General features: G+C 38.3%; 2 protein-coding genes across 5 annotated transcripts; both read right to left on the bottom strand.

The window, feature by feature from the left end:
- Nucleotides 1-1,382: 1,382 nt before the first annotated feature.
- PAWR (pro-apoptotic WT1 regulator) lies at nt 1,383-85,948 on the bottom strand. Of its 2 annotated transcripts, none has more exons than XM_056340292.1 (7): nt 85,793-85,948; nt 84,768-85,427; nt 43,099-43,227; nt 21,101-21,135; nt 12,188-12,335; nt 10,708-10,812; nt 1,383-5,970 (listed from the first exon to the last, which is right to left on the bottom strand). In XM_056340292.1, the coding sequence occupies exons 2-7, from the start codon at nt 85,269-85,271 to the stop codon at nt 5,884-5,886; spliced, it is 1,008 nt and encodes a 335-aa protein (XP_056196267.1). In that variant the 5' UTR covers nt 85,272-85,427; nt 85,793-85,948; the 3' UTR covers nt 1,383-5,883. The 2 variants fall into 2 exon arrangements, with proteins under 2 accessions (XP_056196267.1, XP_056196268.1); XM_056340293.1 differs by lacking the exon at nt 85,793-85,948 and adding an exon at nt 85,634-85,717.
- Nucleotides 85,949-100,418: 14,470 nt separating this feature from the next.
- PPP1R12A (protein phosphatase 1 regulatory subunit 12A) lies at nt 100,419-222,315 on the bottom strand. Of its 3 annotated transcripts, XM_056338939.1 has the most exons (25): nt 221,946-222,315; nt 177,067-177,197; nt 159,917-160,035; nt 150,728-150,887; nt 148,687-148,831; nt 145,713-145,787; nt 145,186-145,274; nt 144,904-145,061; nt 141,588-141,715; nt 138,007-138,222; nt 137,156-137,250; nt 134,078-134,200; nt 131,558-131,719; nt 130,923-131,099; nt 127,138-127,228; nt 125,043-125,240; nt 124,697-124,865; nt 122,501-122,619; nt 121,732-121,797; nt 116,365-116,381; nt 115,066-115,207; nt 114,561-114,665; nt 113,622-113,669; nt 109,084-109,134; nt 100,419-102,564 (listed from the first exon to the last, which is right to left on the bottom strand). In XM_056338939.1, exons 1-25 carry the CDS (start codon nt 222,180-222,182, stop codon nt 102,478-102,480), a joined length of 3,108 nt encoding a protein of 1,035 aa, XP_056194914.1. In that variant the 5' UTR covers nt 222,183-222,315; the 3' UTR covers nt 100,419-102,477. The 3 variants fall into 3 exon arrangements, with proteins under 3 accessions (XP_056194914.1, XP_056194915.1, XP_056194916.1); XM_056338940.1 differs by lacking the exon at nt 130,923-131,099 and having other exon boundaries at nt 221,946-222,314; XM_056338941.1 differs by lacking the exon at nt 177,067-177,197 and having other exon boundaries at nt 221,946-222,264.
- Nucleotides 222,316-243,793: the final 21,478 nt, after the last annotated feature.

Raw genomic sequence — 243,793 nt, 5'->3', positions numbered from 1 at the left:
TAGCACAATTAAGATACACATCAGAACGATATCCCTGTTGTTGAATCCTGCCCAAACGCTTTGCATACATCAGCATCACTCTTACATGTGATATTCCTGCATGGATTCTTTTTCATTTTTAATAGCTGGAAACTAACAGAACTTTTTATGGTAGAATTAGAGCACTGGATAATCTCAATATTCATATCAATATACAATCCCCCTTTCAAACTCTTGGTAAGTTCTTAGTGTCCCAGAGCAGCAGTACATTCCACAGTGTAATTATTCACCATGTGAGAAAATTTTCCCATACAAATGTTTGAGGTCTGTTTAAGAAAGGAAAAAAGAATTCAGCAAAGAATAGTTTTATGACATTATTACACTTCACAGATACCACCTGAAGGTTCTAGCAGAGCAAGGGAAACGAGAAAATACCAATATTAAAAAAGAGAAAGGAAGGGATGGGCTATGAGAGAAAAATCAGAACATCTACAGGAAAACATACCAAGTGTCAAGATCAGGTAGATAGCGTATGGCAAACCCAGTGACTAAAGGAGTACAGAACAGGCACTTGTGTACTGGGAGCAAAAATTTCCCAGCAAGACTGAAGAACCTAAAATGCCAAAGACAAAAACTTAGGAAGGACATACTCTCATATTTTAAAACAAAATCCAAAGGCCACTGGGCTTTTATAAAGGAAGCCAACTGTAGGACTAATAATCCTAAACTGAATTCACCTGGCATTTTAAAATTTACTAAGTGCAAATGCTCATAATGTCTTATCCACAGAGTAACCACGGATGCATGGTTTCTTATGGTATTTATGTTTCAAGTTCTTTTATTTCAAAACAACATTTAAAAACTTGATAAACTGTGATTATTTTCTGAGTTATGTCCCCAGTGGTTACTGACAATCCACTTGCTCTTTTATGTGTAATATGCAGCGATGAATGAAAAGGAGGCTGTCTTTAATGGTTCTGCCTGTGCAGAAGAGAAAATGTATTCACACAGAAATTTCAGAGATGTAATCTATTTTGAAATCAATTCACTTTGTTTTTGTAGAAGTAGCACTGTATCATCCCTCATTACCTTTTCCTGGGAAGGGCTACACTTCCCCATCTAATTGATGGAAGGATACTCACTACATTCCCAAAGCAGAAAATTAGTGCAGTGAAAATTTCAATTATTATAGTGGAAAGCGCAAGTTTCTCTCGCGTATGTGTGTGTGTGTGTGTGTGTGTGTGCGTGCAAACATGCATACAATTGAAAAATTTAATCTGAATGTAAGGATGATTCTAGCAGTTCAGGTTGGGAGCTTCCCAGTACACGGGTGACAAATCCAATTAGAATTTTAGTCAGACAATATTAATTATCCTTTAGACACAATAAGTAGTCAGCCTGGATTAATAACAATTTTGTTTTATTTGGACAAAGGCACACAGTCTTTCTTGTTAGATTAAACACTTATCTATTACCTGCAATGGTAAGAATCTCAACATCATTTTTAATCTGGTATCACAAATAATATCACAACCAGTCCATGTTCAAAACTAAAATGGATATTTCGTTATTTATAGCTTAATGACGCTTCAACTTTTTAAATGCATAAAATGGATATTTAAAAAAAAAAACCAAAACTACTCTGCGTTATGATTACGAGACTATTTTCAGAGGAAAACTCAACTACCACAATTTTTCCAGAACAGAAAAATCACAGCTAGCCCTGAACAAGAACAGATACACCAGAAATTCAGAAATAAAAGCAAAAGGATTAAATTAACAAGGTAATGTACATCTGCTACAGTACAAGGAGAAACAGTAGGCAGAAATTTGCTACAGTAAGTCAACATACTTGGAAGATCATGAATGCTACTAAAATACATATCAAAGTCCTTTTTGTCCTGGATATAATATTTAAGTAGTCCTAAAGAAATGCTTAATGACAGAAGTAGAAATGCTTCTAAAAATGCTGGTGTCAATATCTTTTACAGTTATTACTCATGTGTTTCTTTCCCAATAATTGCGTTTCCTCTTGTCTACTAGCACTCATTTGTTTCAATTCACTGGAAATAGCCACAAAGAGCTTGCAGGAAAACATAAAAAAGCTGGAGTCGTGTAACTCTGCTCTCCTAACAAGATGTTACAAAGTAATGTGATCTCCACTATTCTTTTTGGTCTCTTTCTGGCAGCAAGTTTCCAAGCTGTAATGGTATGAGACAAGTTGAAAAGAACTTTTGATGTAGGTTAACCAGTTGTTTCCAACATACTAAGACCCCTGTATCTTTTGTACTGCTGATGCCAATCACAAATCTTTCCACAGCCAATTTTCAGTACAGCTGAATAAAAAAATCAAATCATTAGGTTATACTTCCTATTTTGGAAGTAATTTATTTGTTTCTTGTTACCCTCTCTTCTCACTCTACCTCTCACATTCACATCTAACACAGAAATAATTCACCTCTAAAATGTGTAAATACAAATCTTGTAATGAAGTAAAAAAATTTTCTTGAAAGACAGAAAACACACTCATTTGCACAGACAGATTGTACTCTTTCGGTTAATCAAGTAACACTGAACTTAATTAAATGGCCATTTAATTATTTTAAAAAATGAAAAATGAGCCATTTTGAATTTCCTTGTTAAAATCACCAACATTTATATATGGCTGAACTTCTTTAGGGAATAAATCCCACAAACAGTAGTGCATATTATCAATGAAATATTTCTGCATAATTTTAACCTTCAGCTCTGGATGTACTGTATGTTTTCTATACAATAGTATGTGACGATAACAGGAGTATCACTGCATTATCAAAATAGGAATTATGCGCTGTTCATTATTAAAGTATCTTGAAAAAAATTGTCTTAATTGAGTTAGTCGATGGGATTAATTTTCTGTTTAGATTTTCCCAGATGACCTGTTACCCAGAAACACAGATGCTAGACCTAAGCAGTTTGGTATGAATTTTAAGACATGAAAGTTCAGAAATCTCCAAGAGACTTACCCATACATTTAGCATTGCATACTAATGTGCCCCTCTCCCCCCAGAAAATCTCAACTAAAAATGATTTAGCCCAGGTACATTAATACCCAGACTGATTCAGGAATCGTATAAGCCTTCCCAAGGGAGGTGGGTTCCCATTTACAGCAGTCTCTCTGCTTTTAAATCACACAATTAAGAACAATCAAGATTTTGGACTAGTAATGACATGGACATGGGTTAGTGAATTACTGATAAGGTAGCCAATTTAACACCTTCATATCACCTAGGATAAAATCTTACTCTATGTTTGAGCTTGAGTATAAGGGTACCCTACTGAAATAAACGTTTAATGGCAAGTAATGACTAGACAATTATTAACATTCTACATAATATATCATTTTTCCTAGAATCTACTAAACTTCTCTCATGAGCCTGATAATGTAAGTAAAAGAACTGTTACTGACATCCTTTTTTCCAAAAAGCCACCTAAATCTTCCAGACCGTCAGCTGAAGTGTTAAGCTTCAAGATACAGTTTGTGGCAATTTTTAAAACCATGAAGAGCTTTATGATTGTATAAAATACACAACAACAATAATGTCCTGAGGTACTTTATCTGTGAATTCCCAACAGTTCCTTTGTTCACATGTTCTGCCTGAAGCATTACCGGTTTCAAATATCTGGAAACTTCCCTTGCCAGTACCTCTTCAAGGTAGGGTGTCAGAAGTACTTCTGCCATCTATTTCTGTCAGCTGGATGTCCAAGTTAAAAAAACCAATAAATTCTAATTTTGATGTTACTGCTACTAAGTTTTAGCCAACACACATGCAAACCAAGAATAGGTAATAGGAAGACAAGTAATTCTTGTTTATGTTCTTTGTTGTTCCTGTTCTTTGGTTTAAAATGTATATGAAATACAGTTTATGAAATCTCATTTACAACTTTGTATTACTGTGTGTTCTGCATTAACTCCTTAATGATGCTTCAATATGTTTGACATCCCATGCTGTAAATCGGTACGTGTATTTCCTACCTTGTACACAGAGAAGAAAACCAGATGTTCTTCCAGAGAAAGTTTCATATTTATTCAGAAGGCATACATCTCAACTGATTGTATTACTTTAAAAATTGAATTTCAGGAATCTGATAAATAAGGGACTTCTTACTGTTTGAACAATACTAAAAGCAATATTCATTGGTGCATACTGTAGTTCAGAGGGCCTATATTACCCCCCCATACCATTTAAATCCCTGAGTAAAGGTTTTAAATGGTGTCCCATGGGATATCATCCACTGTGAAGGAAAACATCAAGGCATCCTAGAATATAATTGTCTTGAAAAATACTTTAAAGCTGTGAGAAGTTCCTCCCCATTAGAATACACAAATGCAAAATAACCTATATCCAAAACAATCCAAGGTGAACAATAATGCTTGGATTTTCATTTTTAAGAACTCTTACAGTCATTAAATACACATCATGAAAACAATTGGCAAATCTGAAAAGGTGATTGTTATTATATATTAAAGTTGCCTTTAAGTTTCAAGGTTACAAAAACTACACGCATGCAACTTTCTGACACCAAACTTCAAAATCATAAGAAAAAGCCTGGACTCTTAAGAAATGCTTCCATTTCTAGTGTCCTGACTCAAACGACATATATATTTATTCTGATCAGGAATTAAAAATGCTCTGTTACGACAAAATAAAGCACGTCAAATTCCAACCTAACAATTTTAACAACAGTACTGTTAACTGAGGTCTGTGGTTAATGTAAAGTGAAAATTTTGTCTAATGTCATGTTATAGAAAAATCAGTACACAGTCATGACTGGATTGTAACATCTAAATACGTGCTTTTTAAACATCTTAGTTTCAAATAAATGAGAAAACATTTGATGTTTCAAAAGGGCAGGAATCACTTGTATGCCCCTCTACTTTGTTATTTACAAAAATTTTCACCCAGATTAAAAAAATGGATACATCAAAAAACCTCAAATTTTAAGATGACAACTTTAACAGAAGAGTATTGCAAAAGTGTCTTTGCTAAAATGAAAGCTCCAGGCTTTGTCTGTATTCTCAACACAGCAAACAAACTTGTCTGATAGCAAACTTGCATTTCATTGCTTAAGCAAAAGCTTTAAAATAAACTGCAGTGCACAACTTCAATATGATTCTAAAGAACTCATTAATGCTGATACTACAGGTGATTTCATGGTTTTTTGGTGGTTTTGTGTTTGGGTTTTTTTTTGTTTGTGGGCAGGGGGGTTTTGTGTGTGTGGTTTTTTGTTTGCTTTTTTTAATAAAACCTCCCCTACCTGCCAGAATACTGTTATACAGGAAAAAAAAAATAAATGCTATCTTCTACTATTGTCAGTCTTTCAGATACAGTAAAAAAACCTCAACATAAAGGAGTTTTAGAGCAAGTAATCGACCTGCAAACTGTTATACATCAGTAATAAGGCATCCACTTTACAGCTGCTTAAACAAAAAAGGAAGTATTTCCCAAAATATATATTTCGGATCTGTGTAAACAAAGCTTATATGTATTGCTTCCGTTCATTTCAAAAATATACACCCACATGGTCTGAAAGTGATCTTGGTGCTATGAATTTTAAATTACTGTTATTTATCCAGATGTAATCTGAAGATACAAAACACATATTTTTGAACTTAGTATTTTGAAATATGTCAACAATTTTAATTATTCTTATGTGAATAGAAAGGTAAAAATATAGCCCAAATTTGATGCCACTTCATTGAATGAAGAAGTATGTACTATGAAAATAAACATTCATCTGGTTTCCTAACAATAAATATAAAGACAGTTATTATAACATACTGCAACACAGGAAGTATTACTATATTGACCTTAACATTCAATCAGTAGTTTTTAAATCTTTCCTCATTGAGGCTCGGATCTTCTACCTTGTCAGCTGTCCAACGACTTTTAAGAGGGTTTTATTTTCTTGCTTCAATTGTTCATTTTCATCTTCTATATCATCTAGGTCCTGTGAAAGGAAAAAGAAAAATAAACATTTATCAGGACACAAATACAAGCTTTCAAGTAGTAGCAGCGGGAATTCAGCATCTTAGCTCTGAAATGAAGAAGCTGGGGATGGACTGAATTACTGTGTCGCAGTAGCTACCCTTAAAACTGTTAAACTAGCCTTTTTCCAAATGTTACAGTAATTACAAGACATTAATATTATATTCCCATGTACCTTTAAATGGAAACGTATAGTCAAAACTGAAGCTACAGCAGGAATTAATGCATTAAGAAACCAAAATAGGATGGGCATGATTATTTCATTGGCACATACAGAGAGTGCATTAGTCAGCTCTTGCCACTGTTCCCCAGACTCTGCTCATCAGCAACTATCCCACTCACTATACACATCATCGGTTATTATTGCAAGATGACCTGTTTTATGTCTTAAATTAAGCATTCAACATTTTTAGAAAAAGTACTGCCTGTCCATTTTCTTCCATTTTTGTGAAAAATATTAAAATACATTTTGTAACTTGTTTGCTACTGAAAGAACAGACAGCATACACAGTAATAATGGGTGCTTAAGAGAATGATCCTACCCCAAATGTTTATTCCTCTTCCACTAATTACTAGATTTACTCAGATCCCATTCACTTCTTCACTTTTTTTTTCAAGCCTTTAAAATGAAAATCAGTGAAACTGGCTGTTCAATGTAAGCATTACTTCGGTAAAAATAATTTTACTGGGGGGTAGGCAAACAAAAAAACCATAGAAGAAACAGAATGAGAAGGGGGGGGGGGGCGGGGAAGAAAGGGAAGTGACATCAAGGACAGCACTTTCAAGAGGAAAATCGAAGTTGGGCAAAGAAGGAAGAATGAGGATTCTCATTTGAGATCTTAGATTCCTTTTGATGGAAGTCTACAAAACCCTACTGTTGCTATGCTACTTTGAGCATAAAACAGTAGTAGAGAAAAGATTTTCTCTGTCTTGTTTCTTCAAGTTGTTAAGCCGTGTTTGATATATGGAATCTATTTCCATATTTTTTTTTAGTGGGGTCATTCCAGAAGTGCATGCTAAAGACGTTGTGTTTAAACAGTATAATGATTTTCAAAAGCCTCTTGAGTTTGCCAGGCCAAAATCCATACCACAACACCTTCACAATTACTGTATTGTTTTTATAATGTGGAATCAAGAAATCAGTCACAGAAATTCCTCTTTGCCTCACAGAAGTAATGCTACATCACAATATGAATTCCAGGAAAAGCATTTGCCCACTCAACATAATAGATAAAAGTGACTTAAAACATCTAAACATGGAAAGTTTTGATGGATAGCTACTATAAATAGTTTATTACGTAATTGTAAGAAACAGACTCTGTTTTCTCTCTTGTGCAGTTCAGATCAATAATCAGATGGAAGGGACAATACATTTTAAAAAAAATGTGGGTTTTTTTTAGTTCAGTATACATAATTCTGTGTTTGAGCTTGTTCTCAACCTAGCCATCACATGTCTCAAAGCTTACCCCAAACCCTTCTGTTTAAAATACCGTAATTTGCTCAAAACAAAAAAGTCTGTGAAATGTTTATGCTGTAAAATTGACATGCCAAGGATTATTACAAGTAAGAGTTTCTTGAATATGAACCAGGAAAAATAACTAGTGCAGTTTAAATATCTATCAAAACAATGGACCAGGACATGCAGCTGTTTTTTGCCACTGAAATTTAAAGTTCCTTATTCAAAATTACCACACTAATTTACACTTATTAGTAAAAAAGATGCAATAGCATGAAGGCCTGGACTTCAGATACCAAAGGAACCAAGAACCACACAACTGACACTAATTGGATTGTAAATCCTCACTGACAGACTCTCTCCAAACACACATTTAACTACGATGACATCTTAGTAAGGTCAGAGATGACCAAGTGTAAACTAGTAGACAGTTGAACTTAGCCTACAAATATTTAAATGTCTTGAGATGCCTTCCCCTTCAGACATTTGAGGGTTTTATGAAGCAATTACCCCTTTCTTACAGAAAATGCAGCAGACATACTTTCAGTGGCTAACGTACTGAGTCAAAGAATGCCACATAGCAGAAAGCCTTTTCTGTTTCTCAATGTAAACATAGCTCATGTTCTTTAAGTATCTTTGTGATGCACTGACTGATGTCAGTAAAATCATATAGTTATACTGAATAAATATATTTAAAATGAGAAAAAGTCTGCCAAGAAATTTTCAGGATTGTTGGAAAAACAGGTTTTCAAGTGTAACACAAGATCTTTGCCAATCAAGGATGCATCCATGGTTGTGAACTCACTGAAACCTCTAGGAAAAGCATTTCTTTACATATGAGGAGTAAGCAGTCAGAAAGCTATGCAATAAATTGGCATTTTGAAGTTATTTAGGCTCTTTGACATTAAATTCTTTCTATATCTGCACAACTCAACATGCAATAACTGTCTACTTTGATGAACCTAAAAGATGGAGAAATACCATGAACGTGTGTAAATGCTCTAAAAGAGACCCCTATTTAGGTTGCCTACCAGCAAAACTTTTTAAAAAGATACTTGCATAAGCTCGGTTAAGTTTAGGCCTAAGGACATCTTTCTATGTGAGCAGAAAGTTGAAGATAACAACTGTTCTTCCATGTAAAGCATCCAATCCTGGTGCCAGGTCTACAGAATAACATTCCATGAAGAACAGATGAATATTCAAGTGGCTCTCATGTTCTCCGTTATGATAATAAACCTTAGGTAAATATAACTGCCCTATTAACTTCCAGAACTTTCTATCATGGGAATGACACCGTATTTCTGTAGCTTTTCCTATTATTCTAAACCTTTCCTCTTTCTAAATCCACATGAACAGCCAACATAGAAGCAATCATAAATCCAAGTGCTATCAAAGCTGCATCTGTTTTAACAGAAGCATCACTCAAGACATGGGTTCAAACTTTCATAAGGTGGTAAATTATTATACTAGTCATAAAGTTCATTTCATTGTTAAGAATATTGGCAGCTATTTCACTGTTAAGAAAAGCCCAAGGGATGCAAACATAAATAACTTGCACCGCAATTAAGCTAACAGACCGTGTTATAGCTATGATAAACGCTGACCTGATGGAGGAAGAAACCCTTATGCTCCTCTCCCTTTAAGAGAAGTTACCTAGGGAGCATCAGCCAGATGGCTTTGTGGATCTCATGGAAAGGTACAATTTTAGTTATTGTATAATAAAGAGGTTTTTGAAAGGACTATATTCTGGTTTGTGTTTTCTTTCCATACAACAAGCAGAAATTGTCTTCCTACTTAACACAGGCAAGACACAGGCACTGCTTGACTTTACTACAAATGTTCAAAGACTGTTTCTAGACAGACTCTCAATGGATTCCATTTAGGACATCACACCTCAAATACAGCAGTGAAAAATGACATTATTTCTGGAACAGAAAACCTCACTGTCATGGCCCTAAGACACAAAGTTTCAGTGATTTAGGTTCTTTTATTTGTTCTTTCTGACCTCTGAGTCAGGAAGTCAGATGTGAACAGCAGTATTAAGTATCTTTGCCATCCATTATGCAGGAGGAATGAATGCCTGCCTTGGCTGTAAAAGGTCATCAGCTTAGGTGTGACAGATTCTTTGCAGAATGGAAGAAGGCATAAAGACCAATTCCTCAATTAAAATAGAAATCGCTCCTAAACAGACAATACCTTGTTCATCCCACAGATTAACTTCCAACTTCGGGGGGGGGGGGGGGGTGCAGGGGCAAGACACCTGTGTCAGACTAACCTCATCATCCTTTGCTCTTCAGATTAGTTTGCAAACTTCTGAATGCTGTCCTCCTTTGTTACAAATGAACAGTGGAAAATGAAAGTTTGCCCACTATGAACATAGAGTTATTTCCTCCCTTCACTGCTGGATTGACCAAAGCCAGTTCTGAAAGTTTATGAGAATGTCTGCTCTGGAGTGGTGGAGGAGTACTTCCCTAGGATATCCAGGCTCTGCACCTCAGCCAGGAAGCGCAAGGTGAGGTCGCTAATCCACTGTATGAAAGAGTCCCAGTCTGCCCCTAAAACTGGAACTTGTTAAAATTGGTATCTTTTATCAACTTTAAAACTTCTCATACTGTCCCACACCCAAGCATGTCTCACACTTCTATCCCCTCTTCACCTGCCTGCACACCTTGCCTGAGTGATACTAGCCAAAGTCTGCTGCCCCTGTCTTGTTCTGCATTTACTTGGGAACCATCAATAAAGCATATGAGAATGTGTGTCAGAATATAAAGCACTTACTCTCAATCTTTCTAAGAGCATCTAAACTATTACTAGCAATTAAAAGCTGAGTAAAATGAAATTAAATTTATAATTACTTTGTCTAATAGAAGTCCTGGGTAATAATTTATTGAGTAAACTGTCAAAATCCTGGCTTGATTATTTCCTGGTACGCTACGTACTGAATTTGGAAAGAAGAGACAGTAAACAACTTTTACTTTTATAACCTTGTTCTATGAACAATTATAGCAAGAAGAAATCCAGGTCCTCCAACAACACACAGCTTAAAGAAGTTAATCATGACAAACAGAAGTTACCTGGAAAAAAATGTAACTTATTGACATCCCTCTTGAGAAGTTACACAAATACCAAAAAAACCCCATATTTACTTCTCTTCTGATCAGATGCAAGTTCCTGCAGAAGAGCACAGAGAATGCAGACTTATGCCCTCTTTATATAGCAGCATGCAAGAAAATATGTGCTTACTCTGTTTAATAAATCAATTTCTTCCTTCAGCTTTCCAATTACTTCATCTTTATCCTGTGTCATCTTCATCAATCTTGCAATTTCCTGTCTCTCCTTTGAAAGTTCCTAAACCCAGAATATGCAATGTTGTTTGTAATGCAATTTTTGGTTTTAAGAGACAGTTTTAAGTTATTAGCATTTAAAACAAACAAGAAAAAACTCCACACACTTTCCTATAATTCCTTTTCTACAGCAAGTCAAACCCACATCTTCAAGCCATTATATTTCAAGGAGCTAAAGAATCACATCTAAGAAAATATTTTACCCACAGCAAACCTGTGTGATGTCTCTGATTCCAAATATGTTTTAATCAATATTTAACTTAGGCATGAACTCAAAATCGGATAGGAGCCCACAACAAAAGCAAGTAAACGTAAAGTTATCAGCTTCCAGATTTGACATACCGGGAGGGCTAGTCTTTTTGTTTGTTTGTTTTTGTTTAGTTTTGGGGTGGTTTGTGGTTGTGTGGGTTTTTTTAATACTACCACTAACAAGGAACGAAGACTCACTGTTAAGATCTCTGGGCCTGAATGTGAGCAAAATGAAAATATCCATTAGGAATTCAGTAAATCGGGGTTCAAGATAGTGAAAGCAAGCCCTTAAATCTTCATCTATTTTCTGCATTACTAGCAGTTAAATTATTTCAGAAGGAAACTGATTTGGAAGAGAGGATTATGGCGTACCTCACTCAAATCAGCCTTCCTCAAGTCTTTAAAAAAAAAGTAATTTCTACAGTATATGCTTTATTTTCATCCTTTCCAAAAAAGATCTGCTCAAATTGTGCTTACTTAGTAACTTTCATTCATATGAATTCAAGAATATTTGGCAAGTTTCCCACAAAAATCCACTTCAGAGGAAGACAGAGAAGCCCATAATACATTACACAGATGACATTATTTAGCAAAATACTGGTTTAGGTGAAAAATTCAGCTTTAACATTATTACATTTCCCCAAAATTGTTTGTATGAAGAATGTCTGAAATAATGAAAACTGTTTAAAATATATATTTTAAATGTTTAAAACTTTAACAATCAACTTGATAGCAATTACATTTTATATTTCAGTATATTAAAAAATTCAAACCAAGTAGATCAGAAACAGGCTTGCTAATTTTCTGAACAGCCAATGAGCCCCTCCTTCCCCCATGTTATTTGCCCTGCGTTGGTGTGTCAGAAGGTGCATATGAGAAATACGCAGAGCACTCCTGGCTCTCTAAGAGTATTATCTTTATCTCAACCCAAATGACAACTAAACATCCATGATTAAAAGTTCACATTCTTGTCAGTCAATCTGACTCTTCGTACTTTTTTTACAGGCATAACTAACTGTACTTCAAGCATTTAGCATCATTTCCGTATATTTCTCTTGTATATTTCCCCATGGAGTTTCAAAGGTATTTTATGTCATACGTATGCCACGCAGATCTTAGTTGGTACTTACCCTTTCAAGTTCCTCAATCCGCTTTTCCAAAGCATTACTTGGTATGGAACTGCCAGAAGAATTTGCATCCCTGCTGTATCTGCTGTAAGTTGTCCTGTCTGTTCGGGAGTATCTACTGGGAATATCTTCTTCTGATGCATTAGCTGTGCTACAAAGGCAAAGAGCAGAGCAGACACCTATTTATACATTTAACAAAATGGAAATGATAGAAGTAACAAAAGTGCTTCCCAAAGTCCTCAATAGGTCAGTCAAACTGCAGAGAATTTATTTCACAGCTCTTGTGTTGCTGAGGACTCACTAAATTCACTGCCTCAAGGAGTCAAATACTTGAGTAACGCAGCTCTCATCACACAGATAATCAACTTTAAACACATATTTATCCTATCTTATTTTCAAAGATTTAAAGTTTTATGAACTGTATGCATCAAAAACCAAGCTAAGCAACTTCATTTAAAAAAGTACAACTGCAGAATTTAAACCAAGCATCTTTTTAAGTAGATGAAAACATGAAGGATGAAAAACACATGTCCAACACATAAGAAGCTTACACGTATCAACTGACTTTTCAGGAGGAACTACGGATATGGCCTGTAAGGAACTGGAAAACAAACCCAAGTGAGAAAGTGATGTGGCTCAAGACATTAATTTTATGCCATTTCCAAATATTTTACTTGAATACACAGCAGTCTGTCACAGCTCAGTTGGTAGGCACTCAGTAACTGGTGTTACGGTATTTGGTTTAGAGCATGTGCCTATTTCTTAAAAAAATATTACTTCCAGGGAATCTTAACAGATAAGCCTTGCAAAGGCACATAAACTAGCTTTAAAAAAGGTTTATGGGCTCTCCATTATGATCATTATGTACAAAAACAGTACTCATTTAAAAATATTCATGAGAAGTCAAGCATTTTCAAAGTCACAAATTTAACAGTGTTCTTTTCTTCCTAATAGCAATGTTATTTACCTTCAGTGTAGAATGTAATGAATGATTGAGAGCAGCAGAACAGAGTGCCCTGGGACCCAGCAGAGAGATACAGATCTTTTCCTCTTCGATCCACCAAAACTACACTTCCTAGACTTTAAAAATATACAGCTGTACAGCCAAAGACAAAAAACAGTCCCTTGTTCAGTCTTCACCAGAAGAATCTGAATGGAGATACTCAAAAACCACCTAGACATGGTCCTGGGCAATTGCCTTTGGTTTTCTAGAGCACTTAGGGAAAGAATGAAAAGCATTATGAGTATCCCTACATCTCCCTTAAAACATAGAAGTGTATATGATTAATGTCTTCATTTAACAGCTCTGCATTTCATAACTCTAGAAAACCCCTACTGACAGTGTGTAGATCTAGATGGATACAGTGCAAATCTAAAGCAGGATATAAATACTGTTTTGCTCAGTATGTGTGAAGTTTCCAAGGCACAGTGACATTAATTGTAAGGAATTTTGTAGCTTAATGTTATTACCATATTTAGCACTGTTTATTCTTCATCCAGAAGACTGAAAAAAAAAAATTCTAGGACCAGATACACATGTTGCAACACAACATAAGAGAAATATTTTAGCTTAACTCTATAAATTCTAGATTATTTAGCTTTCTGAAAAATGTGTTGCTCCATGTTGTTCATGTTCAAGGATAGACCACACAAAAAGGGCTCAGTTTTTCAATGCTCAAAAATAAGCCCTTTTGCCAATACACTGGAGTATCTCAACTCTGCTCCAGTAAGTGATACCAGCAGATGCTCCTATAGTAAAGTTAGATGAAAGAATACCTAGACAGAAAAGGTTTCATTAATAATTCATATTAAGACATTTTCTTTATTGTCCTTGAAACTCACACTCAAAAATTTCCTCACTATTCCATTGGGGAACAGACCCTACTGAACACATTCCTTTTTAGTATCAGCAAGTACAAAGGACATATCATGAAGACTTCTAGGAAATGGGATTTAAAAACACATTTAAGGAGGCATTATTCCATAAGCTAACACAAGGAATGTGACAGATATGAAATTCATTATTTTGGATGTTAAAACCAATGTCCAGTAGACAGCAACAGCAAAAAAAGGCACCATCCGAGACAAAACCAACATAACTTTCACAAAGAATGGAATTTTAGTCTTCAGATACGTCGTCACTTTGCAAGCCTCCGACAAAAAAGAAAATTTGTCTAGAATAACAGTGGTGTCTATGCTTTACTACCAGAAAATATCTATCAACCAGTCCTAAGAGATATCTCTATGGAAATAAACCTGTATATTTTTATATTCTTTTAATATTTATATATAGCTATACAATCTATTATATATTTATCAATGTGTAACAACAATACTATTACTACTAGTAATAATTATGATGATGATAATACTAATAATAATCATCATGTCTCCAAGCTGAAGATCTTTGTATACTACTAAGAAAAGAAATTGGGTTTATGCCTTCCATTGGGGGAGGCAGGGGAGAAGTGCACACATGTGACAGCAGAACCTGTTCAGTTTACTGAAACCTTGCTTCCTCCACTTCCTGAGTAACGGTTTGCAAATACTTGCAACTTGGAAGTTGCTGGAATCTCACAAAAGGTAAGAAAGAAAAGAAAGCCCATTGTCAGTAGATGTGCATTGGGTACAAATGGTCATCAGCACCAGAAGAAAACTGATAGAGGTCTGCAAGCTGAAAAAAAAAATCTAGAATCATAGCTCAAGAATGCAATTTAAAATGTATTGCGCTTTTCAGCATTCAAGTAACTTATGCACATGACTGTTTTAACACACGCAGTTGAAACATCTAACCGCAGACTATGGCTGCAGGAAATAGTATATTTAAATTATTTTTCAAGAAGAGTATCTGAGACTGTATTTGTAGCCATATGTACACTAGATCAGAGTGCCCACGCAGAGAGTAGCAAACGAGAACACATCTGGATAGAAACATCCCTCACTACTGCTTCAAAAGGGCATGTACAACAAGATGTTTAACAAAATCCAACTTGTTGTTCCATTAGCTTACTTTCAATTAGCCACTATGAAAACCTCGTTCTAAATGTGTATTCCTGTACTAGAATGCTGAAAGCACAAAACACTTCTGCAACTTAAGACGACTCACTTTTGGAAGTTTTTTTCTGGCTGTACTTAAATAAAAATCATATAATGAAATCAAACCACATTGCAGTTTGACTGTTCTTACACAGAAAGAAAAGGTTTGCTTTGGAATGATGTTCTAGTCATTTCCTTTAATATAGAATCAGTTATTCACACCAGGGCAAGTTTAACAGCAATATTACAGAAAGGTGGAATAAATCTTGCTCCTTCCAATGCCTCTTTGGTTCTCTCAATGTCTTCCTGAAGCACTGTCCAAACCACAATTTCATCCAATTAAAACCATCTGGTCAAAACCAGATTTCATTGATTTCAACTACGACAATGATTTTCAACTCCGTTTAATTTTACTGCCAGAATCTTGTAACTATACTTGATTTGGGAACTTCTCATTAATTGCGGCACCACAATCCAGTCAGTTGCTAACAGCTTCTTTAGAAGAATGAGCAAAAAATCATTATCACTAAACAGGCCAACTTGGACTTGTGTTACTTTAAACTGCTTAAGCCAAGTTTGTGGCCTTCAGAGCTGAGCTAAGGAAAGGCAGTCTTGTCTTCTCTACAGCTGCACGTTCCTAGCCTCCTCCACTTTTCCTAGCTCTGGCCTTCAGGTGACGGAGAAGGAAACCATTCAAAGAGCCGATGCAGCAATCCAGTAGCCCAGCAAAAGGAAACCCTCTCCTTCAGCCACAGTGGCTCCCTGCAGCACTACCCTGATCAGCTGCATGAGCACTAGCTCAAGGGACAGCGAGGAACTGCAGCTGGCTCAACTTGGACCAAAAACTTCTGCAGAAATAAACCTGAAGCATTTCTGCCTTCCCATAACATCAGCATTGGCTGAAAAGGGGATACAAAAGTCAAGAAAAGCACCCTGCGTGACTACTATCTGTTTGAAGTGCTCATATCTGCACAGTAGTGGTCCTAAGGTAACAAGCTAGACGAGACCATGCTTCAACAGCCAACCCTTGCTGAAAAACTCCCAAACCCAGGCAAGCAGGCAAGTCTGGGCACAGTGTTGTGAAACAATATTTTGCTGCCTTTTTTTTTTTTTTTAATTAGTAAGATCAAGGTTCATATGATGGAATGTAAATTGTTACAGTTTAAGCTTTGTAGTAATCTGAAAAACACTAAGCAAGAGAATTTCAGCAGTGCTCTAACATTTCCTTCAGAGCATCTCCAATGAGTGCTCTGAAGCACTAGCTTTTCTTCTTGTGATCTTTTCTCCCTCAGTTATTTTTCAACTCTTACATGAATATTAAACTCAAGCACAATACAGTCTTTTAGAATTAGCAGGCAAGGGTGTCTACGTGTTGGGTGCCATGTTAGGGTGCTGTACTATCCTAAGGGTGGGGCGGGGCAAAAACTCTCCAACATTTTGCATTTTGTCTGGCAGCCATAAAACCATACCATATTGTATTCATTTCCACTAATAAACAAACTTATAAGGGGAACATAACCCTGAACCACGAAGAGATTTTAATCTAGCTCTTTCTGTAAACTGATCCAGCCTGATCTGTCTGATCCATGAACCATGCAAAAATCTGCTGAATTATTTTAAATCCTGATTTGCAAGGCTTTCTTTTCAATTTAAGACACTTCTAAGAAAAAGCTGAATTGGTTCAAAAGCTAGTAGACAGTCTTAAAAATAAGCTCCTAAACCAAATACTCTATGCTTACAAAAATATTCCAAAGTCCACATACATATCTTGCTTTACTGTTACCTGCAAACAAACTTTTTAGTTTACAGAATGCAAGACAAACATAATTTGTGCTTACATTTAGGTTACACTCAAATATTTCAATAAACAGAACACACTTTGTCATTCTCTTGTCTGAAAAACCAGCGATGATACCAACTACGCTGATAGCAGAACACACTTTGTCATTCCTTGTTTGAAAAACCAGCGATGATACCGACTACGCTGATAGCATCAGACCTGAATCAGAAAACTATTCTTCATCACACCTGAATCAGAAAATCATTCTTACTAATGGCAACATGCGTGTTTCTTTAAAATAACTACAAAGCAGTGCAAAAACTGGTAGACCCAGTTACAGCAACAGCAGTTTGAAACAGCCAAGATGAGGTGTATCACATGAAGAAAAGCTTAGAGAGAAATGAAAGATGAGGAAGCTGATATGGGCTATCACAACTGAAGGATATCTACACATTTTAATCACATGAAGCTCACAGTCAGGACAGATGGCTGATCGCAACTCCCAAATACTCTCATAAGCATGTCCTGTGGCTGTCAAGTCAGCATGACCTTGAAGATTCTGGTCATGCTTTTAGTAGATCTTACAGTACCACTCCAGATCACAACAGAACCATCACTTTCCTTTGAAAGTATTTTATGCAGTTAATTATGCAACTACAAAGGAACCCCTCCACAAACTTTTGGGGTGTAAGTGTGGAAATCTGTGAAGTATATTCAGAAGACAAATTACAATTATAGATCAAGATCCTCATTCCAAAACTTCATTACTTTACTGCATAAGGACACACACTCAGTTTGTCCAAGTCAGAAAAAACAGAAGTAGAATAACATACAGCAGCCAGCGGAGTTCTTCTGTAAACATGTCTTCCAGTCAATGGACACTCAGTAAAATGGGTTTCTCAGCAATGTCATATAAACGTTTAACCATGGATTACTGCATCCATATAAGGCAAAGCAGCCCGTGTGTCTGATTAAATAGGTAGTAAAGTATGTGCAATTCCCTGAGTGCTGGAACATACTGAGAGAAGAGCAATTACATGAGAACACACAGCACAGATCCTTCTCTGCTCTTAATTCTTTCTTGTCTTGTTAGGAGGCTGGGTATCTCCATGTAGACATGAAAACAGCTATATGGGAAGGGAAACAGAAAGTACCAGGAGCCTGGGATGGTATCAGTAACCCAAGACTAGAAGTCAGAAATGGTCAGAGGATGGAGACAAAACAGGAAAAAAAACCCAACCATGAAATCAGAAAAATAACAAAGAGAAGACTATGACCTCCACAGTTAAATGTAAGGACACGAGAGAAATGGGGAGAGAGAGGAAAGGGTGTCTAACTGGGGTAGGAAATGGAAACCAGCAAAGTGAAGAAAAATTCCGAGATAAAAAAGATGTCACTGGGGAAGAGGGAGAAGGCAAAAAAAGAAAAAGCGGGAGTAATAAGGATAGAAGAAAAGGACCTGAAATTTTCTGGCAAATAATGCATTCTTTCTGTGAGGGAGGGAGTCTATAACAGAGCCCAAGATTTTAGGGAAACATGTTTTCATTTTTGCTGTCACATGTTTGTAAAGTCTACTCAAATTCTCTTCCCCACCCACAAAGTACTGAACACCTGTTGTCAGAATAACACAATTAACAGCTTCAAATTGGTTGTCCCTATGTGAGAACACACTTTGCTTACAGTTTGCTTTGAAAACTTAAGGCAGTACACCCAAAACTGTTAAAAGCACATTAAGCTGAATGCATTTGAGCCTTCAAGCACCTTATGGTCTCAATTCAGCCTTTTGGCATTAACACACCAGTTGCAGGTGTAATCATGCATTTTCTGCACCATTTTCTGTTTCCAAAGGACTTCTACTGTATTTGAGACTTAAGTTAGACCTGAGTGACCTGAGTAAGAATTACTTTAAGGAGGCTGTTTTCTGTAAGACCTTCCTTTACTGCAGGTGTTGGAAGGGGCAAACAAGCCAGACATCATCAGAACAGAAGATGACTCTGGTCCTGACACCTCTAGCACTCACATCAGAAAGTGAAGCCACTGGAAGAGATACTTTGTTCAAGTACTCTTACATCAAAAATTACTCCAGGGGCGGTATAAATTTTCAAACACTGAGAAAAATCTGTAGATACTGTTAACTCTATTCACAGTGGGCACTGTATAACTCACAGAGGTATGGTTAGGATAAAACCCATTTAGTATTTGTGAGCACTGGGCACAGCGCTGACTTCACAGGGAAATAATCCTTTGTTTTCAACATGTGTTTGAAGACTATGCAATGTGTAAAAGAGATGGCAACATACGTAACAAAATACTGAACAGCAGCTCATAGGAAGTCAGATTCCTCCTGAGGGGGAAAGATGACAAACAAAGAACACACATCCCACATATAACTAAAGCTGACTGAGGGATGACTGCAGAAACAAGTCCTATTTTAGCATTTTCTACCGTTAGTTTCCTATTTTTGCAATGCTAATCTGAAGTATTACCTTATTTGAAAATAAGCTATGAACATGACTGTGCAAGCTTCTATTTATTACCACCACACACACAACCAAGTTTTTGCAAGTGAGTATATACAGCATGTGAACAGAATAAAGATAAGGTTTATGAAAACCGCAAAGCATTATGACACACACCACCAAGTATTCAGCAGATACAAATAGCAATGAAATTCTGCACAGGGACTGAAGATGAAGTGGAGACTGAACTAAAATGCGTTTGATAAATAAGCAAGTAATCATGAAATTATATAGTTATTAAAGTTGTGACAGTAAGTCCACCTATTCTGCAGTGACAAAGTGATTTAAAAGAAAATCCCTCAGCAATAAAAAGCATCACTCAACTAGGTTTATGAGAACCCAGGAATATAAATATAAAAGACAGCACTATGCTAAGAAATCTAAAGCATAACAGGATAGGTTATTACATTTTTACAATGAGGGTGGTGAGACACTGGAACAGGTTGCCCAGAGAAGTTGTGGATGCCCCACCAAGTGTTCGAGGACAGGTTGGGTGGAGCCTTGATGAGCCTAATTTAGTGAAAGATGCCCCTGCCCATGGCAGGGGGTTTGTGCTAGATGATCTTTGAAGGCCTGTTCCAACCCAAACCATTCTGTGATCTTATAGGTCAGGGGTCCCCAAACTTTTTAACCAGGGGGCCGACGCGTGGATGCAGTGGCAGGCAGCCATCTGCGGCTGCTTGGTTTCCCCCCCCCAACCCCCGGCGGGGGTGTTTGGTAAATACCAGGGGCCAGATTGAGGACCCTTGGGGGGGGGCATAGTTTGAGGACCCCTGTTATAGGTGAACAAGTCTGAGGGGTGGAAAATACACCAATGAAGACTAGATAATTGCAGGTGCTCTTTGCACTTGCTTCTACAGCCAGAATATGTATACACAGATTAACCACCTATATGTTTTACCTGAGCAAAGGATATCTAAAAGATAATATATTCATGCGTCAAAAGTATGTTTACACAAAAGCCTTGCTTTAACTGGCGTATTTCAGACCCTGTGTTACCATTATATATTCCTAATAATTGTGATAGCTGTGATTTGACACACTGATCAGGTGCATCAAGAGCTTCTGAAATATTTTTCTGACAGAGGAACTTGAGTAACTACTAGGGTAATTCTTGGCTAAAAGACAAACAAATAACAAACAGGACACCCTACATGTGGGCACCATCCCCTACAACTGAGACAGCAGTATGACAAAACCACAGAAATTTTTTTCAGTATTACCGGAGAAAGCAACAAAATTATCTTCCTGTATTAAACTTCAGAAGATGGTGGTTCATAAATTAACCATGAAACTACTAGTTCCTAGGTAACATGTAGTAAAGTTAGGTACATTTGCTTGGGAAACTGTTCTGCATTAGTAAAACACAGCAAAATACTAGCTGAATTTGTTTTATAATAGTTAACAAAATAAGAGTGGATTGGATAAGTTTGCTGCATTTCTCAGATCCTTACCCCAAAATCAGGCTATGTATCTAATGCAGCAGTGCGATGGTCTCTACTACAAATACCCATTTTATCAGCTTTATTTCTGACAGAACTCTATATATAAAGAAATGTATTGTGTACAAAGATCTCATACCTTTTATACCTGCTTGAAACCATCCTGGCGGAGTCCTGAAAGAAACAGAAAAGAAAAACTGATTAACATTTTTCTTGTATTTGTAATTCCAAAATACTTTATCACTCCATAGAAAATTAAGTCTACAGTTAAGAGCGGGAGGCCCATGCCTCAAACAGCTGCTGTACAACTCAGTTTTGCACTATTTTGCTGTCAAGAATAAACAGAATACCAAGATTATTGTCACTGTGTTACTGCTTCTGAACACCAGCTCAGAACTCAATGACAGCTTCTACTTACATCTTAAAACTGCACGCACTTTGTCCTCAAGCATCTGGAACACAAAGCTTACCAGAACAGTACACACCCTGCCACCAAAACACCTTCACTACCACCCCCAATACAGAAACACTTGTACACTTTGATAGCTCTTCATCTACTTGCCAAGAGAAGCAGAGCAAAACTGTTCCAATTCTTTGGCACCACTGCTGTTGTTCTGCACAGAACAAAAACTGCAGCCAGCAGGTAGTCAAGGTTGAGACCCAAATCAATGTATAATTTATCAGCTGGGTCACAATAACTACAAGTATGCTCTTCACCATGCAAACCCTGGTGTTGCAACCCGGCTCACCTCAGTTTCTCTCAGGCTAACTGCACTGGTCTTCTCCTGGCATTTGCTGTTAAGCAGGTAGGCTAGAACTCTGTATGCGGGTGTTTCACCTTGTCGAGCTACAGTAAGTCACTTTTTCAATCATTGCTTTCTAAGCACCTGCAGAGGCTTAATGAATTCTGACTACAAACTTAAAAGAATACTCTGCATGTTCTTTGATTGCTACTTGGAAATTAACTTAAATAGCAAGAAACAGAACACATTTTAAATAAGAGTACAGATTTTAAATACAAGTTCAACAGTGCAAGAGCTATGCATCTGGCCCTTCAAAGATACATATATGAATTAGTTGCAGATTATAAGTTTTATCATATTTTTTCTACCTTAACATAAAGAATTTCATTATTTTCAAATTCCCACAATACTGTAAGATGTTTTCACTAAGGCTACATTTTGTTTGGGGTTTTGGTTGGATTTTTTTTGTTTTGTTTTGTTCTGGTGCCTTGATGTTTGTTTTTTTAAATTTGAAAAAATCCATTACACTTTTATTCTGGCTCTGTAAAGATGGAAATGGAAACAAAAAGGAACAGTGGGGTTATTGTTACACAATCCCTGAAAAAACAACAATGCATTATGTACCAATGAGAAAACCTGAAAGACTATTTGCATCAATAATGCTATGCCTCTAGCTTCCCAACACCAGTCTTAATTTTTCTCTGTGATTAGACATGTTTCAACGAGTAAAAGGTGGCTCAGATTAGACAGTCCACAAATATTTTTAGGATGTTGTAAGAACATGAACCAATTATTTTATTAGTCATAGACAAAACTCCCCCGAGCATCAGCAAATATTAGGTAAAAAGTCAGGAAAGACTATTTAAGGAGTTAATGAACCAAACAATTGCCTTTACTGTAAAAAATAATAGCAAAGCACAAAATTCTGTCTATTCATGACACTAACTGCAGACAAAGGAATAAATGAGTTTGCAAAATAAGATGCAAGAGAAATTCCATCCACACTGAAAATCCTACTAAACATTACACTATCTTCACTGATCAGTGCATTAATGTCTTTGTAAGTAAACAAGTTAAAAAATAGGATTAGAAATATATTATTTTATTACAGAAAATAACGTTGACAAAAATATTTGTATTACAGAAACAAAACTTGATCTTGAAGTGCATTTTATTTTACGAAGCATTTTCAACTCCTGTAATATGTGCCACACTTTCCCTAATATATGCAGAAGAACAATATTCAACAAAGTTAGGCCATGGGAATTAAAGAAACCCAGAGTGGTATAAAACTGCTGGTTTAACACTGACAACTTTTATCATTGAAGACAGCATCTGAAAAGTAGCAATTCACAGCTATGAAACAACCTAATTTCACCTCTAAAAGGGCAAGGAAACATGACTTTAAATAGTACCAATGCCATTTTGGAAGTTTGTTGTCTTTGAAAGGTCATTGGCACTAGTGGGAGGTTTCTGAGGACTGGAAGGAAGTAAATGTCACTCCCGTCTTCAAGAAGGAAGATCCAGGGAACTACAGGCCAGTCCTTACCTCAGTCCCTGAGCAGGTGATAGAAGCAGCCCTGAAGGACAAGAAGGTGAAATCAGCATGGATATATGAAGGGAAATCATGCCTGACTGACCTGACAGCCTTTGACAACCAGATGGCTGGCTCAGAGGATGAAGGCAGAGCAGACTATGCTTATCCCAATTTTAGCAAGGCTTTCAACACCTTCCCACATAACATGTTTAGGCAAACTGCTGAAATATGGGCCAACTACGTAGACTGCAAGGTGCAATAAAAAGTGACTGGACTTCTGGGCCCAAAGGGTTATGAACAGCAGCACAAAGTCCAGCTGGACGCCAGTCACTTAGCAGGGGTTGATACAGGGGTCAGTACTGTTTATTGTCTTCATTAATGATCTGAATGATGGGACAAAGTGCATCCTCAGCAAGTTTGCAGACTACACAAAACGCGGATGAGCAGTTAATAATATATCAGGTAGCTACGCTGCCATGCAGAGGGACACTGACAGGCTGGGAAACAGGCTAACAGAAACCACATGAAGTTCAAAAAAAAAAAAAAGAAAAAAAAAAGGAAATGGAAATTCATTCTTACACCTAGGGAGGAATAATCCCAAGCACCAGCACATGCTGTGGACCAGCTGGAAAGCTGTCGTGCAGAAAAGGACCTGAGGGTCCTGGTGGACACCAAGCTGAACATGAGCCATCAATGTGCCCTTGCAGCAAAGAAGGCCTATGGCATCCTCAGGAAGCATTACCAGCAGGTCAAGGGAGGTGATCCTTCCCCTCTGCTCAGCCCTGATAGGACCACAGCTGGAATGCTGGGTCCAGTTCTGGGCTTCTCAGTATGAGAAAGATATACTGGAGAGACGCCAGTACAGGGTCACACAGACGATTAAGGCTTTGGAGCATCTGACACCTGAGAAGTTGGAATGTTCAGCCTAGAAGACAATGCTCAGGAGGTATCTTGCCAATATGTATAAACACCTGATAGGGTAAAGACGATGGGAGGCATACTCTACTGCGCCCCGAGAAAGGATAAGAAGCAATGTACAGAAACCAAAATACTGGAAATTCAGCTTAAAACATAAGAAAATACTTTCTTACTGTAAGATTAAACACTGGAGCAGGCTGCTTAGAGAGATTATGGAGTTTCTATTCACAGAGATAATAAAAACCCAACTGGCCACAGTACTGAGCAATTTGCTATAGCTGACACTGCTGTCTGCAAGGGTTAGACCAGACACTTCCTGAGATCCCTTCCAGCCTTAATGATTCTGAGCTTCTGCTCTGCTCGTCTGACTGTTCCACCTGCTTCTGAGAATTCTTCTCTCCGCTTAGTGAATTTAAGTGAACACATACCTAACATCTGGCAGCTTCAGAGGATTTCATTCTGCCCCCTATTATTGCTATCTAGGCACTTGCCTATCTGAACTTTTACATAGAGGACTGTAATGGCCTGGTTTTTCACCTTTAAGACAGTCAGCAATGACTGAGAAGGTGACTTGACTCTGATGTATGTGAAGAGATTCAAACAGCTTCATCTAATACATTAAGATACATATTCTCTATATATGAAAACTGAAATGCTGTATCAGTAATATCAGTCACAGCTCCTGGTGGTGATGATCTCAGAAACATCCTAGTTGTCCCATTAGCCACAGACAAGTGGTTCAACTCTTTTTAAGCTCGGATAGAGAAAGACACACACATAGGTGAGTGGGTCAAAATTCTGCCTGTCTGTAGATACAACTCTTGCCAATAAGGTAGGAACTCGGGGCTCTAAACTTCCTCACCTCTTATTTTTCAAACAGCTTTTTCAGGAAAATACTGAAGCCTTGAGGCTATGGCCATGCTTCCAGGTGAATGTAAGCCTCTGCTTACGGTGAAAGGCAGAATTCACAAGAAAGGGAGAATTTGCACGTGACACTGCAGTCTAGTGAAGTGCATGTACCCTTGTACAAAGAAACCTCTGGATCTTGGATGTTTGTTTTCTACTTTAGACACCAAAGGGATGCAATGCATGCATCATATACCTTTAAATTTGCTAAGGCTTTTTCATATAGTAAATGTAAATATAAGCTGTAAAGCAATCTATGTACATAGACTTGTACATCTACCTCAACAGGAGACTTTCTGAGTAGTACTGCCAAACTTTTAGAAAAGAAAGCCAGGAAAGCAAACAAATGCTCAGAGACAAAGTACATGGCAAATATTCTCATTTGCTACAAACAACGGCTGTTAAAACTAACACACACCAATTAACCACCCCTTTGTAACAGGTATTTCTACAGTGAGTATTAGTGATTTTCATTTTTGTAGTTAAAACTAAGAACAAAGTTAAATACCCATCTGATGCATAAAAACAATTTTCTGTGATAACCAAATTAATACTGCAGATTTGGAAAATTGTGACTTTTTTATTTTGGAATCCCTAATTTAAATGCAAACTAATAATTCTTAAAGGTGATAATGCAAGCACCAGGGAAATATCGGTCCTCGTTATATTTTATTTATCCAAAAGTTGCTGGGAACAGGAATATATATATAGTTATACTATAAACAGCATTATACATCTATTAATAAAAAATTGAATCTAACCTTTCAAACTATTCAAAAGCTCTTAAAATGAGGCAAATATCTCTGATCATTTAAGATCTTGTCTTCTCCACCACTTTTGGAGAAGAGACACTTGGCATAAAATGAAGAAGGGAAAGAAGAAAGGAGGGAGACCCCTGTCCTGCAAAGAATTAACCTAATAGCAGACGATTAGGCATGTATATGTAAACACTAACTTATAAAACTTGCATATATATTCTTTAATATTTTTAAACTTTTGAGTTTTAATCATGTTTAAAATATCTAGTCATTACTGTAAAAAAATGAATGATTTGTCAAAAAAATTGTTTATGAGCAATGGGGAGATGAGTTTACTTGAATATCTCTCTTTAAAAAATTCTCTTTACCGTCTGTGGAAATCTTGAATGGAAAAGCAATCAGTAAAGGAGTAACATAACGATTATGCTAATGGTTTCCTTCATACCAGTGAAAAAATATTGCTGCCAAAGACATCTAACAACATCAGTTTTTCATCCAGGGTTGAAATCAAACACTCATTTCAATACAGTATTTGAAACAGCTTTAAAATTACTTCTACTTCTTGAACATGATCTCTGGCAGCCTGCATTACCTTTTAGCAGCATATACTACTGCTAATAAATTATATAATCAAGTAGTCTTGCTCTTGCTCCATCTCAAGTGGGAGTTCAAGAACACCACAGACTGACATACATGAGCATTGCTCCAGAAAACTGGTCATGCTCCCTTTTCGTCATGTCTACAAAAGTGCTTGTGCAGCCATGTATTAATGCACACTGTGTGATCTAAGTGAAAATAACCAAGGAAAAAAAGATTTGTCTCATTCCATGAGCTCCTTCATCTGATCCACCACACAGCCTCACTCACACACACACACACACCCTTGCTGCACAAAAAAAAGAGTATGTGTAAGGGCAGAAAAGGCAGCTGAGACCATTTCCATTAGTGAAACCATTTACTGCCAATTACACTTCTGTCAAACTAAGACGTAAGCAACCTTGCTAACTCCCCCTCTCTGCTCCTGACTCTTGGTATTTCATCTGGCCAATACAGAGATTACATAAACAAGCTGATCATCAGGCTTTAAATAAATAGAGTTGTCTGTGTTTACAAGTGTCCGACAAAGACTTCCAGATGTTAAACCAACCCCAGCATTACAAATTGCTATAGTTAAAATGCACTAAAACCCACTCTTTTTGAATCATGTGCAAACTCTGGAGTCAGCTGGACTATGAAAATGGTTCACATGAATCCCTTGAAAGACTAATTAAAAGTTGTGCAAACAATTAATGCAAATCACCTCGATCTAACAAGACTATTACGTTTGCTGGTGTATATATACATATACTGGCATGCAGAATACATGCAGTGTTTTAGAATTTGACTACACACTAGTGTAAATTATGATACATAGTAATATTCCTGCAACATGCAAGGTTAAATTTTGAATGAAAGTAGGACATCAAAACAATCTATCTTTTTATATGCAATCCAAATATGGGCTTCCTACACAATCTTCAAGATGTGAGTAAATAACAAGTTCACTGCATGGAGGATGGAGGCCTGTTGTTGGGGTTTCTTGCTTTTTCAATGTATTAAGGAACAGGTAGATTCTACCTCCACACAGCCGATCAAGTTAGCTCCAATCTCCTTCATGAGTCACATCTTGATTAACTACATCTACTTTCTTCTTACATCCAATACAACTTTACATTGCCATTTCCTTGGAAACAGCAGTTTTATCTTCTGCAATGCAGACAAAATTTCACTCAGATATTGAAGTGAGATAAAATCTGAATGCTTGACAACCGAAAGGCAATCTGATCCCAATACAAGCCAGGAATTACTGGAGATGTAAAAAGTAGGGGAAAGAAAAGTTAAATACACTTCTTCCCTCTCCCACCAAAATTCCCCAAAAGCATCTCTCAGAGCAAGAGAGTCACAGAGATACCATTTACCTTCCATTCCTGAATCTAAACCCCTTGAAAATTTCTAGAGATGTTTTTCATGGAATGCAACACAAATTCAACTTTGAATGGAAACGCTTTCACCACTGGGAGGAGGGGAATCTCCATTCATTATTTCCATAGGAACCATTCTTTCCAGAAGCAGTCTAAGGTGCTTTCAGTAAGCTTAAAGCAGCAATTATATCACTCAACTACTTGCACTCTTTGTAGCTGTGCACCTTATAGATCTCTGCTTGGACAGAATACTTGTACATACAAAACCATCCCAGGCTCCTTTCCCTCCCCTTATTCTCCTAGCTGCCCATTTTACAACTATTTCCGAGATTAATTACATTTTATTTTTTCCTGGTGTGGATTTCCTAGGGATGACCTTAAACACTCGTTACTCACCCAATAAATCTCTTTTATAAGCAGTCATTCTAAAAATGTGCTTCTATTTCTAAAACTGTTAAGAAAGCATGAAGTTATCACCACCTATTAATCAGTTACAAAAAGTGAAACACCAACCTGGTAAGATTAAACAAAAACAAAAGCTGACCTACTGTTCTTAAATAGCCTGACAAAATTTTTCATATTTTGATCTTCCTTGGATTTGTACTCTGGCAAGTTGGAACCAACACATTTTAGAAAAGCCTCGTTTAATTTGCATCCAACTGATCTTTTAAAAATGTGCCATAATGAATAACACAGAATAAAACTTTGAGCAGGAAAAAGATATTCCTATATTCTGGACGTTACAATGAAATTGCCAGAACTGTTTGATACTGTGGCACCCAGATAATCAATTCCAGATCAGCAATTCAGAACAACCTCTTCCATGTGAAGCAGCTGATGTAGACAAGCAAGACCTAAAAGAAAATTCATAGGGGAAAAGGAAGATACAGTTTCTTTACCTGTGAAAGAGAGGAAACTTAAGGTTAATATACCCACTGGTCCCAGACTTCCGAAATACTGGGTGAGGCAGGCACTTACAAAAGCTGAAAGGCAATGGCGTTATGGTCTATACAAGGATGATGCTTTCTTTAGGAAGGAAGCCATTAGAGAAAATATAAACAAATTCAGTAAAGTACATTAATCTGTTAGAGTACCTGCCTATACTGAGAGAGACACAGACACACAGACTGACCAACCGACCTCTCCAGACATAGCGTAACCTTAAAATAAATTAGGACAGCACAAGTCACTAGTTCTCCTAGACTGACTTTGAATTTCCCGGGCCTTCCCCACTGCAGCCCACATGAAATCCATGTATCTTGAACAGGTTCCAGGTGGCCTCTTCTACCTCTTGTCTATGCAACCCTTTGGGGAGAGATGCTATTAAACTTCTCTTTTTAAAAGGGAAATATGAAAGCATGTCATTCTCTGTGACGTGTGTGTGTTTCTGGACTGTGGATGAATGACGTCCTAGGTGAAAACACTGCAGTTCTCTTTACCTGACAGAGAGAGCCTCAGTGAAGTACTGCTCATCTAAGACACGCATCTGCACAGCCTGTTCATATGCTGGTTTGCTTTTCTAGGAATCGGGAGCAACAAAGACAACCATGCAAAAAATGCTTCTCCCCAAAATCTGCCAAGGTCCAGCCTCAGCTCTGGCTCAGCAGTGGCCTTATCTGGCTCCTGAAGAGTCACTCAAATGTTCTTAAGTGCAGCCTGCCTGGGCCCCACACCCCACAGACACAGGCATGCCCCTTTCTGAGCCCAGCTGAGGGGGAAGCATGGTTCAAAGGCACCCGAGGGCCTGGAAAAAGAGCCAGCCAGGCTGCAGCATGAGCTTGAACATCTCAGTCTGCCACAAATAATGTTCATTCTATCCTGACCTACTGATACATATTTGCACCATGTTCCCAAAAGTATTCTGTATTACACACATTATCTGTCTCTAATTACTTCACAGGATAAAGTCCAACTATTCCAGCTATTAAGTACCTGTCCAATTGTAAAGAAAAAAAATTAAATATGTTAGTACACCAATTATCAAACTGTGACACAATTTTCGGTCAGACTCACTTCATGTCATGGTAACAAAACTTAAAACTCTTAACGCAAAGTTTTTTATCTGCCCTTACATAATTCCACAGTTACAATTGTATGAACGTTTTGTATGAAGAAAAACTCATTAAAATATTAAGTTGTTGGTTCTTTGCCTAAAACCCAGTATGAACTAAATCTAATGCCTAACTTTTTGGGCTACTTCTTGGCCAATATGGTTTAAAAATCCATTTGTATTTTTATACAAACAAATGGAGAATTGGAAAGTTTATTAGTTCTTATTCTTCACCAGTATCTCTTGATCAGCTTTGAAATGGATGTGAATGACACAATCACAGAATGGTTAATGTTGAAAGGGACACTGTATTTTTATTACATGTATTACATACTTTATTTTTACGTAATATCTTCTCTTAGATTGTAGCATACTGTTTATAAATCAACATGAAAACAGTCATGAGATTAAAGTAAGGCTATAGTATGCTTACAGTGCTCTAGGTTACAAAATTACCTATAACTTGTGAAGTGAAATAAACCAAATTATTTATTACAGATGAAATTTGCTCAGAAAAAGGAGACACCAACATGAAAGAAAATGAAAGCAATACAGTGAAAATATTATTTCTACCTAGTGATCAGCCTAGGTAGTAAGCTGAATCCCAAAGGAGTGGGGGGTGGGATGGGTGGGGGGGTGGAGAAACAAATAGTTTTGGGAAAACAAATTTCAGTCAGGGAAAAGTTACATGTCCTTAATTCTGTTCACTTACTTAAGTGAACTTTGTTTTACAGTCTCATCTACTATCTTTAATTAATATGGATTTCAAACAAGAAATAAAACAGACATGCTAAAACGCCTGGGTGCAAGTGATATGTATTATTCCTGTGAAGCCAAAAGACTCATGACTCATCTCCCTGTTTACATAGAGCCAGAAGGCCACAGAGAAACACTGCAAGAATGTCTAGGGAATCAAATCAGACGTCTAACAGGAAAGTAAGTATCCTCAATTCCTACCTGTGAAGAAATCTATCAAGGGCATCAGGTGAGAAGAAAAAACCTAAAGAAATACCTGCAGGCGAGACAAGTAACTCCTAAGGAAGTCAAGTGTCATCAAGAAGAAAACAGCTCCCAAAAATAAGGAAACCAAAAATACTGACTAAAATACATGAACAGATATTTTTCTTTCTTCATTATTCTCCACTTCTATACCCAAGGAATATCTGACAACAAAGAGCCAGACCAAGAGTTCAGGGTAAGCAATTAGGCACTCAGAATAAAAGGCTATGAAGGAGCTGATTAGATGAGGCCATCAAAGCCTGACTAGATCTCAGGTGACTCACTGACAGAGCACAGCTGCAAAAACAATCAGAAAGACTGATCATACCCAACATATGACCTTCATGGATCAGTGTAGAATAGTCATAAACTAGAAAAGTAGGCTTCCTAAAATTCCCTGAAAATAAAGAGAGCTTGAAAATATTTGCACAAAGCTCCCAAATTCAATGTGTCTGTCAGTCATTTTAAAAAAGATAATCAGTATGTCACTAGAAACTTGAGGAACAGTTTCAACACATAAGGAGAAAGCACGGGATCTAAACCACACAACTTGATGCTGAAACAGGACAGCATTTTGAAAAATGTAGAATTCAGATAGACATAAACCTTTACAGCTCTGAGAAATTAAGAGAGTAGTGTCAGTTCTTAAGGGTCTTTCCCAACCTAAATGATTCTAGGATTTCAAGTCACAGAAGGAGCTAAGTCACAATATAAAACTCACAGTAGAGGTGATGACAGTCAAAATACAAACAGAATCTGCTGAAGTACTTTATAGCAAGTGTTAATATGAAATCCTGCATGGAGCTACACGCATAGCCCCTGCACACCACACTACCCTGTGTCCAGACATACAGAAAGACAAAATCCAATTTCCCAGAATTATTTTCCATGAGATTTGTCTCACATCTTACAAAGCAGTATAAACTTTTTCAACCTCTCCTTAGACTGCTGAGTTGCTTGTTGACTTGTCTACACAGTGGTTTGCACACTATGTACCAGAAACACAACTAGTGGTAAAATCAGCTTCTTCAGTGGAACCAATTTAAAACGATGAACCATCCTGCCCACCTCTGCCAGGTGCTGGTTTTAAGTAAAGAAGAGAGGCCCTTGTCGGTGAGTTTACCAGCAGAATGGACTTGACAGCTTCTACTAACAAATAAACGGAGGCTGAAAAGCCAGAGACTACTCTACAGCTCCAAAACCAGGTGACACAGTCACCACATCCATACTCCAAGTACTTGATGAGGTCTCCTCCATGTCCCATGTGGTGTCCCTAAGAAATAAAAATCTCTACGTTCCCCCCACCCCACCACGAGTCAAAAGTACATGAAACAACACAAAGACTGAACTACAGACCAAAGCGGCTTTTTCATAGCGTGAAACCTAGGTCTGTGTTACACAGCCCAGCGTGTTAAGGGCATGCAGTTGTTTCTGACCTAGCAAAGGCTAGTAGTGCCCTCATAGCCAAACCTGGGGCTGTGATGTTCATGCTACATGTGAGGAATGCTTCCTGGCACATTACTCCTCAGACAGTCCCCAGGTATGATACAGGAGAGCACTAGGCAGCATGAACCAAAATCATACCAGAAAACCTTACTAATGATTAAACCACAGACTCTACTAGCAGTGCAGCAGCTGAGCTCACGCCCAGGTCTTGCTGTCTTTAACAGTATAAACTTAGTCAGACTGGTTCCACCAAACAACTCTGAATTCTGGATTACTCCTCCCTCCTGAGCCATCACATTAATTACACCAGACTACAAGGCTGTAGAAAGCAGGCTCCCCCCGCCCCCCCCAGTCCTCACACCACTGTGGAACTGCAATATGCACCTTCTAAACACATCTCAGTAACGACCACTATGATATTCTCTAACTTAGTATGAATAACACAAATGCATGATCCATGTTATAAATATGTTTGACAACTACTGCTGTGTATTTCTGCAGAGCTGTATAAATTTCTGCTCATCCTTCTGCAACAGTGAGCAAGTTGTCTCCCCTCTCCACCTTGCACAAAGACATTCAGCAGGAATCCCCTTTGGTCCGCTGTAGATTCTTGCAGAAAACCATCCTCCCTCTCTGTACACACTCCACAAGTACTTCTAACTTCGTTACCTAGGCTTCGGACTTGTTCCTGGCATGAGAGCAGTATTAACTTAAATTGACCCTCTAGAACAGAAAAGCAAAACAGTGCAGGAATCAGGAGTATTACCATACCTTACAGAAGCTTTTGATATTAGTCAGGCTGTGTCACCTATTTGTACAAGCAGATATGGCAGGAAGCCCTTTTTTCAACAACTTTGTATTTACCTGAGCACTATTCTTCCCACAGAAACCTCAGCTACAGTGTACCATTATACTCTAAAGGATCACATTTTTCCCCCAAGAAATTTTAATATAAAACTGGGAGGAGGTACCCACTTAGAAGTCATCATTTTGGACAGCTGAACAGAATTTCCATATTAACTCTTTCAGAGGTAAAAAAATCTTCTCAAACCAGCATTCAGTTAGCTGAGTTAAAAAGGGATGCTAGTCAAAAAAAGAAAGCATGTGGGAAAGAAAATTAATTCCTTCACATGAGGCCCCTGCTGACTGCTCAAAACATTAGTTGGGAATCTGAGAAACTGCTTTGTATTCCTTATGGCCATATAAAGGCTCCAAAACAGTAACACCAGGTAACGTACCAACTTATGCAATTTGTGGAGCCTAGCTTCATGAACTCAACAGTGAAAGAAACAAACGGCACAATGATAAAAGAAGTGCCTGCTCATAGAGGCTGAGTACACAGCAGCACCTGCAGATAAGAAAAAAAGAAAAGTAAACAAATCCTTCCCCAAATAAAAACTTAATGGAAGGATCACAACTGAGCTTGAGAGAAACTACAAGGAAGAAATCATAACTTACACACTTTGCTTCCAACTTGGTCTGCACAAGGATTTTGAAAGTACCTGAAGAGGAGGCTGTGCTGAAACCCCTGCAGTTCTTAGGCACAACTGTGAATCTAAAGCAGGAAGTAAGAAGCCTCCACACCACCTTGCCTTCACACATACAGGCTTAATTCAGTTTTAGTTTTCATGCAGGTCCTGTGATGAATAGTTATACACTTGTATAGGCACATAAACTCAAGTATTCAATTATAAGAAACTTCATGGGTACATTGAACTTAATTTACCAGGAGTGAAATGCATTCCTGAAACAAATTTAAAGCTTAAACCACTTATCCACTAAATTTAACAGCTGTGTTCATTGAAGTTTATGTTCATCATTTTGTATTTCTTTCTAAGAAAAGCAAAGCTTGTTTGTCAAAAGTAATCAAATTTATGCTGACAATGATCAGGCACTGAACACAAATTATGCCTTCCACAAACAGAAGTATTTCTCTTTTCGATCAGATGTTATGAAGACAAATATTGATCACCATGTATTAGTATTTCCCTACAAGAGCGAAGTCAGATGACTAAGTAGGGATGCCCAAACTGCATCCTCAAGGCCACAATATCACCAACCAAACAGCCTCATCTGGCTCACAGCCAGGTTACAGTTACCCACTTTCCCTTCAGTCTCACATTAGTAACTGCTAGCTCTCCACTTCCTGACTTCTCAGGGGCAAAGAGGACGGCGATTTCACTTGTAAGCACTTTCTGAAAGCAGCAGTATTAGGTAGTGCACACACAATATAGTTGAATCAGATTTGCTGAGCATTGTGCAGATCCTTTGGGAATGTAAAACCCACTGAACATGCATGGATCAGCAGCACTACACATAGGCACACATATACTAAATTTGTTCACATGAGAGAAGAGGATGACTTTGGCAGAGAAACCTGTGCTGCTACATCTATTACACAGCCCATTCTGCTGAGAAATCCACACTCCACTGTTTCAAAACTCAGTTTCTATTTTAACAACAAAATAAAGCAAACTAAAACACACACACAATTTAGCTAAAAACTAGCAATCTCGTTTTTGCACAATTCATTCAGTGTCTTTAAAGCCTCCAGTTATACCAGACAAGACCACCATGCAACGTTATTACTCCTAAACTCAGAGAAGTTACCTTACAGATTAGAGTTACTGCACGGGGTGGGTTTTTTTTCATCTCCAACAATACTGACAAAAAGCATTTGAAGAAAATTAAGACTGCACCTCATCCAATTCAGAATGGGTCAGAACACTGTTGACTTCTGCAACTTCCATTCAAATTCTTGCAGCCACATGCATCACGACACTGCCTTTCCTGACATCACCATGCAATGCATTTTCCCACAAGATCTCTTAGGTGGAACACAAAGAATAGTACTCCGTGAGTAGTGTTCAGTATTTTGTTTTTCTTTATTTTTCAAAAAGGGGCCACCATGCCTTATTTACTACCATTAACACACTCAAACTGCTCTGAATGCATGCCCATATTGCTAGAAACTACGTGATGGTCTGATGATACGTGATCATGGGAAGATGGAACTCCTGTGTTCCTGTTTTCCTTATACACATCACAGGAATAATTTGGGTCTCCCAGACCATACCAATCATGGCAGTTAAACATCTGAAGCACCCAGTTCAAGTCATGAACTATACAGGGCAGCAAATTCCCTGCAACTAATCTCACTTACTTTAAAAACGCTGCACACACAAGATTGACTTCAGATGCAAAAATATTTTAAAAACTAAGTGTTGTTTTAATATTTAAACAACACTAAATTTGAATACTTTTTAACCCATTTTTATGGGAACATCTGTAGACATACAGTAAGATTTCCTCACAACTCTTTCTATTGCATTCACTACTATTGCTTAAGTGCTTTGCAAATACTGTTTTCATACCATCTGTGTGAAGTGGATCATGTTCTTAATCTGCAAATAGAAAACCTAAGATGAACATTATCTGGTAATTAGCTGTCAGATACAGGAGTCCCACAATCTGATTTAGCAGAATCACATACAACTTCATATACTCAAACACAGCTCCTCCTAATTTACATATTTCTGTATTTTACTCACATTTTATTTACTCACTTTTTTATAGAATACCAATGTTAAAACCACATTATTATGTGAAATAATCCTTGGCCTAACATCTGAAGAAATACAGTATAGAAAATAAAACATATGCCTTAGCACATTTGGGCATGCCCTGTAGCACAACTGCATTTTCTCTACAGACAGAAGTTAATATCAAGTAACACCATGGCAATATACTTATAAAAGATGAATTACTACTCTTGAATGTATGCACACAGTTCTACTTCGCAAGAACTACATGAAACCTAGATGCAAAACATCTTTGAAAAGCTGTGGTCAGGTATGACTAGATATGAGTTATCATTACTGCATACTTTGGATAATGAGTGTAATTGCAAACTGATGCTGTATGACATTACACTGCTGCACAAAATAAAAAGCCAGGAAATGCAAAATAGACACGTATAAACTGCAGTGCGAGTTGAGAAGCTTATTTGGCAGCATAGTCTTGGCAGAGATTCACGTACAAAACTCTGGGGAAGCTTGTGTCAAACAGGTTTTCAGCTGTGTTTCCTAACATAGATGCACGTAATACTTCAGCTCTCTGCATTCATCGCAGTTTGTCACACAGCTAAGAAGTCACTACAGACTTTTACTCCCTAACTTTATTTACCGCTTTCAGCATAGCTTACAAGGTGCCTCTATCAAACATTTACAGCTTTCTAACACTGCCATATCTCACTGCTTAAAAAAATTTCAACATGTTGGATCACATCGAAAGCAAAGAATGGTATTTAAGCAATCAGAACTGTATCAGAGCACTTCTGTGGGATTCTCTTTTGACTGCATTCCTTTTAGAAACCGCCTGCAATGTTCTGGTAAGATACTGAGCTTTTTTAGAACAAAAGGTTAAAAAAGATCAAATGTGGTTTTCCTTCAATTTCCATAGGCTCTTGAATGACTTGCAACTAAACACTTAAGTCATAACTAAATGGTCACACTAATAAACCAAGATTAGATGATTTCACCAGCCACCTAACCTATTCATCACTGAAGTTAATTATGATAAACCCAACCTGCTGTGGCATGTTTTTATAATTACATCATCAGATGAGTGCTAATTATGTAAAAATTTCATCCTATTCTCACCTCCAATTAACAAGGATTCTTTCAAAGATACTGGGTAATTTGTACACTAAAACAGAATGACTATCCAAGCTTCTATCACAAGCTAATCCCTTGCAGAGAACAAAAACCTGCATTGCTGTTACAGAGAAGAGTGTGAGGAATCAAAGACATGGAAATACTACTGTGTATGCAAGTCAGTGTTGAGAGTTGAAAACTAGAGTAACTTATCCTTTTGTGGCATTGGATTAACAGCTCCACAGAAATTTGGTACTAGGGACAAACTTTAGCCTTCTAACACACATAATTTGAATTTACACTACATGTTGTATCATATTCTTGAAGTAAAGACAAGGTTCAGTGCTACAAATGAAGTGACATTCTTTGTCTAGCAAATCTGTCTAGTGTTGACAACTGTGATTCAGTGTGGAAGTTTAACTGCCTCAAATGTATCTTCACAAGTTGCATCTTGTATAAAATAATTTGGATTCATAAATAATTCTCACAATAATTTAAGATTCAGCATCTTAATTTCTTTAATTTCTTGTTGCTGCACAATCTAAAAGCAATAAAGGGACTCCAAGAAACGCCCATCACAATTGCATACACAAAACAAATTAACAGCTGGAACAAAATGATCGCAACTTCTACCTAGAGTGAAGGGCCTTGAATGAGGCCCTAAGCTTTGCAGCAGTATATCATACGCAATCAGGTACAGCGTAACTGTGTGGCTTAACAAAAAGAGTGAATCATGTCTCCTACTAGAATCACAGACTTCAGAATGCTTAAGAAGCAAAATTCCCTTACTAGTTTCATGCCAGCAATATAAATTCAAAAGCAAGTTTCTAGCAGATGACCATAGAGAGACCTTCGGCAGTGATTTCAGACACAAAAGGTATTGGTAACTGTGATAGTTATGATCCGCGGTTTCTTAACTTGGAATTACGAAATACACTGGGAAAATTTTGCTTGTGTGACAACCATAAAGATCAGCATTCCCTTTTTACAGCAGGATACTCTAAATCATTCTCGTTTTTACAAACAAGAACATTTCAACCTTTCACTTGAAGGATTCAGATTACTTATTTCAGAAAGGTTGAACCTCATTACCTAAGTGATTCAGAGCTTCCCCTTTTCACACTCACAGGCCCAAAAATTGGTATCTCATACTCTCCCTAATTGATTTCCAAGTAATGTTAATAGCAAAAAATCATTCTGGTATGCTTGGTCCAAGTTTGCCAGGAAGAGGAAAGGATTCAGCCCATGTAAGTTTAGATGCCTGCACCTGATGTAGTGAGACCCCTTTTGTCATCAGTGGGGAGAAAAACACATCTAGAACACATTAAACCCTACCCCCATGCCAATGTCAAAAATCACTCTGAAGATCTCAAATATTGCATTGGTTCTTGGTTCTTTTGCCAATACATATTTACTGAACTATTCCCATACCTCACACTTAAATGTCAAACTGGTCGTAACTGATTAATTTTTTTGCAGTGTGTTCGTACACTGCACAGCAAAACTAGTGTTCACAGACACTACATCATTTGAAATAAAATGCAAGCAGAAAGGAACCAAAGGTAACTATGAAGCAAAGGATTTCAAACTCCTTCCAAGGTACTGAGAACAACAGTTCTGTGTGATTACAGCACAGTTTCCAGAAAAACAGCCAGTTGTGATTTGAAGGTTTAAAGTGATGGAGGACCTGCACACGTCTCCTCCACGGCAAAGCTTTATGTTGGCTTTGGATTAATCTTCTCAGCCTTCCCAATTTATTCTCCAATGTTTTGAGGACACCATAAAGTAGCAGAGATACCACAACATCCTGCCATGCTCAGATATTGCTTCTATAATGACACGGAAGTTATGTTAACCCTACTGCCACAGGTATACACCAAGAAGGGCACATTTGTGTTTCTCGTCTCCTAAAATACTCTCCAAACAACTCAATTCAGGGAAGCAGGTGACCATGATATCACCACAACCTGAATGCTTTAATATAAAGCAGAGGCCTCGCATATGGTTGGGCATTTTTTGAGCATTAGCACAACAGTATGTAGTATATATAGTATGTAGTGCTATACAATAGTAGCATTTTTCCATGCTCTAGAACTCAGCAAGTCTTCTAAAAGATTTAAAAAAAAATCATCAGTAAACTAATTGTTTTTTCAGCCAAATCTTGTAGGGGGGGTTGATGCAAGTTATCTTTATATTGCGTACATATTAGCACCTTCTTCAATTAAGAAAAGATAAAATGTCCGTCACCCTGAAGATAGTATCATTGCTGCCCAACTGCAAGACAGACATTGATGTCAAATAGTTTTACGTTGTTTTCGATTTTACCATCTCTGTTAAGAAAAAGCTATTATTTATGTATTTGCCAGACTCCACTTATTCCTTATTAAAGTAGTAACTTTAAAGTACAAACTTTTAACTATGCTTGTCCTTAGCATTACAAATTTTAGCTAATGAGTTCTAATCTTCATTACACATAACTTACCACTGTCAGACTAAATCCCTGTACACATCAACGAGCAGTCCACAGCACTGTGACTCACAAGCTGAGAGCCACTGAATTGCAACACTAAAAATAGGAGGAAAATCAAGCACGGAAGTCAGAGCCAGACGTAACACTTCTATTTGGGAGTGGATTTAGTGTTGACTCACCTGGTGGGGTATGGCTTTACACACTATCTTTTGCTAAAGTTAAGTAACACTGTAATTGTTTTTCAATGTTTGTAATGTTGCTAGACCTATCTTCCTTATTTTCAATATAAAATAATTGAGAAGCCCATTTCAGCCAAATAGTTCTGCTTCAAGGAAAATGCTCTCAGGTCTGGTATATTTTTTAAATCTATTCTTAAACAAATCTCCTATCTCTGTGCTTTGCATCAAGGACTTTAAATTCAGCCAGAGTTTTAAAACAATGTGTATTTCACCCATGAGAACAGCAACATCTGACAATATCAAAATACAACTGAAAGATCAGTTTAAGGATTGGAAATAAAACCAGTGTTCAGCAACGTATTTGCCCATCAAACATGAAGTCAGTATTAACCTTTCTTGTTTACCACAGCCCCAGTAATTATGTATTTACAAATTTCATAAAATAACAGAATGGACAAATCAGTGAAAACATCTAACACTAAAGCAACGTATTTATTCTGCTTAGTAGACAGAATAAATATTGGTCAATGGCAACTAGAATTGACTGAATTCTTAGATCTAAAACATAAACTCTACTTTTAGCAACAGAATTAGGCTTAATTTGCACAGAGTAGAACCAAAAGGGAACTAAGTCATCGAAGATGAAATAACACTGCTGTCAAATTCTGTTCAAATTGGGTAAGCTGTAAGTCTTCCAATAAAAAGCAAGTTGACAACTGCCAGTAATAAACTGATTAAGTCTCACAGCAGCTACAACTTTCTAAGGTTCCATCTGTTCTGTACATGTGCCACCCTGGGTCTTTGCCAGATCTGAGGCCTGGGATTCTCTTCTGTATTGTCAGTGACAGGACGCCCCCGCTGTGCTCTGTCAACAAAGTAGTAGTGCCTGTTTGAATACCGAGGTGACAAATTTGGAACTGTGTATGATACAATTAATACAGACAGCCTAGTAAATAGTAACTGAGATTTCTGGTCAAGAATAGAAAATATGGATTAAAAAACGGGGCATGGGAATACAGCCAAAGCATTATGTAGTAATACCACTAGGGCAAACAGTGACAACTTTTGGAATATTTGCTGAAGAAGTGAAAAGAGTGAATACTATAAGGAAGAGCCTAACAAACGACTTGGAAAAAGCGTAAAAACATTTCAGAATGAGGAATCCTGCCAAAGAATCTGCACAAAGACAATAGATCAGGTTATACAAGGCATACTTTGAGAAGACAGTCTCTCTGCAGAAATATTTTTGTTGGTGTTCACCATGCAAAAGCATGGTAAGGGTCTCATATCAGAACATTTCTTCATGGAAGACTCAAAGAATCTGCTTCAAACGGAAGTGCTGGTAGAACTTAAAAACAAGTTAACAAAACGAAAAAACGAGTTGCCAGAATGACAAGGTATTTATTCTTTGAGCTTTGAAAAAACTATTGGTATTACTGAAAAACACGATAGCTGAACTACTCAGGATCATATATAATCTCTCACTTAAAATTGCCCTAGTACGAGTGGTTAACATAATCACCATCTTTAAGAAGATTCTAAAGGAGACCAGAGAACTACAGATGAGGAAGCTTGATATTTATACGGAATAAAGTGGCGCTAGTTAAGTCTAGAACAGTTAGGGAATAAGTGAGTAAATACGATATAGTGCAGAAGAGTCACCAGGCCAAAACAGTTACACTTCACAGGTCTAATACAGCTTTAAGTTAAATGTCCGGAAGAGAAAGCTGGTTGACAGCCTGCTGCATTTCAAAAATGCATTCCCCAAAGCCTCCTACAGAAATTAAACTACGCTAGAATAAGAGCTAATGTCCTTTTGAGAATAAATTACTGGTGAAAAGACAGGAAATAATGGTGGACCCTAATGGTCAGCTTTTGCAGTGAACGGAGTATCCAGAAGAGTTCCACAGGAACCTGTTCTGGGACCTGCGCTTTACAATACATTTGGAGAGGACATGTCCATAGACACTATTCAGAACAGAAAAGATGAAGGCCAACTATGAAAAGATGCAGGATTTCTCTATTGGGAGTGGCTGGGAGGTGAATCAGGAGATGAAATTTCACGTACATAAGCACAAAGTGAGACAAAAAGGTAAACATGCTTCTACATTTACATATGCATCAGCCTCTGAGCTTGTTATTATCACTCACAGATAACTCCAACATATTGTTAGAGAAACACACAACAAAAATAGTAAACTTGGTGCTCAGAAGACAAACAGGCAGATAGTGTCAGGAAAGAAACGGAGAACAAAACAACCACTATTAAACCACTCTAGAACTGCATGCTTTACTGAACCCTCCAGTTCTGCTTCCTCATCCCAAATGAAATACAGTCAAACCAGAAAAAGTACAGAACGTTACTGAATATCTGCTGTACAAGGAACAACCAAATAAAATACAATTCTTCAGCCTAGAGAAGAGGCAGCTGAGAGGGGCCGTGCTCTCTCCACAGCACTCAGTCGCATAGAGGAAGCAGCTGTTCCTCTTGTCTTCCACTAGGACACCTTGGTGAAATCACATGGAAACAGATGGCAAATGACAGGTTCAACTTAAAAAAAGGAGACTGTTCTTCACATTCCAGGTAATTAAGCTGTAGACTTCTTTGCTGTAGGCTCTTCTGAATGTTAAACACATCCACAAGCGTATGAAAGACCGGGCAAAATTTTAGGACGCAAGCTCATCCTGACCCACTAAATTCAGTGAAGCCCCCTAGTTATGGGTCATTTGAAAACTATCACCATGTGCTTGCTCTGTTGGTATATTCTTCTTCCTATGCATGTGCTGTCGCCTCTGTTGGAGTGAACAGGCAGAGCTGGATGGCCTCAGTGTGTACAGCTAGGCTGGCATGTGCTGTTAGGTAACTGAAGAGGAGGAGAAACAAGACTAGCTGTACAGACTAAGGGCACAAAAGGAAAGAGACAGAACATTTGCCACAGGTAGCATAGTATGCAGGAAGGGTGTATTGGGCATAACTGGCAACGTTTGATAGTGGGAGGTGGGCTGCAGACCAGTGTAACCAGTATGATGAGGGGACTGGAGAATAAAAAAAAAAAAGGGAGGTTTCACAGAGGCAAGAGGTGTTTTCCCTAAGACTGTGCATGTTTGTTTCAATCTCAGAATCAGTATTAGTTTTAACTGACAATAAACTAAATTAGGAAATCAGGTCTGGATTTGAAAAAAAATCTACCTGCAATTAATTGAATAATCTAAACTTTTGAGTATTTTTCATTCAAATCTTCAGGTTTCTCTTCCTCTCATTAAATAAGTTTTATGGTGAACATCAACACCATTACCTTCAAAGCCCCTGCAGAATATCAGAACCAGATCTCAGTGGTGTTGAGTTTGGGGAATGGAACCCCATACTCTGTTTTTAGTAATGTGACAACTCCTGAACTTCAGGCTTTGTTCCATATAGGGTGTTAATCTACTGTTAAGTAGGAGTACAAAGGCAGCGGCAGTATGAGTTTTAAAACTGAATAAAATATCAAAATGAGAAAGTGTTAAGATCTCACCTGTAGCAAGTATGAGCCAGGGGTATCTGCACTGGAACTCTCATTTTGTATCGTATTCTGTTGGGTAATAGCATCCTCCTTCTTTCGCTCCTTCTGCCCTGCTTCATCATCTTCATACTCATCAAGGCTCTAAAACCAAAAACATTCAGATATAGTTTTTGTATGTTGTTTCACATTCTTCCCACATTTCAAAAATTTCATGCATCAGTGAATATTTTCAAAGATTAATTTCATATTTCAGAAAAGCTTAATTGTTTAAATGCTTTCCTTTCTGTGGCTATTGATATCTTCAATACAAAAAGTCTGACAGCTAACTGATTTTTCTTAATCACAAAACCAAACAATCAAATCAAGATCCAACTTGACAATGCTTTAGGCAACATTGTCCAAGTTCAGTGCTAATCCTGCTGTGGACAGGAACTTGAACTATACTTGAGGTTCCTTCCATTTAACTGACTCTGTAATGTTTTCATAAGCAATAGTTTTACCTCTACAGAAGAGATTTCAAGGAAGTATTCATTTTACTCTTCACTCAACAGCTGACCTTTTTTGACACAGTAGCATCTGCTGAGATTGAAGCATCAGTCTTAATCACCCATCTTAATTTTGCTCTCCCTGTCTTTGGTTTTGCCTTTGGAAGTTTACCATTGAAAATTAGTCATTTTAAAATTTAAATTAGTTGGTCAGTCATTCATTATTAACAGATATGTAACATTTCAGTTCTTCAACACAAATGTTTCATTCTAGATTTGCTGAAATACTTGATTCAAAAACATTACATTTCTAAAACACTGACGACTGACAGGTGAGAGACAGGAAAGATAAATCAATCCATCAATAACACTGCTTCTGTTCCAGCTCAAACCCATGCTGAGGCTAGGGTAGAAACGTGAGGACTCAACCAGCTTTGGACTAGGTCAGCTATGTCTAGATTGGTCTATTAATTTAACATATACAAATTTAGAGAAAGAAAAAACCCACAAGCTTGTGTTTCGAAGACCAACTCGAAGCAGGCACAAAGCTCCAAAAACAAGTAATTTGACCACAACATCACAAGTTGTTTGCCATGTGTATGAGACCTAGTTGGAAAAATACAAGGAACTAAACATTCTAAGATATCAGAAAAAGCTTCTGAATTAATGTGCAAAAGCTTAAGAAACAGAGAAAAGGGCTACATGAGAACAAAGATGAATGTCACATTATTTCAAGGGAAGTTTCTAATGCACAAAACCCAAAATCACAGGATTAGATACTAACGATCTCTGACATCATCTTATCCAAAGGACACAAAACTAATCAAAAGCATATAATGAGACTGCTGGAATGCAGTGTTTTTTAAAAAAAGAAACCCAGTGCTATTTACTAGCTGAAAATAGCACTACTATATAAAAAAAACAACTTAACTGCTCCAAAGCAAACACTCTGGTGACAGAAGTGCTATAAAACTGGCAAACTAGAAAGGTATGTTTTCAAAAGTGAACATAATAAAGTGAATGTAAGTGAACCTGAATAGAAGCCATTGAAACTCTCTACAGTAGCACACATAGCAGAATACCAATGCAATATCACCAGTCTACTTCTAATCAACATTTTAATACAAATGACGTAGGCCTGTCTACTTCTATCACAAAGAAAAGGCATACTTGAAAGATTAATACAGCTGAATCATTATACATTCAATAACACTTCCAATAAGTGGTCTTTTGAAATAAAATTATTATAAATATTTGATTGTCTCAGGTCCATTTTTAATGGAACATTCAAGAAACATTGTCACAGCACATTCTAGGAGACTATCTTTAAATAAATATCCTCTACCTTTCATAAATGGTAAAGCTTAAAAATTTTGGTAACGTAAAAACTTAAGTCTGTATCCTAACTTATCCCATTGTCCTAATAATACATTCTGAAGTGACAGAAAAAGAAATAATGAGCCACTATTGCAACAAGAAATGTGAGTGATCTTCAGCTCTTACAAAACCAATCTCTTTCAGAAAAACCTATGAGGCTTACAGGATGTATCACATAAATTAAGACTAATGTCATGCAGATGAAGAATGATAGCGTTAGAAAAACAGGAAAAGTTTTGGATTGTTCTTCCAGCCTCCAAGTTGTTCATGTAAGCAAATTGAGATCCTAGATAAACTCAACAGAGATAGTTTGACATGAGTTTGGAAGAGCAGCCTCTAATAAATATAAGAAAAAATCGACTGGAGACAGAAAAGACCAGTAACCTTCACACATTTCAAAAAACTTTTGCATTTTCAAGGAACAACATTCTTTAAGACAAAGCCTAAAGCTCAAATTACAATACTGCACACACACAAAAAAAAAGTCTTTGTAGCAACTAGGCAGACAAGTGCTCCTTTCTTCACAAATTCTCTCCTTCAGATACATGCTTCTCATAAGCTTTCCAGAGACTATCAGCATTCCACAGAAATACTCTTCTCTGAATACAGTTACATCTGTGAGGAAGAACGTTATTCTCTCTTTTGATACCACATCACCTGCTACTAACTATTCTCTTAGCAGTTTCAGACAAAACAAAATGCCATCATGAGATACAAAATTTCCAGCCACAAAATTTTAAACTAAGCATTTTCATTTAGTATTTGCCAGGGATGTCCACTCTCACCCTTTCTCTTTTTCTCAGGAGTGTCTGAGATCACAAAAGGCTGCTAATCAACACCATCAAGAGGTATTCGACACACCCCCCCCACCCCCCCCACCCCCCCCAAATAATCCATACTTCCAAAGTTAAAGGCTTTCTTCCCAAGCACAGAACAGTTACCTAAACAGTTAATGCAAACCTAATTTGGAGCATATAATCTCTGCTTTAAGGGCTACTAGGGCTTGCTCCCACTCCAGTTCCCTTTGCCGGACAGGCCTCAAGCCAGCTAAGGCCAACACAAGTTTGACTGGTGAGAATTACAGAAGCAGCGGGTTTTCATTACTTCTTACAGATGAGGTAGAGGAGTCAAGGACAGGTTGATCCTCACCACTTGCAGCTGACACGGCAAATTTGGCTAGGGTTGCCAATGCCCTCCTGCCCTAAAGCAGATTAATAGTCACTGTCAAGAACCCTCTGTGGCTTCCCAAACACAAAGGTTATGTTCCCCTTCCAAACAGACACACACATACCTGCAACACTAATTAAAAAGATGTCCATGATGCCCGCTGAGCACAAGTCAACATGATAATAACTATGGAATTTAAACATTTTACTGTTTTTTTACTGAAGATATTTTGTTTCAATAAGCATTAGCCTTAATAAGGAAATACATTTGTTTTGACTTACGATGAAATAAACTTTCTTATGCAAAATAATACTTCACATTCAATATCCTGCTTTGCACTTCTCCATCAGCTTCGGTTAGACTGCTGATCTTAATGCTATTTATATTCTAACTTTTAGAGTAATAAAAATCAAGAACATCCAGGTTTCAGTTGATAAGATTAATTACTATTGAAAAATTAAAAATGTCCAAAGTTCTTACACGCTTTAAAAAACATTTTTATTCAAACTGCCCTGCAGCTGAAACAGCCTCAGCTCACAGGACATTCCAATCAGATGGATTACTGTGGTTTGCATTTCAGGCTTCTCTCAGCTACTACACTTTGCACTAGCAACTAGTTTCACATCATTGAAAGAGACATAAACGCAATAATTACTTTCTCTGTCAGAACAGCAGAGAAATGGATTTGTAACCATCGAGGTGTAATTCTGACCCATTACATAATTCTCTCTGTGTATTCCCTTCCCCCCGCTTTTTTATTTTGCTGTTAGGCACATACCATTTCAGATTCTTATTTTCCATTATAATCATCTGAGTTTGGTACAGCAGATATTCAATGTGACATTCCCACATCTGATCTCAATAGAAAGAATCCACAGAAATTCTTTAGGTTTTCTAGCATTTCAGTAAATGTTTGAAGCTGTAGTATAAACATTTTTCTGTAAACCTCTAGTTTGGAAAATACAAGCAGAATAGGATGCTTTCAAAGGAATCAGACTGATGAAAGAAACAGCCACGAAGATATCCCCACATTCCAGCATGCCACCAGCCTGCAGTTTAAGACGACATTGTACAAAGAATGATTCACTGGTTTGCTGTCTACAAACATTTGTGCATTGCTAAGAACAAACAAAAACTGGGGAGGAACTGTCTTTGCCGTGCAAACAAGCCATATTCCCTACATGCAAGAGATCGGTTTCTGAGTGCACACAAGCTGCTCTCGCCACAAGAAATGGTGCTGAGTCAAAATGTCGCTATCCCCATCCCCCTTCCTGCACCAACTTGCTTTTGCCTTGCAGTTCTGCTGGCCAAGCACATATCTAAGAGCTTCCCAGTTCATTTCATGAAAGGTCAGTCAGGTTAGTTTCAGCAGTTACAATTGGGCCGACTGAGACTGCCTGAACCAGATACAAGCCCATTCAAACTATTTCACAGAACTCCAGGAACAGTTGTGCTACATCAGCTTTTTGAAAATGACGAGCACTTCAGATAAAATATTTAATCAGTACAGCAAGATGTGCAAGCAGATACATACTTTCAGTAAAACCCTGTGTTCAGCTTCACATTGGGCAATAAACAATCTCTAAAACACAAGCACCATCAGTTCTCTTGACTTTTTTCTAGCTTCTTAACCATGCTAACAATCTGGGAGAGGAAACAAATCTAAACTTCTTCGCATTTCCCCAAAACAACTTTTTTTTTTTTTCTTGGGGTGGGGTGGGGTGTTGGGAAACCCAAACAAAAAAAAAGTTTTACCACAAGGACATTTTCCATGTTTAGTAGAAGTTCTAAGTGCACTATCACAACTTCATATCAAAATGCTGGAAAAGTGCAAAGTTTTCTATTAAATGTAAACACTTCCTAAAAGCTTCCACAGTGGAAATACAAGGCAAGATATAAGAGTTGTTTTTAACTCTAAAAAACCCCACCATAATTAGGCAATTAATGACAACAAAATACATTTTGGGAATCAACATTACTCTTCCCTCAGCTGATCATTCAGAAAAGCCTGGAAAAGCTAACTGCAGATTCACAATGACTATTTTCCACACCATTTCTTCATAATTACTCTTCTTACTGCAGCAATGAAAACCAAATGCTTCCACACTTTACCACGCACAGCTCTGATATCTCTTAAATACTATCTTTCTACCTCTTTGCACAGTATCAAACCTTTCTGTCATCACTCCCCAGAGTACACAAGACCAAGCAAAAATCCCAAACCTCAATGATTTGAGATTATATTGCTTTTCTCTTTCAGAAACACCGTATTTAATCATACCTTTTAAACACACTTTTATTGCAATGTCCAGAAAGTACCAAAATATTTCAGTAAAACAGGTTTACGGTAAAATAATCTTGTATTAGAACAACAGTATAATTGGAAAAAAATACACCCTTTTTACGATGCCTTTCATCACGTTTAGCTTGCCTAAGTGCTTTTCAAGTTGAAAAACATCCTTATATAAGCGGAAAGCGTAATGTTATTCATAGGAACTATCTAAAATCTACAAACAGTTTTACAGATATGGATTACCCAGTAAAGGATTTTATTTTTTTAAGAATACTTTGCCTTAGTTCTCACTTTAAGAGCCTCCAAAAAATGATACTGAACTCGAACACCTCATCTGAATGATCTTTGTGCACTTTTAAAAGTCTGCGCATCCAAGTGGAGTGGCCCAATGTCAACAATTAGTATGAACACAAGCATAGATTTTTAACCCAGATGAAAGTAAAGGCAGGAATCTTTGGTATCTGAGATCAAAAAAGACCCGAATGCAGCAACGGGTCAATGACCAGCAGGTGGGCCAGAGCACAGCTGACTGCAGACATAGGATGCACTCATCCTTGACCACCCTGCCAACAGCAACACAAAAAGATGGGCATCACTTAGACATGAGTGAGGTGCACATCTTGCTCTACAAAACTCATAGTATACATAAGTCACATTTATATTTTGTTTGAACCCTGTCCTTTTCTCATCCATAACGAGAATTTACAAGTGCCTAGTTTGTACACTCAATTATACATCAGAGCAAATACGGTCTGCAGTCTTAAAATCCACTTAGAAATGTTGGGGGGGGGGGGGGGGGGGGGGGGGGGGAGGCAACCAACATATTTGTCTGTATAAGAGCAAAATAACAAAGTGGTTTGCATTCTTTTAAAGCTTTAAGTAAAACATCAACTAGATCAACACCAGAACATCAATTATCCCTCATTACAATAACAAAAAGCAGCTATGTTTGCAGTTTGTTATTCAGCAAAATACATTGTTTGGCCACCACTGCCTTCAAACATACCACAAGAATGAGTTCAAAAGTCAAATGTTTAACTTAAACTAATCGCAAAAAAATCCTTTATCACAAGGCTAGTCAGGAATGATTGGTGAAAGTGCTCAATTTAACTACTTAGTGTGCGATATTAAAGTCACAGATTAAAATGGCAGGGATACAAGAGAAACTGCAAAACACAAGCTGGCTAGCGAAATTAAAATCCTTCTAGAAAAGATAAAAACATAACAAAAAATAGGGACTGGCAAGCCATCAGAATTCAGCACCAAACTTTTCAGTAATATGCTCAAAGTTAGCATCTTAGAGCCTTTTCCGATCGATCACCATCTAAGAACAGAAGTACCAAACATCAGAATTGACTTCTGCATAAGGATTTTCAGTCTAACTGCTGATGCCTGTTCCATGGGGAAATTATTACATGACTATAATAACGACTCATCCAAAAGAAGTACCAATGCCTTGCTCTTAAAAAGAAAATAAAAGCCAACAGCAATTAAAGGAGCTAACAGAAAAGCAGCCAAATCCTCTTCTTGTTGGTATGATCCACAGGCAGTTCCAGCTCACCTGCTTTCCAAACCACAGGGCCCAGACTTCAGATGCAGCACAGCTCTATGCACTAAAAAAGTGAATTTAAACATACCCCTCCTCTGAAATTTTGCATGCTGCTGCTCTTACCTCTATGCTCTAATCCAGTTTTACTACTGACAACATGTTTTTTCCCCTCTCTGCTGATGGTTTACATCTGGTATAGCATTAATGAAGACTACATTCTGTACACAGAAATCACTAATAACATTGAACATACACATCTAAAAGTTACAGAAGTGTTCCCAAAAATCACACAGACAGAAAAGAAAAAGTCATAAATCATAATTTTGCTCCAAAGAATAGTCAGCCACCAAACCCATCTCCTAGGCCTCCTAATTAACATTCTGAAATGATGTGTTCTAACTAATACAATGATAGCAAACCAGTGACTGAACAGAAGAAATCTGGCAAAACAAAGTTTGCCTGTTTCATCAGAAGGAAAAAGAATTGTTGAGGATATATGCACCATTGAGGATATATGCACCGTTTGCCATACATATAAGGAAACAACAATCACAGATTGCAAGAACAGAAAAGAGAACTTGTCCCAGACGTACAGAAAACAAGCTACAGTTCACCGACTTGATGCTTGCCTACACTATTTTTCCTATAAAACTTTCTCCTGTATTAGACTGGATTCTAGGAGATACTAGTATTAGAGAACACAAACTATCTGAAATGGGAGCAGTTTACCCACCAGGAACAATGGCTGAACAAAAGGCATTCAAAGAACAGTTAGATAATGGAGTTAACATGCCTGTAATCACCATCATTTTAACTTCCATTGCCATGTACTTCTGCCAAACCCAAGCAAACAGAAACAATGCTCCAAAAGAGAGAAAGATGTATTGTCATGCAGATAAAGACCATACAGATTGAGCAGCCTTCTCTTTACAGCCAGAACAGTGACAGAAACAAATCTTGGAGAAGATCAGCACACTATTTTCAAAATAGAACTATGACTTTAAATGTGACCGTGTAATATAGAGCGTTTTCTTCCCTAGTACATCTATGGTACTTCTAAAAAGAAATAAAGATGAGATCAGTATTTGAGGAATGTTCTGAAAGAAGATCAAACAGATTAATCAGTGTACTGTATTTCTAGCTATCCTATCCTCTGAAGCATGCAGTTTGCAGCAATTTATATTGTCTGACTATCAAGATGCATTTTAAATGTTGTTTTTTAAATGCAGTCCTGATCCTTCACACATTTCTGCTCTCTCGCTTAACGTGCTAATTGTCATCTTTCTTTTTTTATCCAGCTGAATTCATTCAGTGTTTACACACAGTGGGTGTGGGATTGGTCAAACTAAACAAAGCCGAAGAGGCTGCTGACAACCAAGTAAGCAGGGACAAGTCACAACAATAGACGCAGAACCAATTCCTAGGGAAAAAAACAACTTCGGCACAATGTTTTTTTGAGACTTGTATTGCATTTCTCATTTGGGAGTGGGATCTTCTGAATCTGTAGAAAAGCTGATAGAAATATTAACCAGGTTTTCCACTCTTCCGGTTGTTTCTTTTGAGTCCTAATATAAATAGCTGTTCTAACCAGACAGATACGGACTCTACACTCAGCCATGGGGCAGTAAGAGAGAGGAAGTACTGGAAAAGCACCTTAAACAGGACAGGCATGTATCCGGATAAAAACTGCTGAATTTGACTTTCGAGGCAATAAATAAGCACTTTTGAAGGCCTCAGCACTGATGTCAGGAATAGACAGCACTGATCGAAGCCATGCCAGCAGGCAAAGCACATCTGTAGTACTGAAGCCTGCTAGGATGGTAATACCCGGATAAGATCAAAAAAGTTTGAAGTTGCTGCTGCAGTCAATATTCAAGCTTTTTCTTGGGAGAACACCTTACACCTACAAATTAATCCTAGCAACAATGCTGTGAAGCTGTTTCCCAACCTAAACTTCAGAGATCACTCTTTAGCTCTGCATTTGGGAAGGAAAACCTCTTCCTCAGGGGTTCTGCCAACACTTTTTTTTTTTTTTTTAAATATATAAATGTATTAATGTCCAAGGCTCCCAATGGAAATCCAGTCCAGGTTCTCATAGTACAATCCCATGTCCTAACAGCAAGAAAGTTTTTTATCACCAGTATTTGTACTCCTGCTTCCTACAGAAACTACTCAGAAATTACAGCTCTTTTGTCCTCATAGGGTTTTTTGAAGTCTCTAGTGATGAGGGGCACAGGGGAATGCAGAGGGTGTTCCAGATAGTAATAAATAATATTTAATAATAGTTTAGTATATTTAAGATATGAAAGATGCATGAGTGTGGAGGTTCTTTTAATTCACGTTTGCTAAAAAGTGAAAGATTCAGATTAGCCACCACAGCAATTCAAGGGCTAGACAAAGCAGGCAGTTACCCTTCCACCTGACCAGTCAGCGCTGTATGCAACCCTGAACCAGCTCAGCAGGTGTTTGACTCTTCCCATTCAAAGGCTCTGTAAGGAACCGAGGGAACTATAGGATTGAGTTAGGAGTGAGGAGGAGAAAGCGTGGGAGACTAACAGAGCTGTGGGAAAGGACTGTAGAAAGAACATGTAGCTGATGCCTGGTGCGAGGGAGCTACTCAAGTAAACTGAGATTCCAGCAGCAAAAATAAGCAAGCAAGCAAAGGACACATCTGTTTCAATCTGTCTGAGAAGCAAAACTACACATTATACTTTTTTGTAGCCTTTCTGTCCCTGTCAGATTGAGCCACCTGCACCAAATTTCCCCTGCAGCACTCACCCAAAATCTTCACATTTTGATTATGTCTAAGACAAAACTGGACATACTCCACGCCCAGAGGATAAGAAAAACTAGGACTTCAGGATGGGAGCATGCAGATAGGCAAAACTTTGCCACTCAAGAACATTTCATATGCACGCTTTAAGCCCACAAAACAGTACTAGCAGGTTCAAGTACCTTAGTACAAAAGTAGCATTTGAATATGGTGACCTCAGAACACAGAACATGCAGAGACACAAAACCAAATTAATCTAGGTGTGAGGAAATACAGTATAGGATCATAATAGGAAGAATGAGTCATGTCATGCAGTTGGTTCAAAACAACCGCACTCACTGAAATCTCTCACTTACTGTAACCCATTGCATAAGAGCACAATGGTATTTCCACAGCAAATCAAACCAGAATACAGCAGGAATAAATAAAGCAGGGAAAATGCTGGATAAATAAAAGTTTATATATGCAACTGCAGGAAGAAGTTTGCACAAAAAAGGGCATTTTCCATTAGTGTTTTTTAATTGTTGAGCGTCTGATACAGTTAGGGGGCTGGGTGTTTAACTATACAGTGACTTGCATACAATATAGCACAAGTCTTGGCTAGGTCTTCAGCAACCAAGAAGTTCTTTGCATGTCAATGGATCTACCTTTTCAGGCCTGACAGCTGAAGCAAATCATTAAGACTTCACTTCATAAGGCATCTGTTATCTTTATTCAAAACATCAACTACTCTAAAACTGGAATAAAGGCTAAAGTCCTTTTCTGAAGTACTCAGAAACCTACCCATTAAAGATGCTCAGGAAACTTTGTTACACATTGACATGGATAGATCTGCTCTGTGCTCCAAACCCAAGGCACTGGCAAGGGTTCCCCTTGCTGAGGCACTGCATAGAAGGGCTACGATACCCCCCCCCCCCCCCATTTTCTATTGAGTGGGAAAAGAGCATGAGGTTAAGGTTAAGACTGATACACAAATTAACATGCATCGTCTTCTCCATGGTAACTGTTCACATGCGTTGTTTTCTGTAGACCAAACTGTGGTAAACACAAGGTAATTCAAGCTTTACCATCCCCCAGTGAAAGAAAGGTAAACAATTTATGTATCCTGTAGGTACCACAGGGTAGGAGCATTCCCACCGTTACCATGGAGCAGCTCTGAGCCATTCATGTGTCCAACCCAACAGCCTTTCACTCTGACCAAAGAGGACAACGAGAGGAATTCGTGTGAGCTGACAGCACTGGAGATGGGATTCAGAGCTCCATTCATCTCACGCAGTAACCTATCACAGCCCAATTATACTTTAAATCATGAGAAAAAATGGTTTTGAGAATCTTAATGATGCTCTAGTAGGAGTCTTCATGTTCTAAAGGGCAGGGGACCGGGCAACGACATGGACACAACAACAAAAACAACAAAATAAATTCCCCAGCCATCCCAGCCATTGCTACACTTGCACTCCAGTCCAAACTAGGAGAATGCACGTGAGGAAATATCCCAGGAGGAATCAAGACTGAGGATTCTGCTGTTCACATTATTAAAACATGTTTTTAATTTCTCAGACTACAAGCTAAAGCCTGTAATAATGTCACTTGGAAAACAGAAGGCTGAGTGAGCATCCGAGGGTGAAGAGGAATGTTTTTACAGGCGCAGTTAGTAAATACCACTGGCTCCTGCAGACATTTTTCCTTAAATGGAAATTAACATGGCTTTAGGTTAGGAGAAACAAAAAAATCTCTTGATACAATAGAAGTGATAGGTTAGCCATTAACCTTTTACCACCTGCACTAAAAGATATAAAAATTAGCAGGATATCTATATATAGATAGATACATATATATTACGTTTTGTTCTGCAAATACTTAAAACCCTTCCCCTCCCCTGCCACATGATTCTTGTCTGTAGGTTTGGAAGAGTAAGGAATCCAAAAGTCTCTCAAGCACTATTAAAACAATGTGCGAATAGAAAGTCTCTGCATATCTGTGACTAACTGTATGAGGGCACTAGGCAATTTAAAGAAAGGAAACCACTCCAGATAGAATCAGAACTGAACCTTCACCCTAAAGTTGAGCCAAACTTTATTTGGACACTGTAGTAACTACATTTCTTTGGTTTTATTTTTACTTCCTATTTTTTATTTTCACATGCCCCCTTGAAATTGCTTTTTCCAGCCAAGAAAACAAGAGTTCTCCCTCCCCCAAGATTCCTAACAAATTTAACAACATAACAGACAAGGGCTAAGGCTCCACAGCAGCTTAAATTAGCCTGTGTCCATTTAGCCATACTCCAATTCTCCCTCTTTCCCACTCCCTCCCATGGGCACCTACCAGCCCTCTGCATCATCTCCCCTGACACTGGCAAGTCACGTCAGCTCAATTTACTAGCAGAAAGCTACCTCTGTAAAAAGTGAATAGTCTTTTATATACCTTGGTCTAGCTAGCTACAGGATCAAATGAGTGCCAGGGTCAGCACAAGTCAGTCAGATATAAGCAAGGGTCCAAAGCAGCCTGGACACTGAAAAGGTTAAACTCTCACAAAATCAAAACCTAAGCAATTCATACCAGAGATTTACTGAAGTATTCATCCAAAAGCACAGATAGATGTGGAATATTATTTATATCCCAAAACAGTTAAGTGTCTCTGACAATAGTAAACACCATCTATTTTTAAGGGGAAACAAACTCTTGATTCAGATTTCAGAGCTCTGACGCATGCCAAGATGACTTCTTTAACCTGCAGCTTGTATGGGCTACAGAACAGTTTTCCCCTTTATAAACTGCATGGCTATTACTCTAAGTAGCAACAAGAGGACTACTACAGAGCTGCAGAGCTTATCCATCCATCCACTGGAAATTTCACCACCACACCATGTAACAGCATAGCCCCATGTCATGATTCCTAAGGTAAAAAAGCCCATCAAGAGTTAAGGACAGTGGATTAATGTGCACCTTGCAGCTTGGCTCCACATGCAGCTGGGCCACTACAACTGAAAGAAAACTGCAACATAAATAGAAATGTGCAGGATTGGAGAGAAAAGACAAGCTGGACTTCTTAACTTGGCTTTTCCACCACAAAAAGCATGAACTCAGAAATACCTACAGACAGGCCAAACAGCCCAGCCTCATCTTCTTGCACATACTGGAGCCTGCACTGCCCATTCTTCAGTCCTGGCGTAGTCCTGGCGTAATGTTTACCTGTACGGAAACTGATTCTGCCGTAAATTAATTCATCAAAACCCAAAAAATATTATTTTCAGACCTGCCACTCCCCTTATTATCAAAACAGGTGTGCACACACAGCAAAAGGGACAGCACAAAGATAGGAACCACTAGACCTGATCTAGCTCCTTGTGAAATTTCTATCAAATTACCCCCTCTCTTGGCACAGATAAGCAAAAATGCCATTAAGATATGTGTACTTTGTATACACAGCATTCTTCACATTAGTAATGTGTCCTGTTAACATATGCAAGTAGTTTTAGGAAGAAATATCCATTGAAATCAAGACCACAAAGATCATAACATAGCTATTACACTATGCCTTATGTACTACGGTTTGGGTATTCTCTTATTACTGCCTTAATTAGTTTTCCACATTTCTTTTAAATGGAACTCCCTTTTTCTTAAAACAATTAGAGCTCCATTCACACTTCCATTATTTTTTTAATTGTCCTTCTGACAGGGATTTGTAATAAGATAAAAAGAAAGTCTTGTTAATTAAGCTGTAGTAGTTTTGCCTGAAATGTAACTCTGGCCCAGGATCTTTTATGGCGGTGAATCTGACAGTGTGAAACAGCTACCTTAACATTTGGCTATCCCCATTTATATGTAACAGAGTATCGTCTTAACTGGAGCTGGGATAATAAAAGGCTCTGACTCTTCTGTGGCTGCTTTTCAATTTATGTTTTTTGTTTAAAGACTGTTTCTAGAATGTGTAGAGAAGAAAGGAAGATGTAAGTACATCTATGTATTGTCATATCAAACACCCACAAAGGCTTTCACAGTCACCATAGACACAAAATGCTGTAAGAAAGGACTACTCCCAAAAGTCCAGCTAACATTATAAACAACTTAATGGGTCAGTAACAGGAAAAAAAAGAAGAAAAGAAAAAAATCACTTTTCAAATAGGATGCAGACTGGTTCACTTACACATCTCATCGAACCTAGTAAGATTCTGTTGCAAAAACAACAAATACATTACATAAACCCCAACAAACAAAAAGCAACACACACAAAAAAAAGGGGGGCACAGAGCAGTCTGCCTAGAAGAGCAACCTTCATCATGAGATCTTAAAAAACACATCAATGTTAGATAAATGTCAGGGTTAACACAGGTAACAAGGATTCAGCTGGGCCAAGATGACAACTAGAGGATTCTTCAAGGTGCCCTTCAGCCTTATTTTCCAGGATTATATAACACTAACTCTCTGCAGAAAAAACTGCAGCAGCAACACATATAACAAATAAGGATAATAAACTGCACCAAGAACATATCTCTCCCCACCAACCTTCATGCACACATCCCACATAAATGAACTGCAGCTGCACAGCGAACTGGGAGGAGCAAACATTAAGCAGCAGGGCAATTCTGTTATAGCAACATACAGCACATATGGGACTGCAGGATTCTGGCCCTTCATCTGAAGACATGGGCACACGCATCAAGAACTCCCTAAGCAGAATATTGCTCTAAACTGGAAAGCTAACAGTATAAAAAGAAATAATAAAAAAAAAAAAAAAAAAAAGAAGTTTTATTCTCCACCTGCTTTGTTCTCAACCACTCATCCACTCATCCCTGCCATGAAAGGATGCTGGGATGGTTGGAGTGTTTCCCCAAATGAGGACAACTGCTCTTATAAAATTTTGATGTACAGACATTTAAAAAAAAAAAAAAAAAGCACAGAGTAGCAGTTCTTAAATCACATTTTTCCCCTTTTGACCTTATCCAATTGTCTGCACCATAGTATTAACTTCAATTACTACTAGTCTATTGTATCTACTGAAGAAATGGTGATCCATATCCATTTCCCCGCTTGTTTAGTCAAAATTACTAAAACTACTTTTTCTTACAACCTCTGCCTTTCTATTAGCACAAGCTATTCGCAAGAAAAGTGCAACAGACTTCTGTGATGAAAGTCTCAAAGACTCAGTTAAAATTCTAGGAAAAAAAGATCTTTTAAATTATACTGCCTGTTCTTTAGTCAAGCAAACTAAATAAAAGAGAACTCCCACTAATTTACCTGGAACTGACATCCATCCAGCTAGCATCTGCTGATATAGATTTATGCTCCTGCATTTGCTTTTTTAATCGTAATTTTATACTCAAATTATCTGAAAACTTCTCCAGTATTACACAGTTTCTTAGAAATCAGCATTACTGGACCAGAGACTACTTTGGTCAACTGTTTTGAGTGCAAGTTATCTGGACATGCTCATTTCCAAATGTTTATCCTCACTGGAGATGAACTAACTCCCTGGAAAATCCTCTTTTTGACATGAACACTTACTCCTGTTTCCACCAGGCAGAAAACAAAAATATTACTTGAACACATACTCCCAATGGCAAGCACTCATTGATGTAGCAGAGCAATACCAATCTAACCAGAAAGACAAAACAACATGGCTTAGATTATGACCAAATAAGTGTTTGAGGGAAAAACAGCACATTTAAGTGAGAAGGGATCCTCCAAATGAAATGGAGCACTTGGCCACAGCCACGCTACCAGACTTCTGAACTGAAAAGATTAAAGTAACCAAACCCCCTGCTTAACACAAACCCATTATTTCGCATTGTAATGGGCGAACAGCACACCCACTATCAGTAATTCTAAGTTTAAGTGAGAAAGGCAAGCAAGAGGCACAGAAACCCACACTAACACCATCATAGCTGATGGCTGAACTAAATCTAAAGCCGTCAATCCCTTCAGGATCTCTCTGGAAGGCAAATGCAGCTTCTACTGGAAGCAGGACAGGTCCAACCCCATCTGTAGTGGTCACAGTCCTCGGTAACAGATGCTGCTGTGCACTTCCAGAGGAAAGATCTGAAAGCCACTAGTTGCACCATCTACACCTGGATGCACTGGGGATTACTCTGACTACACCGGCTTTGATATTTATAATCTTAAAAAAAAGAATAATAATGTAAGAGAGACAAGAATTTTTGGGGTTTTTTGTTTTTCTTTTTAATCAGTCCAACAGTTTGTTTTATTTATTACACTCCTACAGTGCTTTAATTTGTGGTTTTCTTCAAATGCCCCCTCCACTGAGCTGCACTACTGGCAAAACTAGCCGTGCTGAGCTTTTAGCTATTCAACAGCAGACTAAACATTTACCTCTATTTGCCACAAAGCACATGCACTATTAATAGTCTATTCTTAAAGACAAAATTTTAATTGAAGAATTTCTAAAGAATGCCTATTTTGAAACACAGCTTTCAACTGCTCTATGAAACCCTTTGGCAAGGATATTGTGCATTCCTAGGAGGATTTAAATTAGTTGCCTGCAGAACAAAACCTGGGTTACGGATAGTAACTTGGATACAGTCACACACACACAGAAAGAGAACGTTCTTATTCCTCCTGATCTTTTTTTCCTTGAAAAACACAACCATCAACATGCAAAGTCTGTTTTAATAAGATAGTGTGAGGGTTTTTTTGGTAAGTGAAAAATAATTATTGCTATACTGTTTCTCAACCAAATTAACCTGTTTGTACTTCTCAAAACTACTATGGAATCTAACTTTATAAAATTCTACAATACTTGAAGTTGAAGCTGCTAGTTTTAAACTGACTTTTGAAAAGATAATTTTACATTATGGACTGGAATTTTACGTCTCTCTTCAAATGCAATTCCTGGTATTTTTTTAATATGATTTGAGACATGCATGTCTTAAAATAATTTCTTATTTCTTCACACCAACCTGATTTTTCTTTTCAGCCTATCACAGTACAGCATCAGAATAAAAACAGGCCTTAACATAAAAAAGAAACTTAAAACAGTCTCATTAAATCAAATCTTCTCAGCATTCAGTTCTCATCTTCTAGGGAATCTTCATATACATGATAATTAGTCTCCTGAAAGGCTAAGGCTCAAATGTCATTTCTTTGTGTTGTAAATTCTAATTATTCATAGGAAATAAATTAGTGATACTCTTTTATCCGTTAAAGCAATGCAGAAGCTTGAAGCAATCATACAACTGGCAAAAATTAGGAGTTCCCAAAAAAGGAAGTAAAACTTCATTCTTCACATTCCAGAAGACTTAAAAAGGGCTCCATTAACACTAACGGGGAAAGGGCCAGTGACCTAGAACTTTACTCGTGGTCCGAAACTATTAATGAAGTCTGAAGAATAAAGAGTAATGGGTATTCAAAATCCAACTCCTGTGATGTAGCCCCAGAATGAATAAGCTGTGCTCTAATTTACTCTGACATGCAGCACATCATGGCTACAGAAGCAGTATGTTAGAACAAACCATCTTTCAGGAGTCACATTCTTGGGAAATGGCTGATTCCTGGGGATTCTCACACGACCTTTAGTTCAATAGCAAAATATTTAAAAACAAACAATTTCTCTTATACACAAGAAAGAAAAAAAAAAAAAAAAAAGAGGGGGGCGAAGACATCTTATTTAGCCTTATTTGAGAAGGAGACCACAAAATCAACTGGATTTTACAACTACTCTACTATTAGTGAACACTACTGAGCCTTATCCCATCTGCAAATTTTACTTTATGGATATCACATTTATTCACAACTAGAAGAAAGCGCCAATCTTAGTATGCCCCTCGAGAAACTCCCTCAAACTGTCAAAGAAAAAGATTTTTAGGCATCTCAATAGCTAGCTCTTGTTCCCTAGCACATGCTTTACTGTGTGCAGTAAATAGAACACTGACCAAAGGGGAAGGAAAAAAAAAAACAACCACCCCCCCCCCCCAAAAAAAAAAAACCACCGACAGGTTATTAGGATGACAAAATTTCTTTGAACACCCAAATTGCTTTTGGGCTTCACAACTAGATTGAGCAATTTATTCACGAACAAGCCGTTCTAGGCGCTTCTGATTAACAAAGCAAGTGCAGATTTCATTTTTATATTGCCTAAGTTTAATATCATCATGACTAAAGAGTCACATCAAAATCGAAGTATGGACCTTATTTTCAACCTAGGAACAAATAAGAACTTCACCACCAAAAAGTGGTGGATATATTTGAGGATTCATATTGAACATTAAGAGAAACTTAAAAATATATTCTTTGGACACACAATTTAGAATTTGGCTTTCTGAAAGGAAACCAAGGAAATCAAACAGCAGTCTTGAAAACACCAAGCTATGTGATGCTTCACAAAAAGTAACACCATTCAACTTCCAAATCAATCCTGTAACAGAAACACCCACTATGCAGTCCATTCTATCTCTAAATAATTCTTAAAACTTTTAAGAGAGAACAAATATTCTTCTTAAAATACTGGAGTAAGTGTTTTTTCTTATCAGCACAAAGGCAGCAAAGAACTTTTATCAAAACAAACACTATCAGAATGATTAAGATATTGGGATGGACTAGAACAGTTACATTTTTCTACTGGTCAGAATAAACATTTAATGCTGTTTTCACATTCAATTTAAACACCATCTATCTATAACTGGAGAACAGATATATTTTTATGTGCATTCCATAATTCACCAAGATTATGAGTCTTCTGAATGGCTGCTGCAAGCAATAGCAAAATTCTTTAAAATACTAGAAATATGTGAATACATATCTATCCAAATAAACACTGACTATTTTTGTTACTAGAAATACTTTTGGTTCTGTTAGCAATTAAAATGCTTCAGTTTAAAGAACGAGGAACAACCTAAAAAAAATATTTTCTACTTGGAATTACTCTATTGGACATATCCTTTCTGGATCCATCTTGATTCCATCATTGAAAGAACAGCTGAATTAATTAAGCTCCTCAGGTCACTGAAACATCTGGAAAGAAAAGTATCTGAGAAAAATGTAAACCTTAACTAGCTTCTGAGAAAGAATTATCTGTCTCAATGTAATTTTCTTTGTTTCTTTATCCTTAAAAAAACCCACCAAACTGTACTCTCTCTGATATGCCTCTGATGACCAGTAACTCCAGCAAGGAGAGCCAACAAAAAGAAACTTTTATCAGATACACTTCTGCTTATTGACCACAAGGGCAAGGAGAACCAACAATAATAATAAATAATGCCTTATACGCCCCTTACTCCTATTAAAATATGATTGAAATACAGAGCAACTTCTGAAATGAGGGAACCAAGTGAACAGGAGGAAAAGAAATTAGAGAGGGTCTATAGAGCAAGAGCACATGAAGAAGGGCTTGTTTAGTCTGCTGAAGAGGAAGTCTAGGAGCAATTTAATAGCAACTAGAACTATCTGAAGGTTAGTTACAAAGATGACAGAGCCAGGCTCGTCTCAGAAGCAGCAGACTATATACCAAAGGGTACAAAATGCATCAACTGCACACTAGGAACAACATTTAATGAGTACAGCACTGGGTCAGGCTACTCAGACAGTGGAGTCTTCGTCCTCGGTGGTATTCAAGCACCAGCAAGACAAAGGCATGGCAGACCTGATCCAGGCCTGCTGAAAGTATTGCTCTGAGACTTCCAAAGGCCCTCTTCAACCAACATTTCTATGCATTTACAAAGCCAGTGGCGTTGTTGTTCTTTTTCATGTGCTGTCCCCCACTTCCCCCCAAAGCAGAAATATCAGGGTCCACCTGGCTTTTATTTTTCTTACATTTAGGCAACACTTGAGATTAATGCTTCCTTCTTGAGAAGGCAAAATGTTCTGTGATTCAAAGATTCTGTGCACAAAGAGGGATTCAGGGACAAATCCAAAGATGCATCCAAAAAAGCATGCAGAAGCAAGCAAGTAATCTGACACATTTAAGAAGAACGTGTAGAAAAGTTCTCCTAAAATATGCAAAGGAAAAGCTTTTAAAACCTGAAGTTCCTGGTTTGAAACAGCCAATTGATACACTACTACTCATTAGGAGAGTGGAGAAAGATGGACTGTTTCAAATGCACACACTTCATCTGAATGAATGTATACTTCTTCCTGTAACATACGCTTTATATGTTACCCACCTCCAAAAAGTGAGCTGCCCTACCGAACAGTTTCTTTACTGCTTAACTGTTACAACTCTTACACTACTGGATACATATAGATATATACATAGCTATATGTATTTTTAAGCCACAACTCATATCACACACTACATGAAAAACACTTTATACTAAGCAAGAAGTTCTGAACACACCAAATCCAATGAAGGTCAGGTTTCACTGGATTTGGAATCATGGATTTGTTATCTCACGATTCATTGAAATCGGATCGAAGCTGACAAACTCCTAGATCTCCTTTGCCTGAATTATTTTCTGATTTTCTTCTGGTGATGCATTCACTTACATTTCCTTCTGTTGCATATTAATTGGCCCTCTTCTTTTCTTGGCCTTCCATTATGGAATTTGTAAGAGCCTTATTACTACTGAAAGCTGTGACTTTCTCGGATATAAGGAAAAGAATGGGACTCATGGGTTAAAAGCTGTAGAGGAAAAACCACCACAAAAGATTACTTTTTACCACTACTTCCCCAATCAAGAAAGAAGTTATCAACTCATGTAGCTGGCAATTCTGCTCATCTTCTAAAGACAAGAGACAACATGATGCTTTTCACATAGATACTCTACAAATCCTATTCTTTGCATACAGCTTCATTATCTTAGTGAGAAGCCAAGGGACACAAAAGTGCAGCCTTTCTTAATTTTGCACAGCACTGAAATAAGTCCAATGAAGGCCATTGGAAAAGGTATACTGGACACAGGAGTTCAGTTGTCTTTCCAGGATACATGAGTAAGACCTAGCTCCATAATTGAACTACAGTAATAATGATTTCACACCCATTTTCCCCCCCCACTCCGATTTTTAAAGGCTGCTTTTCCTAGGTTCCTGAGCAGGAGTTCTCAAGAAAGGTGATACAACTAAAGATAATACAAATATGAACTCTACAAAATTTTGTAAACTGGATTTAGTTTTGTCCACAAAACATATAGTTTATTGAAGCCCTAAAAGTACTTCTCACCATTAAACTAACATTTTTCACAATGATTTGGTGTACAAAAGGCACATTCAGCCAATTGTTATTTTCATTATAAAGTAACTTCTCAAGATGTTTTCCCCAAATATCCCACTTAGGCAGGAAAGGACTGTGATGAAAACAAATAAACCTGGCATCAATAACAACAGTAAGCAGTAAGTATACTGACTAAGGCAGATCTATGCCAGAAATTAACCAATAGTACGTATTTTCTCAAAATTAGGAACCCAAGACAAAAATAACCAAAATCATTGGCCAAATCATGGAAAGATAAAGCTGGTGAAACCTGTCTTGGGAATTAAGGCTGCCTTCAGTTAAGCTCAAGTCAAAAGAGCACACAGTGCAGCGTATTTTAAACATCTGGAAGTGATGAACCCATTTCTGTCACAGCTCTCTAGCAGCAGGTACAGCACAGTGATTTCCAGCGCATAAGCTTCACAACACCTTTCCCCCTCTCTACTTACTATCAAGGGATGACTATCAATGGACTTTTTAAGGGGACTAACAAGGCAGCTGCCAAGATCCTGAAACTGGTAAGCAGCCAGTGACAATTCCTTCTGCCTCATTACAGGCACATTTAAGTATTCTGTAGCATGAAACTAAAGCTTAAAAAAAAAAAAAAAAAAGTCTCCACTTTGCTTTGTAGTCCTTCTTCCAAATATTTTATAACAGTTCAGTGGGAAATGCTCCTTCTTTTTATTTTTTGTCCAAGTTTTGGTGCTGTTGCTGATGTCACACTAACAACATTAAGTCTCTCCAACAGAGAAGCAAGCTTAAATGTAACGTGACTGTGTGGACTAAATTCCTGACAAGTTCTTGTTGAATCAGCTGATGGCAGCAGTAGACATCTAGCCATATTTTAGCAAGAACTGCCTCAGCCCTAGTGCTATCTTCAAGTCCAATATTCCCTAAAAATCAAGGGATTCAATCCAACTGCTGTGTATAGAATGTTCTGACCAATAATGAAATATTTAGAGGACAGGATTATGTTCTGAACAATAAAAAGAGCCTCCTGGAGATAAATGGCTTTTTATAAAGCTCTTAGAAATAAATCCACCTTTCAAGGACGGTTCTGTCTTTTGAAGAGGATTGGTCTTGAAAGTAAAAAGCATTCCTCTATAAACTCATTACAATTATAAGCAGCAAATGCATCTAAGCAGAAAATAAGCACATTCTTGAAAAGCTTCCCAATTAAAAAAAAAAATAATAATACATTAAACATCCATGATTACCCTTCCATCCATTTATATTGCAGCCTTTTAAAGTTGTTAAAACATTTGAGCAAAAATAAGAGCAACAACAAAAAAAACCAACCAAACAACAGCAAATGTTTATTTTGTTCAAAACCAAACCATTTTGCAACTAATAAACTGATTTTTAATTTAAAAGCAAAATACACACACGCTTTTTTTTATCCCAACACAAGTTCTGTGATCTCTTGTAACACGTTGCCTGTTCTGGGTGAAATGTATTTAAACATGTCCAAAACGTCCCCCTCCCTCTTGCCACACTCCCCCCCCCTCCTCCTCACATTTTCAACTAATGCTCTGACATTACTGGCCTCACTAAACTCAATCCTGCAAATTCCTGACATTCATGTCTTCTTAATCTGAAACGTAACTTGAGGAGATGGTTAACATTTGACCTTTGCTCTACCTCAGACATACCTGGAGACAAAAAAAAAAAAAAAACGTCAAAGGCATGCACTATGCATTCACAGTCTGAATGTTTTAAAGTTCCCAGCACACAGTCTTGAAAAACAAAAAAAAAAAAAACAAAAAACCACCAAAAAACTTTAAAAAGTAATTTAATAAAAATTCCCCTAGAAGCATAGTTTTGCATAAACATTATAAACTCATACTAAGAATTAAGATCTAAAGCAATAAATAAGAAATAAATCCCTAGAAGTATACACTGAAGAGTTCATGGTGAATTTAAAAATTAAACAGCTACCATTTTAATGAAAACAGTCAGTTTCATTTAATTAAATTGGATACCGTAGCAGAAAATGAACAACAATAAATCATACATTGATTACAGAAGTAGACACGGTACCTAACAGGCTATTAAAAAAATTAGTTAGAAACAAATTACTAAGACAAATGGAGGATGAGGCTAGGAGACAAATCAGAAGTAAGTGTGCATGTTACTGCTGCAAAAAGGGAAAACCTATCTGCTTGCTCTAAATTAAGCCAAGCAAAGACTCAGAGTTCCCTCTGCACTTTTCTTTCCCCTTTTAGAAGTTTTAAAACTGAACCTAGAATAAAGATTATCCCACCTTTTTATTCACCCTCCTACTTTCCTTCATTACACACGCGCAAAAAGAATAAGGACCTTAGAAGCTTGTTAGATGCCCTGTAAATGAGTTTCTCTCTTTGTTCCCCTCAGCAAGTGGGGTTTTCTATTGTTCTGTTTCAGGAAAAATACTTACTATGAATTAAATCCTCTCAATGATCAATGAGAAATGTACTGCTATCACACATTTTTACCTCAAATGAACTTGTTCAGGCATATAGGCTTCACATCCTTTCTCTTCTTAATTACTAGTGCATACTACTGCCTCTATCTGGCAGTGCCAGAATTTTGAGGGAAGAAAGGATTGGAATACCAGGGATGAACATGATTGTTTAATAAGCCAGTCTCTCTAGGAGGTAGTCCCCATTTGCTGTTATCTCTATTGGTTTCAGGCATTTTGTTTGTCGTATACTTAAGGCATGACTGAACAGGCCATTTTGAAATTGTTCTTGTTAAATAAAACCTGCAGCTACAACTGACAAAGGGATTGTCCTCTTACAGACATGATGTATGACATATGACACAAAATTTTAATCAAGTACTTAAAAGTAAAAAGTGAAAAATAAAGTGAAATATTTTCTTTTATTTTTAAGAAATTTTCACTTTCACTTAGAATTGCACTTTTCCAATGAACTCTACCAGCAGCTGCTAACTCACGAAAACATGACTAGAACATTCATCATTTTCTCGGAGTAAAATATTTTAAGGTACAGATTTCCAGAATTACAAGGCAAGTAAACTGCAAAAACTGTTTTCAAACAAGCTTCCTCTATATGTATAAAAAGGAGCAGACAGAACACATTATTTAAAGTCGTCTTTGGAAGGACTGCCTGTTCACACAGAAAACATGCCCGCCCTTGTACCCATAGCTGATTCTAAGCCAAGGCACTCCAAATCAGCCGCACTTACTTTGGTTCAAGCCTAGATGTGGAGCCTATTTCAGAGTCATGGCTATATCCATGCACAAACATCTGTGACCTACCACTGAATTCTTCAAGGTTGCCTGGACAGGCTGCTTCCCCCACCTTACCCAGTCCACTCTTGCACACTTCGTTCAGCATATTCCATCCCCCACACCAGTACCATTCCCTCCAAGCTCACTTCTTACACCCTATCATCTACAAAGTACACAGTTTGCTGGCTTACAAATAGTTCATAGAGATGAAGAGAGCTAGAAAAATCTGGTCCGGGGTAAATACCGGATATAAGGCAACATCTCTTATAAACGTTCCCGATGTCAACCACTTTATGTGGTACACAACAAGCTCCTCCTTCCAAGCAATTTCTACAGCTGTGTCCAAACATGAAATTAGCCTTTCCTTCAGCATCATCCAAACGAAAATGAATAACAAACAGGTATTTTGAGCATTGATCAACTAGCAGTTCCCAGTATGACAGCTGAATACTCATTTTAATGTAAAGAGGAAAAACGGCAGTCTCTCCTATGAATGCAAGGCCAATTAGCAAATACATTCCAGGACTCTCCCATCAGGTAGGTACTCCTCTCAAATTTCATCAGTCTCTGTCTACTTTTGTGTTGATGACTAAAAAAATACCTGCTTTTTTAGAATATATCAGTAGTGTTCATGTTCTAAATTCATTATTTTAATATTAATATATCAGCAATATATAAGCTGCACTTAGAAACAAATGAACAATATTTTCATTTATTTCTCAAGCTTTTCTTTAAACACAATCCTAACTAAAAAACCACAGCTCTCACTCTCCCACGATCCTGTGATATTTTAGGAGATTAATTCATGATTTATTAGTCTAGCTTCCTAATAAACAATGTCCAAGTGGAAGAACAATCCCTGAACAAAAGAGGGGGGAAAATGGAGTTCTGAAAGTTGGATAAAGCCATATGATAATGGGAAAAATTCCACTTACAACAGTGGAAAAATATTTTACAGGCCCTACTTCCCTTCTGGTAATCAGTAACTGTTGGTATTGAAAAAATACTAGTCCAACAAGAGGTCCTGGTTCATACAGTCCCTCCGAACTTCAACTGGATTCCTGCTATGCAGAACCAATGACTGTGGCAAACCAACCAAAAAAACTCTCTTTCAGCTTTTGTTTCAGATGTCGTTCAGTACACTAAACTACTCGTTATGTAAAATACTACCAGCCCAGTTTCTCAAATTCATGAGGGAATGAAGAGGTACATTTTAAATACTGGCTCATATAAACATAACCAAGCTAATTTTCTCAATTTAACTTGGATTCATACACATTTATATGAACTAAAATTTTGGTAGCTTGTGTTTTAAGAATGTCTGTAACATGCTTTCAATTTCAGAACCTGTAATTAAAAAAACACTGTATACACAACTTTACTAGAACACACTTTTCTTTCTCCTTTCTCACACTCAAATTCTGCTGCTCTGCTTTCTCTTTGCCATGTGCTCACATCTGGTCTTCCAATACAAGTTTTGTCTGTCACATACTCATTCTGGACATGTTTCTGAAAACTAAGGGAGAACCCAGTCATCTAGTCAGTGCAGACTGAAAGCAGTTAACACTTACTGCAACTCAGTCTGTTTATGTCCAGGATTCTTCAAAAAAAGTTTATCTCAGGGTCAGAATTATGAAGAAACCCAAAAGGCTCTATAAATGCAATCTCATATGCAAGTATAAGCACTGGATACATCATGCATTCAACAGACAAAAAAGAGCAAAAGAAAATTAAGGTAAAATATAACAATGGATGATGCAAAGGAAAATCACATAGGAAAAATTACCAAAAAAGTAAGGTTTTTTTCATGTTAGGTTATTGACTAAAGTCCTGATGTTCTAGCAGAAAAGGAATTTAATCAGTTCTAATCTTCTGTTTCTTCCCTTTATTTACTATGCTAAAAAACGTATAATGATCAATGAAGACTGTAATGAAGCTGGAAATATGAGCTTGGGCACTTGAACACTTAGTAGCTTTTCATTTGCTTGTTAATAAAATCTATTACAACTGAGGATGACATTCAGATAAATAATCCACTCTTACACCTCTGTTTAATAAGCTGCTTATTATTTATCATGTTAATAAATACTCTAGAGATAGTCCGACCTCTAGTCATAACTGAGAAGAAAATCCACAAAAATGTTTCTTGCAAACTATGTCTACAGTTATCTGTCATTCCTTATCTGCTTTTTTAAATATCAGATTTGTGATCTTTAAAGTTCTGTAACATATTAAGGGATAGCCACATCTTCAGTTTATCCTTCAGTTTAGCCTTTTTTGCTTTTTGCTACGACTTCAGTAAATTAAAAAACAAACAAACAAACCAACCAAAACCAGATTTAAAGAAGGTTTTTAAAGGCATATTTTAAAGGGACAGAAACATTTTTAGACAGAACTTTACCATTCCATTTTGCCTAAGTGGTACAAAAGTTGTTCTTTGTAATATCACTGCTTTCAAACTGACAGCTGTGACACAGAAACTGCAGGCACATGAATCAATTCAAAATCTGGGCTCATTTAGAAACATAGCTGTACTTATGCAAGTCCACTAAACACTCTTGGAAGAGGGAAGCAACACTGACATCCAAAGGTCTGAGAATCATGCTTGAACATCACTGCATCACATTTGCATGCCCACACTTCCCAGTACTTCTAGATGAAGCCAGGTTAGGTCAGTGCGATTTATTAACCATAAGCTGGTCAGTGCACGAGAACCATCATGGTACTCCCAAGCTGATCCAAGTGGGATCTCAAAGCAGAAGAACAACAATCCTCAACCTAAACTAATACGCTGTACCAGCTTTTAAAAAGCTGTAGGGATGTCTAAACTCATCATAATGGAATAGGTAATGAATTGATAGCTTACGTTGTAGAGAATTCATGCTTCAGATCTCACTTACTAGTCACTCTGAGTCACCTAGCAGTAAGTGCTGAAAGCTGTAGAACATATAAATACATAAACAACCTCCAAATACAGAACACAAAAAAATTATGAAGAATCAAAGTGAAGCAGAATAGTAGCTGGGAATATTTCATGTGTGCATAAACATTAATAGTCCCATTTCTAATTTATTGGTTTGATTCTCAAACATTCTTACATCTTATAAAAAATGTAGCATGTTATAAGAAGTGGTTTCTAGTGCTGAGCTGCTTAGCAACACCTGCATTCAAATAGCCTCCAGGTTAAGTTTAACAAAAACTGATCTGACATCTGACAAGCCCAATTTTTTTCTAATTGAAAGGAAGAAGCAAACCCACAAAATGTTAAAGCACCCATTTATGTGTGCTAAAGAGGACTTGTCAGATAATGGGATGCTCCTCAGTTTCTGCTTCAGGCTAAAAATAACTCCTACCTTTTGCTATAAAAGCCAACTGCCTGAGGTGTCTTTATTTCATGCAAGATAATTATGATGCACATGATATTCAACAGGATACAAGATACCTTTATATGCACTCACTGAACAAGTTTTCTTAATTTTTAAGAGACAGATTTCCCTTTATTTCCCTTTTCACAGAGAATTTAGGGTTTCTATGTCTTTCTAACCATAGGAATTCATTAAAAAGTATGAAGGACTCTGTCCTTTCCCAATACTTTCCGTTAGTAACAAATCAAAAGAGTACAGAAATAGGCTAAAAGAGGAAATTCACAGATGTTTTAGAACTAACTAAACTCTAGCTATGTCATCATTCAGAAGTGTCTGAATGCATGCCCCTAAATTTCTGATTGTCAAGTGCAGGCCCTAATTTAATTGTTAAGTATGCTCAAAGTGCCCAATTCCAACGTACTTCACTGGAATGCTTTATTAGAATATTTACCTCACCAACTATTTAGGTACTTAAATATTCAGCTGTAATTTCCAAACCTGAAAAAATTACTAGATTTCAGACTAGAGTATTTAATACCTTCGTGAGAGAAACGTGGCTTTTTTATGAAAGAGATGCTTCATTAATGTAACAAACTTACACCCAGACTTCCAGCAACATTTTGCCATTGCCCACAGTAGTACAAACTTCCCTAACACCCAGTTCTGTAACATCCTTTAGGGTATGATTGCATGCTGTTCCTGTCTCATTTTTTTTTGTGCCCAGAGCAGAAGCCTACAATTTGGTAGGCTCAAGCATCATGAGCAGAAATGACAGATCTCTAAACTAATAATGTAAGACCCAAACATCCTTTAATCTCTTCTCAGCATACTACAGCAGAAAGTAATGTAATTAAAAAAAAAAGGCAAGCTTTTTGTAATGAAATACTAATGCAGGGTGTCTCAATTCACCCAATCTTCACCTTTTTTTCTGAAAGGCCAAACTCAAAAGGCTGCTCTCCAAAATTCCTCCGTTCCTCCGGACATTCAGTTTTTAAATCATTCAGCATGTCTCAGCATTTTACAGGTTTGTAGCTTTTGTCCAATTGAAATGACAATGCCATTCAATCATTTGAAGCACAACATTACATTTCATCTTGGAGTTAGTACATTAATTTAAATAGCACTTTTTCACATAAGGATCAGAGAGTTTAATATGAAAGAAAAAAACCGGTATAATGCTAAACTTGGCTGTGTAACACACAAAAGTTAAGTAACTCATTTAGCACAGTTCTGGAACACAACCTGCTGCAGGACCAAGCACTTCTGGTTTCCACTCCACCTCCCACATTCCAAAATACCCAGATCTTTTACTCTAAGCAGGCTTCACTGAAAACTTTCAATAAGTAATTTAAGAAGTTACATCACTATTTACATAAAAGCCTACAGTACTCCAGGGCTGGGGGAAGAAGTGAAAGACAAGCTTTTGACATTTTGTTCTATAGGCAACTAGCAGCTACCAGCTTCAAGAAAAATTACTAATCATTATTGGGTACCTCTGAAAAGATAATAATTACTAAACCAGCATAAAGAACGGAGCAGACAGGCATGGAATCTTCACTGGCTTCCAAGTTACATGTGCTGAAATTTTGTTTCTATACTTTAAAAAAATGTGTGCCGTATGACCTAAAATGAGAAGGCCCAATCGGTTAACTAAGGTATTAGTAAGGTATTGCTAAGCACTGTTGTCTGACTTTGGTAAGTGGCTTGTTGAAAACATGAAAATTGAAGTCATTCCAGATTGAATTTAGTCTACAAAAATTAATAAATAACATCAGCACAAATGAGAAATGCACACACTCTGCATGCATCTCAATGTTATTAACACTCTGGGACACAGACTACAAGCACAACCACTGCCAAACTTAGAACAATTATCTCAAAATACTTTAAAAAACAAAGACTAATAAGGCACTGTCATAGTTCTTGCTTGGCAAAGCATTGCTTAATTGAACAACAATAATACTGAATAATTCCTGCAAAGACAAAAAAAGTGGGTTTGTGGAAGAAATTGAAATTACACTTCATCTCATTGACTAGTCAGTTTGTTGTACCTTGGAAGAATTATTCAGATTAAATTAGTTTTACAAGCAGACTACCAGTTCTTAGAGCTCCTTCTAAATGGCTACTCACAGTACATTGTTGGTTTAAGAGCTTTTTGAAGTTAGGTCCATTTAATAATCTGCTTCAGGGTACCTGAACTTCAATTGGGTCTGAAACCTTGTAATAAAGGTCATCTTTCATAAGCTCAAAACAATCTGAAGAATATATTTATTTTCTTTAATTCAGGAAAAACACATCAAACTGAAAAGCTTCCTATTCCTGGCCAAAAAACCAAATGTTCTTAAAATAAAGGGAGGAGGGGGAGGAAAGTGATTTGGGGGGGGGGATAAGAAAAATTAGCCTAAGTTTTCTACATTTTAATCTAAATAAATAAAAAAAGACCTTAGCATGTAAATATGTACATAAACACTGAAGAGGAAAAAAAAAAAACAACAACTACAAATAACTCATTTCCAATTTGCTACCATGTAATTTAGCATTTGATATTAAAAATTTCTCTACCATTTCCAATTACAGAAGATGTAGGTCAGCTTAATTTCCTTTAGTGCTGCTGGCTTGAAAGAGGAAGCAAAACAAGACAAAAAGCACTATGTAAACAACTAAGAAACTATTTTAAATCAAGAATGAATATTGCACTTGTATATTTTGCGACCACACTAATTATTAGGATCTATCTTCTTAAGTAGCTTTTATTCACATACAATTTGTGAACAAAGAAACCTCAGTCACTCAGCGTATGTACATACAAGCAAAAAAATGTCAACAGCAATCGGAAACAAAGTTTCCCTCTTTCTCTCTCCAGGACAAAATATAGAAATTAAAAGATAAAATATACAAGAAGCATAAACGTCAACATTTTTAAGCTCAATCCAACTGATTATCTGGTAGGGCTTGGATACTTCTAGATGTTATAGCACACAGGTTTCTTAGCTGAATTACTAAACAAGAGACTGGCTTTTATTTAACTAAAGAGGATATTACAGAAGAGCAGGTTTTATAAAAAAACTTGCTGTTTTGCACTGGAAAACCAAATGAGGTTGGTTCAGATAATAATACATTTCTGTTTCCACTGTAAAGGTCTTTAAGAAGATACTTATTTCAAAAGTCTTCCCTTATTACAAATTCTGGTAAACTAAAAGGAGGCTGGTGAGCAAGGTCACCTGAACTCGGCCGCACAAGAACTTGTATAATAAGGATCCAGAATTTCTCATTCAAAGTGGTACAGCAGTCAGGCCCTGCTTCTCACACAAAACAGAAGAGCATACAAAAAATTTCTAAGCCTATCTGGATAAATAACCTACTTCCCAAAGCAAAAATCTTCAAGGGAACCTGGTGGATGTGAATGGATCAGCACAAACCCCCTCATCTTCAGGTATAGTTCCGCAGCTGTTTAAGCCAAGGTTTACATCAGATGAACCACTTTCCTCAACAGATGAGCTACAAAAATCTAGAAGTTCAAATGCTTGTACAGGGTAAGGAAACAAAATTAAATTGGGAAATGCCTCTTAACCATTATGACAGCCCTGCTCTAGAGTAAGTAGTGAATAGGGATTGTGACTTGAGGCTGACAAGATACCACGTTGGATTTTTAGAGGGAAGAGGAGGAAATAATCATAAAAAGATGGCTCACCATATACAAGGGTTCTTAGAAATGTGGACCTCACTTCCCAATGATTTTTTGTATGCTAACAGTTCACACAGGTTCAAGGGGAGACTGAACGAGTACTTGGCAGATAAATTAATTTTTATTTCTATCTAGTTAGTACAGTCATCTGATGCTGCAAGTCTTCAAAATGAAAATTGCCAAGAAGCTAGAAAATTGATTCACAAGAAATAACCTGGTAAGATTTCTACATTCTTTATCTTTACTATGTGTCTGTTTACAGCCATTGTAGGAGCAGGACACTACGCTAGGTGGATCCTTAGTCAGACCCACTATAATCAATCTTATTTTCTTACAGTGTACAAAGAAGAAAAATTAAGCTAGAGCTTTACAAAGCAATTAAATGCACCTTATTTGCACACAGTGGGAAGAGACTGGTCCACATGACCACAGGTTTCAATTGAAATCCCACATTTCTACAAACGCTAAACTGCATATTGCATGGAAAATAATTCATAAAATACCAGTAACTATATCAGACAAGTAGGACACGCACAGGTTCCTATGACTCCTCAAAAGAATTAGCAAGTTCAGAAGTGCTGAAAGGAAGAACAGTGAAAGACAGGAAATCCCAGTTGCTGCTTGCTTGGCTTCTGCCTACGTCACTGATGTATTTGTCCTGGACACCATATATGCAGACAAACAACAGTTATGCCAACACACTTTTTCTACATCTGAGTAGTGCTGTATGCATTCTGCCCAGCTATCCTGCCTCTGTGCCTCAAATGTCATTACAGCATCTCTTATTTCTGCTGAGTAAAGCATGCCTAGGTTGTTACTCTGCCAAAAAATAAAAACATTCTTTTTCCAGTTGCCCCAGTCAGCCACTCAGAATAGTGCTAGGCTCTTTGCAACAGTGCATGACAGGAGACAATGGACATATATTTAAAGGAGAGAGGTTCTGACCAAAAGAAGGGGAAACACTTCCATTGTAAGGACAGTCAAGCACTGGAAGGGTTGCCCAAAGAGGCTGTGCCATCTTCATCCTTGGGGGTTTTCAAGACCTCACTGGATAAAGTCTTAAGCAACCAGGTTGGATTAAAGACATCCTGAGGTTCCTTCCAACCCTAATTACAGCCAGATTCAATGTCTACACACAGAAAGCACTCAGTGCTGCCCCAGACTGTGCTTCTACAAGTCTCTCACCCACCAAAAAGTCTCTTAGAGGTTCAAAAAGTTACCTACATAGGCTTCCAATCAAGAAAATTAATGCCATCTCATTGTTGATGAAGTACTGCATAACACACTGTGCAAAACCCATGTCTAGCACATATTTTTGTTTTGTATTTTTGTTTGAACATATGTGAGAGTTGAGAGTTAAGTAAAATTTGCAGCTGACATGGTGTTCTGTTTCTCTGATGGTTTTTTGTTTGTTTGGTATGTTAAGTTTTGGGATTTTTAAGCTTACCTTCACTCAGGGTTACATTCTCCTATTAGGCACCAAAACTGGCTACATCCAAGATGACATGTAACTATTATATGGTAAAACTATACAATAGAGTTGAATATGACATTTGCAGGCCTGGAGTAGGTGGAGACTTAAATGTTCCATCCAGTCCTTCCTTGCAACATGCAAGCAGATTGAATACAGTAAAATCCTGAAATAAAATAAAACCCACAACCCTGATGTTTTAATTTCCCATGACCTTGTGAAGCACAGGAAATAGTCATCCACCTACAGTCCTCCAATTGGAAAGTCTTTAAATACACAACTCCAGCTTAAAAAAAAAAAAAAAGTAGCAGAGAAAATCATACATGAGTTTGCATATATGTAATGAAAGCAAACCAAATAAAGGCATTTTTATTAAATCTGTACAAACTTGTGTGGAACTGAACGCTTACCTGTGACCTTTCCAAAACTCCCCTGTACACTTTGAGTTACACAAGGATTTAGAAAACAATTATGCTCCAGAGATGCAATGAAGTAAGCAGCATGAAAAGTTTGTGCCAATAAATATTTTGCATATCAATTTATATTATCATACTTCATTTAGAGTTGAGGTGGGATTTGTTTTAACCTTTCCTTGTGAAAAAGCAACATATTTTCCACCAGTTCTTACTGGGATATATAGAAACTACATTTTTGATACAGGATTTTTTGTTGTTGTTGTTCTATTACCTTTAAAGTGGCAGAGAAAGATCTGCCTAAACTCAGTTGCCATCAGAGATGCACGAGTACTCAAGCTGCATAAAGAAAAACTGAAATAGGGTAAGATACAGTCATGATTTGAATGGATTTAAGGAGAATGTTTTTTTCCTTTTTTCACATAGGAAGTGGAGATTATTTGTTCTGGGAGGTTTTGTGGTCTGGGGTTTTTTTAGCAGCTTGGTTCTTTTGGAAGTAACACATTGGGATATAGGACAATCAAAGCACAAACAGGCTGCTGGAAAGTTATAATGCAAGCCTGGAGACACCATAAAATAATTCAGAAGGTATCTGGTGGTTTATGAATGACTGCAGAAATTAATCCCTTCATGGTTTTTTCTCTGCTGTATCCTCAATGAAACTCAATGGAGAAGCACTGTGGTTTTTTACAATTTTTTAAATTAAGAATTTATAAAAGTAATTCTCACAAATAAGAAGTTATAATAAAGATAAATAAATCACACACTTTTTAATAAAAATGCCCTCCTCTCCCTTTTTTGAGGGACTGTTCTTCAGCCTATTGAACCTACAGTAGAAAAATAAAAAATTAATTATAGAGTAATTTACTTTTAGCTTTGGAAATTAAGAACTAGGATCAACACAGTTTCAATGTAAATAGTCAAACCAAAGTCAAAATGAGGAAGTCTAAAATGGACAGGCTATAATTTGCTCCTTCTAGTACAGAAACCAACACAAAAGTCTAATTTTATCTTACAATATATTATGAATTTCATCTTTCATTCCAATCATCTTCCTGATATGTTAAATAAATGAGTCTCAGTAATTAGTTCTGAATATTCGGGTTTGGGATAAATCAGGATCCCCAAAGTCATGAAGGCATTTTGAAAACATGACAATTCCAAACGTTGAGGTTTTAGAAGCAGCAGCTTTGGAGTGCTTCTCCATTTTATCCTTTCATTTTTTTCAGCCTTTGGGGTTTACTCATGAAGTCATTATTTCCTCCTCAGCTATGAATATTAGAACTTACTTTTGAAAACACTATTACAAATACCCAAGACTGCTATTTAATCCCATTACCTTCAGAAGATAGTTCTAAATAAGTGTTACAAGAGATGAGACAGCAAAGGCTGGTTCAACTGGAAAATTAAGCCAAGGCACCAACTCGTTCATGATTCAGGGTAGTTTCATTAAAATATTATAAAGTTTTGGGGGTTTATAATATGTTTTAAGTGTTAAATAGTTAAATATCAAAATACCACAAGTTTTCAACAGAAAATCTATTTTAGTATTACTCCAAAGTATTCATCTACCTCTGACAATACAACAACAATGGACTGACTTCTTGCGTCTTTCAAACTACTTATTCTTTTGTCCTGCTGCCTTGGAAAAAGCAATTCTCCAGCACTTTCACTACCAAAAAGAAACCAGAAAACCCTAAAGAATATCTCTCACACAGACGATTTTAACAATTCAGCTATATTAGTGTACACAGCTTCTTATATTAGGATTTTCTGCACCAGCAGCAATGCCAGAAACTTTTGACGTTTCCTTCAAAAATGAAGAAGGGCCTTTGACTTGGTCTCCCTGTAGCACCCTTAAAACCAAACTGGTTAAATACGGCCCACAGAAGTGTACTATTAGGTTGTGGAATATGGCTGCATCTTCAGGCTCAAAAGGTTGAAATCAATATTGTAAATTTCCACTGGCAGCCAGCCACGTAAGTGGCTTTGCTCAGGGGCTGATATTAGCACCAATAATATGCAACACCTTTATTAACAACCTGAACAATGGGATGGAAGCTACTCCAAGTTTGTGGCTGACACCAAACCGGTAGGGACTGGTTAAGAGGCTGGAAGGCAGAGCTGCTATTTATACCAGCCTCAACAGGCTGAATATATTCAAAACTTCACTAGGCAAGACCCTAAGCAATCTGATCAAAACTGGTCCCACTTTGAGCAGGAGATTGGACCAGATAACTTTTTCAGAGATCCCTTTCAATCTGTGTTACTGTTATGATTCTGTGTCTATTACAATGTGACGTATTATACACCAATGCTGAAAAGTCTTTAGTAGCCAGCTTTAAACATGTGATAGGACCCAGGGCAGGTTGTCTTATGATGAAGCAATATTATTATTCATATTTAGAATGAGTTTAAATCTCTTGAAATTAAATTATTATTTTCACATTTATATGCCTGAACTGCTAGTTTTAAGTAGCCAAAGCAGCAGGTTTCTTTTTGATTTGTAGGAAACCATCAACCTACCATTTAAGTGAAGCATTTTGAATTTGAGGATCAGACAAAGGCATTTTTATAAAACAACAACAATTAAATATTTTCAGAGAAATTACTTGTTACAGCAAAACTACATACAAATTTTGGGAAATAAATGACAGATAAGTCATTTTTAGCAATACTTAGCAGTGTGTTCACTTCAGTGAAATAAGTGGTCACACCAACACTTTCTTCCCTATGCTTTTCGGCGAGACTGAGGTCACCTCATTTCCACTGGAAAGACGCTTCAAATATTTATTTCAGTGTAAAAATAGACAAATGTACAGCTGACAGGCTGTTTCTACTCTTTACCCTACAATACATTTTCTTCCAGATTATCTAGTCTTTTAAGTAGGCTTTAGGAACAAATAACAATGGGACAGACAGTGTCTCAGCCTTAAGTACTAGAGAAATAGCCTAGAAAGTACACAAAGAGATATTTATCTTCAGCCAACCAACACACATGTTTATTTGGGGTTACTGGCTACATGACAGACTGGCAAGAAAAGGCAGTAACTGGCAAGGCTGAACATTAACAAGCTTTAAACCACCAATTACAACCTAAACTAAATACCTTTCTACTTGCTGTAGAACTCAGTACTCAACAGAAGAGGAAATACTTTACTTACATTGCATTTATTTTCCACCTAGCAACTCTATCATTTCAGATGATTCACCCTCAAAAAAGAAGAGTGAAAAAAACCTATAAGGTAATGTTTTCCAATTATACCTAACTATTAAAAGATCATTTTAAAAACCAACTTTCCCAAAACTGCATTTAGAGATAAATGCAAAGTCAAAAGAATTAGAGGGGAAATTAATGGCTTCTGATACTTTTCCATCACTATCCTTCCCATTGCAGTAGGAACAAGTGCTGGAATTAAAAAGATCTAAGTATGTAAAAGAATAAGTTCTTTCTGGTAGAGTCCTGTGGATTCCAGCTGTAGGTACTGGTCTACAATCTGTTTCTCTACAAAAACAGCCTTATTAAATTCAGCAAGAACAAAGGGAACCATATCACGTCTTGAGGAGAAATTACACAACTTCCATGTATCTCTTTCTTTGGAAAACTACTGCACTGCCCAGCCTTATTCCAGAGCAACATTATCCTAGCACACAAGAGAGCCCAGGTTTGGAAGATGCACATGCAGTGGTTTAGAAGCTGCTACAAGGATTCCTGAATCGAAAACTTTCCAGACTTCTGATTTTTTTTACGTCATTTATTTGACCAAATAACTCCCCTTACCTAGCTAAGGTCAGGATACTAAAGCATACTCTTAAACACAAAAAAAAACCCAAATAACAACAACAAAAAAGGAGGGGGGATATAAGCTTATTATGTGCTAAAAAAAGATGGAAAGAAAAGGAGAAAAGAATATACCCTTAGGGCAGGTATTACCCAGAGGCTTGGTCAAAATCAGAATTCACAAAGGCATCAACAGCAAAACAGTGAATGTAAACACTCTCAATAAAATCCTTTTGTCAGAATCTGAAAAGGCTTGTATTGCTTCCATTACCCTGCTATATTTGAAGGAAGGACGGACCATAAATGGAACCATAATAAGACAAATGTGTTCACTAGACAAAGCAAGCAGGAGGATGGCCTAACATACCACAAATGGTCATCCAGGTCAAATAAACATGACTTTCAGACTTCCACCATACCATGCAGAGGCATTTGTGTTAAGGGTATCATGGTCAGAAATAGAGGCTTTTTTCCAGCACTTCGAACAAACACTGAAACTTCTTTTTCCCCAACATATGCAAAAAGCAGCAAGTTGTTTTAAAGGAATGCACAGAGATGTTAGGCAATGAAAACACCCATTAATATGAAGAGATGGCTAGAACTGCTCTTCCATTTAACTTGATCCTTAGGTAGGGCAGGACTAAGAAAGGTACTGCTGAAGGCAAAGTTCTGGTCAAGAGTCCAACAGCTAGTACAGGATTTAACCCCTCTCTCTAGATTCTAGCCATTCAGAGAAGGATTTCAATTCCTTTACAACATATCCAGTAACTGCTACGCTTGACACATTTGGCATTTAAACTTTCCTTAAGTTTTTCCAACTGGAACGCAGCAACTTTCTGCCAGTCTACACAACTCGGCATGCTGGACTACTCTAGTAGGTGGAACTCTCCTTCCCCACAAAGAGCTCATTGCTCCCTGCTTGCTTAGAATCTGTTGTTCAGTGTTGACACCAACCAAGCATCACATATTCAGTGCCTTCTCAAGAGGCAGGCAAGACACGTGGCAGGAAGCCAACCACATGGTTTCAAGAAGTCATACTCTTATTGTTGTTAATAAGATGACAAGAGACGAACACAGACTGGCTGAACATCTATGCTGATTCCACATTTGAATCATTTCTACCTCTTACTCTATTAGTACCTCTAGTATTTCCCACGAACAAGTCAGGAGATTGTTCTGTCTTGAATCTGGCAACTTCACATGCAAAACACACAGATCCGAGTTCTTTATACCTTTTTAAATCATTCATCACCCTGTTATTAACAGAAGAACACTTCTGAATTTAGATGACTTCCACCTGGTTAGGTGAAAATGTAAACTTTGTCTATAAGCACACATTAAATAAAACACAGCTATCTAACTGTCCTTCCTAGATGGGCCAAGACTGTGATTATATATACAGCTTTTTTAACAGGGTAACCACAAAAACAGTTCTTATTCTCCTGGTTGGGGGTCAGAAGGAAAAAAAAAACCCAAATCCAAACCAAAATCAAACAACCTTACCCACACAGCTATGCCAGCAGAATCCTCCAGTGTAAACAGTTACAAAAGTAAAGCTGCACTTTCACCACTGCAGCTTGTTTTGCTTGGAGCAGGACAGAAGAATTACTATAACAAGGCAAAACACATAACTCCCATCCTATATGTGGGTCCTCAGAAAGCACTGTCACTGTAGCATAACAAGAACTCTTCAGTGTTTCTTGGATAGATACTAGCACAGCTGTAAAGTTTTTGTAACATTTTTCTCATTAACACCTGCCTCAAGTAAATACCCATAACATCAGAAGCACTTGCTAACATAGCTAAAAATGGTTACAAAGCTTAACAGTTCGAAAAGGAAGCTTGGGTGATAATTACACACAATTTAGTTGCCTTGCACAACCTGAACAACTGTTAGGAGGCAACCCAAATCCCACAGTACTTAATATTTAGAATGAAGTCAACTTTCAAGATTCAACAAGCTATCAAGAAACTACTTTACAAACACTAAAAAGGAAAAAAGCTGCAAGTATTTCAGATGCCATTTTCAAAAGTCACCATTACTTAGATAAGCACTAGTGATGAGAAGATAAAAAACAGTCTTTACTTCTATCACAATGGCCTCCAAATACACTGTTGCCACTTCTCCCAACTTGTCATCATCTCTTTTCACAGTACCCCTATGGTTTCTGTCCTCCTCTGACTTCAATGCAGGAATACATTTAAGACACAGAACTGTTTAGGATCTAGCTCTATTACCTTCCTATTGAAGAGAAATCAATCATTAACAAATAATGATCCGCTAACATTTTTCATGTCTATTCAAGGTAACTGAGACAACACAAAGTTTTACTTTCCTTATTCCACCACCTTTCATATCATTAAATTCTCCAGCTGCACCGCAGCTGGAATTACATCCTACTTTTTTAGGATAACACCTGTTTTTGTATTCCATTTTGGACAGAGAAGCTTCTAAGCACTACATATCTTCTGTGAGTGCATTTTGTCAACAGTTACCCATTTTGATTTCAGAGTATCAGAATCTCCTCTTATCGTTCTCCACTACTGGCATGCTGACTGTAAAAAGGAGATATTTAGCATAAAATGTCTACTCCATTCTAGAGAAAGACTATCCTCTTGAAAAACAAGACAATAAAACACACAGTAAAGCTCTAAAAGAACATCTCTTCACAAATTTCAGAACATACACCATGCATTACTACAAGTATTAAGTGGTTAAATTCAGCACATACTACTATGAAGCCACTATTGTATAACATGACAAAGCTACGCCTAGCATCTAATGAGAAAGACTGCAAGAAACCAGAGTGTCGTAGGTTATTCCAACAAGTCATCATGTATACTGCAGCTGCCTTTAGTCTGAGAACTTCAACTGACCATGTTGAATATTTTCTCATGAACAAATAGATAAACGCAAAACATTCCCTGGTAAGTAGCAACTCACATTTGACAGTGGAGACAGTTTTTGAAGCTGTCCACCACCAGGAATGATCTAGTGTTCCCTAGTTAAACAATTCTTAGGAATTCTTAGTGAAAAACTGGGAAGAGATAGCTTTGCATAAGTATGTGCCAGTCAAAAATTCAACACATATTACTACTAAGTTTCCCTAATAATACCTTATATGACAAGTATCTACATTTACTAAAATTTGACTATGAAAATGTGATAGAATATTTAATCACTAGTTACAGAAGTAATGAATACAAAGGTACAAGAAGTTTCCAGTAAGTGCCAACCCATGGTGACAGCTAGCAAAGTTATCAGGCCCTCAAAGATACAGGAACAGGCAAGAACTTGCTTCTCAATGCCTAAATGTTAACCTTAATAAATAAACCACCCTTAACAACGCAGCAAAAACTACAGTAACAAATTCACACATAAGATTCTAATGGCTGCTGCGCAAGGAATGTGTTTTCCTGGAAAGCAAATAATATTTTGAGCAATACTTAAACAAAACAAACAAAAACCCCAACCGCCACCAAACCCACTGAACCCCAAACCACACCACCCAAGAGCTACTGAAGGAACACTGGTTTAGAAAACTAGTTCAAAGAACTAGGACGCTAGTCTCAAAGAACAAAAAGAAATCCACCACCCAAAACCAACCAAACAAAAAAGACGATAACTGGTGATGGGGCATACAGCAGAGACCCCTAAAATACTATGTTGTACAATGCTTGCTGCAATGCGCAAAAAAACACTATGAAGTGGGCTGTGACTAGTTTACTTAGGAAAGTAAAGACACAGCATTTTAACAGTTCCTAAAGAAGCACAGGGGGCAGGCTTTCAGGGGACTTTGTATACAACAAACTAGCCACAGCCTAGGAAGCTTGCACGCTCTGAATCCAAAAAATTAAAGAACTCGCACTCCTCACTGTCCAAAGCAAGAATATTAAAGACCTATGCCAAAACACTTCACCTCAAACTAAAGACTATGCAAGTTATTATTCACAAAACCCACAATTATAAAGATTTCTACTGTTCCTAAAACTCATTCCTCACCTTGCAACACCTTCTCACATGAAAGCGCCTGCTGTGAAAATGCCTAGGATTAGTGTCTTCAGGTATGAAGAACATTACTTCATCTTCTGTTGCTTTAGAAACAAAGACCTTATCTTCCAGTGTTATTTTAATGATCTAGAATGTTAACCATAACCAATTTTTTCTACAGCAATGACGGTCATCGTTATTAGTGCAAAATTGTAGACTAAAACCAGGCTGTGTTCAAAGTTTCCTGTGGCCTTTCTTCTTAACTGCAAAAAAACGCTAAAAACTTAGTTATCATTCTTTTGAATTCCTCTAGGAGTATGATAAATCAATGCCAGATTTTTATACTAGTAGCAAACCACAGAGGACAGTGGTGTTGGCTGATAAAAATATCTTCCTCTGCCTGCAAAAAAATGCTCTTCAAACCACCACATTTTTTCCAGAGCAGGAAATTCCTTTGGGTTCCAAACTGAGTAATATTTACACCTGAACATCTATTCAGAGCTGATAAATCAGTTTGCTTTCATTGCTATTGTTTTGACGATACTTTTAACAGGCACGTGTCTCGGTCTGATCCTCCAAGAGCCCTAGAACTTAACCTCTGCCAAGGCGAAGACATAAAAAATAAAAAAAAGTCACAGGTCGTGACAGGTCTAATTTAGTCAGCATAAACGGCACCTCCTCTGCGGGGATGCCGCACCGTACCGACCGCCGCACGCCCCTCCGACGGCTTTTCCACGCGGCGCAGGCGGCCGGCTTCACGGCCGCGGCCGGCCCGCCAGCAGCCCCGGCAGGGCCGAGGGGCGCCCCGCAGCGCAGCACGGTGCGCCGCGCCGCCGCCCCCCCGCCCGCCCCGGGCGCCCCCAGCCCCGCGGACGCGCCCCGGCCGGCAGCGCTCCCGGCGCCCCAGCGGCGGCTCAGGTGCGGCGGCGGCGGCGCCCCCCCCGCCGCGGGCTCACCTCGGCGGCCGGGATGTTCACCACACCTGTCGACCTCCGCTTCTCCCTCAGCTTCCTCTTCTCGATCTGCCCCTTCCCCTTCCTGGCGCTGGGCCCCGAGCTCTTTCCCTTGGCGGCCAGCTTCTCCTCGCCTTCGGGGGAGCCCGGCGCGGCGGCGGGAGGCGGCTTGGCGGCAGGCTCGGCCGCCCGGACCCCGGCGAGGGCCGGCGGCGGCTCCTTGGCGGGGCCGGACCGGGCCAAGGCGGCGCTGGCGAGGCTGACGCAGTTGACGGCCCCGCCGGCGGGGGGCGCCGCGCGGTCGGGCGGGGCGGGCGGGCCGCCGGGCAGCAGGTTGTTGTTCAGCTCGGCGGAGGAGGCGCCCCCCGCCGGCCTGGCCTCCCCGCCGGCGGCGGCCCCCGGGGCCGGCGGCGCCTGCTTCGCCCGCATCTTCTCCCGCTTTGCTTTCCACTCCTCCAGAAAGTCCGTGGTGCTGCCCCCGGCGCTGCGGTAGCCGCCAGTCGCCATGTTCCCAGCGGGCTGGACGGCGAGAGCGCCCCCCACCAGCACCTCAGCCGCCGCCCGCCCTGAGGCGGCTCTGCTGCCGCCCGGAGAGGAGAGGTCCCGGCGGGGCGGGCGGGAGAGACGGGGGCGGGGAGAGAGACGCGGAGAAGCACAAACACCCTGGAGAGAAACAAAAGGGGAGATGTGAACCGTCCCGCAGCGCTGCCCGTCCTCGTCCCGCCGCCCCGCCAACTCTCCAGCGAGCTCCCCGGCGCCCGGGGACGGGTCTCCATCACCGCCCGCCCTCGCCCGCCGGGCTCCCGCGACTCGGACCGCGGCGCCCGACCCTGGCCGCAGCACCCGGCGCCCGCCGGGGCTCCCCTCACCCCTCGGCGCGGGGCCGCCCGGAGCTGCCCGCCTCCCCCGCTCGCCGCCGCCCCGGCGCTCGCCCGCCCGCCCGCCGCAGCCGCGACCGCGACGACCGCAAAGCGCCGTCGCTCGCCGCCGGGGCCGCAGCGTGTGCCATCCCCCCGACGCCCGCTTGCCTGCCGGGGGACCGTGTTCCCGCGCGGGGCGGGGCGGGGCGGAGGCGGCCGCCGCTCACCTCCCGCCCGGCGGGGCCGCGCTCGGGCGCTCCCCAGCGCCGGCGGCACCAGGTGAGCGGCACCGCCTCCCGCCCTCCCGGAAGGAGCGGCGCGGCCCCGGGGCTTCCCGAGCTCCCTCCCCTTTCCCCACAGCAGCGCGGACGGAGCCGAAGCCAAGGCGGAAACTGCCGAGATGGCCTCAACAATGGGGTGAGGGCGGGGAGGCCCCGCCCGGACCGGTGCGCTGATCGCCGCGGCCTGACCGCGCTGGGTGCCGGCCCGTCGCGGGGCCCCGCCACCTGCCCCGGGCAGCCCCGGCACGGGCGGGGACACGGGCCCCGCGGCTCCCGACGGGCGGCAACTCTGGCGGGGGAGGGGCGTGGGGCGCCACGGCCCCGTGAGGAGCGGAGCCGAGCGGGATGCCGCCGCTGCCCGGCCGCCCGCCTCAGGCCGCGCTCCCGCCTCACGGGCGGCTTCGGCGGGCGGGGGCTGCCAGAGCCCAGCCGCCAGGGGCCGGAGGCGGCGGTCTGGTGTCCCGCGGCCACGGGGTGCTCTGCCGAGCGCGCCCCGCACCTGCCGGCAAGCCCCCGGTGAGGGGCTGCGGGGCCCGCCTGCCCTACCGGCGTGGGGCCGCCTGGGCGCGGGGCAGGTGCGGGCCGGCCCTCGGGCGTGCGGCCTCCCGGCACCGCCGGCGGCTGCCACCCGCGAGCGAGGTGAGCGGCCGCGTGTCCAGCCCGGCTGGGGCAGCCCGTGGCTGCGGCTGTCGTTAGGGAGACGCTGCGCTGGAGGCAGAAGCGCCGGTTTGGCCTGAAAACGCGGTGACTGCCGCTGCTGTCGCTTCGGCCTTTAATGGGGTCGGTGCACCGTGGGACGCGCCGGCAGTTGATTGCTCCCGCAGCACAACCACGGCCTCTGGTCCGCTCCTCCCCGGCGGGCTGCCCGCAGTCAGGCAGCGGAGCCTGCTCCCGCCGGCGCAGGCTTGGGGATGAGCCTGTGCCACCGTGGTGTTGGAAGCAACGAGGATGGCAAGGGGTTTCCTCCACCAGTCACGCTGCAAGGGCTTGAAAGACATCTCATTTATAAATAAAACAGCCGTCGGTGAGGAAACCAAACTGGGCTAAATATTAGGAAAAACGAACTGGCAGGGAATGTGATGGGAGTATGTACTATACGTTAAACAGTTTGCTTAGGTGATCAAGTGGCTAAACTTGCGCAGAAGCAGTTTTTTTGGTTTGGCTGAATTCACTGTGTCTTAATAGCACCCTGCAAATGGTTCGCGGGATTTTTGGAAATCACTGCTTTCGGTAGATTTCTGTCTTGCATAATCCCGCTTTATAAACGGTATGCTGAGGGAAATGGAGGAGTGCGTTAGTGCTACCTTTCCAGCTGGCTCAGGGCAAGATACGGGCTTAGGTTAGAGTCGGAGGAAATCCATATAGACTTGGCTTACATGGCTGGGAGCACATTCTCACCTTTTCATCTTTTTTCTCTCTTTCAGTTTCAGTCCTGAATTTGTCCACCTGGTTAATAAAGTGTTTAGGACTTCAGAATATAAACTTTGCAGAAGCTTTTGGATTCTTTTTACAGAAAAAAAAATGCTACAAATATAGATAAAATATATTAGCAAAATGGGGCTCCAGATATCTGGCACTAGGCTCTCTGCACCCCTCGGTATAGATAACAGGCTTAGTCCATGTATCCGCTTTCACCTTTAGTAGGTCTCTACCCCGTTCTCTTTCATAGCAGTGGGCACAGTGTCACCCTACCAATCTTCTCTGTCATTCTGGTGATTTCATTTACTTGGACTTGACTCATACCTGATTTCTGCTGTGGTTTGGGTGTAGGGTTTTTTGGGTACAGTATTTTGTTTTGAAGGGGTGTTTAAATTTTGTATATAGAGAAGTTAAGGTATCAGGGTCCTCAGTACAGGTGAAAGATCTTATCTTCCAGTCTAAGGGAAAATCCCAAAGCAAAACAGGCTAGTTGTTGTGCGTTATGCTGGAAAGCTGTAAATAGGCAGAAAAGTAGATGGTGAAAACGTAGTTCTGTACTAGCTCTACTCTTTAATACTCAGCAATGCAAAACTACTAAAGTTGTTTATATTTCTATTTGCAGATCAAGTGCTAAACAAAAAGTTAACTTTATAAAAGTTTTGACTAAGCACTTTCCTGAAAAATTTACCTGCACTCTTAAGAGGTTTTAAGTCAGAATACTACTTGATTGTATTTTTAGAAAACAGTTTAGAAAAAGGATCCTTCATGTGAATTCTTGGCTTTCCCATTCTGTCATTTCTTCCCTTTTACACAATGAAGAGCTTTTCTTGAGAGAATCATGTAACTGTGACAATACGAGTATTTCACTCCTCACTGTTACACCCCATGAGCAGCACAGCTGGCCAAAAAAATGAGGTTTTACTCATTTACATAAGAGTCAGATGAGAAAGTCATTACTTAGAGTATGTTGTGTATATGGAGACATACAGCAATGTATTTTAGGTCTTGGGATAGCCTGGGTTCTCCATTACTCCAGGTCTCCCAGCTGTGCCCTGGGCCCCTCCCTGTGGCAGTCCTTACCAACTAGCAAGGTTTAGATGTGCTCACTCCACATCTTATCTGCCCACCTTTCTTACCTGGAGGAGGTACCGTTGCCAGGCTTTAGCTGCATCTACCATTGCAGTGGATATTTTTTTCTCTAATCTATAAAAAACATTGTGGGGGTTTTTTACTGTAAAAAAGGCTTTGTGTTCCTTACAGTCTGTTATATATTAACAGAAGTTATGTTGTGGTGAGTGAGGTTGGGCTTAAGTGCCCAATACAAAAATGCTGACTGTCAGATGTTTGCATCTCAATAAGGTTGTCTGTGCTGGAGAGCTTTCAGGGATAAAGTCCCCAAATAGTTTTAAGTATCACACTGCATGTTTTCCTCTGCTCCAATGCAGAACAGCTTAATAGCTTGCAAACATTTTTAGAACAGCACTTTTTTTCTTACTGAAAAGATCTTCAGGATATTTTTAAGGCCTAGAAATGCAATTCATTTTATTGGCTATGTTTTAAGCTGGCATAATGACAAGGGTCCCTAAGCTTTAAGATACCATTTTTTATATATTCAGCATTATGGAATGAGACTCTTCCTTAGAGGTAGATTACCACTGGGTTTGAATAGGATAATCTTGATCTCCTTTGCCAGGCAAAGACCAAATGCTTCGGTTTTCAATTCAGAATAAAAACCATCATTTATTCTTAAAATCTTGAGGGAATGAAGTGCTTTTTGGGGTTGGGCAGTTCAAAGGTGGTTCCTTTGTAAAGGGTTGCAAGTTGTTTAAGATTTTTGTAATTTCTTCTAGAGATTCAACCAAATTATCCAACCTTATTAAGGTTCTGCATACAGATTTATCTGAGCCATAATCTTTTCTGAAGTGGCAGTTTTCAAGGGCTGGAAAATTAAATAGTGAACACAACATATTATTGGCTGGGGAAATTCAGGACAACATCCAAATTCCTTCCCAATGTCTGTTTGCATCTTACTGTCATGCTCTGAGCTTAGCGAATATTTGTTATACCCACTGGTGCTGGTATGCTCCCCACTGAAACATTCTTCCCTCTCAGCCTCTTCAGCATCTCTGGAAGCTCTCCCCAGAGCCTCTGTTAACATGACTTTATTTGCCTGCGTCTTTCTCAAACACACATACTCTTCCTTCTGCTCTGGACTTCACCCCGCCTCTGCCTGTATTACTTGAACTTCCATGAAACTGTTTCATTTAGTGCACCTATCTACCGCTTCTCATATCTGATCCCCTTTGAAGTCCATTCCATCAGTATTCTTCATGTTTCGTCTCCCAATAGACTTTTTCAGTGACATACTTGTTCCGCCTGCTTTATCATTTCTGCTTTATCAAACTAGGTTTATTAAGCTTGCTGCAGTGCTGTGCCATTACATCTTCCCCTCTCTGCTGCTTTGAATTTCACCTACTGGATAATCCTTACACCCATCACTGTACGCCAACTAACCTGCCTACCTACTTAGTTCTGCAGTATTCTTCTAAAAATGCTGTTGCTTAAAATTGCTGTGACTCAGTGGAATCTTACTGCTACCTCTTCATAGAAATACCTGTTCCTCTTTCCATCTGTAACATTTCAAAAACCTCTCTTTAAACCTTTCACATTAAATCTCGTACTATAACTTCCGTCCAATCTTCCTGTAACATCCTCACTTACATTCCATGACGTTTCTACTGTCAAGTCTCCCCCTAAAAGTAAAATAAACCTCATAGTACCACTGTTCCTCTTGACTCCTCCTTTTAGCCTTTTCTTACTAAAGCTTTCCAAGCCAATGCTCTGCTGTCCTGCAGCAATACTTCTCTCTCCAGCCACTCGTGCTGCTTTAGACCATATGCCTAGGATGAGACAAAACCTAGTGCAACATACTTTACAGGTGTCTTCCTCTTTGCACTCTTCTGTTATTGCCAGTTCTATCGCTGATAGAACATCTAACACCTCCGTCAGAGGCGGTCAAGAGTTTAAAAAAGTAGGTGGTTCTCTGCAGTCTTGACCATTGGCCTCTTTCCCATGAGTTCAGAAGATTCATTTGTAGAGGATCTCAGTGAAGGCATGAAGCTGTGAAGGGTAACATGGAGGTGCTGGTAGTCTCACTTCTGGACAGTGAAGTGATTGCATTTTTTTTCTCTAACCAACTTCCTTTTTTAAGTATGTAGAATGAGTTTTTATTTCTGTTTACATCTGTACTGTTTACTTTTCAAATTCTCTCTTAATCTTCTGTTTATCTCTTCTTACCTACCAAATTCTGTTACCCCTTGGTCTTGGTTGTTTTTGCATTTTTGTCTAAATGCGGACAAACCGCTATCCTTTGCAATTTAATACTGCTTTCTGCTACAGCTGAGTTATGCATACTATCTAAATCTGAGAGGCTTAGCCTATTGGCATGGATTTTTATTTCTTCCACTTTCTTCCAGAAATTAATTTTTTATTTTTTTTTCCCCGCACTGGAGCTTGGTGTCACAGCACTAACTTGCTGGCAAGGTTTTCCTCTGTAAGGTTCTAACAACTAATTATGTTCTAATCACTGTAGTCAGTGGTTTAACTGCATTACTTTCTTATGACTTGTGCTTGCAAACATACAAATCCGACAATCCCACTTTTACTGAAATACCAATTTTATCCTATTTACTTTGCTACTGAATTGAATGCTTAAACCTTTTTTTTCAAGTGCCAGGGCCCAATTTGAAATCTTGCATGTAAATACAACAGAGCTTTGTGAAGTAGCTGGATTTCTCAGGAGGTATTAGCATTCAAGATCAGTCCTAGAATCCATCTTCTAGGCTGGTTTCTGCATGTGTTTTACTATTCTTGAGCTCTGCTATCATTTGACCAAGAATAATGATGTAGTTTCATAGAACTGGTTTGGTTTGGCAGAGAAACTAATACTGTTTCTTGCAGCAAAGTTCATTCATCTAGCTGACTGAGGATTGCAGTGTGAAAAGGTAAAACCCCCAAACTTACAGGGAGAAGTTTGCTTGATTTTTTCAAGTATTTATTCTTACAGTATGAGAAATTAATGCAGAGATTGCCATCTGTCTCCAGCTGACTGTTGTTGGATAAGAATGACGGTGGGGATGGAACAGTTTCAGTATCTGTGCAGATGACTTCAGAGGCGTGATGAGAACATCTTCTGCCTCAGTTCACAATCTCACTCTGTAAGATGGTCTGTTGCTGCTTCTTGTGTTCTGAGCCATATGAGGGTACAGAGCAGTGTCTCCTCTTGCTACTCTTTGCTATTTGTGATGAAGTTCAATCAGCATAGCTGTGAAACAGTTCATTGAGCAACCATGCTACCTCTTTTTCTGTCCACACAGGTACTCTCTAGGGCCAGATTTGAGCAGTGAACGCGGTGAGTAAGCCCTAGAGCAACTTGTTGAGGAGCAGGGATGAAAAACAGACATGGAGTCAAAATTTTACACAGTGAAGAATAGGAAGGCAGAGAAAAATTGATACTGACAAGCCTCACAGTGCTTGGGGGAAGAAGGGAGGAAAGGGCAGTGCTGTAAGGCAGGCTATAAATATGCCTTGAGGGACAGTTTGCAAAAGGCAAAGAAGCAAATCCCCTGATAGGGAGTTAGTAGGGCCAGGATATGATCACCTTACAAAAGAAGCACTTGGAGGAGACAGTTTTTCCATTATGGTCTGTGCTTTTGTGTTCACTGTGAAGAACCTTAGGGAGCATCTCACAGCAGAGCTTTTTATTATGGAGGATCCATCAAAATAAAAGTATTGGAACGAAACACAACAAATTGAGAAAGTGAAAAATAAAAAATCGCCAAACTGAGTGGCAGCAATAAAGTAGTAGATGGAATTCAGCGTAGATAAATGTCAAGTGAAGTGACTTACGCTGGGAAAAATTTTCTAAGGTAAGATACCACCTAGACGTACTTGAGCAGCACTGTTTCTGTCAAACTAAAATGCGCCTTCAGAGTGCCTGTGCTTTCCTGCAATAAGAATACCAGGGGGTGTAACACAGAGGCATTGGATTTGGCCATATGCTGGTTTATTAGCCCAGCTCCGCACCTGCCCTTTTGGGAAGGAGCCGCTTTCAGAGTAGAGGTGCTCTGCTCTCCATGCATTCCTCCACGAGAGAGCTCATGTAGTCTTACAGACGTAAGGTAGCCTTGGGTGATTTCTGGGGCCTGTCTTTGTGCCGCATTGACCTCTAGACTCCTGAGTTCCTGAGGATACCCTAGGTGGGCTGCCACCATCTTATCTAGTGGGGGAGCCGCCAGGTTACCAAGCTGTCGTGCCTTCTAAGATACTATGAGCTTGGTAATGAAGAGCTGACTGTACCTATCCGTATGACAGAAATAACATTGTAAGTTTAAGTTACCCATATAAGATAACAAGTTATCTGAATACCACCACCTTTGTTGCTTTTCATGGTACATTTCCAGCACCTACGGAGCCTATTCATTCTTCTTAAAGACAGTCTCCTCTGACCATATGCCTAGGCAATGCTTTTAGCCATAGGGTTTAGTTTTAGGTAGTCCTGCAAGGAGCAGGGGGTTGGACTTGATGATCCTTAGGGGTCCCTTCCATCCCAAGGTATTACATGATTCTATGATTCCATGACCTCTGTACAGCTAACTCATTATAAGTTTAAAGACTGTTGAACAGATTTTGGTCCACAGCAAAGACAATGTGGTTCCTGTCTTTCTGTATCTCCAAACGTAAGCACGAAAATGAATCATTAGGAACCAAATCCAGTGGTTACTGGCTCTCTGCCAGTCTGTCTTGTTGGTACTGGCTACAATTCATAACCCTTCAGGGCTGTTGTGTCATTGTAGGTTTTTTGGTTTGGGTTTTTTTTAATTAACAGTCCTCTAGCTCCTAAGAATTATTTTGATTTTTTGAAGAACCGATACAAAGTCAGTAAAAATTAATTAGGTCTTTTGATTCTCACTGTGTATTGCTCGGTTAAACTGTTATACTGCATCCTTTGGATCCAACCTCATGCAGGTGATGAGCTAGCTGCACACAGTAGAAAAGTGCAGTGGGCACAGAACTGTGCCCCAAAAGAATCATTGTTAGGGCTGACAGATCTCCTCAGAGAGCTGACTAAGAAACTTGGCCTTCACTGAAATGCAGTAGATGATGCATGCAGAATTTAGTGTGATGGCTTTTTACAATGCTTTGTTTGAGCTATCTGTTCATTTGGCGATTCTTTCTCTCCTGCACTGCAGTATTTCTACAGCCTACTGTGTTTCATATGACGGACTATAACGAAGTTGCCTTGTAAAAGGAATCAGGCAGATATTTCAGGAATTTAGTACTGGTTATTAGTAGCGCTCATCTGGAGGTGTCCAAAACAAACACAAACAGCAATCAATCAATGGCAGTGACATATCAGTGAGTGTAAGCAGAGGAGGGGGAAGCACTTAGAAGAGTTTAGTCACTGTGTATGAAGCCAAACAGACTACAAAGGGAGATAATAGCTTAAATAACATGAAAATTAAAACATATTTCCTATTAAAATTATGTTGATGTTTTATATTATGAAACATATTTCAATGATACATACCATGTGGCAAACATCTAGGATAAAAGCTTGGGACTGAGTTTTTGCATGACCAATTGGAACAAAATGCATGTGCCTATATTGTAATGATTTTATATCAACAAATATAGATGATGTTTAAAAACAACTATTGTGTTTTGCTCACAATACACATTATTTGCCATTTCAAGGTGAAAACTGCCAAGGTATTTAGGATGACAAGCTTTAAATACATAATAAAAAGAAGTTTTAAGTTAAAAAGTTACTTGAAAAAGGACAAGCTCCGTCCTTCCTCCTGCCCCACCAGCAAATCCACAGCCAATGCTCAATTTATAGTATTTATTCCCCAATTAGGCATTAGAACCCAACAGGCATCCCCTTATGCATTTGCTTTATTGCTGGACACTCAAAAAGTGTTGAAAGGAAATTAAGAAACAGCGAATGGCAGTTAGCCTGCAAACACCTTGGTGGGTTGAAAACAAGGGAAGAAGTGTGAGACCTTTCACTGCTTTCAACCTGAAAGTGCTTGGAGGTATGGAGGAGAAAAATAGGAAAGGGGTTTATGAAAAACAGCGCTGATTCCTGAGGAGGGGAATAACTGGATTAAGTTAGAACAGGTGACTTGTAGAGTGTGCTTCGTTTATAGTAAAATCACCCCCTTGGATTAGAAAGAACCAAGAGTGGGTTCCACTCTTGTAGTTCTAGTAGGGAACTAAATGGCTGGGAAGAGACATTCCTACTGAAAAAAAGATCCAGTGGTCAGGAAAAGATTAACGGGGTCTTCGAAACCCTTAGGGATGTGTGCTTCTGAGGAGTTCGAGATAAGGCAGTGTGAGGAAAGCGGGTGCAGGAGGAGAGTAACAGAGGTGGAGGAAGATCATGAAAGGTGTGGAGGCTGCTGGAGTTGTGGAGAGAGGCACTGTGGACAGTAGACAGACGATACAACTGCAGAACAAGTAGCTCAGGAAGAAGCCGCCAGCGGTGAGGTCTGAAGGGTGAGTGAAACAGGAGAGAGAAGCAGCAAATGAATAGAAAATGCAAGAAGCCAGGATGGGAGATGGTGTAAGGGGGCAGAAGTAGGCAGCAAGTACCAGAAGGACTGAACGAGAAGTGCTGGGAACAATGTCCAAGGAGGATCTTGGTGATCTGGGTGGCACACAGGAGCAGCTGAGGACTGACAGCTGAGAGGAGCAGGAGACAGGAGAGACTGTTCTCTCCGGCAGCTGTGGCATGTTGGTAAGCTTGTAGTGACTTGTTAGTAGAGTATGAAGGGAGTTCTTGCACTCGGTGTCTGCATGAAGCAATTCTGAGTGCCACTCCCCAGACACCAAGAAATTCAGAGAGTGCTCGAGGTCCCAGGGAGGTGGCTCCCAGGCCCTTTGGGTTACTGTGGCTATCACCAGGGATAACAGCGAACGTAATTAGACCTCAAGTCCCTCTCTTACACAGAAAATAATTATATGTGGTGGCTTGGAAGCCGGAGCAGAACCCTATCCATGCAGAGCTGAGGAGAAAAGTCGAGGGGACAAAGAAGGTGGGTGCCCATGGTGTGCTGCACGTGCTTGCACGGCAATGAACAGGAAGGTGAGCCTGAAGGGGACAGAGGACCTTGCAGCGTGCAGAGCACTCCAGTTACACGGCCAAGCAACCCCCTTTCACAGTAATCATGCTGAAAGGGGGTTGACCAAGAAGGAGTTAACCAGTGTTTTGGCAGCGCCGTGCTGCTGTGAACCGCCGCCTTGACAACTTTTGATACGGAGGATTATTGTTTTTATTTTTTTTTTGCTGTTCCTCTCTCTCAGCTGTAGCAGAGCTGCCCGGCGGTGCTTGCGAAGTGTCTGCTCCCAGTCTGGAAGTGCCGCGCAGGCCAGGGGAGCGCTCCCCGTGCAGCGGGTCCCTGCCTGCGCTCTCTGACGGGCCGGGCCGGGGCCGGGGCCCGCAGCCCCCCCGGCCAGGCCCCCGGTGGGATGCGGCTCAGCTCACCAGCCAGTCGCAGCTCTCTGCCATTCCCAGGGCGTTACATCGTGCGGCTCCCGTCGCTGGCTTTCGGCAGAATACGCTTGAAAGCAGTCTGCCGCGTTCAGGTGAACGTGCACCCCTTGCGTCTGAATTCATTTCAGATCGCTGTTCTCTGCCGCGCTTCATCTGTCTGCTGGAACCGGCTGGTCGTCACGGCGGAGGGAGGCAGCGTTTCCCCGAGTCGCTGTGGTTTGAGCCCTGCTACGGGCTGCTCTCGGGGGAGAAGGGGGCCCGGGAGGGCCGTGCGGGCCCTGCCGCCCCCCAGCCGCACGCCGCGCCGGGGCCGTGCCTGGCTGCCGGGCCCTGCAGCGCGGCGGTGGCGGCCCCGCGAAGCCGTCTGGTGCCACCTCCCGGTGCCACCTCAGCCGGTGTCGGCGGCGCCGGGCCGGGCCGGAGCGGGGGCCCGTGTCCCCGCCGCGGCCCCGCCGCGGCCCCCGGCAGCGCCGCCCGCCCGCGAGCGGAGCCGCTGCCGCCCCGTGCGCGGGGCCGAGGCAGCGCAAAGCCGCCCGCAGCGCCGGCGCGCACCTCGCCAGAGCGCTGGCGTGTCGTGCAAGGGCAGCCGAGGATGAGTGCTTGGGGAACTGACTGAGCCCGATGCGGCACCGGTAGCCGCGGATGCGGTGGGAGGAAAGAACTTGAGTGTCATTCGCTGCTTTTCATGCAGCTAAAGACAGAGGTGAGCTAGTAACGGAGAATCGTGCCCGTGCTATCAGCAGTTGGTGTAAACGTGGGTTTTTATTTTTAAACAAACTAATTTTTTCATTAAATCTTCTTTCTGGGCAGTGACTGGACCGCGTAGCTAGATGTGTATTTTGTATCAGCCGATGTAAGGAAGTCACGCTCTTTGCTTCGAGAGACTTGGGGTGCAGGTCCAGGTCACCACCGCTTGCCGAAAGTGGCAGCTTTATCTTAGCTGTGATGTAGCAACTCCCTCAGAACAGGCCAGGCCTCCCCTTTTTTGAGGTAGGAACACACCACTGAAACAGGGTATAGAACATAGACAGGAACGAGGGCACTAGGGGCATTTTCTGTTTTCTTTTGGGGAGAGATGAGGGGGCAAGGGGCAGCACAGCAGCCTGCCGTGCTAGGGGTCCCACTGGAGGCGGTGCAGGCAGGTGGGATGCACAGGACAGCAAGATCTGCAGCAGCTTCTCCCCACGCTGGTTTGATAAAAGAGGAATTCAGCCCAGTGGGTCTGTCTGCTCAAAAGGTCTCTGCTGGAGCAGGTGGAGCACAGAAAGATAGTACCAAGGAAATAAACAGTTTTTTCTCATCCCCCCCCCCCCCCCCAATTGTTGGTTTGGTTTTGGTTTTTGGTTGTTGTTTTTTTTTTCTCCAGCAAATAAAATAAAGGGAAAAGACCACACTAGAAAGATAAGTTGTGCTCTTGGCTATTTCTGCTAAGCTTTAATAGGTTTGCAAAACAGAGGTGTAAAACTTGCAAGAAGGGTGAAATAATTAGACTAGGAATGTGGGGGTTTTGTCCCTGCTGTATTTATCCTTGGGCCAGATCAGAAACATAAGACGTCCAACAGGTGTTTTCAAACGAAAGAACTGAACAGTTCCTCCTTTCTCTAAAAGCCACATACTTTTCCTATCTAATCAGTAATACGAAATGGGGAGGTGCTGACACAAGCAAGAATAGCTGATGACTTCATCAGTGTGGCAGCAGCTTTCCCTTTCAAGTGCGAGCAATTTATTGTGGGTTTGGGAGGTTTTATTTTGTTTTTAATTTTGTCTTCTATGCAGGAAACTGCAGTCACCCTTAGGACTGTTCCAGTCTTACTTTAAATCTAGGCTGAGGCAGAGCACAGTACTACGTGCTATTACTCTCTAACAAGCACCAACTGCTGCTCTTGCAATCAAAACAAATGGAAAGCCAGTAACTCTAGTCACCAGCAATTTTTACTCTTATTATTAGTGGATTTGACCTAAGAACTAGAGGGAGCTTAATCACCATAGCTAGATGTTAACATTGTGTACATAACCACGAAGGGTGAAAACTTCTGAAAAACTTAAGCAAATAATTTCTTCTCTTCCCCAACAGACAGACTGGCTATTCTGACATGGGAAAACCCTGTAATTTCAGAGAGGTGACCAGTAAAACTGCAACAAAACTGTTCCAAGATTTAAAGCAGCAGGGAAAGCGACCTTCTACAATGCAGTTACGATTGTTTCTCCATCCTCTTTGAAAACAGGCTCCTCAAAACTTTTTTGTATGGCTGTGTTGTTTTTCTTTTTTAAACTGTAAATTATGTAGTGAATTTGTGTCATGTTTTGCTGTGAGAGTTCTCTGGATTGTAGTTGGGAAATTACTTTTCACCTTTACAACATATTAACCTCTCAGTCACACAATCACAGTGTCAAAATTATCTACTGCCCACTGCAGCGTATTGTTAGAGAAGCTGAAGCTCCACTAAAAGGGAAAAGCGGTTTTCAGTGTAACTAAAGATGTGGCTGCCTACACTTTCCATGCTGGACAGGCTTGAGGCCACAGCTGCCCGGAGCCCTCGGCAGCCCTCGCCCCGCGGAGGGCTGGGTGCTCTCTGGGACCGACGGCTGTGCTGTGTTGCAGCGTGGCGCGTCTGGCTGCGCTTGTTCATGCTTCTGCCACAAAATGATGAGTAACACAAGAGACAAAAGAGCAAGTGTTCCTCGCTGGAGGAGCTGGTGTGCTACACAAGTGAGTAAAGCCTCAAAATGTCCATAAAAGAACTGAAGTGCCAGCTGTGGAGTCAAGCCACTTCCAGGCTTACCCAGATAAAGTACGAGTCAGTATCGTGATTATTTTCATAATCACTTAATTGAACAGAAATTAATACCTCCTCTGAGCAGCATTACAAGCCAGCAGCAAGCAAGGCATCATTCATGCTGCTGATAGCTTTGGGTGATTTTTCTGTGTTCAGGAGTTCAGATGCGATCAGGCCCTAACTGACTTTGGACCAGGCTTGTTCTGATGTGTCCCCTGCCTTTCTCCAGGTGAACTGTTCATTTTCTGACCTGGTGTTGGCTGTCCAAGTCTGGCATCACAGCATACTTCCTCCTCACCACCTGCTTTTCCTTGTGTAGATTTCCTGTCTACCATAATACAGATGCTTTTGGCATCAATGCAGTACCCTCACTCTCGACCATAAACCTCATGGTGAAATCAGCTAGCAGGGGTAGGAGCCTTCTTGTATGGAGCCCATTTCTGTATGATAAAGGTGAAGGAAATAATAAAAATTTCTCTTCTGACACATTATCTCCTAAAGCAGGTATCTTCAGCTGCCCAAAAGCACGCTTTTTCCCTCTTCCGTGAGATGACGTGTAAATAGTTAACTCTTTCTAAAAAAGTAATGAGAGGACACTTGTTCTATGACAACGCATTTGCTCTGAAAAGACCACCAAATGGACCACAGCCAGAACTTCTGAACGGGTAGGATTAATACCCATTGGTTTAATATTAAGCTAAGCACAAACCCCAACCGAGCACGTAAGGTATTTCTAAAGAAGGGAATACTGAGACTCAGGTTTTGTACTCGGGGCTGAGGAAACAAAGGCACCACCCTACACAGTATGAATTTTAATTGTTCTTTTTGGGATCTGTCAAGGAAATAGCAAAAGCCTGAAATTAGTGTGTAGTAGGAACTAGGGAGGTCCAGAGGGAATTGTTTATGATGAGGGAGGCAAGGTGGGCAAAAAAATGAAGTACTAGCTCCCAAGTCTTTTCTTCCAGGTAACTGCTACTCTTTGGAGCCATTAAGGTCTGGGTCCTCACACAGCCACACTGCCCCTGCCTTCCCACCTGCGGTCACTCCCCCCCCCCAGGCTGTGGGCTCCTTCATGGCTGGCACTGGTTCTGGGCGTGCCCTTTGCCTTTTAACTCTCTAACACCAGCTGTTTCCATGCCTCCATTCGTATTTGATGTTAATTCTGGGACATAGAGATCCCTTTCCACACTGCAACAAGTGCCCTGAAAAATCTAGGTTGCTGTTCTGAATTACCGTTTAAGCCATTAGTTGCTTAAGGAAGCTCGCCAGAGCCAGCAGCCAGCAATATTTCTTGTATGCAAACTGCCTCCTAAATAGTAGGACAGTCCTCCAGTATCCGCTCTCTGTCTGTGGTAGCTGGATTTCCTGGGGATGTGTTCGATGTGCAACATGATCAGTACAATAAGACGGTGACACACGTTTAGCAATTGCTTTCTGAGATTCTGTTAATACCACATAAAAAATGGTTCTCAGGTTCTGCACACAGACAGGTTTATGTAAAATATATAAACATTTGTCCAAGTTGTTACAGATTGCATAAATACGGCATTTTTACTGTTGCATTTACAGATGTGCATGTACAATGATGTGCAAATAATCACAATTTGATTACAATCTTTGAAAGGTACTTGAACCTTGCATCCAAGTAACGCAATGAATGAAAAATGCCCACCAAAGAATTTAAATAGCAAACTTAAAACATGGTTTAAATTCGTAACAAAATTCAATGTCTTCTCAGTAAAACTTTCACACATTTAAAATAGTTTGTATTCATTTTATTTGTATATGTCAAAATACATTTTTTTTCCAAAATAGTGGGTTTTGCAACTAGTTTCATGCAGATACAAGGTCTGCTCAGTACTACCAATAAAATCAATATAGCACAGTAGCCATTCATTTTTTAGATATAAAGAATAAATAACCTAAATATAAAACACTAAAATATTAGAAACATGTATTTAATCATTCACAGGCACCCAAACTTTACCAAATATAATCCAGAATATGCCTAACTGTCTTGTAACAGAACTCAATACGTTGCAGCCATTCAATTCTTTATTTTATGTTAGCGTAAGACAATGGAAGTCCCTATCGTTCAGACCCACCTCTCATACAGTTCAATTACAATAAGATATCTCAAACTATCTGTGTACCTTTAAAATCAAGAATCCTGAGCTTGGTAGTAAGAGCATAACCTTACATCTTCAAAAAACCAATCAACAGAGAGAGGACACCATGTCTTCCTTACCAAAACATATCCCAACCCCGTAAAACTAACCCTCACCCCCCAAGTAGGCAGTAGAACACAATGACCTTTTTAAATGAAGGGGTACAAATTCACATTTAATATAGTATACAATATAATCAATAATACAATAGCTACTACAAGCTTTACAATGTACAATTTGTTTTAATGGCTGATCTGTTCAGTGGTTTTAGGCAATAAACTATGTGCCAATAGGATGTCGTATTTTGAATGGTTTAGTGAAAATATAAAAGCTGTTTCTAACAAAAGCGATCTTAAGTACTTTTCTTTGTTTTTAAAGGCCACTGAAATGTATAAAATGGTCTGACATGATGGTGTTATCAAATTGGATGCCTTCTCACATGGCAACAACAGTGCATATAAACATTAATATGAGTGTAATGGGTTATGTTTTTCAAATGATTTAGTACATTACTTTGGCTAGCACAACAGTTTTGGACAGCACTCAGATAAATACAGGTAAGTGAAATGTAGTGAAGCAGTTATATTTATGCAATTTTTTATTATGGTGAACACTATCAAATAAAAAAAATGGGAGGAAAAGATAATAAAGTATTTTATATAGTTTAGACCTTTTGTAAAGATAGGGCTCCATACAATGTACAATGCCTAAATTCTTTATACCATAAAAATTAATGAACTTTGTTAAACACACTATTCTGGAGTAGCCTAATTTGCATTAACAGACATTTGCAATAGGGAAATATATTCAAGCATGCCACGTGGTGGTCTGAAAAATCAAACCAGTACACATTTATATATACAGCATCACTCAGTACCTGCTCAAATGAACGTGACAATTACAGGATCTAACATCTTTCACTACAAACAACTTTTTTTTTTTTAAAAAAAGTGACCAATAAAAGCAGAAAACAGGACTCCTAAAGTATTTCTAATTTCAACTGACTTTTAAAGCATTTTGTATAGGAAATAAATGCATATTGCACAAACAGTGAAAGCAAATGTTCCACCAAACATCTCTGTTCCAGGTGGTTGGACAATACAACTCTAGGTAGCTACACAAATATGTAATTTAAAAGGGTGTGTGGTCTCGGCAAATGGTAAAGCTGTGAAAACACTGTACAAGAGAATCTGGTACATGAATAATTAGAAGGGAAAAAAAATAATCCAAACTTAAGATTTAAAGAAAAACTGAGTATAGAAAAAAAACCTGGGAATTGTGGCACAACAAAAACATTATTGAGTAACTGTCTTCTGTGAGAGCTGAAAGCTTTTGTTGATGTAAAAGTGTTTATGTACAACTAAGGCTTACTGGTTAAATATCTGAGGCGTATCTGGCCTTGAACACTTTCCTTATTATGCTGTAGCTGTAAACAAGATTTCTCAGTCACTTTATCTTCTCAGCAGCTGCATTTTAACAGAAACAATGATCTTTATACAAAAAAACACACAGGTAAGAGGGCGTTTGGCAGGATATCTGAAAATTACAGTCTCCAAGGGATCTTCCCACACTTTTCAGTGACTGCCACACTATGGTCCACTGGAGTTACTAGTGATGTGCAATACCGTAATTTGCTGCTGTAGTAAACCCTTTATTTGGAAAGTTTGCTTATAACTCTGATCAAGGCCCCATTTTCATCTTTTAGCCTCTGGTTGTCTGCCTTCAGGTCTGGTAGCATCTATGAAAAATGAAACACGACAGTTATTTGCTATTATACCCCAAGTAAAAGCAGCAAGACTAGACAAGCACTGGGGGTAAAATTCTTTATTCAGCTTAAGCATCCTGGCAGCTCTCCCCCTTCATATCAGCAGGTCAGAAAGATTTCACCTTTTAACATGATACAGTTAGAGTTATAGATTTGGAGTTTTCATTTGCTTAGACTAGATGCACTAAATCTCAGTGGTACAGATGTCAACTGCTAACAAAAACATTTATAGTAGTGTGGGGAAAGTAATTAGGTGCTTCAAATTTCAGTCCAAAACCAAAAGATGTTAATTACCAACAATGTAAAAAGGCTTGTCAGTACTGCACTTGCAGAGTTTCAAAAAAACATGCTGTGGTTAAGCTTATCTACCACTGTGCTCTTGGATGATTTCATCCTGATCAGATACAGTGTGATTCAGCTTGTTAGCTCATAGCATTAATCTTCCAACCACTTCCAAACTTGCGTCGAAGCACACATCCGATAATTTGACATATTCCTGAACAGCATAGTTCACACACGAGCAGATCACTGAAACACCAGGCTGCAAACTCAAACATACAAGTTAGGAGATGGCAAGTTAAAGTTGCCGCAGGAGATGGGTGACACACAAGCACAAAAGCTGGGAGGCAGAAGCCAAGTGAGGTAAGAGCTGGACAGGCTCAAACAGGAAAGAAGGACAAGTCAGTGCACAGAGGTTTGTACTGGGAGAATTTAACTTGTCAAAGAAACTAGAAGTAATCTCAGCAGTCCTCCACATCTACATTCATACACTGACAGCAAACCACCTGTAATACTCATGGCTAAGGTACGTGTATAGTTTCTAGCAGGAGGTTTACACAGGAGGTAACCGCCTATTCCTGCACAGCAGTTATTCAGTAACATCAAGTGCAAGGGCACACAAGAGGTCTAAGTCCAGCTAGTGACGTATGTAACAACTGCTACATAACTCTTCACGATGAAATTTCCTTGCCACTAGTGTCGTTTTAATTTTATTCGAGCAAAATTATACTTTCAAGCTCATTATATTCAGAACTTTATTATGGAACAGAAAAGAACCAAGAAGTTTAAGAATGCAGGGTTAATTAACTGTGTGTTGCACTAGAGGCTTCATTTACAGATCTCCTCTAAAGGATTCCTGTCCACACTCAGTTCACCCAACAGCAGACCCTCCCATACAGCGAAACACGATGATGCACCGAAGATGACTGTGGTTACAGAACTTCTAGTTTATTTACCTACAAATACCAAAGTATGCGAAAGGACGATGACAAGATATCGTAAGAGGAAAAAAGGTGGTCTCTACCATTAAGTAAAAATCATTCTGCTAACCTGGACTTCTAACCTGCGCTCCAACTCTGCTCCACGGTGGAGCTTAGGACAAGCTACCTAAACTGAGTTTTTCACAGAGTCAGAATGAGGCTTCCATTATAGTGAAGTGAGAGCTGTGCTCTAAAGAGAAAGTGCTGTGAAATGCTGATTCCTTCCAAAACCCGTGTCAAGGTGTTTGACATTGGGCAACACAAGTAATCATTTGGCAATTTTCAAGTCTTATTTGTGTTACGTTTTCTAAGCTGTACAAATCTACTAATAAAAAAAAAATCACTGTTATCTGTGATACACATTATGGAACAACCCTAGGTTTCTACTACTACTACAGGTGCATGCGCGGTACACGCTCCTGTTATCTGGATATGACTCCTAGTATGTGTATCTGCAAACAGTGAGACAGTCATTTGTTCAGGCAAAGCAACTAAAACCTTTCCTTCCTCCTTTTCATTCTGTTAGGGACTTGATACCAAAGATCCTGGATGAAACCACCACAACAGCTTCATCTAGCCACGCACAAGGAAGCAAAGGAGTCTGGTTTTGTCCTTAAATAGGTACCGCGACAAGTGCTGTCACATACGCTTTCCAATGAAACCTCACACTAACTCCAGGAATGTCACAGTCCTCTTTCAACTTCCTGACTAGGGAGCTGCAGCCCATAATGCTTAGTTACATACAGGCAGACCCACAGAGTGGTATATTTTCTGGTAAACTATTTTAACAAAAAGGCTGCAGTTCAAATGTAGAGCTTTAACATAATCAGCTACCATTATATGTCTGCAAATCTCTGTAGACAGATTTTAATCCTGATTAAAGTAATGGGTAGAATAGTTACTAAGAATTTTTTTTTTCTTTTGCTGTGAGTCTTCTAAAGAATAGAAGACGACTGGTAGGAGACAAAAGCAGTTATGAATAATAGGAGATTGATCAGGAAGGCTAAGCTCGAGTAACCTAAAATACTTAGGCTTCTCATCCATACTAATCCCCACATACTTTAAACCTAGTCAGACAATTTTCTTGCAGCAGTGCATTCCTCTGGTACTCAAACTTCTCATGAGGTGACATCACACACCTTTAATGTGCAAAGGCAGGAAAAAAAACACCTTTGCAATAAATTCAGTAAAATTTTACATACTGTACTTAACACTTTGAATTCTAATCTGTTTCTTGCTAAAATACCAAAGTATTTTCCTGTTATGAGATCCTTGAATAAAGCTACAAATGCACTATTTTGCCTATCTGCAATATATGACTAGCTAGAAAATTTGCAGTGCTGTTGTTGAGCAAATAGTTATTCAAGAATCACCTGACAACATATGTGGAGCCAACTTGGATCTGTACAGTAATCATGTCTGTCTTTGCTGGAGGATTCAACATTTTTTACATATAAAACAGCTTTGTGAATTAAGATTACAAAAAACTCATAAACTGTTAAGGTACCTGTTTATATTAATCAGGCATGCTGCTATGGCTAAGCTACCATCATGTCAAGCCTCCCTATTCTATTTCCATTGCTTTTCTTTTGCTAGCCAGGCTCCTCAAGCTGCACAATTATCTGCCACTGAAAATTCCCTCTACTAAAAGGAATACTGAGTAGTTTTCTGTGGGTTAACACCCTGAATTGGCTTACCATGGTTAAAGGAATGCCAGTGCTAGCAAAAAAAACCCGGAATGGACACATGGCTGTGGACAGCAGTCATTAGATTAGCTCAGCTCTGTTGAAACACACCATTGTTAGCTGAAGCTGATGTACGATGGGCTTCCCTAAAGGGACAGCTTTCCCTCCTCATGCCAGCAGTATGCTCCTGCTGCTTTCTGCGTGTTACTTTAGTGATTCAACGATGCTGGAGAGAGATGGTTCAAATAATATAATGAATAGAGAGATCTGTTTTCAGCCAGGTCAGTGAGCTGACTTGACTCACTCAGCAAGGGTTAACACAAGGGAAAGTTGAGGAATGCAGGGCCTGGACCAAGAATAACCTTTCTATCCACATCCTATTATCAGACCAACTCCAGGAAGAAACAAAGCCAAAGGATAAACCTTCTCTTTATTTCATGCCTCTTAGTGAGGAAAACCTGAGATCGGACTCTAAGCGGAATGAAAAAAATGTACATTCATCACCTCTCTTTAAGTGGGAAGGGCGGTAGGCAAGGGGAAGCAGTTTAGCAAGTGTCACTGTGCAGAAGGAAAAATAACTTTTTTCACCTACACATCTTAAAAGCTGACTGAAACACCTCCAGTCTATACAGCTGTTACAAAAACAAGGAGGAAGGCAGGCATATAGATTTGGTGTGGAGTGAAACGATATTTTGTTCCTCATAGAAGCTGTGTACCTTCTGTGGGTGTCTGAAAGAGCCCTGCCATAACACTAGGGACAACAAACTGGCATTTTTTTCCAAGATGAAACTCAAAATAGTTCATACCTATAACAGAAGAGGACTGAACCAGATGACCTGGTAAGTATGAACCAATCTGACACCTTAGGCAGGTTTTTTTGTGTCTGCGTTTGTAGAGTCCATGCATTATAGGATTTGCTCCACAACTGGAATACCTATATATATATATGTAGCAATATAAATCAATAACCTTAACTCAGTGCTAAAACTGGGTATTTTATGCTGTCTAGATAAAAATGAGAATTGGCCAGAACCGCAGTGGAAGCTAATATGTGAAAATATTAATCAACTTGAAATTCCAATACATTTCTTAAAGAAAAAGCTTTGGTCCCCTCTAAACACTAAAACACACTAATGTAAGAAATGAAGTTGCTGATGCCACTGTTCAGGATTGCACAATACTGAAAACAGTTCTCAAACATTCTTTAGTTGAGACTAGATTTTAATCAATTCTATGCACCTCGATTATACTGCAGTAAGAAAGCTCAATTCTTAATTTCAATTTCTTAGAAAACTAGAGAAAAATCTATCTGAGCATTTACTCAAACATCAAAACAAGGGACTGACTTCAGTGTATCCCAGTGTGCACTCAAATCCCTTCAATTGTTGCCAAGGTTTTAACATGTCAAAGGTCTTCTGGATCATTGTCAATTTATCTTCCAAGCACGGGAGGACAAGCTTCAGTGCTAGTAAGAACACCACACCATACCAACACATCAGCAATACCTGTAGTTGGTACACCAGACACCATGCTTTAGCCACACTTCCATAACCGAGCAGCAGTCAGTCAGTTTCTGACACACAAGCGTTAATAGTAAAGTTCTGCTCAAGCACAAACTGAATTGTCAACACCTGCCTGGCTACACAAAGGAGAAGGAAGAAATTACAAGTCCACAGAGCGCAGTTGCCTACAGGACCCTGACAGCTTGGCAACCACTCGGGTCAAGGCCCTATTCTCAGTCACCAGTTGCTCATTTATGTGTCTCAAAGTTTGAATCTGCTTTATTTGTTGCAGGTTCTGCAGAAATCAAAGAAATAGGAATGAAAACGAGAAATAACCGCCTCCATGTTTATTATGTTTAAAAGAACTAGAGATGAGCAGAATTGAAAGAAAACTTAGAAGAGACAGTCCTGTTTAAAGTAGATAAGTTGCTGTGAAAGGAAAGTATCAAACAAGTGGCACATTCTTGAAAAGCAATCCAAGAACCAGCAGTGATTAGTCACAGCTTTCCAAAACAGTTCAGGATGCATTAACAATGAGAGCTATTCCTGGAATTCTTTACTTAACATCCTAATTGCACAAACTACATCTCCTATTCAGAAGTCTGTAAATAACGACACATTTAACATACACTTTTACATGGATGTGCAACAAATGATAGGAAAAGTATTTACTCTTTAATTCAAAACTTTCACATATTGCTTACTGAAAGTAGGCTTTTGAAAAAAGGCAATATATTAGCATGCTCTGTTTTTCTCGGAAGCCCAGCTTTTCCTAACAGGAATTTACAGGTTGATGGCAGAAGCTCACATCCTGTCTTCCACTCCGAGGCACAGTTATTTTTCTCTAGTATGGTTTGCTATCTACATATTTCACTTCTGAAGACCCCTCAAGGAACCAGAGATTGTGTCCTCCCTTTACAGCAAACTACCTTGGTCTCAATCCAAAGGAGCTAGAGGCATCATGGTTGTCTTCTGCCTATATCTGCCTGTCAGCTTCAATTACTTCAACAAAACTTTGCACATTTTATTGAATTTTAATTCAATAAAAGTATTTTAATGAAAAGTATTTGGAAGTTAATACCGTTTCCAAGCACCAGAGGGCGCGCAAAAAACGAGCTTGAAAGGAAACTTTTTATTAATCAATGACAAATATCAAATGTCGAAACAGTGGTACTTTAAAATTTTGGAGTGCAAATTTTTTTTTCTATTTCATCATGTTTCACTAGTTTTCTAGTCATACTTCAATTCTATCAGTTTGGTTGGCCCTGTTCAATATTATATGCAAGGTCATAACACAAAAAAACCCATGCTAAATTTCTCACCCTCCTTCACCATATGAGAGGATTGAACATTGATAAACCAGAAAATGAGAAAAGTCATACCATGACTGGTTAAAAATAAACCAAAAAGAGCCAGAATGCATTAAAAAAGCATTTTCCCTCTGGGGTTCAGTTTATACATAGATGAAAAAAAGCAAAATCAGTGCATGTGGTAAACACTACTTCTGTGTCAACATCTGACATCTACCTACTGCTTTTGTTACCTAAAAACCGATCATTATTCACTCCATACAAATGGAAGTTTTTCCTTTCACAATGGTAACATGCTGTCTAATACATAATTTAAAGTGCATGAGATAAAGGTTGGAGCAACATTTAATGCTTAAATATCTATGGAATTACATGCTACCATTATTTTTAAGTTAACAACATATAGGGTATCACATCAAAATCATAAATTGCAATTCCATCTTCATTGTATCAGGACACGTTTCACTCCAGCTATCTCTGAATGTTTCTCATTAGCCAGTATGTTACAGAAGCATGTCTCAGTGCCTTCTTGGAAGTCATACGTGTATGATCAGTTATGCTGGTGTAACAGCATTGCTACAAGCTGTGTGACAGGAGTGATTTTTGAAAAGTAGCTATAACTTAAGTTATTTCCTAATGACATTTTAAGAGACCGGTAATACTGTCAGACTACATATTGCGCCGACATAGTCATACACTTTGTTATTAACAGTCTAACGTGTAATACTTTACTTACTTTCAGTTCCTCTTCCATTTCAGATATCCTTCTTTCTAGAGCTCTTCTTTCCTAAATCAACAGATGTGTGTTAATATTGAACAATACCATTTTTAAAAAGTTGCTGCTTTTATATACTGTGGTAACAGTGAAATACTTCAATTTCAAAGATCATACAACCAAAAGCGTAGTGTGGACAGGAAACTTGTGATGGCAGTGATATACAGAGATTTTGTCAATATTGAATTTTAATACGAGGAGGAAGAGATACAGAAATTTAAATCAAGTCCTACAAAATATATAACCCTTCCTTTATGCAAATTTAGACAGGTTGTAAATACCATTTGTTTGGATTTATTTTTCATGAGCTAAGCTTCTATAATAGCTTAATATACAAGAAATGCAGAAAATTATCAGAAACAAACAAGAGTATTAAAAGAAACAAGCACAAAAGCATCAAACCCATCAGCTTTCACAGACAAACATAGCTGAAACGTCTGTCTCAGCTTAGTGGGATCTGCCCACACTATGAACTGCAACGTAGTGTATACACCCAAATTTACATCAAAGGAGTTCAGCTGAGTACCAAAGAAAATCTAGCTACCTAAGACTACCTGGTTCTTGAGTGAATGTTTCCTGAATATTTTCTGCATTTCTAATATAGTTTTCCTCTTTTTTTCTTTTTACCTGAGAAGCAGGAGACATTATCCATTGTAGAGAACTTCAGGTTGTTTTGATTACACTGATCACAGCACCCAAGCTAGCTGACTGAAAGTTAGCTTAGGGTTTTCTGTACTATGCTGTAGTCTGCAGTGCAGACACACTACTACCATATTTCTAAATTACATTATTTTGTTTAAACCTCATTTTCAACACAACTGACAAGATGAATAGCTAATACAACAGACTTCAGGGGTTTATAGCTTGATTGCTTGCTTTCCTGTGTCAGACAATGCAGTGTGTCTCATTTAAAAGCAGCTGCGGTTATCAGTACACTACATTCAGATTTTTCCAAAGTGTGAAAGGCAAAAGCAACAGATTATTGCGAAGTGGACATATGCATCTGCATACAATGGTGTTATGCAAACAGCAAGCAGCATTGACTGAAGTGTGTAAAACTTTGGTTAGATCATACCGCCCAGTAGATACTGACTCTTGCCGGTCACCTTTCAGATATAAATCATTTGAATTTAGTTTAATCATAGTGCAGTTATACCCCAACATTTTCCCATTTTAGCAAACAACTTTAAAGGTTTACCAAAATAATAGATTGCTGCAGTTGTTAGCACTTAAGGTAATTAAGTCCTCCGAGTTAAGACTTCTCCCATAATGATACTGACTGATAGTAATGGGCATAAGTTACCAGCGAGTTAAAGGCAGTAAGGAAGTGGCTAACAAAAACCCCACACCATCTTACATTATTTAGAATTGTATCCGTTTCCTACTAGCTTTATAGAACAACATACATCATCAGTGTTCTTATCTTAAGCAATATTTAACAATTCCCGCGATTATCAAGAGATGATCAAATCTCAGAATTTCAGAGGGTAGAAATTGCTAGTCCTTGTGCTGCATTTGCTTAACTAGCATGGTTCAGCTTGCCTAAGAACAACCATTAGAAATAAAATCCTTATTTCATTAACTTTGTATACTTCACATTACAGAAAAGAAACATTTAAATGGACTGGCCTAGACATAAGATTTTTTGTAAAAACTTATTGTTCCGATTAGATGAAGTTATGCTGCTCTTTTTTCTGAGCTGCTTGCTCTTTTAGAAACTGGCTTGAGGAATGCCAAAAAAATAACATTGCAGTTTCACTGGGAGGATTTGCTAGTATTATTTGATTAGTCCCTGGGCTCAAAGAAAGGGTTTGAAATTTCTGCAATCTAGAATTTAACTATAAACTTCAACAACTCCATAAGGTATGCCAGGGAAGGTCTGTAACCCCCCAAATGAAGAAAAAACAACATACATGCTAGTCTCTCAGCTTATAAAATACAATAGCTCCTTTGTATTTATCAAAGGAACTAGGAACCACAGACTTGATGCAGTGAGACTGAGGTACAGGGATATACACAGGTGAAAAACTGACTCCAGAATTACAAAATTAATAAGAAGTAAACCCAGATACCTACATATATTTGCATATTCAGTAATACCAAAATAAACACCTCTCCACAACCCAGATTCTCAGCTGATGAATTCTACATTTGGGGGAAACTGGTTAGAGGTACCTACAATTTTGAAATCTAATCCAGACTGAAACCTGGCACTTCATATGAAATTCTGCAAAGGACTTTTAGCGTAATTTTGAGTGACAAGCTGTTAATGAAACCCTAATTTTTGCCTACGTATTGCTAGTACCTTACATCTGTGATCTGATCTATACCCCCATCACTATGGAAATAGCCTCTGTCTGGTAAACAGTTCTCAAATAAACAATATTGACAATGCATCACCACATCACACCATGGAAACCCACTTCTGAAGGCTGAGTTCAAATAAAAATTCAAAGCCAGTATTTTCTAAATTTTATTACTGTGCAACTCTAGGTTTAATAAATGTTCCCATCTTCTTTACTGAAAAGGTACGTTTCAGCTGGAAAATGTCACAGTTCAAAGATGTCTTCAGGTTTTTCTCTGCCAGCCTTTTATTTCTTCCAATTTATTCTCATCACCACTTCACTCTTCCCCCTCCCCTTTTCTCCATGTAATATATATAAACATCTTCACTAAAATAAAATATAAAACTGAAGTCATATACTTGGAGAAATATACTTTGAAGAGCTCTACAATTTGTTTCTACTTTTTTACATGTTGTTACATTACATGTTAAAAAGGTGTCTTTAGAATTATTCGTACATTCTGAATTTGGTAAGCTTATTTCTAGAGATCAGCTATTGATGACTAGCAGCTGAGAATCCTGCCTCAGTCACTTTCAAAGTGAAAGTAACTCCAGATCAATGGAAATAAAATCACAAGTAATTTCCTGTTTTAAATTCTTGTCTGAAAAGAAGTTTAAAATTACAAAATACAAGGAACATCTCTTAAATCTTGTGTAAATCAGTGTTCAGCCATACAGCATTATCACTAAGTTTATTTTTTTTTATCTGCTAGTTTTAATACTAATACATTTAGGAAGAGTAACATTTCTGAAAGACATTTTGCTGTTGGACTAAAAAAAAGCTGCAAGAATTTCTAATATAGTCAATTGTTTTAATGCAATGGCCTAATTTGGGAAAAGGCAGAGCAGTAATTTAAAGCAGAAAGAATGTCTAGCTGTGCAGTACAGAACCTATATAGCAACGGATGCAGCTAAATCTATGATATAATTAAATGTCCACTCGTGTGGCCATGATAGCAAGCAAGAAACCAGTTAAAGCTTCTGCTGAAACTTTACTGATGAAATCACTGTCTGCAGCAGGATGCCAAAAAATCAAAGAGAAATAGGTGCTAAAAGGCTGCTGCAATTATCTGGAGAGATTATTAAGATAAAGATAATGGAAATACTCTCAGGCACTTCCTGAAGTTCTACATCTCCATGTGCACCTATAAAATCTGCCAAGTGTTTGTTTATATACCAGACAGGTTAGTAGAACTGAAGAATTGTTTTCTAAACTTCAAATATGGGAAAGTAAACATAAAAGGCTAGTGAATGTGAAGTTTACCAGGGATAAATAGATGTATACAATATCACTTATTACTGTCACAAGTCCATTTAGTTTGCTTCCCATTCAAGTGTCTAATGTGTCACTCCAAGATCAGGGGAAGAGACAAGAACATGTGGCCAGGATCACGAAGGAAGCCAGGACCACAACAAAACCAATGTTGTTTTGCTTTACATTGCTGTGGAACTGAACTGTTCTAGGAATAGATTTTAAACCAGCATGAAACTACAGCCTAAAATTATCATGTGTCCAACTTCTGAAATAATTCCTGTAGTCTATCTCACATATGGATTTATTACACACCTCCTTTCCCATTCAATTTAGGGTTGTCTCTGACTCTGATGCCCTCCTACTGCACTGCTTACTCATTCTTTTCCCCCACTCCAGTGTCATATTCCCTCTACAGTACAAGGAAAAAGATGGATTATGATTAATCTTCTATCATTAGCAGGTTTAAGGTCTCATGTCTGTGAGGCAGAAACAGCCGCTTCATTACCAACAATAATTGGTAAAAAACCACGCATGCCAATGGAAAGCTCTGAGGAAATTAAATTCTCTGAATCTTGGAAATGTATTAGATGATGAGATGCTCTGAATCTGCTTAACCCTCTGGAGTGCCAAGATTGTTTTGGATGAGATGGAACAAGTGGCAGATCCCTGGAGGGCAGTGGGGTTCCAAGAGGTAACCTGAAGGCAATTCTTAAGAATAATTTCACCTCACAGTATCTCACATTCATTACCACTTTGAAACCTAAAATCCCCAAATCTAAAAAATCCAAGTTATAAGAAAGGCTTCTGTTCCCACCAAAATATATCCAAGCCAGGGGTTGCAAAACAAACTAAAACAAAGCCTGAATGGGAGTACTTAAGAGATCTTTGGCAGAAACTCACCCTTTTCTCCATTTCCAAGAGTGATCTGTCAGCAAATCTTTCTTGTCTCTGAAACACAAAATTAGTGAAGACATTGATACTTGTTCTTAAACAACAAAACTGAGGAAAAGCAATTCAACTGGACATTTTAGTATTCTGTCCGAAGTATGTCTTCAAAAGCATTTTAAAGTGTGTTCAGGGAAGTAACACTGAAACAAAGAATAAAGAAGAATGAGCTGCATTTATCACACACTTCCTCAGTGACCATCCCCAAGTAGTTTAATCACTACATAGCCTTTGGTAAATAGGAGTAAAATAGTATCCCTATCTAAAAAGATGTTTGTTTTGTAATGCTTTTAATGTACTTCACTGATATTTATAGGGTATACATCGAAGACACTTAAATACAGGTAAATTGTGGCAGATGTTATCTGAGAATAGGAAACCGTCTTTCTACAGCAATTTAAGACAAAATTTAACTGCTGTGTATGTATTTGGTATTACTGTATGCAGCACTGTTATCTGACAGCAGCTATCTGTAACTGGAGCGCACTATTTGCTCTTCAGTTCTAAGATACAGCTATATAACCAGTCAGGAAGAACTGGCAGGTTATGTCAATCTGCCAGCAGGTTTATGAATTAATCCATCCCAACTGACCGTTTGAATATAAGCTTAACAGTGTAGAAAGTGTTTATCCCTATCCTGTAAAGAAGTTCCCAGATACATGCTGGCAAGCACCACTACTACTTAAATAGGCAGGAGGCAGTCTCACACATTTTTTCACAGCTGAAGACCAGAATCAGTCATTCTTTTTAGAAGCAGAGAGGTACTCTTCCTTCACTCCCATTCTGGGTAAGAAACAAAGCTCAGGCCTAATAAAGAACAGCTTACAGCATGGGGTGCTTCTAATTTGCTGTCTACTTTGTCAGCTAAGTACATGCTTCTTGTTTTATACAAACCTGAGTGGTCTTCTCCAACTGTAGCTTAAGATCTGTAAGTTCCATGTTGGTATCATGTAACTGTGCTTTCAGTTTTTCATTTTCAGCTAGAATCTGTTCATAAAGCTAAAAGAAAACATTAATTTTAAAAAATGCCAAATAATAATTCAGTGAGATTAGCTGAAAAATTTAAAAGCTGTGACTGAGCTGCATGTAAAATGAACAAATATATTAACAGTCTAAGAAGTAAAAATCAGTTACAGATTTTAAAGAGGTTTAGAATTAGCTAGCAATTTAAGGAACTGTTACCAAGTATTTCCAGAAACAAGCAACATCTGCCGAAGTGCAAAAGCCAGAAGCTGTTTTGTAATATGTATCTTCCCCCACTGTAGTGGTTGCTCTGGTCCTCCACTCAGCTGAGCCGCTTTAAGCAGCATTTGTGATGCAATGTGAGATTATTTCCAGACAATTTATGAAAAACAGTAATAAAGTTCTATTTTTGCACCAAAATTACTGGATCAGATACCTTCTTAAAATCAGTGCTATCTTCTTTCTCTAGTCTACTGCAGTATGGTTTTCGATCTTCAAGGTAACTTTGTGACCCTGATCGCCCCTGTGCTGAATCGTAACGATCACCTGAAGACATGCTGAGGGATCCTGTGTCATATCTGTAAAAGAAGAGTTCTTATTTTTCTTTGCCTTTGCATTCAGGCTGAGACACTACTGTATCAAACGCTGTGAGTTTGCCATCACCCAGCTGAAAACAACAAAGTGCACCATTAAGCCAGTCTTCTAATTTGATGGAAATTTAATTTTTGCATTTCCTCAGTACTTCAAGATTCTGTGTGACATTTTCAAATTGCTCAGTCTGCCAAGTGCCTGTCCTGTATGCAGAGAAATCTTTTCATTAAATTAAAATATTAAAATCAAGCAAATATTTACATGTCTTAAAGGACTTTATGTTAATTTAGATACTTTAATTCTTCTTTATAAAAAGAAAGTCTACTCTTAAAAAACATATTACTTTGATTGAAAGATTTTTTTAAAAGTAATCTCTAAAGTATCGGCCTAGATGAATTATCCAAGTATTATTAGAGAAACCAAGGAGATTTCAAAACTATTTGTTGTGAACTACAGTATTTCAACAGGAGCATTTATGAAACACATCTTCAGCAAAGTCTTTATCCCATTAATCATAAATTACCAACAGTATTAATAAAGTTTAGAATAATTTCACACTGTTCATGTACTGTAGTAGTTCTATTTAACAGATTTTCAGCACAGATGGAACATAATAAAATCTAGTAATTAATTCTAAAGGTCTAAAACCAAATGAAAATTTAACCCCCTCCCCCCCCCGATATTTCTCCATTCTTTTTAACAAATCTTTAGGAAATCTGATTTTCGGAGACTGTAGTACTTTTCTTGAGACTCCTTAGAAAATTTTCAGTAGGGCATTCTAAAAGAGGGGTAACAAGAGCCTCTTGTCTTCTTTGTAAAAGCTGACTTCATACTGAAAAATCTGTAGGGAATGGTACTGTTTCCACTGTTCTACAAAATGCCTAGCCTGCCTTCAGTGCACTACAAATAGAGTCCAATATATTCCTCAGAATGGAGTATCCCACCCACACGTGGAAAAAAAAATATTCAGTACTGTAGCTTTACACTCGTATTTCACACAAACGTTAAATGTCATTAACACTTTTACAGCTCATACCAGCTGACTACTAGGGTTAAGCTGAATTTGTACATAAAGAACTTAGAGTGAGAATATGTGAACAAGAAGTGTAACAATTTTAGATTAATTTGTTTAAATTGCACATACCTTGAAAGGCTATCACTCTGAGGACGGGAGGGTTAAAAAGAAGAGAAAAACAACAGATCAATACAACAGAAAAAACAATAATTTAATTGAACAGAATATATAACAATCTGTAAACAAGTATAACTAAACAGTTATGTTAAATGCACACACTACCCAACAGTATGTATTATCTGAACATTGTCAATTTTGTTATGTCTGGAACAGAAAAGAAGTATGTGCTAGAATGTGCTTGCCAAGATGTGATTTACAAGGACTTTAACACTACACTCCAAAAGCCTGGACTGTCCTAAACACTGGAGTCATTTCAGCAGTCAGCGATTTGCTTGGCCATGTTCAGCACTCTGTTCCCTGAATTCCCTGTTCCTTTTTCCTCTTCTCTACTGTTAGCAATAATGCTTTGATAGGTCAACGTAATAATGACTTCAGCTGAAAATAATAATATAAGCATATTATAACATAATATGTTATATTATATATACGCTATATAGAACATAGCTCGATGGGAAACAAGCTACTGTACCAACAACATAAGGAAGTACTTATTAGACTTAATTTAACGACATAATTTCATTTTTTTAATATTACTTTCATTCATTCATTCCAGATGAATTCACAGACACAAAGTTCACTCACTTAATACTTGACAAGTGAAATTTAATTAAAAATGATGACTTAAGAGTGAGGGAGTGCCCTCTAAGCATTACATCATACAAACCTTTTTCGCCTCTGGGTGGTCAATTAATTTATTCCAATTATAACAACAATCTTGAGTGAAGACATTTCAGCCAAGGAAGTCTACTTATGTATCATCACCTGGACACTCCCCAATGTTATTCACCTAGCAGTGGCTGAAGCCTTCCCCATAGGTATTTTTTTTGGTGGGTGGGTGGGTTGTTTGATTTCTTCTTTTAGAAGGAAACTATTTTTTCAACATGTGTAGAGGAAAATACCCACATCCTCCCCAATACACGCAATTTCATGTTTGACACCTTGAAGTGCATTTACTATACAAAAGATATCAAAAATATGTGCTGTAGCCTAACCATTCCTAATAAAACATTGTTATTTTTGTTAACAGCATGAATAATGCTAGTTAACTTAAGAGATTGTGTAGAAAATGTCAGTGGCACACACCTATACACAGATAGTTTTTAAGCTACTGGCCACAACACACTTAATTTCCACCTAATTATCTTATCTTGCATTATTGTACATTTAGGTATGATCAGTGTGAGATTACAGAATTTCACCATGTAATCAATGACCTACAAAAATTTGCCACTTTTCCACTGCTTCCTTCTCACCTCAAGAAAACAGAGCAGACTTTGTCTGTAAAGACGTTAGGTTTCTCTTTTTACCTTGGAGGAATGCCGTATGCAGAAAAACGCTAAGCTGGTTCTTTTACCCTTTACCTACAATGTAGGACAGCCACTAGAAGGAAGTAAACCATTCCTACGTTATTTCTTAACAAATACGATTTCTAAAGGCTGTTTATCTTTGCTTCTAGTGGACTCCCTGTGGTGCCATGTGAATGTGAAAACCTGCCAGATCTCCATTCCCCTGCTGCACTATAGCTTCCTGAACAGAAAGGCAAGTTATTATTAAATCACACACAGACTATCTCAGAAACAAAATATTCCAGCTACATAGGGGGACAACAAATGAACTGGTGAGGTAAGAGAGCAGTAATTACTGGAGGCAGGAAAACACAGACACAGCCCACTCCTGTCTCCTGGCTGAGGTTAGGAACCTGAGAAGCTGAAAAAGGATGCCATAATCTTTAGAAAACTGTACCTCAGTTGGTTTCTGTTCCCTGAAAGCTGTGAAGTGCCTCACAACTCAAGTACATGCCTGTTCTTGTTTCCTTCACTTTTCACAAAAGATGTTTGGTTTTTTTCAGCATTCTCAAGTCTTTTATTTTCCCCTTCAAATTCTCTCAGTTCAGCTCAGTCACAATTCTTGACATTTGACAAAAAAAAATTTGTGAAAGATGTAACTGAGTCTACAAACTTTGCGTAAGGCTTGTCTGAGGAGAAATGATGCTGACAAAGATATCCCCATGCAACCAGATCACACAAGATGAGTGTTCTTCATACTCACAGAACAGAGCAAATTGAGCAGCCACAGTTACGTTGGCAGCATACAAGCAGTAACAAAACCATAAAACTTATTTTTATATATCTATAAAAGATATATTCCTTACCTACACAAACTGATATAACACTTACTCCTAACCCTATGCCATCAGTCTATACAGACCATAAGGGTCCCGCAAAAGAAACCATGTATTTGAAAACGTACACTAAGCTTCTAGACAGGCACATTATATTTTAGTGAGGTTAGAATAATTACTGGTAATGGAAATAAAATATCAAAGTCAGGTGGAATTTACTGTACTGTTACAAATAAGTGTTTCCATAAAACCGCCACAGCAGTGAAACTGAGAAACAAAGTCTTAGTGCAGCATTTAATCGACACTATGAATGCCAGTTTTTCATGATTATTCCCACAGAATAGGAAGACCTAATGACATTCATTATCCTAACATTGCTAGCCTTCACCTTTCAGAAGTCACATATTTGATCTCTGGCTACAATAAAATTTCAGTCCATTTAATTACAACTTAATCACAGCTTTAGTGATTATTTAAATTGTAAGAAATTAAATTCTTAACTCAGGCTTCACAGAAGCACCTTTTTACTTAGAATCCTTCATTTGCCAAAGTAATCTTCTGAATTCCTTATTTTTAAACAGTTATCCTACAATTTAATTCTAAGACTATCCTTCTAGCAGGAAGACCAATTTCCTTTAAGTAGCATGGCATTTTTTGTGCGAATTGAAGAGATTCTCGGCTCTTAACATTAAAAAAAGCCTAAACAAAATTTCATTAGAACAACCTCCAACTGTCAAAGTGCTTAGCAAAGTCTGACTTCTCCTTCATAGCTCTCCTTTATGGACAAATGATCAGCTAAGAAGTAAAAAGACAGTCCTGAAGAACAAAAAAACACAAACTAAAATCTTACAAGACAGTTCTTTCAAAGACTTCTGAGATGATTAAGATAATTTTTCTGGTTCCTTAAAGATTTCAGGCTACAGATTATTTTGTCTAAGGTCCTTTAATTTTCTTTGTAGCATGCACCCATGTTCTTGACCTCCTCTCTTTAGTTTAAATTCTTGAGTTACTGCCAAAGCCTTTAGAAGTTTATAGTTACCATCTTCTACCTCTGGCTTTTAGCTTCATCAAGCAAAAAACCCCAACAGCAGCACCACATGAGGCAGCAAAAGAGAACTTCAGTATTCTCAAAGTTTCTGTTCTCTGAATAGCAGTACATAAAATAATCAGCAGAACTGAAAAAGCGTAACTATTTTCTTAATGTCTTTCACTATAATTCTAGTTTATTCATACATCTTTCCTTTTCTCTTCCTAGAGCTGGAAAGGACTTATAAGCAAATAATGACAAATTTCTATAATAAAGCACAGAAGATTTGGGTCAAAGTGAATGCAGATTTAGCAACTGCAAAAAGGAACGTGCAATTTCTTTAGACATTTAAAAACAAACAAAAATACACATTCTGCCATGGATTTGGGAACAAACTGCCTATTAGAATTCTCAAGATCCATTCCATTGTTATTTTTCTACGGTGGCAAAATAGTGCACTGTCAAAAGTATTATATTTAGTTCTCAGTTTATCATTGATAAATGTTAAAATAGTTATCAAAGAGAGGAATTCCTTGAAATCTAGATGGTGTTTTACGTCTCTGATAAACCTTTTGCATGCAAAGGAAAAAACCACCTTAATATGAAAACAATGGCATTATTATATACAAATTATAAGATATCTCATAGTTAATAGGTCTATAATAATATAGTAATAGAACATTTTCTGCAATTTCAGTACTATACTGCAAATATTGTACTAGGTTTGACAAAATTTGAGGAGACAACTTAAAAACAGATGAAATACTTATTCTGAAATTCAACTAACTTCCAGTTTCTTATTTTCTGCAGCTGATGTGACAAAAGAGCTTATATATCAACAAAGCAAATTTAATTTATGTAGCTAGGTGAAAGTGAACTTGTGAAATTCACACGTTTATTTGAGAGCTTTCCATGAACTCAAATCTGGTATTATAGTGATTTATAATGAAACCAAACAACCGAAGCCTTTTGTAGGAAGTATACAGGCTAGGAGAATGTTTTCACTCTGATTACTAGGCAGCTAATTCTACACTTCTGCACCATCCCACCCCAACACACCCACCCCTTTTAATCATTGACCATATTCGTAATTTTGGGCCCAACTTACCACTATTTCACTGTAGTTTTATAAGTCTAATTCTATCAGAAGTACCACATGCCCATTCTACCAAAATTAATTTCTACACAACAGAATATGGAGTGACTACAGATCTAAGGATAATGATATGTACTAGTGGGAGGAAACAAAACAGGACTATGCATTTATGTTAACATGACATGCACGGAAATAAACAATACAGCAAACCAAAATGGCACAGAATGGATCTCTTAACTAAAGTATTTAAGGAATGTGTAATGGAAGCTTTTACAAAAAAGGAGAGAAACGCTACCTGAGTTTTATTCCTCAGCAATGAACCTGATTCTACAGTGTTACTCGAGGCTTTAGGTCAAAAGAAGTACATTCTGCTATACCGTTTTATAGCATAGCTTAAGTTACCACATCCTTTTTAACTCCTCTTCATCCCACTATCACACACCATTCTGTTTACAAGGACCTTTTCCATCAAATCAAGCCTGCTGATTTGATAGAAACATAATATACTGCTTTCCACTGACTTTTTAACAATACTAACAATGCTGAATTAGGATGTTCAGAAATCCATTTTCTTCAATGGAGAAATCAGGTCCATTGTGCTCTTCAACCTTCTATGCTTCACTATATTAAATTAACTTCTCATATTATTTGTTAATTACATTTTTGACAGCAGTCAGTTTAATTTTAAAAGGTTTTAATGAGTGTGCTTAAATCACTGGACATAATTTATCTGAAAACGACAGAGCAGATGCAGCAAAGATTTTGGCAAGGTAGAAACTGAAAGCTCCCTCCAGTAACTTGTTACAACATGGCCCTGAGCTATGTGTCAGAAATGTCACCCACATTTTCTGGATACTAATTTTACAAAATCAGGACTGATGAAGAAAACATCAGTTTTAGCCATTGTTAATACACTAAAAAATGTTATTAAAGCATGCAAAGGAAATAGCATTGAACCACAGCCACAAATCAGGAATCAGAAAGTGCTCGTTCAGTTGAATCCAAATGCAACAAATTTTACTATCAAAATGTATCTGTTACAAAGTTAATAAATTATTTTTTTAAAGTTACCTGAGTTTCTTTCTTATTTGTTCCTTCTTCTGAATCGGACTGGTGTTCCTGTTCATTTTCATCACTCTGGTGAAAGAGGTGGAAGAGAAAAATATTTAAACTGTTGAAAGGCTAATGAGATTTTAAGGTATTCCCTATTTTTAATATGAAAATCTAAGAGCAGTAGACTTCCTTCTACCTAACTAAAATGAATAGAGAATTTAATGTGATACATCATGAAAATTATCAAACAAGTACATGTTTTCAGTACCAGAATGAGAGGAAACGTAACTTTGCATTTGGCACATGAAAATCTTGCTTCTACAGAATTACATACTGATCCCATGACAAAGAAAAGGGAAAGGGAATTGGCTGAAACAACAGCTATAACCCTTCTAATATGACAGCAATTCTTTCAGTTTTAAGTATAGGGCTACTTGTAATGTGCAAGATAATAAGTCTCATTATTACAGCTTTGGTATGCATGCAATAGAAAATAATTGTTCAATGATTATTTTTTCCTTAGATTATGATTAATTCCTATGAAGTTATGGTTATTACAGTATTCTAGAGTTCTTTTTAGTATTATCAACATAACTTAGATTTGATTTTTATTTTGTTCCTGAAAGCTTCAAACCAGGGAATACGTAAATTGCACAAGCATCAGTTTTTCCAGAACAATTAGTTATATATATCATATAAACTATTCTCAATCTTAAGAATAGAATATACACATTCCATATTGCTACAAGCTAAGGCTATAAATTAGCAGTAGCAATCATTCACTCACATCTTGAGTCCAAAAAGAAACTCCTGTAGATCGTCGTTTTTCTCTCGGTCGCCGCCTTTCCCTTATAGACTTAGGCTGTGACTTATCTTCTTCCTTTTCTTCCTCTTTTTTGCCCCCTTCTGTTAATAACAACTTTCTTATTCATTTAAGGATGACACAATCTAATTTTCTGAAATAATTCTCAGTCATGAAATTACTTACAATTATTTCTTTTACCTGAAATAAATTTGCTAAAGAGCTTCTTACCACATACAGGGTTTGCTGTAACATACATTCCTCAGAATATAGTTCTAAAATGCTGTAAATATTGTTCCAATTCTTGAACAGTAACTCCAAAAAACTAAATCCATCTCAGCCACCTAAACAAAACGTTTCAACCTAACAGTAATAAACTACACATCGGACTTAAAATTCAGTTTTCAAAACTGTCACCTAATAATTCAAACATCTTTGTCACCAGAGGTGTAAAAGTACAAAATATGAGAAGATAATTCTTCACCATTCCTCATCAAACAGGGGTTTTTTTGCTTAAGAATTCAATATATGAAAAAAAAAACCACCCCAAACAACAACACCCTTTTAAAAGAAGTCTGTTAAGTCATCCTTAGTGTTCCCCTTTTCATCACAGTCCTCTCCGTTTTTGCTCTAAGGAAGAAACGTGATCTCCTAGATTAGATTAGTAATGTATTACAGAATTCCTTTTTCTTTAAAAGAAATGCAATTGCAATTAAAAACTGACGTATCATCTCAGGCCTGTGTTTGTTCCCCTGTATGCTTATAAGTATTTGTACAAAAAGCCCTATTAAACAAACCTGCTCCAAGTTTTTTACCTACTATCATGCAGTCTATTCATTCTGCTGTTCTTTTAATAAAGAAACCACAGATTTGAGTTCAGATAGAAGCATCACTAGTAACTTTACCATCCCTAGTCTTCAGAGGGAAACAAGTATTTTAGTGTGAAGCAAGAATTAAACAGAAAAGGAGGAAATACAAATATTCATGGTGAACATATACCTGTCCTAATTAATTAAATAAATGATGATTTTACCTCTGGGCTTTCAGACAGTAAAGTATTTCTCCTCCTAAAGTCATAATTTGAAAAAAAAAACGACCTGCTGTAGCTAATATTTACCCATGAAATTTTTTTTGCATAGAACAGTCTAGAAAGTTTCCTAGCGTAAGCATGCATTACCGAAGAATCCTAATCCAAATTTAGTTCATGTTAGGACAGAGGGAAAAATAATCACAAAACATATCCCTGAAGCTAACTCCCGATAACTTCCTCAGCAAACACCAGTCTAGGGAATATGGCAACACTGCTATATAGTTTCACGGAGACTTGATCAATGGATCATTTAATCAGATCCTCTGTAAAACAAAACTATCGATTTCAATCAGTAATCCTATTCAAGTTACCAATCAATAACTTCAATTAAAGTATTTCTCCCAAGTCAACTCTAGCAGGCTTCCAACAGAGAACAGATCTCACTGTATGTCAACAGCCTCCTCCTTTGACAGGCAACCAATCAGGCACAACATCTCTGAGAATTATAGCAGGTGATTCACATGTGAAATGAGGGCAAAAACGTGACACTAGAGAAAAGCTTTTTTCTGACTTCTGAATCACGCAATCTGATCTTCGGCTAAAGATACTTCACTGGTTTACAGAATCTATTAAGATAGATAGAAATACACCACTGGACCCCCCCCCTTCCCTTTATTTTCAACTGTTCATAAAACGCTGAGAGATCATTAAGGCACCATTCCAATCCTCCAGTGTGGAAGGACTGAAACAAAATCCCAGTTATTCAGCAATTTTTTAATCAAGTAAAAATCCTCCTCAATACCTGCAAGTATTTAAACACTGAAACGTGGTATTTCATTATAGCTGGTGTGTTAAAGCAGAAATGAAAGCATTATGTGGATAGTGATGGCAGTGTATTCGACATTTCTATGACCCACCAATGGAAAACACACAGATGCACATATGAACGGCTGCAAAGCACCAGCAAGTACAGGAAATCTTTCTTCCTCTGTACACACAAGTTTTAGAATTTCTTACAGAAGATGGGAATAAGATACATCCTCAGTGGTCTTACATATCACACCCCATTTTGAACTACCTTTACAAACGTAATCTGCTCTTTGTCAATTAAAACAACAACAAAAAAACCCCTTCACAAACAGTACTCCTACCTCTCTCACTTTCCTTTGTTCCACTCCGAGAATAGGCAGAAGTTATACCTATAAGGCTGTTTGGTCTGTTTAGTGGACTTGGAGTTGAAAGAGAGCTAGTGGAGGTGGACAGCGAAGAGGTGGATGATGAAGAAGTTGAAGTTGAAGTTGGTCTATAGCGATGATATGGCTATTCAGCAGAAAAATGTCAAAATTAATTTACCAAGATTAAACAAATAAAAGCTACAGGGTATTAAAACATTTAAATAGATAAATAATTCTTACAGTAGTACCAAAATTAAAATATCATAGTTGGAGTTAAGATTCATATAATTTCTCTACCTAAAGAGACCCATCATGAAAATACCTCTTCAACAGTTCGGGAATATCTTTGTCTATAATCATCATCTTTAGTTTCAGATTCTTTTTTTTCTTCTTGTTTTTCTTTGTCTTGCTTTTCTTTCTCTTCTTTTTCTTTTTCTTCATTTTCCTGTTCTCTGGTTCGTGTGGGACGACTTCTTCCTATAGTTTTTTCAGCTTCTTGAAGATCTGTCAGTGTTACACCCTGTGAAAAAAGCAGCCAGCAAACATTCAAATATAGCACTCCTGTTAATGTAGATGATCACATTATATAAATACATATTTTAAAGACAAAATTCAGCTTAAAAAGAAATAATTCTATCTATTAAGAAATCACTTTTACCTATACATTCCACCTATAAGCTCTTCTCTTGAATCCTGGAACCAAACGTCCCCCTTTGACTAGTGGGAAGTGTTTGCTGTAATGAGGTCTATCACAGATCCTCCCAGCAACACAATTTTTAATTGACCTAGTACCTACCAATCATGTAGAAAATCATACAGAAATCATTTAAGAACCCACTAGATCCTTCCAATATCATCATAAGCATACTAAATATTTTTGAAAGAACCCTAAAAATACAATTTATACAATCTAGATTGTATAAAAATACAATCTAAAATACCAGATTTTTAGAAATGTTGATAGTTTACAAATTCACTCACTGCAACTGGATTTTTAGGTCAACAAAACATAACAAATTGCATTGACAGCCCCAGAGAAAGTTAAAACTCATTTCTTATTTCCTTGTTATTCTGAGGCTCAAAACTAGTATTGAAATAAGCTCAGAAAGCAAATATTTTTTTGAAGACAGCTTTTCTCTACTTCACTTTTCAGCTGATAATATCTGAGATGCTGCTCAAAACACTTCACAACCTATTCTTCAAAGTCAACTTTGCAGCTTATCAGTTATTTAATTGCTTTGTATGTTGATGAAGTTTTAATACAGTAATTTACGGTAGTTCCTTCACTATAAAGATTCAACAATAATTGGCTTGTAGTTTGACCATCTCTCAGGGCTCTGAGTTAGTATCAAGAAGTAAAAAAGAACTGCAGTAATATAAAGTTTTATCAAGCAGTGTGGCACTCTCAATAGGAAAGAACCAGAAATATTTGAGGGGTTTAAAAACTGCAAAGATTTGAAAGTAACATCAGTAACCAATGTAGATATAGATTGGCCTTATAGCAGATAAAGACGATGACTAGAGTATTTCTTTGTGCTATGTGCTGATTATTCTCAAGTTTGTCAGCAGATGCAAAAAAAGATGGGTAGACAGACTCCAGAGGATAGTTGTTGGTGATTGCTCCACTGCCCAAAAATTGTTCAAGTACTGTTTAAAGATAATCTATTTTGCTACTGTCACATCCTTCCCTATATGAGGATTGCACTGGTTGCAATTCAACATGAGGTAGTTCTGATAGAAATTTGGAAGAACCACAAAATGTATCAGTGTGTAAACTAAGACAGAAACATTGAAAGGAGACACGTAGTTAGATTCTAGATTAGCAGCAAGAAACAAAACCCCCTTCCTTAATACTCTTCCATATCCACAGAAACTAGGTTGTATGTGTTTATTTTCCACTATCATAGACCTCATTAGCTATCCATGTGTTGGTCAGCTCAATCACATTATCCTGAGTAGTCCCTGCACAGAAAAAAGACTTAGAAATGGAAATAAATACTGTACTAAGTAGTATAGGAAGTAAATATAGTATTAAGTCTTCAGCCAAAAGCATATAGCTGTTTAGTTCTTGAAGGTTTCAGAGTCTTAGATTTAAACATCTACATAACATCCTATACAATTACTGGAGTAAGTCATTTTAACATAATGCAATCAAAACCTTCCTTTCAATTTTGTATTAAGTCACTCTTCAGTGAATACAAAAAGCAACTTTCAGTACACAATGAAGGGTCCTAAACCTTTCAGGGAAGAAAGGTAAAAAAAAAAGAAAGAGGCTTTATTACATCTGGTACAAGTTCTTTTATACCAGGAAAAACCATCAGTTTATTAGAGCTTCACTGGGAAGTTAAAACATCACTATACTCAGGGACCTACATGGGTATGGTTCTATAAATGTAGAAGCTTTAATGAAACTATACCTGTGTAGATCTTCTAGACTGTCTTGCTTGCCTGGATCTAGCTTTTCTTTGGGACTCTGACTCTTCATCCCGTACTGGAGTGAGGTATGATCTAAAGAGTTAATTACATACAAAATTGGCAAATGATAATTTTCATACAAATTTATTGAATTGTCAGAAAAAACCCACATTATATGACTAGAAACCAAAGCAGTAAGAAGAAAGTCTTCAACTATGTAAGACATTATATTTTAGACATTTAATCTATATCAATGATTTATTCATCAAGATAGAAACCTTAAAACTCAACATATATACAGTGTTTTCCTACTTTAATTTAGATTTCTTTTTACCACCTCCAAATATAACAAGCTTTTTTGTTACTATGTTAGTTAAGTCTACTAACATAGGGGTAAAGGACCGCTGAGATTCAGCCAGTTACACATTTATACATAAAATACATATGTGTGTGTATTAACTTTTAACATAACTTGTAGGCTTTTAGAAAAAGCTAAATGAACTGCTAATGCAGAAAACCTAATTGCACCAGAAATTAATTTTTTTAATTTAAATTAACCAGAGATTAAACTTAGATCTATTGCACCAGGGATTAAAAATCCTTGAGATGGTGGTTACCATATTTTCACATGAATCAACCATGCTTCATAATCCAAGTCTCTTTCAAAAAAACTGCTTAAAAATAAATCCTCATGAAATCCACAAAAATCCTGCAGACTAAGCAGGTAATTATAATCAAAGCCAAAAGGCTACTAGAGTAGACATACAAGGTACAGACTCTTTAAAGATTCTCCAAGCCAGGTAACTGGGGTGGAAAAAAAAAAAAAAAAAAGGAAAAAAAAAAAGACAAGAAAATGAAAAATAAGAAATACATGTATACCTCCAAATGTATAATTGTGTGTATATGTATGTAAGTATGTAAAGCTATCATGAAAGAAATTAAAGTTTTTAATGCATTTGTTGATTTTCTATTACAGCATATTCTGGGAATGCTATTATAATTTAACCATTTTTTAAAATCCTTAGATTAGCTAAAATCAGAAAAATTTGAAAAAGCAGAATCAGAAGGTTGCTACAAGGTTGCACAAAACCTCTCTGAGCTTCTTTAGATCATAAAATTAGCTCCATTGAAATTGGTAGAGTCAGATTCTGTAACGTTTTCTGCTTGTTTGTATTTTAAAATCTAACTAAGAATATTTGTTTAACGATTCAGTAATTGGCTAGCGATTATATTCAAAAGCCATCACCTATTAACACAAATTACATATTTTTTAGCTTTAGCACATACTAAAACCAGTTGTAAAACAATTCTCAGTTTTAAAAATAAACTTTATTTACACAGGCCTATTGACTACTACCAATGTTCTATCTCTATTAAACAAATTACCCCCAAAACACAGGAGAATATTTCTAACTACCTGCTATACTCAAAAATGTAGAAACACCTCCTATCTTATGACACATGTTAAAAAACCTCTCACTACATTAATTTGATTTCCCTATCCTGTTTTCTTGCAAACAGTGTTTTGATAGACTTTCAATTTTCCTAGAGCACTGGGCCCTACCTGTTTTAGGAAAAGGGTGCCTGTTATCTGCTTCAGCTAAATGACCTGAAATAGTACCTACCTAAGAAGTTTGAATGGCAGAGCAGGTGTAATCTTTAGGGCTTGAAAATTGCTACTAATTACTCCATATAACTTGCTCTTAAGTAACTGGTGTACATATGCCTACCCTCCAATAAATCCAAAATACTTCAAACCTCACTGAGGGAAAATTAAAACTCACAACTTGCCAGGTGCACACCACAGCTGCTTTAGAGTAGGAAGTGTCCTCCCCTAGCATCCCTCGTGTATGCCACACAAGTTATTATACAAAGGTTTAAAGATTCAGGTTTGTCATTCTCTTCCCTGCTTCTCTAAACCAAGCCTAAAAAATCAGATAAATATAGCTTCTTCAGCTACTCTATAAGAAGGATGCAACGTTACATGCTTCATTACTAAAAGCAGTTTATAAAGTCTTTACTTTTCAAATATTCTTCAAAATTCTGCTTCAAACATACTTTCTAAATATACACTTTCAGTCTATAAGTATGGATAAAACAATTTCATTTCTTAGGAAAATATTTAGCATATACAGACAGGTTTTTCATGTGCATATAAACATAAATAGATACACATAAGCACATATATATATGTATCTGTGTTCATATATATATTTATATATAAATAAATAAAAATATGCATGTGCTGGTATTTAGAGCAGTACCTTTTCTCACATGCAGTAATTATTCCAGTTTGGCTGATTCCTAAGATTTAATGGATATCTTAATATGCCATCAAGAATGCATCTGCAAGAGCGTATTACACAATTGGCCCAGAGTCAGACAAAAACAAGGAACTTCAGGCCAATTGCAGGTATCTAAAATGGATGTAGCATATGCGCATTAGTATACACACACTAGTGAGAGCAAACAAGACAGCAAAGCCTTAGTTCTAAATTTCCTTGCTTTCCTAGCTCATATGAGACTTAAATAGCATTTGCATTTTAAAAATGGAACTGCTTTTGAAAAAAAATGCATTTTGTCGGTTTCAGTTTTGATTTATTGGGTTCAATCAAATTTCTCTATGGAAAATGCAGGTTCTGACTGTGGTTGTTATTGGAATGGGTTGTAGGCACCTGTGGGAACCTCCTGAAACATGGTGGGAAAGAAAAAAAAAAAATAATCCCCATTTCATAACAGTTACTTCATCTCAGTTTTGGGTACGAAAGGAAGGCTATGGGAAACAGACTATCCTAAATAGGCCTAAAGCTATGAAGAGTCTTTGAATGTTGTTGCTGCCTTAAGTGAACCAAGAAATGCAGGTTTCTTCTGTAACAGCAAACAGCTTCATTACCTCCGTGAACATCCACACATCTGGCACTGATAGAGGAATTACATTTCAAAACTACTTACAGTAGCAACACAGAAATCTGAACTTGCATCTCAGTGGAAGGTTGAAGGATAAACATATATATCCAGAAGAACCACCACCCAGGGAAAGCTAACAGGATTTAACAATCTCGTGAAATCTTACTTTTGCTTCCATAAATAGCAGGTAACAAGTCTTTACAGAAACATAAATACGCACTAATCTTAACGCATTTCTGTAACTGTAACAGAAACCTGACCATATTCTTAAAATAAAATTTCTATCAGCTTCTTACTCATTCTTCATACTGAACAGCTCTTAAACCATTGCGTTTACAACTGTATGTTTCAACTAGAAGAGACGCTAAATGATGCAATGAAATAATCTGAATGTGTTGAGTTCAATGCTCTTTTCTCAGTACTGCCAGGCACAAAAAATGTCTGAAAAAATCCTGCATTGTAACATAGCATACTGCCAGGATTACAGTAGCTCAAGCAGCAGCAACTTGTAGTAAGCAACTGATTATTGACTTTTCTTATTTTTAATTCAGTCTTTTTCCATAGTTCCATTATGGGCATTTTTAAGATGACTCATTTTATCTATTAACAGAAATACAAAGATGAAAATACCACATGCTAAATGAGAACCCAAGGCCAGTCAAAAATATACAATATCAAAGTTCAAATTTAATGAACAGTCTCTACCAGTACTAAGCTCTTACATAAATTGAGGCATATTGATAGTTGCTTCCATAAACTGCATGCAAACAACACTGCTTTACATACTGTACTATCCAAATTTGTGGTAACCAACACATTCCTTTAAATAAAAAAAAACACCAAACTTTTGTATAAGAGCAACATTACTTCCTTTACACACCTCCGTCTCTCCCTGACCTCTGATGTTGAGGATACAGTGCCAGAAGTAGCTGTAGTCATGGCTGTGGTAATGGCTGTAGCATTTACAACAGATGGTGCAACAGGAACGGTCACTGCTGTAGGAACACTGTCCTTTTCTTTCTCAGTACTATCCTCAGCCCACAAACGATTTGAGGTACTACAGCATAACAAGCAGCAACACAAAAAAAGAGAAAAGGAAACAGCTAAACAATGAAAGCACTTTACTAAACAACTAGTAACATGTAAATTGAGGGATGGATTTTTTTTTTTTTTAAAAGCAAACTGAAAAAATGTCTCTACTGTGAAAGCTCAACTTGAGCTATTAAATTTAATAAATGAAGAATTATCAGTTCACAAAAACTGAACTTCTATTCTTCATACCCTTGTAACATTGGAATTATTCTTTTATACCAACATGGCTGTCACTTTACAGAAGCCAGCCATTCACAATTTTCAAGCCAAATTGTATAAAATTGGAACAAATTTGACAGGAAAGGGAAAAAATCCAGAGCCCCAGGATCTACTAAACAAGAACGCATGCACATACATAAGCACACAATAGACCTGACAAATAAAAAAAAAAAAAAAAAAAAGGAAGTGCGCTGGTGCCATTACCTGCTTTGCACACCTGCTGAAGTAGAACCCGTTGTACTCTTTGTAGTAGTGTTTGCGCTGGCAGGCAGTGCTTTCTGAAGACCAGCAGAAGAGGTAACTGTTGATGCGGTACTTGGAACATTAGAACTAATCAAATCATCTTGTCTTCTTCCAAAGGAGCCACTGAAGGAGAGATGTGTACAATGGATGCATTCATATTATGTACCTTTGCTCAGTAAAATATCACAAAGCTGTGAAAGATTCATTAAATTCCTGCCCATGTATTCTGTGTCTCAGTTGAATCTGAGAAAATTCTGGGGCAAAAGATGCATTTTCTTCACTATTTCCTTGACTGGGACCTTTAATCTATGACTTCAGAGGGCAGCAGAAGTGTCCCTTAGTCCTGACTGTTTCTTCACACGGAGAGGAGACAAAAAATGGAATCTTGCCGTTTTATGTATGATTCTCTTGATTGCATCTACTGAAGTGTTCCTATAGGGCCCCCAATATCCCACTTTTAAATCTGCTGCTTCACTCACACTGAATACCTCAGAAAATGCAAAGTTTTACTCCACAGCTTAATAGAAATGTCATCAATATCACTCCTCTTATAATTTTCAACCAACTAAATGTACTGCCTTTTAAAAAACTTTAGTAATTCCCAGAAAGATTAATCTCCTACTCAGGTTTTTCCCTTGCTCTTCAAGTTGTAAAGAAGATCCAGTCGTTTCCACATTTTAGCCAGCCATTGGTTCTGGATGAGCAAATTCTGCGTTATTAAGTCAGGATGTTTGCCCATGACTAAACCCCTGAACCCACAGTTAGAACAGTGAGAGCATCATATCCCTAACTGCACAAGTTGTAAGGAAAGATGCTTCTTTGTCATTCTGCAATTGATAATTTTTTCTGTTATTATCAGTTCTGTAATGCCAAAGAAAAAAATAAAAATACATGAAAAACTAAAGAAATACACCACTAAAGCACCACATGCAATTTAAAAGTGATGCACATATTTTGTTTCAAGACTGGATCGTAAATATTGATAAAAGCCAACATGCAAAGACTGTTCTCATATATCAACTCTTAATATATTCCATCCAGAACAGGATACATCTTTCCTAAATGCTAAATGCAAAGTTAGGAAAATCGAGTTATCTTTTTAAGGCAGGACGTTAACAAAGATGTAAGATAAATTATGCTGTATGAAACAGCCTGACTACATGCCGTTGACAACATAAATGTCAAGACTAAAAAAAAAAAAGGTTAAGTACCCATCACCATGTACATCAGCAGCACGTATCAATATCCAGTGAGTAACTTTAATCAAATAGCTACATTAAAACTACACAATGGAGTAAAGTTAACTGTGTAGTAATCTGCAGGATATGATTCCTTCTGAGAAAATCCTGCAAGAGAGGAACCACAAACACCTGAAAATTATTTTCCTATTAATAATTTACTTTGCATTAGTTTGCAAGTTAGTTTTACATATGCATTTGTCCTGGTTTCAGCTGGGATAGTTAATTTTCTTCTTAGTAGCTGCTGCAGTACTGTGTTTTGGATTTGGTGTGAGAACAATGCTGATAGGACACTGATGTTTTTAGTTGTTGCTGGGTGATGTTTTTATTAAGTCAAGGACTTTTCGGTTTCTCAGGCCCTGCCAGCGAGAGGGCTGGAGAGGCACAGGAAACTAGGAGGGGACACAGCCAGCGCAGCTGACCCAAACTGGCCAAAGGGATATTCCATACCATGGGGCGTCATGATGAGTATATAAACTGGGGGAAGAAGAAGGAAGGGGGGGGACATTTGGCATTATGGCGTTTGTCTTCCTGAGTAACAGTTACATGTGCTGGAGCCCGGCTTCCCTGGGGATGGCCAAACACCTGCCTGCCCATGGGAAGTAGTGAGTGAATTCCTGGTTTTGCTTTGCTTGTGTGTGTGGCTTTTCCTTTACCTATTGAATTGTTCTTATCTCAAACCTTGATTTTTACCTCCCTTTCCAATCCTCCTCCCAATTCCACTGGGTGAGGGGGAATGAGTGAGCGGCTGCGTGGGGCTTGGTTGCCAGCTGGGGTTAAACCATGACAGCATTCTATGATGCTAAAATCTAGCACTGTGGAGAGCAGCCCAAGACCTCTGATACTGTCACAGAAAAATCAAGATTCAACAGAGACAATATTTTTCCCCTTTTCAGATACCAAGCAGAATTACTTCTATTCCAACACTTAAAATAGTTATCTTTGGCTACTGAGCTAGTCTGGAAAGAGGCAAATGAACCTCAAAGTGAAATAAACAATAGAAAAAAGGAAGAATGTAAGTTTAATTATACAGCAGTTGCTGTGACACTCTAAGCTAGTAAACATGGTGTAGTTTTAAAATCAGCACAGGTATTGCATCAGCACAAGTACATACTTTGCAAATATTATGAACATGGCACCATTCAGTTTTAAACTGTTCTTACAAAGTGATTCAGTACTTAATTTGTTCCTGTCAATTTGCAAACATTTTGATTAAAAAAAAGAGAAAGAGAAAATCCCGCACCTTCTTTGATAACTTGTGTTTAATGATGTAGGACCTTCATTCAAACTGTTTTTCTTGACATCTTCCTCCCATTTTCTCCTGGTGTAGGAACTGCCACCACGTATTGAGCTAGCAGACGAGTCCCTGTAAAAAACCAAAATATTTTAGTTTTGCAAACTTGTATTAAAGAAGGTTGTTCTTGATTTGAGCTGAAACGGAGCTTCAAATTAAAGATTACAACCCCAGATAACACACTTAACCACACGAAACATTAATAAAATGACCTTTATGGACAATAATTTTCAAGCTCCTGTGGAAAAATACTACATTCATACTAACACTGTTAGAAATATAATAGAAAAGTAGCACCAAAACAAAAACTGCTGAAGAAGATTTAATCAACATGAAATCAATCATCAGCTTTTATCTTTGACCATTGCTGGCTCTGTTTTTCTCAAAAAAGGAACACGAGACTTTTCTGTTTGCCTCAGATTATGCAGTTCAAATTAAGAGAAAACTACCCTTGTTTTTTAGAAACTGATTTAATGGGATTTTTCATTCTTGGATGTTATAAGAAGTTGTTCAAAAGCTGACTAGGCTTTAGAACTCATGATACTGAGTGTAAACAGGCCTGTAGTAGCTATTCCTGAATGGCTCGTCATGTATCATTAGCTGACATTACTTTAGTCATAAGAAATTTCCAGCCTATTGTTGCAGTTTATAGCAGCAAGAAATAACCTTGCAAACATCTACTTAGAAAAACTACACTGAAAATTGATACTGAGATGCAAAAAACTGCATTTCTAATAAGGTGTCAGCTCAAGATGTAAAGCAAAATTCAGATATAAGGAAGAAAACAAAATGTCTTTCACAGAACTATATATAAAAGGCAACCTGGTGTGTGATGGAAAATAAAACAAAATTTTGTTAAAAAGTATTTTATGTTCAGATACCTTTGGCCTTCAGAATGTACTGCTTTTTGTATAAAAATTTATGCTAGCACTTCTGCAGTCGGAAACAACTTTAGAAAATGAACAAAAAAAGGCCAAGGCAGTGTTATTTTTCACCACAAAAGAGAAACACAAATTCTGAGGTATCATCTACTACAGAAAGGTCCTGCTGCATGAAAATTTTTCATAATTAATGAAGATTTCACTTAGCCAGCACACTACAGACTTCAAAACTTTTGCTGTAGTATTGGCTACTGAACTGAGGCTGGATGTCTGAGATTTGTTAATCTAAAAGCCCAGCTAGGACTCTTGCAAGTCCTTTCCATTACTCGCAGTAGGATGTTAGCTGGATTACACTACATCATCAATAAACTAGGCAAGCAGGTGTTCAGACAGGTAGAACAAGAACCCAGCAATAAGATAAGCAACCAACAAGGATAAAGATCTGGGATAAAAGGCAGAAACCTTAATAATTTATTAAGGTACCTGTAGAGCAGATGATTAAATTTTACATGTAAACAAGGTCAGACTAAATGTCAAGTCTCTTACGGCTTTAAGTAAGTAAGCTGGGTTATCTGCCACATCATACACTAGGCAAAGTATTGGTGCCTATATAGGCTGGCGTAAAAGCAGGCTTCTTCTCTGGTACACCAAGGAACACAGAAAGTTCTCTGGTCCATGCTGGGACTAAAAAGCCTGATGACTACAGTTCACCCAATGCATATGAGGAAAAATGGCTATTACATTTACATTGCTGTTGCTGATACCCATCTTTGGAACTATCTGTGAATAAATCATGACGGTTAAGACTGGCGCATCAAGGACACAAATAAACCTCGACAGTGAAGCAAAATTTAATCCATTTGTTACAAGCAATAACAGTTTCTAAGAAAAAATTGCAATGAAGTATTTTTCCCAATCTTAAGGTATCATCTAGTTAAGATGCTTTTGGAGAACAAGAGTTTATGAGAAGGATAAAAATTGAAATAATATTAATCGTTCTTATAAACAAACCGAAACTGACAAACACAGTCTCAAAGAATATAGTGCTCCAGAGGATGACAAGCACAAACAGAAAATCCAAACTGCCCTGCGATAGAAATATAGATTTTTAAAAATCTGGCCAAGTAATATGAGAGATGCTAACAAACTAAGCTAAACTTTATGGGAGTGTGAGAGCTGGAATATCCCTGTTTTGAAACAGAATTTGTCACCCAGAGACTAAACTTAGGCAATAGTATTCTATAACTGTAAAAAAAGCCAGTATTCATGTGTTTGCACAGAGATGAACCATTCTCCAGAGTAGCAACAAAGAAGCTCCTCTTCAGACATAAGGAGATTTATCAGTCCTATACACAATTATTATAATGGCACATTTTTAGCCATGAAAAGATTTTCAGTTCAGGTCATCCTACACTCAACTATCTAGAGACAATCCAACAGAAACAACACATTTGGGAGACTTCTAATTTTTGTACTATGCATTTGATATTAACTCAAGAAAATATCCAAGTAGAACCTCAATAAAGGAGAGAAGTGAAATATGGGGAGGTTCTGACAATGCCATGAAAGTACCCCAAATCCTAATTGGCAACAAGCCTATGCATCTAAACTTTTTGTTCCTTTTATACTGAAAGCTACAGAAGAAATACCAGCAAAGAAAGTAAAAATCTCCAAAAGATGACAACAGGTGAACATGTACACAAGAAAACCAGAAGAATCGCTTTTGTAACTGAACTATGGTTTTTGTAAATGCAGTATGTTTTTAAGCCAAGACTGTAAGAAACACAGCATTTTGTCATTACCCAAAGTAACAATGGAGCCCAGTAGCAGCACCCCATGGCTCAAGACAAAGCAGTAAAATGCTTTTAGCACCCTTCAGTAGTTTCAGTTTATGACTTCATATTTTGGACATTATTTATTTTCTCCCCCAAGAAGACAATAGCCATTGCCCAGTTCTGCTCTTGTCATATAATAATGTGGATTTAAAAAAGGATCATTATAATTTACAAGATCAAAAACATTCAGGAATATGATTACCCTATGGATCGGCATACTCTATAAATTAGCATTGTTTTAAAATCTGTTTGCTAGCCACTCTCAGATCAAGTCATTTTATATTTAACAGAAATTGTAACTTCAGAGTCACCTGTTTTCTTTTTCATCAATGTCAGAGGTACTGGCCAGTCGTCTTGGTATTGTAGGTGCAACATATGCAAGTCGAGTTCCTTTTCCATCTTTCTCCTGAAAGACATGTACTTTTTGTTAAGTGTTACTATTATTGATTATACTGCTGTTGGCCAGAAAAATCATCATTGTGACAACTTCAGCTGTATTTATTGTGACCCGGTTATACAAATGAGTTTCAAGCTTTAGTTAAGTATCAGGACTATAATGGGAAAAGGAAGTTTTATTTTTCATTTTAGCAATGTAAATTACTTGATTATTTTGCTGCGGTACAATTCCAACACTGATTACTGAAAGCAACCGTTCTAGTATTTTTATATAGTATTATATTTAAATGTGAAAACATTTGAAGATTTGTACTTGAAATAGAACCACAAAGTTCTATGCTGTTCATTTACCTGTTCCATATTAGTCCTTCACTCTGTTTAGTATATTCACATTTAATTACAGAACTAAATCTTTGTAAATAAAAAATTACTATGGAATAGAAACAGAGACTCCTTCATGTTAAGAGTCTTTCAACATCACTCTCCAAGTGATGCTGAAACTCAAACCACTAATCTCCATTAACTGTAAGAACTACTACTAGCATTGCAAGTCCCAATAAAGGGAAAAGCCCCAAGCCTATGCACCAGGTCACGAGACAACGAAGGTGCATACTACACTTCTAAAGAGACCACACAGAAGCTGCATAATTTTTCAGAATTTTGGTAAAGAATAGATGTGTAGTACTGTCTTACTTCTAGAACACAATCTATACTAAGTAAGGTAGATCAATTCCTCAAATTTCTGTTTCACAATGAGAACAATTACCTTTTCTTTGTTGTCCAATGAAGAGGAAAGTCTAGGACTTGAAGCAGAACGCATAACACCTGCAGAGTCCTTTTCTTTCTGAGCTTCTTTGGAAGCAGTAATTTCTGCAAGTGCACCATAGCTACCAGTTTTTCTAAGACCTAACCTCCAGGAAGCAGGAGATTCATCTTTCCTCTCTTCTTCTTTGGGAGAGACCTTGGCTGTAGATGTTGGAAACTATAAAACACATGCAAATGAGTTTGTATTATTAACTTACGCTACCTGTGGTAATTCATGCTCCTTGCAGAGACTTGAGAACACAACTGTTTTTAATAATCATAGAAGTGTTGAATTCATATGGGAGTTGCAGTAAGACACAACCTACACACTCTTCTCTTAAATTAGTTAATGAGATAAGAAATGTAAGACTGGACAAAGTATACTACTCTAGAAGTTAGCTTAGAAAAAACCACACTTTGTAATACACACTGTGATCATGAGATGCAAACTTAGAAACATGCAAATCCATTATCAACAGTTTGATTAAATATGTTATTTTGCAACCTGTATGCAAACCTGTGCACACCAGAACCTCACCATAGATTTTTCACCCTTACTGGGCACAAGAACAATGCCAGTTTTGCGCAAACCCTGCCTCCATGATGCAGGATCTACTGACTCCACGACAGGCATGACAGGAGGAATGAAATCATACTGAAGCCAATTAAGACAAAGATGAAGATTGAAAGAATGGAAAATAGAAACAAAAGGTTGTGTTTAAGCCACAGTTTGTTCCTACGTTTATGTTATGTAGCTCTTCATTACAGCACAAAATACCGAAAAGCAGTAAGAGACTTAAAAACTTAGTAACAGATTCTTATTAAACACAACACAGCATGTTTAGCTAATTCAGAGACAGAACTACAGTTTGCGTAGAGGAGGACAGCAAAGCCTGTTGACCTAACAAGGTCCATGGCCTAAATCCTCACATTGTTGAGAATACTTGAAGATTCACATTAACATACCTCTTACCTTCTTAACATATTTTGTTCATACCCCTTAACCACATCCCACACTACTTTAGCTACCAAACTCATACTTTCACCCCCAAACTTGCCTTACTTCAGTACTGTCAGACAGAAAGCAGCATTACTGAATGCCATATAGACTGAAGAAAACCCAAACTCAAGCTTAGTACACTGCATCTGCACCACTTGTGAGCAACCTGCAGTTTGGCCATCTATGGTGTAAAAGCAGAAGAGAAGCTGCAGTAGGACGGATGGAGCAAACTGAAAAGGCAGGTGCAAGAGTATGTGCAAAATCATACATACGGTGCTGGTTTACCTTCATTATTAGTAAAAACTGTTTAAAGCCTCTTTGGTCACTGATATGAGCCGCAACTGCTTCTCTAGATCACATGTACGTGTTCTGTTACAAGATGAGCAGGCTTGATATAAATGCACACTTATTTTGTAGCTACAGAAGGCTCTGAATTTTTCACATATAGTATTAGAAAGATAACTGCAGTTTCCTTTTAACTTGCACTTTTTACCTTTAGGACCAAAAGATAAGCCATTAATTGCTGCATAATAAAATTAGAATAAGCTGAAAGCCAGCACATGAATGATTTATAAAAGGTTATCATTCAGCTTAAAATCATACTTATTTCTTATTATTATTATAAATGAGTTCTCTCCTCCACACGTTGTCATTTAATCACAAACCAAAATATTATGTCTATTTGATCATTCAGCTCTGGAGTACCAAGCCACATCCCAGCTAGCAACAATTTGGTAATATCCTATTGCTGAAGGCCATATAGCTTAGAAGGCTTTTGCGTAATATAAAATACATTCATTGCAAAGGACAAGCTAGGAAACTTCTGACTTCAAGATAAAGTTCAGACAATTATAAGAAAAACACAGTGTCTTAGTAAGTATTAGATATCTGAATTTTCTTTGCACACTGGAGAGTCTAAGTGCAGTAAAAAACCTAAGTGAACACATCCATTAAACCGCCCAACTGCCAAAATGCTTGTATTACTGAAGTGATTTCAAAAAATAAATATATGAAGTAGGCTATTTCCTTGCATTAAAAGTCACACTATATATTTGAATTCAATTCCTGTTGGTCACAGCTAGCAAATGAGCAATTACTCACAATGTCTTCCCTCCCTTATGCATTTGCTATGGTTTGTGCGGAGAACTTGCGGCTTCTGAGGTCTGCACAGCTCCTGAGCAATGCAAATGCAGCTCCCATGACAGAGAACCATAATTCCTTACTGACCCAGCCAGTTTAGATTAACATCACAAGATTGCCCTGGAATCTAGCTGTCTGCCCAGCCACAAAGCTCAGCGAGGGGAAACAGTAGTCATTGCTGCCAGTGAGCCATGCCTGCAATTCCCCTTTAGCTCTCATGTTTCTTGAGATAAAACTTGTGGACATCAGCCACAATCATTTTTGTAAAGCAGTGCTTGGGATCAGAAAGGTTGGCCCAACCCTACTGTACAGTATTACATAGTATGATGCAGTTGGGCAATATATTCCCTGCATCCGTTACACTAAAGTATACTTTGTAAGATGAATCATCAGTAGTTTCTATTGAGAATATGAAAATAGGACTCCAGTATGCTCCCTGGAGCTAAATACAATACATAATATACACAGCAGTACATCTCTCTCTGCTGTGGCTTCGGTACATCATGACTGCCATTTCTCCTCAAGACCCTTTTCAGAAGCGTCAGTAGAGGGTTACGCTTTGATTATGATGTGTATAGAACAGTTGTAATGATAGGCAAATGCCTTAATGGCTTACTACCCAGTTTCTTTGATACCTTAAAAAGTTTAACTTGTATACCACCTTCTGACTATGTATTATCATCTACTGTAATTTTTTGTCTTCAGGCATACATATCTTCCCTCTGACAAGCAAAACTGAAATAAATTCCCATTAACTTCTCACATCAAGCTGTAAAAAGCTTCCTGCACAAAATATGGCTTTGCTAGATGTGTTTTTGAGCTGTTCATTGAATAAAGTATGTGTCCCAATTCTTCAGCTCTTCCATGAGGTCCTAACAATACTGAAATCACGGTTGGGACTTCTACTTATTTCAGGTGTCATTTTCAACTTCTGTGCCTAAGCACCAGATGAATGCTTCCAAGGACTCCTGAAAGTACCTTAGTCAGGACTGCCTCCCTTGCCTTAAGTACATCACAAATATAGGCAAAAAGAGACACTAGAACTGTAGTTTCTATAAATTTTGGGGGAGTCTGGCACAGCAAAGACTTTCAAAAGATGAAGTTTAGCTTCAGAAAAACAAGAACTCCACTCACTGTGCAACAGATTTTTGTTTTTTTGAAAGGACTTATGTTGAGATATTTCATAGTTCTGTATTTTAGATCCCTGTTTAGGATCAAAATAATTCAAAATTTAAAAACATTGAACATAGCTTCTGCAAAACCCCAAAATATTTTAGGAAACTGTCCATATTTTCATCAATTCACTGGATAACCCAATCCAGTTTTTATACAAAAACCAAAAAATGTAATTTTAGAATTCTATTCTTCTGTGTAAGCATACAAAGAAAGGTATTTTGTTTTACCTTTTTAACAGGTGATGTAGGTGCCCCTTGGCCACTGGCTACTGAAGGTGTGGTCACAGCTACTGATGCTGACTGCATACTTGTGGTATTCGCATTATTAGTTACAGCTGCCAAGGTTTTGGTCTTATCTGCAAAATATGTATAAGATCATGGTTTTAATTTTTTAATTCAAAATTTCTTCACTTTTACAACACAGAATTGAATTTCTTTTGAAGAAACTTGACAGTTACCTTTCCAAACAGCATTTTATTATTTGTTTCTCAGTTTTTGTTTTCCCATCTCACTCCCAATCTGTATAAGTTAGGTCCATCTTTTTTCTGTAACAGTCAGGCACGTAACATTTTTTTCCTGCTCAAAGCAGGGTCAATATTGCATACAGACCGGGTTTCTCAGGGCTTTGATGAGTCAGGCCTTGAAAACCTCTACAGACAGAGATTCCACAGCCTCCCCAAACAGCCTGTATTTTAGTAGAATGCTCATGACCATAAAGATTTAACAGTAGGAGGTATGTTCGCAATTAACAGTCAATTTGAACTACAGAAGATGCTAATTCCACATAAAACATTTATTTTCAAATAACTGTGTATGTTGAGTGCAAAGAAAAAATTTAACTGCGCAGAGAACCCAGCCAGGGATTCTGGTCATTAGAATGAGAGCTGAGGCATTTACTTGCCTTTCAGAGGTCTGACTTTCTATTTTGTCCCTTGTTTTTCCTACCTAAGTTTCATTGCCTACCTACTGTACCCTCTTCCGCTTTGTTCTTCCTGTGCATATTTCTTCCTCTGTCCCTTCTCTCTGTACCTTAACCCCACTTACGCAAACATACAGAAAATGTCATGGTTGTCACTGCACTTGCTTGAGCTTCATAATCTTATGCTTCACTTCTGTTTCACCTATCCAAATTGCACATTCTTTGGAGTGGGATGCTACATCCCATCTGTGCAGTACAGAGCAACATGGGGTTCAATCCCCACTGGTTTTGGCCCTACTATAAACATACCTTTATGCCTACACTACCCATGCAGCATAGGAGCAGTTAATTTAGAAAGTATGCAATGTTTTCATGGGGTGTTCTCTCATCTAACATTCAAATTCAACAACGTACTAATCTATGACTGGAAATTGTATCATTAATGATATTGCTATTATACACTTGTTTTAGTTATGGACATAGTTGAATAGATGTTTTGAATAATTACTTATGCAGTAAACAAATACAAATATAAAAAACCAGCTTACTAACAGTGCACTTAATGAGAAGTTCTTTTTAAACACAAGTGAAAAATGGTGGTAAACTTCTAGGGCATGGTGATTAAAAGTTCAACAGGGCAATGTAGACAGAGTATAATTTGAGATGACACGCAGGCAGATCCGGAAATTTGCAAATGAGTAAAACAGCTTTAAAATATATAGAAAAAGTTATCAGGAGTGAAAGCATGGAAGGAGAAAAATGTTTTTTTCACAACTGTATTCCGAAATTATTTCAAGGACAAGAAGAAAATAGTTGTACGCATGACTGAGCTAACATTGACTAACCTTCAAAAAACACTGAACTACCTCAAAGTAAGGTAAAAAAATGGAACTGCTGAAAATTTTATAATTCAGCATGTTTTGCTGTCCTTTAGGAGATGCCAGCTTTATATTCATATTTCCCATCTTGGTCTTACAGGCAGAAGTGTGTTTATTTTTAAATTGTATTTTCACATAATCAGAGAAACAGTGAAACAGAATGTAAGTTTTAGGAAAACACAGAAATCACAGTATCCAGGACTTCAGAATACTGAATCCTATTAAAATATTTTACAACCAGAACGCTCCTTATATTCTTAAGATTTTTCAACAGAAAATTACTTTAAGCTGAATAATGGGAAAAAAGGGAAAGTACAAGCTTGGAATTGAGGGATGCAGCTCTGCAGGGAAAAGCTTAAAGTCTAGTTTGCCAAATAAAGTATGATAAAGCCTTGTTGATATTAAAAACCCCAAAGTTTACATAAATTAATTCTTGTGACACAGTCAAATTTTCCTGGCACAAACTATCTACTGGTAACGAAGAGAACACAGTTACTAGAGTCATAAAGTTCAGGAGACACAGTTAGTTCAGTGACTGAGAAATTACTACATGTTATATACTACAAGCACTTTGAGTTTATCAAAGCTCAGTCTCTGTAAATAAGGGATGCAAATATACCAAGGTGAAAGACTAATGATAAAACCTGACAGACATTTTTTCCAGCTTAACACTAAAATGTTGGTTTACTTCAAAATACAAAAATAATTAAGCCATAATAGACAGTTTGGTGTTGCAACTTATTTTTAGTATCTGCCTATATTAAATATTTATGATATATTGGTTACATCTAAAATCCCTCCATGGTCTTATCTTTTCAGGTGAAAAAATTGGAAAGAGTATTTTAAAATGGGAATGGACATCTCACTGAAAAGGGTTACTTATATTAAAAAGCTAAGTATAAAATATTAACAAGATCTTTCTAATCACATCTATGTCCATGTATTGTATTGCTGCACTGAAATTCTAAAATTCCTTATTAGTCTTGAACATACATTTTTAAAGACTGATTGCCTGACATTTGTTTTCTGATATGAAAGAAAAAGATGCTATGCTGTTCTTACATCACTATTTCCTTTAAAACTCTGGTAATTGTTCCAAGAACCTCCCCCCCCCCCCCCCCCCAAATTCAACTGAAGAAAGAAGTAAAAAGGAACATTTTAATCTGCATTCAATTCCAAACTTTTCAAAGAACATTCCTCTTGAAATGAAGTTGTATATGAAGCAACTGTTAATATTAAAATAACAGTATTTTTTCATTTCAGTATACACTGAAAATATATGCACCATTACTTTATGAATACCTGAGCCAAGACTGCCAAATTAATTGCTAATTACTTCAGGATGGGAAAACCAATTGCAAATGTTTGCACTTCTGCTGTTTCAATCTCTGCACCAGTTCCACAAGCAAACTGTGAAGCCTTCATTTCGGATTTGATTTTCTAACTTCAGTGTTTTCTGACATGCTGCTTAAGGCTTGTATTATTCCAACTATTGAATTAAAAGTATCAATTATTAAGTAGCAATCAAATAAGTTTGTTAATAGCTTTAACCTAAGTAGTAAAGACATCTGTTTGATCTGTTATGACTTGACTTTAAACATATATAAACTTGCTTTAAAATGACTGGAAGCTTCGTGCAATGCAGAAGAATAGGTGAAACTTACAGATATTTAACTCTCTATCATGTGATATTAAATAAGTTCATAAAGTAAAAACTTAAAGACAGACAATACTCCAAATAACGTACCTGTCTCTGCTTCAGATTCTGAATCGTCATCTTCTTCCTCTTCACTAGAACAACTGGATTCATCCTTCTTTCCCTCTTCTTCCTCATCTGCTTTTTCTTGCTCCAGAGACTCTATACTAGATGCATTCTTTTCTTGCTCCATAATCAATGTTTCCTTACTGAGTTTGAAAAGAAAAATACTTACTAAGACTTAAAAAATTTACTAAAGCTTGTCAAGTAGAACTTCGTGACAGCTTGTTATCTTTTTTATGAAGAGCTTATACTTCTTCCTAGTTTACTTACTTTTTGAATGTTTTCTGTGTCTGATTATTATCCATGTTGGCTGTGGATTCAATTAGGGGAGATTTCTTTTCCCGTTTTTCACTATGAAGCTTTGAAACATGTAAAAGGAGCAGTTAAATTGATTGAATGGTGTCAGTGTGACAAAATCACAATTGGACAGAAATCTTCTCCAACTACTACAAACACTAGAATGTGTATAAGCTTTCAATGTGTTCAAGTTAAAAATTCTAAAATCTCCGAAACTGTTATTCCAAGCAAGTTACTCGTCGTTGATGCTTCAGATCATAAAATGCCCATCAGATAAGAAGAACAGCACCTTCTTTTTTCCAAGGATTTTGGGTCACCATAATTGACCACACAAGGGCATAAAAGATCTTTTGATATGACTGCGGCATTACCTGAGTTGAAGTCCCAAATCAAACCTTTGTTTTTAATCTATATGCTTCTGAGCTGTACACCACAATCATGTGTACAATAAAGTATAACATACACACAGAGATATACATCTTTACATAGAAAAGGCCTACCAGATTCTGCTTCTTTTGTAATTCTTCTAAATATCCTAGAATATCTTCATCTGCCACATCAAATGCTGTCTGCCCCTGGAGAAAGGGAAGAATTAAACACCATAACTGTACAGCAGAATTTACATATAACAGATTATGATGCCTTATCACATGATGATGCAGGTAAGGAGCACATTCAGAGAGAAAAATTAGAAAGTGTAAGCCAAGCTCTATTACAAACTGTTAGTCTGTCAGTAGTTGAAACCGATTTTGCAATATTACTTTTTTGGGGGAACTGAAACAGAAACATCCATAGCTGATGAGCAAACATATTTTTTAGGAGATAAAAGCAAGACTTCAAAAAGAATTTTCTGTCCTTTGAAGGAAACCAACACTACCAACAAAAAGTAGACTCAAGGAATGTGATTCCCACAATATTGGTTCCAAACAACTATTCCAATGGCAGCTGTATGGATGGATCCTGAGCAGTTCAGTATCCTGCCCATCTTAGACTACCATATACAGCATGTTTTTTTAAAGTGTAAATTATTTAAGCAAACTTACTAAATTTAAGTGGTCATGCTTTAACATTCTTACAGTAAAACTGTATTTTACATTTTACAATCCATTTTAGAAAAGATCTGCTACAACCATTGTCCCCCCTCGGTGTATGATTTCCATTGGACATACTTGAATAAACAGACCATCATGTGATTCATTAACACAGAGTAATGCTGTCACCTGGAATTTCTTCAGCTTGCCGTATCTTACATCTACATAGTCACTGCGATTCTCAGGTACGCCAGATACCCACCGGACATGAGATTCTATCTTTAAGGTTTAAATTGGTAAAGATATAAAAAATTCCCTTTCTTCATCTCTACTTGAAGATGATAAGGGCTGAAGCTCACACAGTTTCACAAAGAAAGCCTAACTTACTTTGATACTGCAATACAATGTTTCCTATTTGGAAATGTGCATTCAAATAGAAGGCTGGATTCTAAGCAAAGTCCTAGATCCACTGGTATAATAAATGCAGCTGCATCAACGTGCTGGGTAGACACAGAAATGTTGGGAGCATCACGACAAGATTGGTCAAGTAAGTACTTCTGTACAATAACCCGCAATAAAGACAGAGCTGCCATTTTAAAGTGGTCACAGCAGATTATAAGGATAATTAAAGGTGTACGTATTTGTCTCTGCTTACTTGAGCTCCTCAAAACGTTAGCTAAAGGCAAATATATTCCTTATTACACTGTGAAAGCTATCTTAACTGGTTAGAAAGGATGGACTGTCAAACTACTAGTTTTCATATCCATAAAACTTCTGACCATATAGAAGCACGTGCATCTTTCAAGAAGCATTACCCAAAATAGCTTGAGGTCCTCTGACATTTGAACTATTCCATTTAGTATAAAACAGCACTAATCTGGAAACTAAACAACAAAATTATCTCAAGTTTATATCTGCATTATGACTACAGTTTTTAATCTGGCCTTCTATTTTTAGGTAGCTATTAAATGGATTTATTTCCAAAAAATATGAGTTAACCTACCCTGACCACAAAAAAATCACTTTGCAAAAAACTGTTGTAGTTGGAAGGTTGTATCTGAACCCAATCCATAAAAGTTAATACCTGAAGTCAAGTGCCTAAACAATAATGCCTGAGTTCTCTGAGAAGCTAAGCACCTACAACTGAAACAAAATCCAAAGGAGTTTTCAATCTTCCTATCTCCCAAAGCAAAAATGCTTACCAGCTTACCTAAGAACACAACAGGAAAAGCTTTCCTAGCTTGCACAGACAATCCCATACACCAAATAAAACAGCTTATAACTCTCTGTACCTTATTTATTCTTACTCTTGCCCAGGTTGATTTGAACATACTTTCATGAAAGAGTGCTCTGCAATACCACCCTCCACATATTCACAACCCCAGTAAAAAGTCCGATGGTTAACTTTATAAACCTCCTTCAGTTAATTGCATCAGTTTTTGATTGCCTGATACAAAATACAGTTATACTGCTGATATTTAGAAGTTATATAAGGATTATACAGAGTTGAAGCTATTTGAAATTTAATTCCATATTTCTTTGATTTTATTATAAGAACTTCAATTTCTAAAGCAGAAAAAGTCATCAAAGACTAAAAATGTTAAGCAGCAGTAGTTTGGCCCTTATACAGAATAAACACTTGCTATTTCATGATCTGCATCTGTATATTTCCCTAATTTATTTTAAGAAGATCATAGAAAAATTATATGAAGAAACCATCTTAAAAGTTGGGCAGGTATTTTACATATATACATATTGACAGAAATTGGAACTAGGTAAGAATCTATCTGTAAAATATACTGCAAAGAGAAGAAAGAGAGCTTTAGCATTTACACAGCTGAATGAAAAGCTCTGGATCCTTGCGACGCCTATGTGAATCATGAATGTATTTATATCTGTTGGGAGCGCGATCTTGCAAAGTCAGCAAGCTATGCAGGCCTTTGCATAGAAGTCAAGGAAATAAAGCTTTGGAAGCATTCAAGTTATGTCTAGAAGTCCAGAAATGCCTACAAGTTTCTTCCAGTGCACCCAAACCAGCATATACTGATAACTCCTTAGTACGCCAACACAAGCTGATTGTAAGAGTTAAAACACTACCCAAAGGCATCATCGTCTTTAGTGACCAAATGAAAGCCTCTATGCAATCCATCAAGTCACTAATTTTGTGCCTCTGAAATGTCAAGAAACCCATTCTATTTTGAATTTCCATGTCAAAGATTACATGGATAATTTAATATAGAACTAAGCATAAAGCGGGCCTAGAAATAAGACAATCGGAGAATTTAGTTTTGAGCACAAGCATGCTGTTTTGACAAAACATGCATTATATAAAGCTCCACGTACAGTAAACAGCAGTTTATCATCACTTTTCTTACCCTGGCTTCTAAAGTCACTTTAGAGACCAGAACTTTGTATCTTGACAAGGATTACATAAAAATCCTACCACTTTGTTGACAGCCTCCATATCACATAGGTTTTCCACTAAAATGCGACATGCTTCTTCTTTACCCCAGTGAGCAGCAGCATGAAGTGGTGTCCAGCCATCATAATCTTTAATATTTACATCGTAGCGAGCCTGTATTAAAAGCCTAAAGAAATTTAAAGAATTAGATCTTGACACTACTGACAGGGATAAATAAATTGGTACAAAATCATAACATTATTCTACAATAACATCCCTTCTCCTTTTTCATCATACATATTTTAGTTGCACCACTGACAACTGATTAATTTTGTCTCTTTACAGAAACATTTGCCTTTTCATTCTTCAGTAGGTATGTATATTTTTAAGGAAAATTCAGGAAAAATAGCCTTTTCTATTTTCTTCTTTATTCACTTGCTCTTCATTCAAAGTCCATTCTTTCTATAGAGTTAAGAGATTTTTCTCTACATGTGCAGTAATAGAGAAATGCCGTTTTAAGGAAAGGAGAGCTGTAAAATGCCAAAAATTGTTAGATACAGTGATCTTATCTAGTAAATGATTACAATTTCCTCCTATTCTAATATTAGTTGCTTGAAACTTGTATCTCCTCCTGTCATTAACATTTGATATTATAACAACCTAGTGTTTATGTGCTTCAATTGCTCTCTGAGAGAGAGCAGAGCTCCTCAAATAGAAGAGCTGCTTTTCAGCCTGCATTCAACACTCAAATTCAGCATGGTTCTGATGTGAGTGTCAAAGTGACAACAGACACCTAACCTGAGAAACAGTTTTGTGTAAAGGGCTATCAGCTCCCTGAAACGCTGCCCATAATTTTTAAAAGCCACATAATCGTGAAGTATTCTTCTCAAAAAATTGGCTCTCTTTCTCAAGAGCCAATACACTTCTACTAATATCCTCCAATGAGTCAACTTTCACACGTACTCTGCTGCAATGTCTTGGTCTTTTAGTCTTGCATCCTACAGAGAGCACACATTTTTGATATTTTGAAGCCATCACAAAAATTGCCTGCACACACACATTTTTTCCCCATCCTAGGAAAAGTACGTGGACTGGACTACACAAAAAGAGTAACAGAGAGCTTAAAAAACCCCAAAACATTGTAGATACAACTCCCTTACAGACACATGCTATTCTAAAACAAAGTTATTATTTTCTAACAGAATAATTTATCTTCATCATGTTGAAGCACCATGGTTTATTGAAGCAGCACTGCCACTCAGTAAACTAGATTTAATGGTTATAATGATTAAAAAAGCTCTGTCATTCAATTTCTGTGTTGACAAAGCATTACAAGGCTCTGCAGACCTTAAAGGTAGCAATACTTACACAGTCAGGGTGCGTGCTCATCTTCATTCTTGTTACAATATGTAACTGTTCCCAGTATTGTTAAAGCAGCCAAATACATTTATAACCACAGTAAAGCAATGTATTATTAAGTATGCTTTACTTCAGTAAAAGCAGAGCTTTGATGAAGAACAAATTAAGGCTCTGTTACAGTATTTATTTGTATTGTACTAATGAAAAGCTACCTGTGCATTATGGGACACCAATAGTCTGAAGCTTTCCTGGAAAAATTTCAAGAGTCATGATTTTCAACAATATCAAAAAGGCAAAATTAAATTCTTAGGTTCCTTAGGTCTAAAAACCTAATACAAACCCTGCTTAATGTATGGAAATAAATATGGTGTCTTGAAAATATGCATCAACCAACTGGCATTATAAAATGGTACTAAGCTTGTTTACACAGTTGGCCATATAAACAGTGTAAGTTTTTTGTCAACCTTTACATAAGTATTCAGGCTCGTATTCAGGCTCAGTATGTACACTGTGCTCATATTTTGAATGACAAAAGTAACAGCCCCATGATTTATGAGTGTTCAAAAATATAGTATCAACCTTTGAGGAAAAGATAGTTCCAGAGTTTATTATTTTCCAAGATACAACCCCCTAAAATCGTAAGTGTCCAATCCTATCAATTCCAAGCAGCATTACATCAACCAGACAACCAATTATGAAAAATTTCCATTTAAATCACACTTACTTTAAGACTTCTGTATAGCCCTTAGCAGCAGCTACATGAAGTGCTGTACCACCAGATTTTGCATGCCTGACATCATTTATATGGCCACTGTTGAGCCACTGTCTTGCGTCTCTTAGCATTATTCTTTCCTCTTCTTTTCGAGCTGCCTCTATATCAACCCCTAATTCAGATCAGGAAGGGGAAAGAGCATACAAAATATTTTAGGTCAAATACTTTAATTCAGTTACGTAATAAATCTTATACCATGTTTATGTGAAACAAAATAACAGCTAAACAATATGAATAATGTTCACTGTTAGATACGGCTATCTTTTTTGAAGACTAATCCCAAGAGGTTATGGAAACATCCATTATTGCATGACACTTTGCATGCATAATGCAGTCATTCCCCCATCAAAACCAGAAAGCTACTAAAAACAGCTCTTCAATTTTAAGAATGTCTACCATCACAGTAATAATCACTAGAAAAAAAGAGATAAATTGTATTTTAACCTTCTAAGCACCAAAATATAAGTCTGGTTCAACGTATCTGTAGAAAGCAGAAAACAGCTACAATTTTTTTTTACGAGGACATAGCTAAGGGAAGAGGAACAGCCTAGCTTCTCAACACTGATGGTAAGGAAGATGGAGCTATATTTCTTATACTTTGTAAAAAATTTCTAGTTTGTCTTCTATCACTGTGAAACACAAATTAAACAGCCAAGACTTTGGAAATCTCCCTTTGTATCTCAGGTAAAAAAACCAAACCAAAACATTGAAAATTTTTTATAGTACATCTCATAAAAAATTACCATACACTGACGAAAAGGGAGAAATGCAATATAACATTTACAAGTATACACATCAAGTTAAACAGCTTAAAGAACAGCAACACCCAAACCCTGAATGGCAAAGCAAAGCATGTATCTGAATCATGTTTTAATTACTACCATATGGAGTGATCTAAAGAACACAGCAGGAAAGGGGTCTTGAAGAGAACAATGCACAAGCATTGCTCTATCTATACTGACTGAATGGTGACAACTTTTGTGATGAAAAGGGACTTCAGAATTGTGGGCATCAAGAGCACAAATTGTATCGGTTGACTTCTTACAAAATCAGTGGATCAACTTTCAGAAAAATTATTTTGTATGTATGATTTGTCTAATATTAGACACTGGTATGCAGGGACTTGGGAAATACACACTTCTGTCTTCTGAACTTTTTGATTTCTTGTGGAGCAAAGCATTAACTCTGATATAATAAAAACAAGTGAAACGAGAAAAAAGGTACTGATTTACTAGATAAACCCACAAACCTCAGCAGTAGTCCTTACAGCCTATAAAACAGAAGTTAAGATGATTTGTAAATTACTTTAGATGCTCCTTGACTCAGATCTAATTATACTTTCTTCCAGTATTTTCTGCTGAAGTTTCATTCACCCCCAAACTGTTTTTCTCTAGCAAACTTGTTTCTATCATGTAACTCCCCTGCTCAACTGAAGCACAATATAAAGCAGACCTCAAACAGAGACTACGCAAAGCTAGAACATCTCTTTTCAAAACTACTCTACATAATCAAATCATTATAATTATTTTTCAAAGGTTTTATAATAAACAGCCATTTCAGGCTCTAATGTATTCAAAGAAACTGTGAGCTATTAGTCCTTTACAGGGCAAGTGAACCCCCAGAAAATGGAAACCAAACGAAATCCAACTTGACTGCTGCCCATTTAGCCATGCAGCAGAAACTGAGCTAAGGGAGAAAGTGGCCTTCACTAAAAGAAATTATTAATACCACAAAATGAAATGACATAGGTAATAAAGATGATCGTCTGTAGTTCAATGCATCATTCTACTGTGTAAAAAAAATGGTAAAACATTGTAATAAAACAGATTCATCAAGCTCTTATCAATCCACTGGCAAGTAGAAAGCCAAAGCAACAAACTGGCAAACTGAAAGCAATTATATTGGCACTGCTGAAATACACTTAAGGCAGCGGATAGCAGACTGATCTTATCTATTATGCTACACATGAATTAGTATTTCACAGATGCTGCAATTCCCCAATTGCAGAGCAAGAAAATCCTTGAAAATGACATGCCCAAATCAAAATTTCCTGAAATGCAGAAAGAAGGAAAGTAATTATTATGTGCTTTTGGAAATACAACATGTCATTTGTTTCATTTGTTTGGTTTGCGGTAGCATATGAAAGTGCTACAACAGAGTTCACTTCTTGCGTATTATTCTTCAGTCAATTCACACTGTAACAGATACTCCCTGTCTACAAACATATTAAAAAAAAAAAACCACAAACTATAAAAAGCAAGCAACCAAAAAGCAAAACACACTCACACAAAAAAATCAATGCGAGAAAAGACTCTGTTCACTAAGTGAATCTGGTAAAGTTTATGCTAAGGACAAATGAAAATATAAAATTTTACTAAATTTCATTAAATAACTAAGGCAGGTTATACACAAAGTGTTCTAAACAGCTGACCAAACCACTAGATTTGTCCACTTAACTAAACCAATCACTTCAGTCTTGGCAATTTAATAAAAATTAATAAAATTAAGTTTTATCAGAAACCGATGAAAACTCATAATCTGGAGGCTGTCTGCAAGATGTAGGAAGATTGTTGAAGCACTAAGCAGAGGAAAAAGCTAAAAGGTACTTGCTTGAAAGAAGCTGTGGTAAAAATTAAACACATAAAAGTTTATAAAACTGTCTCTCTCAAGACAATCCATGACTAAATAAAAATCGGAGTAGAGATTAGATTTTACATCTCTAATAATCTTTATGACTGACAGATAAAGAATGAAAACCAGGAACTCTGAATCAGTAATGTATTAATAATCACGTGTTCCTCCAGAAGGCTCCTACATATTGATACGTGCACTACTGCAAACTGTAGCTTCCTTAGGCCTTCACACCTGCTTGCCTTTCAGAATGACACAGCAGTGCAGATTAGGAGATCCTGGCAAAACAACTCTATATAGAGTACAGCCATTTACACGGCAATTTTGCCTGCAAAACAGTACTACACAAATAAATAGTTTACATATCACGTTAGTCAACATTTATGTCCATTCCCTTTGTACATGCCCAAGGTCTAACTGTGCATCCTTAGCAGCCTGAGTGACCTCACATAAATTCCTATCGTTGTAGAACTGTTCATGTGTGAAGCTGGTCATTTTGAGGTACTTTTGTTAAAAGGAAGAACAGGGAAAATCTCCTCCTAAACCCTGACCTTGAACAGAAGTTCAAAATGGTTAATGCCTAAGCATACTTTCCAGGTACGACTAAAGACCCAGGGAATTATGTCAAAAATAGCAATGTGTTTGCAGAAAAAGTAACTAAAGCCAAATACAGACTTCTAACGATATCACAAATGATTGTATTTCTGAAGCCCAAACAAGATATAATGGCTGCAGAGGACTAATGGCTCCATTAATACATTATTTTACAAAACAGTACATTTCTGATCATATATCAACAGAAGAAAGTACAAGAATCTTGCCAATCTAAATAAACCATCCCACATTAATAACTGACACAAACATGGGAATTAAACTTTGTGTCATAGAGTAAAAGCTGCTCTGAGAGAAGCTAAATACAATACCCATTATTAACTACAGAAAATGGAATGTAAACAGCCTTTATGATACCTTGTACGGACCTTTCTCCTTGCTTTTGTTTTCCAGACACTATTAAGAGACGAGGGAAAAAGAAAACGCTCGTCACAGGGTTCCAAACGCTTTCTCCATACGGCCCGTAGATGGCAATGCGCTGCCTCCCAGCCCAACTCCAGCCGCAGTGCGCGCTCACACCACCGGGTCACCCAAGCTCTCTGGCAGCCCAACAACTTCTTAAATCATTAATAATTCATTGTTAAATGTTTTCGTATTTTTTTCTGATCAACTAGTGTTACTCAACAGTTCCAAACAGGTTTAAAGCCAGCGTGCCGGTCAGTGAGCATTTAATGCAATTCAGCATAAATTTAAACGCAGAATTATTGGCTTAATAATTTCAGGGCTCCTCAGCCATATAAAGGCATGTTTTATAGATACTGCAGGGAAGGTCAACCCGCTTTTTACTTCATGTAGAGAATGTTTATAAACAAATGTAATAGTTTGCATTTTATCCACATAAACAAAACTGAGTTAAGCAATACATCTGAGAGAGTCTCATTACATTTACCTATAATTAAGAATGAGGAACATTTGCTTCTCCTTGTAAAAGGAGAAGGATCTCCCCGATGGTTACATAATAGCTACCACGCTGCACCATGAACTCCTGATTCACCTCACGCCACCTCTCCCCACTAACTCACCTCCTGAGAATGTTTCCTATAATTCAAAATAACTGCTTAAGCCGTTAAAAATAATTTGAAGAGGACATTCGATGATAAACAGCTACAAAACTGCTCCAAACCATTAGTTAACTCTCTCTACTCGAGACCTAAGGAGAGGCAACATTTAGAACTGGCCAGGGCTAGCCAGCACTACAGCCGCACCTCCCTGCGGTCTGCTAGTTTTCACCAGTGCGACCAGAACCTTACACTACTGACAAAAGACAACTTCCACAACTATGATATGTTGAAACACTGCAGAGTAGAAACATAAGGGATCATATAGAGAAATTGCAAATACGAATAAGCCTAATGAAGATCAAGAATTACGTGGAATGCAGTGGCACCTATATGCATGGGGCTGGCCCATGATGAAGGTATCGGCAACACAGAAACAAAGCAGGTTCTAAGATAAGTTTTTTGTATAACACACAAAATAGTTACAACAGATGGCATGCAAAGAGAATAGTTGTTCAGCACTACTTTGCAATCATTTCCATAAAACACCTAGTTTCCCTATTTGTGAAGTGTTGGTAACTGTCAACAAATCTTTACCCCTTCTCTAAGCATGTATGTAATTTATCTTCTCACAAAGTATAAAACTAAACTAGGTTTTAAGCTTAGGAAATTATTAAGCCAATAATTCCCCTTTGAAGATTAGGGTAGAAAAATGTTTTCCTTACTACTGGAGTGCTACGGCTTCATGTTTAGGATAACTAGTCCATTAGTTCAGAATTACTATCAACATTACTTACTACGCATCAACAGCGTTCTGCTATATGCTCAGCAGAACACAGATGGCCTTGTCTGGGGGTCTATGGCCCACACAATAGGACATATGGAAAGATGCTTGAATCAAGGGCCATAATTTAGAAGTGTCACGTATGGCGTTAAATGAAGATAGACAGACATTGGATAGTAACACCATAAAAGCTCTCTTTTGTGTCTAACACTCCTTACAACAGAACTTGTAAAACAAGATAATTTATTTGGATCACTGATCATGTCCTCTCTAGACAGGTCATATTTTGGAATCTGAATGCTAAAACAGGATGAGCAAACACTGCAGATCCGTCAGTCACATAGAGCTGAACCGTATTGTATTCTATAGTTTATTCCTGTGAACTTAAGCACCTCCAGAGACCCATTTTTTGTCCTGTAGTTATACATGTCCTTATAACATAATTTGATACCTGTAAAAATTAGGCATAAGAAACAAACTGATGATCTCTAGAAGGCTGAATAGCTGCACAACTGGAAGGCTCTGTTTGAACTTTTCCTATAAAGACAGGTCTGCAAAAGCAGCAAAAAGGGTGAGCTAATATGGTTGATTCTCCTCAGGTTTCTAATAAACATCAGATTACATCATTTAAACATATCTGAAATCACAAGTGAACCTGGACTGATCCTTCCAGGCAATCTTTTGCCACCAAACAACTCTGCTGATGCCAATATTGAGGAAGCCATATTCACAGCATTAACTAAGCAACACAAAAATGGAACTATAATCAATGTAGGAATAAATAAACATGAAAAGGTTTCAAGGCAAAAATGTTACAGAAAATGTCTACTTAATTTTCACACTGCATGTTTTACCTACACAGAGGTAAGGGTTTTTGGCACTCAGGTTTATTTTCAAAATAAACAGGTTGATCTTCCACTACCTGTAACACTGAGACAGGGATGACCATTCCACAGACCCCACAGTTAACCCACATTATCAAAGCTGCAGCACTGTTATTTTATACGAGGAGTACCACTAAAGCTAGAGGGATAATTGCATTCAGCTACATATATAGTCAAAGACGACACTGTCACAATGCATCCATGTTAATTCCACATTAAGATAAACAATTAAGTTCCTATTTTAGAGCTATTAACTTCTACAGCCAAGACATACACACAATTAGGCACTTTCCAAGTGATCATGATAATAGCAAACAAATATTTCCGTATATATTGTTATATTCAAGTTAAGGATGCCATCAAAAGCATATGATTATAACCTTAGTGCTGAGACAACTGTCTCGTGATTTAGTAATATATACACTACAAGTTCACATCCATACTTATACCCTTTCTATTCCATTCTCATCCACAATTATTAAATATTTCCTATGATTTCACCCCACAGGTGAATGCCCTTAGTTCTTACACCTTCAGAACCACCTGCTGTAGGAGATCAGGTTCAAGAACATCTAAGGAACCTGAAGGGCACAAGTCCATAGGACCTGATGGAACTGGCAGACGAAGTGCTAAGTCACTATCCATCATATTTGAGAAACTGTGGCAGTCTGGTGAAGTTCCCAATGAATGGAAAAGGGGAAACATAACCCCCATTTTTAAAAAGGGAAACAAGGAAGACCCGGGAAACTACAAGCCGGCCAGTCTCACTTCCGTGCCTGGCAAGATCATGAAGCAGATCCTCCTGGAAACTATGCCAAGACACATGGAAAGTAAGGAGGTGATCGGTGACAGCCAACATGGCCTCACTAAGGGCAAACTGCCTGACAAATTTGGTGGCCTTCTATGCCGGGGTTACAGCATTAGTCGATGAGGGAAGAGCAACTGATGTCATTTACCTGAACTTGTGCAAAGCATTTGACACTGTCCTGCATAACATCATTGTCTCTAAACTGGAGAGACATGGATTTGATGGATGGAGCACTCTGTGGATACGGAATTGGCTAGATGGTCACACTCAAGGAGTTGCAGTCAACAGCCTGATGTCCAAGTGGAGACCAGTGACGAGTGGCATTCCTCAGGGGCTGGTGTTGGGACCGGCACTCTTTAACATCCATATCAGCAACACGGATGGTGGGATGAAGTGCACCCTCAGCAAGTTTGCTGACAACATCAACCTGTGTGGCACCCTTGACACGCTGAAGGGAGGGGATGCCATCCAGAGGGACCCTGACAGGCTTGAGAGGTGGGCCCATGCAAGGTCTGGCACATGGTTTGGGGCAATCCCAACCAGAAATACAGGCTGGGTGAAGAATGAATTGAGAGCAGCCCTGAGGAGAAAGACTTGGGGGTGTTTGTGGATGAGAAGCTCAACATGGCCCAGCAATGTGCACCTGCAGCTCAGAAAGCCAACCATATCCTGGGCTGCATCAAAGTAAGTGTGACCAGCAGGTCGACAGAGGTGATTCTCTCCCTCTACTCCACTCTCCTGAGACCCCCACCTGGAGTACTGTGTTCAGCTCTGGGACCCCCAACACAACAAGGACATGGACCTGTTGGAGTCAGTCCAGAGGAGAGCCATGAAGATAATCAAGAGGGCTGGAGAATCTCTCCTATGAAGACAGGCTGAGAGAGTTGGGTTGTTCAGCCTGGAGAAGAGAAGGATCCAGGGAAACCTTACAGCAGCCTTCCAGTACCTAAACTGAGTCTACAAGAAAGTTGGAGAGGGACTTTTTACAGAGGCCTGTAGCAACAGGAAAAGGAGTAATGGCTTTAAGCTGAAAGATGGTAGATTACATATTAGGAAGAAATTCTTTACTGTGAGGGTGGTAAAACACTGGAACAGGTTGCCCAGAGAAGCTGTGGATGCCCTGTCCCTGGAACTGTTCAAGGGCAGGCTGGATGGGGCTTTGAAAAACCCAGTCCAGTGGAAGGTGTCCCTGCCCATGGCAGGGGGGTTGGAACTAGATGATCTCTGAGGTCCCTTCCAACCCAAACCTTTGTATGATTTTATGCTTCCAAATTCAGTAGAGATGCTGCATGCCTTCTTCCCTGCTTCTGTGAAACTGAAACTCCTAAGTGGTCTAACAGCAAAACAAGGTAGGTAGAATATGTATATATAAATGCATTCTTAAATATGTATGTGTACGCATATATACACATATCTATTTATATAAAATAAATAAAATGTATAGGCTATATACTGAACCATAGGCTTTAGTGTCCAGTTACAACCAGGAAGGCACAAATGCTGTCAGGGATGTTCACAGTGCGGTCAGTCCTCAGGACAGCATCCAGTTCCTGTTCTCCACAGAGGGAGGTCACACCATTCTGAAACACAGCCCTAGCAAGTTTTTTCTCACCTGATATGGTGCCCTGTTCAGCCAATATATTTTTCAAACCATCTGAGAAAGACCAGTCTTCTGAAAAATCCTTTAGCTTGTCAGCAAGCCAACTGACATAAAAGTTTAAGAGGAATGCTTGGAAAACACATTTTACACAGCAAGTGAAATTCAGTATTTTAAAACAACCTGCATTATCCCTTTAGAAGCTAACTTAAAGGTTTGTGATAGGTTCTCAGTCATACCACAAGTGCAATGTAAGACTCCTTATTCCAAGGAATAATTTCAGACATTTGGCATTTTAGAAGGGCATTCAAAAGGTCAGAATAGACACACAGGGTGATTTATGGCATACAGTATAGTTGTTTACCTTTGGTTTAGTTATTCTAGGCTTTCTTGTGGTCAACGGAAAGAAAAAGTTACCTTCGGGCTACATTCACCTCATCCTAAAACTGACATCTGAGTCACCCTAAAAGTGACTATTTCTCTCCCCTCTAAGGCAGGAATCTCTTCAGTTATAGTCTAAAGCTGGAATACAGAAGTCTATATCCCAGATGCACTGAATACCATCCATAGTAGCTGAAAACCACCTAAATTCTGTTAAGTGACTGTAGAAATTCAGTCAGCACCTGGATTCAGCACTTCTGACCTCTTTCTTCACATGAGGCTTGGCTGAGTAAAAACACCTAAAGGACAGTTTGAGCACTGCACATTGCATTGACAATTCTCTTCAGAAAATAAATTGAGTGACCTTAAAATTCCTGATTTAGCATGTTTTTGAAAATATATTTAGTGTCCAATATAAAAAAACATCCCTCCATGTTCAAAATTACCTTGTCTATTTACTTCATTCTGAAGCAGCTCTTCCATTGCCTCTTCTTCAGCAATATCTAATGGGGTGTCTCCTTCACTATTTACAGCTCCTACATGTGCTCCTTGACTAATTAAATACCTGCCAATAGAAAAACAAACAGTAAGCAAAATAGTAAAGCTGATGCAAAAAACCCCCACCAGCCACTAGGATATCATATACAACGGGTATATGCATGTACACGTACAATTAACAGAAACAACTATATTAGGTGTAAGTAAAAACCCTCATGACTGCCTACAACCCCAAGCACCTCTACATCTTTTCATCATAATACCCATTAATACAAATAGCCCTCCATCTGCTCTTCAGTTTGCCACAAAGACTCCTGACATATTTAAAAACATACTTGCAAGAACTGAAAGAAGAAAACGGCTAGAGGACAAACAAAAGCGAACAAAGGTGAACAGAGATTGAACCACCAATTCCCATGAGCTCCTCATATTAAGCCACTCTTCCTAGAGCTTCCAAATTTGGTGGCACATTATGCTTCTATACTATGCCAGAATCATGACTCCTGGTCTCTGAGGCAGCTTCATAAAGTTAATAAAACTAGAATCAACTGTGCTCCTCAGTATTCATAAGGTCAGATTTCAGTGGGGAAAGGGGCAAGGGGGAGAAAGGAAGCAGTGCTTCACACGCTGTTCCAATCCCACTAAGTGTTTTCTTACTTGAAGTACTACTGTCTCAGGAATCAACAATCCAGACTCTGGAATTTATTTCTGAATTTCCAATTAAGTCAAATGGATCAATTCCAACAACAAGTCACAAAAGGATTAAGTCATTTCATTGTATTAAACTGTAAGCCTATAAAGTTACTGAGAACATACAGCTTAAAACACTGTTTCTAAGTAGACAACGAACACCTATTAAAACATCAATACAGATCGGTCTTACACCTTCTGACCGTAACATTTCCACTTCCCTATCAAATTCAAAAGTTTGAGCCATGACAGGACTCAACACAAGCAAAAAACCTACAAACATACCTTCTGCCTTGCAGAGCTTAATTTACACTTTCCATATATTTGGGAAAAAAATACAAATAAACCAGTAAATACTCACACCTGAGGAACTAGTTATCGATTTGGTAACAGGTGTATGGAATCAAACCTTGTTATTGCAAAATGTCAAATTACGCAGAAGCCAATCACAAAATTAATCCAACACTACTACAAATGCTTTGAAATATTTCTGCTTAACTATTGCCAATTAACAATTGCAGATTCCAGATCTAGAGGCATTGTTTTCCTTATCTTTATTCAATAATTCAGCATCAAGTACTCTTACAGATGTCTATTTTTTAATTTATGACTAAAACAGAACTTGTTATTAAAGCTCTGTAATTATGTCAAGGACAGGTAAGAACTGACAGATCACAAAATGCAAATTAATTCTCAGAAGTGTAACCACATCTCCTGGGACATGCATCATCAGTTGCCACCACTAACTTTGATGCTGGTATGTGGTGCTGGTTGTACATCGTTCCTCTTAAAAAGTACTGATGTGACCCCTACCTTTCTCCAGTTTAAAGATTTGACTTCAGTGGAAATGAAAAAGTAATACGAATTAACATTTCTCAACAATACCAACTGAACTGTTCTAATGGCGACATACCCTTCCAGGTTACAGATCAGGCAATTGCTATGCAAGGTATCTACTGAACAGGCAAAACCAGCAGTGGGGACGCTAACTTTCTTACAAAGTCAAAACGTCGATTCAAAACCAAAGTCAATCACTGACAAAATATATCTTTATAAAAAAGTCCCAAGTCAACATTCATGTTCTTTCAGCCTGTTTCTTCTAATACAGACATGAAAAAAATTATGTTTAAAAAACCTGATTTTTGCCTGTTTCCACGATACCTACTTTTGTAGAAAAACATCTCTCATTGAAGTGGTTCTACTTGGTCAAGCGGGTCAATAACTTACAGACATGATAAAAGAAGAAATCTGTAAGAAAGTGTAGGGAATGCACAAAAGGCTACAGTAGCATTTCAGAAAGTTATTATTCAGATATATGAACAATTTCATGATCAAATGATCCCTCAAAGCAGACCCCAAAAATGAAGCTGCTTACAGGCCTAAATCAGATCAGCAGAACTAGGAGGATTAGTAGGGTCGGAGAAGGAGAGTTATCTGAGTTCCGCTTTGCACACGCTTACAGGGCTTTGGTTCTCCTGGGTCAGCAAAGAAGGATGGGTGAACCTGCCGTGAGCTCACAGGCTTTAAAGGGATGTAAGAAACAGAAGAAAGATGAAAGGCAGCATGCTCCTCGCTAGGAAAGTGAGAAGGGCTCTTTCCTAATCTTCCTTCAGACACTCCAAGTAGGCCTCTCCTCTGCCACCCCCGACAAAAAATTAACAGCGATTCCCTCAAGTAAATTTGCAGTGAATGAGCAATACCCAGTATAAACCAAATTATTCAAAACACAACTATTTTAAAGACACCTTTTAAGCCTGGTAATAAAATCCACGTTTGTTCTGTTTGCCACATCATTCAGAAACAGACGCCTCTGTCCTGGAAGTTTATGCATTTGTTTATCTTCATTTGCAGTAAAAACAGTTTCAGCAAACCAATGACAGGGTTCAGATGGTGCATGAAGTCATCCTGGTGCCTAAAGGATTTTAGGTTTTATTAGGTAACCTAGCACTACCAAGGGAAAGAAGAGCAATCCTTTCAGACATGTAGGTAACTTGACTCTGCATCACATACAGAAAGCGAACAGCCTTGGTAAACAAGACTAGGAGAATGATGCCCTCTGTTTGTAATGCGTAACTGAGCAGAAGCCAGTACCAGAATAATCCTAAAGATCAGAAAGTTTGGTTGTTTGTCTTGTTTTGGGTTTTTTTTAATTACCTTCCAAACAAACTTTACTTTGACTTAATGTTAGTTAAAACTTATAGTATGACTTCAAATATGGGTATATTTGACATTTCAGTATTTCTGGTACCATCTAGTAAATCCTCCGCATGCAACAGCATATTATTGTGTGTAGGTACGTATGTGTATTTTAAAAGTCATCCAAGTTTGAGGATGGGGTGGTGGGGAAGGCAAATAATTGCTTGTTTAACTTTATTAAACAAGTGTTACCTTCATCTTGAAATTCCGTCTTTCTAAAGTAAACATAATATAACTTTAATTTCCTCAGCTGATATTAAATTGATACAGCTATTTGCATGCAGTGAAAAGGAAATTGGAGCTGTGTAATAAAAAGTCCAGAACCATGTCCTTGGATACCATGTTCAGAAAAAGGTGCTTTTTACGAAGTTGGATGCAGAGGAAAAATAAAAACATATAGGACTCCCATCGGTCACCTACTTACAAAAGCTTTTGGTATAGCAATTAAATTTCTGTGTTTTGTAATTCACTTGTTGCAAAATAGCCATGTTCAACAGACAGCTACAGAAGAATAATTCAGAAAATCCAATAATTTCTGTAATATTCTGGTAGGTGCGCATTCAAAATATAAATAAATGCGAAGGAAACAGTAGCTTGATCCATACCATGTTTATTTTTGGAGCTGCAAGCTTTCAAGTGTTGACACTGAAGCTAAAGGTACCTCTTTTAGACACTCTTGTAGTTTAAGTATAGGGAATTCCAAGTACCCCTGGAATACCAGGAAGTACAGGAGCAGGAAAATAAAACAGTCATTCCTGATGTTTTGCCCTGATGTTTCCATGATGAGTATTAAGCAGTCTGGGTACGACTGGAAGAACAAGTTTGCTTTCTGATACCACTGTTTTATGAAGACAAAAATACTACTTCTACTTGAAATTTGTCTTATTTAGGAATCACTGCTGTATATTCCTCAAAGCTATTGTAGATTGAAATTAACCACCTTGAAAGAAAACATGAAATATTTATTTTCTATAATTATTATGAAACCCAGATTCTCTCCCGTCATATTACGAAAAATAACTTTCGTGAAGGGTTGGAATCTCAGTTATCTCTGAGACAGTAAGTAACAACGCCCTGAAATTACTGTGCAAAAGCCAAACAGTCAACACCAAAATGAAGCTCAGGAACCTGAAGTTAAAAATTTTAACTAGGAACTTGGTCTACAATCTGAATTAAAAAACCCAAACCAACAAAAAACCCCTTACAGCTGATATGTGTGTGTGTGTGTAAGTCTTAACAAAATGCATATAGACACACAAAGTAAGTGGACAGGAAGACACCTCTCTCTGAAGACAGTTACATACAAACTTGAGTCTTATTTGTGAATTTAGAACTTAAGAATCTGGAAGATGCTCAGACTTTGGCTTTACTGAAGTTTGTCAGCTGCAGACAAGATATGCTACAGATAACATTTTAGTATTTTTTATCTCTGCAACAGAAAGAGGGGCATATGTTTACATTCAAACCTTGCCCCAGTTCACAGTATCTGGAAACAAGTTTGTGAAGTCATTAGGGATATAATTAACTTCAAGTACTCGCTGAACCTGAAGGTCACCAGAATGGTGGCAAGCACAAGGCAGGGCAGAGAAGTGGCTGCTGAATTGATTCAGTTTAATGAGAATTCTTATTGAGCTCGCTGGAGACTCACTAGTGAAAACAAGAGGACCCATCAGACTAGGCAGAAGACTGGACAGCAGTCTCTAACTCCAAAAACATGAAGACAGGGACCCTCCTAAAAAAATCTCTTGCTGTTCAATGTATTGTATATACATTTAAAATAAACATGTTTAGCGTGGTCTTCCAGGGAGACATGGCTTAATTGCTAGTGGGGGTACTAACCAACAGCAAAACTGGTCTCCCAACAGCTTTTAACTAATCAGCAATTTAATCTAAATCCAGCTGGTTTTGTTTTGTTTTGTTTTTTTTAAATCCATAGATCGAGTTCAAATTAATTCCACGAGTGTGTTAACTGAATGGTAACAGGGAGCCAAAGACAGGAAAAGTGTCACTGTGTTCATGCATCTGTGCAAGCCATCACTTGAAGAAACAATGAAAATAAAATCTGCCCCACAGTCCACAGGATGTAACAACAAAATAGAAACTTGCACATCTTTGGAATACATATTTTAATTGCCTTCTTTTAAAATGCCTTTCAGAATTATTTCACTGTTTTTTTAAAAATATAAAGCATCGATACACTTTTAAAAGTATATATTTGTGAACCATTCAAATTACTAATAAAAAGACATCCATAATCTGACCAAATAATGTCATGAGATATTTAACAAACAAAAAATGTAAAATTTTAACATCGCTGTTTCTGACTTTTTATTTTTTAAGTTGCAGTACACTAAAACTGTGACACCTGATCCTTTTCAGACCTCCTATTGGTTTGCGTGTCTGGGAATATTCCTATAAATATTTTCTCCCTGCAGAGGAGTTTCACTTCAAATTTCAATTCCTAACAATGTTGTTATTAACTCAGACAGAAGTAGAATGCAACCTCAAGCTCCCCAGCCCTTCTCAAAAGTGGTTTTGGTCTGGGTCTGGTTTTGTTAGTTTGGGTTGGTTTGTGCTAAAGTTACAGCTTCTGTGATTCTTGAATTTTTAAGGGGCACTTCTCAAAATAACATATTAAAGAAAGGCCTAGCCTTTTTCTTTTTTTAGAAAAAGATCTTAAATTATACAAACTTGAAGCAAATACAATAGCATTAGAATAACATTGTGCTAAATTCTATTGTTGTACATAATATGTATACACCCTGTGTCAGTGGGCAAGTTTCAAGAAAAATGTTCATTGGCTGAATATGAGCGAACAGCCAGTACCCAGCCGTTCCTCAAACACCCTCTCATGCACCCTTCACACTTGCTTTTAAACACATAATTCAAAACCCATATAAATGTAACTGTAAAAAGTCACATTTTCAATCTTTTTGAAATACATATTGTAACCCTTGTAAGCATTTGGTGGAGAGCACTAAAATGTGCGCGGCACAGTGGAGGTGGCTGGCAGGTCTGGCAAGGCACAGAGGGGCCCTGCTTGCCTGGGCAGTGGCATGCTGCACAGCACAACAGGGGATCTACTCATCCTCTTCCACAACGACCTACAGGTAATTTCCCTTGTCCTCCATTCTCCACAGCTGAGCTACTCCTGCAGTTGTCTTTTGTCCTGGATCTATGATTTACCGAAGAAAATAAAGGCTCCATAGTAAATACTGGAACAAAACTGTACAAATTCAACTGGGCCAAGAATACTTTCTCCTGCATGATTTTACGACTGATATAGAATAAATCAAATTACCTGAAAAGCAATTAAGTCAAACTCATAGGGATGTCTTACTCAGGCACTCTGCAAAACACCATTCCATGCTCTCAACTCCTAGTGTACCTCAACCTTCTGCCTCTAAACATTTAACTGCATAGAAACTGACACAAGAAGACAGGCTTTTGTGATGGAATTTAAATTAAAATAAAATAATGATAAAACTCTAGCACTTTTAAGGTTATGTTTCTTTGCAAATTCCAGAATATTCTCTCTGGAAAAAAAAAAAAAAAAAAAAAAGCAGCAGCACTTTTTAAACAGGAATGCTCCCCCTATGAGCAGTATCATCAGCCAGCAGCTACACAGAACACCAAGTTAAATAAGGCCAACTAGGATTATTTGGCAAAACTAGGTATTTTTCTTGAAATACGTGACTGATTATTTTAAGACAGCTGATATCAACATGAGATCTGAGGTGGATTTATTATTTCCTCTTGCAGAATACAAGCGTTGAGAATTTCAGATAGCTACAGATATTTAAAAAAAGGAATAAAAAAAGTTGAGAAACAAATGGCCAAATGATTTGGAACAAACATAAAGGGGCATTTATTTTCAGTTTTTACCAGCCTAATCCAGATTTCAGCATATGTGCTTTTCTAAATTATGGCCCAGTTTGAAAAGACTTTTTATATCTTTCAATATGCAAGAGCTCCTCCAGATAGCAGCAAATCCAGTCTCTGATTCTCCCTCATGAAGGTGTTACAAAAGGCATCTCGGACAGACACATATCTTCACTTCAAAATTGTCAAATACACCCAAAGTTATCAAAGTAGTAAGCCAAGCAATGAGAAAAAAAATTCCCCCTATGCAAACAGCACTTTCTATAAATCCTAAATACTGTACTTATATGAAAAACATATTTACGTTTATGAACCAAACACGCCACAACATAGGAACACACCACTGAGCTCTGCACATAGCTGGCTGTCCCCAGCCTCCACCGCAACTTGCATGTCCAAGAAAGCACAGCAACTAGAATCACATCTGTTTTCCGTCTTGGTATGCAGAAGCTTTGAAAAAACAGCATAGATAACAGTATCTGGTTAGTTTTACTCCTCCTGTGTTCCAAGAAACCTCCGAAAAATGCCAGCAATAAGCTCTAGAAATATTTGTACGTAGGCGGCCACCTAAACATTAACAGTACAAAGATGGAACAGGAAAAATTCCTACTTGCAGCATATGAGAAGCAACTAAGCCTTCATATTTTACCATATTCATACAGAGGAAAGACATATGACAGGTAGCAGAGCAACATTTAGGTTAAAGTAAACAGTGAGTGAGAAAAGTAGGAAACGGGAAGAAAGCTATATAGGGAAGCACATGCTATAACCTATTTTAAAAAAAACACCAAAAACAAATCACCAAAAAAACCCCCATGGAGTCTGGTAATGCCAGGATTAATACAGGGCAAAAAACTTCAGCAGAAAAGAAATAAGGCTAAACAAAAACTATTTTTAAAGTGTATGTCAAATGCTAATTTCACTCTGCACTTTGTGAACAAGTGTTTCTCTCCTTTACTTTGAAGTCTGCACCCTATAGTGCAAACATGAGTGTTGAGTTTGAAAAATAACTTGTTGCAGCTGCAGAAGAGTACATAAAGTAACTCTAGCTCACAGAACTCTGTGGCTCAGGATGCTTTCCTATAGCAAGTCTCCAAGCATTTGTGGTGATTTATGAATGTGTCATCAAAGTGAGTATTTGGGATTGAGTTACGAGGGTTAGAAGAAAAGGTAACAACAGCATGGAGGCAGAAAAAGAGGAGGAAGGAAAACTATGCTGCTGCCCACCTTCCTCAGCTAATTCCTCACCAACAAGAGGTGATCGCACCACTAGCTCACTGTCCCTCCTGCCTTGTGCCAACAGTAGCATTGCTGTATTTGACTACAGCAGCACCACAGATTCTGATTTTTAGCTGCTGCTTCCTATTTCAGCAGAAGTTAATGAGTATGGACCTAATTAAACAAGCTTATTGTCCTCCAACAGCCACGTGGTGGCGTTTCTATCAGAAAAACTTAACCAAGATCAATTATTTTACTATGTTTAAACAGATATTAGCATAGATATAATCACTCCATCACAGAACTTATTTTATTTGTAATTATAATGGAGTGACCAAATCTCCCTGTGATGCAACATTACTATCACAGTGCAGCTTTTAGCATCATCAGTAGTACTGAACTCAGTCTGACCCCTTGTTAGGTATCAGCAATCTGCAACTCATAGCAGTTGTTTGCCTGTCCAGTCCACTTTCAACTTCCTTCAAAACACATTTCTTCCAAAAGAAACTCTTACTCTTTATTCAAATCTGATAAGCAGTGCCTCAACCGTAATCAAGAGGTTTCAAGTAATTGCTTTTTTTATACTTTTCCTGTGATATCTGCTGTTACAAAAAAACCCTACATTTTTGTGTCTTGGTGTCTGAATTGTATCCAGGTAACTCACACACACCAATGCACAGCAGCCTTCTGTTTATAGAGATACCATGCTATATTTACAAGGATTTCAGAAGAATTCAAGCAGCTTTTATCCTGCCTCAGTCAGGGTAAGACTAGAAAAAATACACACAGATTAGGATCATCTGTGCTTCAATGACGTAGTTTAGGACATCTAACAAAAGACACAGCTGCAAGAAAGGATAAGTAGGTCATAAATTGCGTTAGTGTCATTAGAAAGTCTACTGTACATGGCAGAAAAGGGTCAAACACAATAGAGAAAAACACTCAAGTAAAAGCTGAAAGAAAATAAGAATTGAGATGCACAGTAGCAATCTACACCACACCCATGTTTTCTCCTAGAAAACACTCAACCCCAAATTTACTGTGAATTAAATTTTTTATCAGGTAACTGAATAAATACTATATTCAATATTTAACAGCACTAACAATTCCACAGGTTCCACAGCCTAAGAAGAATCTATCGCTGCCTCTAAAAATAACAATTTTGAATTAATCGATGAGGCTCTCACAAGTCACAGTATACCACACTTATCAAGCACTTGATCAATTCAAAACCTGGTTGCTCATGTATTTGGAGCTGCTCTCCCATGTTCTAGTCATACCTAGAAAAACAGGAGTCCATCGGGGTCAACAGGAAGTTACATTATCCAGGGAGGACCTGATGTTACGTTTCTCAGCAGTCTGCCTGAGGTCCCAGGCTTCCATATGCTATCACATTCAAGAGGATACCAATAAAACCAATGCTCTGTGATAAACAAGTAAGATCTTTCCTATGCACATAATTTCTCAAAGGAGGATTTTTTTTTAGACATGAGCTGCACTTTCAAGTTCTTTTTCAGCCAAAAATTAAGACTGCTCTGAGCTTTGCATCAGGCATCAGTCCCTTAACTTTTCATTAGATGCAGGGAACTGCTAAAGCATATTAAAAGAAAAAATATACCTTCCACTAAATCTTATGTGCCTGAAGAAGATAACTCTGAACTTAAAGGTTTAGTAAATTTATCTTTAGAAGAACAGAAATGCAATATACTTACTAACAAATATTTAGGGTCACAAGTGGAGATGCGCACAGTAATCCAATGTGAAGCCATCAGCTACACACTGTCTTTGTGCATCCTAGAGTGACCCGCTCTCGTAGACTCTCTCAGCTGAACAAACAGGTATCAAATCAGTTAGGTCCTATAACTTCCTCTAATCCATCAACCATATCTTACATTATATTTCTGCCAGCTGTTTTTTATCCAAACATCAGATCACAACTACACAGCAGAAAAGGTTAAACTCTACCACATAATGATCATTACTTTGAAAAGGGAATTTCACCATCCACCTAAACAACTTAAGTGTTTCATTATTCTTAAAACATACATATATGCAGCAAAAACATGTTGAAAACAGTACACTGCCACAGCACATCTTCATGATAGAAGATGCCAAATGACACTAGCTCACTGATCTTCAAGTTTCTCCATTATTTTCTCTGATAGAATTTAGCTTTATCCTTGCAGATATGTAAATACATGTTTGGAGGAGGAGAAACTTTTATGTTGCTCATAAAGAATGAACACTGCACTTTGATTTGGGGGAGAGGGGAAAAGACTAGCATATTTTCTCTCCCGATATTGTTATTCTCAATCTCTTCTTCCAGAAAGAAACAAGGCAGCAAAGACAGACAAATTAACCGAAACTATCTTCCAAAGCCTGAGGTGACCTTTTCACAGCTCTCACAATAAACGTTGCGTCTCTACCAGTGTCAACTTGTAAGAAGTCATCCTTCTAGAAGAGCTGTTCTTTGTTTGATAATAAACCTCCTTTGCCTGCTTTTATTTTGTCACCTGGCTTTTTTTACAATGTATCCTTCTGAAGTCCCCTTCCCATTTGTTGAGTAGGTTGTATTAAGTTTCATCTTTGGTCCTTCTTCCTTTTAATTCTACCCCTCCAGTTAACACCTCCCTGTGTCATTTAAAGAAACATCTTGCATCCTGACAGAAACGCTGACTCACCTTGTAGCATTCTCTACCAGACCAAACCCTGTATCATCTCACATAATCAATTTGCATATGGTTTTACATCAGACCACCAGCTTCACCTTGTCATTCATACATCCAAACTTCTGACTATCCTCCAAAAATCCATTTCTGAATGTATCACTAATAACATCACTTCGTATTCAGTTAGTTAAAACCATAACTGCTAACAAAGCTAAAGGAGATGGGAGCCATCCTTGACATTTTTATCAGTCTGCTTTGCCTAAATAATGTCTTGTTTTTCTGAGATTATAATGGGGTATAGCAAAAAAAGTTTAGATCAAAACCACTGCAGTAAGTAAAAGCTCCAGATGATTCAGCTATTAAAACTTAGAAATGGATTAGAAACTACTGTTTTGAAACGTATTTTGTGGCACTACCCTCAGATATCATGGAAGAACATTCAACAGTACCAACTGGTTCAGGCTCGCAAGGTGGGAGATGAAGGAGAGGACTTCACCTCAGCACAGGCAGCTCTCCACAGCCAGGCTTCTGATCAGAGGTACAAGCTATGTCTGAAAAGCAGCCCAGACTATTTTTTTTTTTTTTTAATACCTGCATATCTATGCCAACTGCTGCTGGCAAACTAGATCAGCTTACTTATCCGAAAGAGAGTAAACCTTCCAAACTCCCTGAAGGCTAGTCTTAAGCTAATAGTTCCCACATTGTTGTGTGATCATTAGATAATGCGAGAGAGGGGGTAAGAGCCTGTGGAGGAGGGAAAACCAAGGAGAGAAGGGAATGACTGCCTATTTCTGCGGTAGTCTCAAGTTAGATCACATCAAGCATATTGTGAAATTGCACTGAACACCCTTTACTAGCTGTTGCCACATGAGCACTGGTCCCATCCATGTACCACAGGCAAGACTCGCTACCACCCAGCACCCACAGCAGTCCCTGCAAGGCAATTAGAGCTGTAAGTAAACCACCTATCACTGAACATCTATGTATGCAACTACAGGTCTGCAGGACTGTCTCTCCTCAGGATACTAGACAACGATCACTCACTTAGTCTTAATGGTCTGTTACTAAAATAGAGAGATACTGGGACAATGGCTTGCTGAGGCTTCAGCAAACTAGTTTGGCTGGGTTCACTTTCAGTTATCTGGAGTCTGGAAAAACAGATGGGCAGCAGCAGCAAGACAGTGGTTACGCACAAGCCTTTTAAAGTCTGCTTTAAAGGCTAGGGGAAGGAGGGGATAAAACAGGAAACTTTGGGCAGGAAGGAAAGCAGGTGAGCTGGGTTTTAGAGCAGCAGAAGTGGTAAAGCTGCTGCTCTCTTCCCAAATGAACTGAGTGAGGAGACTCTGAACTTTAAAAAGTTACTCTTTCTAACTGTAATCATGTTTCAGCCTTGAAAACCTGTAAAATAAAGCCGTGTCTTGAAACTGTGCTGTCTTAGGGTCTGTATGTGTAACTGTGTATCAAACATGCCTCCTAAACATAAAAGCAACCATACTGAGTCAGACCCAACATCCTTTTAACACCTTGGCTTGTCTTCAAAAGTGAGCACATCTTCAAGAAGAATAAAAATAGGGCATATACATGTTTTTTTCCAGTAATACTTTTCCAGTCTCTCAACTACTTTCATGGATTTTCTGAACCAGATCCCATTCGTATGTGTATGTATTCTGTGTTTGGTTTGGGGTTTTTTTTTAAGTCCACCCTCGGTGGATTTCTCATCCCTTGAACCCGTAAGAAATTTTAGAGTCTACAACAACGTTCGGCAAACTGTTACTCAGAGGCAGTACCCACTGCATGAAGGTATAAAAACCCCCTATTCTTGCCTCAGGAGGCACCTCCCTCCCCCTCGTATTTTTTTGCACAAAACTGTCACTAAGTTATTTTTGAAAAATGCTTTTCTTATACTTGCTGAAAGATGCACCTTCCTTCATTCTGGCAAAAATGAAAAAGCATTCAAATTTAAGTAGTAAAACTGTACTGTAACCTCTAAATACTTGCAAACAACCTTCAAAACATATCAGCTACACACTCACAAGTAGGATGGTACAAAGCCCACAAAACTAATTCTTGAACAGAAATTTCTACCATTTCAAATATATTTTACATTAGTCTGGTACAACACAAAGCAGAGAGAAATAAGAGTAAGCATTTAAAAATTATGTTTCTTAAATGCCACTCTGCACTGTTTTTCCTCCTCTGTTGCATTTTTTGCATTCTAAAAAGGATTTTCTTTATTGCCTGATACCAAAACAATACACAAGCTTTTCAACTGTAGAAGAGATCTGTCAGATAAAAAAAAAAATTATACATACCCAAACAGTTTTACAAAGGTAGTTTACACCCAACGGTTTTACAAAGGTAAATGTAAGGGTCCTACCCATTAAATACCATCTTAAAGAATGTACACAAAATTTCCTACTGCATTAAATTTTGTTTCCACATAGCTATAATCTTTCAAAACATTTGATGCTGACTTTTAAATTCATACTAGCACAATCAAGAAAAAAGGCTCCTTTGTGTAAAGCTTTCATATATATATTAAAAAAATACAGAAGAATGGAAAAAGAGAACATGCTATACAAAATCCACCTGTTTGGGGAATTTTGAAGAATTTTAATTTAAAACATGTTCATATTACAATTACTTGTAAGCTATTTCACATGATCATAAACTAGATGAACACTAACTTAAGTAGGCAATTCTTAAATTAAACTATTCAAAGAATTTCTAGTAAGCTGAAGCACTTCCAGCACTTAAGGATTTCAGAAACAGCAACGGAAACAGAAGGAGCAGTCCTCCATGGCAACTTTTACTTTAAAGCACAACTCTCCACCCGCAACCAGCTAACACCTTTTTTCATGCTAAACTATGTTCTCTTGCTGTATTTTACCTGAAGTTCTATAAGACTAACCTTTCTTAAACTGGAAGATGAATTATTTAGAGGAGATGGGAAGTGTATTCATGAGGAGGTGGTTGTTCCAAAGGAGAAAACTGAAATGGGAAAGATGCGAGAAGATGCCACAGGACTGGTGAATGCAGTGGAGGCTGACAAGGAATGTACCTGCAGTGAGAAGTCCATTAGGCAGACAGTGCAGTTAGCGAAAGCAACATAAAAACCATGGCACCAATTCACTCAGCCCATTAGCAATTAGCAGTGCCAAAACATGACTGAAGTGGTGGCTCCCTGAGATACCCAGAGGTTTTTTGGAGAAGCTCCCTACCACCTACTGTACTTCTCTCAGATCTCCGGCACATGGGTGTACTCACTCGGGAACATCTGAGCAGCAGCAGGTGCTACTAAGAACAATGTGTATGTTAGAGGGAGAGAGAGAACACAAGAGGATCAAGTGTCCAGTGAAAGCACAGCAAGATGGGAAGGTTCCCACATTGATCAAACAGGCAGGCACCGTTCTGTATCAAGCTAAAGTGACTCCCAGTCATTCCCATTTACCATACATAGTAGGAAATGGGTGTTAGAAGCAAATGGATGGAACACAGAAAGAGCAGTTGAACTGTGAGATTGAGTACTGACTCAATTATAAAAGCAGTCCGAATAGAAAACTTTCTCACTCTATAAAAAACACATTAACCACCTCAAATATAATCCTCTGGAAGTCAAAAGGCACCAGAAGAAGAAAAGCTATCACAAAGATTGTACTATAAAGGTTTGTAATGATTCAACTTTTCTTTATTTTGAAAGCAGAACCAAGGTTTTACAACCTATTAATAGATCTATGAACTTCAACACACCCCAACTCAGTTATACTGCACAGACTCTAATCCTAGTGATGAATCACACAAGAGTAACCATGCAACATTAACAGAACTTCTGTTTTCTTTCCCCCTCTTTTAAGCTTAGAAAGTGATGTACACACATACATGAAGAATGTTAAGGTTGAAAGGTGAACATAGTCACCATGCTGAGGATGTGCTAGAAAGTCTCTAAATTAAAATCTAAACGCAGAAATGCATTTCATAAACAAAAATTATATCCATCCCCTCGCTCTGTTGCTTTCTTAGATGTAATTTTAGATTTTGAGATATGAAAACTTGAAATAATGAAAGTATGCTATCAAGCCACATTTTTCTTCTTAATTATAAAAATATAAACATTGTAAACAATCGGTATATTAACTAAATTTGCATATTTGGAGGATTTTTACAGATTTCAAGAGAAATACATTCCACCTGTTTACATCTGAAAGAAGTCCTAAGAAGACTTAAGATGGAAGCAGAAATAGATTGTCGAGCCTCCAATTTGGGAAGCTCTACAAAGCTGTGCAACAAGCAGTTTCACAGGAGGAGGAAAAAGGGAAGCCCAGGTCAGAGACTTCACAGCCCTTCACTAACAAAGTTAGGAAACACCAGAACCTATTCCCTGACTCTCTCTTGCACCTTGCGAGAAAATAGGAAATGAAAAGAAGTTCTGAACAAAAATGCTACTACATATCATACAGGACAGAACGATGACAAGCTATTAGCTGTGATCTTTTCAGAACTATATATTTACTCAAATCAAATGCTCCCTTCCATGAACCAGAACATTTAGTGCTAAAAATGAAACGTATCAGATTCAGCCACAGAGACACACACAAACATCCTCATGCTTCCCAAGAAAGATGCATCATCACTAAAGAAGGTGCTGGATCCAGCATGTACTATGGGCCAAATAAAAATCGAATCTCTAACCTCTCGTAATTTATTCGGTCATCTTTTTATCTTCCCAGTTTTGCCTCAGCTGCAAATTCTGCTGTCAGTTTTGTAAATTATTTGAAGCTGAGCTCCTAGAGAAGCAGTCTGAAGAAAACCTAAACTCCGTGGGCCTCATTAGATACAAATATTGCTCCATTCAAGTCAGGTTACCCTTCTCAGCCGTATGTGTGAATTTGTTTGAACAGTTTATCTTCAAAACTCTGTGAACCTTAAAAACACTGCTCTTCCAACAGCTTAGATGTCCCACATCCCACAGGATTACACTCCAATAATCTCTTTTTTTTCAAGGATATCTACAGAAAACATGTAGAAAGGTATTGTCTGAGAGTATGAAAAACACATGGCTGTCTTTAACAATATTACAGATTTCAGATACTCAACAGTGAAAAAGTGTCTTGTGAACAAGGGACATCACTCTCTTCCATAAACTTCTGCCTACATTAGGCTGCAATGCCAAACCAAGAACATTTATTCAACTTTTTCCTACTGTTGAAAAAAGGCAGGTGTTTTACCTTCACTAAACTGAAGAAAGGCTTATATTATCTGTTTGTACAGAAATTCTTGTCATAGTATAGCCAACAAGTAAACTTTTCCAGCACGCATGCAAGGGAGATTACACCATCAAACATCTGCACAGTGTAGAAAGACAGGTTGCAGGAGTCAGCAGTGACACAGTGTCCCAGTTACAAAAAGGATATACAAAACACTTCACTGTACGAACACCCCAAAAAAAATTTTCCCAGTGAAAACAATATACAAGAGTCTCCAGAATTTTTCTCTTCCCTTAAGATTCAAGCAATCAAAACTCTCAAACTCACAGAACATCAATAAACAACTCCCTAAATTTACAATTTCCATCTTTTGCCACTGCAATTGGTACAGCAACATAATTACATGATAAAATACCATTCTGTATTTTATCCAGGTCTTACACTGGATCAGACATCACACTGTGTTTAGCAGAACTAATGAACTTTGTGTTTACCCAAAGGGCCTTTAGAAAGACACCATTAACTTTTTTACTGCAAGAACAGCACCCTGAACAACATACGCCACACATTTTCTCAAATTAATCATAACTTCAGGTCAAACCAGACAACCTCAGGAAAAATTTGATTTTAGCGTATCTTCAGTGCCCCTCAACAGGCTTCAAGAATAACAAGAAAATCACTCCTGGAATTTAGCACTGAGTAAGCTTTAACTAATACCATAACAGGCATCTAACTTCAACTGCAAAATTTTGCTCCACAGCCAAAATAATTAGCAAAAGTCACCACTTTATACCACACCTGAAAAACAGAAGTTTCAAGACTGCAAATACCATTGCAAAATTACTTTCCTACATTGTAGACTTATCCTGGGATAATGTTTCAGACTACTAGTGAAATGTAAATTTGAACTTTCTGTGCCTTTCCCCCGTAACAACCCTTCTACAGAGGAAAACAATTTTTAAAAAAATCATTTGGCAGCCATGAACAGTCTTAAATGTTTACGTCTTACAGCTACCTAGGATACAATATAAGAAAGCTAGAAAGAGAAAATGCAATGCACAAGTAGTTATGCATACGGCACACTTCACAATCAACGCATAATATAAAAGCATTCTCTCTCACTGCACATCCCAGAGGCAACTAAAAAGACAATTTATGAATGCCATCTGCTTCTAGTGCCTCTCTAACAATGTATTAGTAAAATACATGTATTTCAAAAAAAAGAGGAAAAAGTCTTACTCTGCTATATCAAGATATCCACAGGAAGCAGCTGCATGTAGAGGTATCCAGCCTTCATTATCTGGTTGATTAATATTTGCTCCATTTTCCACCAGAAATTTCACCATATCTACGTTATCATCTATACAAGCCTATAAAGAAAGAAAGATTTAAGAAATAAGTTCATATTAAAGCTATTCTACAACACTGTGCATCTTTAAGCAACACCTTCAGGAAAAAAGGTAAGCATTTTCAGGTCTGATGAGGGAGTAGGGTTTATTTGTCAGGATTTGACTGTTAAGACAGGAAGAATGTGAGGGAAAAGCAGCAGGTGTTACAGATTTGTAATAAAAAGTCCTTAAATTCAAACAGTTTTAAAAAAAACCAACAAATATTATTTCCTCAGGTAAATTTGTTCCAGTTTGCTGAGGAGCCATTTAACCCCCCCCCCCCGCAACCTTATTCTCCAGTACAAAGTGGTTCCCGTTATAAATCCTCCAGGCCCTCACTCCATCACAGACCCAGCTCAGTCACTTCAGCGGATATTACAATTGAATAAACACTTCATACACCATGAAGTAGACTTGTGACCAGGAGATGGGGAGTAGTTTGGTAAACAATACCATAACATGGTTTTAATTATAATGCAGTTGAGACTAAGGAGTATGGAAGGGGATGCTGCGTTGCATTTCAACAGCCCCCTGCTGTTTTCTACTGCAGCATTTTCTATACCACCACAGATCTTTTAACAGTCTATTAATCACTGCTATTTATAAACCTGAGTATCAATTTGGCACACTGCAGAAATACTATCATTTGTGCCCATCTCTTAATTACCAAGCAAACAGTGTTGCCCAGATGCAGAACTACTGTCATTCTCCAGATCCCCATCTTGACTGGCTCCTATTTTGCCTTTCTTCTCTGCGTTTGAGTGTTTTTCTCACAGGGTGCTCAGGGAGTTTTCTTGCCAACTTCCATACTGCTGCCCTTAAAAGGGCAGAGCAACAGAGAGAAAAGTCCCTCTGCATTTCAGGACAGCAAGGACTCAAAACAGCTAGACCCCACAAGACTGGTATTAATTCTGTAGCTTAATAAATCAACAATACTACATAACCAGAAGGCTGAAATGAGAACTTTTACCGCTGGGCTCCTAAATCCTAGAGAATTATGCCTCTAATTAAATGCAATTAAGGTATAAACTCTACCTTTCAGAATACTTTTACAGCAATGAAGACTGAAAATTATATACTGCTTTATTATGGCAAAACCCCTCAGATCTCCTTATTTAAGCAATTGTGCCTTCATAATATTCACCAGTTCATTATAAGTACTATAAATTTATAAAAGAAAACTTTGGAATTGCCTAAGCATTTTTAAATACAGATCTTTTAATATTACATTTCAATATGCTGCACACTCATATATCTTAAAATCCTCTGAAATTCATCTGTGAAATAATCTGTGAAAAAAGGATATCCTAAAATTTATTAACACTAATTAAAAAAAAACAACAAAGAGCCAGACCATCTGGTTCTGACAGAACTCAACACTGAACAATTCTTGCCCATTTTTCAAGTATACATAAGAAAAATTGGCAAGACATACTCAGAAAAATACTGTTGCTAAGTGAATCAAAAGCTTACATATGCAGCACATTAAAAGACATATGACTAAGTGGCTAAAAATATTTGACCAAATTTAGGCAGTTTATTGTGCCATACATGGCAAGAATCAGGAGAACTCAAATACACTTCTCACGTGTTATCAGAGATTGCATATTCATGACAAGCAAAGATAAACAATCTGTGAGATTATATACATTTTAGGATGACAGAAGAGTAGCTATTAAGATAATAATTTACTTGCATATGCAAATGGGAGAGTACTGGCATTACTAGTGATCACATTTGTGAGGTTTAAATAATGTTCCTCGTAACTAATTATACAATCTGAACAACTGCTCTAGCAATTTTATTATGGAACAACAGAAGCCACAGAAGCTGAAGTTGATGAAATGGAAGACAGTTGTATAATGTAAAAAATATGACCTTTGAGCTTCCTTAAACAAAGATTACTTAAAAATGAGCTTTGTACCGGAAATATTTTATAGAAAACCCACTGTGGCCTCCAAGAAGATTATTACCTATTTTAACATGAAGAAAAGCAAATGCAACTGATCCCGTTGCTGAAGAACACACATATAATACGTCCTATTTCTCCTTGTCTCCTTTTTCCCCTTAACAGCACCACCGGCAGGTGTTTGACAGACCCCGTCACTCTCAGCACTACCCACATGAAAGACACCTCTGACTATCAGCAGGTACCTTAAGTCAGAACAGCAAGAAAGAAATGTTACAAAAGCAACTTTATCTCAATGTTTTTCCATTTCTACTCTGCTTGTCATTGCACTATCTTCGTGGTCACTTCTAAATGCAATATTTATCAAGTGCCAGAAGTGCCTCTGTTGTGAAAGACTGACATCTCAACCCCAAAAGGAAAACTTGTCAAAACAGCATGATAAACTTAAAGCAACAGCCTCTGAAGTCTGCCTTTCTAGGCCTCAGCATGGAAGTTATTACAAAGGAAAAAGAAACATACATGCAACGTTGTTAGTGACTCAGAAAGATAAATTCCCATGATGACCCTGTCTCAGCCTATGCACAGAGGACAGGTAGCACAGGCCTTCCTCTTTCACGTCTGCTACAGTCCTTCCAGAATTAATCTTAGTTTTTGGTGTTTGCCTCCCCATGTCCCTTCCTTCACGGTCCTTAGTTCTCACTTAGAGTCTCAGTTACCATTTAGTGAAACAACAGGTCATCCTAAAGCTCTTCCCAAGTGCTTGCTAGCCACCACACCTGTAGAGCACACATGCTAGCCAGCTCCTGGGGCAAGAAGAGCAGCATAGGAGTTCAGGCTCAAGATTCCCTTGATCCCATGCACTGGTTCTGTCAATCAACACTATTCCCAGTCTCCACAAACTGGTAGAAAGGCAGCATTTCTGCATGAAGCACTCATTACGCTGCCAAATTTGATGTAAGTTAGCCAATGGTCCCCAAACAGAGCAACAGCTAGACAGTACCATCATATAAACCTCGTTTCCTTTGGGAACTGATTTAGAAACTTGGCTAATTAGTCACAATGGAAGCAAAACAAAGTTGATAATACAAAGTCTGGTTACCTTTTCTGATAAGAATGGAGATGGTATCTCAAAGGAAGTATATTAAGGCCCGGGAAAGAAAACTGCTTTCTGTTTGTACAACCCGAAACCTGGACTACAAAGACCAGCAAAGCTCAGCAGTGCCTGGCTCCCACACAGACCAACCCTAGGTAGGTCCAACTTGCCCTGGAAACAACATGCCTATGTTAAGTGAAACAACATTTTAAAGGGGATAACCAGAACACTGCTGAACATGCTAGATTTTAACTGCCTTCACCATGACTTTGCATCCCAGTGCAAGCGGCATGTGATCTAGCTGGCTCTCATTACTATCAAGTATTAAGTACATAGGTGAAGGGTAGGTAGACCTAAGTTATTAAGCAACCTTAAAAATAGCTAGCTTTAGAAGAGGTATCTAGAGTGCTTAGTTCCTCAGTAGGTAACCACCCAAAGAATTCAGCAGACAGCACTTCCTCCCAAAAGACAGGAAAAACAAGTGTGCATTAAAAACGAAACAAAACAAAAAAACCTCAGAAATCTTGTAGGGAAAGAGGCAATCAATCAGTTATGATTACTGTCCCACATATATGCGGCAAAGCTATACAGTTATGTATCTTACATTGGACTACAATTTTTATTGTTTCTCATCAGTGATGAGATCTAATGAGGCAATGTCATCTAACAAGGTTTAGATCTTTGATTTTTTTTACCAGGATGTTCTAGAGAATAAAACCTAGCTTTTACTGTTACCTGCTTAGTATCCTGATCTATTCCACAAATTAAGATACTTTGCCTCTGATAGCAGAAAATAAACATTGTATGTTTAACCTGTCATCACATTTCCTTTTTCCTTATTACTCTTAGTACGGAAAGGAGTCAAAAATATTAGCACAACATAATACGTTTGACTTAAAGGGATAAAACAAGCCAAACAACCATTCTGAATTCCTGTGGGAACACTGGAAAGAGGAGAAAGACCTCATGCAGTGGCCTGGAGAACAGTTTATCTCTTCCTTTGATTTATCTAGTGATCCAAGTCCAGTGAGTCCAATGGGAACTAAGCAGGACATTAACATCTTTGTTAATGTACCCGAGAATCAAATTAAGGGAGGGCATCACAACACCTAGCAGCAGAGCTGGTTAAAAGTGGTTCCTGTTCTCTTCACCCTGGATTGCTTGCTCCCTCTGCCATGACATACCCCACCTTAATAGCTATGCTGACATACTTTGCTGAACTAGATCTAAAGTGGATCAGAAAAGCAAATAGAATTTAAATAAAATAAGAAAAGGACAGCAATATACTATTATCTTTATCTGAGTAAAGCAGAAATGCTTTGATTATATTAAAATGTGTTTTATATTCAGATAAATCTTGTTCTGAAATTCATCTTCATGTCCTAATTACACTATCAGAGAGACAACATTTTGTTTTGCTGTGAAATTTCACCCCTTACAAAACCTGTGTTAAAGCTTCTTGTTTCAAACCGACATTTTCCAAAGAACACATTTCTAAATTTGCAACCACTTCTACTACTCCTACTTTTAAATGTACCCCATTTTAGCCTATTTTCTTGTTTGTACAGACTTCCTAAGGAAATCACATTACTCGCTCTGTCTTACCTGGCTGTCCTACCTCTTTCATTTTCAACTAAAATTGAGACAGGAATAGAGGTTGAAGAGAATTCACTACTTGTCACGAAAAGGTGGTTAAAGGACAAGACAGCGCAGTTCACAGTGTGAACTCAACGATTACCACTTCTAATTTCTATCTGGCCCTCCAGCAAGCTCAGCACCACCAGATAATCCTCACAGTTGCAACACTGGTCTCAGCCTGCAATGATTTTTACCCTCATGAGGAAAAGTTTTGTTAGGACAGAGGACATTACAGTTCACTAGTCACACTGTTTATGAACATCTTCTGCTCATCTTCACTCTCCTTGGGGGGGTGGGGGGGGAGAATAAGCTTACATATTGCAATTCTTAAATTTATTTTTTTCTTTCAATAAACCTCATTGAGAAGGTATAAAAAGAAGTTTGTTCGAAAGATCCAAAGTCAGCTTGAGCAACACTTTCCACTTTTGGCAGGTCACATATTTATGCTGCACATTAATTAACAACACAGCACAGAAGTGAAGTGGCAGTACGGCACACAAAAAGTAAACATAAGCCTTACCTAACTTCCAAGCTAGAGACCTGAGGTAACCTGGCAGTTATAGCCACTAGAACAAAGGAAGAATAATTTTTGCACCTTAAATTTGTTTGTAGGTCATTAATTCAATATTTTCATATGTAGTATAAGATATTAAGAGTCTAATATTAGTAATGCAATGTCCTAAGACTCACTGAGTATTTAGGAACATTTCCAGGATAAAGGGTAATAAGAATGACCAACAAAAATTATGTCATGAATTTTTAGCGATTATTACATTTATTTACTATTTAAGGAATCACTGACAAAATTATGTATTTTACATTAGCTGAGTGTTCTTTTCAATATATTACATACAGGGTGGAAAGACTACTGTTGATGTTCACATTTACGGTGCAAAACAGGACAGTATTGGTGTTGTAAGAGAACTTCAGGCACTAATCTAGTATTACAGATGACAAATGTTGCTCAATTATGAAATTAAGTATAATCTTTCCAGTGTTCACTTAGCCAACCCACAAGTCGTAGCTTCTATTTTTCAGTGAGCTGGAGTAATACTCAGTATTTCTGCATACTGACAAAATCTAGTTTTAGGATTGCATATTTTACTTTTTTAAAGCATGCCTACTCATATAAATGGAACAGTTCACCATGCAAATATTATTGATAAACCAGTAATATTACCCTTTTGCTACACTTGTGTTATTTTAACTTGTTTGTAAATATTGCGTGTATGGTGTATGTATTTTTTTAGTTAAGAATGCCCTACTCCTTAAAATCCTGGAGAGCTGGTCCATAGTCCATACAAAATTGTTAAAATTATAGTTGCCATATCCCATAACTCAAATTAACAAATAATTTCAAGAGCATCTCATTGCTTCTGAAAGTTCTGGCAGTTTCAAGCTTATTATATTTATCTCACCCCAGAATATAAGTCAATCTTGGCATAAATGTCAATGTCAAACCCTTTCCCCCACTGCAGGGCAGCAAACTTTTCTCTGGAGAAATTTCTTGGAAACGTTTCACTTATAAACATAGAAAATGAGAATCCTTTTAGACACCTGCAAAAGCAGGTGGGCAAGATATCTCCTAAGGAGAAAATACTACTTGAGGCTGATGCAACATTTCATGTCCATTCAAGTCTCATGGGGAAGGCATGCAGAGACTATTGAAACCAAGCATCCATTAACCATCGTTATTTAATTTGAATGCTGCAGAGCTGTCAAACATTGACAAAAATAAATCATTCCAGAACTCAAACTTCTCTAGCTATTAATTCCACTTCATGTAAACACCTTGTCATACGCATGAGTATTATCTCCACACAAGTTCACTTCAGCTCCAAGAGGTGGATAAACCAGGAGCTACACAAAATTGGTAACTGTTTAGCTCAAATATTCAGTAAGAGCATAATGTAATTTCTATACTACAATTTTGCCTTGTTTTCTCTGCTACACTGGACTACTAAATTACATGCCTTTAAACTTTGCTAGTTTAGAACTTATAATCAAACCTGTAAACTTAATTAAGGGCACAACTGATGAAAAAAACTAAAATCTATCACTGTTGAGACTAATAGAATCTAAATGTTATAAAACTGATTTCACACGGACTTCCTATTATTTAAACCCTAATGAATGCTTAATCATAGTTCTTAATCAGGACTGTAACAGAATACATATATTTAAATAGTTTTAGCGTGTTTCAAGTAGAGATAGAATTATTCTTGACCTCTAACCTTGTGCCAAGATAAAACAAGGGGAAGAGGAGAGTTGGCCCTGTTATTTACTATAACCACATATGCTACCATTTCTGTTAGCAACCCCAATAATGGATCAAGACTCACTCTAACAAACATTACATGGACAAAACAACCCAGTCTAATGCCTGTATTGTTGGTTTAGCCGGAAACAAAACCCCAACTATTCCAGGCTACCTAGTATTACATGCAAATTTACTTTCAAATAAGTATTTGTTTTCTTTTTTAGCTGCATGCACATCTATTTTCAGGAACGCTTGAAATTCCCACACTAAAAAGTTCTCTTAGTTAAATCTACCATAATAAATGTTTACTATTAAACTTTAATGGTATTCATTTATTTCAACTTAAAGAAAAATCTCAAGACAACCTGCCAAAAAGTATCTGGAAAAAGCCTGCCAAAAAAACCCAAACACTGCTGGGAAAATTAGATGTCATGGAAAAAAAATGCTAGCCCTTTTTAATATAAAACATTATTTTAGAAGAGATCAAACAGCATTCAAAGACTAAAATACTGATACTGGAGCAGATCTATTTGCCTTAATGCCCTTTTTCCTTCTGGGTCAATATACTGCCATGAAGTTGGTGAAGACACTGGACACAAAGGACTCCAGGAAGCAACCTTTGCCTAAACTTCACACAAATGAGGCTTCTCTCTTAAACTCACGGTATTAAGTACCTAAGAAACAACTTCTGCTGTTCCTTCTGGTTTAATTTAAAAACAAAACTAGTACATTCTGTTGAACAACAGGACTTGCTTCTATGTAGATTCAGGCTTCTTAGCTTTATAATCACACTGCAGGTGAAATAGCATGAGTTTACTGGGCAAAATGGAGGAATGAAGATCTGACTGACAGCATGGTATTACAGCTAGTATGATGTACAAATTCACAAGCTGTCTTGCACCCTGGAGGCTCAGGCAGGTATGTATGAATTACATATGACAAGACTCTCATTTTAGCTACGCGTTGTTGTTGAAACCTACACCACTTGTCCAGCAGCAAATTTGTGAATCTGGGAGTTAAATCCAGAACGAAATTTCAGACTCAATTTCATAAATGGCTTTCTCGCTCTTTTGGCCTATGCCTTCGCAGATGGATTTCTGAGGCAATTTCAACAGTGGTGGGTGATGCACCATGCTCGGCAGGACGCATACAACCCTCCACATCCACCTCCTGACAGGTAGAGAAGTAGTCTTTATTCATTGAAAATCAACGTTTTTTAGGAGTAAACAAAATTTTCATACTGTAAAAATACAGTGCCATTATGCAGCTATGCTTTCTTTAAGCATTTATTGTTATAATTTTGGCAGATAGTGATTAGTTTTCACAGTCACACAATGTGTAAATACTAAAATTCAGAAAGGGAAGGCAGTGTCATATAGTATATATGTACTTCTGTCCAAGTCTAATTCAAGAACATGCCAATTTTATTTCAAATACTTAAGTCTTTTCATGAGTAAACATAATCTGCTTTTAGTATATGGGCAACTAAACAAGATCATGTGCCGAAGCAGCTTTTTAATTTAAAATACCTAACATACTGATACCCTTCAATACCTGTTCTTAATCAAATTAATCACCTAACAAAACAAAAAGGCATCAAGAAAACTTACTAGAGGAATCCATTTATATAAACAGGTTGGTTAACTCTTATGTTCTTTGGATTAAATGTAAACCACGTGCTGAGTTTCCCTTTTTTCCTCTGCTTCTGACTATCACCTCTATAGAGCTCTGAGTTCTTTGGAGAAGAAAACTGTGCTGCCTTGGAAAAAAACCAAACCTGACCACATCTATCAGCACTTCACTGTGAATTCCAATGGGCTACATTAGTGATCTAGTCGTCAACTGACATGTAATCTTCTGCTTTAGCAGGATCTAGGGGAAGTATTCATTGCTTTCTAATTTTAGCCAAGTGAAGTGACAAAGCTAAGTAGAACGGAAGTAATAACTCTGAATTTAATAAAAACAGTGGTAACCATTCAATCAAGGGAGAAAAAATACACATGTTGGTAGAACATACTAAACTAAGCAAGACAGACTCTCTGTGTGCTCACTTTCCTACTACACACTGTTGACAGTGAAAAGTACCTTTAACAGAAAAAAACCAAGACTACAGATACAAAAAGGCAGTAAGACACTCAAATTTGCAACTGTGATTACTTCATTCAGTCAGCACTTGCCATGTGTGGTTTTATCCTCATCATTATGCAATATATTAGTAGTAAAAGCATATTTTTGGTAAGCTGGTAAGGCTGGTATCATTCAGGGCTTTTTTCCTAAGTAGGGGAACCTATGTAAATAAACAACTAATTTGTATAGTTTAACAGAATAGAACCAAAAAGTACATACAAAGTATAAATGATACATCAGTTAGATCTATAAACATCCTCTATGTAAAAAAAAAATAAAATTATGTAATCATGTCATGCCTGGATGGAAACAAGAATTAAATTAGAAGTAAAAGTGGCATTTTGAATTGCTTAAGCATTAATCAAATTACCTTAAACATGGCAAATATATTAGCTTATCAAAACTGTATTTTGTACACAAACTCAATTAAACAAAAGTAGTACTACACAAACAGGAAACAAGTAATTGTTTCTCATTTTTAAGGAAAGAACATATCGCTACTCTTACCTTCTGCTCCTAGGCTGGGAAAAGAAAAGTTATCCCTCTCTAATATAAATACAAGTCCCAGTAAATTTTTCAATTTGTGATCAAATTCACAACTCACTGAATTGACTAAATAAATCAGAAAGCATTTTCAGCTCTTCAAAAATGCTATTAAGTCTTGAAGCTGCATATATTGCAAATCAGCAGGCTCAGGATGAAAGCAGAGTATTCTGACAGTCTCACTAAAATTTTTGCAAAAAACCAAGGACTGTCTAAAAAATTGAATAGAGTTTTAGTGAAATTATCCAAAAGCAGATCAGCCAAACTTGTTATGGTAATGCACAAAAAAAATACAGTTTCTTTCTTAAAACTGTAATTTTTAATACAGATTTTGCCTATTCAGATAGTAAGAAGGTAAGAAACCTGCAGCTTCCCGTCCCCACAACCCTGCAGGTGTCAGACAACCCCTTATTAGAAGTAACACCTCAGTGCTCTTCAGGGCAGCCCTAGCTCCAAAGCAGGGCAAAACAGACAGGTTGATAACCTTGTTAAACATTTTGAACACCTAAAGACAGCACAGTGTGTTCTACAACCATGAGTAATGTATACACATTTAAACTTCACTTTTCAACAGAAAAAGCAAGAAGCAGCTCTCCAATTTTCCTTTTTAGAAAAGACTGGCTGTCTTTTCTATATATATACACATATATACATAACTACATTTTAAAATAGCTCAATTCATTTCTGACTTCAGAAATATAGTCAGTCCAAAACCTAAAGAAACTATGACCTGGTTAGCTTTCTGATTTTGAAGGAATTACTCGGGGGAGCACATAAAGTATAGACAATGCTAGAAAATTCAGTGTCAGGTAATTTCCATATTCCACATTGCTGGTAAACATACAATGTCACTTCAAACAACCCATCCAAAGCCTTTTTTCTTCTTATTTAATCTGCACAAAAAAAATGTCACATTGATTCCCAAAAGGTAAGGTGCAACAGACAAAGGTCACCAAGACTCAAATAAATCCTCTGCAAGTATAAGATCAACTCAGAATAGACCTAAAGCCAAAATTCAAGTCAGACTAGGCACTTCAGGAATCCCTTCGAAGTTAAATAAGGGTGCACGTATGCTGTGCCTTTGCTAAATTTGCTAAACAATCTCTGAAAATAAAGTGCATTGCCACGTTTTAGTATAGTTAACAAAACTGTTTGTACAAACAAATAAGGAGTTGATGATCAAATGCACTACAAGCCTCCGTCAAGTATAAAGAATATATATATATATATAAAAAAAAAGTATTCCACACCGTTTTCTGAAAGGCTTGCTATGCAGCTGTTCATCTACACAGATATGGTTTGCAGCTTCTAAAAAAGGCATTTTTGCCACAGTGTAACTTAATACTCTATTGTCAATACGTTAGCCACGTCACGAACTTGCTGAGCAAACCCTCACTGGCTGGAATGAAGAGGAAACCTGTGCTCACTTCCATGTGCTTCCTCTGCCCTGGCAGCAGTCCCAGTGCCACCTCCAACAACCAGCTTTTGACTGTATCCAAATCTTGTACCAGCATGAGAAAACAGCCATGAATACTTCTTAAAAGAGACATCTAACAATTTCATCTCCAGCCACAACATAAGAACGACATCCACCCTGTGAACTTTCTCTCTCCCAAAAGACGACATCGAAGTACCAGCTTTGGCATCGGTTTCCCTCTGGCCTATCTAAACAGGAAATACTTTGGTACAGTTGTCCCATTAGAAACTCATTAGGACAGATTAATGAAGAAACTGCAAGTAATCACAAATTCCTAGAAAACTGATTACATCCCAATTACACTGAAAAATGGACGGAAAGACAACAGCCAACAAGTAAAATCAAATTTCATACAGATTAATCTATAACAGTATATACCAGTATACATACATAATACATGGCATTTTAAAAGGGCCAATTTTCAAGTCTTTTTTTTTTTTTTTAAATAGGTATCACATGGACTAGAAGCCATTATTCTACAAAACAATTTGATTAGGAAGTTATAGTAGTAGAGAGATAAAGGAAAGGAATGGCAGCAATTAAAAATAAAATATTTAACAAACAAAACTGAAAATCAAACAGCATAAGTAACAGAGCAGAAATTTGGAAAGGAAAACTATGAACATCAATGAAAAAAACTCAGATAGCAGGGGCAGGAATACTAAAGCATTTTTAAAATATATTAAGAGGAGGAAAAAACTAGCAAGGATATAGGCCATATATATAGAAAAATAATACAGGAGAGAGAATTTTTTGACAAATATCTCCACTTTGTGTTTTGAAAGAAGCAGAAAGTTTTACCTGTCTTGCATAATGGGCATTATATGCCTTCTAGTCTATTAGTAATAAAGACCAAAAACTCGCAGATCACTATTTAGCTCAGCAGACCTTGGTAATACAAGTCACAAGTATGCTTATGCAGCTCTCTAGCTACTATTCACGAGCTTAAGGCAGCTTCAAGTTTGCCAATATTTATTTTCTAAACAGATCTTGAAATACCTGGGAAACAGCAGAGGACTGTTAACACTGTACCAGCACTGCAAAGCAGTAACACAGATGCCTAAATGAGCTGGCTTGTCAGTCATACTGGATAAAATAAATTAAAAAGACATAAAAAAAAACCATCCATGTGACAGATACCAAGATAACTGATGCTCATTAGGCTTACTAGCAGGAAGGCAATACCGTGCCAACACACCTGTATTGCTTCATAGGCTTGCTAGGTTCACCAAGCACAGTTGCTTTTTTTGCACTATGGAGCCAGACTTGATCAACACTGAAGGACCCCAGCTGACACACACTCCTGAGACTTAGGGCACCAGCAGATACAGTTTTGAACCAACAGGGGTCCAACAAGGCTTCTTAAGCTTGTACCCCTGCCAGATGAAGGTTGACTCCACACAGAGCAACTGTTCCTAAATGTTCATGCAAGCTTATTAGCAAAGACACCTTAGGCGCAGAACCTGACCAGAGGACACCTTAAAGTATGTCTCCCCAAATCAGAGTTAAACAGATTTCTCATTTTGGCCACAGTCATCACGTCAAGTATCAAAGACCAATGCCATCATTTTGGCAGACAATGCATGAAAAGCCAGCAGAAATTGAGTATTTTTAAGAAGCAGTTCTCTAAGACTGCATCTGCAACAAGCATTACTGTTCTTCTCAAAGCATTAAAGGGAAAAGCAAACCAGAGTCCTCAGCTCCATAGTTACTCTGATACAGGAGGAAAGGAAGATACACAGTTGGCTTTTGGTGACTATATTAAGAGACTCTGTATACTAAGAATGTTACATCTTTGATCAATATATATTGTGAAAGCAGCTTATTTTTCCTCAAACTGCTGCGTGTGCTCCAGTACTGACAATCTCTCCAGCCTCATTATGGTGTATTTGTATACTACGATTCACGCCGTAACAGCTTCACCACCGCCACCCAACACAGATCTGCAGCATCCCACATGGCTGGACTTAAGGACTCTCCAAGCCACAGCTGTGGTCACTGCCTATTCTGTGTGGCACAACCTGCGCTGCTGAAGAGGTCGAGCTTGCTGTCCCCTATTCCTCTGCAAATGTCTAGGGAAGAACTTTGAAAAAGGGCAATGCTACAGCTGTATTTTCCCCACCCTCTACAGAGCCCTTGGCCCTCAAGAACCAGGTTATCTCTGTGTAAAGGTAAAACTGTAGTCTAATAACCTCTAAATTTTCCGTTTCTCATTAACTTTCTGAAAAGCAGTTTTATCCAAGTAAGCAAGCAACAAGAAGATACTGTACCTACTGTACAAATATCTTTTTTTTTTGTTTATTGTTACTGCAACTGTAACAGTATACATGCCAAAATCAGCATGGCACTCATGTCATCTGTTCTTTTGCCAGAGCATAAGAAATTCATACATTCTTATACATGCTGTGGCAGTGCATCTCTAGCTTCTCAGTCCTGCATGACAGATTTTGGAAGCTCAGACATCAGTTTCAAGGAGAAAAGGCACTAGAGAAACTTGCCAGAAAACCAAAATAACTCTTTAAAAAGGTTAAGTTTATATGAAAATGCTATCCCAGTTAATAATTAGACTATTGTCTATATTAGAATATTGTCATTAGAATCTCTGACATTCAGGAGATAATGTTTCAAAGTACTCACAAATACGTCATACCTATTGGTTCATATGCATTCCTATGTCTCCAGATGAGTTTTAAACAATATTCTGTTCCCTGCAGGAGGTAGTGTTATAAAACCAACAAACCCTAACTCTTTTGAGCTAACATACAGTAATCACTCAGGACGTGATTCTACAGGAGCTCACTGTTGACAAACATGGAGGTCTCGGTCTCCCTCCTTATTCTCAACTGCATACTCCCAAAAGCATGTCAGATTCTCATTAGCCAATTCAACTCACCAGCAAGGCAAAACCAACACAAAGCAATAAATAAGTAAATAGATAGATAAATAGATAAATAGATAGACCAAAAAAAACCCCAGCACGGTGGCAGGAAGAAGCAAGATCATGTCCTTTCGAGGCAGCGAAGTACAGTATTGCCTCATACCTGCAGCTGCAGCCACTTCTGACTTTCCCTTCTCAGAAGGGATTCCAGAGAAAGGGGTAAAAGCCTACATTTCCAATTATGTAGTACCTCATCTGTCTTGACTTCTAGCCTCTGAGAGACTGCTGACATCTCTGAATTGCACCAGGAAAGAAAAGGCACTGGCCTTCTCTTTACTGGGACTGCATCAACTTGAAAGAAGAAACACGAACCTAGTAGTCTGTTGTTTACCGGACCTTAGCAGTATGTGTGTCCTCAGGAAATTAATCCTAAGTGTTTTACAGTCTGCTTCTTGTACATCAGACTGCTAGTTAAAGATGAACTATTATCAAAAAGCACAAAAATGAAAGCCTAGCTGAAAAGCACATTGGCTTTGAGGTCAGCTGTAGCAACTGACTGCATTTACTGCACAAATACATTAAGAACAAGTGCTAAACTAAACATGTGGGAAAACAAAAAATGAAAAAAAAAATTAATTACATGCAGAAAGTATACACACTGAGCATGGGGAAAGTATGTGCTGCAGAATTTTGGCAGGTAAGTATTCAGTAGCCCTGGCAGGGACAGAGCAGCAGCAAGGGCAGGGGTAAGGTTTGACAGGGAAGGCTTCCAAGTTTCCTCATTTCAGATAAAAGGACAAAGGCCCATCTGACTTTCTCTGTTATTCAGTCATCCACTCTTCATGCTGCAAACTGAAAGCTCCTGCAACACAAACTTTTTAAAACTGGCTCTCAATTTATTTTCACGAAAGATCTATCCGTCTGGCTAGGGGCTATGCTCCAAATACCTTGGAGCGCACAGTGAGAAACTGCCTCCATGTTAAACAGAAAAGAGAAACCCAGTCCCTGACAAGCCAGAAGACTACCTTTGCTGCCTTGAGCTTGCTTTTTCTCCTTTACGGTGCACACCTCTTCAAGAATTCCTGGAGGGGAAAGCTGTTCTGCCAGCTTAATTTACACTATTACATTAGCCAAAACGTGCTTATGCTTTATGCTTCTCTAAGGACTCTCCTTTTACGTTAAATATTCATTTATGCACAGACCTATATATAAGCAATATTAAGGCTGAACAGCCAAATATTCCAGGATTAGGAAATGCTTTAATTAATGCTGCCTAAGCCAAAGCAACTGGCCCCACAAACATGATCTGTGTACAGTCCCACATGATCTTTATTTCCCTGTGGCCAAAGGTTATTGTTTCATTGAGTCTTACGAGATGATCAGTGCTTTCATAATGTGCAGTTATTCAAAATTACATTTTCACTGTTTAGTTTTTGGCCTGTTATACTCAAATCTTGTTCCAGACAAAACTCATTTTATCATGGGCTCCTCCACCTACCACCATTTTGGTACATAAATAGGATTTTCATAAAACCTCCACCACAAACATTACCATTTTACAGGTGGCAAACAGCCAAAAGGTCATCATGAGCCATATCATCTGATTTGACCATACAATTTAAAACACCAAGGAACTGAGGTTTTAGGCTATACACCATTTCATGTGCCTGAAGAAAAGTTTCCTTTCATTACACTTACAGCCACAAGTGCACAGTGTTTCTACAGATTTACCTGCAGTCTCCTACCCCATGTACCACTCTCTCCCCCAGCCCTGATAAAGCAGAATTCCCACAAGCAACAGCAACTTTTATCAGATGTCCTGAGCTATCTCAAGAGCAAATCCTCTATACAGGCCCTATAATCTAGGTATGATGACATAATAGAGTATTAAAAGGTTAATGCATGTTAAGTCCAAATACAGATTTCACAGGCAACATTACCTGATATCCAATATACCAACACCCGAGGTCCCATTATTTCAGCATTCCCAGTATCAGCCTTTCCTTCCCACTTCCTTTTCCACATGACCATTTAATTTTCCTAACTCTCAGTTTCATCGTGAAAGTAAGCCCATATCTGACAGCTTGCTTTTGCCTCCACTCCTCTGACTCACTCCTACATCCATACTCTATTTTTGCATCTTACAGCTTCTTCCTCTGTGCTAGTGCAGGCAAAGAGGTCACAGCACAGCTAGTACTAGCGTATCTCTAACCAAATACCAGAAGTCCACAGCAACCTGACATCTGTACTGCTTCCACGCTCTGAATTACCATATTCAAAATTAACTTTTAGATATATATAACTGTACAGTACTGCAGGGTTTTTTTAGGTCTTGGTAAATTCTGTTGTATATCAGCTTTTCTCTGAAGCACTCTTCTGGTGAATATGCAAATGTTTGAAAAAAGGAGCTCTTCTGAAAAATCTTTGCACCCTCCAAAATGCTAGAATATTAAAAATACGGATCCATCCAAGAGTACTTTCTCTTTGCTTCTCCCACTCTGATTAAGTATAAAAAAAATCCATCCTCCTTTAGAGCTCTTAGCTGAAAATACTAAGAGAACAGACTTTGTAGAGATTCATGGTTTTGATCACAGGTACAGACACTTCCAGAAAAAGAACTCTATAGGCCAGAACTCTTCAGTCTAGAACAAAATTACAAAATTACTTCGACAAGTGTATAATAAATGACTAAAAAATCATGAATAATATGGAGAAAGTAAATTGGAATCAGCTGCTCACCCTTCCTGCTAGTACAAGGAGTTGAAGTCATTACATGACACTAGTAAGAGCTGAAACCAAAAGACACACAGAAACAAAAGCTGCTTTTCTGAAAGCTGATTGGAATGCCCCATATCAGCAGAAGCAGAGATCAGTTATTACTGAGCTCAGTAGACCGGCCTTTCCTCTTCACACAAATCAGGCACTGGAGCTGTATGACTAACTGAGAGATTCCTAAAGGCCTTAGGCAGCCCAGATACAGAACACCACCACATCCCCCCTCACTAAAAGTAAAATGAAAACTATAGCATTTTTATGGCATACAAATACATATGACACCACAGTAGGTAAGTAACAAAGTGTTTTATCTTTTCTTCAGTAGAAAATATGTTGCGTTTTTATTAGTATTCCAAATAAAGGTACTGTCATTCTTGTGTTCTCAATTTATCATACTTCTAGTAAAACTGGATTCTGCATATCTGAATAAAGAGATATTACTAAGTTTAACAGTCTAGCCTCTCATTCAGGATTATTTTTTTAAAATATAGGTATGTAAGTTACCACCAGGAGAATTACAGTAAGCTTCTATGCATCCTAATACTTGAGAGTAAATACAGGGTAGCTTACTTCACTGCAAACACAGTCATTTTCAATGACTGGTACTATAATACTCAGATGCTCTTTCCAGAGGAACCTGAACCAGATCTCTCCTAAGCAGTCCCTTAATATGCAAGCCCCAACAGGCACTTATTGAAATCACTATCATCTATTCAAGCAGTTAACAGGAAAAAAAAAAAGCATGCTGGATTCTGTTGACTAAACTGTTTATAACAGCTACAAGAATTATCACCAGTTTACAATAAGCTTGGGTAAAGGCACAATAGCTTATCTCACGGCAGAAGTTCATTATGCAACAAAGCTCTATTATCAATATGCTACTATTCCTTATTAAATTAGCATTAAATCTTTAGTATACAGTCACTGCCACAAAAGCATTTCTTCCACTGGCTACATAGGTTCTTGCCACATTTTTAGTTTTAATAATTAGCTACTGTGCTACTGAAGGAGGCTGAGAAAGAGGGTATTATAGACAAAGCTAAAGCCAGCTGGGCTGGGTTTTTTTTTTGTTGTTGTTGTTGGACGGCTGCCTTCATTTCACTGAAACACTACAAAGCAAGTTGACCATATAAGGCACTGGGATTCCCATGGAAAATGCTTACACAAATCAGATCCATGCAGTCTTTTTAGTTTATATATTATAGTTAATATGAACATTTGCAATACATTTTAAAAAGACACTTCAGAATTAAATCTTACAGATATAGCAGTATTTTTGCCTTAACTGAGTCAATGTAAGCAGCCTTCCAGAAGCCTAACATTCAACTGAATACATTTCTTTACACAACATTAGACCAGCTCAATTTCAAAACGGCAGGCAGTATTCATAAACACAAGGTCCTTGATTTTGGTGCAAATGTAAAGTACCAGAAAAGCCTAAGTCACAATTCAGGGGTCTGACAGCAAATGAATCTCCCCTGCCAGGCGCTGGCTGCAGCCTGGATTTATCAGAGGCAGCAACTTGCTGCATGGAAAGATTATTTGTAGCCTAGATTCCAACAAGAATAACTCTAACGAGCAAGGGCTTATAAGGAGATGGTAATAGAGTCTACAGAGAAAGGACAGGGAGAACAGGAGAGAGCACCATCCTTGAACAGACAGGGGTGCAAAATTAAGAGGACTGCAGGGCAGGGGAGTTTTTGACGACAGGAAAAAAAACGTCATTAGTCTCGAAGAAGGGGCAAGAAAGAAATATATGCAGACTTTAGGGTTAGGCAGACAAATACAGGAATACAAAAAGCCTCAAGTTAGAGGTATGTGTCAGCACAATGACAGTATCTTCCTAGCTCTAGGATTTCTTTTTCAGAAGGAATCAAGCACTTAAACGTTGAGAAGCATCACTTTTAACACAGTATCAAAATCACTAGAGAACTCCATCATTCCTTTCATATCCTACCTTCACTTACTATTTGCTTTTATTAAAAGGTTTATTAATTTATTTAATATATCTTTTTAGGTATGAATTTCACAACACAGATCGATACTTTATGAGAACTCAATTCTGCCAGTACATTGCATAGTTTGGTCAACACTAGGTTTCCTTTTCAGACATCCAAACCTCACAGTATTCTGTATAGCAGACTACCCAATCTGTTAAATTAACTAGTACGTTTGCACCTGCTTGAGCTGGAACTAGAATATAATTCTTCAATCAACAGATAGTCTATGGATACATAAATACAAAAAAACACATCTGCAGTTTAATACAATCTGAACAAAACTATTCCTTCCAATAAATTGCAGCAGGTGCCAGATCCAGCTGCCTTCTTGCACCTCACAGAATATACTCAATCTAACATAGACACTAACCTATGTAATAATATTAAAAATAATACTATTATAAAAATATTTGTTTTAATAAAAATAATATTCAGCAATTTTTTTTAAGTATCCCTACTTCCTCATTACTATATGCACTGGTTACCAACTGCCAGGCCAGGATGACACAGGCTCATGTAATATGATGCTGGAACCTGGTATTTTCAATACAGAATTCTCTACCTAAAAACTTCCTTCCCCTAACAGAGAAGTGAAATTTATATTGCTGCTATCCTGTCTATAATGGGAGTAAGATACGTTCAGTGAAAAAATGTGCCATAATAAAAAATAGTGATTAGTATCAGTCACTAACAATTCTATCCATTAAATACTCAAGATTTACATGCTTCCTCCATTACATATGGCTTATGCTATTAATCTTTAATAGCAGTTTTGGGATTGTCTGTGCCACAACCCAACTGCTTACAAACTGAATTACAGTGTCACCAATCTATTAGCTACTATTCCAATCACTCACATCAAAGAATCTGTAAAATGAGTGGTAGTGAGATCAACTTCATATATCCTCCATAAAAATACAGGGTTTTCTGATTAATGCAACCATTTTCATTATACTGTCTTCAAAGGCATCTGAGCTTTTCCTGCAAGGACACTGGAAAATTATATTAACTATCTCAATGCACATACCACCCACTCTAATGCCTAACCAGCCATCATATCACATTGGCACTCCTATATGTAACATTTCCTGTATCTGAAAACAAAAGTCAACTTCAAAGATTTTTCTTAAATTTTACAACCCCTAGGTCTGCCTTTTTTTTTTTTATTTTATTTCCTGGGGAAAAGAGGAAGACTATTCCACTTACTTCAAGGTACAAGTTTTATGTAATCATTAACTGGCATTTTTAGTTGAAGCAACAGTCAAAAGACATGGTTCAGATTTGGAAAATCAAAACCACTTACAGAAAGATGAACCTTCTATTCTAAGTATAATGCAGATTTGTATCTGTATCCAAAACCAGAACACAACAGCCATAATTGATAAATGCAAACAACTCTCTGCTCATTGAGAACTTTAAGCACAGACTTCCAAGTACTAAAAGAACATGTGGGGTTTCTTCCTCAATGCAAATAGTCAGATTCAGAACAGGATGGACCATTTATTTAGAAAGACAGTCCTCAAGATTTGGGATGGAACACAAAAGCAGCAAGATTCAGAAATCTGGCTTCCTTCTGCAGAAAAGTTAGTTTGGGCATCCACAGAACAAATTCTTCAAGCTCTAAACTGTCAGGCAGGTTGGATGCACATCTTTGAGCATGTAAGATTTCACCTATAGATTTAATATTTATTGATGGCACTATACTCTTCCAAGCATTAAGCTTCAGAAAGGCTTAACAAATCCACTGCTTTCTCTTCTCATTAGACATTTAACACACCCTGGGGGAGGGGCAGTAGGGATCTTTCCACAGTTGTTTAACACAAAACAGTAGCTACCACTTTCAAGTCATAACACAACTTTCTGATAAAAGACAATTTTCCTATTAAACTGTATAAATATATACCTATAAATCTCCTCTGAAGGTGCCTCTTCTATTCTTGTTGAGGTGTGAGTTACTGAAATAAGTCTCAAAAATCAGTAAGTCCAGACGTTCCAGAAGTAATCTTTCACTTAGTTTCCCACTCAACCTGATGGACTTAAAAGATTTTGCTCATAACTAAAGAGGACTTAACCATACAGTGTGAAGCCATACTAACTTTAGTATGGAAGTTCAACATCAAAATCTAATTATTAGGAAACAAAGATCATCCTGGACCAATAAAGACAGAGAAATGAACCTAGAGAAAGTTTTATGGGCCAGATCTCTACTAACTTTATGTCTCACTTTTGCCTTTTTTAATATATATCTCTCAAATTTAAAAAAGTGTGATGTTTAAGATAGTCCTAAATCTCATAGTCACGAAGATCTCATAAGTCACATATTCATCACATGATAAAGAGTACAGGCAATTCCAAAATCTATTAAAAAAAAAAAAGGGCAGAAAAAGAAGCAGTGTGTAGCCAAACTGGACCCATATTAATTTCTGTAATACAACTGATTGTGTAACCACTGTATAAATACACACACAAAGAGCAGAGATAACAACTACTTTTGTGTGTGAGATGAAATGTCAATCTGTTCTTAAATTTGCCCCCAATTCTAACCACCTTTGACACCTATGTGGCACACTAGGAATCAAAGCCATCTCTATTCAAGTTTGGCTACCACTCCCCCAAATTAACAAGATTCCTTGAGGAGCTGTAGAGCATTTAGATTTATGCAATTTTATCCACAGAGGATAGCTAAGACTCCAGTTCTCAAGATCTTATCATTGGGCTGTCCTAAGCAGTAATTTAGTGGACTTCTCAATTAGTTCTTATATCAATATTTTAGAAGTTATTGCACTCTAACTGTAAGCTCATCTACCACGAAACTTGCCAAGTGGACAAATTAAACTTTTACACAAGACTAAACGAGCATGGGAATGTACAGGAGCTGAGCTGTCAACAAGTAAGTACTGTGCTTAAGTAGGCATTTAGTCTATAATAATAACAGCACTGTAGTTCAGAGTATCTACATTCCTAACTATTTACCTAAAGTAAATGCATACTTAGTTCAGAAAAAAGTATAATTATACCAAGCTACTTCAGACAACTTTTTAGTAGTTATAACTATATTTCTGCTCTGCAGAGTATCAATTTGCTAAAAACATGTTTTATGTGGCCTTGGACTCAAAAATCCACATATACGGGCTCTCCTTAAAAGAAATGTCTAAGGAAGCGTACTCAATTCAATTCCTACAGCTATTCCAGAGCTTGCATCTGTGACAGCTAGGATGCTGAGCTTTCATTTGGAAAGCCTGTAATGAGTATTGAGATGCTTCTAGAATCCAACAAAGTCAAACAGTCCTGCACTAAATATATAACATCAGGTTAACACTGAAGCAATACAGCATTAATACACTGCTGGCCCTTAGGAACTGCACAGAAAATACCTACTGCTCTGCTGAGGACTTAACTCGTTAGACTAAATTAGGATAAGCAAAAAATGCAGCACAACTGTAGCATCCTGCAGACATATGAATACTATGAGCATGTTGAAGTCCTCTGCAACATGCTAGTAGGCAAGAGGGAGGTGGCAGGTGAGATTTTGCCTTTCCAAGTTAGTCTGGGCTATAGATTACTTTCTTCTCATGGAAATAACTAATGTCTGAGACGGAACATGTTGCTAAACAGTTGAGTACTCTGCACTTGGATATCCCAAGCTGCAGTGCACAAGGAGTGAGGTTCTACACTGACAACAGCTGATGCTGCATGGTCACTCTGAACCTTATCCAGTCACTAGCAGTCGTTAGCTTAAAATCTTAGAATCAATTCATACCTTGCCCCCTCATCGTCCCCCCCCTGCTGCCTAGGAACTGTGAGAGGAAAGAATAACTGTTTATCAACAAAATTCAGCCCAACAGTCTTTATGATCACTTAGGAAAAGAATGGAAATTAAGGTCAGGGCAAAACGAAAGCATACACCCTTCTTAGTTCAATGAGTCACAATTTAGAAGTCTTAAGCCTTGTAAGGTCACAAAGAATAACAAGCACTCTTCTTTCAAAACCTACAAACAGCTGACCTCGATCACATGCTGGAGCAGTGCTCATCCTCATTCTTATCACAAAGTTGCATCTCACAACTGGGGAAGACAGTTGCGAAAGAAAATCATGTTGCAGAATGCAATCATTGCTTTCTGAGGTCAAAGGGAAGAAAAGTTCAGATCCAGACTAATTGAATCCAAATCCAGCTCAGCCACTTTCTGGCCAAGAAACTTGCAGTAACTCTGCAGCTGTTCTTTGTATCTTCATACAACACCATACTGTTTATATATTAATCAATAGACTAGCATGTGTACATCTTTGCATTAAAATCAATGCAGATGTTGAATTTCAGAAGGAGAGGCTTTGTTTTATGATGAGAAACAAGTCTCTTAGCCCTAATGAAAAGCAACAAGACCTCAGGGACACTAGCACACTTATGAATGGATAAGGTTATTACCCAAGTAGAAGAAATATCTGAGTTGCATCAAACTCAAAGTTCTCCCACATGAAGATGAAGAAAAAACAGCGGTGAGACTGAAGACACTTGCATCACCTTGCTGCTCTGGAGGTTTGCATTCAACCACAGTATTCCAAAAGCAAAATATATAATTATACAGAAGACCAGGAAAGAAAAAGTACTTTGATATTGTTTGCAGTAAAACAGGTTTATGTATTACCATAGATGGTTCCTTTTGCTATAGAATTTATTGAGTTAGATGCAAACTGTGTCTTATCTGAGTTGTTTGTTGTTCTAGAGGTAGGGATAACAATGCCTTTACAAACTAGAAAGCTGCATTAAAGTTACAGCTATAGTTTTAGAGAATCCAAAATACATGATTTTAAATGTGAGCATTGAAAAAGGATGATCCAAGTATAACAAATAAAGGGCTGTGGAGTTTGGCCCCAGCTGGAGATGCCTTATGGATAATTCTACTAAAGCTGTGGCATTTACAGGAGTTTGTTTCCAGTTGTAGAAGCAACATCTAGTTCTTGAGTCTGTGCTCAATACTGTCCACAGCAGAACCCTACAAAGACTTGTAAATAAACTCATTACTGTTTCTTAGACAAGCATTGATAATTGAGGTTTTTAGATGAAGGTGTCTGACATCGATTAATACTGTTCTTAGAACAATGATTGGTTAAGAAGTTATAAAGTGTAACTTGCATTAATTTTATAAAAAATAGGACAACAAATAAGGATGAGTTGTATTTATGTCCCTGGTGTTTTAAATTGCTGCGTTCAGGTGACTGTAGAGATTAACAATGAGAGTACAAAATGTTGATGGACTCAAGCACGGCCAGTGCCCTCAAAGGTAACCCAAAGCTCTTGCTTCAGAGCTTCCCTGTTCTGATTTGGAAAGCTAATGCTAAGGAAGAAGTCCATGCATGCTTGTGCCTTAAGCCACCTATGTAAAAGGCACCATTCATGCAGGAATCAACATCAGAGATTGGATGTAGGAAGGGAAAAGGAGTGTAAAACTAAGAATTATCAAGCAGAAAAAAAAAAAGTAATTCAGAAGTTCAAGAGTAAGCAGCATTTAATTCTTACTTCCTCTTGGGAAACCACATGACAAAGCCAGTTTTCTGTGATTTGGAGCTCATTTGGATGTCTTAAAAACAGGAGTTATTTCCTCCCATGTTATAAGCATGTTTAGAAGCACTGAAGTAACAGAGGAAGTATCTATAAAATAAACGTCTACCCAATTGCAACATGTATTACAACACAAGTTCCAGGTACTGTTTTGGTAGGTACCTGCTACGTGTCTAGCAATGCAGAGTCTAATACTGCAGAATGAGACTAGGTAGCCTTACGCATAATTTTCTAGTTATTAGTTCCAGTTTGAGCAAAGGTACAGTTAGAACATCTTGAATTAGACAGGAATCCAAGAAAAGCAGCAGCTCATTGTTAATTTGATTAATACCATTCTTTATATGAGGCATCTATAAACTAGCCTCGCTCATAACTATGAAGTAATGAGTCCCTAATTACAGCAATCTTCCCTATTAATGCCTAATATTTAAAATTAGCCTGTACTTAAGGTCTTGAACTGAAGATAGGAGGTCTAAATGAAGGTTAAATGCAGAACAGCAATATATGATTTGGCTTAGCTCATAAGGAAATGACTTCTCTCATTTGAGATTTATTTGATCTACATCTCAGAATTCTGGCATGTAGACACAGAACTGGAGAAGCTAAACAGCTGATGGCCATCATGTCACCAGCAACCTCCTCTTTACTCTAAAGAAGTATGCACTTATTGGCACAACCTGCAGAAGATGAGCAAGCCAGCACCATCCTTATTTTTCACGTGACATTCTAAAGGGTACACATGAGCTTCCTCAGTTAAACTGTACCTTAACCTCTGATGACTGCACTTGCATAAGTTTATGGTTCTTTAGCTAAGGTAATAACTGACCAACCCTAGAATACCAAAGTGTGACACTTGTTTGACCAAACAGAAATTTTAGTAAAAATGATAAGCAAACACTATGACTGAAGTGCTTGTGTTAACTAGAAAACCAGCAGAATAGACTGATTTTCAACCAAGTTCATGAAGTGCTGAAACTTAGCTTCTGTTTTAAGGATTACTGTTTGCCTTTTAGCTAATTTCTATTCTCAACTTGTACTGAGTCATTTTTTCCATTACTGCAGAACTACTTTGTTTTTATTGGATGCTTTCAGTCTAAGCATGTTCAGAACACCACAGCTTCAGAACTATGGTTAAAACAAGGTAAAATTTGCTGAAATTAACAATTAAAGTGAGCTTGAAGCAAATGTTACAGCCCATCTACTTTAAAAAAACCCTGTAGAATACTTAAAAACAAAAATACAAAATTTAACCTATTCCTTTGTCATCAAGTAACATAGTAACAGTTTTATCACCTTTTGGATGGATTTCAGGCACCCAATATTTAGATTTTTTTATCACTAGGGATCTTAACTTATACGATCACAACTGCTAGAAGATAATCAAATGTGCAGTTTTAATTTATTACTTTAGGATCTTTGCTTATATTACTTTAGGATCTTGGCTATAAATGAAAACTTAAAAGTACAGACTGATGAAAGAGCCTCTGCTTCATCACATTACAAATAAAGTCTCTGAACAGCAAGATGGCACATGTGTTTCTTTAATAGCTACTGCATTAAAATATGCACATACAGGATTACAAAAAAACCTTACAGTTTACAGGATCAGATAATTTCACCTGTGATAGCATTCCAGTTTTCAAAGGAAAATACATGTTAGAGTACTTGAGTAGAATAATTACTCAGAATTTCTTCAGTTTTACTCCATAATTAAATCAATCAGGTAAGGGAAAAAAACACAAAACCAAACCCAAACAGCATAGGAACAGCAGACAATGATTTTTTTGCGCTCAGTATTACTATAGTGCCCCTCAGTTTGCAGGTACAGATAACAAGCAAAGTACAATCTGCCTTTCATGGAATAGTATAAGTAAAAAAAAATTATCTTCCTTCAAAAAGAAACTGACATTAAATACAAGCTAGTGTAATTTTATGTATTCATTTGTTATGATTGTATTCTTCCTCCCCAAACTTTAGAGATCTTCCGCTATGACACACTGTAGAATGGGAATGATGTCTTCAGAGGTCTGTACAGAGCCTAGCACAAGTGAAGCCACTATTCATTAGGAATTTCTGCTGGGCCTGTATGTCAGGTAAATCACAGGAGAAGAGCTATTGAATGCAGCTGTTGGCACGTAACTCTCTATCTAACTATAACACCTAGCTCTAGACATAGAGCAGGATCTCCAGAAGAGTCTATATCCATTTCTGTGAAGCAAATTTGGGTCTTCTGGAAAAGGTTCCTGCTTCAATGGTCACAACTCTCCCTGACTGTAGCACAAAACAGGACAATCTCCAAAAAGGATAAAGAAAAAAAAAATAGGTAAGCATTAGTTAACATCACCAAGAGTCCTGAACTCCACAAACAATACCGCTAAAGAACTACTCTGGGCATCTAAATTTCTGCAGCCAATTCTAAGAATGATTATTCAAAACAGACAATCTAAGCTATACCTTCAATAAAAAAAAGCACTTCCATTCAAGCTCATTTCTCATCAAGCCAGTGCCCTTCACCTCTTCTTTTACTTATCTATTCACACATTTGTCACTTTTTTTTTTAAGAGTCAGAAGCTAATCTAAGGCATAGATTGCTGTAAACTCTAGAAAGGTAATGCAAGATAAGCAAATGTTTATTTGATACATAGGTTGCTTATACAGCGCTAAAGTTAAGAACTGCATTTTACATTGATGCTTTGTGGAACAAAGAACACTGTTGTCACAAAACTTCTTACTCTCTTTGCACATCAAACCTCTTCTGTCTGGTATGCTGCTGCCATTCCTCCTCTCCACTAGTTTCTCTGCTTCCTACATTATGCTTTTCAGGAACTAAGACCAGATACGATGAGCACAACTTGTGTCCAGACTAACTCTGCAGTAGGTGGAAAGATTCTAACACATGCCTACCTACCCGCTGAAGAAATAAGTTCTTATGAAACAGGTTGAACAAAGACATACCCCTTCTCCGAGTGAAGCTTGCATTTAGACTAGATAGAAACTCCTCCTTGGATTGACTGAAACAGGAAAGACCATGCCAAAGCTATCAAGGTCAGTATTAATACCAAACAGCATTCTGAAACTGTCTGCTGAAGGTTAAGCAAATATCTTCCAGATACTTCAACGGCAGAAGTAGCACAGCCTTCCACTAGGCACTCAACAGCCACCATCTAAAGGTACTTTTTACACTTTTAATACAGCCCACCTCCTGACAAAAAGTAGTACCACATGCACAGTGTCTACTTCTTGAGAGATGAATCAGAAAGGTTGTAATACGCATGCAACAGCAGCTTCTCATCTTCAAGGCCCAGGAGACAACCATTTTCTAAAGAATAGTTTTAAGCAAACCACAGTTCACTTGGTCTTTCCACTTCTTAATGGTCCTCCAAAACAGCACTTCTCACCAAAAAGAATTCCTGGTCTGACCTGGCAATTGGGAAAGGTTCCTAACCCTTCTGCATATGTATGCAATTGTGTTAGTTTTTTTATAGCCCTAGGGCACAACTAAAAGACTTCTTTCTTTAAAGGCAACGTTTGAACATGGTGACCAGGGCTGCAGTTTAAGGAGGCTGTATTATTTTTCTTTCTGTTTATGTAGGACCCTTGGGAAAATGTCAGCAGAACTGTTTGGTAGTTTGCCTGCATATATTCCCAGCTCTGCTTTTGCTTACAAATCAGGTTTTTGTCCGAAATAAAACCTGAAGTAGTGCTAGTTGCAAGACTCTGTCAAAGCGTGAAATAAACAGCAAGCTTCCACACAAGACTGAAAATTTCCACATCAGTGAGACAATAGTTTTGCAAGTTTAAATAAGTAGTCCCCTGGGAACAGCACAGAACACTGGCAATAGTAGTAATACAATTTCACCCAGCTTTTAATTTCCAAAGCTAAACCAAGGATGGAACAGCACCTTTTATCTAGGCAATAACATTTACACTGAGCCACAGTGGTGCACAAATTCATGGAAGTATCATTTAAAAGCATGTACCGACTTCTACTTTTAATAGCCCTTTTAGTTCAGCAGTTTCACACCAACCTCTCAGACCAAAGCTAATCTGAGTCACTGCTGCATGCACAGGAAAACATGCACACATAGCTGTCAAACTATCCTAGTTTCCTGCCATTCAGTCTGTAAGAGCTGATTAAATGCAAATTAACATTAAGTCCCTGAAACAGCAGCCACAACATAAAAGTTGGGGGGATAGCAAGAGCTTGTTTTAGGGGCAGAAACTATAGAAGGTGAGGATAGGAAGAAAAAACATTTAAAAACCCCAAAACTTCCAGTAGTTAAGTGTCCTCATACAAATACTTGCTGACTTTATGGAAAAGACCTTTGAATCACAGATTGAAAGCAGGTGGCAAATACTGGAATCAACTATCATTCGGTTGTTGAACGAGGAATAAAGTTATGAATTTGCCTCAGTATTTGTCTCCTGGAATTCACAGCTGCCTGGCTCCAATTGCCATCTGCAAAATGAGTAATTTCCATTTTAGGAGACCAGCTTGCAGGAGGTCAGAGCAATCTGGCCATCCTTGATTACACATCATGGTTGGTTTCAAGCTGAAGGATCTGCTTGTGCCAGTATATGCACAAAATACAATCTAAATTCGTCAAAGCAAGTGTACTGGAACATCAGCAGAGGCATAAAAAGTTGCACTAAACTTTACTACTGAAATTCAGCTACTACTAGAGAATTTAACATCTGTTTCTAGCTCAAGCACTGGATGAAATTACAAATTCAGTAGTCCCGTATCACAGTAATGGTGGGTAAGCATTTTGGGTCCATGCATTCAAAGACTTCTTCTCTATCTTCTAATTCAGTGGCATGCAAAACTTAGAATATATTTGCCAATTAGGAAGTGCAGAACATCAATCCTTCTCCTGCCCCACAGTCCTTCAAAAGAACTCAGAAATAAGGAATTATTGGCTTATGGCACTTGGTGTAAGTATAGCGTGTTATAACTACTGGCATGATATAGGAAAGAATTATGACAGTACAGAAGATTCACAATTTTTCATTGTCTGTGATAAGTATATTGAAGCCACAAATCAAACCCAAAGCAAATAAACTAGAAAGGACAATGTTAAAGCTTGCCAATTTGAACATTCTAACAAAACCAAAAAACAAAAAAACCCCACCCCACACTACTTGCCGACATATTCACTTGAATTCCCAAGCTCAAAAAGAATGCTGTAAAGGTTTACTGCGAAGAAACAGACATGATTAAAGCCAAAATTTCAATTGAAGAGTACTGTCAACCAACTAAGCACCTGCACTGTTCATGAATCAAGGCTGCCAAAACTCTAGTAAAAACAGTATGAAAAACTAATAATAACATGGAGATATTACAGATTAATTACATCACTGCTATACATCTGACTGTTCTGGAGCACAGCAGCCTATTCAACCCTGAACTCAAGGAATGCCATAAGAGTCAATAAACTATATGACATGGAAATATCTCCTCTTAATAGCTGCAAAGAAAAGCCAATCAATGTTAAGAATTGTAAGCCATAAGTGTAGTTTACACTTTAAGTGGGAAGGGAAAGAAATATATACACTTACAACATAACCATCACTACAGCCTATTCTAAAAAACATACTACCACTCTTTGGGCTAGAAACTACAATTTTTAAAGTGGAACAGACAGATCATAAAGTCAGATGTCTCCAAATACTTTTTAAATTAGACATTTACAAACACTACGAGTTTGCTCTTACCTGCAACTTCTTGACACTTGTTGATAAAGGATATAATTTCTATTGCAAAAATAAACTTTTCTTCTCCACAGCTGCTTATAACTGAAAAACTTATGCTAGTGAGCTTTAATTCATGTAGCAACTCCTACAGCCTTTACCACAGCCAGTCCAATCTGACATTTTGCACTCTCTCATTCGGTGAGATGCAGCACTTCCCCTTGACTCTTACTTTTGTGAACATGCGCTGACAGAGCCAAAGGGATAAACCTCATGACAAGTCAAAAGCCTCAGTTTAAATAGGCCTCAGAATACACATTCATATGCAAGACTGCAAAGTAGCCAGAACTACTGGCTCAACCACCAGAACGCATGCCTTGCTGGCTAAAGTCAGGATTCTCTTGGCATGATGGACTACTATGTAGCCAGTAACTTACTGCCTAATTGTATTTTTCATTTTAGACATTGTGCCAATCTGAAGGTGTAATTTTACAAATTAAGTGCTGTTCTCATCCCCTCCACCCCCACAAAGCAGATGGGGCAGACAAATTACTTTTCCCCAGTTATTCCAGCAGGCCACCAACAGTTTGCTACGCACCTTCAGGTATAGCATAATCTTGTAAGCAGCAACTTCCCTTCATTCAGCATCCTTCTCTAAATTTGCAACAGTGTTATTGTTGTATGACTAAAGTGTTTCAGGGAAGGAGGGGTAAGAAGTATGATTACTTTTCTTCAAGAGACTTGACAACCTTTTGCAGTAGTCGCTGGAATGGTCAATTCCTTTCTTCCAAGCATTGTGTAATCTTAGAGTCAGGTTCCACCAACTGATGAAATAAAGTTCCAGATACTTCAGTGACTGAAAGTTAAGACATTCAGAATTCAAGAAAACTACAGAAGACCCACACACCATGTTGTGCCTGAAGTGGGCAAATTATCTGCATCTTAAAGTATGAACCCAAGAACGATACTTATATGCAACTTCTAAAGCCAGAGAGCATTACTAGAACTGGACTTCACCCAGAAATATTTGAGATTAAGAAGGTAAATAGCCTAATGGAGTCAGCAACGTTCTCAGGGAACCAAGACTCACTGGAAGCACCAGAAGCATTTCCCAGTCTACACACTGAGACTGACAAAAGAAAGAGTTCACAGAAATCTTTGGTTCACATAGTGGCTTTACAGGAACAACTCCTTGCATTCTGCTATTCCTTGCACTAAGCAGAGCTAAAACATTCCAGAGATAAATTTATTGTGCAATCATGGGTTTGGGGGGGATGAGGTGTCATCTTAGGGATACTCATGAAATCAAGAGGAGGACAGATGTAAATAATCCTGTGTCTCAATGGACGCTAATACTATGAAGGAAAGGAAACAAACCTGCAACAGACCTTTCTTGGGGGAAGAAATCAAAAGCAGGGCACACAGTGGGTTTCCATAAGCATCAGCACCTTGTTAAGCTCTCTACAGATGCAGACTTGACTTCAGAGCCTGCTTTTCTAGCTGCAGAGGTCCCAATAACTAACCAGTCCTGCTTATTAAAAGTTACAAAGCAAAAGAATTTGACTGCCAAGATCCAGTTTCTATAACACAAGTAGAGCAAGGAGACAGGAGGACAAGGAGACTACCTGGATTTGAAAAAAATCTTACTTCCATCACTGCTCTCAAGTGAGTATTTTCTACCCTGTCTTTCCCTATGCCCACCTTTGTCTAGGTCGAAGAACTTCTCCAAAGAACAATTTATGCAACTGCACCAAGTAACACAGGTCTCATGAATCACAGACAGTACACAAGTGTATTCATACAAAATGTTAGTGATGTCATTCCTAGGTAAGTGACACACCTCAGTTTTACAGCCTACCATGTGAGCTCAACTGCCAAACACCTGAAACCAGATTTGAAGCCATCTTCATTTTAAAAGTTGAAGGCTCTAGCTTAAGGTTTAGATGGTTTTAGTACCCACATAATATTTGTAGTTTAAAGCTGCAATAAAGCATTCCAAGTCAGTTGACTTTGGCTGTTATTTAAGTTCTGCACAAACACCCTCCAATTATTAATAGAATGCAAAGCATGTTATCAACTACTTTATCAACACTGAAACATGACAAAGCAAAATGAACAGGAGAAAAACAGCAAGAAAGTTCTCCCATATTTCAGTCATTAAACTTGACTACAGAAAATATTAGATAATTACAGAGAAGCGACAAGTGTTCAAAATCCTAGAAAAAAAGAAATTAAGACAGCAAAACTTTCCAAATACAGTCACAAGAGTTTCTGTCTTGAAAAGACTAAGAACTTGTACTATATGTGCAGGTAGCAAACCGCTGCTGAGATAGAGAGTCCGTGGAAGATTTCCAAAAATGGGGAAATTACACATCAGCTCTTCAAGCAAACACTTGAGTCATATCTCTGTGTAGCTGATGATAAATTATGTCACTGAAGAATCTATGGTGCTGATGCCAACAAGCCTTTTTAATAGAAAGTTACTTTTGAAGTGCCGTTTGGTCTTTTATTGGAATCCCTATAGTTTGCATGCCTTCAACTTTTACTGATGCTTTTTATTTATATGCCATATTTTGAAAATAATCTTAAATGGAAAAATACCTTTCACAAGACTACTATCACTTCAATTGTTCAGTGCCAGTATTTTCTTGTTTTCATGTTTTAATCCAGCATATACACATACAGGACACTAAGAAAGAACACCAAAAAATTAATAGCATCAACAGCTTTTAAAATCCACCATCTTATTAATCAAGTATCTTGTCTTAGTAGGCTTTTCTGGCTTTTGTAAAGTTTTAGTAAGTCAAACTGAAGTCGACACTCAACAGCTGATCTTCCTCAGGAACTGCTCCACACACATGCAGAAAAACTCTCCTACTTCCACGTTCCTTGTGCCACAGGCTATTGTTCACAGGTACAGTGATTCTCACATGGGTAGGTTTTCTTGCAGCAAAAACAGATGACAGCTCCAGAAGGTTTAAATTACTTCTATCCCCTCACAAACATGTCATGCAGTCAATCCATCTGCTACATCAAAATACAAAACTTCACCAAATGCAGTGTGACCTTCTCATTTTGAGTTGTAATCTTTTCCTTTCTCCTGTTTCACTTAACGTGGAACATCTTCTCAGGTTACTGTACCATTCCTGCCTTAATGACAGGATGGACAATCATGCTAGAATCAAGAGAAAATTCAAGTGACCAAATGGTTACAGTAGGCTTATTGGAATTTCAATAAGAAATCTGCAATCCTAGCCAGAAACTGGGAGGTTCTGAAGTCTAGTTAAAGGCACTTTGCATCAGGAACTTGCAACTACTATAGCATTCTTGAGAAGTGTGCTTCCAACTGCACAAACTGAGTTCATATGTGTGAATCTCCATTGGTAGATACAAAATAAGGCGATTACTTAAAAGTGAGTGACTAATCAGTTATAGGCCTCCACTCAATCAGGTACCGAACGTTGCAGCTGCTACTTCAGTTTCATCTTTACTTTACACAATCTTTATGAATTGTGAACTGAAAATGCTGATTAAGAAAATACTCAGAACTCCATAGTGGTTTTACTGAAGAACTATATTCAACTGCACTCAAAAAACATATTAAATATTTGTACTAGTCTTTAATAAAGCTTCTTCAGGGTCGTAGCTTTTCTTGACAAGAGAAGGGAAATGACATGTTTGAGCACGAAAGTTTTACTGAAGGCAACGTGACATTCAAATACTTTGGGGAAGCCCCTAGCCTTCAACAAGACCAAAACCAACAAACTAAACCTGAATACTAGCTAACCTGTAACTAGCAAGTAGATAAATCAAAAAGTCCTTCTCAGGAATGCTAAGACAGTACCACAGAATCACCTAGCACTTAAACCCTATGATGCATGTTTCTACAAACAGAATTTCCATCATCTATGGTATACTCAGACCTGTCAATAGGGACTGGGGGGGGGGGGGGGGGGAATACTGTTTAAAAATTTAGATACACTGAATGACTCTAGCAATTAAGAATCATTTTTTTTGTAATATAAAAAGCAGTATCTCAAACTGCCACAAAACAACTGCACAATAAAAAAAGGTAAAGGGACAGCTAAATAGAAACAGGTTTTTCCTCCCAGTGACATAAATACCTTCTCCTGCATGCTGCCCTCCATGAAAATGGAGGAGTTACACCTGACATGCCATTATTACCAAAGAGACAAAAGTAACCTACCACACCCATAAACTGAGTATCTGACCCTAAATATTCTTTCCCAATTAATGTTAGTCAGCTAGCCACAGTTACCACTATACAAAGCTCAGTCTCCTCTGTGGGGAGAAAAAGGAAAAAATGCCTACTGTGCATTTAGCTTTTTTATAGTAACCTCTTAAGACAGCATTGTCTTTACCATTGCTTAAACAACAGAACAGCACACAGATTCAAAACTCAGCCTTATGAAATTAGATTATTTTTCTCAGCCTTATGAAATTAGATTATTTTTGCTCTTCATTAGGGCAAAGCTAGCTCATTAGCAAGGAATTAGTTAGGAATTACTAGTTTTAATTGAAAGACAACTACATACAGAGGTCAGCACTAGGATTATCTAATTCAAGAACAATTCTCTATAGAGGAACTCGCATTCTGCTTTCAGAAAAAGCAAGCAATACCTCTTCTAAACAAGAATTCCTATATACAAACAGCCAGAGGTTGCCCGTGTGTCCACACTTCACATTAGTATCTACAGTAGCATCCAGTACAGGTATATGTTGCTAAAGCAGAAGTTTCTCAAGACAGCCTCTTCCCTGATCCCAACTGCAGCTCCTCCAACTTACTGTTTTATTTTCTCAAGCTATTACAATTTAGATTTACACACACACACCAGTTTTAAATTCATTACATTTATAGCTGGAGCTATTTGCATACAAAAATGAAATGCAGCAAATGCAACAATTTCTAGTACTATTTCTTTGCAGCAGTCAAATCTTTTAACAAACAGTAGAGAAGGCATTCTAAAAAATCGAAACACCACTTAAGCTTGCAAACACAGAGCTGTAATTACAATCAACACTTTTTATATTATGGAGTACAGCATTCTCTTCAATTGCTGAGAAAACAATTGGAAAAGAGCTCCCCCATTCCCACATCTTCTTACATACATCAGCGACTGAAGGAACGCTTTAAAAAACATGCAGTGGATCTTCCGGCATCCACATTAAGTTGTTCTGTGTTTTCCTTTGAAACTGTAGTTTAAGTCACTTGTTATACTTACCTACAGCTATAGGTAAAATCTGTTTATACAATAACTTCATGAGCTTTCTCTGAAGTCACATTTGACAGATCAGGCCAAAGTCAGGTAGACTGTGAATAAGATGTGACACTGCAAATTGCAGGTAAAAATATGAACAAAATATTTCATATAAAACCAAGTTTGAGAGGCAATCACATACTTGTCAGTGGCCTTCAGTATTTTACAAGTATATTAGAAGTGTTAAGCACAAGAGCCACTAGATCTGTTAAGCTACTTCTTTACAAAGATGGGGAAAGTTGTTTCTCTTCCTAAGCATGCAAGTACCCAATAAGCACTGTGACATACAAGTATTAGCATTCAATACCACTACTACACACATAAAAGCGTAGCTATAGAGAGACAAACATGCCAAGCCTTTGACTAGGCAGCCTGCAAAAGCAAGTAGAAAATGAGTGACCAGGGAAAGCCACATCCAGAGAGATGCACAGAGAAAAACACACTGATAGCCACAGTGTTAGCACAACCTACCCTCTCTGCTCTGCTATACTCTGAAGCCAAGAAACTGACATTACACAAAAATTCTTCATACAAGTAAACTTTTGTTTTCCACTGAGTAGGACAAAGTGCGGGGTCCTCCTGAAAAAAATCTTTATCATTAGGACCTAAAATAATGCAAGTTGCAGTAGCTGAACAAAATAAGTGGTAATAAATTTTGCTGAACTTCACACTTTCTAAAAACACTGTTTTATATGACGACACAAATCAGATTATTAATTAACAATAGAAGTCCAAACTTGGCCCACAGGCACAATGCTTCACCCCAATATTCCCTTTTCACTTTGATTAAAAGCTAAGGGAATTCATTTCTGCCTAAGTCTGCAGCAAGTTCAGCACATAAAGCACCAGGCTGGATTGATTTGAAAACAATTCCACAGTAAAACAAGTTTAAGAGTTGTTGCCTTTCTGTAACTAGATAAAAAAAAATAACTTAATGCTGCAACTACAATAAGAAGGGTTACCTATATTTTACAGAATACAGGGAAGGTAGTCAAAATTAAGACTGATCGAGCAGACAACATGGATTGGTTCATCTCTGGGATGGGGGGGGAGACTTTCAGAAAACTCTCATTGATTTCATTAAGATTATTCACTTAATTAAGCCTACTCATTCAAGTGTAATTGCATATGTTCATGAACACACTGAGAACAACAAGACTTTTGTTAAAACATGGGATGACATGCTTTGCAACTTAAAAATAACAAATTTTCCACTTCAGTAACAGAAGCATAGATTTTCAATCAAGAATGCTAAAGCAAACTTCAGGACATGAAGTAAGCCAAAAGCTTCAGAGCCAGAACTCTGAGATGGTATTTTGGTTTCAAAAGGGGCCCACAAGGATCCTGGATTTGACAAGAGTAATGCAGCTTCTTGAAGTTAAGTGTTCAAGTTAAGAAAGCTTCATCTGAGTTAAGTGTTTCAGAAGGTAGCATTGACCACACATATACACATCAGAGTACACACCTGTCAGCTGTGTTCGCCTTTGTTACCAGATGAAGATACTGTTATTTTGTGTTAAACAAATCCTCAATTCAAGTGTGAAATTTTAGGAAAAATAGGTAAGTTTAGTTCTGCTTCAAACCTATAGGATAAACAGGTTTCACACTGCGAACATTCGTATTAGTCATTCTGTGAAAGAACAAAAAAACCAACAGGAAAATGAAATTCATATGAGAAGTGGCATACATGTATTTCAGATCCATAACACAAGGCCAAGACTTGCATGTAATCTCCTGATGTACAAGAAACCTCAAATACGCATATAGAAGCCACTTTGGTTACTCTTCTAGCTTCACTATGAAAATGATAAAACAGCAACAGCAAAACTAAATAAATAATCAACCCAGAACTAAAACTTGCATAGTAACCACCACTGGCTGGCTAGCTGATGACAAAAACAATCTCTCATAGTTTGAACTCAAGACCCTTAACTACACTCGTAACATGGAAAAATAAATCAAATTATATTTCATACTAATTGAAAAAAAAGTAAAAAAAATAAATCAGCGAAACTTGGCCACTGACAGAATGTTTTAGATCTGGAGCAGTTTCCAATAACCACAGTTTACAGATATTTTAGTATGAAAATAGATTGCTATGTGCTAGTTATAGACAAAATGTAAAACGAAAGTATTCAGAAGTTACATTAATATAGAAACTATTTACTTGCAGCCTTGAAAACAAACCTGCTTCTGTGAATAGGTCTAAAATGAGGCTGCATTTGCCAGTCAAGATTTTTTCAGGGGTTTCACCATCTCCTTAAAACCAACTCAACTCTGTTTAACTGATCTTTAGAAGCCATTAGTATAAGAAATAGATTGCTAATGGGATAAAGTGCTAACACCACTCAGGCACAAATGGAAACAGTCTTACTCAAAAGCCTCATCATATTGCTCTAATTTTGGGTTTGTGAATGAGTCAAAGATTCAGTGTTTCCAGGATAATCACAGTGGCTGATTCAGCATTCTCAAAAAACAATTGCGACAGAAAAGCTGGGTACCAGGTCTAGTCAGAACATTTAAAAAATAATATCCCGAAATGCTTCCCCCCTACCCTCAAGTACCCTGATAATCTTCTGCCTTCTTGTTCTATCCTTACAGTCTTGAAATTACTAGAAAGGAAACAGCTGAGGAATGCTGCCACTCTTATGCCATGCTTTCCATTGACTGTCATTTCAGGAATGCATATAGGAAAGTACAAGAGCTTGGAATGTCTCCACCCATCCAGCAGCACCAGAAGCTGTCCAGTTTACCAAAAGCTCCACTGCCTTGCAGCTGCATTCCAGTTTGCGTTTTTACAGTTGTCCAGACCAATGAAGAAATATGTCATTAAGCACCAATAAAACATGTTTTAGGTAAATGTCCTCATACGCTGCATGTCCTACATGCATGTACTCAATATTGATACTACAGTTTGACAGTAACAAGGCTTAAATCACAATTTCTTTGTTGCACGAGTCCCAGGAGGGTACACTTATGCTACAGTTGTCCAAAAGTACTACCACATCCCTTTTACAGTATATTAGTTTGACTAAGTCTAACCTGTATGAATATATTCTTGGATAAAATTTAAGTATTTGCTAGAACACATGCATGTTCCTCAATTCTACATCCTGTCAGCCCAGCCTCACGAGTCAAATACACAGAAAAAGGCAACCAATTTGCAATCCTCTCAAAAACTGACAGCCCAGCAATAAATGTTTTACTAGCCCAAGAAACAACTTTGAAAGAGACAGCAAGCGAGAGTACAAGCAAAGGGATAAACAAGTAAAGAACTGGCCAAGAGCCTGTCAAACCATCTGTTCCAACTAAAATTTAGCATACAACCTTAAGTGTGGAATACCGATCCTCAGTTAGAAAACCCAAGCTGTATCTCTACTAATGATTTATACTAACTGCTTCTCTCCTAGCCCCGGATTTAGCCAACAAACAGAAATTTGGTAAAAAAAAATAACGTGCATGCTACCACAATGCCAAGATCAAAAAGGTCTCAAATCAAGCATGTTCTCATCCATCTGATTCATACATACAAGAGCACATCTCATCTACTCTCACAAGGTGCTTTTGATGATTTATCATGAAAAAGTGTTCTAAGAATGCCAAGAATACACTGAAAACGATAGATAAAGCGTTACTGTAAAAGCAAAATTAATGATACAGTGCAATTCATAGCTACAGACCAGGAGAAATTGTCCCCAAATATTAGCTTCAGTAAATACTGAAGTAGGACTAAAGTCCTACCACTTGAATTCATCCTTACATTGAATGCAGAACTCTTCCTCCATGACTAGGTTAAGTTTGGGTCAGTTACACCAACATGGAAGCTTGGCTTTAAATACTTAAAATAATTACTATATGCTAGAATAACCCATGTGAATTCTATCTGTGCACAAGAAATATCTACAGCAATAAAACTGCTATGCAATCAAACATAGAAATCCAAGGTTCAAACTTGAAAGACCATGAAGAAAAGAGACGCTTAAGAGATAAATGTAAAAAGGTGAAAGCATTGTTTCTTTTATAAAACACCAAGCAGAACACAATTCTTTTGAATGCAGCATTTAAATTTCAACTATTATATTTAAAGTATATTATGAAAATATCACTTTTTTCCTCTACTTGCCTCCATTTCAGAAGGTAAAAAAAAAATATCTTAGATGACAAGATCAGTAGGAAGTTAACAAGTACTTATTGTAGAATTTGAACCTAACTACTGTAACTATGGAAAGATCTATGGCCCACACAAGAACCAACTCCTATTACAAAGAGGATTTTAAACAAATACGCCTCTGTAGTCTAATCACTGAGTGAAGTCAACATTATGCTTATTGCACGACTCATTTTCTCTGTGCTTTGTTGTACAGATAGAGAATTAAAAAAAAAATACACATACTCAGGATAACATAATACAAGCTGAGCAAATGACTCCAAAATTCTCAGCTGTATATCATCTACAGCAAGAGCCCGTGGAGGTTCAGTAGGTTGGAGGCATTTGTTTCTCCCTCCAGTGAGATTTAGGCATCCAGTCTGTTAACTGTGTATAAGCCTTTCTGTACAAAAGGAAGTTCTCTTACTTGACAGTCTTGAAAAATTAACAAGTTTATCACACACACCAGTATTTTCAGTCTCCAAAAGAGGCTGCGCAGAAGTCATAGCTAGCAGGTTACTAAGATAGCTTTTAGCTGTTTCCACACCTTCCTTACCCTTGGTTACTGCGTGCTGCTGCTATGATGCAGACACCCTAGAGATTTAAGACTGTGGCAACCTGTTCTTTGCTCTTATGACTTGACATGCTCTGCATGCTATGGCCCCAGCTCAAATACATGACCTGTGTTATCATTAGTCAAAAAGGATCCCGACAGTGAAACCTTAATGCCCTCTATCAAGTTTAAGGCAAAGGGATCCAGTGCTGGTAGATTTGATGTCCCTTTTTCATCACTCCTTGCCATCTGAAGGGATGTTGCAACAAGGATGACAGCTAATGCCAACCCTACCTAATGCTACCAGGAGTCCCGACAGAGTTCTTCACATAAACCATCGCAGAAACTCCTGCAAAGGAAGGTACTTCTTATCCAAGACATAAATCCCACAGAACCCACAGACAATACTAAGACAGCAATAATTGTCCATAATCGGTTAGAAAGAGTAAGTGTTCAGTGAAACATACTTGTGAAGAGCTTCTCAGCATCTTGATTACTACTGAGGGATCAACGCAGCAGTCCTACAGCAGTGGCATCAAATCAGAATTTCTATTTAACCCTGCATACTGCTGTGCCGGCAAACTAATATGAAAGTAATATCAGTAAAACAGTCTCACCTTCATATTCAATTTAGTAATTTAGATTTGCAGAAAAACAGATATTTGCAACAGAGGACAGCCTTTGGGGAACTTTGCTTAATTAAACTGTAATTGCCCTGGACAAAAAAAAAAAAAAAAAGGGTACATAAAACGTTCATTAAGGATTAGGAGCTTCTCTTGCTGTTCAGCCTTCACAAATGACAACAGCTATAGTACTCAATGATCCCCGCCCCCATGCACAAACAGTAGAGATAATTTCCCTTATTTACCTCCAAATCAGTACCCTCCCCAGGAAGAAGTAAGATCATGACAGCAGGACATGCTCCTTTCATGCCATGTAGCAGAACCAGACTGCAGCACCCACCTTCCTCACCCAGAGAGAATGAGGCCAAAAACCAGGTTACCACCTCCCCAGTCTGAGCAGCCTCAAAGAAAAAGGACAGCCAAAAAGCAGGCTACATAAATTGTCATACCTAACCACAGCCTAATCTCAGCTGCCGCCTTTATCAGGAGCATGCAGGTACTCCACAGCACACACATTGTGCTCCCAGAGGAGCAGTGTGCACAGGAAATCCAGCCTTCCAGGAAACTGGTCACATCATGGTCCCTCCCCAGCACATACAGCCTTCCCATGGTGCTGCCCAGAAAGGGTGGGCTCCTCTTTCCTGTACAAAGCTCTACGCACATTTTAGACAAACTGCTTTCAGTCACTTAAGCAATAAATTCTAATCACAGTTAGTGAACCAAGTGCACTTTAATGGAAGGCAAGGAAAGAGAGGAGGAGTCTCCAAACTCTGAGGAAGATAGGTGCTAAGCTTTCAGAATGACAGAATTGAATCCCACTCTAAATAAGTAAGTTTGCCCTAGAAGGGACCAGGTTTTACTGAAAACAGTATATAGTCTTTTGTTAAGATCATTTCAGAATACACCACTTCCCCACCCCAAACTGTTAATTTGGGAGGTCACAGCTCACTTTTGGACTTTTTTGCTCTCAAGTGCTCCTTACATTCAATTGTTAAGGTATATTAGAAAAGCTGCACTATCTCTAAGTTAGATCTCATCCTGCATGACAACTGCCTGAGAAGGCAATATTTAAAAGCAATCAGCTTCATCCCCCACTAAATTAAATCAGACCTTAATTTTACAATCAAATGCCTGTTCCACACACAAACTACATACATCATGCAGGATACTGCAGCAGAATACACACTACCCTGCCACAACATCCTACACTGCATATACCTCCCACAGACAGAAGAGTGCTATACACAGTTTTGTACTTTGTGCTGTACTACAACAACAAGTTCTTAAAGGGAATGACATTTGAACCCAGCATTATTTATAATGGGAATAATAATCATCATCCAACAACAATTTTCTTCTCCTCTTCTGCAAGACTGTTTTATTCAATCGACATGTCCTCAGATACGATGCACGCAAGTCCACTCATTCATGCACATGCAAATATAGATCAAAATCACTCACTGGCAGCATCAAGAGATGAAGAAAGTACCTACGTATATACTCTCCCCCTTCCTCCTCTGAGCTACCAAGCCAATTGTAATTTTTTCTTTCCCATATGCATTGAGAGAAACAATTTTATTTAAAGATTTCTGATGGGCTGTGGAAGAAAAAACACAGCTTAAACTCTTCCTAGAACTAGCAGGAAAAACAAGGCCCGAGTAGTGTATTTAATTATATTGCTATTTTGAATGCACACATTTGTTCTCAATAACGACAAAAAAGTTAGACGCAACCCAAAAAAGGTAGTCACTTTTGCTGAAATAATTTATTCCTGTGAAGCAGTAGAGTCCACATGGGATACCACAGAAAGCATTAAAAAAAATTAAACCACCACAAAGCAACAGCAAACTATGGTGGTCTTAAACATAACAACATGGACTTTGACACAATTAACATGTCAGTAAAAACTCTGTCAGGAAGAAGGATAATTTTTTATAAAGAGTTTCCTTTGGGAACAGATAGAGCTTTGTTCCACGTTACAGCCAAATCTGATTAAATAAATTCAGGTTATAGACTGCATCATGTATGATTTGCACCTTTTATATGGCATTAGAGATAAATAAGATTTATTGATAATAATGAAGGGAAACCATTCAAGAGTTGGTCATGGGCAGGGTTGTATTAGGCCTTTTTTTATAGCAGCAGGCAACTATTTACTGGACTGCCTTAAGAGGACTGTAACTTCACAATTTTTCCTTCTTCTTTGCTTTTAATATCCTAAAACCAAAGAAGGCTCTTTGGTTATCACTAGAGGAGGGGAGGGGGCGAGGAGAAGACTGAGCAAGAGCTTCAAATATTCACTGTATATAGTATCAAAGACATTTTGAAAACACCATCTGGACTTCATGAAGAGAGATAATACCATTCATCTCTTATTCTAACAAGAGAGTTAAGCCAAACGTCATCCCTTCCTACCAGTTACTGGAGTACAGTAACTTGTTGACCCAACGATCTAACCAGTTAAGGTATGACTTCTAACGCAGAGCTCCCTGGAAGCACAAAGCAATCGTAATTTGATTAGAGAAGGATAAATACATAAAACCTCACTATAAAGTGACAGGCTAGCCTGAAGTCAGGTAACCATGCTGCAGTAACATGCCGACAGGCTTAACCACAACACACATTAATTCTTCCAGTTCAGTTCACAACTGAAAGTAAACCAATACCCTTCACAAGGGAGCAAGTGACAACTTATAGACAGGAAGAAGGGCAAAGCGCAGTAGAGTTTTTTATTTTACGTTCAGAAGGGAATTCTATCCAGTGCTATGGGGCAACTTAGGTATTTGTAGAGTCTCACATCCTTGAAAAAATGATACGAGATGGGTAAAATACATTTAACAAAAACGAGGTGGTGAAACTGAGAAGAGCACTGTATAACAACAAATTCCTATTTACCTCACCTACCCATTCTGGGAAGACTTCTACTTGATCGACCTACACCTCCTAATAATTAAGAAATCTAATATTTAAGTACTGAACAACTTCTGAAGTTACAAATAAGAATCCAGCCTTCAGAGATCATTTTTTGCTTTTTCAGTATCCAGTGAATCCAATATTGTGTGAAAGCTTTTGGCCTTCTACAGAAACAAAAACTATTCAGGCAAACCCGCATTATCTCCGGATTGCCACAGCCTTTCCTTATTTGGCTAACGTTTTGAGATTCCAATCAGACTGCTATGAAGTTCAACATGCACAAAGCATCCATTTTGAGGAAACTTCACAGCCAGTTTCCCTTCCATTCCCCCCCTGCCCCAAGTGAAAGTTATCTCCCTCAGCACCAACCCCCCTCCCACATACCGACACCAGAACAAAGCAATATGGATTCGGGTATTTTTTACTGCTTTCCAACGCACGGAAGAAAAATGTTAAGAGCCCTGCTCCCCTTAAAGTTCATCTTTCACACTGCGGCAGAAGCCATCAGTAAAGAAAGCCAGCGGCCTGTTATTGATACGCGTTTCTATATTAGGAACAAAACACTGGTTTCCCTTAGAAACCGGAGAGAAATAGATGATCCGGCTCTCCACACGCCCGCCCGCACACACGAGCGGGGTTTAGTCGGCTCAGCGGCTGCGGAGACCGGGGAAGCAGGGAATTGCCACCGGGATCCCGGGCATGAGGCAGCCGGGGGACGCGCCGCCGAGGCCAGCCCACACCCCTCAGCTGCCGGCCCCCAACCCTCCGCCGGGGGGCACCTGTCCCCGGCCCCCCGACAGCACAGCGGGCCCGTTCTCCCCGTCCCTCCCGAGGGAGGCGCTGCGGACAGGGGAAGCGAGGCGAGCGGGGAAAGCGAAAGAGGGTCACCGGCACCTCCTCCCCGCCGAAGGAGAGGCCCAACCGCCCCCTTCCGACGCCCGGCCTGCGGGGAGGGGGCGCAGCCCACCGCCCCTCCAGCCCAGCCGGCCCGGGCCGCTCCCCTGCGGCCCCCTCCGGCCGGCCGGCCGCCCCGGAGCCTGACCCCGGTCGCCACCGCCTCCCGCCCCGCGCTCCCGGCCCCTCCCCGCCCCGACACCCCCCAGCGGAGGGGAGAGCAGCCGCCTCCGGCCCCTTCCTCCTCCACCTCCTCCCGGCGGGACACCTCGCCGGCCGGCCTCGCCCCCCCCTCCCCTGCCTGCCCAAACCCCGGTCCCGCCGCCGAGCTCGGCCAGGCCCCCCCAGCGGGCGGGAGCGGCTCCGCACCGACCTGGTGGAGCGCGGTGAGCCCGTCCACATTGGCGTAGTTGATGTCGGCGCCCCGCTCCAGCAGCCGCAGCACCTCCTCGGTGTCCCCGCTGGAGCAGGCGGCCAGGAAGACGGCGCCGTCGTCGAACTTCACCTTGGTCTTTTTGCGCTTGACTACGGGCGGCTCCAGGTCGGTCTCGGAGCCGATCCAGCGCTTCAGCTGCTCGTTCCGCTTCTGCTTGGCGTCCGCCATCTTCATACCCCGCTCCTGCCTGGCCCCCTTAGCTAACGCCGCACCGAGGATAGACTATATACCGCCAGTATCCCACAGCGCACCGCGGCCCGCACTCGCCCTCGCTCTCTCACCCACCCAGATGGAGGGCGCAGGGCGGGAGGGAACTGGGGGGCGGGGCGGCGGCGGCCTCGTTAGCATAACCCCGCGAGATTGCCGGGAGGCGGGGCGGGAGGCGCGGAGGGGGATCGCTGGGGAGGCGGGGCTGGCGCTACTGGGGCGGCGGCAGCCGTGGGCCGCCCGTGTTGTGGCTGGGGCGAGGCCGGCTCGGTTAGCTCATCCCGGGTCTGTGAGTTCAAGAGTTCAGCCTAAGGGTCACCGGCTTCCCCAGCCCCGCCGGGGCGGAAATCCCTGCGGTCGCAGGGGCAGAGCCGGACCCAGAGGCGTCCGACGGCGCGGCCCCGCACGGCGCCCGCTGCCTGCCCGGGCCTCGCCTCGGGGGGGGGGCGGGGCATCGGCCTGTCCCGCTGCAGCCTGGGTGCGCTGGCGAGGCCGACAGGTACACGTAGAAAGCGGTGAGGGCCTTGCTAGTGAAAGGGCCGTCACCGGAGGGTGACCAAGGATGTACTTCTCCAAAGCGAAGTGTGTGGGGAGAGGGAGCGGTATGGTTTCTTGGGGTGTCTGGTGCTGGCCTTAAACCCGAAAACCGAAGCCAGGCTTTAGGCATGCAGGTCTGTCCTGGTTTCAGCACTTAAACCACGATCCCAGGGGCTTCAGCGGCTGGAAGGATGCTGCTCCTCCACCTCTGCGGGGCAACTGAGTCAAAGGTGCTGCCTGACCCTGCCAGCCACCATGCAACACCACATGCAACACCACCAGCGCTTCTGCCTGCGTTGGCAAATGGGGCAAATGCAGCCCCTTGGAGGAAAAAGGGTGATTTACTGAGGATCCTTGGTTTTGGGAGGCGAGACGTGTCTGCGTCAGGGCAGCTTGCTGTATAAAAGCACCATCTCCCATTTGTCCTGACACTTCGGCATGGCAGTGGACAAATCCCTGTGCTCATTGTCCATTTTACTTGAAGTTCACTTCCATTACCTGGAAACCTGGAGTAGCACACCAGTCTTTTCTGCTGGGAGAAAACAAGGAGTTACAAAGCATACAGCATTTGAAGATACAAAGACTAAAATGTATTTGTTCAGAGTTGCAACTTCTAGGAAACAAGCTGTTTCCTAGCAGAAAATACAAAATAAGTATTTTGTTTTAAGTTGAATCATCTCTGGGGATAAAATGTGGTTTTAAACTTACTGGAAAAAGTTTTATTTGCAACTAATTATAGGAAACAAAGTATAGTATGAGAGGGCCATCAAACCTCACGCACTTGAAATTTTGCATGGTTTGTTCTTTTCTAATGATAATGTCTTCTTCTTACAGTGGGCAGCCTACTCAGGCTTCATATTTCCATTTTTATTGATAAAAATGTCACCAGCATTTTGCAAGAAGGAGTAGTTGTTAGGTACCAGCAGCAATGCCTTGTTCTTATGTCTTTCAGTACAGATTTTCATCCTGAGGTATTTGCGTAGTATCCATCAGATTTACTAATACAGCAATGCATGATATACAATGCACTGACAATTTGCAGGCAATGTGATTATGAATAAAAGATGACATCTTGTACTCAAGATGGAAGATTGGCCAGAGAAAGATTTGCAGGCCAAGTACGTGGATGAACAATTACCTGGCACCTAATTTATACCTTCCCATTGACAGCCTGTGTGACTACCCAGAAGTACAGTTTAGGCTCCTGGTTTGAAAATATGGCTGACTCTGCGTAATGCACTTCAGAAACAGTCTTTGCAGTGTTTATTACTCACACGACTGAGCTGTGCTTTGGCATAGCGCTGGTACCATCAGCCCAGTATGGACAGTTACCAGCCAGGAGCTTGGCTTCACCGGCTGACTCACATCTAAGGAGGGCATTTGTGCAGGCTTCAGCTGCCTGCTGTGGCCTTGTCCTCGTGGGCAAAGTTCACTGGGGACAGACTCAACGGACTGCCATTTCCTAAGGTAACAGAAGATAAAAGCTGAGTCCTCCTTCCTCAGATGTCTCTGGTATTTCACATGTACCCTGCCCAACATGCTGCTTCTCTCCTTCTCTCCCCTAGTTAGCTGACTGTAAATTTGATTCTTGAAAGAAACCACACAGCTGAAGAATGTAATACACCGATTTCAGCAAACAGTATTTAAATCAATTCCTTTATTAGCAGCAAAGTAATTCTAGGCAAATTGATAGGCACTTACTCAAAATGCACTCTCTTGGGAGTCTCATTGTTGTGGAGCATGTTTTTTAGGTTTCCATCAGAGCTCCAGTCCCTTCTCCTTGACCTCATTCCTCCAGCTCAGCTTTTTCTTTCTGGTCATAGATCCTCCTTCAACTTCTGCAGCTGACTCTCCTTGGCTTGTTAGCAAAATGCAGAGGTTCTACAGCTCAGAAAGGATGCCCCTTCCTGTTCTTAAATGTCATACAGTCTGGTTTTAAAGACCAGATCTAATATTTTCCTTTTGTTCCTTTCTCCAGGGCATTTTTCACTGATTCAGCTCCAGCTTTTCTGAGAACTTCAGCAAACATCTTTCCTTACACTGCAGCTATTTGTATGTTCCACATTCCTGACTTCTATTTTTCCTTGACTTTTTCATTTTTGGAGGTTGCACCTCATTTGGGAGTTACATTATGTTTGAGTTATATATGTTTATATACACACACACACACACACACATATATATATATAAAGCACCTATCACCATATCGATAAACATTCTTTGGAACCACTCTTGACAGAGGTAAGAACAGGAGTCAGTCTGTCAGTACCTCAGCACTTCCGTTTCCAAAGAATTTTAAAAAAAAAAAAAAAAAAGCCACAAGACTGCTGCCAGCCTGCCTGGCTGGTGTTTAATACTGCTACTCCATCAGTGTTGGAGGGAGAGCTATTGTGAATAGCAACGGTTTGCACTGTGACTTCTCCAACTGTGCTGCAGAACAGTGCAGGTGTTGCAAAAGGGCAGTGGGACGTAAGTTATGCTTTTTACAGACTTCACAGCCAACGTATAATTCGTTTGTGCAGCCAGCTGAAATTTAGATATTCCATATATACGGAATATATATGCCTTTCCCAGATAGCTGTGTGCTCTGCAGTAAATTATATGTGGTCCTTGAATGTGATTAGCAAAGCATATGGTCTTCCTTAACCAAAAGCAGAGCTATCATTCATGTAAACTGGTTAATCTCTGTGATTGTTCACATTTTCTGTATTCAACAAAATTCTGAACAAAAAGGGAATAATGATAAAAGTAACTTACAATTTTTTTTAATTTTCTGTATTATACAGAATTTTCCTGTCTCATATCTCACATAAAAGTCTTTAACTTCAATAGTGAAGTCATACTGGGCCATATTTTTTAACCCCATCTTACCAGTGGCATGTAATTCAGTTTCATTGTAAGATCAGTGTAGCTGAAAGGAGATGGGACCATCTACAGCTTCTAATTCAGTACTAATTGAGATGAACGTATACAATTACCAATTATATTTGCTGCAGAAATCTGATGTTCTCCAATAATCTACCTAAGCATGGAGGGTGAAATTCATGTGTGCAGAGGGTTAGACTAAACCCTGTATACTGAGGCAGTCTTTGAAGACCATGTTGAAAGTGGGTATAAAATTCATCCTAAACCAGTCATTACTGGAAGAGAATATCACAAGATCGAATTAGATAACTGCATAAGTGTGCATGTGTATTTACAATAATAATAGTATGCTAACAAGAGACACATCATTTTAGGTACCTGATGTATGCAACTTAAGGACACAGTAAGTAAACCCAGTTTTATCAGGTTGTTTTGATGTATTTCTACCAGACTACCCAACACACTAGGTGTGCTGTAAAATTCTTTGTTTGCATGTGTATACACAGCACTAAAAGTGATTAAATATTTAATTTTCCACATACAAATACTAGCGCTAGAACTGCTTTTCTCTAAAAATTACCATATAAAGATTTGCAGAGATAGCATCTATGCGTATATATATTCAGTTAATTTAATGGCAAGCTTCAAGCGATCAATAAAATGATTTAGCAATGAGATGGTTATCAGCGTGCTTTCTGTTTTTCCATTTTTTCTTAAAAGTATTACAACCATCGTTCAAAGCTATTCATGCAGGCTTCTGGACCACAGAAGTACACAGATGAAGCTTTTGCACTACCCAAAATAGGCAGCGTCTGGGATGTAGAATTTTTGTTCTGACCTCCTAAGGATAATTGTCTTGTCTTTCATCTTGAACAGCAACAGACACAGTGTGGCTTCTAAAAATTTTATTGTAATGTTTTTCTCTTCCCAGTGAAGAAAACTAATATATCACAGTTAATTTCATCAACTACAGCTCTGAGAAAAATGGATAATTTGAAGAGATAGTGACAAATACTGTATATATTGACACAAACTTTCTGATAAATCTTCCAGATTTTTATAAAGAACCATGGTTTCTAAAAGGAGAGATGGGATATAACAGCTTTTTTCAATATGAAAAGGCCATGACAGAGATACTTATAAGAATAAAGCATTTCTTTCAATTTTGTTTGATAATCATAGTCCTTTCTATTTTTAAATCTGGTGTATTCTCTACTCTGATTGTATGACAAACCCACACAAGTAACAGTGAGAATTCTGGTACATTCCTTATCCAGAAAGAAGATGTAAGAAGAGTATGCACAGTGCTATCAAACTTTTAAAGTAATTTATGTAAGAAGCAGACTTCTTGCTCTTTGATTTTGTCAGTTTTGGGTAAGATTCTTACACAGAAACCTTGCATTTCAAGGTGGGTTACTTTTTGACGCTGCATAATCCTGAGTCACCAAAATCAAACCCAAAACTACCATAGCAACCAGGGCACATATTTATGAACTATGCAGTTCTGAATCAGATTTGCAATGGTGCATTCTCCCAGCATCTTTCATGAGCTTTATACAGATTGCTGTCTCCATATTCTTGGATGGCAATGCAAGCTAACATTTAAACTTGATGCACATAGAGATGCTGTCACATAACCCATCTGTTAAACCAGCATTCGGTCTACTGACGATTGCAACAGTGCATGGGTTAAGTTAAAAATAGTTGTCTTGGCTAGTAAGAAGTAGCACCATGTCCTTTAGAAACAGGGAAATACACTTCTCTATAAAATTGACTTTATAAAACTGTTCTTATTTTCAATTAAATTTAAGTTTTGCCTAGTCACTTCATGAAAAAACAGAACTGAGCTGTGTGTTGTGTAATAGAAATACAGGTGCTGTATTTCTATTCAGTCTCTGCAGTCCTGGGAATGCTGCATGCAGATGGGATGCTGGATGTAGACAGGGTGTTAGACACTCTGCTGTGACAGCTGTCCATTTTGGCCTCTTGCTGTTGAGAACAAGTATCTTTGCTTTATTCTTATGTCCAAAAGGCCACATAATCTTACAGTAGCTTTTATGAACCTCTATTAAGCATTTCTGCAGGCAAAGTCTTTCTTTTGCACTATCGTGTGTGGCACAAGTCAAGGAGCATACTGTTGAAATGCATGATTTAAATACTGAGGGGGAAGGGAATGACCTGTCACTCTGAAATGCATGCAAGATGTTCCCTGTGAGCTGCATTCTGAACATATCACAGCTGAGAAACATACTTCCAGGGCTGCAGGAGGACGATTTGGACAGAGAAATTAAAGACATCCTGTTGTAGCTTCTCAATCACAGTGCAAATACACATACGCTCAAGGGTTTTTGACAACCATGACACTTGGATTTCTGCCTTTCTGCTACTAGAAGGTGTATGAATTTCATTTTCAAATATTTGTTTTGGTATATGAAAGTGTCCTTTCTCTAACTTGGAGTTTAAAAATACTAATATCTGTGTGGCTGAACAATTGGTTTGGCTTGGATTTGGGGCATCTAAGAGTATGCCCTGCTGCTCACATCTCTCAGGCTGTATTTTCATGACCCAGCAGAGCATGTGACATAACTGCGCGCTCATGTCATGTTCAGTCTTAGCAATGTAATAAGTAACACACCTATATCACTGACAGAAATAACGTTATCCTTTAGCCTATTTGGACAGTCATTAAAAGGAAAACCAAGTGGTTGTTTCGTGTTTTGTTTTGTTTTGTTTTGTTTTGTTTTTAAACAGAACTAGGTGATAGAGTATAGCAATGCTGATTTATAAGAACATAAAGGCCTGTTTCCCTGAATACAACAGAAACAAGCAACTGAAAGCAGTTTCCTTGCTCAGAAGTCACTTTTTCTAGTAGTCCGGTGTCCTAGTAAATGCTTCCACTATTGCTTTTCTATCCTCTGTATTTGTTACTATCCCTGTGCTTGTAACAGAAAGTTGCTTCTTCTGTAGGTGACGCCTCAGGCTACAGCTTAACTGATCAGACTTCATCCCAAACCATCAAGTGACTCCTTTGGCAGCCTCCTATTGTTCCTTAGCACAAGGCCATAAAAAAATTGAATTGCTTCATCCTGTCAGTTCAAAAGAAGAGTGACTTAATTGAGACAATTAATCTGAGGCAACATTAATCTGCAGCAGCCGCTAATGTAACACTAAGGTACTCCAGAAGCTTTAATGTCTGTATCATGAATGCGCGGAGGTGTACACTTTAGAATCTTTTTAAATGGCTTCTGGTTTTACAGGCTTATAACTTTAAACCCTCATCTGATGAAATCACATCTCCTAACTATTCCTAACCATTCCTGAAGTGGCTTGCTGGCCTGCAACTCTCCCATTCAGTCATCATGAGAACTCAAAAGGCCTTATTGAGAAGGGACCCGTAAAAATCCTTTTCCTTTAGCAGATGCTTAAAGTAACTCAAAACCAGCTTCTTCACAACAAAGCATTATTTAGTCGTGGAGCGTGAGATGAGGAAAAGGCCGTAACCTCTAGATTTTAGCCAATCTTTTTTTCTTCCCCTAAACATTTTGGATTTATGACACAGCCTTCTCTTTGCCTGAGAGAAAGGCATCTCTTCCAGCATTTTCTCAGAGACCTAGACTGAGGTTTCACTAGATAACAGAAACATTCAGGCAGGTTACTGCCATGGAAAGGGCCAGTCCTCCTTACTTGTACCGCCCATTCCTTACCCCTGGATGTACAGACCCCATTCTCAACCTTTCTCCAGGCTTTGGTGTTCATTTGACGCCTGAGTGAGTTGCATATACTGGCAGACTATTTATTTACTTCTTGGCTTGGCTAGTTTTCTGCTGGTCTAGCAAACTGAGCAGACTCATCAAAGGGTGACAGGAAGCTTCCAAAAGAGATGGGAGTGTATGGCCAGGCCTGAGGAAGGACAGTCACTCTCCTCTGAAGCAGAGAGGCATTATGTATGCTCCACCATCACATGAAATCTCACTCATAGGTCTAGCTGTGACCATTAGGTCATTATTTTTGTTCTCTGGGAAGGTTTCTTTAGTGGTGTGGTGTCCTTTGGACCTGGATTCTGGCTTGTGGAAAATAGATCTGCTAACTACAGTAACACGAGTGAACACTGCCAAGTTAATTCTCCACGCTCCTTTCCCTAACTACCATTTCATCTTCTCTGTGGAGTTCTTTATCTGTCTTCATTTCAGTTTTTGTTTGTTTTCACGCGGCAGCTAGCAAACAGGATTCTGTGCGAACACAGTAGTGAGTGGAGAGCTAGATCATTTTCATATTAAATAATAAACATGACTTTCTCATGCTTGGCAGTCTTCATTTTAAAAAGCAATAATCCTGAGAGGAAATATTTAGCACATACTGAGTCCTAGGAGCACAGCAAAAGCAGCATGAAGCAAGCCAGGACCCCAACTGAAACTCACACCCCAGCCACAACCAGGCCATGCTGACGTTCCTCTCCCATGTCCCTTCCTTCTAGGCATGTTTGGGTCGGGGTCCCTTCCCTGAGTTCAACACTGGTATAGCTACTTCCTTTATGATTATGAAACAGTCAGGAGATACTTTTACATCAAGCACTAACTGTGATCTAAAACACTGATTTTGCTGAGATCAGACACTTGGCTCCAGGTTACATTAAACATTCCTTGATTTCTATTTTTATTTATGTGCATTTTGTTGCTCTCTCCCTCTAATGAAACTAGTTCAAGAAAGCAAAGACTGGTCCTAGAATAGTTCTATATTACACTTATTTTAAGATAAATATGTGGATGGATGGATGGATGGATAGATAGACAGATAGATAGATAGGAAGATGTGCAATTACTTTATTTCAACTAGACTAATAACAGTAAAATTAACTGTTTACTTGTGTATATTATAGTTTAAATATACAAATTTAAAATGGAATTGTTTGGATTATTTTGATTATTAACATTTTGATTACTTAGGACTGTGGGTTGATAAGTAGAATAACCAATAGGAACTTGGAACATTTCTGGCTCTGCATCTAAATCTTGATTTTTACCATGGATTAAATAACTCAAAATTCTTGATTTTGCATTTCTGGCCTTGGTTTGTATTTAAACCTTGAGAACTGAGTAAAGAATTTTGATCACATAAATTAGAATATTTCTTCTCCCAGCGTTCACTATTTGAGCTTTAAAAGATTTAAATTAAAGCCTTAATATTAAGGTATAAAAGACTACTGGAGATACAGCACCCAATGCTGCAGCTTCTTTTGTAATGGGAATTTTGACTGAGCAAGGAGTGCTCTGAAAAAAACCACAAACACTCCTGTGTTAGAAAACACTAAAGTGATTTCTGTGCTAAAATGTCTGTGTTAACAGTTCTTTGGGCTCCTATATTTAAAAAACTTAGGTTTTGCATAAATTTGAAATTGTGCATAATATTAAAACATGTTCTTGATAAAATTTCAGTGTTACTCCCAGGAAAATAAATGGGAAATTATTACTTCAAAAGGAGAAGGATCTGGCCCTACTCTCATCACTTTGCATTTAGATGAGCTTGGAGAAGAGGCCTAACTACTATAGAACAGGAAACAGTGTAAAAACATATCTTCTTTCGGGGGGGTGGGGGTGGGTGGGTGTGGCGACGGGCAATGGAATATTCCGTACTTAAAATTCAAAGTCTATGTCACTCCTTTTCTGCATTGTGTATCTCAGAAGACCCTTATGTTCAAAGAGACACTAGGCAGGTCCCTGCAGAAAACAGGAATATCCTGCAACCATATCCTGCATACAGTCACCATCGTATAACACTCACGCTTCCCTGGAGCAGAAATAGGCACAAAGGAAAACACGTTTCTTAATATTTTATACCCAAAATATATGCAGTAGTTTTAATGAGAGTTTCTTCTACAAGTATAATAATTGTATAGGCGATACATACATAGGTGACACATACATTAGACACTTGCTCTGTCTAGGGAATGTCTAAATGCATTAATTTATTTTTATTTCAAACAGTCAAGGTTTGATTTAGGAAATCCTACTTGTTTTAATGAGTTTGTATTAGTTCCCAGTAATATCCCACTGAATCCCACTGGAGTTACTTTGGCAAGTAAATGATTTCCAGTATAAGTTCCAAAATCTGAAATTTAATTACGTGCTAACTTATGATGGGGTTATACAACGCACAGACAATTTGCAGCCTGACTATTTATTCAGGTTAAACACATTATAGCAGATCTGGAATTGCATTCCCCTGTTATATAACGTTCCCACAGATTCACACTTTAGCTTTAGTAAGGAGATGAGGATCAGGCCTCAAAGAAGCAATTACCCCACGCAGTCCTCATATGTAGAGAGATAAAGGTAAATATAACATAAAGCATGTCATTTGCCCATACAGTGTTAAATGAGCTCCATACCATAATCAAAACATATTTAAACAAAACCAGGCAGTTACCTAGAAACAAAAGCACAGAAGTCTCTATCACATGCCTGAAAGTGTTTATGGTCTGATCCTTCCACTGTTGCTCACGTTGTACAGCACTTACAAGCAGTCCCATTGAGGTATTAAGGTATTAGAGACAATCTGGAAGTTAATAAATGCTTCATTTGCTTTTAAAACTGCCATAAAACCAGCACCATTTAGATTCACAATTAAAACTGTGCTTTAATCATTCCAGTGCACAGTGGCTTTGTTAGGTTTGTGTTTCCTGGCTTGGGTACAAGCTAAGCAAGCACAGAGCTCAGTCTAAGCTGCAAAATTCTGGTACTCTAAATTAAATCTAGCTTAATTTAGTTTACACTTCAGCTTTATGCAGCTCTGAGTACACTACTACCAGTAGCCAAGCTAGTTTTAAGGTATCTCAAGCACATCTTTCTAGCATCTTTTGTTTCTGTTGATGTTTCGTTTGCTGGCATCTAAGTTACACAGGATCAAATAATCAGCTGGTACTAGCTACACTGGATAAAGCCTGAACTTCAAATTTTGGTTCTTTAAGTATAAAATTTGGGTTTCACTTATATAAATATATATTTTGAGAAAGTCCAGACTAACTCTATTGAAACAAATAGAAACACTAGAATTTGGTTGAAACCCAAATGTAATGAAATACAGTTGCTATGCTTCACCTGAATGGCATGGTGAACATGGGTAATGTTCTCAGGTAAGCTAAAACCAGCTTTTAGAAAGTTCAGTAGAAATCTTTCTGCCTTGGTCCCTTCAGACCCCATGGTATTTTTCTGTCTACCTGTGTGTTATGAGGGATGCTGCTCAACATCTGGGCAAACATTTGAGACATCTACACTGTCTGTCTCTATTCAGTATTTAAATGTACTCTGTACCCTAAAAGTTAGTATAGGTTTACACAGAATGTCTAACTGAGCAAGTATAGACAGAGATGGATTCAGTTTGTCTGCTGCATATCTTGTCTGGAAATAAAAGAGCTCTTCCTTTCAGGTAATGTAAGTGTACAGCTCTTAGGCCAAAGCTAGCTTGTTTCTGCCCAGCTTGGAGCACTAGCGAAACAAGCTGCTGTCTGTCTGCACCTGTCTGCGTAGACTGTTATGACGGGACATGGGTGTTGCAAGCCTCACAGTGAGGCCCTGGGCTGGAGTCTGGGTGGAGGCAGGAGCCAGGTGATGTAATTAAGACAATCTGAAATCAAGAACCAGAAACATATAATACTCATTAGCCTAACAGAGCAAGGCAAGCATATGGATGGAGGTAGGGTTTGGCACCCAGAAGCTGGGGGGCCTGCACACACCTTGACAAGAGTGTAGCTAAACTTCAGATGGAGCCAGGAAACCAGGAAGCGCAATCCATGAGGTGGGTCCAGGAGAAGGAGAAGACAGAGCAGCATCAAAGACAGGTGGCTTGGGCCAGAGCTACAACTGAACGGGTGGCAGATGCGAGCTGGATCCCAAATGGTTAAGCCAAAGACAACAACAGAGACCAGGCCTAGAGGCAAGGCAGAGAACAGGGTTCAAGCCATCGTACTTGTTCTTAGGACATCTTCTGTGCACACCCTATCTACCAACATCTAATGACATCTGTCTGCTGGCTATAACACCACTTTTGGATGCTGGGTCCCCTTCCTGAGGGCACAGCACCCAGTGACTGGCTGCATGAGGGCAGAGTCATCTTCCTTGGCTAGTCACTGCATAGTCATACCTAGAAGGGACTTCATTTATTGATTTTAATGAAATTAGAGCAGGAGTGTAAAGAAATCTGTGGAACATTTGTTTCCACACAATATTAATTAATATAATGAGGTGCAATCATGTAATCAGTCCCATTAAAACCTATAAGGCCTAGTAGGTATGCATATGCTTAGATGTACACTTATTAAGTAAGCGTATACTTATTAAGGCCTCTACTTCAGTATAAGCAGGAGCCTTAATTTTTAAGGGGATGAAAGGATGTAATAAACAGTGGAACTGGGCATTTCAGTACCTGTAGGGCTGAAGGTGGTGCAAGAAGATGGGTTAGCTCCCTGGCATGTGTGTCAGTCATTATAATAAAACATTTTGCCGCAGAGGTGTGTACATCTTTGCGCAGTGCCTATGAAATTACTGCCAGGAGATTAATTACAATATTTATATTAATCTAACCAAAGATACATAGCAACAATTATGTCTGTAGCACCCATTACTCTTGTGCAGTGCAACAGAACTGAATGTGACTCTTTTTCCCTTGGTGTATCAGCTTCTAGCTGGAAAGCTGTGAAGCTTACATATATAAGCTGGGCTTCTGCCAAAGTGCCATTTGACACTATGCCAGCTTTTGGTCCTTCAAAAACAAAAAGCTTTTGGCCTTTGCCATTTAGGCAGTGCAGCAGTTCATCCCCAGCTTACCTTTAGACTTATAAACTATTAGTAAGACTCATTACTGTCAGCAGTGAGATGGGTTTTTAAGGATGGGGTGTTCTCACCTAACTGTAATTGTACATGAGAAAGCCAAAATAAAAGAAACTAGTCTGCATGCTGAGTCATCCGCATTTGCTTGTTTCTGTCAGATACCTTCCTCAAGAACTGTCTTCTTCCAGTGACATGCATAAGATTGTAAAATGCACTTGCAGTAACTCATCTTCTGGATTTGTTGACCGTGATCGTTGTTTATCCCAGGATGAAAAAAGAAGAGCAACAATTTCAAATAATTTCCATATTTTTTTCCACGTTAAATAAGGAAATAAAACAGGTAATGTCATATCTTATGTTACATTTAGGATATGTATCCAAAGCAAATGTGAGGTTTCCAGTGCTCTGTGTTTTCCAGTGCTCTGTGTTTTTTCAGATGACTTTATCATGTCTCAGTAAACAGATTGTAATCATGTATTATTCTTGCTCTAGCTGGAAGTTTTGGCAGGTCTTTTCTTTTTGAAGCAGGTGCTCTCTTGTTTGCTGTTTATCAAATACTTCTAAAAGAGGAAAATTTTCTAAAGCTTTAGGATTATTTTCCTCTGGTTCTACAATGTAAAATTCTATTGCATCAGATTTAAGAATCACATGGGTTTGTCATGAAATAACCATGTTTATTTCCAGTTCCATGCCATACAAAAATAATTGAATTTCCATTATTTTTTATGCATTAAAATGCATTAAGTCACTATTTTAATGAAGTGTTACATTGTAGAGGTCTTAGTTCTATTGACAGTAGGCTTGATTCTCTGTTGCTATGTGTTAGTGTTTCCACATTCTTGAGTTCAGTCTTCAAAGTTCGGTGATCAGAGTTGCCCTCCAGAAACATCTTTCTCTTTTCAGTGACTATGGAGTCCAAGGAGACTGCATTCCTCAGATGGGTGCCTGAAGCCAGGCAGCACTAATATGCCCCACTGCATATTTAAACCAACAAAATGCAAGTGCAAAGTGGAATGAAAGGACTGGGCTTCTGGTGGCATAATTTTAAACATTCCCAGTACATTTTTCTTGCACACCTGTAACTGGCTGGATAGTAAATCAAAGCATTTCAATTAAATAGCCTGCGAAGAATCTTATTGACTATATGCAACTGATATGAGCAAAGGAAGCAGAACCCAAAGACTCACCTTGCAGAGAACCACCTGTAAGAGGTAATCATTATTTACAACTTTAGCTACAGCTCTTGGATTTCCACAACTTTCACTGTTGACCCCATGTGTTGTAGGTCTGTTTTGGAAATCTGTGTTGATACAGAACCTGATTCTCCGTTCAATACTCAGTAGACAGCTGTATGCTACCATACGCTACACATCTACATCAACAAGTAATTAAATGCAATAGAAGCAGATGAGTAGCTGGAAGTGGCTGGTACTGAGTCCTACATTTATATTCTATATGTATGGGCATCTTACCTGAGAACAGATTTACTGTGATGCTTGAACTGTTCCTAGTTTTATATTATGGGTAGTGCCTACCATACATGTAGTTCAAAATCCTTCTGCCCTAATTAGGCTTGGAGCTTGGGGTGCAGTAGATACACTTTTGGTCTGAAAGTTGCAGTTTCATTTCACCCAGAAAGAGTATCTTTTGTATGCACCAAACCCACTCTGCAAACCAAGCCAACATGCAGTGTGTGGGGATGATCAGAGGATTCACTTCCAAACCTCACTACTGTTCTGAACAACAATGCTGCTGGAGGTGCAGCTTCTAGATACTGCAGACGGCTTACTGAGACTGTTCCTGCTCCACTGTAATTCAATGAGCAAATCCTCAGCAGGTTCAGGACCACTGCCTTTAACTAAAATGCACAAAATATTACCCTGCTGTTTCAGCACTGCTAAAGTTTGTGTTTAGAACAATGGAAAACAACTGGAGAATTGCGGTTTTCCCACTTTATTTTGTTATGTGACACTCATTTGCGTATATGTAGCGCATACAAACCAGGGATCCAGGGTCTTGCATGCAAGAAGAATTCACTTTCAAAGAACTGAAAATAGATGCTTGTTTTCATTTTTTAGAAGCAAGTCAGTCATTACAGAAGTTACTGTGAATATGTGAATGACAATAATCCAAAACCTTGTATTTCATTAAATATGCTAATAAATCACCCTTAGTCTTCTTATATTTGTAGTGTTTCAGTGTTGCTGCTGTCCCAAGACATGAACTTTTCAGTCTGACAATGAGACCATTTAATCTCCAGTTCACTTTAAATAGACTCTTCCAGCTCAGAACAGAGGTCTGGCAACAAAATTATATGTTAATGCCATAGTGATGAATGATTGAAAAGAGGTTATTTAACTTGGCTACTAATAACAGTTATTTTCACTTACATTTAAAATTTTAATGTAAAAATTAAAAACACCTGGTCCTTATGCAGCCTCTGTAATGTTTGATGACTGCTTTATGAAAGCTATCATGTCTATTAAATCCTTGGGAAGAGGGTCAAAAATTCAGGTTAAAAATCTATTATCTCAAAAGCTCTGTTTTTACCAAAAAAGTTGAATTTACCAAGAACTTCTAAAGAAGAGAAACAAAAGTAAAATCAAAGACACAGAAAAGAAGGTTAATTTTAAAATAATTTCAGTTAGTAGTACAGAACATGTAAAATTTCTGAGGTTTTAGAAAATCAGGTGTAAACTAAGATAACCCAGACTGGCAAAATTTATTTGGAAACAGCATTCATATAAGGAGTATAATTTGAGGAGTGTTCAGAAGCACTGGGGATGCTGTAAGATGAATCACAGTCTAGTTTGTTATACCACATTTTCTGATATGAGTAATAGCCTTTTGTCCTAAATCTGTTAAAATACTAATACTATAGTAACTGGCAGTAGAGGAAGATCCTGCATTAGACTATAGTACATGGAGGTGCCTGCTCACTGCAGAGATTTGGGTGTTTCTCTTTATAAAGAGCTAGAGAAGTATTTTTGGTGTCTCTGGTATAACAAAGTCTTTCCAGTTTTCCAAAGATGAGTTGTATTTCAGAGAGGTCTGTTAAGGAAAAAGTCCTTGGGCAAGAAACAATTACTTACAAGAAATACTGCTGAGGAGGTATTATATATGCCTTTAGTGCAGAGAAGCCTCAGTTGCTTCCATGGTGTTGTGGTGATAGTGACTCAAAATGTTTCAGCAATTGCTGTTCCGTAATAAGCAGAGATGAAGAATAATTTTATTTTATTTTTTTTTTTTTAAAAAAAAAGGCCATTATTTGAGCTGGCTGCCACAGATTTAAGTTTTAGCAGCTATTCCATATGGGTTTGTGGATTAAGCCTGTCTTTATTGAATGATGAAAAATAAAATTAGAGAAGGTTACAAAGATTTCTATTATGTTGGTATGCCTTCACTAATAATTAGTGTGGAATCTGTGTTTGCCCTGGTAACCAGTCACAATCACTCTTCCAGCTCTCTGATGTCTCTGATCAGCCCTCTGATGCCTTCCAGCCCGGCCACTGTTGAATGGGGACATGAGATATACTTTGCCTTTCTCTGTTTCATAAGCCAGCCCTTTGGCACCCAGGCATTCAGGTGAAAGGCAGGGAAAAAATTCTCTCTGAGTTGCACTGTTGAAGGAGATCCTTAAGGCTGATCCTGAGTAGTAGCTATATAAAATGAGATATGAAGACAGGTTTCCTGATAGATGGAATTAATGTACCAGAGTCTGTAGGCTTTAGACTGAAAACAGTAGAAGCAAAAAGATATCTTGTCAATTTGATTGTCAGCAGCCTGATTGTATATATAACTATAGTTTCTATGGTACAGTGATGAGTAAAGATTGGCATATTTTACAAGGTGTCAGAATAATGATGAAGACTGCTAACATTCAGGAAATCTGATGTGGCTACTATTAAATGTAGGTAGGCAAGGTCTATCCACCATGATTTTACCAGTAGAACTACCTCTGGTTTGGCATTTACTTCCATGTTGCAATGCGAAGTCTGGTTGGTAAAATCTCAGATGTTTGCTGATTAAATAAAACTAGCTATTCCCTTTTGATCCTTCTCCATTAGAGCATGCTGGATGCAGCATTATCCAAAGGGAGAGCAGTCCTTCATTTACGATGCCTATGCTCCTACAGCTAGGACCATTCATGTTATTGACTTGAGCTCCACGGCCCAAAGTCACAGCAGTTACATCTCAGAGCCTCCTTTCCCTCCATTATCATTCCCAATGTGTTTTTTAAATGCCTCTTTCCCAGTACTTCCACCTCTAAAGCATAAAGTATGACTTAGTGCAGATCTAAAGAAAAAAATGCCATTCAAAGTCTAGCTCCTCCACTTTCTCAGGAAAGAAGCCCTGAACTTCCTCAGCCCACGTGGAGAAGAATCAGTGGTAAGCTTGGCTGCAGGACAACCCCAGGAATAATGATGAAACTCTGGCAGAATTATCACCCTGAAATATCCCATAGCACAGATCCTTGATCCATTTCACTTTATTCCACTGACCCTTTGACACCCTGACAAGCCAAGTATCAGTCAGAATAACAAGTACAGTCAGTTATCTCATCACTGTTGCCATCCAGCTGTCCATTGGTCACGTCCTTCATGTATTCATTATACTTGGATTTGCGGAACTGTCCTGAATGAACCATCTAAAGCAGATTAAATACTTCTAAGAATATCCTTATGGAAAACTTTAAAAAGTTTTTTCATTTATGGTTTTCTCCTTGCTCATCAGATACTTCTCAGTATCCTTCCTGTGCTGTACTTGAAAAGGAAGTATAGTAACTTCACCAGAAGAAAGAAGAAATAGAAAAAAGGAGGACCTGATCTCTTGGTCAGAAGTATGTGCAAGCTAAGTAGTGAAGGGAGTATCTTCTCAAGAGAAGGCAGAACCAGAAGGTGGTTCAGGAAGCCTACAAGATGTTTGCAGCACTTCAAATACCAAAATAATGTATTGAAAAGCATTAGGACTCAGAAGAACCCAAAACTTAGTTGCCAGGAGCTACTGTACTGTATGGCTGGTGTGATCTGGGTTACAGTGATCTTCTACCACATGGTAACATATTATGGCCAAACCAGGTCTTTTCACTTGACCACAGTGTACACTAAGGGGAATGACATTCTCATCTGTGATTCATGTAAGAATGGTCAGTACCTTGAATCTTCTTTGTTCATGCCTTAAATCTTTATAGAAATGTCTCCATTTGCTATGATTTCTTACGTAGATGATGATTTACTTTGGCTGACATATTCATTTAAAATCAGCAGTTCATTTAAAGTCTATACACAAGCCAACTACAATGACAGAAATTAGCACAAAGCAGATATTCCTCTGATTCTGACATACCATCAAAACATGGCCTTAAGGCTTCCTTCAGGTGAACATTTCCACAGTTGGCTCTGATAATTGCCTTTGTGTCTTGCAGTTCAAAATCAGCAGAGATATTTCTGTCCCTACCCCCTTTTTCTGGTAACATTTTTCTTCTTGTTTTACAAATATTCTGTAAAATGCAACATTCAAATATCATAATAAAAATATTTTGACTTACTTAGACACAGTCTAATTATGAGGCATTTCCAGCATCAGTCTACATATACACATTAAACAGTCATTTTGCATGGCAATGCAGAATGTTCAAGCGATGCTCACATCTGCCTTTGCATCCCAGGGGCTCCATGACGAATAGGAAAAATAGGTGGTTCCTCAGGAAGCTGTTGGTCTGGCAACAATATCAGTGTGAATGTGCTTGTCTAGGAAGATGTCCTCTCTTAGGACTTTCAAAAAGCTTAAAAAGAATCCATCTAAGAATATCCTTATGGATCTACCCAACCAGTCATGTTCACAGTAATGATATGTCCCCAACGATCCTATAACATTTTCACAACCCTGGCAAATTACCTCTTTTTATATCATTGGCAAAGTAGAGAGGAGACTGTGTGTGGCAAATTCGTGATGTTACTTCCCTATAAAGCACAGTTTGGGAGGCAAATTGCATTCTGTTCCTCTGATACTTTCCCGATATTGCCAATGGTCACAATACCATGCAGACCTGGTAGCTTTGCAGTCTTGGATGAAATGCCTTAGATCTTCCAGCATCCCTGTAGTTGCTGGAAAACCAATTATTAGTCTTCAGCACTGTCTCATCCGTTTTTCCTCCATCAAAGCTCTTGTCACTCAGTGGATGCCAAGCTGGAGGGATGGGACTGAACTGTCCAAGAGAGTTGTCTTCCATAGCCTCTCCCCTCCTGGTGACTGTCACAGCCTATACGACACTTCAGCCCCACTTCCCGTTGTTCTGCAATCCCTGTGGCTTTAACTTACCAAGTGTAGGTGTTATTTAAATGCCAGTAACATTCAGAAGCTGATTTACTGTCCACTCCAGTTATTCTCACTGCTTTACAACCAGTCATTTTGGTAATTGTTGAAATTCTGCTAATAATAATAAAAAAAAACCCAAACAACACCCCTGATATTCTGTCTCCAATACCAAAACACCTGTTGACCTGCATACCACCTGTATTTCCATGCAAATTAATGAAGAGAATGAACCATGACAGGAAGAAGAATATGGATCTTTCAGAAGAAATGCAAAATAAAAGACAGGAAAAGAGAAGTTTAGAGGAAGCGTCAGCTGCTCTGTAAGACCTTTTTTCCATAAGTCCCATCACAAAACTAAAAAAGATACTTTGGGGCAGTACCATAACAGGCAGTGTGGTGCAGGATGCTGGGGCATGTCACCCTGCAGAGTTCCCCGGGGAAGGCCACCACAGGCGCAGGAGCTGGCTCTTCACCCCATCTATCCAAACTGCAGTGCTGGCAGCTGCCTGCCAGAAGTAACCCCGGCAGGTAAACATCCTTGAGATGACATGACCCCAAGTATTTGAAAAGCAGCCAGCTATATGTAGCTCCCATTTGCTGTGTCTGAGAAGCTGAGCTCTGCCATGGCAAAGACAATGTATTATAGCAGGTACTTTACTACAGTATCCATATGGTTTGTCTCCAAGGTGCATCTGCATCTGTAGCTTGCTGGTACATGCAGTGTTGGCCTCGTGGGCCTCGGGGCAGAATTAAGGCTGCATTTCAGAAGTGGCTGTATTTCACCTCTGTACATCCTACATTTTAGGAGAGCAAGTTATTTAATTTCCTACTTTCTAGACACTTAATTCCTACAAGGACAAGGCTGGTAGTTAGCTCAGGGAGTGTTCTTTTCCCCAGCCAGGAGCTGTACGGATGCTGCTGACTGCCCCAAATGGCTACCACAGTCCAACTTCACCACCTGGAAAAGTGAATTTTTATATGGCCTAAGATAAATTTTTTACCATAATGTTTGCTTCTAATATGCTAAGTCTGAAGTATATGTGCTCAGCATGGGAACTGGCTGAACCACAGTCTGAGCTCCTATGTGCTTAAGAACATGTTAGCAAAAACATAGAGATTTTCTAAACAGATATTTTGGGGGAGAGTATAATTCTGAAAAACAAACTAAACTTGGCCACTTAAGCTTCTCCAGCATTAGCTACATGAAATTTCAAGAGCAACAGGAACAAGAAAAGCTTTTTATTTAGCTCAAAATCACAGTCTTTGAATAGTAAGTACTATTCTGTCTTTACAGAGATTGTCAGAGCAGCAGTGTTGAGTTGGAAGGGAATATGTTCAGGCCAGAGACTGTTGTCTTTAAGAGGAGTGGAAATCTTCTGAAAGTATTTAAATGACATAAATTTAAAATTGGCAGTGAACACACACTCATAAGTCAAGATAATCTTTGTAAAACATTAGAGCACCAACATATTTTACAATGCTTGTCCTGCAGTTAAGGAAAGTTTGTGACTTTTAACCAGAACCAGAAAGAAAGAATAAAAAGCTGGTTTGCAGGAGGCCTTCTGCTTGCAGAGGCAAATGTGGCAACCATTATGCACTCAGCATTAATCACACCCTGTTTTGATGCTATTCCTGCTGAAGGCTGGGATGTTGGCCAAGGCATTGGGTTTATTCCTCTTTTCTTTCCAAAATATGCCCTGAAATCTTCAACTTCCAGAAACCCTAGGTCAATATCTTGTTTAAGAGATGGAACCACTAATTGTTCAGACTTCAGTCCATAGGATCAGAGAATGAGATTTGAATGTGACCTCCCAGCCTAGGGGGGAGAGAGCCACAGCCTGAGCCACACTGACACGTTCCCACCACTCTAGCTGCCCAACAGCCCTGCCTCCACTCTCATTGCCATCGTGTGAGCTCCATGATGTAGTGCTTAGTCCTGCTCTTTATGGACTAAGTCTGCCCCTTCATGTCTATACCATTACAATAACAGCTTTTGAAAATGTTAAAGGTAGAGCATTGTTCTAAGCCCACTGTTAAGAACTGGCGAAATGGATCAGATCAGAATTAATCAAACGGAAGAAATCAATTTTATAGCAGATATGGCTAAAGGTAAAGAAGGTTTTGCTATTTTAAAATCATAAACCAGAAAATAAGCTAGTCGCTTAATGGGTAAAGCAACGTTTTGGTAGATGATTAGACAGACAGACTTCAAGAAACAAAAGGAACAAAAAAACTTCTTGTGTTGTGGCTAAAAAGAACTTGCCTTTTATATTATTGAAAAGCCCTAAAGAAGTTTTGTATAACATATACCAGTTATTCATGATTGAAATTTTTTTGTATCTTAGCCATCTCTAAAGCCATATTATTCATCTATGTGGATAATTTTTTTCATATTGATGTGAACAGAATGTGAAAAAAATGTCCAATCTATGTGTGTATGTATCTTATGAAAAGGAAAAGATACAGACAGGTAGATAGAACGGATGAATGGATGGGTGCATGGACGGACGGACGGATGGATGGATGGATGGATACGCACACACATAGACACATACACACATGTGCACACAGACATACAAGCACCCCACAAGAATAAATGAAAGAGAATGAATGATGGAGCTAAAACTGGATGTGTCGGTAGGCCTTAGCGTACACTTGATATATGCTATGACAGATTTCTAAAGTATGAGTTGGAATTGTGAGATGGAACATCCATGATATCTTTTAAACTCTTAGGTTTGCATGTAGGGGCAAATGTTTTCCTTGGGGCAAAATCTGAACAAACAGAAGATGTGCAGGTGTCAGGGTGGGACTACAATAACAACCCCCGAGGGCCATTGCATGTCTTTTCGACAGATACTATGTTTTGAGGATTAAAGCTGGTTAAAACACTTCCATCAAGATAAATTCCATCCAAGAGAAAATGCCCCCATAATAAGGGACATCTGGGAGAATGATCCATTTTTATTGATTTTTTTCTTTTTTAAAAAAACACAGTTTCAAAGGTAGTTTCTGCTAATAAACATTTCCTGACCA

This window comes from Falco biarmicus, chromosome 5 (assembly GCF_023638135.1).
Source record: "Falco biarmicus isolate bFalBia1 chromosome 5, bFalBia1.pri, whole genome shotgun sequence".
Lineage (NCBI taxonomy): Eukaryota > Metazoa > Chordata > Aves > Falconiformes > Falconidae > Falco > Falco biarmicus.
This window is presented reverse-complemented; position numbering and strand designations above follow the sequence as displayed.

What these genes read in the sequence shown, in the direction of transcription:
- PPP1R12A (XM_056338939.1), bottom strand. Translation starts at nt 222,182, where the DNA reads ATGAAGATGGCGGACGCCAAGCAGAAGCGGAACGAGCAGCTGAAGCGC. An exon ending in CATTGGACAACAAAGAAAAG is followed by an intron (nt 137,251 to 138,006) that starts GTAATTGTTCTC and finishes CATGTCTTTCAG; the next exon opens with GAGAAAGATGGAAAAGGAAC. An exon ending in ATTGATGAAAAAGAAAACAG is followed by an intron (nt 134,201 to 137,155) that starts GTGACTCTGAAG and finishes GGTTTTTTACAG; the next exon opens with GGACTCGTCTGCTAGCTCAA.
- PAWR (XM_056340292.1), bottom strand. Translation starts at nt 85,271, where the DNA reads ATGGCGACTGGCGGCTACCGCAGCGCCGGGGGCAGCACCACGGACTTT. An exon ending in TGAACATCCCGGCCGCCGAG is followed by an intron (nt 43,228 to 84,767) that starts GTGAGCCCGCGG and finishes TTTTGGTTTTAG; the next exon opens with AGCCTTGATGAGTATGAAGA. An exon ending in GTTTCAAGCAGGTATAAAAG is followed by an intron (nt 12,336 to 21,100) that starts GTATGAGATCTT and finishes TTGCCTTTGTAG; the next exon opens with CACAGCTAATGCATCAGAAG.